General features: G+C 45.2%; 4 protein-coding genes across 7 annotated transcripts in view; 2 read left to right on the forward strand and 2 right to left on the reverse strand.

Moving 5' to 3' along the window:
- Window positions 1–1229: 1229 nt before the first annotated feature.
- OS9 (OS9 endoplasmic reticulum lectin) lies at window positions 1230–39177 on the forward strand. Of its 3 annotated transcripts, none has more exons than XM_084836638.1 (15): window positions 1230–1437; window positions 11009–11185; window positions 12487–12550; window positions 14827–14903; window positions 16039–16137; window positions 16527–16728; window positions 18684–18794; window positions 21538–21650; window positions 23627–23669; window positions 25892–25980; window positions 29442–29684; window positions 31810–32044; window positions 33548–33715; window positions 36935–37047; window positions 37796–39177. In XM_084836638.1, the coding sequence occupies exons 1-15, from the start codon at window positions 1273–1275 to the stop codon at window positions 37931–37933; spliced, it is 2037 nt and encodes a 678-aa protein (XP_084692764.1). In that variant the 5' UTR covers window positions 1230–1272; the 3' UTR covers window positions 37934–39177. The 3 variants fall into 3 exon arrangements, with proteins under 3 accessions (XP_084692764.1, XP_084692765.1, XP_084692767.1); XM_084836639.1 differs by having other exon boundaries at window positions 29442–29639; XM_084836641.1 differs by lacking the exons at window positions 1230–1437; window positions 11009–11185; window positions 12487–12550 and adding an exon at window positions 13044–13177 and having other exon boundaries at window positions 37796–39176.
- Window positions 39178–54380: 15203 nt separating this feature from the next.
- Window positions 54381–74959, forward strand: LOC146353517 (glycoprotein-N-acetylgalactosamine 3-beta-galactosyltransferase 1-A-like). Its single transcript, XM_084832283.1, has 4 exons — window positions 54381–54560; window positions 65232–65495; window positions 67264–67928; window positions 73757–74959. The coding sequence occupies exons 2-4, from the start codon at window positions 65291–65293 to the stop codon at window positions 73976–73978; spliced, it is 1092 nt and encodes a 363-aa protein (XP_084688409.1). The 5' UTR covers window positions 54381–54560; window positions 65232–65290; the 3' UTR covers window positions 73979–74959.
- Window positions 74960–79527: 4568 nt separating this feature from the next.
- COL2A1 (collagen type II alpha 1 chain) lies at window positions 79528–186982 on the reverse strand. Its single transcript, XM_084832284.1, has 54 exons — window positions 186648–186982; window positions 182508–182714; window positions 179892–179908; window positions 179055–179087; window positions 178903–178935; window positions 178735–178788; window positions 174722–174823; window positions 169391–169468; window positions 166848–166892; window positions 166672–166725; window positions 155845–155898; window positions 152721–152774; window positions 151193–151246; window positions 151020–151073; window positions 148796–148840; window positions 148063–148116; window positions 139746–139790; window positions 138300–138353; window positions 133213–133311; window positions 131890–131934; window positions 131574–131672; window positions 128832–128885; window positions 127309–127416; window positions 126010–126063; window positions 124608–124706; window positions 119206–119259; window positions 118119–118217; window positions 117697–117750; window positions 116483–116536; window positions 113426–113479; window positions 112591–112644; window positions 110506–110550; window positions 110270–110368; window positions 109630–109737; window positions 109360–109413; window positions 106518–106571; window positions 105387–105440; window positions 104339–104392; window positions 104108–104215; window positions 103370–103423; window positions 100856–100909; window positions 97271–97432; window positions 97062–97169; window positions 94905–95012; window positions 93211–93264; window positions 92394–92501; window positions 89481–89534; window positions 87934–88041; window positions 86895–86948; window positions 85799–85906; window positions 84948–85236; window positions 83599–83786; window positions 82421–82663; window positions 79528–81262 (listed from the first exon to the last, which is right to left on the reverse strand). The coding sequence occupies exons 1-54, from the start codon at window positions 186739–186741 to the stop codon at window positions 81116–81118; spliced, it is 4473 nt and encodes a 1490-aa protein (XP_084688410.1). The 5' UTR covers window positions 186742–186982; the 3' UTR covers window positions 79528–81115.
- A 92726-nt stretch (window positions 186983–279708) lies between these two features.
- The window catches only part of SENP1 (SUMO specific peptidase 1), a 42293-nt gene continuing 33643 nt past the window's right edge, over window positions 279709–288358 (reverse strand). Inside the window, exons 16-18 of one of the 2 annotated variants that reach the window (XM_084836647.1) lie at window positions 281936–282020; window positions 280950–281045; window positions 279709–279926 (exon numbers count right to left, since the gene is read on the reverse strand). In XM_084836647.1, coding sequence (XP_084692773.1) covers window positions 279864–279926; window positions 280950–281045; window positions 281936–282020 — 244 coding nt within the window. In that variant the 3' untranslated portion in view covers window positions 279709–279863. Of the gene's footprint in view, window positions 279927–280949; window positions 281046–281934; window positions 282021–285300; window positions 285369–288358 lie in introns of those variants that run through there. The other variant, XR_014788088.1, reaches the window with a different exon arrangement.

Here is a 288358-nt window from a genome sequence, read left to right on the forward strand (position 1 = left end):
AGGACCCCTTAAAAATGTGAAGCAGGCCCTGAATGCTGTAAAAGATTTTGCAGAAGTCAAATGAGCGCAATTCAGGAAATGTTAATAATTACAAAGTGCCATGGAAAGCAATGGAATGGTTGGTATTAACCCAGTCCTACGCACATTTCCTCTGTAGTCAGTTACACTGAATGCAATTAGAGTTACTGTCAGGTAAGCAGCGAAGGACCTTGGGGGAGCTGGGGGTGGCGACCACCAACAGGAAGCTTTGCCGTGGGCTGGTCCATGAAGTCATGAAGAGTCATCGAATCATAGAATAGTAGGGTTGGAAGGGACCTACAAGGCCATCGAGTCCAATCCCTTGCTCAATGCAGCAATCCAAGTCAGAGCATCAATCCAAGTCAGAGTCCGAAGCAACTGAGTGAATAAACAACAAAAGCAGCGATGGATTGCTCTCGTTAGTTCAATGCATATTACAGTGCAAACTTATATATGCCTACACAGAAACAAGTTCCACTGAATTCCGTGCGATTTAGGATTGCAGCCTCATTGTAATTTTAGCACAACACCTCAGGACAGCTGTCATTCTGGGTGAATTAAAATAAAGATATTTGCAGTCAGTGTGTACCCTCCAGCTTTAGGGCAGGGTGCTGTCTCACTTCATCCTTTAATTTATTTTTGTTCAGAATTTCTTAATGTTGATTTAATTACCCCTTGCTATACTTCCTCCCCGCTTTGTAATTAACAATCGGGATGGTTACAGTGCTAAAAGGATGGAATTTTCCTTGTGCTTTCAATGCATACGTTCAGGCAGACTGTGATTCTGCAGGGTGTTGACTATGGTATCGAAATAAGAAGTACTGGATAACTTGGATTAAACAATCTAGATCTAAAAAAAAAGAAATACGATGCATCGGCAGCCTCAGCACGCGCGCCACCGAGAGCTCATCCACCTTCTAGCGCTGTAGGCGCTCGCCATCCTGATTGGCTGCTTCGATGGCCCCATTTCGGCCAATCACTTCTCACCAGGTTGTTTTAACCGCAGCCTGTGCACGCGCTCGCTGTCCTGATTGGCTGGTGGAGCGCCCCAATCCCCTTCCACCAGGTTTTGCAAGGAAGCGCCCCGCCTCTTTGTAGTCACTTCCCTTGCAATGACCAATGGAAAAGCTTCTGTGCGATAATTGACATTGTATCCGGGCCATAGTCTCGGAGGAATTGAGTCCGAAGGAAGGGCGGAAGTAGTCGCCGCCAGTAAGGGCAATAACAGAGGCAGGAGGAAGGCGTGAAAGGAAGATGGCGGCGCCGCACCAGTTTTCAGGGTTCTGCGGCCCTTTCCTGGTCCTCGCTGCGGTGTCGGTGCTGCGACATGGCGAGGCGCTGGGCACCTTGAACCTGCACGAGCTCAGTGAGCTGAAGTACGGGATTGAGATCGGTGCGGAGCCCGTGATGGCCGGGCAGGTAGGTATGGCTGGTTGGGCCGGGTGCAGGTGACGGGGGCGGGAGCAAAGCGAGGTGTCATTCTAGGATAGGGGTAGGCAATCTGATGCCCCCCAGATGTTTTGGACTACAGCTCCCATACTCCCTCACCTTTGGCCATGCTGGCTAGGGCTGATGGGAGTTGTAGTCCAGAGCATTTGCAGGGCACCGGTTTGCCTGCCCCTGCTCTAGAAGGACACCCTCGTGTTAAGGCTGTTGCAGAGAACATGATGAAGAGACATGTGGCCTGCAAAAGTCGAAGGTGTTATGTCATAAACTTTTGTGGCTTGAATCCCACTTCTTATATATAATACAGATAAACACGCACATAGCCAAAAAGGAAACAGCTATTGTTAACAGTTGAACCAGAAGGCCATGGGTTGCAAGAGGGTCCAGTCTGTGACATTTCTAGGCAAAGCTTGACTGTGTACAAGCTAAGTCCTGTGAACGCAGGTGGTGTCTGTGGACAAGGGGAGAAGCCTTCACTCTTAGAGAGGTAGTCCTGTTTACGCTGTTTTTTTTTAAAAAAGCCACAAAGAGTCATGTGGCACCTTAAAGATTAACAGGTGTATTTCAGTGCTTTTGATTTTATCCCCATTCCTATAGCACAGTGGTTGAACACATGGTTTGCATGCAGAAGGTTCCAGGGATTTTTAACTACAGATCCCTGACATCTCTAGTTAAAAGGAATCCTGTAGCTGCTAATCAGAAGGATTCTCTTCCTGAGACCATCTGCGGTCAGAATAGACAATAAGGAAGCTTCCTGTGTTCTAAGATTTAAGTATATGTAGATATCTTCCTTCCATCTCATGTTCTGCTGTTGTCTGTTTTAGATTGCAAGTGCCCTGGGTGTAGGACCTGTTTATTTGCTTTTGAAATTCTGTACAGTGCAATGTACACTGATGGTATAGTAAGAATAAGATTATATTAGTGTTCTTCATAGAATAATGAGGATGAGCTCTGCATCGAAACGTCACAGGCTGTATGTTTTGCATTCATGACTTGCAACTTAAAATACACATCCCCCCTTTATTTATAGCCATTCAGTTTCTAGCAGATGCTATATTGAATTGGCAGAGATCCTTTTGATCTGATCTAACACAGGCACTACCTCTGGGGAAAGCTCCTGAAAACTCTAGTGGGATGTTATTTTCCTAATGATAGGCTGGTATTAAATCCACCTGGCGCCATATAGAAAAACCTGTGTGGTAACTGGTCAGTCATCTGTAGAGATTACAAAAGAGGCCATCTAGTAACATGTCCCAGAAATATTACCAGGCTGTTCCTGTAGCTTTGTTTCCTTACAATAAGTATGCTGCGAATAAAAAATGTTCATTACTTCACAGGCTAGTGGGAATAGATATATTTCCTTTCCCTTTAGTCTAGGCATATTGCAACATGGGCAGGGGACTTTCTCCCCCACTTCAATGTATTCCCCCCCACCCTCTCTTCTGGGTTTCTTCTACCTTCTGTGCTGGCAGTTACACAATCAGATCTGCTTGCCTTATGCATCCATGCTATTGTTTTCTTGATTCATTGTTGAATGTTGGATTAGAAATAGCACTGTGTCAAAGTAACTAAAGTGATGAGGGTTATAGTGCTTATAGCAGTGGGTGTTTTGGGTGTTCAAGATTGCAGCATGTATATGAGTGTGGTAGCTGAACAATGTAGCATCCTTAGGAATCCAGCTTTCTCTTCTTTTTACAGAAAATGTCTGTAAACATTTGAGTGAATGTCTCACTCATCCACAGGTAGCCTAGGCAGAGGTCCAGGTGATTTTCAGGGTTAGTTGGAGAGTTCTCCATTGCACCTTCTTTCTTCCTATAATCAAGAGAAACAGAGGAAAAAAATATAAACGCATTTGTGTGATCTATTCAAGTTATGTAGCATGTGTTTTGTTAAAGTAGAATGGAGTTTTTTATTTCTAAAGCAGATTATAATCATAATCGTGAACCGATGGTTCAGATTGCTGTCTGTGCCTTAAAGGGAAGTGGAATAATTCATAGAGTTGATAATTTGACCATTAAAAAAAACTTGATTGGTTAACCGATCAACTAATGGTCAACATACAGTTTGCTATACTTGCAGAATTCCTTAACTATTATGAAACAATGAAATTATTTTCTAAAGATTAGTAATCATTCATTCTGATTAGCTATCAAAGCGGTGTACAATTTAAGGGAGCAATCCTATGGCCCCTAGACAGTGTCTTGAGGGGCCATAGGATATTTCGGATTCCTGGATCCAAGGTCAGAGACAGCGCTATCCCAAGGCCTCTCCAGGCTCCTTCCCTCCCTCTAGCCCTAGCTAGGCAGACAAGAAAACCTATCTAGCAAAAATGCAGAGTGGGGAGGCGACGATCCTCTCCACCGCTCCTCCTGGTCTGCATTGGTTGATTGTAAGCCTCCGAGTTCAGAGGCATACAAGCATCAGGATACGATTGCGCCCTAAAACAATAAAACTTTGCAACAATAAAAACAAGAAGATTAAAAACAGTTAAAACTTTTAAAACTATACATTTTAAAAGGCTACATTGAAAACTGAAAACATCTTTGCCTTCGACATGTGCTGGGGCTACCAGAAGTCCTAAGTCCTGCCTTGGCTTTTAGCTGTTTCAAAGATCTTCTTGGCTTCATTGCTTCTTTGTCAGTATCTAACTGTGGTCAGATGATGGCAATGGGCATCCAAGTCCTAATCCCCTTGTCTGCACCCTATCAAGCCAGTATGCCGCTGCTCAGCTTCCCACAGCCCATATTCTTGCCCTCTGCAGAAATCATGGCTTCTTTGGCCCCATTCTTGGCAAGATGCCTCAGTGGGTGTATGTTTACTGCTCTGGCAAGAGTTGCATCATCATACCTGAGATTTGTGCCATCTGTACTGAACATGACCCTGGGGAAACCAAAGCTTTACTCAAGGTGGCTTGAGCGCTTCTGCCATTGATTTCCTTTGTGGTTTGAAAAGTGCTGCCTTAAATCTGCCAGAGCTACATGACTCCTATGCATTCTTGGCTTCCTGCTATATTCTGGAGGGAAAGCACCCGGGTCATGGGGGGTCTGGCCTTTTTCTGAGTGATAGGGTTGCTATTGCTACTTCACAGCTATATATAGCTAGGGAATTGCAGGTGAGGGGGATGGAGTGTTTATGAAGTGTGATCCAGGTGTTTCTGCGGATAAATATTTATAGGAGAGAGGATGCCAGTAGATTTCCTTTCAAACAAAACTTGCTGCATCTGTTATGGAGCACTTGACTGTAACCTGGCTGTGCTGTCGTCTGCACCAGTGTCTTAGTTAAGAATCATTTACTTATACTGCTTTTAATCTAGTTCTGTCAGTCAAGTGCATTTCTATATTACAAGGTGCCATACACCCAGTCATGTTTCTGACTGGTGGCATTTGAAGCTTGCACTCAAACAGATGGTTTTAATTTACATACATTGCTCCCCCTGCCCCAATGATGGTATCCTATCCTTTCTGTCCTCTGCCTTTTCTTCTTCATCTTGTCCATCAGCATTTGGTTTGCTACAGCCTATATGCTGTCATGCCAATAATTCTGAATCTGCTTGTGAACCATAATCGGGCTTGGACCTCTTTCTAAGAGAGCTTTGCTCTGAAGGAGGGGATAAAGGCAGGAAGGAAGGGAATGCAAGATGGCGAAAGTTCAAAATGGAGTTGTGTGGGGGCGGGGAAGGTGCAGGAACATCGCTGTAAATTGCCATTAGGTCATGTCTTCCCTCCAACCCTGGTATACACATGAAATAATTTCTGAAAGGGAGGTATAAGTTGGCTATGCGTTTGCGTAGGGTTTTAAAATTTGGTTAAGTCACTTGTAATGAAAAATAACTGAAGAATGAGAGATCTGTTGTTTTGCAGCCAGAGCTGTGGAAGCCTGGGTAGGATTGCTGCTGTGCCAGAATTTGAAGTGGTGCATGTTGGCTCTGGTTGTTGTGTGGGTGTCACTTCGCTGTGGCAAAATCACATCCCATTGCTGTTGATCTATGAATATTGGAACCGTGTGAGTAGGACCAATCACATGGGTCTTTTCTTCCTAATCCCTCCTGGCCAAGGGACAATTGGGTTGAAAGCACCTGTCTGATTGGAGCCATCTACATGATTCTGGTATTCAGCTGCAAACCACAGAGATGTGGAATCTTACTACAGGGGACCAGCTCCCACATGGTTAGTTGTGTGTGTATATTCTCATTCACAGCAGAGCTGTTTAATATTTCCAAAAATATTTAAAGATTTCTAGAATTTATGACAGGAGGTTTGTCCACTAACCCATTTCAAAAAAGTTGTCTCCTCCAAAATAACCTTGGTTTGATGTTATTTTCACGGATATGGAACTTACTTTAATGACCATTTGATCCTTAAACGAATCACATACTTTGGAAATATTTGTCCGCGCTATTCTGATATTCTGGATAGCACGCTGTAATTTGGTATACACTGCAGAATGTTAAAATTGATAGTCCCCAATCATTAAAATAATCCACATGTGCCCAGGTGGGGGCCAGGGGAGAATTGACAGGCATGCTCCTCTGCAAAGGCATATAAAGCCACCTTTGCAGTTAAATATCAGCTGTTTTGGACTAGTAGGTATGCAATTTTTTTTGTTGATTTGACTTGTAATATTGTGCTGGTGGTTTTTCTCAGGGGATGCTGACACCTAGAATCATACTTTTTTTATTCTTTTGCTTTTGTATTGTAATGCTACTGCGGTATTAGGGTTCATGGTACTGATGTTTTATGTCGTGTAAATGACAAAAAAATCTGACTAATATACTATGTTTTATGTAAAGAATCATTTTTCATTAGTACTAGCATAGGTGTGTGCCTCTCTTGCTAGGTTGTATCTTGACACTGAGAAGAATGTATGCACTGTGGAAATGCATCTCTCCTCCTTTGTAAAGCATGTGGAAGAAAAGGGGCCTCCCAAATAGTAGTAGCTGTTCCCTAAATTAATTGACATTGACAACTTAATCATCTGGTTCTCCTGGGCTGGTTGGAACTGCTGCATGGGGGTTGTCCCCTTTGGGAGGGAAGTATCCTGGGACACTGCATGTGATATACCATAAAGGGAAGCAGAGTGCTGGCAGCCATTCTAAATAGCTGAAGTGCGCAGCATAAAATGGTAGTCTCCAAAGTGGTGGATCAAGGTATCTTAATTCAGGCTTGTAAGTAGTAGGGATGTCAGAGGAATCCATCCACGGGGTGAAGTTTGCCAAGCTTTCAACAGCTCAACCCCCCAGACTTTGCTTCGCTTACCTGTGAGCTGGCCCAACTCGATACAGATCAAGTTGGGCCAGCTTGTGGATTTGAGGTCATTTTTTTTCTGAAATCAAGATTTACACAAATTGCAGCTGCAAATTTGGCTGTAATTTGTGCAAATCCCAGCTGTAGTATGCTTAATTTGGGCAAATCACAGGTGCAATTTGCACAAGTTGCACCTGTGTTTTGCACAAATTAAGCCTACTACAGCTGGGATTTGCGTAACTGTCAAAACCTCTCCCCCAAGAAAGTTCCTAGATTTCCGGAAAAAGCCTGTGGCTCGGCTCACAAATGCAAGTGGAGTTGGGGCCTATGGGGAAATCCAGCGAGCCTAAAAAGGGCCGGATTTCCCTGCGACGGCCATCCCCAGTAAATAGCCCTTTGCCAAGCTGCACCTTGCCACGGAGAATCCTATGTATGCTTGCAAATAAGTCCCATTGAATCCCAAGTGCGCATAAGGCTGCCTCCCAAGAGACCCTTCGAAGCGATAAAGTAGGGGAAGTTCCACTAATCTGTTTCTGTTTTTCTTTGGGGAGGACGGTATGCCTGGGCTGATCATTTTTGTTGGGCTCATTTGCAAGGCTGTCTTCAAGGCTGCTGTAAAGCAGGAGTGAGCACAAGATAGGTCTGGATGTACTGGAAGATCCAGTAGACTGGCAAGTATACTTGCAGTATACCGGCAAGGGTTTCTGACTCCCAGTTGTTCAACAACAGCAACAGACTTACTCCCCGTCCACCCTAGATTATACTGCTGAAACGAAGAGAGCTTGGAGTAACCATGACTGGATTTTTGTGTGAAAGGACTATGAACTCCATTCAGTTTTGGAACTCAAAACAAATTCCTGGGCTCAAGAGTGTATGCCTTTTGCACCAGGTTTGTGGATCTCATGGTTCTAGTAAATAAAATAGATCCCACAAGCTTGAAATCTGTCCACCATTGCTATGGGCCATACAAGTGCTTCCTCCTTTTGTAAGAAGGCAGTGACACTCCAAATTTGCATGCATGTTCACCCCAGCAGGTTTCCACCAGCTTCAGATTTTCCGGTTGGCGCAATCTTAGGCCCCTGCCACAGGAACCAGTGTGCATTACAACAGTGGTTTTCAGACTGTGTGACAAATGTACTGGGGTTTCTTGTAGGCTTATCAGGGGCTCCTTGATGAAAAGACCAGTCCGGCTAATCAGGCTGCCCAAAAGACAGTGTGTGTGCCATCACCCATCTTCCCTTGCCATATATAGTTGCAAGGGTTGCTGCACAAATTGAGGGTGCACTTCTAGTTTGCCTCTGGCAACAACTGGATGCCTTGGCTGGCATCTCCTTGCAACTGACAGCACACTCCAGAATCCTTTGCATTGTGCAGGGATTCTGTGACCAGTTGGGGCTGGGGATGTTAAAATGAAATTCCAGAACTGCATTTTAACATCAGTATATTTATTTTATTATATTTCTATACTGCCCCATAGCCAAAGCTGTCTGGGCAGTTCACAAAAATTAAGTATAAACATATAAAGGTCACTTAAATTGCAGGCCAAACTCTAGCATAGTTTGATTTCAGTGGAACTTTGAGAGTCTTCAACCCCCAGCTGAGCGGGTTCTGTTGGCAGGGGGGCTCAGAGGACACACTAGATTGCAGTCCAGTTCTCCTGCATTTGAGAAGCAAGCAGTCGGCTGCTTGCTTCCCTTCATCCTAATTCCCAGGGCCCGCCCCATGTTTGAGGGTGTTCTGAGCAGAGTATGCTCTGGGCCCCCTCCTCTGTCAGAGGGCCCCTGCAGGCTTACCAGACAGTGGCTAGATGCAGCCGCCTGGCACCATAATTTTTTTTAAGGTGTCCCAGAGAAAGCCTCAGTGGTGGACCCTGGCAGTTGCCCAAAGATGCCACACGCTGCTGCTGGTTCTGCTAATTCCCAGTTCTGGCAGGTTGAGGGCTTTGGCCTGCTCTCTGCTGCCAGGGTTTCCTCTCTCTCTGCTGGGTTTGGGGCAAAGGTGGGAGTCATTCCAGCCCAATGCTTTTCTGCAAAAGTAAGAGTCCCTTCCTATCTTGCCACCCCCCTCCTGTTTTTCACTCCAGGTGTCTTATGCTGTCAACATTGTTGGGATGTGTGTGGTCTTTTCCTAGCTCAAACGTAGACACAGCCCTGAGCATCATGTTGTCCTGGTTCGCATGGAATGACAACCCTTTGTACAGGTTGAATTGTGGGTTGTCACTGAGTCATGGGTTGTTGTTATGTGCAAACCCTGAACTATTGTCTAAATATGGGATGTTAAGCACGGACAACCCAGAGTTCGCAACCCAGCAACAAACCATGGGTTCTGTCCCTGGGTTGTTCATGGTTGTTGTTGTTGTTCAGTCATGTCCGACTCTTCGTGACCCCATGGACCATAGCACGCCAGGCCTTCCTGTCCTGCGCTTTCTCCCAGTGTGTGCTCAAGTCCATATTCATTGCATCGGTGATGCTGTCTAGCCATCTCATCCTCTGCCGTCCCCTTCTCCTTTTGCCTTCAATCTTTCCCAGCATCAGGGTCTTTTCCAGAGAGTTTTCTCTTCGCATTAGGTGGCCAAAATATTTGATCTTCAGCTTCAGTATCTGTCCTTCCAATGAGCACTCAGGGTTGATTTCCTTTAGGATTGGCTGTTAACAACTCATCATTAAACCATTGTGTAGGATTTGCTGTAATGACAACCCACGATTCAATGACAGCCCATACTCTGCATTGTCATTGCATGCAAATCAGGCTGTTTGGTTCTACCAGACTTGGCCAGGAATACGGCTGTAATGCAGCAGCCCTACATATAGGAATGGTAGCCCATGTACTGCACTTCTGTCATCTGTGGCTGATGCCTTTTCAGTCCCTGTGGGACTGCCGAAACAGAGTTCGGTGCTGCTTTTTTATATGTTCCTTCCATTTTTGAAAGGGCGCGATTGCTTGACTGAATGAATGAATGAATGAGAAGGTTTTTGGCTTTTTGTCAAGTTGTTGGTCTGGAAAAAGACATCCTTTTCTGTAAACAGGCTGTGCAGCAGCTGCCCCGGTCCGGCCTGCTCTTTATAAGTCTGCACATGTTCCCAAGGCCTGGGTTGTAGTCGGTAGGCAGTTGGAGCCAAGCTCAGGGTAACCTTACCTTGCTGCTGTCCTTGCATGTTTCTAGTGTAATCATTGCTGATCGTGTGTTTACTGTTGAAGGACACTGTGGACGATGACCTCTTTTTGCCTGTGTATTATTGCTATGTGAATATGTACTATTCAGATCTTATCTCCGCATGAGGAGCCTGAAGGTCATCCAGCCCTCCATCTCACGCCCCGTGCCGCAAACTCTTTAAAAGTTCATCTGTCTATTAAGTTTCACACCTGTACATACTCATGACATGCAGGAAACCAATTATTTTGCAAGGAAACAAGTGCAGAATTTGTTATCTTAGTCTAGGAATTGTACCTTCCTCAATGGGCCAGTTTACATGACAGCCCATCATGGCCTGATTTACAAACCTCACATAACCCTAAAACAGACCGTGAGTTAAGTGGGGGTTCTTTAACCCTCAAATAAACCCCACTGGCTGGATTCGCAAGACATGAGAAGCCATGGCAACCCCCGTTTGGGGCTTGCATATTCATAATGCTGGATGGTATGCACCACAGCTCCTCAAGGGTAGATTAACTCACAATGGGCTGTCAATGACCTGATTCACACATAACGAAAAGCCATGGTTTAACCATGGTTTGTTGAATTGTAGATTGTTGTTACATGCGAACATGGAACTATGGGTTAACTATGGGTTTTAGGTTTTATTCTGGTTGTACTTTTGTATTGCAGTTTTAAGGTTTTATATTTTATATTGTTTTACACTGTACCTTGAAGTTTTAATTTTTGTGAATCGCCCAGAGAGCTTCAGCTGTGGGGTGGTATAGAAATGTAATAAATAAATAACCACGAAGAACCCATCGTCGGTTGTTGGGTTGCGAACTGTGGGTTGCTTAAACCGTGGGTGGTTGTTACGTGTGAACCCAGAATTGTGAATTGTTCATGGGTTGTTTTGCCAGGCTACAGAGGCAGCGGGCAAGAGCAGTAAAAAAACCAAAAAAAACCCCAGCCTCTTTACATGCCAGGACTTCAGTGCCACAAAGGCAGTTCTGATACAGAGAGGGTGCAGGAGAAGGAGTGCAGGAAATCTGGCTCTCCTTCAAAACCAAATGGCAAGTTCTCCCTCCGGTTTCACTGTTCTGTCCCCGGCCAATGCCTGTGCCTACTTGCCCTCTTTCACCCCACTCCTGTGCTTACGCTTTCTCAGAGCAAGTCATCGGAGGTGGTGACCATCTCCTCCAAATACAAGCAGAAGTATGAGTGCCGGCTTCCAGCTGCCGCAGTGAAGATCCACCAGGAGAAAGAGGAGGAGTCACAGAGCTACACCGGACTGGGGATCTTGGAACTGCTGAAGCCAATGGAAGCAGCTCCATGCCTTATCAAGGTGACTTTAGAGTAGGGGTGGTAGGAATGGAACATTGGGAGACTAGACATGACCAAGAGATGTGGTGGACCCCTTTGGGGTCTGTATCAATAGATCTTCCTTCTCACATCTGCTCCTGAAGCAGTTTTGCTTGCAGAGCTCGTAATGGCACATAAAATGAGGCTAGATTAGCACATGTTCCCTTGTCTTTAGCACTTGAACTAGACAGGGTGCTTTTTACAGTACTCATTTTGCTAATTGACACACAGACCCTTGGAGGTAGATTACTGGCATTCCCATTTTACACATGTGGGAACTGAGGCTGAGGGGCTACCCAGAGAGGCTGGGGCCTGCAACTGGATTTGTGTCCAGACTCAACACTCTCTGCCATGCCATACTGACCTATAGTCTGTAGCCCCCCCCCCCCTTTTCTTGTAAGAACTACAGCTGCCAACTGGCTAAACTGTCTTCAATCGATTGATGATTTGCCTCTTAACCAATTTTAAAATGCAGACTTCTGAAGCCCCATTCTAGCTCCTCCTTTGGGGGTACCGAATGACATTTGGAATCTTGCAATTCAATAAACGAAAGCTACTGCTCATTATGGGACAGCAAGGCCATGTTTTACTTTTTAAAAAAATATTCTTCACCATTGCAATACAGCAACAAAGCAGTTTGAAAAAAAACAAAGATGCACACTTTGTTGTAAGGTATCCAAAGAACTTTATATTGGGTGGCATATAAATATCAGAAATATTTAAATAAACAAATGGAAGCTGGGCCATGTCTGTTTTAAAACTACCCTAACTAATTATTCACCTAAATGTTTAATATACCAGTTGAATCTTGTTTAAAAAAATCAGTTTAATATAAATGTTTAATATACCAGTTGAATCTTGCAACCCTACTAAAAACCCATTGCCAAAATTCATTTCAGTTTGTCCTCTCCCACTTCAGTCCTTGAGGGTTCTCCCCCTGCCCCCAGTTATACCAGGGGTGGGCAACTTGTGGTGGTGTTGACCTACAACTTCCATCAGGCCTAGCCAGCATGGCCAGAAATGAGGAATGATAGGAGTTGTGGTCCCTCAGATGTTTTGGCCTAAAAGTGCGCCCCCCCTGAGTTGCACCAACCACTTCTATAACCCAAACTTCAGGTAAACGTCACATGTATGTGCTCCCTCTGTTCACTTGCATGCCTAGGTGTTTTCTGGTGACAGAATTAGAGTGGTGGTACTTCAGGAGAATTCGAATGCAGGAGGGGACTTAACAGGGTTTTACTTCAAGCAGATACCCCAGGCTTTAACTTCTCCCTTTTCTCTCAGACTAAGGACTGGTGGACGTACGAGTTCTGCTATGGGAAGCACATCCAGCAATACCACATGGAAGGTACCGTCTTCCCCTTGGTTGGTTGGTTGGTTGCCTGCCTGGTCTAGCTTTACAGGGATGGTGCTCCATCTGAAAAAGGTTTATCTGGCTCTAAGAGCTCTGAAACAGGGCAGCAGTCGGCAGACCCTGTCGCCTTTTCTTCACACGTCCGTTCCTTAGCAAGCGCGGTGCTACATTTGACGATATTCAGTAAGTGGTCCTCGAGTGGTGTTGGATAGGTAGGAGGCAGCCCAGGTGTGGGTCACGGATTCTCAGCTGCAGTGTGTGTAGCAGGAGGAGAGGCAAGGCCTGTGTAATCCTTCCACTGTTTTTCCCTGGCAAGGCCATCCAACTTTCCTCCTAGGTATGTCTTTCAATTCAAGAAAAGTGGCTGAGGGAAGAGATTGGAAGGGAAGAGCATATTGGCCATTTCAGGTATTCCTTGGAGGCCCTGCTGCAGTCTCCCCTGCCATCTGAAGTGCATTTGGGAGATTATCTGGAATATGGCCTTCCTTTCAGCAGCGCTGAAACTCTGGAATTGCCTGCCAGGGGGAGCTCTTCTTGCATCTTCACTGGCCAACCAGTGATGGGCGAAGCTGATGTTTCAGGGGTCTCCTGAATGTGGAAGGGATTTCGCTCCCTTAGTAGGTGAGCCAAGCTTCTCTGCCTTTTGTTGGCTTTAGTTTTCTGCTTATTAGCTGCAATTTCACCTTTCTTTTCATCCTTTTTTTTTTTTAGTTTGCTGTTTTTATAGTTTTGTCTTTAATATTACCTGCCTTGAAGGACCTCTGGCTGAAAAGGTGGGATATAAGTATTTTCATAAATGAGGGAGGGAGGGAAAGGGTACTTGCCTGCCACTTCTCTGCAGATTGGTAAGGGGTGAGAGGCAATTTTGCAACAGTTGAAAGAGCAACCAGGGTTCCCAGTTCCACCCTTAGACTGTGCTTTGTGTACATTGTGCTTCTCCAACTTGGTGCCCTTCAGATGTGTTGGACTACAGCTCCCATAATCCCCAGACAGCATGTCCTGATGGGAGCTGTATTCCAACATATTTGGAGGGCACCAGATTGGGGAAGGCTGGCGCATGTTATCTTGGATGTCTTTAGAACAGCCTTGCAAAACAGGGTTGGGGAATGCATGGCTCTCCAGGTGTTGTTGAACTGCAGCTCCCATCAGCCCTAGCCAGCAGAGCCAATGGTGAGGGATCATGGGAGCTGCAGTCCAACATCATCTGTAAGGCTGTTGATGTTCCCCATCCCTGCTGTAAAGTGTGGTCGATATTATCCCCATTTACAGAGTTGGGCCAGGGTGGGGTCATGGCTTTTCTAGTGCTGTCAAATTAGTAGCATTCAGACTGATGGCTTAAGCCAGGGGTGCAGAACCTCAGGTCTGGGGTCCTAATCGGCCTTCTGGGGTTCCCCATAGCCCCTTTCCCTGGCCCCACTGCTTCCCCCAACCACCCACTGTCTTGTCGTTTCCCAGCTTTTGTGCAATTATTCCCGTTTTCTAAAAGTTGCAATGCCTCTCCTAAGGCTTATTTACTGGGAGTAAGAGCTGTAAGCTAAAATATGCTGGTATTTGGGGGGTTCACCCTGCCCCTTTTGCCTTTGGCTCCACCCACCACTGGAACGTGGCCCCTGAGATCTTCTCTGAAATGGAATTGAGCTGAAACAGGTTGGGCACCCCTGATGTAAGCAGTTCCTGAAGGCAAACCAGGAAGGACCAGCTGGCTCCTTTTTAACTGATGGGGAGGTTCCTGTATTCCCAGATTCCTGGGGTGGGGTGGGCAGGGGGGTCATTCAGTCTGTGGATGCACTGTCCCTTTTGCATTGGTATGTAGAATTGAAACTTTTCACTTGGTCCTTTATTTTCCCCCATCCATTTCTTAACTGGGTTAGTCTGTAAGCTAGAATTACTGACTTGATGCATACAGAAAACAGGCTTCCTCATTTCCCACTGGTTCCCCCCCCCCCATATTTGGGGATTTTAGCACTCTCTGAACTTCCTCAGGGATCTTCTGGTGTCCCCCAAAGAGTGATTACTTGGGCCTCCCATTTGTTTCGAATTATTTGCTTCAGGCATGTGCCTGAATAAAGCTTTTAGGACCAGCCCAGGTATAGGTGTGTGCATTTGTGTGGTAGTCAATGTAGCCAGAGTGGTTGCCTGAATTTTGACCTGGTGGGTACAGCTCAAGAAGATGTCCTCCTCAGCCTCGGGTCCATGCTAGGCTGTCTTTATTTCTTTTACCTTCAATTTGCTGACTGACATTTGCATCTCTTCCTGTGTTTGTTTCTCAGAGTCTGAAATCAAAGGTGATATCCTGTACCTTGGCTATTACCAGTCTGCATTTGACTGGGACAATGAGACGGCAAAGGTAGGCGTTCCCCAGACATTGGGCTCTTCATGCTGTGAGAAAGTGCTTGAATGGCTGTCCCTGTGCTTGATACACATAACAAAGTTCAAGGACCCCCCCCCCCCACAACTCTTGAGTTATTCTGAGAAGTTTCACTTCCTTTTCTTAACAGGCCCTTCTTTCCTCTCTCTCCCTATTCAGTCTAAAACCCTAAGATCAAGAACCTTGATACCAAAGACTGAACTATCACAAAATCAGTAAAGTGGAACATCATAGCCATACTTCATTAGAAACTATGCCAGTGTTTGTGCAGCATGGCCCAGCTGCCGTTCAAAATCATCATAATCATCATAATTTTATTATCATCATCATCTAGCTCATAATTGGAAAAGTTTTATGGTATTTCCTGCAGTTAGATATTTGAAATTGTATTTTTATTTTAATTGGATTACTTTAAAGTTGTTTACATTTAAGGAGCTTTTAACATTTTCTTGATACAGAATTTTACTATTTTTCTGTTGCAAGCTATCTTGTGAAGGCTACAGTCTTGCAAGGCAGTTAAAAATATATATAGATGAAATTTGATAAATGAAGAAAACCTAAGATAGATATCTGCATACTTAGCTTGGAGTCTTGTGGGGCAGGGTTTTTTTTCCTTGTTGGTTTTTTACTCCCTTTGTGGTTTCCGCCTCATGTATGGGGAAGGTCTTGGGCCAGAGGTTTTCCGGCATTGCTTTGAAGGTTCTTTAAAGGAAAGGGGGAGGTGGCCTTCAGAGCTCAATTTGCTACCACAAGAATTGCCCTCGTCTGTTTTTTAGCCATTTGCATAGCAAAGAGGGACTCCCAGGTTGTCCTGTCTCTTCTCTTCTCCCCACTCCCTTCTGGCAGTGAGTTTGCTGCAGTCATCCTTGGATAATTCCAGGATGGTGGTAACAGCAACGGCTTCTGTCCCCACGTTTTGTTGGAGCTAAAACTGTATCTGTCCCTGTGTAAACTCTTCTTCGCATCTAGGCCCAGCTCTGAGCAAATTTACCTTCAGCTTCACATTTACGGCTTCAGAAGGGGCTTGCTGCTCATCAGAGGCAAATGTGGTAAAAGCTGTGAAACTTAAGAAGTGCTGTCTTAAGAGTTTTCTCTGGTTCTCCCCTGATCACAGGCTTCAAAGCAGCACAAGCTGAAGCGTTACCACAGCCAAACCTATGTCAATGGATCCAAGTGTAACCTGAACGGGAAGCCCAGGGAAGCTGAAGTCAGGGTAAGGAAGGGGACTCCGTTTTGCTGGGAGAGGGTTTCCCGAGGCAGCAGCCGAGAGGAAAAGACTCTAAGTCTCTCCCTACAAAGTTATGGAAGTGGAGGGCTCCATCCATGGAGCCAGAGCAGTCTCCCTTATTGCATGATGGTGCAAAGCTGCCAGTGTCTGTAGAGCAGGGTGGGCAACGTGCGGCCCTCCAGCTGCTTTGGCCTACAACTCCCATGATCCACCACCATTGGCTGTGCTGGCCAGGGCTGATGGGAGCCGAAGTCCAAAGCATCTGGAGGACACCACGTTGGGGGAGGCTAGAATAGGCCGCACTGGGCTGGATGGACCGATGGTCTGAGCCGCTCTAAGGCAACTTCATATGTCTCCTCATATCTTGATTCCAGTTTTTGTGTGAGGAAGGTTCAGGTGACTACATCGCCCGTGTCGACGAGCCCCAGTCCTGCTCCTATGTGCTGACCGTCCACACCACCCGCATCTGCCACCACCCCTTTTTGCGGCCGCCCTCCACTGCCACCCCTCAGACCATCCGCTGTCACCCAGCCCTGAGCCCTGCTGAGTATGTGGAATACGTCAAGGCCCAAGTGTGTAAGTACATCTCATCAGGAAGTAAGTACATCTCATCAGGGTTTCTCGCTGGGATTGCCCTACAAAGAGGGATAAAGCACTGCTGAGGTGCCCCACAGCTGAGGCCTTTGACCTCAGCCAAGGAGATGGTGGGAAAAGATGCCCACTCCTAGCCTCCATTCCTTGTAGCTGAGAGAATACAGTGGCGAGCCAGTGTGGTGTAGTGTCGGGCATGTTGGATCCGGGTGCAAATCCCCACTTAGCCATGAAGATCACTGAGTGACCTTAGTCTTGGAGACTAGCCCAAACTACCTTGCAGGGTTGTGTGGTGTGTGGGTGGGGTGGGGGTACTACCATGTGTGCTGCCCTGAGGAACTTGGTGGAAAGGCAGGATACAAAATAAACCTGCATGGGTCTGCAGGGTGTGGAATCTGAGTATATGGCCCTTGGGGGTGATCAAATTTTGTTGGACTGTCCTGAGACTTGTGATCTACCAGCAAACAGGCTCTCTTTTATTTTTGTCTGTGCTGCTTAGGCCACAGCACATAACACGAGTGGACAGTGGACAGGTCTTCAAAGCCACACAGGGAAATAAAGTGGCCTGATTAACAGTTCCCCCGCCATGGCCACTCCTTCTCTTGCCTGCCTCCAATGCTGGTCAGGGCACGGCAAGTTCAGTAATAGACAGAGAACAGAACTTGACTGGCCAGCTGAGTGCATTTTATTTATTCATTTACAAGATGCATATACCATTCTGTATCTCACAAGATTCCTGAGCAGTGAGCAATAAAAGAAAGAAAAAGAATCAAAATACAGGATTTAGATATTTAAAATATGATTACAACAGTAAAACCATGGATGGTCAATTAGAGAAGGTCTGCTTAAATAAAAATTACTTCAGCAGACACTGAACGTAAAACCTCGTCAGTGCCTGCCTGACATCAATAGGCAGGGAGTTCCACAGAGAGGGAGCCGGTACACTGAAGGCTCTTGTGCTTCTGAAAGAGCACTTCCGGAGGAAAACTTGACGCAACTGGCAACATGCCTTATTCAGAAATGTAATTACAAGAGGTTCTCTTTGCTGGCCCTTCCTATCTGATAATAAACATAATTAATCCTTTCTGGTAGCAGGTAGGTCGCTCCTGCAACTTGTACCAGCCAGGCCAGTGGAGAGGGCCTGGCAGTCTTGCCTTCCCCTCCTGATAACTGCAAGAGGTGGGATAGCCACTGATGAAGTCTTTTCTGGGAAGAAGTGTGCTCCATTGTTTTAGCCTTTGTGACAGCAGAGAAAAACCTCAACATATATTGGCAAATGCTTAGACATCAGGGAAAGGTCCAAAGACGGCTCTTCTTGCAGTGAGGCAGTCAGTCCTGTTCTTCATGCCCTGCCCCTGTTCCTCCAGCCCCCATCCCAGTATCAAGCTCCTCATTCCAAATATTACGACGCATGCCCCCCTCCCCCACCCTCCAAAACACCCAGAATAAAGCATACAAATACTTCTGCTTGGTTAATGCAGAGGTGCTCAGAAGGTAGATCTCCCGATATTTGGGACTTCAATTCCCAGAAGCCCCTGCCAGTATGGCCAATGGTCAGGAATGCTGGGAGTTGAAGTCCAGATCATCTGGAGATCTACTTTCTGCCCACCCCTGGTCTAATGTAGTCACGTGATAGAATTTGGGGTTTTCTGACTGCAGAATGCTGGGTTTCTTGGCATAGAATTGTAGATTTCCTTGCCTCTATGGACAATCCTATTCCTTACACAGGCCTTGCTCCCTGCATGTCAGAAGAGCCATGTAGCATAGGGAGAACAGGCTGATTAGTACTTCAGCAGGGATTGCCAGGGAATCTGCTCACCGGGGATCTTGGGAGAACCTTGTCTTTTCGCCCTTGATGCTGTGATGGTGACCTGTTTATCAACCAGACTTATTTCGTATTTGTGTGTGCAAAATATATGTGTGTGTGAAATTTTCTGCAGCTGACACCAAGCGCAAAGTGGAGGAGATCTCTGAGGAGCTGAAGACTCTAGACACACAGCTATGGAATGAGCAAGGCCCCAACTCTGCTGTTCAGGAGCCAGATGAGGACGGTAGGGTGCCACTGCCCTCCCCTAGCCTGGCACCTTGCAGGAGTCTTGGACTGCAACGCCCGCCAGCCGCAGCTAACATGGCCAGTGGTCAGGGATGATGGGAATTGTCAGCCAAAACAGATGGAGGGCACCAGGTTGAGAGCGGCTAGAACAGCCTCACAAAGATGTTACTGCAATCCAGCGTGGGTGGTTAGGTGGAGTAATTGCCAGGAACGTGAAACAGATTTAAGTGACCAGAGACATTTGCCTGACACGTTGACCCAGTTCACATGACATGGCAGGGTTATCGTGGGTTAATTAACCCATGATTAGCCTCAGTGCATATGGGGTGCATGCGGCTGCCATTTTGAACCTCCTGCAATCAGGGGTTGCAGCGTGTCATGTGAACCTGGCCATTCTGGGTTAATCAACCCATATTTAACCCTCAATTAGTAGTTGGATTAAGTGAGGATTGTTTAATCCTTGATTAACCCACGATGGCAAGGTTCGCATGGTACGTCACAACCTGATTGCCCTGATCAGAGGTCGCACATTCAAAGTGGAAGCTCCATGCACTGTGGCTAATCATGGGTTAATTAACCCACAGTAAGCTGCTATGTTGTGCGAACCAGCCCTTACTCTGTATAGTTCTAGGTGGCAGGTTGAAACCATTTTAGTTGCCTGAGCTTTTGATGAACACTGAGGGAGATTTATTTTTTAAGAACTGCTTTTGAATTTTTATTGTTATGCTGGGTTCTATGCCTTGAGTTAGCAATTTGTTATTTTAATGTTGCATTTGTGTGTGTGTTTTCTTTAGAAACTGCCTTGAAAAATGTTTACGTATAAAAGGCAGAACATCAATGTTGAGTCAGCCTTCTCCAACCTGGCACACCCCCATGTGTGTCAGACTGCAACTCCCATCATCCCCATGCTGACTAGGTATGATGGGAGTTGTAGCTTAATACATCTGGAAGGCACCAGGTTGGAGAAGGCTATGTTAAATGATGCAAGGCTCGATGGCAATCCTTGGGAGTATCCTTGGGGCTGTCCGTGTGTGTGTGTGTGTGTAACGGAGTAAGAAAAGCTATCCTCAAACTAAGGGTTTCTTGTATAAACAGCCTCTGCTGTTTTAACAGTCTTGGCTACAGATCATCTGTTTTCTTTCCAGGCTGAGTTTTTTAAAATCTAAACTGCACACTGTGATTAGGCCCGTCTGTTTTTATTTGAAGTCTGTCTGTCTTGTCCTCATAACCAGGAAACCTTGCCACTGAGTGGCTTTCTGTCACATAGCACATAACAGGATGCATTTGATCGGCCACAGAGGTGGCAAGAGGGGTAGCTATTGCATGGCTGGGAAACCATATGTATCTTCGGCAAATGGAATTGTACTCCCTATGCCGAATAATGTAAAATACATGAACAGCCATTGAAGTAACTTGCGGTTTGAAACAAGCTCTTAATTACTGTTATCAGTTAGATACCTCTCCAAATAAAAACATCCTGCATTGCTTCCAGATAGTATTTGCAGCCAGGGTTGGGGGGGACTCCTCAAGGGAAGGCTATCTTGGGCGTTGTCTCTTTCTTTTCTTTTTAAGGCATCCTTATTGAGAGTATATAGCCTCCAATATATTGAATACTATTTCAGATTATTTCAGCTGTAGTGATGGTGATGGGGCTCATGTGTCATGCTCAAATGGGTTGGAGGTCCAAATTCCCCACCCAGTTGATGGCCAGAAGAGGACCACATCCATAATGTTTTTTAAAAAAATGAATGCCTGCTACTCAGATGCATTGCATTTTATACCATTCTCTTAATATTTGATCTCGATACTTTGATTCTAATTTAGGGGGGAAGGGGGGGTGCAAGGGTGCAATCCTATGCATATTTAGACAGAGAAAAGGCCTACAACTCCCAGCATGCCCCAGCCAGTCTAAACACGCAAGGATTGCACCCTAAATAGCTGATACTAAGGGCATCTGATTCCTAGTCCTAAAGATGGCTCGTTTTTGTGCTGTAGGCTGTGTTAGTGACCCCTAAAGGCTAAAGGGCCTGATTAAGCCCATGATAAAACTAGTGTTTAACATGAGGCTCGTGGGACTCTAAAATGGCAGAGTGGAATTTAAAAATGTAATTTAATCATAGAATCATAGGGCTGGAAGGGGCCTACAAGACCATCGAGTCCAACCCCCTGCTCCATGCAGGAAGCCTGATTCCCAGGCAGTCCTCCATCCAAATACTAACCAAGGCTGGCTCTGCTTCGCTTCCGAGATCAGATGAGATCAGGCACATCCAGTCCTAGCAGAATTATAATCGTAGAACTATATGTTCAAGGCTGTATACTTGGCTAGATGTATCAAATTCCATGTCAATAAAAAATTAAAGTCTGGGGACTGTAGAAACCACGCAGACTTCCATTCAACTTCTTGGCTTGCATTACTGATTCTGAGTTTTGCTAGCCTTGGGAGTGGAGAGGGCCAAGGCACTTCTGATCTCTGGAAGGTCTTGCTCAGCCCATATTCTGCCCTGGGACATCTGGCAGTTCATCTGACTTCATAACGTGTGGGCAGTAGCTGCCTTTGCAGGCTTAGCAGCTAGAAACGTAAATAGGAGCTGAGATGGTTGGCACACTGAATTGTGTGACTGCAAAATTCTGCATTTATGTGGTGCAGAATAGTCTTAGTCCTGAGTGTATTGTAGAATTGCTGTTGGTAAGCCCAATTGCCTCCCTCCCTCTTACACTCTTCGCATTGCACATTTGGTCAGTGCCTCCAGCTCCAGCTCCTCCAACTGAAGCCGAACCAGGTGATGAGAGTGATTTCTGGGGAAGAGTGCTCCGTGGAGATGGGAAAGCAGCCCAGATGCCAGACCAAACAAAGGTAATCTGCTGTTGTTATACTTGATCTTAACCATTATGTGCCCAATTAATTATTGAAGAAGTATGTTTATCCCATCTTTTCCCCTTTCAACAATTCTTACAACAGTAATAAGTAACAGACTATAAAAAGGCCTTTTTACCATCTTTCTAAAATCTTATCTGGTGAGGCATCTCCAACTGTAACTAGGGAGCAGTGGAGGCTGATGACTGCTTCCTTTTAAAATAATTTTAAATTGTTGTTGCTGCTTTTAAATTCTTTTCTTTTTGTTTTATCACTGGTTTTACTGTATTTGTTTTCATTATGTATGTCTCCCTGAGAGCCTTGGCTATAGGGCGACTCAAAAATTGAATTAATAATAACAATAGTAATAATCCTGGGTGTTCCTTTTTTTATTTTACAGTTGAGGCAAGATGGTGACTTCACCATACATGTACATGTCCCATGGTATCTGATCTGGCCTCTGATCAGTGGATTATTTTATAGATTTATATCCTGCCTTCAGAGAATTTTTTTTATGGTGGTTCACAATGTATAAAAACACAACAGTGAAACAGTAAAATATTGGCTCTTGTGTTTTAAATCTGTATTTTAAATCTCTGCATTGCTGCTAGGTTTTATTCTGGTTGTACTGTTACATTGTGCTTTTAAGCTTTCATATTTTATTTTGTTTTATACTGCACTCTGTGCTTTGAATTTTGTGAGCTGCCCAGAAAGCTTTGGCTGTTGGGCAGTATAGAAATGAAATGAAATAAAATAAAATACAAGTAACAACGTGGCACAGCTGAAACTTTTTTTAAAAGTCGCATACACAAAGCTAATCATAAGAGGCCTTCCTGGCCTAAAAGCCTCATCAAAGCACGATTAAAAGTGCAAGGTGAAGGGGCTTGCCGGATCTTCTCAGGTTGCAGAGTTCCATAGTCTCGGTGCTGCTATGGAGAAGTCCCTGTCTCTCTGCTGCTCACCAAACAGGTTGATTTAAAGAGATACCAGACAGCAGACCCTGAAATGATGATCTTAAAAGCTAGGTGGGTTCATAAGGGCAAAAGTAATCCCTTAGGAAACTGGGTCTCAGACTGTTTAGGAAGGGCAGCCTCATGGAGAAAGCACTGCAGTAATCCACTGAAATAGAGATGCCAAGCCTAATAACAGTGAGTGTGCCGAACGGCGGTGCGCCAGTCCTGTTGCCATGGCCTGCCAAAGAACGTCTTCATCATAAGCAGAGCGTTTTCCCCAGATCCTAGTAGCTCACTTCCTCATATTTGTATAGTTCAGGGGTGAGCAACACACGGGCTGCATGCAGCCCTCCCAAGCTCGTTTTGGCGGGGGGCCCTGCACCCCTGTGGCCGCTGCATTTACTGTGTCTGCCAAAAAGCAGCCATTTTGCTTGAAGGCAAGGCACCTGGGCAGCCTTGCTCCCAAAAGTGCAATTCTGCTTGCTTTCAAACAAAATCACTGCTCTTCTGCTGCTAGTGTGACAAATTTGGCTGCGGCAGCAATTTTGGCAATGGTGGAGGGGTGCAGCATCCATTGCACGGTGGCAAAGTGGAGATGCCTTGTGTGAGGTGGTGACGTGGGTTAAGGTGACATGGGTTAATGTGTTTTGCGCAAAGTTGCTGCAAGCTTTTGAAGTAGAATAGGTTTGAAATTTAAATGGATAGCGGAGATGTTCAACCCAGACGGATGCAGCTGATAATTAACCACCGCTGGGTGCAAGCACAGAACACCAACCACAACGTGTGGTGAAAATGTAAGTTCTGTATCTTCTAACTAAGTAGTTCTGTTAGGTATTGGATAATGCTATACTTGCATGTACATTGTGTAGGAAGCGCAATACTATCGAAAACGTGGATAATGAATGCTTCTGGCAAAAGGAGTAACAGAGTTCAAGGGTCTGTGTCCCACTGAAGCACTTGCCCACCTAACCCTACCATGGTGTCTCCTCCCTCAAGCCATCATATTATGTCCTTTTTCTGCAGGAGGAAGAGCCAATCATGAAGACAGCAGACAATCACCTAGCAGGTAGCTCTGTGGCCCAAAGGTGTTTGCATGAGCCAAAAAGGAATTTGGAACTCTCTGAAGCTGAACCCATCCTCCCCTACCCCTTAACAGCAATTGGTTCAGTCAAGCACTTTAATTGCCTCTAGTTAACTATATACCATGTGTCTGTCTCCTGAAATGAATTTTACTTTCATTGAGGTCCATTTCTCTTCTTTTAACATGGTGTAGTGTCCTTTGATCCAAAGTAACAACTGCTAAGGGTCCAATAGACCAAAACGTACTGCAGTCTTGGAAATGTTATTGGCATATATGCTTACTTTGCCTAGTTCATTCAGCTTCTGCTAGTGATGGGGTGGGAGCAAAGACCTCTGTGGGCCATGATACCCTCCTAGCCTAGAAATCATCATCGTTATCCCCTCTGGTGTCTGAGACTTCACCAAACATTATCCAGAAGACTTTTACACTTCTTTACAGTCTTACAGACTAGAACCTTGCTCTAAATAAAATAACTCTGTCTCACAATGAAAATCAATTTCTGCCTTTGTATGCAATGATAAGCCTCTCTAAGTCTTTCCAACAGTTAATCATTCAATACCCCTTGTGTTAAAATCTTTCCTATTGACAGATAGGAAACAGAAACTCTTGTGGAGCAAAGAATAGAGATCTCCAGAGGACTGAGGGTTCCTCTCTGTGGGAAGAACCTGGTATCGGTTGTATATCACATTTAATACTGACGATGTGTTTGAGCTTTATGAGCATAAACCAGGCAGCAGCCATTCCATCAATCTACAGCAGAGGAAGATGGGAAGCAGGGTGTCAAGGGTGAGCAGACAGGGGTCAAGGTTCCCCTTACGGCCTGGACCCTCTGAGTAACCCCTTAAGGATCTCTTGCCTCCTTAAGAGTCCCACCTTCCTTCTTTAAAACTTCCCCTTCCCAGTAACGTGGGGTTTAGGCTGTAGACATGGGGCGACTGACACTCTAGACACTTGGGGTTTAACCATAACAGTTTACTAGTAGATTTAAAGCAAACAAATTACAACTAAAGGTATTTTCACAATAGAGCTGAGTGATACAAAAGGCATTAAAAGAAAAGAAAATTTGCAAAACACAAGTTCCTTTACCCTCACTGTCCTTGGACTTTTCTAGGCAGCTTCTCCCTGGTTCTCTTCAGACTCTGCTCTCACTTCAGGCTTTGGCTGTCTCTCTGCTCTTACTGGCACTCTTGCTCTCTTTATATACCCTCCTCTCTCAAAACTGAAGGTACTGCTTCAAACCTGAAGAAATGAAACTTAAGTGGAGAAATGAAACTGACACCCAACCAGAGAAATGAAATTACTCCTCTCAGGGTTACCTCCCAATAGAAAACTCCAGGCCTCTAAGACTGACCTTTTCTCCCTTTGCCTCTGTAGGCCTCAAACCTTCACACAGGGCTATTCCTGCAGCTCTGCTGAAAGGCCAGCTCTATCAGACTCCTCCTCCTTCATTTCCAGCTGGTCATCATAAGTTCTATTATATAACTTTTAGCATTAGCACCTGAGTTTGCTTTTTTCCTTTTCCCTCCCCATCCCCTTTTCCTTTTGTGTTGTGTCCTTTAGATTGTAAGCCTGCAGGCAGGGACTGCCATTTGGTTGATCATATATAAGCTGCTCTGGGACTCTTTTCAGCTAAAGAGCAAGGTAAAAATGCTTTAAGTAAATAGAGTGGTTTACTCAATGTCCGCTAGCAAGTTCATGGCTGAGTTAGGGTTTGAGTAGTTTCTCAAGTCCAAGCACAAAATGTTACATTCTCTGGCTCCGTTGTGTTCCGCATCCATGGGACTGGAATGAAGGGCACTTTATAAATAACTGCGATCAAACAGCGTAAGCATGGAAACGGGCACAAAATTCAGCACACTGAACATCTCCATCCAGCATACGGGGCATCTTCAATGTTCATTTATATTTTTAATTCTAAAGCAAGTTTCTAATACTTAAGACAGCCAAAGGTGTACATGGAATATGTGGGTAATGCTTGGTTTAATTACAGAAGCTTAAAGGAGGAGTAATGGCACCCACTGATCAGCAGAAGCAGAATAAAGTATGCAAAGCAAATAGATGTATGCAAATTTCCATGTAACTTCTACAAGCTTCAGAATTCAGCTTTTCTTGGTGCAGTGTGTGTGTGTGTGTGTTTCTGGTAAGGCAATTTTTGCCAGCCCCTGGTCTGCAAGAGGGTCTAACGCATGTTGCCTGGATCTTTCCAGATTTCAAGAAAAAAATCCACTTCAAAGTTATCCGGAACCCCGGAGACCTGGTTCAGTTCATCCATGATTTGAAGGAGAATGCCAAGAAGGTAAGGCTCTGAGGCAAGACACACTTCTTCCGGGATTGGTTTAGCCTATTGCCAAGGCAAATATCTTTGATGCACATGTGGAATTGCTTTCTAAGTTGAACCTCCCAGTTCAGGTACAGTATACCATTGAAAAATTGTTGCTGGGGAGCAACAGCGGGGAGAAAGAGCTACTGTCTTCATGCCCTGCTTGGGGGCTTCCTGGAAGCATCCGGTTGGCCGCTGTGGGATGATGAACTATATGGATCTTTGGTCTGATCACTTTGGCAGGACCCTCATGTTCTTTTGCTCTTTTGACATCCCATAACCCATGGGGGGCCAGAATGTAAATCAAGAAAAGGCAGAAGTGCTCAATTCCTACTTTGGCTCAGTCTTCTCCCAAAAGAGGGTCTATGACCCCCCTGGCAAAGGCGAAGTGCAGGCTGAAGGGGCAGGACTGCAGCTTCAGATCAATAGGCATATGGTCAAGGAACACCTACTTACTTTGAATTGAGTTCAAATCTCCAGGGCCAGTTGAACTGTACTCTAGAGTAATAAAGGAACTGGCACAAGAACTCTCAGAACCACTGTCAGTTATATTTGAGAAATCATGGAGGACGGGTGAAGTGCCAGATGACTGGAGGAGGGCTAATGTTGTCCCTATCTTCAAAAAGGGTAGAAAGGAGGAACCTGGGAACTACAGACCAGTCAGTCTGACATCAATCCCTGGGAAAATTCTGGAGCAGATGATAAAGCAATCCATCTGTTAGCACCTTGAAAACAATGCAGTGATTACTTGAAGCCAACATGGATTTGTCAAGAACAAATCCTGCCAGATGAATCTGATCTCATTTTTTGATCAAGTAACCTCCCTTGTGGACTGTGGGAATGCTGTAGACATAATATACCTTGACTTCAGCAAAGCTTTCGACAAAGTGCCCCATGATATCCTGATGAGCAAACTAGCTCAAAGTGGACTAGATGAAACAACGATCCGGTGGATCCACAGTTGGCTACAGAATTGGATTCAAAGAGTGCTTATCAATGGGATCTTCTCCAACTGGGGAGAGGTAACGAGTGGGGTACCGCAGGGCTCAGTCCTGGGCCCAGTGCTCTTCAACATTTTTATTAATGACTTGGAAGAGGAGGTGCAGAGAATGCTAATCAAATTTGCAGATGACACAAAATTGGGCGGGATAGCTAATACTTTGGAAGACAGAAACAAAATTCAAAGTGATCTTGATAGAATGGAGTGCTGGGCAGAAAACAACAGAATGACATTGAATAGGGATCAATGCCAAGTTCTGCACCTAGGAAAAAGAAACCCAATGCACAGTTACAAGATGGGGGATACGTGGCTCAACCACACTACAAGTGAGAAGGATCTTGGAATTGTTGTCGATCACAAGCTGAATATGAGCCAACAATGTGATGTGGCTGCAAAAAAGGCAAATGCTCTTTTGGGCTGCATTAATAGAAGCATAGTTTCCAAATCCTGGGAAGTACTAGTTCCCCCCTACTCAGCACTGCTTAGGCCTCATCTGGAGTACTGTGTCCAGTTCTGGGCACCACACTTTAAGAAGGATGCAGACAACCTGGAGAGGGTTCAGAGGAGGGCAACAAAGATGATCAGGGGACTGGAAACAAAGCCCTATGAGGAGAGACTGAAAGAACTGGGCATGTTTAGCCTTGAGAAGAGAAGACTGAGGGGAGATACGATAGCGCTCTTCAAGTACTTGAAAGGTTGTCACAGAGAGGAAGGCCAGGATCTCTTCTCCATCATCCCAGAATGCAGGACACGGAGTAATGGGCTCACGTTACAAGAAGCCAGATTCCAGCTGATGAGGCTGGACAGTCATCTGTCAGGGATGCTCTGACTTGGATTCCAGCATTGAGCAGGGGGGGTTGGACTCGATGGCCTTGTAGGCCCCTTCCAACCCTAGTATTCTATGATTCTATGATCTACCGGTAGATCTCTGGATGGCTTGCAGCAGATCAGCAAGAGGTTTTTTGGCAACAACAACAAAGGTTTTTTTTTTTTTTCCTTTTTAAACCAGGTTGTTAGAATCCTTGATCTGTAGTCATTCAGAAGTAGATTTGTACTTGCAGAGCCAAGTGATTGCCGTGTATGGCTCACGGAGTGCTGTAGTAGATGGGCTCCTCCTCCTGAGCCCACTTATTGTATGTGGCTCCATTCCCCAAGCACCCATTTTATACCGGGCTCCCATGGGCAGACGTCAGGGTTCTGGTAAAAAAAACAAAACCAAAGTGGACCCAAGAAGCCAGACGTCTGCCCAGGTCTGATCTGATGGTTTGCATTTCTTATGGCCAGGCCAAGGGTCCCTCGGAGGGTACAGCCCAGCGAGCGGGTTGAAGAAGAGTGGGCCAGTAGAATAAGCGAGCCTAGAAGAGCACTGATGCTCTGTGTTGCTGGGCCAGGTTTCCCCCATCATCATACTGCACCGCCACTCCAAGGGCTTTGCCCTGCGGCCCTGTTCCGGGCTGCCCCTCTGATCCCTGCAGTGCAGGCGGGCAGGAGCTTCAGCCTTCTCTGGCCCGCTTGGCTGAACTGTGGAGGATCCAATACAGACACTGCCGCCTACCTGGCTTCTTCGAGCAGCAAAATAACCCGGGGGGGGGGGGGGGGAGAGATAGCCGTCTTTCCCCAAGCTATAGGGTCAGTTCTGCCCTGCGCAGAGTGAGGTGGCAGATTTGGGGATACCATGAAAGGGCAGCGAACTGTGAATTGTCCTTATGCATTTTTACCCTGGCGGGGTGTCATTTGACTCTGCCTCCGGCATCAACATGGCTCTGCAAAGACACTTGACTAGATCCCCGAGTCTGTGTGTTCCACACAAGGGCAGAAAAAGCAAAACAGCAACAACTATGTCTTGGGTGCAGAATTTTGAATATTCTGAATAACCTCGAATATCTGTTGTGCGTCCTTTTCCCCCCTTTTTTCTTTTTTGAGGTGCAGGGTGATGTGCAGAAGACTTATTTAATCAGCGTTCCTTTTTACATTTTACCATATAACAGCACCAAAAATAACAGCCAATAATAACTGCACAATAAATCTTACCACTATATCAAATTTTTTTAAAAGCTCATACAATTATACTTATTTGCAACAAGGACTATTCTTAAGCCCATAAACCACCATAGTGCACCTTTTTATTTTTTAAAGCAAGTTTCTAGTATATATGACTGAAGTTTGAAAATGCATAAACAGGATCTAGGGAAATCCCTGATCCAAAAGGGGAGCCATAGTTGGGGGCCCTACATAACTTCTTGTCCCTACCATAATAAATAAACAGATGATTCAGCATACAAATGTACTTAATTAGCTTTTTTTTTTTATGGAGGTCATCAATGTTGACTTCTTAGCATATGATTTGGACAAATCTCATTCCTATTTCTTTCAAAAGCCAGGCATACAGAGGGCATCAATCCCTTTGCAATTTCTGAGATCTTCTTTGTCCTTCCAGGGCAAAGAGAAGGCTAGTGAATCAGAGGAAGTGTCACAAGCAACCCCCCCAAAAAGTGAGCCAACATTGGGGACGGAGCAGCCGGAGGAAGGGGTCCAGGAGGACGAGGAGGATGAAGAAGATCTGCTGGGGAAGTTTGAGAAGGAACTGGAAGACATCTTGCTGCCTAACTCCGAAATGGCCAAGCTGAAGGAAGAGGTGAAGTCTGAGATGGAGAAGGAGTTTGATCACATTATTGATGAGGTCAGGATCTATGAGACTAATTCTGTTTCCCTTCTGTCCTGCCCTCCCCTCCCCGCCAAAAAGTACTGCTGGACCCAGTCCTAGAAGTTCTGTATTTATTCCTGATCATCTGTTGTTTGCATTCCCATTGCCTTCTGGGTGATGAACAGCTAAATTTTAGAAAAGAATGGAAGGGGAGGAGTGCAAGATTAGCTTATACAATGATGAATGGTGAGGAGAGAAACTTTCTTCTTTTGCTCCCTCTTAGTACTAGAGTTTGGGATTATCCAGTGAAATTGATTGGGAGTTCGTTCAGGACTTACAGAGGAAGTACTGGTTTACACAACATCTAATTGGGCCTGGGCCATTTGATGGACCACCTATAATCCTGCCTGTACACTACAACCTACGTTGGTCTTTCTCGAATGCCCATGGCTAAGGTTGGCAAGTACAAGAGATGGGGCCTTCTTGGCAGTGGCCCCAATCCTGTGGGAACTCCCTTCCTATTGATATGTGCCTGTCCCTTTCTGGATGGGTATTTAGGTGAGGAATAAAGACCTTTCTACTTAAAGCTGCATTCACTTGAATTCAAAACTGGCTTCTGCATTCTGAGCAGCTTCGCCAAGGAGCCATTATGCTTGCTGCTGCGGCTGTTGTGTCTTGTATCAGACCAGGCTCTTCTTTTGTATGCTGCTTTGTGAGGCCATAGCCCTGCAAACCAGCTTTAAAAAATATTTTAAATAGCTTATAACCAACATTGCCACTTGTCATTTACAAGATGTGGTGATGGCTTTCTAAAAAGGTTAGACCAGGCATAGGCAACATTTTGGTCATGGGCACATTTGGCAATTTGAGAAACTGCCCTGGGCACTATCACCAAATGGCTGCTGTTAGTGGGCATGGCAAAGGACCAGTAGCCTGCCCAAAAGACTGCGTACAAGGCAGAGGTGGGGTGTGAGCCCCAATGCATTAAACAACTCCTTTGAACACAGAGTTTTCAGCACCAACAGCAACCTATTCCACAGCAATCCCAGCTACCAGTAAGAAAATACGTTAAGGTGTTTTTTTTAAGTGGGGGGAGGTAGGGCACCTTGACGGGCACCAAGAAAGGTGCTTGGGGGCACATTTGTGGCTGCAGGCACCACGTTGTCTAACCCTGGATTAGACCACCCTGTCCAGAAGATGGGTCTATCAGCAGATGTAAGAACTGGAATTGATCCCACACAGCCTGACTTGCCGGTGCTCTGGGCGCCTCTGCCAGATTTGTACCATCAGCGGCATCAAGTTCTGCGTTAATGTGAGCAATGACGCCCTCGAGCCTTCTCCATCCCTGCGTTGGCATTCACCCATCATGCGATTAGAAATGTATGATGCGGCGAGCAGGGCCTGTGCTTGCTGGCCCCGCCTTCTCCACATCCCCGTCTCCATGCATTGAAGGGGGCGTTCTGCAGCAGGGAGCCTGTTCTGCAGGGGTAGGCTGCCTGTACGACTTAAAATCCTGATTGTGCAGGACTTTCAATCATGCAGGGAGCCTCCCTCTGTAAAGCAGAATCCCTGCTGTAGACTTTGCCTCTCCAACACATGGAGAGCTGTGGAGCTGAGCGACAGGGATGCAACGGAAGGGTAAGGCCAGGACCAGCAAGCATGGTTCTGCTCTCCCCTTCACGCAGTTCTAATCACCTGGGTGGTGAATGTCCCCAGAGAGCTCTCATCATCTCCCAGTCCAGGAAATCACCTTCCAAGGCTACTTGCACTTGTTGTCTCTGCAATGGTCAGCTGATTGCCCACCCCAGTTAAATCCCAGATCCCTACCTGGCATCCACACGTTTGTTGTGCTGACCTCCCTCCCCACCCCCAATGTGGCTTGTGCAAAGCAGTGTAACAAGTAGGGCAGAACATGGCAATACATACAAGGTACATGAGTTTTGCCCTCTTCTGCTATCCCTTGCAGCCACTTAGGGCATTCAGAAGTGTATTTCTACCATCGCAAGGACTAGAAACTTGCTTTGAAAGAGTTTCATGAATCCAGATCCTGCACTGGATTGCAGGAAATGAGCCAGCCTACTAGCCAAACCAGTCAGGCTCAACTTTGATCCCTGAAAACATCTTGGCCCATACATTTTCTCTGCTTGCTTGTGCTTGGCAGGTGGAGGATGAGCTAGAGACGGAAGGCCTGAAAGGTGAGTTTGATCGAAAACAAGCCTCCAAGTCTTTGGCCTCAACCCTCAACAAACTGATTGACAAGCTGGATCCTGGCAACGTCCCGAATAAAGGGGATAAGGGACAGGAGCGTCAGCCGGAGGAGGAGGAGGAGGAGGAGGAAGAGGCAGCCACAGATGGAGGGGATGCTGCTAAAGAAAAGGCAGTCAAGCCAGCAACTGGTATGTTCCTCAGTCTATGAGGTGGCTTTCATTGTTGTGTATATGAGCAAATTTGAGCATATTTCTGGATCAGCCAGTAGGGGGTACTGTTCTGCCATAAACAGCACAGCAGAGGGGATACAGCGCTCTCCCTTGACCAAGGCAGGAGGGCCAGGGATTAACCCAAATCAGCCTGGCCCAATTCGGTACCCTCCAGATGTGTTTGACTGCAAGCCCCACAGTTCCCAGCCAGCATGTTGGCCTGGAATTATGGGAGATGCAGTCCAAGTCATCTGGAGGGCATCAGGTTGGGAAAGGCTGACCTACATTGTGAAAGCAAGAGACTACGAAGTTGTGGTGTAACTAGGAAAGCGGTAGGAACTTGTAGGACAAGTCCCTGAATTTCCATGGGGTAAGACATCTTGGGGGGCTACTCCTTCCTTATCTGTACTCGTGCTCAGAAACTTTCTGCCAGGCAGAGGCTGGAAAGCGGCTGGGGATGCTCATCGCTGGGCAAAACAAATATTGGACACAAGTCTTGGGATGTGTGTGGCAGAACTTGCCAAAGCTAGCCTCTGCCAGAGGCCCCTCTGGGGTCTTGTTTAACTACTTGCACATTATGAAAGATGCGGGTCTTCAGCCGTTTTCCATGTGGTTTTCCTTGCCGCTGGCCAAGAGCGTGACTAGGGGGAAGCCCTGTGGCCACAGGAGCCAGGAAACTCCCACAGATGAGGGGCCTTGGTTCCCGTGAAGCTTGTCTACTCCATGGGAGAAAAAGGCCTCACCAAGCACCGTTGACATCCCTGCTTCTCAGTTTGTTGCTGCTGCTCAGCCATTTTCACCAGTTTCCAGGCAAAGGGAATAATTCTTTGCTTTAAAGAGATTTGGGTTTCGTACATCATAGTCAAATCCCCAGTTCTTCCCTTTTGGGGGAGGGGGAAAGGCTTTTGCCTTTTGACTGTGTCCGGACTGTGTCTAATACCCGGTTGTGCATTTGTCTGGAATACCCATTCTCCAACACCGGAGGCAACTTATTATTCCCTGTACCTACTGTGGGCCTGCACAAGGTGTGATCCGCCCAGTGGAATGCATCCCGCTGACCATATACCGCAGCCTGCCAGGAGGCCGACAAGTCCTTCCCCTGTTTTTGCAATCCCAGGCCGGGCGTAAAACCAGGAGGTTTATAGTGCCCCTGGTGGGTTGCTGTACATAACTGGTGGGCTGCGTTCAGTTTGGTGGGCCAGACATGGTGCAGGCCTGGCCGACAGGCTTCTCTCCACGCCTTTCTGTGACTTCTTGCCTTCCTTTTCCTCCGCTGTCCGGAGGAACTTCTTCTGCTTTTGCAAAAGTTCTGAATGCTTTGAAGCCACTCCACACTGTGCTCAAAAGACATTTGATGCAATTGGCAGGAAAGAGCTCCCTTTTTCTCTCTCGACTGCAGACTGTACCCAGCCTTGCTAGCTCTCTCGCTCCATCCCGCAAAGGCCGGCATACTGACATGCCTCTGTCCCCTTTCTGTCTCAGATGGCGACCCAGATGGGCGCGTGAAAGTCAGGGTCACTAAAGTAAAGCCAGGTAGCGCTCAGCAGAAGGAGCTGCGAGTCCAAGAGATGAGCAGGGACAACCCACAGCTGCGCCACATAGAGAGTGTGGTTAAGGACCTGTTGGAGAAGGAAGGCCTGAAGGCAGAAGGTAATAATGCAGCCATGCAGCCTGGGCAGCGGGTGATAGGAGATGCTTGTGAGCCTTTCTCCGGGCCGGGTGGGCGAGGGGTGTTGGGGAGCATCCCTTCGGAGAGAGCAGCCAGGGACACGAGGTCACTGGAGGACTCCAATGGCAAACGTATGTGGAGTCATGGGCCACCCTGAGCTGATCATCTCAAGACATTATCTGATTAATGCCTTCTCCTGCGAAGGTTTTCGAGGCCACGGTTGCCCCCATTTACTTAAAGAAGTGATTAGGGAGCCGCTGTAGTTCAGTCGTGGGTTTTTTCTCTCTCTCACAGCCCCAGGTTCTCTCTCTGCATCTCCAGTTTAAAAAGGTCTAGAAAAGGCTTCTGCCTAAAGATCTGTTTGGGAATAGTGCCCAGGATCACAGCCTTCCTCCCCACCCTGGTGCTCTCCTTATGTGTTGGACTGCGGCTCCCATCATTCTCAGCCAGCTAGGAATGATGGGAGTTCCAATCCAACACATCAGGAGAGCACCAGGGTGGGGAGGAAGGCTGAAATATCAGGTTAGATAGAGAGGCCAGTGCTCTGATTCAATGGAAGGCAGGTTCATATATTCAACACCAGGTCCCCTATGATGGCTGGAGCCCCCGTAGTTTACGCAAGGCCTTGTTCAGGGAGGCATCGGGTGGCAAACGGTGCTTTTCAGTGTGTGACCTCAAGGACTGTTGCTGGCAGCTGCTTTTGACATGGAAAGTCTTTATTTTGAATCACTCTTAAACCCTCCCCCCCCCCCAACTAAACAACTTACCCAAGGTGCTTCGAGTCATGGTATTCATCGAGGGATAAATAATGAAATTGGGGGAATAAGACACGAACGTCTAAAAATATGTTTTTTAACCTGAATTCAAACCATATAATAAGATCCTTGCGCATTAAAGCGGAGGGAAAGAGTCGGACGTGCAATACAGAAAGGCTGATGTCGAAGTGCATCCCACTGACTTCAGATTGTGGATTGATTCTTTTTTTTCATATCAAGTGTGATCAATCAACCGGTATTTGTCAAAACCAGAACCTTAAGGAGAAAAAGGGAAAATCTCTAGGTACTTGGAGGCCAAGGCTCTACTGAATAATCTGTGTTTCTTGTTCTGCTTCTAAAAACAACTATATCTTCGACAAAGTCTGACTCTTCTTTTTGAATTCCCAGTAGACTGCGACCAAGTAAAGAGTAGAGCAAACCAAAGTTGCAGATCCGCTGGCTGCAGGGGGTTTGGATGGGGTGGAAGTGCCCCTCCACTAGTGAGGAGGACCTCCACTGTCAGTAGGGGGGAGTCCATTGCAGAGTCCCCCGGTACACCCACAGAAAGCTCTATGGGCATAGATTTGCCAGTGGTGGGCCCCAAAACATGGTGTTCCAGGGCAGCCATGGATTAAAAGCTCCTTTACTCCCCAGGTAGGTCCCACGTTCAAGCCCCTCAACTACATCAGCCTGGATCTGGCAGAGTTCCCCCCCATTGAAATGAAAGGGGTGGGGTGAAGTAAAACGAAACAACAGTACTGGTGAAATCACCAGCGGGGACGCGCACGCACGCACACACCCACCCACACCCACCCACCCTGGCTGATGCGAGCTGGCAGGTCTTTGGAAGGGGTGGATGATCCACCACTTTACTCCTCCCACACTCGGGATTGCTCTCTTAGTTACCTTTGCATGAGGTTAGGCGCCACACTCTTAAAACCTAGTGGCTCTCCCTCTTGAGAGTTCTTCAGTGGTGGCAAGTCCAGCATTCTTTTCGCTGGAGATCAACATGCAGCCACTCACACACACAATCCCATTACAACCATGGGTGTAGACATCCAACCTGGCTCCCATCGGCTCACCTCAGCCACTTCTCCTTCCTGACCTCTTCTACCATTAAAGAACTCCTGGCAGTTTAATATTGCAGGGGGGGGGGGGGGCGGGATGTCGGAAGATCCATGTACTCCACATCTTACATCTTCCACAGAATCCACATGTTCAGCCCTTGAAGAAGCTTGTGACACTTTCCCTCTTTGCATTAAGAAGGGAGAGAGAGGATAAGACGTGAATAAGTGCTTGGCTTACCCCAGAGCCGCAGTAACTGGTTGTGTATCTGTGTGCACACAACTCTTTTGCTACCAGAAGGAAGATAGCTATAAAACTAACTTCTCTAGCCCAGCCCTGTCTTACCAGTTGCTTGGAATTTTGAGAGCCAAGTCACAGGTGACCTCTTAAAACAGGCGGGCAACCTGTAGGCCAAAACATCTGGAGGGCCACAGCTCCCATCAGCCCTAGCAAGCATAGCCAATGGTGAGAGATCATGGGAGTTTTAAGCCAAAATGTTTGGAGGGCCACAAGTTGCCCACCCACCCATGCCTTTAAAACGTGCCTCTTCCCTGCTTCTCTCAAGAACACCTAATCACAGCAGGCGCATGACGTGACATGGTTGCGCTCAGCATTTACCTGCCTCCACTCCACTGCATTGGCAGGTGTTTGCAGGGGGCAGGGAAATGTTGAACTCAGCAATGCCATCTTGCACTTCTGCGTTAACCAAGTATTACTGGGAGAGGCAGGGAAGAGATGCAGAACTGCGACGGTCACATGTTGAAGTAGCATTTCATTTGGGCCTGAGTAAATGGTCTTTGTAGTTTGCCTGCAATTGTCTTCGTCGTAATTTGGAGCCAGGCTAGTCCTCCCATGGCTCCATCTCTTGCCCCTGCTTCTCTTGCTGAGAAACAGGCCTGTGTCATCTCACCTTCTCTCTTAGCAGGGAGGGGCTGCCCGTGAGTCCACTAAACTTCCTCACCATGCTCGTTTGCCAGGCGTGTTGAACCTCTTTTAGCCTGAGGGCCAAATCCCATTTCAGAGAGCCTCAGCGTGGGGGGTGGGCATGGCCAAAGGTAGATGGGTGGGACTAAAATACCAAAACTGTCAGCATCTTTTAGCTTACTGCCAGTGACTAAGCTTTAGGAGAGGCATTTCATCCTTTTATAATGGGGCAAAAACCTGCCCAGTGGTTGGGGGAAAGGAGGTAGGGCCAGGGAAGGTGGTGCGGATATCTGGGGAACATCAGAGGGCTAGACTGAGACTCCAGGCAGGCCAGATTTGGCCCACCGGCCTAAGGTTCTGCACCCCTGTCACATGCCTTCACATGCTATTTTCCTAAATGTAGCTCCCTAAGCATTTAGGGGCTGCCTAATGTTTGGCTGACTCTGTGCCTGGCAGGTAAAATTGAAATCAAGATTGTGACGACGGGTGGCCTCGGGGATGATGACGACACCCACTGGCTATCAGAAGAGGACACCAAGAACCTCAAGGATATCTTCTTCAATATTTTGGTGAAGACCTAAGACGCATCATTAGCATTGTTCTAATGGGGAGTATCATTCCAGTGTGGGTGAGAGGGGGGAAGATTCTCCAGTCCTGCCCTTGTATATAAGACAGAGGGAGCCTGGCTGCAGTTAGGGTTGATGGGGGGGGGGGCACCCTGTGAAGGACCTTCTCTTTATTCCTACCCAGTGGGTTGGATCCAGATTGAGGCGTGTGCAACTGGGCTGGCAGAAGCAAACTTCTGCACCTCCTCGAGTCCCCTGAAAATATTCCACAGAGGGTCGGGGGACGCTGCTGAATGGGTTGTGGCATGAGGAGGAAGGGGGGGATCCCCAACCACTGGACAAGGGGCTCCTTCCATCAGCAGGGCTCTTCTGTCAACAGAAGGCAGATCCTGGATCTAACCCAGCGTTTCTTGACGGGGTGTGGACACCGCCTGAGTTGGTGGGTTTTGGGGTGCCCTTAAAGGTGGCAGCACTGGAAACACCGACCTGACCCAAAGAGCAGAATCCCCCATGGCTCATTCGTTTTAAGGCGTGCACAGGAGAATTTTCCGGTAGATCCGCGGCAGCATTTGCCTGCCCTCCCCTCCCTTGTTGCCGGCGGCACTTGCGGGGCCGCGTGTGTGGCAGCCTGCCGTGTGGGTCTTCTCGTGCCCCAGAATGTCCCAGCGCAGCGGCAGGCTCTGGGGTTTGTCCTCCACCGTGGATACGGGTGGCGTTTGCGTGTTTCACTGCCTTGCTCTTCCTCTCTTAGATCCAGGGCACAGAGGAAGCTCACAAGGAGCAGCGGCGGCAGCGCCAGCTGGAAGACAACTACCGTTTTGTGTGGAGGCGCAGCCAGGAAGAGCTGCCAGCTGCCGGCAGTGCCGATTCAGATGAGCTGGATTTCTGAACCTTGCCAAGTGTCCGGACTCAGACAGCCGTGGCTGTTCCCCTGCAGGACTCGGCTGGTGCCCTCCGGCTCTGTTGCCAGGAGCACCAACGCATTTCCATCGTGTCCAGAATCCCATTGGAATGCGCACAAAGCAGGTGTGAGGGGCATATCCTGCTCACAGGTGTGAACTGTCTTTGTCAGACCCCCTGCTGTCGCATGAGTTTCTCTGAGGCACCCCCAGCCACACTTCCCCACTACACCATAAAGGCTTCCAGGAGCTGCCTCGGACAGCAGTGGCGACATTTCCTCAGGGCCAGAATGACGGCGCCCTCCTACACCAGGCTCTGGGCTTCAGCCTTCAGTCGCCCGCCAGCTGTGCTCGGCCTCAGGGACGCGAAAGCCAGGCTGCCCACCCAACTCAGGGGCATGATGTGTGCTCCCAAGTCTCTTGGCCTGAACCTGTCCACTCACACACACACACACACACACACCAAAGGAGACCCATGGAGAAAATCTCTTCAGTTCAACGCAAGGTAGAATTGGGGTGAAGAGCTGGATCTGCTGCCCCTCTGTTTCTCACGTATTTGCCCTTGTGTATTTAGAGGAAACGCCAGCCCCAGGCTTGTGTGGATGGCTGTGTGTCACCTGTGTGCCTTGAAACGTCAAACTGGAGGAGAAGACACTCTTTCCCTGTCCTGTTTTGGCCTCTTTCCAACATCCCCCTTTTCTGTCATTATTTTTCCTGGAAGTCTTTTGTGGGCTGAGAGCGAATATGCTCCATCATACAAGCAACTCCTTGACTTTCTTTACACTTGCACAGAACCAAGCCAGGATGCAGGGCTGCAGCCTTTGGCTAATGACCACAACAAAGAGAATGTGAAATGCAGAGGGCGGGGTGGGGAGGGGAGGGGCGGGGGAGGGATGGATCCTGTATGCTATTCTCTAGCTGCATTGTTTCACATGTACCAGGGCCTTAGACATAGGAGTGTGCAGACTGCATAAATACAGCCTCTCCACTTGTACAGGGCTGGCTGTTCCTTCTGTGAAGTCTCGAGCCACAAGCCTGGCTGAAATCTCTTGCAGTGAGAATGATCTACTTCAAATGCTGAACAATCACGGCTACTTAATGGGTGACTGGAGGTGAGGAATCGCTGCCCAAGGAAGGGGTGAGGCTAGAAGAATCCTGCCGCCTCCCTGCCTTGGCACACAGAGGATGATTCATAATTCACTTTTCTATCAAATAAATCCAGATCAACCCAGCCTTGATTTTGTTGTTTGCTTTTGTGTGGGGGGTGGGGGTGGGGGGGTGTCTGCCTTTGTGGGAGTAACATTGATCATCTCTATATCAAAATAGGTCAGGTTACTTCTTTTATACATTGACAGAGGAGTATCCAGTAGGAACAAGTTGAAGGAATTTGTCTAGTTAAAATACATTTTATATATCGTAAAACTTCAGTGCAGGTGCCTTTAATTGAGGATCGTGAAGGAAAAGAGACTGTTCCTCTTACAATATAATAAGCCAGAGCTACCGCTCACTGCAGGGTTGGATTTAGGGGCAGGTGACCAGGGGCTACACTACACACTACGCTAAATGCATAGCATGTAGCTAGCTCATCCTAATGTTTTTTTTACTTTAGTGTTAAGTGCACCAGTCCCTGATCTGGCTTGGGAACACTGTGTGTGGGTAGGCTAAATTAAGCTCCCTCCCCCCTAATTTGGGGGCTAGAGAAGAAAAGGCCAGCACTGGTGCCAATCCTAATCTGGATTGGGGCTCTGTATGCTTACCCTACAGTAAAAGAAATAGCTGTTAAGATCAGCTACACTCAATGCATTTAATGTAGCATGTAGTTTAGTCCTCAGGCAACCGGTGCTGCCCTTCTTCAAGCTTAGCACCCCAGGCAATCGACTCAACCATCTGAACAGCTCAACCGCTGAAACAAATGGTACAAAGCAATTCACCTTCACGTGTAATGCTGGCCTTTTTGACCAGTGTTGCTTTAACGCGTGTCTCTTTGGGGGCAGGGGAGTGAGTGTGATCAGATCCAGGTGGGCACGTTCCTCAGCTTGTGTGACAGAGATGACTCATGGATGCATACTGTATGTCCAAAGTTGTGAAACAGGCCATACATGCAATGAAAAATGAAGTGTTCAGAAGTTGAGCACCCGGAGGGGGAGGCACCTAAGCCCTTTCTTCCCCGGGGCACCACTTCATCTAGGACTGGTTCTGACTCACTGGTAGGAAAAGGCTATCCCTGAAGAAAAAACCTGCAGTAAACTCAGAAATTTGGAATGCTTAGAACTTGGCTTTAGAAAACTGGTTAAAATGTTTGGTCAGTATTGCAGAATATCTGTCCTTAAAACACTGGTGCCGGGTGGAGAAAGACATATACAAAGCTGCCTTAGTGAGCCACGCTGTTGGTCCCTCTAGTCTAGCATTGTCTGTTCTGTCTGACAGCAGTCTTCCCATGGCTCAGGCCAAGATCTTTCCAGCCATGCTACTTGAGATCCTTTTAACTAGAGAGGCTGGGGGTTGCACACAAACCATGTCCTCTGTGACTGGGTTTACACAATAGGGTAGCCCAGACTCAAGGCTTGACTATGGGTTGTCGTTGAAATGTGGGCTATTGTGTTGTCTGAACCCAGCTGCACTAACAAATCATGGCATGTGTAGGGGAGAGTGAGTGAGTGTGTGTGTACATATAAACACATGCCTAAAAGGTTGTGTACCCCTATAATAATGGGCCCTGTTCTAGTGCAGAGGTTTGAGCCCAGATTTTGCTTCAGTTTTGGTTTGATTCTTCTAGCCCTAAAAAATCCTTCATCTCTGCAACATCATTAATCAATTGTATAGATTAAATGTGGCTCGCAGCCCATCTAATGCTGCGCTGTTGCCAGGGACCTGGGGTGGGGGTTGTTCAAGGCACAGCTGCTCTGTCTGCCCAGGCCCAAGTTGAATTTACAGATCAGTGGGAACTGCCACTCTATGTGAAGCCCTACTGTGCACATCCCTGAACAATTGCTATGGTAGTAGACTTTGGGCCAAAACAGACATTACTTTAGATCTGTATCTAGCAGCTACATCTTTTTTAATTTTCTTTTTTTACCGATGATAGAAAAGACCTTTCAAAATGTTGCCGAATCTTCAGTAGGGTGGCTGTGTGTCCTCTTTTACAGCCCTCTATTTGAAGGGCTGTCAGAGAGACAAACAAACCTGTCTATTTCAAGGTGTCCTCTATTTGAAGGGTTGTCCAGTCCAAGTCCGACTAAAAGATAAAGACCGATAGGAATGGCAAATAGAGGTCTTGAATTTGTCCAGCAGTTAACACCTAAACAGGAGACAGGCAGGCGCACAACTCACTTGATCACTGTCTTTCCCATGGTGGTGATATTGTAGATACTGCATTTCTACTGAAGTTGTAATAATTCTTTGTAGGTGTGCATCCCTATGTATCAATTAGCATTTGTCCTCTTTTTTCTTTTTTAGTGATGAATATCCTTTTTGGGGGAGATGCGTTGGTAGCCGCCCTGACCTTCAAATAGTTCTATCTGGGAGTCTGTTTGGCATATTTGTCCTGAAATGTGGGCAAGATCTCTTTTGTGCTTCTGACTCCTTTTGCTGTTCACTTAGTCTCAAATTCTTCCATCATCTGAACCAATCTATCAGTGTTTTATCTAGGAAGGCTGTAACATATGCCTGTTCTATCGCTGTATGTGTTTGCATTGTTAAAGGTGACCCAGCTAAGATAGGGTTAATAGAGTGTAAGGGAGGGAGTGAAAGTTGGGGGGCTTGAGCCTGTGTGAGGATTCTTGAGGTATAAAAGGAGTGAAGTGAAAGTTAGACGAAAGATAAGGCCTTAGGGACTGAGGAAGCTACATCTAGTGAATGGGGTTTGGGGATAGGATTTAGAAGGGGTAGAATAGGTGGGTTAGGACCAAGTGTACATTGATTAATAATATATAACTAGTTTATTAAATGCATTTTTATTTGTTTTTAACTATAAAATCCTACGTGTTGGTTTGTCTTATTGCGCTACCATTAGATAACGTATTTCCTTGTTACTTCTCTTGTATTGGGTAGAGGGACTCAATTAGGCATATTGGGTGTCTCTTTAACCCAGAGAGTAAAAGGGGCTGAAGCTTGGTGTGTCAGTGAGGACAACTGACCCAGCAGAGGTGGATGCCCTGAGGCGCTTCTCAGTTTCATGAGGTGAAAGCTGGAGAAAGTAGAACCCAGGGCAGGAATGTCACAAAGGCGCTCTGCCAATCAAATGAAACAGACACTGTTCATAATTATAGCTTGAATAAAAGTAAGGGATTTATACCACAGATGTGCCCAGCTCAGCTGGGAGAGTGCTTTTCACAAAAGCGTTTACTTCCTGCAAGATACTGCTTTTCAGTGATATTTTCATAGCTGCATATTAACAGGGGTGAGAATGTTTGCCCTTTGTGTGGGGGACAGAGCATGTCCCTGCATTGCTGAGGCAACGAAGCAATGCTCCCTGTCTTCCGTCTCTGTGCTGTGAGGGTGGCCAAGGACACTACTGCAAGGCAGGAAATATTGGCTGGTTCCTTCACAACACTGAGCCATAGTCCCCATGCCCTCACTCTGAAGTGGGGAAATGTCAGTGATGTTGCCAATCAGAATGGCCTTGTGGCACCCTAATGGTTTCTTATGCTTACTACATGATCCCTGATTGGCTGGGATCAAATAGTGAGAGAGGAGGAGGAAATAGAAATAGAAATGGTGCAAGTAGAGCAATGGTGCAAGCACAGTGGCTGCAAAAAAACATTTTTAAAAAAAAAAACCTTGAAAAGTTTAGCTTTGAAAGATTTGTGGAGCCACCACAACACTATTTTTGTGCCCAAAGTGCTGGCAGGTGAACATTCAGTCTGACATCGTTTTGTATGCTTTAAAAGTTCATATATCTACCAGATAGTACAACTTTATGAGCTAAGTTATACATAATACATCATGCTTGTGCTTATCGCCCTCCTAGTGAAATTCATGGTAGCTTCACCCTGTTTAACCTAGCTTGGATCCCATCTTTTAAACAAAAAGATATTTGCGTAGAAATATTTGCTTATGGTTCTTTAAACAGGATTTGGGCTGGTTTGGATAGTCCTTCAAATCCAGGACTGTCCTCTTGACAGCCCTCTGAACAGAAGATTGTCCTCTGTAAAGTAGGAAACATGACCTACTTTCTAGCATCCAAACTCCAACAGAATTACATCGTAAAGGGACTGTTGCCCATGCCTCACTTCCCTGAGCTGTGAGGAGTTCCAAGGGTTCCTACCTGTAGTTACATGGGTTTGGCTTCCTTTGGAAGGGGAGATCATTGGAGACTTATGGCATTTCTATGATCTTTGGATTTATTTACAAATGGGACCACAAAGAGTCGGACACGACTTAACGACTGAACAGCATACAAGGTAAGAGCATAGCATTTGTACGGGCAGCAACTCAAGGAGGAATTTACAACCTCCCAGACCTAACCAACCCTCCCCTCCTTGTTAGATCTAACAAGCCAAGATGGGCAAGGGTTGAACATATAAGTGGTTGGTTAAACTCATCTAAGCACCTTGTCTGCATCCTCATGCCTGAACTGAAATTCATCCAATACAGCTGGACCAGACAGTGCTCTGGACACCTCTGTTAAAGGAACTGCACTAATAGAGGAGTCTAAGTCATGCTAAATATGAGCAATTTTATCTTCAAAGTGCTGTGCAAATTTATCGCAGTGAGCTGTTGAGGATGTGGCCAATTCCCTCTCAAGGTCAGATTGTAATAACCCCTTCACCACCCAAAATAGTTCTACTGGACAATACTGTGAAGATGCAATGGAGGTGGAAAAGAACTTCTTTGCCACCCTCACTGCCACACAGTAGGCTCAATAATGAGCTCTAACCAGTGTTTGGTCCAATTCAACATGAATCTTTCTCCACTTGTGTTCCAGCCAAAATCCTGCTTGCTTCATTGCCTCAGCACCAACATGTACCAAGGTGGTAATTTGGTTCTGCCGAGCGGGACAGGGTGCTTGGGCATGATCATGTCAACTGCCCTAATCAATTCCTTATCCAATAGGGTTATTAGGGTTTCAGCAAGAGCACCAGTCATACCAGCTAGAAAATCTCCCAGAGCCCTTTGGAAGCCAATAGGCTCCATTAGTCTCTAGGGACAGACCCTCATAGTAGGTCCTCCACCCTTGCAGAGGGGAAAAGCTGCTGAAAATCTAAACCTCAACAGGTAGTGATCTGACTGTGACAAAGGTAGATGTTAAATCCCCTACTTTTGCATCACCTTCCTGCCCACCTGAGAAAATCAAATCCAGAGTGTGACCTGCTGCATGTGTCAGGCCGATGGCATGTTGGGGCAGCCTGTACGCCCTGGCCGTGGGCTGCTAAGGTTTGGAGGTGCTGAGACAGTGATAAGCCAGATGCAGGTTTGCTTAAAAGGAAACTTTATTGAGTACTTAAAGCACACAGGCGTACCCAATGGTTGGATCAGACCACTTCTCTGAACCCAGAGCCAAGGGTACACTGGGTTTGATACCATACATGTTAGCAGTGAGGCAGCATGCCAGCAGCAAGTGTTAATTAGCATTCATCTGCAACTTTCCCAGCATAGGCTAACAGCTCCAAGTCAGAGGGGAAACAATCAGAACTTTCCCAGCACAGACACCTGTAAACATAGCCTCACGACTCAGGCGCTTCCCAGACCCTGATAAGATTCAGTGCTTGTTAGCATGGAATGTGCTGAGGCCGCGCTATCGACCTTTGACTCATCTCACATGCTCAGAGTCCCACTAGCAAGGAAATGGCACTTATAACGAACCTAAAGAGAGCACTATGGATCTCTAGGCTCCTCTAAAGCTACAGGTGACTGGTTACACTCCTGGGGCCATTACACAGCCCCATGAAGTCCTGAGCCAGATTGGACAGTCTTGGCATGGATATTGAGGTCCTCCAGGGCAATCATTCTGGGAGTCCTCAGCACCAAGTCTGAGACTATCTCTGTCAGCTTAAGCTGCTGGGTAGCAGGGTAGGCGGTACACCAACAGAATCCCTAATCTGTCCCAGGTTCCCAGCACCAGATATAAACACTCAAAATTGCCACCCGGGCTGACAGGAAGCCTGGAGATAGGGGCGGAATCCCTACAGATGACAGCACCCCCCCCTCTCTGAATCTCGAGTCTGTGCTGATGCAGTACCAGATACCTAGGTAGACACAGCTGGGTGAGACTAACTCCCCCCTCTTCCCCCACCCAGGTCTCAGTTATACAAGCCAGGTTAGCCTCCTCATCCACACTTAAATCATGGATGAGTGAGATCTTATTTTGGGCCTACCTAGCATATAGCAGCAGCACCACAAGATCCAAGGGCAAGTTGGTAGAAGATCCAGTTGGGAGGGAAACCAGAAGAGGGAACAGGCGTAAGATATCTGATCTCCTTTCTCCTCAATGGGCATGTAAACCCCCAATGCCATACCTCCCCCTGCCCCTAACCACTCCCCTGATTACTCACAGCCTCTCCCAGGCACATGTTGAAACCCACCCTACCAGCCCCAGTCAAGAATATCCCTACTAAACCATAACATATCATGCCACATTCACCACTGCCCAACACAATATTAAATTTCCAGTTAACGTCTGTAGTTGAGAGACTTCCTGTTGGACTGGGTAAGATATGTAGACTTAACAAAACATCATTTTACAAGACAGTTGTGTAAATGTTTACAAATATATAAAAATGCTTTGCATACAGCTAGAATGGCCAAGGTAATCCAGGTTGCCCCATGTTAAAAGCATATGGTGGAGCTGAAGTGTAAATAAACGGGTGAAAACAGCAGCGTGCCTGTTTATATGCTCGTGAAGTGAAGGGCGGAAGCGCATGCGATAAATGTTTGGTCATCCTTGTGCAGAAAGGCTTGAAACTGGGACAGCTTTTCAGCCGGCAAAAAACCCCAAACCCTTAGCAGGAGACATGTTGGAGACAAAGTTATCAGCCTGCTTACATACAGACATTTGCATTCAAATGGCTGTTATTAAAATCTGGACTGCAGTGGGTAGTCAATGTAACCTCACCCTTCCACAACCTCTAGATGTGTTGGGCTACAGCTCCCATTATCCCCAGTGACCATGCTGGCTGGATTAATGGATTACAATCCTTTGGATCAGTTAAAAATATACCCCTGATTAATCAAGCAACATTTTTAATTCAATATTTAAGGGCACAATCCTATGCATGTTTAGATGGAAAAAAGTCCTACAACTCCCAGCATGCCTCAGCCAGCTATGCTGGCTGGGGCATGCTGGCAGTTGTAGGACTTTTTTCTGTCTAAACTTGCATAGGATTGTGCCTTAAATATATTTATAAAAACTGCAGATATGTGGAGCCATCTTAGACAAGGCATCCCTCTTTTCTCCCCGCATTGGAGGGAAAGTTTCTTCTGATTTGTCACATACATGCATCTAAAAACTAAGCAGGTCTGCTTTTTTCCCTTAAAAAATATTGTTTTGGTAATATGCATATTTTATTCATATGCTTTGGAAGTGGCAGGTCATCCACCACTACCCCTCCACTGGTTAGGATTCCTCTGCCCATGGCTATCAGCCGTGATAATGAACACAAGCTTATACATGTCTACTCAGAGGTAAGCCCCATTTAGTTCAATGGATCTTATTCCTAGGTAAGTGGTATAGCATTGCAGCCCAAGTCAGCCTTCCCCAACCTGGTGCCTGCCAGATGTGTTGGACTACAACTCCCATAATCCCCCAGCCAGCTATGCTGTCTCCAGTGGATCTCCCATATATGCAGGTACTATACCTCTGGTGTTGCCCTCATGTCGTGCTTCCCAAGAGGCATCTGGCCGACCACTTTTGGAAACAGGATGTTAGACTGCATGGACTCTTTGTCTTATCCAGCTGGGCTGTTCTTCAATTCTTAATGTATACTGAGGAACTGTAGCATTTTGAGGTTTGCAAATATTGCAGGAGTGCAACAGAGAAATCATAAAGGAGGGAGGAGGAATTGTTCCAACAGCGTAGATAAGGAAGTTGATAACCAAGGTAAATATAACAATGTGATGTACGAGTAGTTGTGTTAGTTGTCTTGTGTATTGTTCTCCTCTCCTTGTTTACTTGTGGGGGGGGGATATGTAATCTATTTTTCAAAGATGTCAGATAGGAATGCGTGACTCAGGTGATCTTACTTTTGTATCCTGTGTTACATCCTGGAGGGCTCCTAGCACTAACAATCGGAAGGCACTGTGCAACTGTTCTGCCGATTTTCCCGTGATGGATTTTCTGCATTAAGAAAAAAGAAAGAAGAAGCGGTGAGGAAACACAGGACAGTCACGAGAAGACAACAGCATCTGGACCTTCGTAAACATCCATGCATGAGGCGAGGCAAAGACACTGTAAAAAGCCTTGCCAGGAAGCACCCGTAAATCACAGGCTGTTGGTCCTTCCCTTCTTTACATTCTTACATAAATTTTACTACTAGTTGTTCCAGGAAGTAATTATCTGATGTCAATAAATTATGTCCCAGAACCAAAGAGCTATTTTAACCGCATACCCGGTTGAGACTTTGCTTTTTCAGTTCTGTCCCCTGCTCTGTATCATAAACTGCTTTTGAAACTCTTCTTAGACCCAGAATAGACAAGACATTTTCCATGTGATTGTCTACTTACTCCGGACTTGTTTTTCTTTTAGAAACAGCCTAATTCAGACTGGGTGTGTGTGAGGAGGTCAACCATTCTCCCTGTGCCATATTTTTGTCAAAAATCCACAACCACCCCTTAAGCTGCTGTTTGCCCCAGAAAGTACAATTGCAGCAAACGGGAAAACAGCGCAAAAAAGGAAGGGTAGGCGGCAGTATTGCAACCGAAACTCTCCCCACGACCTGAGTTCGATCCCAGCGGAAGCTGGGTCCCAGGTAGCCGGCTCAGGTTGACTCAGCCTTCCATCCTTTGGAGGTCAGTAAAATGAGTACCCAGCTTTGATGGGGGAAAGGTAGTCACGACTGGGGAAGGCAATGGCAAACCATCCCGCTACAGTCTGCCATGAAAACGCCAGCGCAAGCGGTGTCCCTCTAGGAGTCAGCAATGACTCGGTGCTTGCACAGGAGGAACCTTTCCTATTACAAATTGCCTCGAGTGCTAATGGGGTGGAGGGGCAACTCAAAAATGCACTATCCTCACTATATCATGACTGAGCAAAAGATGGACTCTGGTCCACTGGCCAGGTTCTGGTGGATCACCTGTGCTAGGATTCTTGCAAAGAATGCTGGACTATATGTGGCCCTTGATCTGACCCCACACAATAATTTTTGTGTTCTTAAGGAAAGTGCAGACTCAGGATCACTCAGTAGAGATTAGGCATGTTTTAACTGTGAAGACATTTTGAGTATTCATTCTTACTTTGTAAATTTTAAAATGTCTCAGGGAACTATGCAGGTTGTAGTAAATAATGAAGTAAATCATGTAAGGCTCATGTCTGCAGATTTCTGGGCTATGGACCTTGCACTATGAGGCAGAATGTTACCTATAATGTGATTTGTTTAAAGCAGGGGTGGGCAATGTGACCCCCAGATGTTTTGGCCTGTAATTTCCATTAACCCTAGCCGGCATAGTCAGTCATCAGGGATTATGGGAGCCATAGGTCAAAACACAAATTGCCGGCCCATGGTTTAAAGTAATAATGGCATTTTTAAAAAATGGGCAGTAAATGGTTCTGACATCAGTAAAGTATGGCACAAAACCTGTTCATTACCACCCATCCATTTCTCAGTTCTTATTTCCCGGTTCTGTAAACATTTCAATGACACATGTATCCTAGTTGCTCGGCCTGGCTTTGTGCCATATGCCTCCCTGAGCCTGGGTGACCTGTAAATGCATTTTTATAATCCAGGGTTACTTGTGATATTCATCCCCCTAGCATCCAGGAAGCTTCTGCTTCTCTGTAGCAAACCAGCAGAATGTATGTAGGGTGGCCACATGGGAAAGAGGACTGGGCTCCTGCACCTTTCATCGTTGTGTAGAACAGGAAATTCCAAGAGGTGTCGCTTACCATACACCTGCTGAAATCCCCTCTATACAACAGTAAAAGGTGCAGGAACCGTGTCCTCTTTTGCATCTGGCCATCCTGTATGTATGATTTATTTGCGGTGCTATAAAAGTGCATATGTTAGTTTTAAAACCAATCTCCTTTAAGACGGCAAATATTTAGTCCTCACAGGAAGTGGATCAAAGGCCAAAGTGGGTGTAGGACTTAGGCCTTATATAGGGTAAGGACAGACAAAGAGATACAGCCACTGAAGTTGCCATAATTTTCCCCTGGCACTTGACGTGTGACCATAACAGTTGTGTGACAGCAAGCAGTCTTTCAACAGATGTCAGCTAAGAAATTAAACCTGGGCATGAGTCATATTTAAGGCATATATAAGCTAAAACAGAGGTATCAGAGTTACTTGTTGTTGTTCAGTCGTTCAGTCATGTCCGACTCTTCGTGACCCCATGGACCATAGCACGCCAGGCCTTCCTGTCCTGCGCTCTCTCCCGGAGTGTGCTCAAGTTCATATTCATTGCATCGGTGATACTATCTAGCCATCTCATCCTCTGCCGTCCTCTTCTCCTTTTGCCTTCAGTCTTTCCCAGCATCAGGGTCCTTTCCAATGAGTTTTCTCTTCGCATTAGGTGGCCAAAATATTTGAGCTTCAGCTTCAGTATCTGTCCTTCCAATGAGCAGTCAGGGTTGATTTCCTTTAGGATTGACTGATGTGACCTCCTTGCAGTCCAGGGGACTCGTAAGAGTCTTCTCCAGCACCACAGTTCGAAAGCATCAATTCTTCGGCGCTCAGCCTTCCTTATAGTCCAGCTCTCACAGCCGTACGTTACTACCGGGAAAACCATAGCTTTGTTGGCAAGGTGATGTCTCTGCTTCTTACTATGCTGTCTAGGTTTGCCATAGCTCTCCTCCCAAGGAGCAAGCGTCTTTTAATTTCATGGCTATGGTCACCATCTGCGGTGATCTTGGAGCCCAAGAAAGTAAAATCTGTCACAGCTTCCATTTCTTCCCCTTCCATATGCCAGGAAGTGATGGGGCCAGATGCCATGATCTTAGTTTTTTTAATGTTGAGTTTCAAACCAGCTTTTGCACTCTCCTCTTTCACCCTCAACAAGAGGCTCTTTAGATCCTCTTGGCTTTCTGCCATTAGGGTGGTATCGTCTGCATATCGTAGGTTGTTGATAATTCTCCCAGCAATCTTAATTCCGACCTGTGATTCATCCAACCCGGCGTTTCTCATGATGTACTCTGCATATAAGTTAAATAAGCAGGGTGACAATATGCAGCCTTGTCGTACTCCTTTCCCAATTTTGAACCACTCGGTTGTTCCATGTCTGGTTCTTACTGTTGCTTCTTGACCCTCGTACAGGTTTCTCAGGAGACAGGTAAGGTGGTCTGGTACTCCCATCACTTTAAGAATTTGCCACAGTTTGTTGTGATCCACACAATCAAAGGCTTTAGCGTAGTCAATGAAGCAGAAATAGACGTTTTTCTGGAATTCTCTTGCTTTCTCCATGATCCAGCGAAAGTTGGCGATTTGATCTCTAGTTCCTCTGCCTCTTCGAAACCCCGCTTGTACTTCCGGTAGTTCTCGGTTCGCATACTGCTGAAGCCTAGCTTGTAGGATTTTGAGCATCACCTTGCTGGCATGTGAAATGAGCGCAATGGTGCGGTAGTTTGAACACTCTTTGGCATTGCCCTTCTTTGGAATTGGAATGTAAACTGACCTTTTCCAGTCTTGCGGCCATTGCTGAGTGTTCCAAATTTGTTGGCATATTGAATGCAGCACTTTAACAGCATCATCTTTTAGGATTTTAAATAGCTCGGCTGGAATACTGTCATCTCCGCTAGCTTTGTTGTTACTAATGCTTCCTAAGGCCCACTTGACTTCACTCTCGAGGATGTCTGGCTCAAGTTCAGTGACCGCACTCTCATGGCTATCAGGGACATTCAGATCTTTCCTGTATAGTTCTTCTGTGTATTCTTGCCACCTCTTCTTAATCTCATCTGCTTCGGTTAGGTCCCTGCCTTCTTTGTCCTTTATCATGCCCGTCTTTGCACAAAACGTTCCCTTGAGATCTCCGATTTTCTTGAAGAGATCTCTAGTCTTTCCCATTCTGTTGTTTTCCTCGATTTCTTTGCATTGTTCATTTAAGAAGGCCTTCTTGTCTCTCCTTGCTATTCTCTGGAACTCTGCATTCAGTTGGATATATCTTCCCCTTTCTCCCTTGCTTTTCGCTTCCCTTCTTTCCTCAGCTACTTGTAAAGCCTCATCAGACAGCCACTTGGCTTTCTTGCACTTCTTTTTCTTTGGGATGGATTGAGTTGCTGCCTCCTGAACAATGTTACGAACCTCCGTCCATAGTTCCTCAGGCACTCTGTCTATCAGGTCTAATCCCTGAAATCTATTCCTCACCTCCACTGTATATTCATAAGGGATATGATTTAGGTCATACCTGAATGGTTTAGTGGTTTTCCCTACGTTCTTCAATTTAAGCCAAAATTTTGCAACAAGAAGCTCATGATCCGAGCCACAGTCAGCTCCAGGTCTTGTTTTTACTGACTGTATAGAGCTTCTCCATCTTTGGCTGCAAAGGACATAATCAATCTGATTTCGATATTGACCATCTGGTGATGTCCATGTGTAGAGTCGCCTCTTGTGCTGTTGGAAAAGAGTGTTTGCTATGATCAGCATGTTCTCTTGGCAAAACTCTATTAGCTTTTGTCCTGCTTCATTTTGTACACCAAGGCCATGCCTGCCTGTTATCCCGGTGATTTCTTGACTTCCTACTTTAGCATTCCAATCCCCTATGATGAAGAGGACATCTTTTTTTGGTGTTAGTTCTAGAAGGTGTTGGAGGTCTTCATAGAACCGATCAACCTCAGCTTCTTCAGCCTCAGTGGTTGGGGCATAGACTTGAATTACTGTGATGTTGAATGGTTTGCCTTGGATTCGTACTGAGATCATTCTATCATTTTTAAGATTGTACCCCAGTACTGCTTTTCCCACCCTTTTGTTGACTATGAGTGCTACTCCATTTCTTCTAAGGGATTCTTGCCCACAGTAGTAGATATGATGGTCACCTGAATTAAATTCGCCCATGCCTGTCCATTTTAGTTCGCTGATTCCCAAGATGTCGATGTTCAATCTTGCCATCTCATTTTTGACCACCTCCAGCTTACCTTGATTCATTGATCTGACATTCCAGGTTCCTAAACAATATTGTTCTTTACAGCATTGGACTTTCTTTTCACCACCAGACACATCCACAGCTGAGTGTCCTTTCGGCTTTGGCCCAGCCGCTTCACTCTTTCTGGCGCTACTTGGAAATACCCTCTGCTCTTCCCCAGCAGTATATTGGACACCTTCCGACCTGAGGGGCTCATCTTCCGGCGTCATATCTTTTAGCCTTGTGATACGTTCCATGGGGTTTTCTTGGCAAGAATACTGGAGTGGGTTGCCATTTCCTTCTCCAGTGGACCACATTTTGTCAGAACTCTCTGCCATGACCTGTCCGTCTTGGGTGGCCCTGCACGGCATAGCTTATGGCTTCACTGAGTTATGCAAGCCCCTTCGCCACAACAAGGCAGTGATCCATGAAGGGGATCAGAGTTATACAGTCTTGAATTTCTGTGCACCATAAGAAAGGTGTAGTGGTATCCTACACATGCCTACACAGAAGTAACTCCCACTGAGTACAATGGAGCTTGTTTCCAGGGAGATGGGCATAGGATTACTTACTTGTGTAGGAATAAGCCCCATTGAACAAAATGGAACTTCTCAGGAGGCACTTATACAGTTGTACCGTAAGATTGTTATTCAATACCAAGTAGATATGATTGTGATGAACCAGACTTTAGTAGACACGATGACTTCAAATCTTAAGACTGATCTAGTGGCTTCCATTTTAAAAAGTGCTCCTACTGCTGTTTTGAGGTCAGCCAACAAGGCTTCTGTGTATTTTATTTTTGGTCTGTTGCCATGGCAATAAACATGTAAGGCTCTCCCTCCTTTTCCTGGCTGTCCATCAACCATTAATATATTTTTAAACATCTTTATTGAGTGATTTTCACAATTATGTAACAAAACATAATAAAATTGCTGAACAATTTTTTTTTAAGTGTGATAAACCAAATAATGGATGTTATGACCGCATTGGAACAAAGTGTGCTTCAACGAGGTTTTTGCCTCGTTCAAGAATGTCAAGGAGGGGCTTGCAGACATGGTTGTCTTCCCCTGGTGACCCTCCTGTTTTGTTTGTTTGTTTGTTTGTTACCACTTCTTCCAACTTTTTCTTTAAGCAGAAAATCCCTTAAGGGAACGTTAAGGGAAGAAAAGGGGTAACAACTGCAGCATACCTTGTAATAACCACCAGTCAGAAAGGCATTCTGCAGGTGTTCTGACTTTTCTTCCTGAAAAGATTTCCTGCCTTAAGGAAAAAGACAGAAAAAGCGATGTTCTAGTTTTTATTGTTGCAAGGTTTCATTGTTTTAAATCAAATACTTGTACACCGCCTTCATGGCTTTTTAGCAGATACTGCAGTAAATAAATGTTAACAATAAAATAAATAAAACACAGGAGGTTTCCGACTGGTGCTTCCAGAAGAGGCTTTTGGGTTGCCATCTCAGTGCCTTCATAGAATTCTACAGGGATCGTCGACTTCGCCTTGTAGTTATAATCCTTCCGTGTTTTCCTATTGCTTCTCCTTTGGTCTTTTTTCCTACTGCAGAAAATCCGTTAAGGAAAAAAAGTCCAAAAAAGCTGCACAACGCCTTCTCCTGACTGTTAGCGCTAAGACCCCTCTGTCTAGAAGCACCCGTCGTCGTCTGGACCCCTGAAACTTACATGAATGAGGCGGGGAGATGACACCCTAAAAGCCTCACCTGGAAGCACCCAAAAAAGACATGAAAGAAATGTATAGCCTTGGGCCAGAGAAAATGCGATGGGTGAAAAACGATTTGTACGGGTGGGGGGGGGGATGGCTGAAGATTCTGATTCTTAGTTGATAAATAAAATGAATGGCGTGGCCCATCATCCCCGTCGAGGGGAAAGCACTCTGCACATGATTGGAGGAACTCTTTATTTGTATAGGGCTGAGCCTCGGCACTGAAATAGATTACACAACGCAGCTCCTTCTCCCGGCCAGCCTCGGCTCAAATGATCGAGCCTGGCTCCCATTCTGGCTCACCTCCTAGCGTCCCTTTTGTAGAGGCTTAAATCCGGGCCAGCCAGGCATTATCTCGCCCAGATGGCACCGGATTATCTCCAAACACGAGGGGAAAAACAGCCCCCCCCCCCCCGCTTTGGCCCGGTCGGCGTTTTTAAGCTCTGTTTGGGTGGCGCATCCCTTCCAATCAGGAGAGGGTTTGCAATCTTCCAGCCAATGGGCGCGCTCAGGGGCCGGCCCTCGCAGTCTAGGATGGATGCATGGTCGCTCCTTGATTTCCGCGGGGAGGCTTCGTGGAGAAGGCGGCAGCCGGCGAAGGGGTCAGGGGTGGCTGGCTGGCTGGCTGGCTGGCTGGCTGGATGGGGGAGACACTGGTTGTTTTCTACCTGCTTCGCTGGTGCATCTGGGAAAAAGGTAAGGTGAAGCGGCTGCCAGTAGACCTCACCCTGACCCAGAGGGCTCCCAGTCCGCCCGCCCACGCCTAGGCAACCATGGGGCTCGAGATGGGCCATCCCTGTGCCCCATTGTCTTTGCGGTTCTTTCCCCGTGGCCGTTAACCTTGATCCTCCCCATGGCTGATGCTCAGAGAGGAAGCAAACCCTCCTGGTGACAGCCGATTACCCTCCGTGCGCCTCCATATATCCATGCCCCCGTTCGGTTTCCAGCCCCACACGCCTCCCCCACCCCCCAACGCCGCTCTTTAAAACCTTTGAAAGCTCCTTTTGCCTCAGTGGAGGCTGGTGTCTCCTGCTTCGGTGGGGCTGTGAATCCATTCTGGGTTTCAGTCAGAACCAGCCAGAACTCTCAAAGGAGCTGCCCAAGGTGCTGAACCCAACCCCCAAAATAGATTCAGCACCTTGGATACATTCTTGGGGCATATAAGAAGAGCCTTGCTGGATCACACCATCTAGTCCAGCATTCTGTTGACACAGTGGCCAACGAGCTGTTGACCAGGAACCTACAAGCAGGACGTGAATGCAACAGCACCCTCCCACCCATGTTCCCCAGCAACTGGTGTACATGGGTATACTGCCTCTGATATTGGAGGTAGCATGCTGAGAGGCCCCCCCCCCCAAGCCTGTGTGAAGGAAAAGCAACTAAGGGTGCAGTCCTATGTATGTAAGACTTTTTTCTATCTAAACTCTCAGCATTCCTCAGCCAGCCACGCATAGGGTTGTGCCCTAAGAGCCTTGTGGTACCTTAAAGATGAACCAATATATTTTGGCATAAGCTTTTGTAGACACTGTTGGATGCATCTGATGAAGTGTCCACAAAAGCTTATGCCAGAATAAATTGATTAGCCTTTAAAGTGCTACAAGACTCTTTGGTGTTGTTTTTCTGCCGCAGACTAACACAGCTGCCCCTCTGAAATCCATGCAAGGTAAAGGTAAAGGTGTCCCCAGCCAGTTGTGTCCGACTCTAGGGGGTGGCGCTCATCTCCATTTCTAAGCCGAAGAGCCAGCGCTGTCCGAAGTCGCTTCCGAGGTCATGTGGCTGGCATGACTGAACACCGAGGTGCACGGAATGCTGTTACCTTCCCCGCCGAAGCGGTACCTATTTATTTACTTGCAATTTCTTGCTTTTGAACTGCTAGGTTGGCAGGAGCTGGGACTGAAGACGGGAGCTCACTCCGTCACGTGGCACTCGGGTCTCGAACTGCTTCCAGTCTGCAATTCAGCGTCTTAACCACTAAGCCATTGCGGCCCCTGAAATCCTTGCAAAGGAACATCCAAATAGCTGTAAAATAGGGGTTTGGATGTGTTGTTTCCATGCATCTGGCCCTGGGCCCTGCTGTATGCAAGGGCAGGGTGCTTCTGGTTCTGCTGACCTATCATAAGTCTCTTACTTACAGGGACCGGTGCCAGGCTGTGCAGGCTGCATCACTGGCATACCACCATGAGTGCAGGACTCTTCATATAAAAGAACTTGCCTTGCTACTCCCAATAATGCTAGAATACAGATCTGGGAACCAGCTGGGTGGGTTTAACAGTGGCCAATGTGCGTGTGCGATCCACACAATTTGCACTGCACCCCTGGTGCGATGCTGTCCCAGGGCTTACATGGATTCAGAATTGGTGCTGATTCTGGGTTGTCCTGCACAATGGTCCCTGATCTAAGAGATACTGTGCGATTTACAGCCTTTCCTTCTGCTTCCTTGATGTGCTGGAACAGTGACAATAGAAAGTGGGGCCCATATCGTTAGAGCAATGGCCTGGGTGGTTTAGATGTGGAACTTGGGAAAAGTCCACAAGGGTGGGAAAGTCCACAAGATAACCCTAACTATGCCAAGAAAAGCAAAAATAAAAATAGCAACCTGTACAAATTATACAATGTAAGCAAATACTGGGTCTTTACAGCCTGCATATGTTTGCTTCTTTACAAAAAAATGTATTCTGCTTCTGCTAGACGTGACGAGGGCCAACAAGATATACACCGTGCTAAGGCCCCTGCCCAGGATCACAAGAAAATCTGCTCAGCCCTCTCCCGTCTGTTCTTCTGAGATTTCTGCAGGCATTCACTGGCCATATACTTTCAAGGCTGTAGGAACTAGAAGCTTGTTTAAACAACAACCAATTAAATATCCTGCAAATGCTGAAATCTACAACAGATAGCAAAGTCATGGAACCACAGAATATGTCCAGTCCTGTTTCCTCCTCCCCCCGCCCCTCCACATTCTGCGTTTTCTACTGGTTATGTAGCCATGTGCAACTAGATGAGCTTAGAAGGACACATGTTGGCCATCTAGCTCTACCAGGTGCAGCCTGAGCTGTGGTGGGACTTCCTTCTCCACTGTGTTCCAGCAGCATGCATCGACCTTGAACACTTCAGGGCTTGACTGAGCTTGGTGGAAATCAGTAGTTCCACATAAACTGTTAGGAAGCAGCTTTCTACCAGGTGTGCTCTGGCTGCAAGGGTCTCAGGAAGCGAGGCTTTTACATTACCGCTACCTGCTCCTTTTAAATGGGAGCTTCTGCGTGCAACACATGGGCTCTGCCACTGGACTATGGGCCATCACTAAACAGTTGTTGAGCTGCAGGCACTAGAGGGTTCAGTCTCTTTTGAGTCTGGGTGTTGGGGCAAGTGTCCAAACTGGGGCATAAGTCCAAACTAGATGTGACACCACTCATGCAATTAGCAATTGCATGAATGGCTTTTAAAAAGTATACAGCAGGCATGGGAGGCCTGATTTGGATTGGGGCCCTGGTGGGTGCTTGTTTGGCTCCTGATGAGGCCCAAGTCTGGATCCCCCACACCTCTTCTTCGCATTGGAAGGAAAGCTTCCATTGGTGTAAATGGGAAGCTGTGTAGTTTTCAGGTACAGGAGCCCCACTTTGGATTGGGACTGCAGAGGGAAGCAGAGACTTAAAGCCTCCCAATCTCTGTTCCAAGGCCCTGATTCAGATCAGCTCCCTCATGTTTGTGGTTGGATCCAGATTTAGGTGTATGTAAAATAGACCCATTGAAATCAATGGGACTTAAGTTTGTCATGACTAACGTAGCCCCCATTGATTTCAGTGAGACTGCTCTATGTATGAGTGTGTATCCAACCCTTGTCCCCTGTGGTTTGTTTTAAAAATTGCTAATTGCAGCTGCTACTTGTCATCATGTCTAGTTTGGCCCTGACTGTCCGCAATGAGGGGCCACGATATGGGCAGACTGGCCATTAACAGGGCCTGGCCAGAGCCCAACATCCAGCTGCCTGCAAGCTGATGTGGGCTGGTGGCTTGGTGATAGGTTGGAAAGCCGATTCAGGTTGTGGCTTACATCTGTCTGACAGTAACAGACTGAGCTGCGTGTTCCGCTTCCTTGGTATTTTCAGCTTTTGTGATCTGAAAGCAGTCTCAAGATTTAAGCACTTGTGAGTGTATGTGGTGTAGTGGGTGGGAGTGGGGGGTTGCATCTAGAACTCAAAAGAGGTCACAGTTTGTCAAATCCCATGGAGATGGGTGTGCAGGGAAGGACTCTGTAATATATCTGGTGCCACAGAGCAGCCTTCCCCAACCTGATGCCCTCCAGATGTTCTGGACATCAACTCCCATCACCCCCAGCCAGTATGGCCAGTGATCAATGGTGATGGGAGTTGTGGTCCAAAACAACTAGAGGGCGCTGGGTTGGGGAAAGCTGCCATGGAGAGCTCATACATCCTGTGCGTGTTTAAGCAGAAGAGCATTTCAATGGAGCGGTCTCCCTCATAAGTGTGTTTAGGACTGCAGCCTTCACCGGGGCTGCCCTTTGCCTCAAATTGCAGCCACTGATGCGGGTTCCAGTTCTTACTCTAGTCATAACTCTGCATGTGTTGAAAGAATGACGAGAGAGAGAAAATATCCGTTCCTTTATAATCCTGATTACCATTCTGAAATGTGGTGGCGATATTCAGGAGTAATTAGCCTGCATTAAGTATTCTTTAATATGCAGATGAGGTGGCTTCTCTGTTCTCTGTTGCTCGGGCCTGGCTTTCTGTTGGACTGAGAGATGTCCCCCTCCGTTGCCATGGAAACTGCTCCTGGTGATGTGCTTTGGCAACTGGTGGCTCGAAGTAGCATTTCAATGCTTGTGGAGGCTGGGAGCATTTCAGTGCTTGTGGAGGCTGGGAAGAGGAAGCCGTTTGGGTGTGTGGATCAAACCTAGGCTGTTACTAAACGCTCACACTCCCCACCCCTCCTGACTGCAGGGTGTTTTGTTCTGAGATGCTTCTCAGTTTCAGTAAAGGATGGCTTCCCCATAGGTTGGTTGTTAGATGTCCCATGAAGAGGGCAAGGGAAAGTGGGGCGGGGCAGATCTGATGGTAAAGGTGAGGCTTCACAAATGCTGGGATGGTGTCGGGTTGGCTTCCTATTGCTCTGCCATAGAACTGAACATATTTCCTCTAAATCAGAACCTGCGGCCCAAATCCGGCTCTCCGCAGGTCTCTATCCAGCCCTCTGGGGTTCCCCACAAGGCCATGCCCCCTTTCCTTTGCCCCATTCCCTTTCCCCCAAAGACCAATCATTTGGTGGTTTGCTGGCTTCTGTGCAGTTTTCTCCCATTCTAAAAGGTTGATATGCCTCTCCTAAGGCTTAGTTACTGGCACTAAGATCGTCAGCCTAAAATATGCTGGTATTTGGGGGCTTTTGGTCCCGCACTTTATGCCTTCGGCCCCGCCCGGCAGTGGAATGCGGCCCCTGAGATCCTCTCTAAAATGGAATTTGGCCCTCAGTGTGAAACAGACTGCACACCCCTGCCCTAAATACATTATTGAATTCTCCATCAGCAAAGCTGTACTGGTCATAGGAAGAATGTCCCGACTGCTTGATTCTTGCATGGGGCACCAAGCAGCCAACCTGTAGGCTGCTTTCGGTGGTGGTGAGAAATAAACACTTGTTTCCGCAGGAAGGGAATGTGAATGGGGCATGCAAACCTGTAGCCCTCTCTGTCTAAATCCCTCACTAGAACTGGCCCTACTTCCTCCTTCTAACTAAATTAAGCTGTATTGGTGTGAGTACAGTTAGGTGGCCGCTTAGACATTGCCCCAAAAGAAGAAATGCATCATCAGAATGAGAACATACGAGGACACAGATTTGCATAACATGTTTATGTGCTAATTTATGTCTAGATGGAAATTTAGAAATCATTACTATAATTTAAATAGAAAGCCAATAATCTCGCCTTAGTGGGGAAGACTGTGACCGGGTGACCAGTGTGCCTGCTGCTCCATCTGTTGCCTAGATACCAACAGTTGATGGGCAAGGCCCCTGCCTGGTCTCTCTTCATATGGTTCTTTATCCTTAAAAAGGACTTGGAGTGGACAGCCCTTCAAAATGGAGGATGACTTCAAATAGAGGAGTGTCCTCTGAAAAGTAGGACACATGGCCACCCTAGTCACTAAAGCATCATCTGTGCTATTACCAGGGGTGTGGGGTGGGGACAAACTGGCCCTGGGACCCACAAGACTGAGGGCCCATAATGTATTGGTTCATACTGCCTATGGTTAACGGACAATCAAGGTAGTGCCTGTTGTGTTCTGTTTCTTCAAGAGGCAAGACAGCTTAGCATAGGCAGGCCACGTGAGTGAACTGTAGGAAAAAACAGTTTCACATCTGTAGTGGAGCTTCAATGAGTGGTGGGGCCTGTATATCCTCCTCAGGGTAGGTCTGGAATAGTCCTGGGCCTAGATGGATCAATTACAAGGGACGATTCTTAGTTAAGTTGCACTTGTTTCTTTTTCTTGGATTCTCCAATCCAAGTTTTTTTGCGTAAGTTTTTCAAGTGATTTGTAATATTAGTTGAGTATTTGGAAGAAGCTTGGGGTGTTTTCCCTAAGATTTACCTCAGGGCAAGAACGGCTAAGGGCACAATCCTGTGCATGTTTAGACAGAAAAGGCCTACAACTCCCAGCATGGGGAGTTGTAGGCCTTTTCTCTTTCTAAACTTGCATAGGATTGCTCCCTAAATCACCTTATTATGGTCTGACCAGGAAGTAAGCTTGCTAGGCAAATCCCTTCCAACCATTTAATTAAGTTCTCCAAACTGAAAGCGAGGAAGAAGTCTGTCAAGTAGGCCACCTGTTTAAGAGTTAGACTGCTCATTAACTATTGTAATAAAGGAGTTTTTGTTTGAAATATTGGGGGTTGAATCCAGATTTAAACCGGATTAACTGTGCTGGCGGAAGTGGACTTCCCTGCCCCCCTCCTTCCACGGCAGCCCCTCCAGCCCCTTGAAGATGCTACAGAGAGAGACAGGTGACCCTGCTGATTGGGGTGAGCTGTGGTGTGTGTGTGGGGAGGGGTAGTCCCCCCAAATTGGGCAGAGGGATCTTCCGCAAGCGGAACCCTTCCTCTTGTGGAAGGCAGATCCTGGATCCAAGCCTAGATTATTTATGTTTTTAATTTTAGTAATCGTAAATAATGGGTTGGATCCAGACCACGCTTCGGTCCCACTGAAATCAATGTGGAAAGTTACTGTGCAGTCCTATGCATATCTACTCAGAAGTAAGCCCTGTTGAGCACAGTGAGGCTTACTCCCAGGTAAATATGTATAGAGGATTGCAGTATTAGTCATGACTAACTTAAGTCCCGTTGATTTCAGTGGGAACTAAGTGTGACTAACATAGTCTGAATCCAACGTTTATAGAAGTTATCATGATTCGTAAAATGCTGAGATGTAAAATATTCCTTTTTCATTCCTTTAAATTAAGTTTGCCTATCTAATGAATCAGCATTCATGGTTATTAGAATTTATTAAATACTTCACGATGTAATTCATTAATAGGTTGTTATTCCATGTACTTAAATGCAGTATCCAAAATTCACCAAAATGCCACAAATAGTGTGCAAGTTTCTGAGTTCTCCAGAACCCTTCATCGGGCTGGATGGAACAAACTGCCGGGGGGAAACAAAAAAAGTACAAAGATTAGGCGGGATGTTCTGGGAAGCTGCAGGAGGGCCCAAGGTTATGTTTTTCCCTGGAGGCCCTGGCTATTTGATTTTGTTGTAATAATTTTGTTGTTCGTGTTTGACTGAGAACAGCCCTGGGAACTATTTTGTTTATCCAATTGTATAAAGTAAATTAGGAAATGTGAGCCTTCTTTGTACCCTGCGAATAGGAGGAGACTTCCCCTGGCTCATGAACTCCAGCCCAGCAGAGTGTACATATAACCAACTGCACCTTTTTCATTGTTTTCTGCCTGTTCTTTGTTCCGTTTTTGTTCCAGCTAAGGCAAAGGTTCATGATTTCAGGTTCCATGATTCTGGTTAAGAAAAGGGAATCTGTGCTTTTCCATACTGCAACTCTGTTACATACATACCCAAGTATACAAATGTTACAACATATTTAGCCCATAGCTAACAAAGACCTAGTCTCTCCCGTTTCAATGTTTATCTTCCAGTGTGGCAGCATTTTCAGTTGTGCTAGCCAGTGCTTGCTTTTCTTGCCCCAAGGGCCCCCACTTTTGCCCACTGGTTGGGCAATTAATTTTGTAAATCTTGTGCGGCCAAGGGATTAATTAGCCAACATTTTGATTCGATTAATAATAGATGGAGCTGGCATTTAACCGCCGCCATCACCACCCACCAGGCAATTTGCCACGAATGGATCTCTTGCACGATACATCCACCAGTTCTCCTGGATGGGACCTTGGTTTGGGGAAGCAGAAAAGAGCGGCAGCTTTCGTTTTGGAAGACTGCTGTGCTCTCGGTACCTTCCCACTGGGAAGGAATCCATGTGCTGTTGAGGATTCTGAAGGAGGAGCTCTGAAGGAGATTGGGACAGGGCGGAGGGGGGAGGAGGGGAAGAGCATGGGATTTGTAGATGGGTTGAGGCAATGAGGTGATTAAGTTACAGAGCACAGAATGGACCTCCAGGCTAAGCGCTGTGAACTTTCTGTTCAGGAGACTGAGTGGGTCAGGGTATTACTTCTCTGCTGAGGGAGAAAGGCCGTGTCTCCTTTCCCACATGTCTCTGGCTCTCCCACATATGTCTGTGTCTACTCTCCCACATGAGCAAAACTAATCATAGGACTTAAAAAAAAATCTAAATGACCTTGAGGGACCCTTTTGACAAAAAGCAAGTGTAAAATGCATACTGCATTCTCAGACATGATTGTGCAGAATTCCCATTGAGCTCAATGGGACTTACTCCCAGGTCAGTGTGTATAGGATTGTAGCCTGTCTGTGAGCAAGGAGCAGGAGGTAATGAAAGAAGCTGTTAACCCAACAAAGGCCTGAGAGCTTATATCCCTGGTGCCAACTACCTCTCTTCCTGGTTCAGCAGTTGTTGCTGGGTCTGTTTCATTGTCTGTAGCTGAGATGGTCTCCTCCTCCTGAGTAGACCCCGGGCAACAGGTTCTTCTGGTGTCTGAGTAGGCACTCTGACGACACTTTTACTCACCTGGAGAGCCACAGAATGAGGGAGGAAGGTCAGGAAAGTAGGCAAGGTTTGGGATGGAGTGGAAGGCGACCCCCAGGTGAAACATTTCCCAGGCTGCCTGTGTCTTCTGTGGGAGTGGGGTTTGCTATGGAATCCCAGTCCTCCTCCGAAAAGTTCTCCTCTGAGCTCGGGTCCGGCTGGGAGCCTGACACAGCTTTAGATCAGTCTCTCCCAACCTGGCACCCCTCCAGATGTGTTGGACTGCCATTGACTATTCTGGCTGGGAATGATGGGAGTTGCAGTCCAGCACATCTATAGGGCACCAGCTTGGGGAAGTCTGCTTTAGATCATTCCCTAGAATGGGAGAACTCTGAAAACACTATGCAACAGCAGAATGTGTGTGCATGTGTATGTGTGTATAGGTGTGCGTGGATATACAGTCAGGGCCAGAAATATTGGAACAAGGATAACTGTTTGGGCAGTTGGCCTCTGTACACCACCACACTGAAGTTGAAAGGAAACACACCCAGATGGGAGCGAAGTCAGGACTTTCAGCTGTAATTCAAGGGGTGTGACAAAAGTGGGGCATGAACCATTCAGGAAGGACAGCCAGTGGCATACACACACCCCCGTCGTTGGTGGTTCATAAGTAATGGAACAAATGGCTGACAAGCAGCTGCATGGCCAGGAGTGGCCTGTTTCCTGGGCACCCCATGACCAATCAAGCAGATAAAAGGCCTGGAGGTGGTTCTGAGTGTTACATTTGCATTTGGTAGCTGTTCACTGGAACTCCCAACATGAGGTCCAAAGAGGTGTCCATGAGAGTGAAGGAGGCCATCATTAGGATGAGGAAACAAAATAAACCCATCAGAGACATAGCAAAAACAGTGGGAATGGCCAACACAACAGTTTGGAACATCCTGAAAAAGAAGGAATTAACTGGCAAGCTCAGCAACAGCAAAAGGCCTGGAAGACCACGGAAGACAACAAAAGTGGATGACCGCTGAATTCTGCTCATGGTGAATAGGAACCCTTTCGCAACATCTGGCCGGGTCAAGAATGCTCTTGCGGAGGTAGGCATGCCATTGTCAACATCTGCAGTCAAGAGACGGCTTTATGAATGTAAATACAGAGGCTTCACAACAAGGTGCAAACCACTGGTAACGCTCAAGAACAGACAGGCCAGATTAGCCTTTGCCAGCAAACACCTAAAAAAGCCTGCCCAGTTCTGGAATAAGATTCTTTGGACTGATGAAATCAAGATTAACTTGTACCAGAATGAAGGGAAGAGAAAAGTATGGAGAAGGAAAGGAACAGCTCACAATCCAAAGCATACCACATCATCTGTCAAACATGGTGGAGGCGGTGTTATGGCATGGGCATGTATGGCTGCCAATGGAACTGGGTCACTGGTGTTTATTGATGACCTGACTGCTGATAAAAGCAGCAGGTTGAATTCTGAAGTGCATAGGTCTATACTTTCTGCTCAGATTCAGCCGAATGCTGCTAAACTGATAGGACGCCGCTTCATATTGCAGATGGATAATGACCCAAAACATACAGCAAAAGCTACCCAAGAGTTTCTCCAGGCAAAGAAGTGGGGTGTTCTTCAATGGCCAAGTCAGTCACCTGATCTCCACCCAACAGAGCATGCTTTTCACTTACTGAAGACAAGACTGAAGGCAGAAAGACCCACAAACAAGCAGCAGCTGAAGGCAGCTGCAGTAAAGGCCTGGCAAAGCATCTCGAGGGAGGAAACTCAGCATTTGGTCATGTCCATGGCTCCTAGACTTCAGGCAGTCATTGACTGCAAAGGATTTTCATCCAGGTATTAAAGGCGATCCTTAAGTTTGAAATGATGTTGGTTTGCTCCATGACTTATGAGCCACCAAGGATGGGTGTGTGTGCATGCCCCTGGCTGTCCTTCCTGAATGGTTAGTGCCCCATTTTTGTCAAACCCCTTGAATTACAGCTGCAAGTCCTGACTTTGCTCCCATCTGGATGTGGTGGTGTACAGAGGCCAACTGCCAAAACAGTTATGCTTGTTCTGATATTTCTGGCCCTGACTGTATATTATATACACATATATATATTCATATTCTGTTCAGTCTGCTCCCAGCTTATCTGGTTTCTATGGTGATCGGAGCAGCTAGAGCAGATTTACAATGAGCTCCCTGGAGTGCCAGGATAATATCTCCAGCTAAGGTCACTTGTTCTTTCTCGGCTCTCTTCTCTCTCCAGGCTATGTGAAACACACCCACCCCTCTCTTGCAGTCCTTCACCCCTGACAGCCAGGTGGCATGGGGTTCCTTGGCTCCAAGAGCTCCTTCTTGGCTTTCCACCTGGGCCTCATTGCTGGCTTTGTGAGCACTTTCTACCTGGTGGGCAACCTGACGTGGGAAGGGCCCCCACGGCCTGGCACCCAGCCACCACATGGCTCCAAGGATTCTGAGTGGATTGTTGATAGGTCAGCTCTCTTCAGCGTGGCACACCCACACCTGGCAGGTAAGGTCTGGAGCGGGGAGGAAGGCAAAGCAAGGCAACCTGGTGCCCTCCAGATGTTTTGGACTACAACTCCCAGCATTCCTGACCATTTGCTGGTGGTGGCTCGGGCTGATGGGATTTGAAGCCCAAAACAGTTGGAGGGCACCAGGTTGGGCAAGGCTGCAATAGAGGACTCCCAGTCAGGCCTTTGGGTATGCTAAGCTTTGCAGGCCAGTTGCATATGTTTTTATCAGACTGCCTGCTCATACCGATGTCCCTGCCTAGGTGAGTAGAGCTAGGTGTGGGAGAATGGACCCAGCCTAGGTGCCCTTCAAATGCAGCTGATGTTGTGTGTGTTCAGAGGGCTGCTGTACAGAGTCACCCGTCCCATGTGATGCATTAGTTGCTGCACTCTACAGCAGCAAGGGTTAGGCGCCTTAGGCCCGGGGGCCAAATCTGGCCCTGCAGGGTTCCCCAGATGACCCCACCCCCTTTCCCCCAACCACCGATCATTTGGGGGTTTCCCAGGTCTTGTGCAGTTTTCCACCCCTTCAAAAGTTTGAAATGGCTCTCCTAAAGCTTCCTTACTGGCAGCAAGAGCTTGAAGCTACAACATGCTGGGTTTGGTTTGGTTTGGCCCCACCCCCTTTGCCTTTGGCCACGCCCACCACTGGAATGTGGCCCCGAAGAGCTTTTCCGAAATTAAATCCGGCCCTTGGGCTGAAAGAGGTTCAGTACCCTTTATCTACAGCTTCAGATTGCAGGTGTAGGATTGACTGTTTAACCCCGCACATTTTAAAAAAGATAAACCTCCCCACACATACCAAACTAGCATGTCAGCAGAAGATTCTAACGCAGCTTCCTCTCTGACATGATAATTTTGAGTAGCTGGGGTTGTTGCTGTTGTTTTTGCATTCAAACATTTGCTTCCCCCCTGCACCTGCTGCCCTGGAAGAGAGCAGGTTGCACGGGCAGCTGACTTGGGAATGCACTGCAGGACCATGTGAGTCCTTCAAGATAGAAGCGAAAAGGAGGGAGTCGCCTGTCCCACCACCTAGGTGCTACGCTGTGTTTCTGGATCTGCCAGGGGCAATTTCTTCTTCTAACTTGTGAATCCCAAGGATTCTGTAAACAAAATTAATGGCTTGGATCCAGACTTAGTTATGCTTAGAATAAGCCCACTGAATTCAGTGGGTTGCATTAGTCATGACTTATATAAGTTCTGTTTATTCTAGTGGGTCTACTGTAAATGTGCATAAGTCTGGATCAGTCACAGAATTGTGAAGTTCCTAGGTGGAGGGTTGCGGAATGATTTAGACTTGTAGGTCTGTGTGCCGACATAGTCGTTGGCTGGGATTACACAACACGGCAAGCCCCACTCAAGGTTGAGTATGGGTTGAGTGTGTGTTGTTGTTGAACTGTGAGTTGTTGTTGAAACATGGGTTTTGGTGTTGTGTGAATCCAGCTGCCCTAAGACATCATGGTTTATTAACCATGAACAACCCACAAAGATAACCCATGGTTTGCTGTTGTGGATTGTGAACTGTGGATTGTTCATGGTCAACAAGCCATGGTTTGTTAGCATGGCTGAGTTTACACAACACAACAACCCACTGTTCAACGACAACCCACGCTCAATCTTGAGTGAACTCAGTCAATTGAAAACCAGTTGCTATACTAAATAACAAATTAAGTACATGTTCAATATTTGATAAATATAAGCCACAGGCTTTATGGCTGGAAGGGCCTGTTGTGCAAAGTGGTAACCCTGTGACTACCTCTTCCTCAGGTGAAGAGAGTGGCATGGCAGATGAGCTGTATGACAAGGTGCGGATCCTGTGCTGGGTGATGACTGGCCCCAAAAACTTGGAGAACAAGGCCCGCCATGTCAAGGCCACCTGGTCCCGTCACTGCAACGTGGTCCTTTTCATGAGCTCGGTGCAAGACGAAAACTTCCCCACCGTAGGGTTGGACACCAAGGAAGGCCGGGACCAGCTGTACTGGAAGACCATCCGGGCTTTCCATTATGTACATCAGTACCACTTTGAGCAGGCGGACTGGTTCCTCAAGGCCGATGATGACACCTTTGTGGTTGTGGACAACCTGCGGTGGCTGCTCTCCAACTACACTCCTGACAGACCCATCTATTTCGGCAAGCGCTTCCGGCCCTTTGCCAAACAAGGCTACATGAGTGGGGGTGCTGGCTATGTGCTCAGCAAAGAGGCCCTGCAGCGCTTTGTGGCAGGCTTTGCCTCTAAGGTGTGCAGCCACACGACCTCTGTGGAGGACCTTGCCCTGGGTCAGTGCATGGAGAAGATGGGGGTGGAGGCTGGAGACTCCCGGGACACCGAGGGGAGAGAGACTTTCCATCCTTTTGTGCCGGAATCTCACCTGACTGAGAAGTTCTCGAAAAGCTTCTGGTATTGGAACTATTGTTATTACCCCATTGTGGAGGTAGGTGACAATGTTCTTCCCATAGTGAGGTTTCCTCTGAAGGAGTTAGGAAAACGAGTTTCAGAGAGGAGTCTTTCCCAGGCCTACCCAGACTTCTTAGTCTGCTAGAGTTGGTGTTCTCCATGTTTCAACTGGGCCGAGGCCGGCCCTACCATTAGGCAGAGGAAAGCCTCAGGCAGCAGATGCTGGGGGATGGGGGAGTGGCAGCAGAGAGTTGAGGAATAGGGTGGTGTATGCCACTCAACTTACCCTGCGCCCCCTAAGCTAGCCTGCTGTCTTCAGGTCCGGTGGGGGATGCTGCCCCATTGCCAGTGTTGCAGTAAGGTTCAACTGCCAGTCCAGTTGGTTTAGGTACATGGAATGAAACTGGGGGGTGCGGGTGTGTGGCGCCATCTTGTTCTTCGCCACAGGCAGCAAAATGACTTGAGCCTGCCCTCTTTGAACCTGTCTCCTGAGTCTCTAGAAGTTAAATCTCCAAGGAGATGTCAGATGTGCCTCAGCTGTAGTTAACTTAGCGTCTGTGGATGCTAACCTGAGCTCCTCCACATCTTTGCTGCGAGGTTAAGTCTCGTTGATTCCAATGGGTCTTACTCCCAGCTAAGTGTGTGCATACAGTTGCAGCCCAAAGCACCACGTAATCAATGTCCAGCCTGCTCCTTCACGGATTGCAGCTGACAGGGCTCGTTTTGAACAATTGGTAAGATTTGGATCGGGCAATTTGTGGTACTTTCTTTTCTGGCATATATGGGACCAGCAGAACAAACGTGCTCCGCCGTTGTGGAGGACGTGAATCCTGCATGCATGTTGCAGGTGGAGCAAGCACCTTCACAGATACAGAATACTGGGGGTGGCCTGAAGCCAATGCCAGCTTCAGGTTTTGAGGGGCCCTTGAGCAAGACACCCTCCATGGGCCCCCTCCCTCAGTGGGTCTTCTCGCTGCCATTGTCACCAGCTGCTCCTCATCCTCTGTCTCATCATTGCTACCACTTGCTGGCTTGACAGGCAGGGAGCCAGGGAGCAAGGAGGCCGTGGCATCTGCTTCCCCTCCTCATCACCACTGTCGTCTGGGCCAGAGCGAGAGGCGGAACAAGGAGGTTGCAAGGGTGAAGAGGAGGAGCAAGTCCAGGGAGCTCTTGTCAGTGGGTCCCTGCTGATGTGTGGGCCCTTGGCAGGTACCCAATCATGCCTACTCTTGACACTAGCTCTGGCTGAGGCAATGCTCCTTGTGTGAGAACAATGTCCTGTTTCCCCTGGGGAAGTGTCAGAAGGTATGATACCAGATTAATATGACTGTGTATAACCATTCCCAGTGCATTCCCCTTGCTGTTGGTGATTGGTGGGCTTTACGTAGTGGGTGAGGCTCACTTCCTGTGTTTCATGTAGGGTGGCTGGATGCAAAAGAGGACACAGGACTCCTGCACTGTTCATTGTTGTCTAGAAGAGGGAATCTCAGTAGGTGTTGCTGGCATGACAAGCCACGCCTGATTAAATTCTATCTTATGCGCAACTATGAAGGGTGCCGGAGCCATGTCCTCCTTTTGCACCTGGCCATTTTAGCTTTATTCCTAATCTCGCCCACATTTTTCCACCTTGAACTGGTAGCGGTTGGCACTTCCTCCGTGATGGCAACAACTTGTGGTGCCCTGGGGATAAGCTGGTAGAGTTAATAGCATTAACCATTTCGCACTGGGCAAGGGATGGAGTAAAGAGGCCCTTTTTGCCCATAGGGCATGTGTGAGAACAGTTTGGGAGGCTTGTGGGTAGTCTTGTCTGACCAAAGGGGTGGGGGTGGGATATACAGTGAGGAATTTGGAGGGTAAAGGTGCTGGAGATATGCTTGCCTTGAGAACTGGAGCTGGGATTGAGCGACCCAAGAGGATTAAGTGATTAGATTAATTGGAGTTTAGCTAATGCTTGCTGTGAGCTGCTATGGAAGAGAGCCAACAGGATTGCTCTCTTTCACAGGACTTTGGGTCTCAGGGGACTCTTGGCTATTTTCCTTGGGGCTGTTTTCCTTTGCACCTCTTGGTGTAGGTAAAGAGATGAGCACAGTGTTATCTTCTGAAGATTTCTGAAGAACTTGGAATGGACCATTCTATTCTGATGTGGGATGTATTGGAGAGATTTATATTTTAAATCGGGGTAGGCGACTTTTGACCCTCCAGATATTTTGGCCCACAACTCCCATAAGCCTTAGCCAGTCAGCATAAGCAACAGTGAGGGATCATGGGATTTGTAGGCCAAAACATCTGGAGGACCTCAAGTTGCCCATAAATATAAAACAGTGTCATGAAGAGAGTGAATAGCAAACTGTGATTCACTCTCCATATACAAGAACTCACTGTTACACACTGAAGTAGATTGGTCAAAGTTTCCCAGTGCCATTTGATTGGCACTTCCTGTTTCCATCTGTGCATGATCATTTGAGTGGTGACCAATGCCATGAAAACAGGGCTCTCGCTATAGAGATGTAAGGAGCAGGGCACTACCTATACCTGCTTCGTGATCCTGCTGTCCAAAAGGGAAGAGGAAATAAGGTCTCTGCATAGAGAGAGGCGAACATGCAATGTTTGAGTTCATTGAAGTTCTCCAGATTCTTCCTCGAAGCTCGTTTCTCCTTGTTTGCATTCCCAAATGTGAGTGTCTTTTTTTTATGATCTGGAAGAATGTGCATTCTAAAAAGTGTGCATTTTTTTCCAATTAAAACAATGTAGATTTTAAAAAATGCACATTTTTCCCAATCAGAAATGTGCATTTCCCCCATAGGCTAAAGTGTGAAAATGCAGATGGGGGGGAATTTGCGCATATATGGACTTCTGAAAATGTGCACTTGTGCATATGCACATTTCAGAAGTGTGCCCATGCACAAGTGTGCACTTTCGAACATGAATGCAAGTTCAGAAAATTGCAAAAAATTCCCAAGAATTGCGTTCCTGCTCATGCTTGGGTTTGTGAATGGGGCATGTTTGCATGATCTATAAACAGGAACAAAATTCTCATACATCCCTTGCTCTAAGTTGCTCAGGTCTTTTCTTAGCACAGTGGACTAGGCAGTAAGCTTATGTGAAACAGAATACCTTTTCCACACAACATATAGTGAACCAGTGGAACTCATTGCAACATGGTTAGGTGCATGGAAGCTTTCAGCAGCAAAATCTGTCTCACACACTGGCTACTTGCTATATTAGCCAAAAACATTTTCAGCAACTGTCTACATCTGACTAGGTCTAGGGTATTAACAGGGGATTGATATTGTAGTTGCTCTTTATAGATGGGAATATTACTGTGGCATCTGGCTGGCTGGTGTTGGTAGACAAAACGTAGAACTACACAGATCACTGGCTGACCCTTGATGGTAATTCTTATGTATTCTGTGTGCTTCAGTGGTGGTGTAATTTTCCAAAACATGGGAAGACATTTTATGTCCAATGAGGCCATGGTGGCTGCACTGAGAAGCAATCCTCCAAAACCAGAGATATTTCCAGCCTTATTGCTCTGCCTTGCCCAAATATCCAGGGCTGTGCCTATTCCATACACCCATGAAATTATCACTACTCAATTATTAGTAGTAGCAGGGACTCAGACCCCACCTCTGCTTTGTGATCAATTTCTCAGCCAAGTTACTTGTCTCTGAACATTATCAGTTTGTCTTCTGTGAAACAGGTGCTGGAGCAGAAAAGGGTGGGTTCAAAAGAGTGATTTTGTGTTTTGGATGTCAGACTCATGTTTGCCTTGTAGTTAGGTTCTTAGGTCTTATGTTTTACAGAGAAACAGAGGAAGCTTCCTGATACTGAGTCAAGCGATCATTCCATCACTTGGACCCATCTCTGTTGACGCTGTTTGGCAGCAGCTCTCCAGGATTTCTGGCAGGAATTTTTCCAGCAGTACTTGGAGATGCTGGGGATTGGACCTTGGACTTTTCTTTTAACCTCACCAATTTGCCTTACCAATTTGCTTTCTGGGAAATGGGTGTTTTGCTATGGGCCATGGCCACCATGGCAGCCATTATTTGAATGGGCAAACCCCTTCATGGGAGCCATTTTGTGAGAGCACCCATGACATACTCTCAAAATTTCAAGTGTACTCACCAGCCCAAAAAGGTTGGGTACACCTGTGCTAACTGATGGAGAATCGAGCACCCTGAGAATCTTAACTTTATTATCTTCTTTTTAAAAAACAAACACAAGTTTCTAGCCCTTATGGATGCATGGTGGAGTGACTGGTCAAATTTCAAAAGGCAATGATGAGTTAAGCAGGACATCCAGCTGTTAAAAGATGGTGCTTTATCCATCCCTCACAGTTACTGTTTTCAGCCCCTACAGCCAGAACTGTGTGTGTTCTGCAGTCATCCTGTAAATTTGATATTGGCCACAGAATTCAACATCCTCAGAATGTCAGCTTTTATTTTATTTTTTAAAACTCATTCTGAGCCTTTATGACTGTGCTGATAAAGACTTGAAAGTCTGGTCAACACCTGATGAAATCTCAAACACAACAAAAAGTTTGACAGCTCCTTAAAAGCGAACACATTTATTGTGACATAAATCTTTGCTGACTAGATGTCATCAGTGGCATGAAGTGTTATCCTCAGTTGATCGATTCTGTCTGATCTAATCTAAATCTGTCTGCCTATCCATCTAATTTGAGCATGCTTCCAGATGAGCCTTTTATCATGCCATTGCCCTGCCTCATTCATGAAATTTTGCAGGCTGCCCACATGTCATCTTCCATTTGTAACCCTCCCATGTTTTCTCACCTTTTGCCTTAATCCAGGGCTGCTGCTTTAGCCAATAATGGGATGAGGGTTTCCTGTGACATACACAGATGGTATGACAGGGTAGAAAAGGTTCTGCCTTCTGGATGCACGAATGGCAAGCAGGCAGGCTGCAATCAAAGTGCTGCCCTCGGGACAGTGGGTTTGGTTCTGCAGAAGGGCTTGTTGAGGCCAGCAGGACAGTGGAAGATAATGAAGTTGTTCCAGTTCAGGATCTGTGCCCCTTGCTGGGTTTTCTAATCCTGGAAGCCCAGAACAAGGGGAAATTTGGCAGTCTGTATAAATTATGCTAATAGATTTTGTTTTATTTTGCACAATTCATTCTGCAATTTCACTGGTTTGCGTCCTGTTGACTTTGCTGCTCCTGGAGACAGGCAAGGAGCTCTGCAAGTCACTGAAATCCTATCTCCAAGCCCTGGAAACCTGACAGAGCCACCCCTCCAACTCCTGAGATTTCAGCCTCACACTCTCAAGTACATCTTCATAACCACATGGGCTAGAACCTTGCTCTTCTAAAATAAAAGCTGAGATGCTCCGGAAGCTCAATTCTGTGCCAAGTACCACTTGTTGTGCCTTTTCTGTGCTCCTGCAGAATCTTGCCATATGCACAGCCCCGCTTTAAGGCTGTAAAAATCAAGCTTGGGAAGTTTTGGGCAAAAATGTCTGGAGCAATGTTAGAAACCAGAGGATTTATCTTCCTCTGCCTTTCAATCCTTGCAGACAACCTCTCTTTCTCTTTGCAACCTCAGTTTCTGCAGTACTCCCCCTTCTTCTTTTGATACTGCATCTAATTACTTCACAAGCCTTTGTACCAATTTTCGAGGCGACTCTGCCTGATGTAGATGCAAATATGCCTGTGCTGGCCCATTCCGTCACATTCAGGCCAGAGCGTGTTCTCAGTTTTGCCTGCCTCTTCTGCCTTTCCCTGTGGCTCTCTTCTGCTTTCTGTCTTGCATTGTAAAGGGATAAATGTTTACCGAGCCAAGCAGAGTGCAGGTAGTTCGGTCGGTGCTGTGGCTTCTGCCATTAACCCTGATCTTCCTGTGCTCCTTAGGGTCCTCAGTGCTGCTCTGACCTGGCAGTCTCCTTCCACTACGTGAACTCAGAGCTGATGTACACCCTGGAGTATCTGACCCACCACCTCCGTGCCTATGGCTACCGCTACCGCTACCGCCCGTCCTTGCCTGAGAATGTTGCTCACCTCCAGCCTCAGCCTCGCAGGGAGCCCCTGGAGAGGACCAACAGCACCACCTTGGAGACTGAGAAGAAGATGTAGGGACAGATGTGGAGCGCATGGCTCTAGGACAAGTCAGCCCAGCCATTCCTTGATGAGACTTGCCATCTATTGCACCAGTGCCTTGGTACCACTGGACCCTGTGGTTCTCAGGATATTTCTCAGTAGGGAGCCAGCTTCCCAGGGAAACAAGAGCTGAACGGGCCAAAGACTCTGAGGCTTTCTTTTGCATCCCCATGGGGGGGTGTGCATGTGTGTGGTTTCCAGGCAGGGGTGTTGCATACGGTAGAGGAGCCGTTTTTTAAATTGGTGTGCTGAGAAGCTAAGACCAGGCTTAGCACGGTGCTGCTTCCCTCCCCCAATCCCCAGTCCCATCTGCACTATGGTTCATGCTGCACATGTTCAGTCCCCAAGCCTTGCGCATGATGTGAGCTGGAAGGAAGAGCTGGCTTTCCTGCTTCAGAGGTGTTCTTGGTGCGCTGGGGTGGGGAAGACTTCATTCCAGTGTGGTGGGGTGGAAGGGATCTAGGGATTCTCTTGGTAGATGCCTCCTGGAAGGCAGAGCAGGTTCATGCCGCTGCTGCTGTGTGAATGGGGAACAACTTGCATGGCTGTAGACTGAGCAAGGGTCCCGCAGAGGGGCCTGCGTTTTGCCACTGAAGGAAGAACAACAAGAAATCTGGCAAGACAGTTGATGGGCACCACTGAGGTGGGAGGAGGGCCCTAGACCCTAGCAGTGCAAGAAGGAGAAGGGGCACACAGACCAGTGGCATGCTTGCAAGCTGTGTCATAGTTGAGTGTGGCTGGTTGATGTCATGATAGGACGAACTGCTTGATGGATCTGCGCTGTTACATCTCTGTGTAGGGATGTACAAAAGTCACTTACCTGGTCCCGCAGCTTGCTTCGCGATGGGGGGGAGGCGCTTCGGTTCTCCCCCCGAAGTTCAGGCCGGGGGGGGGAGGCGCCCCGCCTCGCCCGGTCGAAATTCAGGCCGGGGAGAAGCACCCCATCTCCCCGGCCGCAAAATAAAAAAGAAAATGTAAAAAAACAACACACACCGTGATAGGCTACGTAACGATTTACGTAGCCTATCACGGCTAGATTTCCAAAGTCAGCTGTGATAGGCTACGTAAATTGTTACGTAGCCTATCACGAGTGACTTTGAAAAAAAAAAAGCGCGTATGCAAATGGCGGCGCCCATGGGAGCCGCCATTTGCGTTCCTTATTTGGGCCCGGGTAGTCTATGTAAAGATTTACGTAGACTACGGCGAAAATAAGGGCAACGCAAATAGCGCCGCCGGGACCCGCCGCCGAGAGGGACATTTGAGGGAGGTAAGTCCCATCCCGGGAGGGGGCGGGGGGGTGGCGGAGAATTTCACTGCCAATTTTGGGAGGCCGAATGCGTTGGCATTCAGCCTCCCCGAGATTCGTGGAGAAATTCTCCGCCATCCCTATCTCTGTGCCTGCAGTTTCTGCCATGGCCTAGAGGCTACACATTAGGCCATTTGCTTTTCACATAAGGCTCATCACGCCCCAACTGGAGGCAGGGAGATATGAGGCGGGCGGGAGGGGCAGAGAAGATATTTTTTTCTTGCACCATGTGCATAGTATGGTGCCTTTGGAATCTGTTGTGTGGACCCCTTTAAACCCTTGATCTTTAATTGGGGGATCGGGAGCCACAACTACTTTTGGTTAAATTGTCCCCCACCCCACCCCCCAGGCTCAGTTCAGAACTGCCTTCAGCAAGCCAAGCTAGAGTTGTTGTTTTTTAGAAATTCAGACACCTGCAGAGTCCAAATGCTTCCTGCTTCCCCTTTCCCTTCTCACATACCAGGTAGCAATAAACGATCAGAAGGAAGTCTTGCTGGAGGCCTCAACTGGGAAATGCAATTTTGCCAGAGTGACTGAGTCCTTCATATGGATGTCAGTTGCCTTGGAAGCTACATGTCCCAGTGTTCCTTGTGATTTGTCATGTGGTGCAACGGGACAGTTTCCACAGTGCCTGCTGTCTATATTAAGGACGTGGGCACCTGGGAAAATTACATTTCCCAGGATCACTGGTGGCTGTGATTCTGTCGTTTCAATGTTCAAGGTGCTAGGGAAGGAGGGAGTAAGGCACAGCAGCGCAGATTAGTATCTGAGCTGGGCAAGAATTCCCAAGTGAAGTGTCACCTTCTTCATAGTGGAGGTTAGCATTATAGACAGAAGAAGTTCATATACTGAGGGTGCAACCCTGTGCGTGTTTAGATAGAAAAAGTCCTACATCTCCCAGTGTTCCTTAGCCAACATAGGATTGTGCCCTACGGCAAGTATGAACTTCAGCACCATCACTACCTACGGGTGGGTCTCATCCTGACTCAGTGTGTGTCACACTGATTAGGATTTTGTTGTTGTTTAAGGGAACCAGGAAGGTTAGGCCAAACTAAATGACCCAAAATACTGCTTTTGTTTTAAGCAAAACTGAACAACGCATATTGTTAGCAACTAGTTGTCCCCAGCAGACAATGGAATTGGGCAAAAGTAACATTTCCCTGCCCTTGCTGTGTGGCATGTTGCAAAGGCCCAGGCCAGCCTTCCCCAACCTGGTGCCTCCAGGTGGGGTGAATTACAATTCCCATCACTCTCAGCCAGTGTGGTCATTGGTGGTGAACGACTGAAGTTGTAGTCCAACACATATAGAGAGCACCAGGTTGGGGAAGGCTGACCTAGATAGTGATACAGAGACTCAAAGTTGCCTAGCATCTGCTTCTTGACATTGCAGACTGAGTGCTCAACCTGGAGGGAGGGCAAATGACATGCATCTTTCGCAGCTTGGTTGTAAAATTTACCTGTGCAATTTACAAGTACAATTTGCCTATACAACAGCGAACTGATCACTTCCAACAACTCCTGTCACCACATGTGTAGCAGTATGGTGCAAGCTTGTGCACTTGTGCGTTAGGCGCTGTCCATCTTCCGGGCAAAAGCAACATGTGCACACCTCCTCCTGCTGCTCTGGTGATGCTTTCGGTCATGTTTTGGGATGCGTAGTGGTAACTTGAGGTTGCAAACTGCCTCTCAGTTGGGCATCTTTTCTATTAGCACACTGAAGAGTATAAATGGTGGATGAAGGGTGAATGTTCCTCAGTTATATAGGACAGAGTTAAGGTGAGAGCTGGGTGATGGGTTTTGTTTTAGTAACGTCGTAAAGTTTCTTGGCTGTTTAGGCGATCGACGGGATTTGCTTAGAATGGTCTGGTGGAGGACTAAATATAAAGCATTCAGCGTTAACTTCTGGTTAAAGTAAAGTTCCCTTTTTGTCTTTTAATATTTAAGGGTTGAATCCAGACAGTCATGCATAGAGTAGACCCATTGCAATTAATGGGACTTAGTCATGACTAACAAGTCCCACTGATTTCAATGGGCCTACTCTAAGCGTGATCTGGAGCCAGCCCATGGCTGGGTGCAGTCTTAGAAAAGGCGTGCTTCAGTCCCATTGAACTGAATGGGAAATACTTGGTAGTGTTTCAGGCAGTCCTGTTCATTTCCATACAAAGAAGAAACTAGAAGCTGCCAGGTTCCAAATCGTACTATTAGTAGACTGACGGCAGTTCTCCAGTGTGGCCGGCCGAGGACTTCCCCAGATACCGGAGATCCTTCCAAAGTACAAATGGCATGGCTTTAGCTTTCTCAGACATTTGCCTGATGTCTTGCAGGCTTAGGGAGATGTATTGCATTCATGGCACCCTTTGCCGTTCACATCAATATGTGTGTTGGGGGGGCAGTTCCACTGTCACATGCTTCCCTCTTTGCATGCAGAGCTGTTGCTGCCATTGAAGTGAAGGGTGCTTCCACATACGCAGGAGTTGTGTGCATGGATCAGAGCACGTACACGGTTTTTGGATCAGACTGGAACTTTGTTTTCCTACAGCTGGTGGTAAGTATACATGAAAAACAGCAATTCTTTTTTAGTTTTATGAACCACTAAACAGTTGTGCAGGTGATCAGTATGTGTCCTTTGACTGTTTTATTGTTTTTCTGTGTAATGGAATGTTTAACTATGTATTGAAATTATCTTTTTAAAAAACGTGGAATTTGTGAGGAAAAAATAAAGTTTGTTTTAGTATAAAAAGCACAGAGACACACATTTTAGATTTTTAATCCAATTACAAGTAAACTAAGACACCAGGGCATTGTTTCTTCTGTGATTCCAGTCTCAGCACTGGTCTCTGACAAACCTCTGCGAATGATCAGATTTTACTGCAAAGATTTAAAATTTGAGTTTTATTTCAGAAACCTTATGCCAACAATTAGAAGCCATATGCCAGCCATTCCCAACCTAATGCCCAGGTGTTTTGGACTGGAGGGCATTATCTCCATCATCCCTGACCATTGACTATGCTATCTGGAGCTGATGAGTTATAGTCCCAAACATCTGGAGGTTACAAGTTTTGGGAAGGCTACTGTACACCACTGTTCAGTTCTACCCGTTGGAGTGTGCTTGGCTAACAAGATGGGCAACTGGTCCTATTTAGGGAAAGGTAGATTCATGCTTTCTCATGTACCCTCTTTTAGGACAGCAGTACCCTTTGTTTGATGGCATTGAAATATGGTGGCTTTTTGTCTTCATGGGTCTTAGACCTTGATCTTTAAGTTCTAATATTGTAAACCGCTTTGGTCTTAGACAAAAGAAAAGATGGATACTAGGCTCCTAAATAGCCAATTGACTCATTGCATGTAAGTAAGAATCGCCGCTAGGTAACCAAGCAGGAAAGCTTTACAAAAGTTGGTTTATATATATATATGTGTGTGTGTCTGCTCAGAAGTTCCACTGAGTTCAACGGGACTTACTTTGAGGTTGGTTTGTATAGGATTGCAATGTGTGATGTGTGGCTAGGAAAAAGGATGTGGGCTACTAACTTTGGGGACGTATTTGCAGGACTGTAACATACAAATCCTGTGCAGTGCAATCCTACATGTCTATTTAGAAGAAAGATCCATTGAGTTAAATAGGACACACTCCCAGTTAAGTGTGTATGAGACTGCAGCCTTAAATAAGTTAGGGCACAATCCATTCAAAAGGAAGCACTGTTCTATATCAATGATGTCAATGATAAATTTTAAGTATGTACTTAAAGTCTCTCCCATTGAAATCAATGGAATGTAAAATGCTTCACTTGGGGCAGATTGTGTCTTTATTTTTTAAGAGTTGGATCCAGATCTGTAGTTCTACCAACAGAAGGTAACCACTGATGGAACAGGCCTTCAGTGTCCCTTTCTCAATCCTGCAGCCCCCTGTGTGCTTTCTAAATCTGCTCCCAAGGGACCCCAACCCTCCAGAATAGTTTGGAGGGTGTGCAGGGGGCGAAGAAGGGGATGCAGAAGTCCCATTCCGCAAGCAGTGCTCTTTCATTTGTAGAACAAAGGATTTGGATCCAACGCCCAGTCTTTACCCATTTGGAAAACTTAATTTATTTTATTGTAGTTATTGTTGATAAGAGTAAAAGAAAACTACCTCCAATGTTAAGGTGCTCTCACCTGTTTGGGAGAAGAATTCTTTTGTTTCACAATCACAAAATAAGAACTACTTATTTTCCTCATTTTTTTATTTCTGGTATTTTCATTTCTTCTTGAAAATGTTATCCCAGGGAAGGTAAAACATCATTCAACAAAGATTACATCGTAGGGTGAAAATTAATACACACAAAGCAAATTCAACAAAAGATGTTTTTATTTGGAATAGGAAAAGCATTCTACCTTGAGTGCAAGGGTGAGGGGAGTGGGGGAAGCAGAAATAAAGAAGAAAATGGCGGATATTGGGGCTGGCCAGGACAGAGAACTGATAAAAGGGGTGTGTGATGACGTGGGCCTGACTATGTTTACAAAATTATTTTACATATTAAAAATAAGGCATTCCTCAATCTTTTAAGAAAACAACCACCTCACTCTGCGCTTCAAAGACTCTACCCTTATTTTTATTTTTCTCCTCTTGGTTAACAAATTTTGAAAGTAAAGGAACAGGAACAAAAGAGGGGAGATAAGAGTGTGAGCAAACATAATGACAAAAATATGACCATGTGTTTGCTTAATCCACATGCCCAGCTTTGGAAAAAGATAATTCCTATGTTGCTCCCAGAAATATAAAGTAGCTAGCACATTACCTTTTTTTAGACCAACAGAGCTCTGTGTAACTCAAAAGCTTACTTATGCTTACAATCAGCCAAAGCTGGCCTATTGGAAGGCACTGCTTCATCTGTTGGTTTTTAAAATTTGCAATGGCAATCAAACAAACTTCAGAAGTGCTTATGAGGAAACTTTGGCTGTCAACCCGGTCTAACTCTCAGGCAAGGAGATTGAAGACAGGAGAAATGTCTTAGCACCATTGTGTCTGTGGGAGCGGGAGGGTGGTAGTATTGTCCCAACCTGCACCTCAGCTCTTCTGTGAGTCTGGCAGTGTAATCACATACAAGAGCGAACCATTTTTTTGCCTTTGTTTTTTTAGTGTGAGGTAGCTTTAAAACCAGGGAAGTTTGAGAGTTGACCCAATGACTTCTTTCATTTTGTAGAGTGGGAGAAAGGAGGGGGGAATAGAAAAGAGAGAAGATGGGGCAGGGCTTGGTAGAATTCAGAACGGTGGACAGAAGCAAAATAATAACACACAACAAAGATCAGATCAACTTGTACTTTCCAACGAAGGTTTTTATATCAATTGATGTTAAAAAATACAGACTTGTTTTACAATAATAGCACCATCTTTAGAATTATACACAGTAATCTTGCTTGTGATACACACCCAGAGTGGGGTGGGGGGGGAAGAATGGGCTACAACCTGTATTTGGGACATCAGCATCTTGGAGGGGAGGCCCCTTCATGCACGCTACTTCGCTTCCTACCTCCACCTGACCCAAGAAAGGCCTTACAGGAAGACAATAAATAAATAATACCATTATTTGTTGTTCCTTTTTTTCTCCTTTGCTTGCTTCGTGGTTTGCCCAAGTGATGGCAGCCTCAGAAATTGACAGAGTCCAAAATGTAAGCGTGGGGACGGGTGGAATTTTGGGAAGGGGAGAGTTTGGTTCAACTGTTCAGTGCAGAAAGTCCTACAAGTGATTGGGAAGTACTTGGGTCCTTGGGTTGTTTTTGTATGGTACTGGACTGGTTTGTTTGTTTTTTGGGGAAAAAATATTTTTTTTACTTTTTTACAAAAAGCACACTGGGCCAATGTCAACACCAAATTCTTGATCGGCTCCACCAATGTCCATAGGTGCAATGTCAATGACGGGCAGGCGTGAGGTCTTCTGAGATCTGTATTCAATTACTGTCTTTCCCCATTTGCCGTTGTGTTTCTGGAACAGAGAAAACACAAGCAAAAGAAATGCATTATTTTAAGTGCTGCTGACAGCTGGGAACAGTTGCAGCTGGAATGACTGAAACACATCTGGAAGGGTAGGATTCATCATGATGCTAAGCTAAAGAGCCGCGGGTTTTTACTGCAGTGTCGTTATCTAAGAAACTGGTGGGGAGCTGTCCTGTCCTCATCAGAGGCTGCTATGCATCTTTGAAGGATGAAACTAAACCAGCCTTTTCGGTGGCAGCCACTTGCTTGTGACAAAAAGGGCCACGAGCAGAATCTGAAATTGTGCATGCCCCCACTTAACACAGATAGAGGTGCAAAACAGCAGCATGAGCAGACACCAGCCACAGGCATACACGCCCACCCACCCAAACCAGCTACAGCAAGCAGGCTAGTCCTCTTTGCCTCTGTTCTGACATTCCGACAGCTCAGAGTCCAGTGGGGGTTGTCTTGCTACACAGCAATACCGATGTCACCATTTAGGTACATGTGTGTGTAATTTTAAAATACTCCTGTCTACTTTGAGGACTGGAATAGGTAGGTATGCATGTATGTTGTACCATGGCAAATTTCAAGTGTGGGGGACAGAAAAATTCCTGCCTTTCTGTATCTTTGACACTTCTGTGCAACTGGAGGGGCAGAGAGGGGTGGTGTAGCAGATGACCTCCCTGAAAGGCTGGATCCAGGATTCTGAGTCCCCTTGAAAATTATCAGTGGACTTCTAATGCCACTCTCACCCTACTGTACCCTTCCCGGTAGTAACTTGGCAGCAGGGCCTCAAGATCTTATGGCTCCACTGTGAGCAGGTCCCACCCTGGGCTGAGATGCAGTTTTCAACTGATTTCTCGCCTGAAACAGAAGCATGCTCAGGAGGCCTCTGTACTACAAAGCATGTCAGTGTCTCTGTAAGACCTTTGCAAGTGTCCACCTTGGCTGACTACTAGTGCCAGCCATGGCTCCACGCCCTTTAACTGAGCTGCCATGCGACAGCGAGCAGGTGCGAGGAAGAATTAATTTTCTTGTAATGGAGTTGGATCCAGATTTAAGATTTCTCCCCGTTTTATGCTTTCCAGATATAAAGTTAGACCATCCCAATTAGGAAGTACTGTTAGCAACCCAAGCAAAACACCATCTTCTTCTAACAGCTTACCGTGCAGCCATCCTGCAAGGCACTATATGTAAATCTGCTATTGCCCTCAGATCTAATCTCAACGTCATTGGATCCCTGTAGCAGGAGAGCTTTCTTAAGGTTCCCGGAGGCCTCATCCATGTAGGCAATGCTGTTCTTGCAGTGGTAGGTGAGGTTTTGTGAGCCTTCAGTCGACAAGAGACGCAGGAATGTCATCTGGATATTGGCAGTGTTAGGAGCCAGGTTGTCATCTCCATAGCTAAACTGGAAAGGGATAAGGCAGAAATTGAGAAATCCCCTTAGAACATAAGACCCAAGAAAGCAAGGAGAGAAAAAAGCAAACACGGTAGCCCAAAAACCCAAAGTTATTTCTCTTTGGTCATCTGTGCATTCATGCATATGGGCTCTGCACCTACACAGAGCCTCGATTAGGAACCTTCTATAGCTGAAGAATTTCTGGTGGGAACCCTCCCCCACCATCCAGTCCACACATCCCTAGGGGGTTTCAACCTATTCCCTCAGTTCTGTTTCAGCTGCCATTGTGGCAGCCTCATGGGGAATCTTCTCCATTAGTTTGCCTATTCCTAAGGGGAGTTAGAACTTGCTAAGGTCAAAACTTTTGTTCTTCTTTCTCAGATCTCAAAAGGAAAGCTGAATATTGAGGCTATGGCCTGGATTCTTTACATACGAATTGCCCTGCTGGATCAGATCAAGATCTATCTAGCCCAGCATTTTGTTCATGTGTTTGTTTACAAATTTATTACATTTATATCCTAGCTTTCCTCCAATGAACTCAGGGCAGTTTCCATGGTTCTCTCCCTCCCACATATCCTCAACAACAACTCTGTGAAGTAGATTAGGCTGAGACATAGTGACTGGCCTAAAGCCACTCAGGTTAATGGCTAAGGAGGATTTGGGCCTATATCTTTGCGGCCCGAGCTCAACACTATAACCAGAACTGTGGCTGTCCTCTGCTCTTTCTTCTGAACGTGATCTTTTTCTAGCACACCCATTTTGCAGGATCTTGTAGAAGTTGTAGTTACTAAACAATGTGTGTGGCTAGGGGGAAACTGCAGTAGGTGGGCTGAAATGTTGGGGAAAGGGAAGGTCCTGAATTGGGCCCCTCAAACACAACTGGATGCACATGTAGTGCTCCATCCAGGTCACCCCAGTCCCAAGCGTTGATTCCGGCTACTTACGTGGAAGCCTCCATTGATGGTCTCTCCAAACCAGATGTGCTTCTTGTCCTTGCTCTTGCTTGTCCACCAGTTCTTCTTGGGAATGCTGCTGGGCTTGGGGTAGACACAAGTCTCACCAGTCTCCATATTGCAGAAAACCTTTATGGCATCCAAAGTGCAGCCCTGGTTGGGGTCAATCCAATAGTCGCCTGCAAAATTAAGGAAGCTGCAGTCAGGATGGTATCTCTCTCTTTCTGTACATTCCTACATTCATGCACATAACCACTCCAGTTCTCTGTTTCTTTCCTTGGTTACACAAGGCTTCCTGCATTGGGCCGATGCCCCTTCTCCTATAGGGGGTGCCTGCACATCAGAAGCCTAAGCCTATATACAGGAGAATGGACTGTGTAAGTACCAGACTGTGAAGGGAAAGTTACAACACATTGTTAAGTTACAAAACAAACTAAGGCAGAAAATGTTATACATCCATCCTGCTCTGGAAACTATGAGGGATGGAAGTGTGATTCTGCCAAAAGCTGATAGTTTAAAAAAAGTATTCAGCCAATATTCATTCGGTATTTCCGATCTACAAAACTACATACCTAAGTTGTATTGGCCATATATGGACAAAATAATACGGTTACTGCAGTCAGATTTGTATAATGTTAATTTATATTTTGATGTATCATCTAGATCTCTTCAAGCCATTTTGATGGCTTTGAGTCCAATAAAAGATTTTGCATTTGCTGTTGAGAGAAGGATGATTCCTTCTTCCCCCAGGGTAGTGTGGCTTCCACTGACTTACGGGGGAGGATATATGTCCCCAGAGCCAGCTGTATGAATTGCCACTCTTACACCTTCAGCTGTTTGGATCAGGCGGAAGTACCCCATGTGCTTAGGTGGCAGGAATCAGAACTGCTAAACTGTCCCCTGCAATGAGGGCCACTTGTACCAGCTCTGAGGAGGAAAACATTCCTTCCTGCTTAGTTATTGTCCTGTTATGCAGCTTATGTGCCTCGTGTGGCGCAGAGTGGTAGGCGGCAGTATTGCAACCGAAACTCTCCCCACGACCTGAGTTCAATCCCAGTAGAAGCTGGGTCCTAGGTAGCCAGCTCAGGTTGGATCAGCCCTCCATCCTTCCGAGGTGGGTAAAATGAGTACCCAGCTTGCTGGGGGAAAGGTAATCACGACTGGGGACGGCAATGGCAAACCACCCCGCTATAGTCTGCCGTGAAAACGCCAGCAAAAGCGGTGTCCCTCTAGGAGTCAGCAATGACTCGGTGCTTGCACAGGAGGAACCTTTCCTTTTCCTTTCCTATGCAGCTTGCCAAACCGACAGACCAGACAGTGGCAAGCCCCAACACACTCACCGCTCTTCCATTCAGGGTGGCAGAGTTTCAGGTCACGGCAGGTACGAGCCGGGTTTTTCCTACTGCCCTCCGGGCTTCGGATGCTTTCGATCTGGTTGTTGAGCGACTTCAGAGTGGCATCGACCTCAGCATCATGCTGCCGCAGGTTGCTGGAAGCCTGATCAGATCTCATGTAACGCATTGGATCGGGGCCTTTTTCTGTCTGACCCAGGCCAGCGAAGGCTGACATGTCAATACCCGGTCCAGGTGGCCCAGGAGGACCAGGGGGTCCAGGGTTTCCAGGAGGACCCTGCAAAGTTATAGGGAAGAAGACAGTCCTGAAATATTTGCAATCAAACAAACGCAATTCCCTGCCATACCATTATTGCCAGGATCCCCCCCCCCCTCTCTCTCACACACACACACACACACACACACACACACACACACACACCCTCTATATATATTGCCCCATCTGCTGACACCAAAATGCAACTATGTTGGCCAGTTAGGGTCTAGACAATTCTATATCGTTCTTGCTCTTGGCCAAAAGAGGTTAGATGATAGCTGATCTTTTCATCCTTCCCAATTCTATAGTTCCCATTGCTTCTAAAATATTTTACTGGAAATGCAAAAACTTGTATTTGGTGACACTCGTGGAGCCTCAAACAATTTCCCTTGGTAGAAACACACAATCCTTTCTCAACACAGAGAGCTGTAAGCCATCCTCAAAGGAAGAAAAACGTGGCCCACTCTGTGACTAATACCTAGGTGAACTCGATGGATATTCAAGTCACACAGGTGAAGAGGACGTGCCTAGGCATGGGATTCAGTGTCTTGTACTTTATTTGCATCTTTCTCCAATTACTTACAGCAGGGCCAGTTTCTCCACTACGACCACGAGGTCCAGGGGGACCGATAGGGCCGGGCATTCCATTAGAGCCATCTTTGCCAGAGGGGCCGACAGGACCTGGGGGACCCTAGAAGAAGCCGAAAAGTATGAGTGAGAACCAGGCTGCTCCTATAGGAAATGTATAAGCAGAAGTGTTACAGCACAGTTGCAATCATATCCGATGGTTCCCAACCCCTCTGCTACAACAGCGTATCCCACTTCTCTGTATGCTGTATATGCCATTTGGCATATAATCTAGAGAGAGCCCTCTTCAGCTATTAGCCATGCAGGAAGCATGATAACTCTGACAACATTTCAAATCCTTTCAGACCCGCAAAAGAACAAATAGCTACAAATATACACACTGGGTTCCCCGCCTCCCCCCAGCAACATGAAACGTAAAGCTCCTTCCCCAGATGTCTGGTCACTAAAACCTCAAAACACAGGTAGCCCCGTTAGTCTGTTGCAGCAGGAATAAACTTCACAAATGTGTATGCCGTAATAAAATGTGTTACAAAGCGATCCTGACCCTTCGGACAGCTGTACAAGAGGGGTTATAATGCATGTGGCAGAGACTACCATCTGCTGGGGGGAAGACAACTCCATCCCTCTAACTCTAGCCCAGTTAGACCTGCAGAAAGCTGGTGTGAACTGGTAGGGCTGTAGGAGCAACGGAGGATCTGCCACTTCACTCTCCCCCAACCCCAAACTCCACTTAGGACTGCTCCATTAGGCTTCAAGGTGCCACAAGACCTTTTGTTGTTAAAATCCCTTTGAAACAGAAAATATTGAGAGCTGTTCTCCTTCTCTCTTTTAAAGTTACATCCCTCTAAATACATTCCATTTCTCTCAAAACCAACCACCCTCAAGAATTCAAGATCTAGCAATCTATGCTTAACAGTCCCAGATTCTGCCAACTGAAGAAAAAAAAAAAATCAAAATTCCACAGCTCACTGCACATTTGGTGAACAAAAGGATTTATGCAGCAGACCCAAACACCCGTTATGCTGTAGCACTCCCTGCTCTTCCATCAAGGAAATGAACTTTTCTCATTGTATCCTGGAGATTGAACTTACCCTGGGACCAGAAGGACCAGCAGGACCAGCAGCACCTTGATCTCCAGAAGTACCCTAGGGAAGGGGGGGGAAAGCACAGAATTACATCTCAGTCTTTCAAGGCTTCTCTGCAGAAGGTCCCAAAGTATCCTCACCAGATAGTATATGGCCGGTTTGTAGCAAAAGGCTTCAAGGGCCATATCTCAGCACACTGGTTTTCTACCTTTTGTTATTCAGGAAGCCCTTTCTGCATGAACTAGTCCGCCCATGATCCTCTGCGAGTCTGCTGTGGAACCTCTGCATATGGCAGAGCAGTGTGCAACAAGTTCTGGGGGGTCCGCTCATTTCATGTGCGAAGCTGACTGAACCAAGAGTAGCCCCTAGAACATGTCCCTGCAGTGGCATAATTCAGGGGAAGATTGGTAGTGGCAGACAAGTTGTCTCTCAAGGAAACTCGTCCATCATTACTGATCATCGAGAAACCTCTGATAAGCTTCCAAAGAACCTGAAGAGTTCTCTGGAACATAGCTTGACATCGCTAGCCCTACGAGCTGTTACATACAACAACAACGGTAGGGAACCTCTTCGACAAGGGCTGAATTCAGTTTCAGAGAAGCTCTCAAGGGCTGCATTCCAGGACCAAAGGCAGAGAGGGTGGGGCCAAAGGCAAAAGGGGTTGGGCCAAAAATACAAAACAGTATATTTTACTTTAAAGCTCTTCCTGCCAGTGACGAAGCCTTAGCAGAGCCCTTTCAACCATTTAGGGCAGGGAAAAAACTGCACAAAAGCCAGGAAACCACCAAATGATTGGTGGTTGGAGGAAAGGGGTGGGGCCAGGGGAAGGGGCTGTGGCCATCTGAGGAACCCTGGAGGGCTGGATTAGAGCCCTGAGCCTGAGGTTCCCCACCCCGTGCTATGATATTCCTGTGGCAAAAGTCGATTCTTATTCCCACCACAATGGGTAGGGACACAACTGGGGCTCTCCTCAGCCCACAACAAGCCTAGAACATACGTTCATAGGCTGGATCCCACCCTGTGATGTGCTGGCACGAATACTTACAGGAGGCCCAGGGAGACCCTGCAGACCAGTGAATCCTCTGTGTCCCTTCAGACCTCGCTCTCCTGCCTCGCCAGCTTCACCCTTGTCGCCACGAGGACCTTGTGGACCCTAGAAGGAGAGAACAGAAGCTGCATTCAGGATAAGAGAATCTAGGCAAAGCTTGGCAACACAGCAGGAGGTGTGCTGTCACTGTTCTGGTGCCTGCATATCTGAACACTGCTTAAAGAGCCATCAGTACAACAGGACACCAATGTTCTGCTTTCCTTCTGGCAGCACTTACACTCACCTCTGCCTGGCCAGCATCTCTTGGCACTGTTGGTTGCTGTGTTCTGGTGTCACAACGGGCCTCTGTTTCTCCTGCAAGTGACTCAGCTGCCTGACCCTAAGCAAGGCCTTCTGTGACATCAGAGAGCCTGAGCCTCTGATTGCCTACAACTCATCTTGCAAGCCTTGGGATGGACAGCTGACCAATTAGGGGGAGACTGACACTTTTCCATTTGCAGCCTGGTTGAGCTTGGAGCCTTTGGCCGGAAACAGATAGATAACACTTGATGCTTCTAAGGTAGGACAGAGGGGCTCTGTCTTCCTTTACTGGTAAGGTAGCAGCACCAATAAGTCTCACAAAGGCTGTAGTTCTCTGGTTCCTTCTAGTGGTGGCACCAAGTCATACTGGGAAAGAGGTGCTCTCTCACCCACTAGTGAAGGCAGTAAATAGAAGAGAAGTTCTGAGAGCTTTTACCTGGCTCATCTAAGATATCTAGGGCCATAATCTTCACAACTAGTTACTTCAGTTTTACATACCATTTATTCCTTTCTAATATCTGTTCTATTAGAAGGAGCTGAAGTGAGCAGGAAGCAGCAGTATATAACCCTCTTTAAATAACTCTTATGTGACTCTTCAGTGTTATTTGTGTTAGGGCAGGGGACCCCCTTCATTGTTTCTAAGTGTGACTAAGCTAGGATGACTGCTTCCCTTTCTGGAAGGCAGAAGTGAAGAGGGCACTTGGAAATCTTCACGGTACTGAACTATGACTGTCCTTCCAGAGAAGAAGAGGGCTCCAGATCATGAAGCAGGGCTCTAGAGCAACCTAGTGCTCTCCAGATGTTTTGGACTACAACTACCATAATTCCTGACTGTCAGCCATGCTGGCTGGGGCTTGTGGCAGTTGTAGTCTGAAACGACTGAATAGTCAGACAAAAGGCAGCTAACTGTTCCTGGATGAACCCCCCCACCGCCCTACACAGAAGTACTTATTCATATTTGCCTCTGCTCATACGAATGCAATATTTTTGTCCAAGTGGCAGATGTTCATGTTTTAAGAGCCAGATTCTGCCTTGGGGATAGTCTCTGCTACACATTAAGCACTCCCAATGTCATGCATTAAAAACAACACTTGGAAACAGACCACCTTTCCTCATCGGGCTGTGCACGGCAATGCTGTTGGCTCCTGCCTTGGGGGTCCTAACCCACCCTTGGCTCTCCGTGAATTCAACAGCATCTATGCAAGCTCAGGCGAAATAAAGCTGGACAAAAGAGAAGTACTCACGGGCATGCCACGTGCACCTGCAGGACCAGAGGGACCCATCGGACCTTGAGCACCCTGGAGAGAAAGACAAAGACAGACAGGTTATCAGCAGACCCAGCACACTCTCCATCCATGCTGAGATGAAATTAGAGGCTGTGGTCTGATCAACAGGGTTTGGAGGTATGTATTTAATTGCACAGAGCTCTCCTTCAAGGCCTAAACCAAACCACACAGCAGCTTATGAGGTGGATTTTTGTAGCAATATTTAAAAAAAATTAAATTAAAACACCCAGAGGGGAAAGGGTTAAGACGTGCCTTCCCTGTTCTTCTACTACAGATTACTACTCCGGCAGCTGTATTTTGTTTTTTTTAAATGTTGAAGGGGAAAAAAACCCCTACATGTGACGAGCATTGCATGCAGTTTGGCTGAGCCTGCAAATCCTGGAGGATCTAAAACGTTTGGAGGAATAAAATTCAGCTAAGCCAAAGGGAAAAACCTCACTTAGGGCATAATCCTATGGGGATAGGTGGCCGCCTCCGAACTCGGAGGCGACCGCCTATCTAATGAAGGGCAGGAGAATCGTGGAGGGGATCGTCCCCTCTGCGCTTCAGCCGCCCTGCATTTGCGGCTAGACGGCCGATTTCACCTGTCTAGCTGAGGGAAGGCGGAGCGGGGAAAGTGGCTGCTGGACGACACAGAGGATGTGTTGTACCAGCATTTCTGCCTTCCCCGCCCTGGAACGCGCCCCCAGAATGCCCCGTTTTTGCCGCTCCGCACCCCTCTTCGAGTGCAGAACATGGGGCTGTTCCGAGCTGCCTGCAAGGCAGCGCAGGTCGGGTGGAGGTCAGTTCTCCAGGAATCGACCTTGGAGCACAGGCTCCGAGGTCAGTACCCAGAAACCAACATATCCTATGGCCGTCTAGCCGCTGACTAGCGGCCATAGGATTGCTCCCTCCACAACTTTCTCCCATAGCATTTTATTAAGAATTATCTTGCTGGATAAGACTATATTCCATCTAGTCCCGCTTTCTGTTCCAGCAGCAACCAGACATATGCTTCTAGTAGCTCACAAACAGGACATATTCCCAGCAACTGGTAGACTGCCTTTTAGCTCTCATGGCTAGTAGCATTGGTAGAACAATCCTCCATAACACCATCTAATCCCAAGTAAACTAGTGGCCATCACTGCATCTTGCTGTAGTGAATTCTGTAATTTAATTAAGAACTGTGTATTGTACTTTCTATTAAGTTAACAGAAGGAGGTGAGCATCCAAAGTAAATCACAAAGAAGAGAAACAGGTTCTCAGGATGGAAAAAAAAAATTTAGGACACAATCTTTTGCTGAAAAAATTCTGCAGACTTTTTTCTCTGGTAAGTATGAACATATGTTATTCTCAGTAAATAAGCAGGTTTTATATGGTTTTTATAAGAATGTTATACATGCATAAGCCCCTGTGGCAATTTGTATTTTAGTAATGTTTTAATGATGTGTGTTGTCCTATTTGTAATTTTTATTACCATTAATGTTACAGCCCCCTGAAGAAGCCCTAAAAATAAGAAAAAGGCCGAAATACATTGGGCTTCCTACAATACTTTTTTTTTGCATCCTGAAAACCTGTTTCTCTTCTTCGTGATGTACTTTCTATTGCCAGTCCTCACCCTTCTAAGCCAACGAAGTTCACTAGGTGCTACCAAGTTCTAGTATGATGACAGAAGGAGCAAAATAACCCTGAAAATAGCACCCATGTATTTCGGACAGCAATTCAGTCTGGTGCTAATCTGGTGACTATTTGTCCTAGAATCCCTTGAGATGGGAGGGGGAAAAATCCAGTCCAGGAAATGCCTACAGAATCTGGCACGTTTCTCCACTACTCCATGGTCATTGAAACCAAACCTTCTACTACTATTACTGCTATTCATACAAAACCTGTGATTAACACGTGATGAAATATCAGTGCCTACGCTGCTTACTACAGAAGTAGAGGAAAAACTATGGCAAAGTCATGTTGCAGCTCCCAGTGGAAAAGGATGGCAGAATGATGGGATGTCTGAATATGTGTTTAGAACAGCCTTCCTCAAACTGCTGCCCTCCAGATGTTTCGGACTACAACTCCAGGCATCCCTGACGATTGGCCATGCTGGCTAGTGCTAATGGGAACTGCAGATCAAGACACCTAGAGAGACCCAGATTGCGGAAGGCTACTTTGGAGCAACGTAAATGCAGTATCTAGTAAGCGCCTCAGAATTTCAATGCTCTGGGAAATGCTGGAAAAGGTGATGAAAGAGAGCCTCATTCATGCACATGTGGCAGCCATACGGTTCTCTGCAGTCATTGTGGCAGGACTTAGTGTAATACTCAGAGGGAATTACAAACTGGATTATACTTTTGGGCACACCATTACTCCTACTTAATGGACAATGGAAGGGGGTAGATTTTCTTGCATAGAAAGTGCTCATAATTAACTGACTGGTTGATGTGAAATTTGTTTAGCATGCAAATAGAAAAAAATATATGTGCAAATGCCTTGGATTCAGAAAAACTGGGCTATAATAATTATGCAAAAATTAATAGCCCAAATACAGACTGCCCAAGGACTACAGAATAAGAGCAGTTTTCTTGAGCACCAGACTCCCTTCTTTCATGGATATCATTAAAAACGACTGGAGAAATACAAATATATATACACAATACACACACACGTTGTGAGCTATTATTATGTACATAGACAGAGATTGCATATTGCAATATGCAATCAATACTTGTGAATGGATAGGGGGAAAGGATGAGGGGATGTTATTTTTAGTAAGTTGTGATGTCTACTTAAGTTAAAAACATTTAATGCTGCTCTAAAGTGCTCACAACTTCATTCCCACTACGTTCTCTAAGACAGAAGATTGAACCACCAGCTGCTGCATGGTTACTGGATACTTACTGCTTCACCTCTATCTCCTTGTTTGCCAGTTGGACCAACAGGACCGGAAGAGCCAGGTGGGCCGGGAGCACCAGGACCACCAACAGGGCCAGTCTCACCACGATCACCCTGTCAGGGGGACAAAGTTGGAAGAATTAAATACCACATGTGCAATGATGGAGTGAGGGACAACAACTCAATAGGTGTCTCCACCCCCCACCTGGTTCCATGCTGTTATGGCAGAGGCTAGAGCTGAAGGAGCCATTTGGAAAGTATACCAGAAGACTTTTGGGAGAGGCATGGGACACCTTTGGTTGTCCAGAGCTATCATGAACAAGGGCAGGGGGAAACAACCCTTCTCCTGGCGTGCTGTCCAGTTCTGTGACCCCCCACCCCACCCCAATTCATGTTCTGTGACCATAATTTATAGTGTAAATAAGGGTAATTTACACACATCGAACATTCACAGTTTATTCTGCAAACTTTTTGCTGCATTGTTCAGATTTCACAGTAAGGGGGTGGAGTGTTAGAAGGCTTGTATGAGAAAACGGGAGTCAAGAACAGGAAGATAGGGGTGGAGTATGTGGGCAGGGACAGCAAGCAATAGAGAGGGCAGGCATCTGGTCCCCCACCTGGATTATGCACTGAGATTGCAGTTAAATGGTTTTATTATCTCCTTACAGGGGTCACCTACTGGTAAGCAATGAAGAAGTAGCACCTACTTTAGAAAAAAATTGACCAAGTAAAAGAGGCAGTGGAGGGGGCCTAGAGTCCTTGAACTAATCATCTTCAAAGACAGCAGTGTTTAATGTACCTTTGGGATAGAAAACTTACTTACCTTCACTCCAGGGGAACCATCTCTGCCTGGGGGACCATCTGAACCAGGGTTGCCCTAAGAATAAGAAGAATGGGATGTGGTTATCTGTTAAGAGCCAAGAAAGTGGTTGAATGCACTTTTGGGGGCAGGGGAATAGCAACAACTCAGCAGTGGTTTACACACTGCTCCCAAACCATTCCCAACTCATAATCTTCACTTGACAGCTGCCTCTACCCATACTTCTCCCAATCATGTATGCTCCCTTCCAAGTTCCTTCTTGATTCGTCCCATGTCACCCTCTCGTTTTACAGGAAACTCACCCTCCGCTCCTAGCCTGCTCCCTTGGAGACCAAATGCTGGCAGGTTCGGTCCATGCTGGTTCATTCTTATCACTTTTAATCCTATATTAAAGAGCTCTTCAGCAGCTCTTGCTGCAGAACCAACCCTCTGCCCAAGCCCCGTTAGCACTGGTTGGCCAAAGTGAAGAGATGATGGAGCTCAGAACCAGAAGAACTGCTTCCCAATTGCAGAGGAACCAGCTCCAGGCCCTTTCCCAGCACTCCATGGTCCATTCCCTAAATTCACTTCTTTTAAATGTTACTTATAAGCACCTGCAGCTACAACTGTCCTTTTCCTCCTTATCTATCCAGTTTGGGGGGGAAATCCCACTCATAAAAAAGGCTCCCTGCTAGTCCGGAAGTCTGCTTCTTGAATGGTCGGTATGTAACACCATTTCTGGAAATGTTGTCACCACAGAAACAATGGGTTCGGGGCGTGGTGGGGTGCAATTTTCAGGAATATAACAACAGTGATAGTCGCTCTAAACTCCTGATCAGCAACTAATTTTTTGGAGGGTCACTTGGAGAAGAGAGTGGAGGGTAATCCAAGGACTGAATTGCACCCCTCCCTTCCAAATGTTCTGTTGCCAAATCATGTTGTCACAGATGCTATTAATCCATTACCCTCTTTTCCTCTAAGGCTGGTAATGCGGGGAGAGGACAGATTTAATTTATTTATGTATTTGTTACATTTTGATACCACCCAATAGACAAAGCTCTTTGGGCAGTTCACAAAAAATAAAACTCTAAAATACAATATGATAAAACATAATATAAAACGTCGAAAAAGTTTAAAGCAGAATAAAACCAGAGTTAAAACAGCAGGAGGGTAAAGCAGATGGCACTTGCTAACCTTTCAATTAAACTTTATTTATGGTTACCACTTACTTAATCACACTTATGTGGAAAGAATTTCCACTAAAGGTCAAGAAGTAATTATGTTTAGGATTGGGGTATGAGAATGATAAATTTATTATACAGACCTCAGGGAATACTATTTAGGATACACCTTAAAATGCATTTCTAAAATATTGGGTATAGTAAGAAGCTGCTGTAAGCATAATCAACGTTAGCCATTAAATGATTCAGTAAATTGGGAAATGTTACAAATATATTACTGAAAATGCCATCCTTGTTTATTTAAAATAATTATGTTGAAAAATAATGTTCTCAATAATTCAAGTTCATTCCATTCTGATGCATCAGAAGACAACTCCCCCACCCCTTTTTTCCCCTAGCCCTTGAAATGTTTAGCTGCTACCAGACTTCAGGCATATATAGCTAGGCAGCAGCAGCAGCAGCAAAAGGCCATTGTTCAAGAGGAGATTTTCCCCTTTATTTTCCAGGTCATACACCTAACATGTTGGTTGTGCTCACCTCACGTCCAGCCTCACCAGAGGGACCAGTAAGACCTGGTGGACCAACGGGGCCAGGTGGGCCTCTGTCTCCAGGACCCCCAGAAGCTCCTTGTTTACCAGGTTCACCCTGGGGAACAAAAACAATTCAGCTCAGGTGAGAACAAGCCTTTCCATACAAGGCAGACATGGGGTTATTTTGACAGTCACCTAGGCAAAGTGAAAAGGGATGCCTCATCCAGCCTCTCAAACTGTAAGCACTTGCGTGAAAACTATTCTCTGGTTTGCTCCACAGTCATGATGACTAGAAACCTGTTTATCGTTATTTATTATTATTTTTAAAGCTGCTGTGAATTGTAAAGCTACAAATACGCTAGAGAATTCCGTGAGGTACGACAATATGCTAAGCACCAGAATCCTACCATCTGAGACGAATGAATCTGAGACAGGGAGCTTGTCTTATACTACTAAGTTTGCAGATAATCTACTTAGCCCCGTGCTGCCTACTCTGACTAGCAGCAGCTCTCCATGATCTCAGGCTTTTCCTAGTGGGGCAATCGGAATTCTTTTAACTGGAGTTGCCAGTGACTGAACATTCATATTTGTAAAGCACACACTCTACACTGAGCTATGGTGCCCTTAATAGATGCCAACATCTCCACATAGGCCTGTTGAGGTAAAGGTTATGCTTCGGAGCAAATCCTCTCTCTTCTGTGTATATCCTGTTACTCAGTTATTGATGCTGATTATTATTGGAGCCAGTGCCTACTCGACCTGAACAATATACAGTTGCCTCCCCATTTCTTTCCTGCCGCTGACCATTCCCTCAGATAGACAGCATTCCTTTGCCTTTCCCTTCTCCACACTGCTTGGGCTGTATCTTCCCCACTGTCTCTGAGAGGACGAAGCATTAATATGGCCCCGATCCTGGCTGAAACAGACAAGTGGCTGCGCCTCCTTTACAGGCGCCGAGAGAATCCTCATTTCCACCATTTTGTCAAGGGGCCAGATCAGACAAGCATAGTTTATGCATCAGTCCCCATTTGGAGACAGTATCACCCCACGTTTCATGTAGGGGCTGCTCGTTTGCAAGTGCCCGTTGCAAATACGTGTCGGGTATTACTTGCTTCTACACTTTGGCGCTTTCTTATTTATTGCATTTATATCCCACCTTTTTTTCTTCTTGCAAGAAACCCAAGGCAGCTTACATGATCCCCCTCCTCTCCATTTTATCCTCACAACAACAACCCTGTGAGGTGGGTTGGGCTGAGAGTCTGTGACTGGCCCAAAGTCACCCAGTGAGCTTCCGTGGCCGAGTGGGGACTAGAACCTGGATCCCCCAGCTCCCAGTCTGACACTCTTGCCACTACCTGATCTCCTACATCTATTCCCTCCAATCCCCTTCCCTTATGTCTTATGTAGATTGTAAGCCTGGGAATAGGCCCTGTGTCTATTTTCTGTTATCTAATGTGCCTAGTATTCACACAATTACATAATAAACAACAACAACAGCAGGACGTTAAATCAAGACTTCTCTCTGCTGTATACATGTCTCATGCTGGGCTCAATATTCACATGGGAGTGTTTTCAAACAAACAACCCCCTATGTGAGTGACCCTTAAGGAGCAACAGTCACTGTATTCAGTTATGCACATGGGAAACAGGCCTTACTCTCTGCTGGTCTAGATCTTTTTACTACTTGATGCCCAAACATGACAGCTCTACTCAAAACATTTCCCTTTCCATACTTAGTAAGCGAAGGAGAACCAGTCATGACAATAAACTGGTCAAATTTGCACACTTCCATTAATTGGGAGACAAATTCTCCTTGCATATTCAATGTTTCAGAATATGACATTTTTGGATACAGAAATCTCAAAAGCCTGAATATACTGAATGTGGTAAATGCAGGTCTTACAGCTTTTATAGCTCCGTGACCAAGGGATGCTGGTTAGGCTACAGGTGCTCAGTAGGCAGTGATTTAAAAACAGACGTAAAAAAATTAACTGGAAAGTGCTGAGCTTCCTGCAAAGTCAGCAAGCCCTTCAGAATTTAAAAATTTGGCAGAAACCTCCAGGCACCTTGCAAATTCAAATCCTGGGCAATAGGTGGCCCTTGACCTGGCTATGCATGTTGCATATCAACATTTTTTCTGACTTTAGCTCCTGAAATCACTTACAGAAGGACCAGGCAAACCAGGAAAGCCTCTCTCACCACGCTGCCCAGGGAGACCAACAATGCCTCTCTGTCCTGCCAAACCTTGAGGACCAGGTGGGCCATCAGCACCCTGCAGGGGAAAAAAGACAGGGCTGGGAGTTAATTTACAAAATAAATAGCAGCCAGTCATGGGTCAGCTGTGCATGCAAAAAGGCAGGGGGAAGTACATACAGGAGGGCCATCTTCCCCAGATTCTCCCTTTTCGCCTGGGGGACCAGCAGGGCCTTGCAAACCAGGATCACCAGCTCGTCCAGTTGGGCCTGCATCACCACGAGCACCCTTGGGGCCGTCTTTACCAGAACCACCTGGTGCGCCTGGGGGACCAGGATTGCCCTAGGAGGAAAACACAAGGATGAGATGACGGAAAGGGTGTGCAACTTGAGTTCACCCTGCTTTGAAGGATAATGCATCACGCTGCGGGGAACATGACCCCACAGATGGAGACTCTGCATGAAAGCTGATGCTGTTGAAGAGCAAATTAACCCCTCTTGTCCAGAAAAGAACTGCTAGCTGCTAGGTTATGGAACATGGTAGAGTCATTTGGCTGTAACGTGAACTGGGATTTAAAAAAAGGATGGGCTGTCTGCCTGAAAATTTAACCTCCTGTACCATTACTAGGGCTGCACAAATCATGAGCTCGTGGAGGTTCATTGAATTCCACCTTGAAGCTCATCCTGACTTGTGCCTGTTAGATTGCGAGGGGTTTGGGGCCGGGGGAGGTTGTGCACAAAAATTCATGCATATTTCAGTGCGCGCTGAAATATATTCATTTTTCTCCCGTTGTTTAAAATGTGTTTGTGTGCGTTTTTCCCAATCTTTTCGTGCACATTTTTCAATTGTATGCATTTTTTACACATTTTTCTTTGGTCCATGAATTGTATCACAAGCTCAGAAATGTACAGACTGTGACTGCAGATTGCATTCAAGACTGCATTTTTCAGGAGGTGTTGTTGTTCAGTCGTTAAGTCGTGTCCGACTCTTCGTGACCCCATGGACCATAGCACGCCAGGCCTTCCTGTCCTCCGCTCTCTCCCGGAGTGTGCTCAAGTTCACATTCATTGCATCGGTGATGCTATCTAGCCATCTCATCCTCTGCCGTCCCCTTCTCCTTTTGCCTTCTATCTTTCCCAGCATCAGGGTCTTTTCCAGGGAGTTTTCTCTTCGCATTAGGTGGCCAAAATATTTGAGCTCCAGCTTCAGTATCTGTCCTTCCAATGAGCACTCAGGGTTGATTTCCTTTAGGATGGACTGATTTGACCTCCTTGCAGTCCAGGGGACTCATAAGAGTCTTCTCCAGCACCACAGTTCGAAAGCATCAATTCTTCGGCGCTCAGCCTTCCTTATAGTCCAGCTCTCACAGCTGTACGTTACTACTGGGAAAACCATAGCTTTGATTATATGGACCTTTGTCGGCAAGGTGATGTCTCTGCTTCTGACTATGCTGTCTAGGTTTGCCATAGCTTTCCTCCCAAGGAGCAACCATCTTTTAATTTCATGGCTACAGTCACTGTCTGCGGTGATCTTGGAGCCCAAGAAAATAAAATCTGTCACTGCTTCCATGGAGAACTCAGTAAATTCTGGTCTAAAACCATCTGAAATGAATTTCTCATACATCACTAACCTAAACCCCTGGGCAGGCTGGCTTTTAACTGGAACAGGACAAGGACCAATGTCCCCCACTGAAAGCATTAGGATGGCTGGGTGCAGAAGAGAACAGGGCTCCTGCACTTTTAATACTTGGAAGAGGGCATTTTAGCAGCTGCGGCTTGCATGAAGAGCTCTGTCCCTCTTTTGCATCTAGCCACCCCAGGAGGCATCCAGGATGGCCACCTGGAGCAGCTGGGGTCAAAAAGTCCCCAGTGAGAAAGTGTCACATCAGTCATTAAGACCAACAATTATCTTTCCATTTACTGGCTCATATTAAAGAAGGTGAAAGGAGATTTTAAATGCATTTTGTAATCGCTCAGGATTTGAAGGCACTCAAGTTTTGGACTCCACTGTTTGCTGTACAAGTAGAGCTCCAGTGATTTATAATTTGGCAGGTTCCAGGTTGGGAGGATGCACACACACAAAGCCCTGTAACCAATGATACGGCAGTCCAGAAAGCTCAGATTAGCAAGACTGCTTCCATATTCTACCTGGACTATTAAAAATATCACAGCCTGTCAGTGACGGAACTGACTTGGCATATGATTGCTTACCCACCACTTTTAAAGCCTCTAAGGAAGTACGGCCTATCACTTTCTTTCTGAAACTTGTTCCACTGCCCACATTTTCTTGTAATTAGGAAAGGTTCTTAATGTTGTTTTCTGGCATTGTCCAAACATACATTAACTCGACATTTTCTATGGATTCTGTATAGAAGGCTGGTGAGCAGCAGAGAGAAACCACCCGATTGCAAGGAAGAGTCACCTCTGTTGCCTAGTGCTCTGATGAACATAAGTGTCTTTAAAATCACAAGTACTTTAAAGCCTAAGGTTCCTGAAGGAACACCTCTCCCCATATGCAACCCTGTGGACTATGATCAAGAGAGGCCCTTCTTTGAGGGGCTCCACCATCTGAGATTAGGCGGGTGGCTGCAAGGAAGAGGGCCTTGTTGTTAGTGGTGTCCTGCTTGTTGCACCCCTTGCCTAAGGAGGCCTGCCAGTCCTTCTCACTTCATTCATTACATTTCTATACCACCCAGTAGCCAAAGCTCTCTGGGTGGTTCACAAAAATGTAATCCTAAAATAAACGGATAAAATGTAATATAACACATTCAACATACAAAAACATGAAACATTTTGAAACAACTAAAAACAATTAACTTCCTATCTTTCATGACCTTTTCTGAATAAACAGGCCTTGGATGAACTATCGCTGCTGTTTCTGATTCTATATTGGCAGGCTGACCACTGTGCATTTTTAGAACTGTTGAATTTGTTTCGATTTGGATATATTTTTATATCCTATTTTAATTGTATTCTGTCACTTCAATAATGCATGTACATGTATTTCCAATGACTCTGGTATAATGGTTTTATCAAGGCAACCCAATATAAGCATTTGATGTTTTCCCCCAACAGAGCCTTACATAAGAAGCTGCCTTATACTGAGTCAGACCCTGGGTCCATCTAGCCCAGTATTGTTGACACTGACTGGCAGCACTGGCTCCCCAGGGTTTCAAGCAGGATTCTTTTCTAGCACTCCCTGGAGAAGCTGGGGATTGAACCTGGGATGGTCTGCACGCAAAGCAACTGCTCTACCACTGAGCTTTGGCCCCTCCCAAGTCTTATATTCACAGCACAACCCTACACATGTCCATTCAATGGGGCTTACTTCCAGGTAAGTTGGTATAGGATTGCAGCCTCCAGTTCTCATTTTCTGCCACTTCTAGATCCTTCTCCTCTGGAACGCTATAAAGTCAGTTATCCCTTATTGGTTTCTATGCATTTAGGGTGTTTCTCTACTTTCTCCTTGAAGCACTTGGTATTTGCCTTTGTCACGTTTAATCTGATTCATCCCAGCATAGATGCCATTTCCCCCACCCAAATAATTTTGTATTGTAATCTTATCCCCTAAGACTGAGTTAAATTATTCCCTGTTTTTGTTTTATATGCAAACACACTTGGTATATGCTTTAGGCCTTTAGCCACCTATTCGATAAATACATTAAAACCAGGAAAGAGCCCTGCATGTTCCCATTTAATACCTCTTACCAGGTTGCTGATAATTCAATTGTTTTTTTAAATCAATGCCTATTGACTAGGAACTTACGTTGGGGCCTGGTGGTCCAACTCGTCCTGCTGCACCAGGGAATCCAGTGGCACCCTGGGAAGAAAGAAGGAAAAAGAGTTATGAGCAGAACATTTGAGAGGGTCTCACACCAGGAGCCTTTGAGGCACCAGTGGGTGAGTAGAGAAACTGCACAATCAGCTTCTTGGTGTGTTTTCAGCCTGTTTCACTGAAGGCTAAACAAGGTTTCAAGATCTTGTTGAAACTTCACCCTCCTTGGAAAATATCAGAGAAACCCTCAGGCAGATTGAATAAGGGAGTCCTTCGATTTCTCCCACATGCCTTGTGTCAATGTCCTGCTGGCACTTAGTACAAGGATAGAGGGATAATGCATCTCTGGTTTCCAACATTTGTGGGGGAAGGCATGCTGGAATTTGGACAGAGAACCTATCACCAACCCACTGATTCCTTGTTGGGTGCTGATTGCATCAACAGACCATGTTCTTAAAGCTCAGTTCCTAACTCATTATGCAACTATTGCCCAGGCCAATGTTGCTCTAATCTGTGGTTCACTGTAGCAGCCAGAAAATCCAAGTTTGTTAAAAGCATATGGCAAGGGACTTCGCCCATAGATGGGCAGGAGACTGGGTTGCAGATTGCTTGCTCATCCCTAGCAGGCAATGCAAAATTTGCTGGTTCACTGGAAAAGTCAAGTAAGAAAGAGCCTTCCCGTTTGAGTGGCTCGATTTCAAACTGATTTGTAAGTTCTAGGTGGGGAACCTTAGGCCCGGGGCCAAATCCAGCCCTCCCAGAGGGCCACACCCCTTCCACTGGCTCCACCCTTTCCCCCCCAACCACTGGTTTGGTGGTTTTCTCACATTTGTGCAGCTTCCCCCCCCCCCCCAATCGAATAGGTTGAAATGCCTCTCCTAAGGCTTACCTTCTGGCAGTAAGAACTTTAAGCTACAATTTGCTGGTATTTTTGGTCTCACCCCTTTTGCCTTTGGCCCAACCCCCTTTGCCTTCAGCCTCACCTACAACTGGAATGCAGCCCCTGAGAGCTTCTTCAACATTGAATTTGGCCCTCAGGCTGAATGAGGTTTCCCATCCCTGTTCTAGGCTGTTGTTACAGGATTATGCAGTTAGGCTAATGTTCTGAAGACAAGAACTGCTTACCAGTTTGGCCTAAACCGTGGTCCTATTCCCTTCAGAAGAGTACAAGGTTACTGTCTTACAATGAGTTAGCAGAGAACCATCTACACAAACTGGCAGTGACTTACAGTGCAAGGCAGAGATCTTTTTCAGCCATTCTATCTAAGAGCTTTTAAGTCAGGGATGGGCCTGTCAAGGGCTGCATTTCTTCATGAGTAACCTGTCAGGGGCCACATGGTGGCAGTGAGCAGGACAAAGTCAGTGGCAGGCAGGGCCAAAGCCAAACCTGGGTGGCTCACCCCCTTTTCTCGCTTTCTGCCAACCCCTTTTCTCTCTCCCTCTCTTCCTTCCCAAGCAGTGGGCTGCCAGGGAAGGACAGATTGCTCTTGCCAGAGATCTGAACTGATCACATGCAGAGGGCTTTCTAAATTAGGCCAAGGGCTGCATGCAGTCGTAGGGCCACAGGTTGTCCATGCCTGCTTCATGTGGAAATACCAGGGACTGGATCTGTGATCTTATATAGGTAAAGCATGTGCTCTACCACTGAGCAACAGCCCTTCCTCATGTATATGGGACACAATAGCCAGCTGGAGTGTCTACAGCAGGGTGTGGAAACTTTTTTGTCCTGGGTCCAGATTACCAGTTTTAAATTGGCCATTTTCCCCACACAGTCACACACCTCTACATGTCTTGCTCTGCACATACTCTTTCAAACAGAACTGTTTGCAGAGCAGCTCTTCAGAGATGCTTTGCATAAACTTCCCCTTGTCCCTTAACTGTCGATTGAGTGCAGCCTTCTATGCAGAGCGACTCCAAAGAGGAAATAATCATGAGGAGCTGAAAGGCAGGTACAAAACATCCTTTTCAGCTAAGGAACCCTGCCCCATATCTCTCACAAACCCCCACCTGGTTGACACAACCCCAAGATATTAGAATGAGACCAAATGTATAAGCACCATGGGGTAGTTTTAAAGTTATCAGATTAAAAGGGGTAGAGGGGCAGGCTGAGGTTCCCTGCCACTAGTCCTCAGATAGAAGTATACAGCTAAGTGAAGTTATTATTGACATCTGCTCTCCAAGGTGCTGAAAAGTGTGACATATACAGCTGACAGTTCAAGCCAGCTTTCTCCAATCTGGTGCCCTCCTGGTGCATTCCCATGCTGGCAGGGAATGTAGGGTTTGCAGTCCAACACATCAGGAGGGCACCAATCTGGAGAAGCCTGGTTCAAAACATCACTAATCCAAATTATTTTTTAACAATTGTGTCATATCACACAATTATCAGCAAGAGGAGGAAATCCATTTTCACTAATACCAAAGGTGCCTGTAAGGGCAGGAAATCACCCAAGATAACACCATGTCCCGTGCTGCAAGAATAATGCAATTTATTCACAAAATACTTACTGGGGGTCCCTGTGCACCACGTGCTCCCTTTGGACCATTCACACCAGTTGGACCCTATAGAGACAGAGAGACAATAAAAAACAAGTTGGATGGAGGTAAGGATTAATCTTCTCATTGAGCAGCTATCAATGTAGTACAGATTTAAGAGAAGCAGCTAGCCTTCCTCTAGCCCAGGGATCCTTCCTGACAGACCTCCCTGGCCTCTTTCAGTGTCTACAGAATGCTATTCTTTAGCATGATGCTAACCTGGCCGTTTTTATGTGAATGGGTGCATCATGCATAGCAAAAGGCAGTGTTTTGGGGGGTGAAAATAAATGAAAACAGAGCTGTCCTAAGGCACTTTGTGCACTGAAAAGCTCTACAGAAATAATTCCTACCCATTCTTGTGCAGTGCATGAAAACCCCGGCAACTAGGCTTTACAATTACCCTCCCTCTGTACATGGAAGTACCCTTGCTAATAGTTGTTGATAGACCTGTCCTCCATGAATTTTCTCAGCCCAGTTTGACTAATGACCAAGGGGAAAAAGCCAACGCCATATGAATGAGAATCCAGCCCACTGCTCTGCTCCAGTATCCCCCCCACCCGTAACGTTTCCTCTCATCACAAATTCCAAGCATGGTGCCCAGCCCTTGTTTCAAAGAGGCAGCATCTCCCCTCCGGCATCTCCGAGAATCCCCACCCAGCTGTTGCTAGTCACTGGCTACCAGCCCAAGTTGAGGAATTCAGATGTACTGACCTGTGGGCCAGGAGCACCGGATGGACCTTGTGGGCCTGGGGCCCCAGCGTCTCCCTTCTGGCCAGATTCGCCTTGCTCTCCTTTAGCACCGGGTTGGCCATCAGCACCCTGCGTTAGGGAGGAAGGCAGGCAAACACATCCACGGTGAGACATAGCATCCAGGGCTATGAAAGCATGTCACAAAGGGAGAGCGGTGGGGGAACGAATCTGGAAATATCAGTCGGTACTCACAGGGGGGCCGGCAAATCCAGCAGGGCCTGGAGCACCAGCTTCACCACGGTCACCCTGAAACAGATACAGTCGTCAACCACAGAAAGGGATAGAGAAATAAAGAAAGCCCACTCACCCAGTCCTCTGTCAGGAATGGTCAATTTCTGCACTGCCAGGGGCAGTTCTGTTCTCCAGACATGGCCAGTCCAGGGGCCAGAACTCCCCAGAGCCCTCACAGATAGTTGGAGCTATAATAAAGTTGATAATATCAGTAGTACAACCTTCCTTCTGCTCAGACAGTATGAGGTCATTGACTGGGGGCCCTAGGAACAAATGTGCTTCCCAAGATACCCTCAAGAGAAAGACCGCTAGTGGTCCTTTCACTTGCAGAAAGGATCTTGGGGCAGCACTGCAATAAACTGTGCATTAAATATTCTTGGGCACTCATTGCTTCCTTTCCTTACAAAAAAACTTGATGGGGGGTTTTCTTTCCCCAACTTGGTTAAAAGCTGGTAGAGGCACCGTGAGGAAAATGAAGTGGCTTCGGGAGCCTGATCTGGCCTGCAGGCCACAAAGCGGCATTCCCTGCCCTACATGAAAAATTCCACAACCTTACATTAGAGGGCATGAAGCGGGGCTCTATCTTTTCTGCACTTAAAATAGTAAGGCCCAGCCCTTCCAGTACTGAGAACTGTCTTCTCATGCTAGTTAGCAATAATAGGAGGCCAAAGATTCATACATATCAACCAGCACTCACTCACTAGAAAGAATGTGACTCCAGCTGAGCCAGATAAATCTCTGATGGGCTTTGCTGGATGCCAGTCAGAACAGCAAGGTTCCCCCTCAAGGTGATCTCCACACAGCCAGAGCAGCACACATTCCCCACTGTGTGAAAACAACCCCCGGGAAGGTGTGTGCATGTTTCCCCCTGTGTCATTCATAGAAGGTCCATGACTTCCCTGTTAAGATTTCTAAGATTCTATAGGCCAAGCTGGAGCTTTCCCCTCCCTCATGCCCCAATTCCAAAACAGTAGTTCTGAAGAAGAACTCAAACTTATATCAAACTTACGGGGGCACCTCGAGCACCAGCAGCACCAGCGGGGCCGGGAGGACCATTTTCACCCTGGAGGGGTAGAAAGGAGAAAAGTGAAGTAGTCGAGTCTCTGGTTCATAATTTGGAGCTGAAGTAATGGGGAAGAGATGCGAGTTAAATGAAGTCTCCTGGAGACAGAGAATATTATTTTTATTATCATTAATATAGCGCTTCAATGCATATGGCACTATACAGAATAAAACAATTATTCTGCTTTATATTGTTTTATATTTTGTATTCTGTCTAACAATTATATAAAGCAATTATATAGAATAAAACAATAAAATACAACAAATCCCTACCACAAAGGCGTACGTTCTAATAAAATCTCAATATAAAACCAAAAGGAAGGGAATGTGGCAAACGGGCACAGGAACCACTACAAAAATAAATAATCAAGATTACAAAACAATTAATGAAATCTAAGCTAGAGTTCCAAAAGCTCTGGAAAAGAGAAAAGTGGAGGTAGCTTAGGATAAGAGGTGGGATTAATGTACTAGTGGAATGAAGAGTTCTGATACTGCATGGAAGATGAGATTGCACAATTATTATTTTACTACTATTATTTATACAGCACATAAAAAGTCTAAGCGCTGCATTGAAGAACAACACAGGCTCTACCCTTACAGTCAAACATTTGAGAATTTGGGAATTAAAGGTTAATGAGTGTGCTGAGAATTCTGTTAGAGTTCCCTAGTCCCCTATTACAAAACTACCATTCCCAGGGTTCCCCTGGGCAGAAGACAGATCAGGAGCTACTGGTAGATCTCTGGGTGATTTGCAGTAGATCAGCAATGACTCTCCATTAGCTAACAGCAGCAATGACTGAAAAGCCTTTCCCTCCTAAATTATATGTTGAAAAACAACACTTGCGGGGAAACCAGGTGTGGATTTTTGTGTGAAAGGACTTGTGAGCTTTGATCTGGTACTAATCACAAATTCCTGAGCCAAGCACGTGCTCAGAGGCACCCTGTTCCTCAGTTCTCAGCATATGTCTGATATGGAACACGTGGTTACGGAGGCAAAAATATTCACAGGACTTACATGCTGAGTCTGCCCGCCACATGACTTAACCAAGTATAACCTGCCTAGAACAGGCTCTCTTACCTTCTCTCCATTGGCACCAGCAGGACCGGGAGGACCAATGGGCCCAGTCAAGCCCTGGCAAAAGGGAAGATAAGGGTTAGGTGTGCTGGTGAAAAGCAGGTGTTTCCCATTTTTATCAAAGGCATCCTGCTTTACTGGAAGTTTCAGAATAAGGCACAGTGTTTCCTAAACTTTCTATACTTAGGGCACAAGTGTTTTTTCCTCTGGATTAAAATTGGATGCCAACTTCACTCTTACTCTTTCACTAAGGAAGATTTATTTTATTGATCAGCTGCCGGAACAATGGGCAAGCATCCCCGCTACAACTGCGAGACAGTCCAGTTAGTATTCCCTGCTGGTGTCCCACCCTGCCCTTTGCCCATTCAGTCAGGGCTCAGGAGCAGGGCCATGCTTCCCTGGCAATGGTGATGCTTTTGCAATTTCACTGTGCTTGTCCACTCTTGCAGAGCCTGCATCAGGGAACCCTGGTGCATCCTTACTCCCTCTCTCAGGATGATGTAACTGCCCATACATTGACAGAGTGGGTGCATCCCTGGTCCAAGGGGCACAGAGTGGTGGTTGCATCCAACATGGTGGCTTCATTTTTCAAGGCATAATTCAGACGTTCTTACAGCATACAGTCTGGAGATCACTGAATGATCAGCAAGAGAAACTGAGCCTGTATGGCCCTTTCCATTAATTAGTTTGGAGAAGCACAAGCACTTTGAGATATTACTACTAAATTTTAATTTAAAATACTGTGCTTGGCTCCTCCTCCATGAATACCAGGTACCTACATACATGCTATGAATGTCTGTAATTAACCATAATTTCCCATTTCAGCCAAATCAGGAAGCTATGGTTACCAGCTGCAGAACAAGCCAGGATCCTAAACCAACTTCAAACCAAAGCTTAGGTTCCTGGCCTATTCCAGAACTGACAGCCATAGTTTCCCAGTTTGGATGAAATGGAAAACTATAATGAGAGACTTCTGCATTACATTCAGGTGCACCATGAAGGGAGCACTAAAGGAGCTGCGTGAACGGTGTCTAAAGCCTCATTCATTTCTTGGCTTATGAAGCCAAGATATGACCATCCAAACTGGGCCTACAGCTCCCTCCTACCTGTCCACCTGAGTAATCTCTGTTATGCCCTGCAGCAATTTTCTGACAGCCATTTTATCTTATAGTTCAGCTACGCAAAGTTCATTGTGCCAATAAATAACATTTGAATGGAATTATATTTATTACTACAGAGCTGGCCTTTTTCTGCCTGACAGCTGTGGGAAACCAACAGTTATTACTTGAAGGTTTTCACTGGCTTAGATCCAGTGCAGAGTTATGTAGGCTTAAACCTATGAATTTCGATGAGCTTAAACATGCCTAACTCTATGTTGGATTTAGGCCATTATAAACTCTTTTTCTAGCTGATTGCACCCAGATTGACTCAAGGGCCATCTTTCTTTTAGGATGAGTATTTTTGCTGTTATCTCTGCATCAAGAGTGCCAGAATAGCCCAATCACACTCAGTTCAGAGATGCAATAGGATTACTCACCTCTCTCTTAGGAGCCTTTAATTATCTGATCGTTTTATTTCTCGCAGTACACTCTCATAGATCTGGCACAAAGTTTTGGAGTTATGAACGTAAGTGGGACCTGCAACAAAATGCTGCAGCATTTAAGAACAGTGCTCCTGTTCAAGACTGTAGCCATCCTGGAATAGGAGCCATGTAGTCTTGCTCAGACCTTATGGGTTTGGTGTTGGAAGAAGTTTCAGGAGAGGAGAAGGACACCCTTTTTCTTTCCTGCTCTCCTGAGGCCTTCTCCTGCTGTGCTACATATGTGTCTGCCAGCCTTGAATCTCAGCATTTTCAGGAAGCAGGGAAGGGGGGTTCTGGAGAGCGGGAAAACACAAAAGTGTTCTTTTTCTTTTCCATCCTCCTGAACAGTGCAGCAAGGAGAGTTTCTTTAAAAATAATCCTCCCTTCCACATAAGCTTTAGTGACTTGAGCAGCCAATCCTCCCTTCTTCCCCATATTCTTTCTTCCTCAATATACCATACATTCTGGAAGCTCATAAGTTGTTGCAGGGATGTTTGGGGGTTAAAAAAAAACGTTTATTTTAATTTAGAAGCATATATACTTCTGCATATAAGTCCCCTGAGTATGTAGAAACTACAACCTTATTTTTAGATGGCCCTATTTCACTTTGAAATGGATAGGCAGCTTAGTGGGAATGATAATTAGGCAGCTAATTATACGGTCAATGCATATTCATGTAATTATCTGATCATTTCCACAAGTTTCCTCTTACATTTTAATACCCAGCCACAAACGTATGACATAGAAGCTGGCATTAGCCAGTCATCCATCCCACTCAAACCACATCACTTCAGTTCCTAAACTTCAGTTCCTAAACTATTTGATAAGTGCTGGATAGGACAATCCCAAAATATGTCCCTGCAATTTCTGAAGCGCATACCAAATATGACAAGATGTCTCAACTTAAGATGTGCCTCATTAAGAGGCTGGAACACCTGGTACTTCTTTTTCAGTACCTGGAAGCTTCCCTCTTTTAACAGTATTATTTTGTAGTTAAGCCCGTTTGGCTAAACTTCTCTTAGATTAAGAGCTTTCAAGGTCTGGCCCTAACCAAAGTCTGGCCCTAACCAAAGTCCTATCTTGCCCTGATCGTAGTTGTCCTATCCTCTCTTTTTAAAGAGAAAACAAAGCAGGTTGGGGGGGTTTAAACAAGGCAGCATATTCCCCAGCGGAGGTGTATTTCCCACTGTCATCCACTTGTTTCACCAAATTGGCTGTTTACTGCCCTAAGAGAGGAAAAGTTAAGCTTCACTGCTAACTTACTCTGCCGCCATCTTTGCCAGGAGCACCTTCTGGACCCTTCTCACCAATATCACCCTGTTGGAGGATAACAAAGAAAGATTGACAAGAAGTAACCAATATTAACTGGTCATTCTGAGAACCCTCTTTGTTTACAATAAATACCCCAGAGAGAAAGGAGGAAAAAGGCAAAGAGTAAAGCAAAGCACTTTTCAATTGCACTTGGCTATTTTACGGGGCACCCACCCCCTGACAAAACAACCCTATAAAATTCCATGTAGGGGCGCCACTTACCCTGTCTCCTTTTGGTCCAGAAATACCTGCAGCTCCTCTCTCACCAGGCATTCCCTGTAGACCTGGGGGACCTTGGGCTCCAACAGCACCGGCAGGACCAGTTGCACCCTGGAACAGAAAAACAAAGGTCACAATCACAATGCTGCTGCTTGGGTGTGGATCACACTGGATTTTCAGAACAAGAGATAAGCTCTTCAGTGGATGTTCGGACACTATTATTTGCTAATGTGGAACTAATCAGGTGAGCACACATTTCCCTTCTTTGAGTCAAGATGTCGCCTACATCACCGTATCGCCATCTGCCATGTATTTTGAAAACATGGCAAGAGGAATTTAGATTTCCAGAATTTAGATTTCCACAGAGGGTGTGGAAATCAGGGAAATAGTCTCTGTATTCAGCTGCCCTTTCACAATGAATCTAGTTCTTACTGAACTGCACTGCCCAAGCTCTCCTAATAGGAGCAGCTTTTCCAACATCCCCACAAATGCCTCTCAGCTGACTGCCCTATTATTTTTTCCCTGACTAATGTGTCTGGGGGATTCAGATGCCATGAGCTTTTTGGTGTACTGCAGCCACCAGAGGGGAAAGTGAATACAGTCTGCACCACAGGACAGGAAGTAATGCAAAGATGCAACCTACCTTGGGTCCGTCAGTACCAGGAGTGCCGGGAAGCCCACGAGGACCCTGCAAGCCTTGGGAGCCTGCAGATCCACGTTCACCTGGGAAGCCACGTTCACCCTAGAGAGGAAAGAGACCTTATTAGTGCTGGGGAGAGAGCTCAGGATGAGCAGAAGGCCAAGCTGTTTCTTAAACATGCTCCATTCAAGAACTGCATGATTATGTTAAGTGCTGGATTTTAACTGCACGCTACTTACTCTGGGGCCAACAAGACCAGGAGTGCCAGCCTCTCCAGGAACACCCTGAAAACAAAAAAAGAATAGTTAGAGGAAGGGAGAGAGAGCTGTTAATGTACAGTTCTAACAACCAGATTGATTCCTTGTCAATCGTGAGCAGACAGGAGACAAGAGTTAAAAAGAAAGATCCAAAGATCAAGGCAAAGAATACACACACACACACACACACACGCTATCACGTTACCTAATTAATGTGATTAAATAATTTTAATTTAACTAATTGTGATTAAATGATTTACTTTTTCATTTATAAATATTTTCTAAGCTCACGTTCGCAGAGAAAATTCTCAAAATGCAAAAGTGTAGAAGGCAAGGGGGAAAACGAGAAACCAATATCCAGGGGAGATGTCACATGTGGTTATTGCTGAGGAGCACCTCGATCTCTGGCCAGCACATTGATTCTACACATCCAGTAAATATTATTACAAATCATTAAGTGAGCCTAAGCATGCCAAAGGGATAAATACTTTTGCGTCAATAGAACATTTGTATATTTTGCTTCCTCCGCTGAATACATATTGACCCTCTCTACCAAATTTAGTTATCAAATATTTCTAAATGGCAACAGCAGGGTTTCTTGGCTGCCTTGTTTGGCTGAGACACCTGTGGCTGATTTACTTCTCATACACACAAATCTATTTACTGGATATAAGTAACTTTGCAGGGGACAGCCTTAGCTTAAAGGGTCAATGCTCTGCTGAGCTCTTGTTCCGTCCAAATTATTGTGGAGGAGATCCTCACTACTCATCACTCACCCCTGTATCCCTGGCCTGGGAGATTCATATCTCAAGCAAATATTTTAATTCCTAGCACAAGATGCAAAAGCTGCTGCTCGCTGCTGGTAGATAAAACATATTAATGTACTACCAAACAACGCAGTCATTGCATTCTTGTTTTACAGCAAAGTCTCTTTGGGCATATCTATACTACACATTTCTACACCACATATTTATGTCAGTTTTATACCAGTTTAACTATCTTGGCTTCCTCCAAACAACAGCTTGGTGGAGGTCCCCAGAATTCATTGTTATAGATCCTTCCCAACCACTACCTTCACTGTTCCTAGGGCTCCCTGGGGAAAGGGATCTATGTGTGTCTGTGTGTGCACTGCCTGTTTACAGGTAAATATTTTTTTATACCATGTATAATGTATTTTCAATGTTTTTTAATCTTTGTAAACCACTGAGACAGCTTCAGCTATTGGGCAGCACAGAAATGTAATAAATGAAGGGAATGTTTTAAACTATTAAACCAGTTTAACAGTGCTATCCTTTACATGCCTACTCAGAAATAAGTCCCAGTTAGTTCAATGGGGTTTACTTCCAGGTAAGTTAGTATAAGATTGCAGCCTTTGTCTATGATGTAGACATCCTCTTCAAAAGTAAGACTTTCGAAGAGGAGAAAGACTTCAAGTTGCATGCACAGTATGGCTACAATCTAACACAGTTAAATATGCTAAAGCCCATGAAACTCAATGGGCTTAAACATACTTAACTATGTGTTGGATTGTCCCATATGACAATAACAGGACACGAAAAACCCAGTGCTACTGTAGAGTTCTGCTGCGCCATAGTTTTGTTTAGCTGGATCATGGATAATCCATCTTTCTCTGGCCAGTCAATGGTTTGCCCATGGTTGCTCTTTCAGAAGACTTATTTAAGATGTACGATGTTTCAGCTATGCATTCAACTTACCTCTCACTGATTAGAGAGCATTTAGCTCAGGGGTAGGCAACTTATGACCCTCCAGAAGTTTTGGCCTACAACTCCCATCAGCCCTAACCAGCACTGCCAATGGTGAGGGATGATGGGAACTGTAGCCCAAAACAGCTGGAGGGTCACAAGTTGCCCAACCCTGCTTTAGCTGGTGTGTTGGAAGGGTGTTCATGCATCTAGAATGAAGTGCCTGGGAATCCTCAAGGTCAGAAGTAGAAGGTCATACCTCTTCATTTAGGAGCGATTTGAGAGCCCCATGATACAGAGAAGGCTCCAGTTCAGGGTGGAATGTTCCTATATACCAAAATGGAACTGAATGTCCTTTACTTACCTGGTCACCTGGTTTTCCACCTTCACCTGGAGGACCTGGGGGCCCTGGAAGTCCCTGAAAGCAAGAAATACCTCAGTGTTAGCATAGGTTTAGTGGGCCCCTCATGGAGAAGCAGCCTCTTACAAAATTCAAGAGTGTCCAAGGCAGAAAAAAGCAAGTCTCACAGCCAAATGGACAGTCATTCACTTATCAGACACAAAGTAAGTCTGGTAGAAGATGCTAGGAAAGCGAGTCCAACTGCTCAAATAACGGAGTAACTGAAGACAAATTCTTGGAAGGGATTACCCTGCCTCCCAGGTATCCACAACCCACCTGAGCACCTCTGATTAATACATAATGCCAGCAAACCTGTATTACTCCCACAAACCTCAGCTGAGACACTCTCTCTCAGGGTACCCTAAAGTGAAACATGTAACCCCTCAGATGTGTGAGAAACCTAACGGAGCTTGGGACACGAGGGCTTGTAACAGCCTGAAGAAAAACTGCCATTTCCTGGATCTCTCTGCAATGCCAGATAAGATAAGAGCATCTCGTGTGGCAGGTAGTTATCACAGAGAGATGCAACACCAGAGAACATGAATACATCCTTGATGGGCAGTCAGAATTAACTACAGCGTGTTGTGCTGATCTCATATCCTTCCAGCAGAAATGCATAGTAATTCCAGTGACTGGGGGTCTCTCCCTAATGCCGCTCTCCATTTTAACTTCATCTGTTCATGCATACAGTTACACTCTGCAGCACAGACAGATTCATTTGCTGGTACTGGAGATGCCTTAGAAGGTCTAAGTATATAATACTGTCCTTAATGGGGCACAAGAGAATTGCTTTGCTTACCTGGAACCCAGAAGGTCCTGGGGAACCTTGCTCGCCTCTCTCACCTACTGGCCCCTGAGAAAAAAAAGAGATTAAATACAGGCCTAGCAGAGGGATGTGGTATCTGGGGAGGTATAGCTCCTGTAAGTAAAATTCCAATTTGAGCCACTTCCTAATATTACCTAGATATGCACTTTCCTCTGTTTTATTAGATGGCAAACAAACTATGCCCTTAAAAAGGAACCCCTTCCATTTATCAGCTACGCCTGGGAAGGTGGTACATTCCAATGTGTTCACAAGGTTCCATGCTGGTCTCAAGTAAGAAGTACTGCACAGTAGCAACTCAGGGCTGATTCACACATTACATTTTTAGGTGTACACATGTTCCAAAACCATGTTTGGAAACTTATGTACCATGCAGGTTTACTAATCAAAGAGCCAGAATTGACTGCAGATCTCTGTCAAGTGCACACACACTAATACACACCTTGGTTTTCTGCCATGTAATGTGTGAAAAGGCCCTCAATGGGACCAGCCTCTTTATGGAGGAACTAGGAAAAGTGTTGGTCTATGTAAGTAGGTCAGATTGGAAGTTTATGGCACAGTGACTGGGAAAACATACTATGCCAAATACAAAGTGAAGCAGTAGTTACAGTGGGAGATAACACCTCCATCCTAATTATATTTACTTGAAAGTAAGGGCCACAGATATCACTTCAGGATAGGATAAAGCATGGACACCACAAGGACACTGTCAAGTGTAAGGAAATTCACACAAGTCAAATCAGCCCCATGGACACACAAATAATTTCTGCACGGGAAAAATGCAATGCTGAAATAGCCCTGCATTTTAAAAAACGCCACCATTATTTAAAATGTTCTATAAAAAGCCATGGAGGGAGCGATCCTATGGCTGCTAGACAGCAGCTAGATGGCCATAGGATATGCTGTTATCCAGGAACCAACCTCAGAGCCCGCGCTCCGAGGTTGGTTCCTGGAAAACCGACCTCCCCCCACTTCCGCGCTACCTTGGAGGCAGCGCAGAACAGCCCCATCCTCCATGCTCGCGAGAGGAGCATGCAGCGGCCGGAAGGGGCATGGCTGGGGGCATTCTGGGGTGGGGAGAGCATAGCTGCCTGTATGACACAACCTATGTGTCGTACTGCAGCCTCCTCCCCCGCTCCATGCTCCTGCGGCTACACAGCCACAATCGGCTGTCTAGCAGAAAAAGCAGGGCAGGAGGAGCACAGAGGGAACGATCCCCTCCGTGCTTCTCCAGCCTTGCTTTGGATAGGCAGTTGCCTCTGAGTTCGAAGGCAGCCACCTATCTAGATAGGATTGCGCCCTACAATTAGAACTTCGCAGTCCTGCCACTACACTTCACAAAAGGCAGAAAAAGCACATAAATCATCCCACCCTACAGAAAGGGTTACTGTGCAGAATTCATGGCTATGAGAATGATCCAATGGTGTGCTACTGCTTGCACTACTGACGTTGTGCTAGCAGAAACCATTGGCTGTACAATGTAAATAGCACTTGCTAGTGTAACAGGTTTGCCGGGAAACCCATTGTGCTACCAAGTGTTGTTTGCGCTGCACACGTGTTGGTTTTCGCTAGCACAACATCAGTAGCACTAGTGGTAGTGCGCTGTTGCATCCTTCCCTGTGTTAGGCAATAGAAAGGTGATAGTTTTTGAGATAGCTTAAGGTGGTATATGAGAAGCATGGTGACCTGTGGAATGTACACGCTCATTTCTTTTGTCCTACTGCCTTCTCAGGTCAAGCAGGTTTTGCAGGGTTTTGAAGCACTACAAAACCTGCAAAAACCTCTGAACAAAAGTAAGAATGGGATGAGCATGTCCATGATGGGCTTGGGCACCATTTTGTCATACTTGTACTAACTTTGAACTATCTGAAAAACAACAACCACACTGTCTTCAGCCTCTGCCTCATTCACTAGCAGCAGAATGGGATAGACATTCTGTCCATTATTCAGAGCTCTCCCCAACAAGAAAGTAGCAAAGTATGAAAGCAAGATGTGGAAGACTATGGTGAGCATCACAAGGGAGGCTGGGATAATTCGCAATTCACAAGGATGAGATAATATAACTTGCCATCCTGGTGCTGAAGATTCAACAGACAGCCAGTGTGGTGTCGTGGTTTGAGCACTGGGACTAGGGGCATCTCCACACCAGCCTAAAATCCTGCATTACAATGGGTTTTTTGCTTCCATTTTAAATGCAGGATCACAACTGACTCCCCTTTTCACGTGCTTCTTTTTCCCTTCCCCCCCTTCTCCCCATATGAGCCTTCCATTATCTTTCATTGATCTCGCTCCTCTTCTTGCCGCTTTTCCTCTTTTCATGGAGGAAACTCAAGCGGAACACAACGGGGCGGGGTGTCATTTGATAGCTCATTATCTGCAATCTACTTAAACACGGAACAAAGGGCATTTAGTGCAGGAGACGCCTTAAATGATCACGGTGTCATGTAAAGAGGCCGCAGACCTCTGTGAAGGAGCAATCTCAATCACAGGATAAAAGCTCAGTGTGAAGGAGCCCTAGAACTGGGGAGAACCAGGTTCAAATTTCCATTCAGGTATGAAGCTTGCTGGGTAAACTTGGGCCAGTCACCATCTCTCTGCCTCACCTACCCCACAGAGTTGATGTGAAAATAAAAATGGGCTGTGAGGAGACAGCCAAGGAGAAAAGGTGAGCTATAAATATAATAAATGAGCTCCTTAGAGAAAAGGCAAGCGATAAATATAATAAGTAAATAAACAAACAAACAAAATATTATTAATACAGAATCTTCCCCATGTAAGTAATCAAGAAATGAGCACAAATGAAATTCTATTATCCAAACAATTGCCTGTACCAGGACAGAGACCTTTTGTTTACAAGTCATCTCCCACTGGTTGAACTTGTGGTCAACAGACCAGCCAAAAGGCGATCCTTCTTTTCCCACTATGCTTAGGAAAATGCAGGGTTTTGGTCCAGCCTCCTGCTTGTGATGTTTTCAACTACTTAGTCCACAGCCTACATCTCCCACAAAACCAAAAGAGACAGCAAATACTCACAGCAGGTCCTGGTGGCCCAGCTGCTCCTGTCTCACCATCTTTGCCAGGAAGACCCTAATGAGAAAAAGAGATATATGTGAACACTGGATCTAAAAGTTTTGATTAACAATGTCATTCCCCCCACCCACAATCTCTCAAAGTATAGGGAGCTGGCAGGAGGAAAGGTTTAACTTTTAATCCCCTACTCTGCTGATAAGTTATTAAAAAAAGAAAAGAAAGGTTAACTGCCTGGACCATTGATGATGGAAGAAAAGATACTGTAATGATTATTACAATACTGCTCTTGCTCCTGATGAGAGACTGCCCTCATACCAGGGAATGGAGAGATCCTCCATCTTCATAGTCTGTTTGTAACAGCCATCTGCTTGCTGCCCTTCTGATAGCCTTCAGAAATAGTATAAAATTCATATTCAAGCAGCCAATAAGCTGCCTAAATTAAGGGAAATTTAAGAGCTTGCAACTCTAGGATTACTGGCTCCATGGTACTGTGGCACACCCCTTGCTCCGCATTGTGGTCAGTGGGCACCTCAAGCACTTCCTGCCCTATTGATTACAGAAGAGCTACGGAAGCACACAGAATACTTCAAAATTGTACACGCAGGCGTTAAATGCTCTGTGCATGTGTGAAATCTTCAAGAAGGGAAGGGGGACCTAGATGGCTCGTGACTATGCTGAGGTGTCTAATCTGCATACAGGAAACTATGAAGTAATTTCCCCCCCTCTGTAATTCTGGATGGGTCGCAGGAAACTGTCCTCTAAATGGTTCGTGGTTCTGTATCCTTCTCCAGACATTTCTGGCAACCTAATTACTTCATGGGAATGATAGATTGGACGGAAATTAGATGAGAGGCTAGCTCAGATTTGTCTGAAATGAGCATTTATTAGGAAATGCAAATGCAAGAATTTAAACTCCTTTATTTAGATTGTGCTGATAAGCTACAGTCATTTACAAGACTCCTGACAGTGGCCCCATTTGGGGGTAAATGTCATACTGTACTTTATGGATGCGTAGAAGGGTACGTCTGCACTGGGGGCTTTGCATGGCTGGTTGTGAGTACTCTGTCTTCCAAAGCACCATCTCTCACCTACATTGCACCTCAGATACGTATCAACTGTGCTCCAATAGGGAAGAAGAGGATGGCATCTTTCCCGAGTGGGCAGGATGGATGTTGTAATGAAAATGGGAAGGAGAAACTATATTCAAACCCACTTACTCTTAGACCTGGAGCACCAGGAAGTCCCTTCTCACCAGCTTTACCAGCTTCACCCTAGATGGAAAGAAAAACAGAGATGGCAACTGATGTGCTTTTGGCAAAAGCTGAATGTTCCATCTGGTAAGGAGGGCAAGTGCTGCTATCCAGACTCTGCTTCTCCCACCCTGGTCTCTCTCTCTCCCTCTCTCTCTTGTTATGACCAAGGTATGGTTTCGCAGGACCAGCAGAGCACGTCAGCAGAGCAAATGAGGTAAATAAGTAGCAATGAAGACCAGCAGTACACCTCAAGCTGGACAACGTCCAGGAGACCTTTCAGTTGTGCCACTTACCAAAGGGTAGCTGTTCCATTTCATAACTCTTTCCCATTTCCCTTCACAACTTCCCTGATAGCACTGCCTGTGTCATAATGTAGCTTTACTTACATTAGCACCTTTTGGCCCTGGGAAACCCATGACACCAGGCTGACCACGGGCACCTTGTGGGCCAGGTGGGCCAGGTCGTCCATCTTCACCAGGGGCTCCCTGTAGAGAGATACAGAAACAGGCCTTATTAAAAATGTCAGAAAGCCAAAGAACTTATCCAAGGCAGTGTGTACCTTGCTTGCTGGAAGTGCTACTTTGGCCTGGACAAGAGGCTCTCTAGCTTTGTTAGACTTCTTTTAGAACCTGTTTGTTCCTCTGTGGCAAAACCAGCATAAGCTTCGTGCACATTAGGATTTTTATTCAGCTTTTGTGCCCTTTGCTGTCTAATGATGGGATCCAATTCCTAGTGGTAGTTATGAAAAGCTCTCCAATGCAGCATTAACACACACTTGCTGGTCAATGATTATGCTCATAGAAATACACATTTCTACCCTCCCTTCACAATATGCCAGGTTCCATTTACCATTGCCTAAAACTCCACATCCACTGCTCTCTCACAGACCCTAAATTCACACATTGCCTTCACAAGTCAGCACCCGCTTATTTCTGGCAGCCCCTTAACAATCTATCATTTCAGGTTCTGTACTTACATAAGGGGTGCAGAACGTCAGGCCCTGGAGCCAAATCTTGCCTCTCTTGGAGTCCTAATCTGGCCCTCCAGGGTTCCCCAGAAGGCCCCACCCCCTTTCCCCCAACCACGAGTTTGGTGGGTCCCCAGCTTTTGTGCAGTGTTTCTCCATTCTAAAAGGTTATGCCTCTCTGAAGGTTTACTGACTAGCAGTAAGAGCTGTACGCTAAAGTATGCTGATATTCTGGCTCCGCCCCTTTTGCATTTGGCCCCACCCACTACTGGAATGCAGCCCCTGAGGGCTTGTCCGAAATAGATTTGAACCCTTGGGCTGAAAGAGGTCCAGCACTCCTGACTTACATGCTAACCATCTCCTCAAACTACATGCTAACCATCTCCTCAAACTAACAACCACTGTTCCCTTCCACTACGTGGTATCCATTTACCACCCCTCTCTCCAAGATCAGTACCTCTGTTAGTTTAGATGACAGCTGAAGAAAATAACAGAGTTTCACTTACAGAGGGACCAACTTTGCCTTGAGGACCAGCATCACCAGGGCGACCAGTGAGACCCTAGATGTGAGAGAATGACAGCAGGCATTTAATATGCTTTTCCTAATCCCTTTCCCTTGAATTATTGCCAATACATTTCTACACAATTTTCTCAATGTTTGTACTGCATGAATCTTTATCCTCTGAACCTGGAGAAATGAAAAAAAGTTCCTCAGATAAAAGATGGGTCGAAAGCCAAGGCTGAAGCACCAACAGAATGTAACAATAAAGCATCAGCGGCATTTTAAATAAATAATTAAATAAAACGATTGTTTTAAATTAAATAATTAAATAATAAATAAATAAATTTTAAATGATGGGTTAGAAATTAATGACAATAGCTACGAAGAATCCAAAATGTTTCAGACAATATCTTTTGCTGCTGGTTCAATGATCAGCACTACTGTAGCTTCAGTAGAAGATATCGGCCAAATACACTTTAGATCCTACCTGATTTTCTTTGGGACAATCACAGTAACATCGTTCACAGATTATTTGAAAACCCTAATGTGTGAACTAGTTAACATCACTCATTGGTTGTTTGCAACAAAGTTGCCATACATTTGTGCTGTGGCCAATGGCTTGATCCTGGCCAGAATAACTAAAGAGGCCTGAAACCTGATAAAAGATTCCTGATCTGAATTTAACAAATCCAAAAACTGCCATCTTTAAATTGAACTGGAAGTCTCTGCAATGGGTCCCAGAAAATGCTCTGAAGTGCATGATGCAGTCCTACTGCAGAAGTTTAGCTGCTCTTGTTCTGCACGCTGTCTGGATGTGAACCTAAATATAATGCCCTCTGAGCCTTCAAAGAGAGAGCAGGGTGTAAGAATAATAGACAACATTTAAAACCAGATAATCACTACATACTACAATATACTGTAGTGCAGCCTTCCCCTACTTGGTGCCTTTCAGATGTTTTGGACTACAACTCCCTGCATTTCTGGTCTGACCATTGGCCATGCTGGCTGGGGCTTATGGAGTTGAAGTCCAAAACATCTGGAGGCAGCTGGTTGATAGTGGCTGCTGTAGTGGCTTGGGAAACAGAGGAAATTCAAATGCTGCTTCAAGCTAGCTGCCCATTCTGCTTTTCCCATCCACTGAAGAGCACAACTGGATTCCAGCTCACTCCACAAGATGGAAATGAATGAAATGCAGTTGGTGGCAAGTCTACAGTAGAAGAAGCCCCATCTGTAAAAGATCTCCCAGACTCAGAGCTGTTCAAAGAGGTGTAATCTTCTCTGTCAGGATGGGTGGCAGCCTTAATCAAGATGACAGAGAGAAACTGTTCATAATTCCTTAACAAAGAAGAGAGTATTGAATTTTGTAAAGATGGGGAGAAGATTGCTCTTCCCAGTGAAAGGATTCTCTGCTTTTGCAGATAACAGAAATATTGGCCACATTATCCTAGACAACAAAAGAAAGGAGCAAGGAACATTAGATGCAATCCATCCCTTCCAGTCCTATAGCACAGAAGTGAGACTGCCAAAGACACGTGTGTTGTTGTTGTCACTGCCATCTTCTGCTGTGTAGGGAGAACTGCATGAAGAAGAAGTTTAATGTGGATGCTCTGAGAATTAGGGCCAAACTAGAGGTCACCCTAAATTCATGGCTGCTGCTGAAACTACAGCTACGTGTCTAGTGTCCCCAAAATCAAGTAGAACTTACACATGGCCCAATGCTATGGTGATCCATGTTTCCCACCCATCACGAGCAGCATCCAACATGGTAGAAGATGGGGAAACACAGAATGTCATGACATCAGGTAAGTTCTATTAGGCCTTATGGATGCGGAGGGAAATTGTTTTGTGATTAGCTATGGCTATGAATTCTGGGTGACAATTAGTTTGGCCCTTACAGACCCTCTTCATCTTTGCAGCGCTGAGGTCAACCAGTGACAGATGGTCCCACTTTTTTTGTCTAGAGGTTCTGAAATCCAAACACTCAGAGTGCAAACCCCAAAAGCATCTACATCCAGCCTCCAAATGCAGCAAAACTGGCAATCAAAGCCAACTGTGAATGTGACACATCCCTAATCCCATGTGAGAACTGAACATAAAGTTTGTGGAACTAATACAACATAACTCTTAAAAAAAAAACCCAGCAGATTTGTGTCCTAGCTGGTAGGAAGAAAAAGACTCAAACTTTGCCAAAAAAAATCCTAGTTCCAGTCAAGAAGAGCACCATCTTGGGTTATAGAATCATAGAACAGTAGGGTTGGAAGGGGCCTACAAGGCCATCAAATCCAACCCCCTGCTCAATGCAGGAATCCAGGTCAGAGCATCCCTGACAGATGGCTGTCCAGCCTCGTCTTGAAAAGTCAAAGACTAGCCATTCATGTTAGAATTGACAAATATGAACAGCAAAATAAATTGCCTGTCTTACATTTTTAAGCCATAGGTACACTATACAATTTCCAGGCTATATTTCACAGTTTTGGTTTGCGTTGCTCATGCCTTTCATTTACTCTTCATGCTCTGATCCACGCTTCCTCAATCTGCTGCCCTCCAGATGTGTGGAATTACAACTCCCGTAAGTCATAGCCCAGTACATGCTCTGATCCCTCCCATACTCATGTGCCTAAAGCAGATTTTCTCTCCCTGCTTCTCTGCCATGTCTGCAGGAAAGGAAGTAAAGCTATCCTGAGTCTTTCAACACCAGCTTCTGAATCTCTTAACTGGTGTGCGACAACCAGAAATTCAGTAGTAAAGCTCTTCCCAGCACACAGGTGCAGTGATGACAAAATATTCACCTGATGAATATCTGCCAGTCACACAAATGTCAAAGACATAGGGACTCTGCCACAAAAGAGTTGGCAAGCTCATTTACAGTCCCTTTCATTCATCTTTGTTTTCTTCATAGTGGAGAGTGCAAAAGCTGGTTTGAAACTCAACATTAAAAAAAACTAAGATCATGGCATCTGGCCCCATCACTTCCTGGCATATAGAAGGGGAAGAAATGGAAGCAGTGACAGATTTTATATTTCTTGGGCTCCAAGATCACTGCAGATGGTGACTGCAGCCATGAAATTAAAAGATGCTTGCTCCTTGGGAGGAAAGCTATGGCAAACCTAGACAGCATAGTCAGAAGCAGAGACATCACCTTGCCAACAAAGGTTCGTATAATCAAAGCTATGGTTTTCCCAGTAGTAACGTATGGCTGTGAGAGCTGGACTATAAGGAAGGCTGAGCGCCGAAGAACTGATGCCTTCGAACTGTGGTGCTGGAGAAGACTCTTATGAGTCCCCTGGATTGCAAGGAGGTCAAATCAGTCAATCCTAAAGGAAATCAACCCTGAGTGCTCATTGGAAGGACAGATACTGAAGCTGAAGCTCAAATATTTTGGCCACCTAATGCGGAGAAAACTCACTGGAAAAGACCCTGATGCTGGGAAAGATTGAAAGCAAAAGGAGAAGAGGACGGCAGAGGATGTGATGGCTGGATAGCATCACGGATGCAATGAATATGAACTTGAGCACGCTCCGGGAGAGAGCGGAGGACAGGAAGGCCTGGCATGCTATGGTCCATGGGGTCACAAAGAGTCGGACACGACTTAATGACTAAACAACAACAAATTAAGATGAGAAATAGTGGTTTCCTCGCTCTCTCCATTATTATTGCTATACTGTGATGAGGGATGGAGTTTTGTGTAAAATGTAGGTAGATGTAGAGACTGTATCTTTTTAAACAGGGTTAGCTACTTCAAAAAGGACTCTGACATCTTTTAGATATGGAAATTTGGTCCAGCTGTATAGAAATGCTGAGCCCCAAAACACTGTTAGCTACAGAGTGATCTGTGAAACTGCCTCTGAGCTCTCTCAGGGCCAAATTAAAAGTTTTCCTAACCACGCATAGTATAACTATGTGTGATAGTTTTACTTACTCCTGTGTAAGCATGTGCAGCCCCAATTCAGATCAGGACCATGGTGCTGGGGAGAGGAGGGCATGTTAAAGAAAATAAAAAATAGAATAGTTTAATATGTTTTTAGGTGTTTAAATTATTTATTGTTTTATACTGTTTAAATTGATTTTATCTGTGTGCCACCCTGAGATCTTAATGATATAGGGCGGGATAGAAATATTTTAAATAAAAATAATAAAAAAATAATTTTAAAAAATCTGAAATTTCACACCTTGGAAGGGTGGGGAGAGAAAAAAGTATCTGTTGGAATAAATGGAGGCTTTTCTCTCGTTTACCCCTCACTCCATGGAGGGGGGGATTTCGGGGTGTGCGAAAATGGGTGGGGAGTTTAGCTCCCACCCTCTTGGAACACCATGGTCCCTATCCAAATGGCCCTCATGCTGTTTATGCAGACTTCTGATCATCGTTAATATGAAGGAGGGACATTTTGTAATGAGAATGAACATTTTGGCAGATATAAGGTTTTTACCAAGTGACTGAAACAAGAACCACTTTACCCTTCACGTGTGAATATTCACCCGCAGCCCAATCCTTAAGCATGTTTATTCAGAAGTAAGTCCCATTGAGTTCAATGGGGATTACTCCCAAGGAAGTGTGTATAAGATTGTAGCAGTAGACATTTTTTTATCCTGAAGCAAAAAGCCCTTTGCGCCACACTTCCCCTTGCTTTTAGAGACAACCAGAAAACAGGGCTTGCAGGGAGAAAGGTGCCAAACCCTCCAGAAGCTGCTGCCAAAACAATGGCTTCAAGGTGAGGCAGGCACTCTTCTCTAAGCAGCTTCTGTTATAAGCTCCAACATGCAGCTGTAGTAGTTGGAGGGCTCTTTCACTTATCTGCGCAAGGGGACGACGCTCTGACATTACCTGACAAAGGGCTTTTCGACATGAGGCTTTTAACCCGACACTTTACCGAGGCTTCTGCTTTATTCTTTGTGGAATAAAGATCCAATCATCTACACATTTCCTCACCTCCCCGGGGGGGTTTCCTTCTCTGCCTTTCCATATGTTCATTAGATAACCTCTAGGTGGCGCTGTGGTATAGCAGAATTGCTCAACTACTACACTAGGGTTTCATTCCACCTTTCCTGGATATACCAGACTTGCTTCGATTAAAAAAAAATACACTGAAATGGTTGTAAAGAATGGGAGAGGCCCTGGAGGTTGATGACATCGTGTAACAAATTACTGTGAGTGAAGAATCATGAGTGCACAATAAATGCCTCATGTAGAAAGGCTCAGAGATTGTGTGGCAGATGTACTGATGCACTATAAGTTTTACAACCTAGTTTGGTGCAGTGATATAAAGACTGCCATTGCTTATGAAGGCAGACTATCTCAGAGTGAGACAGATTCCCCCACTTTGGGATGGGGACCTCTAGGTCTGTCATTACTCCTAAAAATTCTCGGACACCATCCATGGAGCTTGTTCAGTTCACTTGGTATCTTACCCTAGCACCAGGCAGGCCAGGCTCTCCAGGACGACCGGGATCTCCAGAGGCTCCTTTGGGACCTCCAAGGCCAGGAGGCCCGCGTTCCCCAGGAGCACCCTGTTCAGGGAAGAGTAAGGAAGAAATACATTGAGCACAGATTCTTTGGGGAATGTCAGGAAAACTAGTCTCTGTTGTGTTTGGGCCAACGGATTACCATCCAGTAGTCTCTGGGCAAATCTGCACTATACATTTGAACCACTTTTAAACCTGTTTAACTGTCATGGCACCCTAACGTACTTTGCAGCTACTATGAAGGGGCCCAGGAGACTAATATAGCCCTGACAAAACTAACATTTCTTTAAAAAAAATAGCAGGAATCCATGACTGATTCCAGACCTATTTTAAATGTGTGGTCTATGCGTGTGTCCTAAGTCTACAAAGAGTTAAAAACACTTTCATTATAGGTCATTGGATGCCAGTGTTGTTAAGTGGCTTAAGGTGCAGTCCTATGCATGTTTAGACAGAAAAAAAAAGTCCTACAGCATGGATGGATGGGGAATGGTGGGAGCTGTAGGACTTTTTTTCTGTTTAAACAGGCATAGGATTGATTGTAGCCCTAAATTCATTCTACTAACTGACTTACTAACTTTGGGTGCCCTATTAATGGATCATTCAAATTAACTTTTGTGAGTCACTGCTATTTAGGACTCCAATATGACTTTGGTGAAAGAGTGTTTGAGACAGGACACCTTGAAACAGAAGGAGAATCCTCTGTATCTCAGAATTCCATTTGTTCTAGCCACAGGTGGGCAACTCATGGCCTGCATGCAGCCTACTGGAGGCCCAGGGAGCCCTACTTACTTTTCCCTGCACCAGGACAAAAATCTAAATCGGGAACGCTGGAGGGGGGGTTAACTTCACCACCACCACCACCCGCAATCATGATCCAGCCAATCAGGATCACTGGAGGGAGTAGAGGCTTTAATTTCACCACCGTCCCAGTGCTCCCGATGCAGAGATAGCTATTAGCAGCAGCGAAACGGCGATCTGAATCAGGATCCTTGGAGGGTGGGGGGTTAAACTCCACCCCTTCCCCCCATGCGATCCTATCCCTTGATCTCACAGGCAGTATGCTGTGTGCTGAGATGTGGGTAGGTTAAGGGATGTGTCTGTGTATGTCTACATGCGTGTTGCAGGCCCCAACCCACCACCCAGTATCACATGTGGTCCTCAGGATCAAAAAGGCTGCCCAACCCATTCTAGGACAAAGCAGACAGGGAAGTATGGTTCCTTTAGGGCAGCTGTCAAAGAACCACATGCAATACGGAAAAAGGAAACAAGAAGGGATTTAAATTCACTCTAACCCCCTAAAAATGTGTTCTTTCATTCAGCTGGGAGGGAAGCAGACTCGAACACTTACCTTGGGACCAGCTAAGCCATCCTGACCTGGGAAGCCACGATTTCCGGGAGAACCCTAAAAGCAAGAATACAATGAGAACATAATTTAGAAAGTCAGGGAGTACAATAGTTCAGGGAGTTGAGAATAGGACAGTATTATCGTTAGCAAGGAGTGAACCAGGAATTTTGAACACCTCCCATTAAAAGCACATGGCTCGTTTAATACAAGGAAGCAACAGAATCAAGAACCTTCCACTAGGGGCACTACAACCACTGAGTAATACCTCCAATAGACGGAGGACATAGTGCTTGCTAAGCTTCTGCATAAATTTACCCTGAATCTAAACAACCCAACCTGTTCTGGATTAACAGCCTGGCAGTATTTGAAGAGCAGAACCCCAAACCACCCAAAGGGCACTTCATATAAAACGTTACTTAGATGTGCACCTAAGGCGTTTTAAGCATACCTCCTCTATGAAAATAAAGAGTGAACACAACAAACATGCATTTGCCAACAGGAGTACCATCCAGGTACACTCATCAAGCAGCTGTGTCTGGCTGCATTTTACTGTTGAGTGCAAACTCTGTGGCAAGATGTGTCAAATGGCCCTAAGATCAGTGAGCTTGTACTATAAAAGACACTGTACTTCGAGTCTCAAGATACAAAATATGCGTTCAGTCCTAGGCTGTGTACTGTAGTGGCTGCTATGCTACAGGACTCATTGGTCTCAATAATGTTAGTGCCCTAAACCATTCAATCAAGAGTCTCCCTTTGTGGCTTTGCCCTTCAAGCTTCTCATGACTGACTGACTCCATCCACGCTCTGTCTCGTCCCAGTTGTTCACCTCACATTTCTGGAGCCCAGCTGCGGTCTCTTGCCCTTCTCTTCTTGGCCTCTCATGAGTCCGTGCTTGACTGTTTCCATCTTACTCGGAGCCTGTCCTCTCCAACTTGTGTACCTTGCCTCTCTATTAAAATGACTTCCTGGCAGGCTCTCCAGCTCCTCTTTTAATTCCTCCTGGTTCCCTGGACCTACACCCCACCACTTCCTTCTTGCCCCACCACACCTGCTCAACCTGAGCTGAGGCAACAGCTTGTACACGATACACCACAAAATGAAACTCTTCGATCGTGTTCTGCCCAAAAGGCCACCTGTTGTGCAGTGCTGCCTGAGGCAATCCCCAAAGTGAGCCTAACAGCAAGGCTTGCTTGAAACGCATGCATGCCACAGGGCTCAGTGGCTCTCCCCTACTCCGCCCCCCAGAAGACAGCTCTCTCTGCCACACGCAGAAAGGTTCCTCCCCTGAATGATGTCACTTACCCTCTCTCCAGGTGGTCCAAGTGGCCCTGCACCTCCTGGCTCACCACGGGCGCCTCTCTTGCCTTCCTCACCAGCTGGTCCAGGACCTCCTTGTGGACCTGCAGGGCCCTGGGGGGGAAACACAACTCAAGGACTTAGTCACTCTTCACACCTCCGTATCTTTTTATGCCCCAGCAATGGTTGTGGTATCTGAATCACCAGGAAGTGCTGAGACAGTTTGGGAAGAGAACTATGCAGACGGGCAACAGAAAAGTAGTCCTGCGGGAGTGACAAGGCTTTGGCTCAGGAGGAGAAAAACGGATCCCCATCCTTGTTCTGCCTTCCCTCCTTCCATTTTGCTTCGCAGATTTAAACTGTAAGCTCTTTGCAGGAGGAGCTTTTCAGTGCCCGACATGTTGGGACCCGAATATATTATTAAGATCCTGACAGGGTTTTAAGTCCAGGTAGGAATTAGGTTCCATCCTTGAGGTGATGGTAGGTGCCAACGCAGGCCAGCTAAACTATTTCAGGCTAAGGTATATATGGCTCATGTAGCATCATGTAGCTGTGAAATGCCGATGTTCTCCTAGCCCCCACCCGGAGTAAACTGTCTCGTATCCTTGGAAGCTGATATGCCAGATAACTGCTTGATGTAAACTGGCACAGCTTTGCTGAAACCAGTGGGCCTTCTGCTGGTGAAGAGTCACTACTGTAACGAATGCTTTGAGGGCCATTTATGCCAGCCTGATGAGCTCTATCCTCTCCTATTTAGTTTGGTTAACGAAGCAGCGTTTGGCACCAACAGATATTCGTGTCCAAGCGTAAGACATGCAGCCCAGATGCAACAGGGTAGTCATTGTTTGCCATGACATGACCCAGGCCATCCATGGCACAGACTTGCAGCCAAAGGGATTGGCGGGAGAGATTGGCAGCTAAGACTTATTTCTGCCTGAAAGAAGAGGCTATTCTAGAGGAAAGTAAGGCTTGGAAACTCACAGCACAACTTTACTTTAAGGTTTAGGGGAAGTGGGGAACAATTGCTTACTTTCTGTAAGTTTTGTCTTCCATGGTCCCAGCCCCACTCTTTCCCCATGACCTGCCAATCCTTGGGATGTGTTCAGGATGAAAAGTTGAGCTCCTTGACTTAGGGACACTCATTATGAGTTTGATAATTCACCTCTGCATCAACATGGGCAGTTTTTTCAGGGGGTGGACTCAGTGCAGATGGCACAGACACCATAGTGGCAGGACCTATGGATGCAGGGCTCTCCTACATCGTAGCACTCCTAGTACCAAGGGAGCTAGGAATTCTGGCCTTCTGCTTCCTCCAGCAATCGCGAAGGAGCAGCAACAGAAGTCCAGATGGTCCCTTTTATGAAAGCATAACAGTCTGTGTGTACATACTGCTCTCTGTTGGATAACGCATGTCAACAGCTCATTTAATTGAACTATTGGCTGTTAAGGGACAGTGAACTTCAACAAAAGTCATCCAAAGAAGAGCTTGTATTCCAGACTAGCATCAAGTCGCATCATCAGGCACTTACAGGTTCACCCTTGGGGCCTTGTTCACCTTTGAAGCCGGCAATTCCAGGCTCTCCCTAGAGAGAAAGAAAGGGAAATACATTAGAGTAGCAAAGCTGCTGTATCACTTGGAGATGCTTGCTGATCTGGTCAGCAGAACATCATTTGTGTGTCTGATCCAAAGGATATTTCAACAATAGAGGAGATGCTCATTTCCTTGAGTGAAAGGGCAGGCAGCAAAGGCCAGGACAGATAACAGGTAAAAGGATGAGGATTATATGAAGTATGGGAAAGAAAGCACTAATGGGTTGAACTGGGGGCACAGGAGAGAGGAATTGGGAGATTTTAAACCCTGAAAGAACCATCCTTTGGGCAGAGCAATCCTAAACCCCTCCAGATGTCCATCTGGACGGGGTGGATGTAGGAAGGGCCCCCATCCACCAGTGGTATGGAGCATCCACCATGGAGGCCCCATTTACACCCTGGAAAGCTCCATGGGTGTCAAAACCACTACAGTCAGTGTACCTGCTGGCAGTAGGCCCCCAAATTGGTTGTTCGGGGGGGGGGGGGAGAGCTGGCTTTTGATCCACTGGATCCAAATCCTCGCTGTACCCAGAGGTGCCTGGATTGGGTTCTTCAGCTACGCCAACCTGGAGCTGACATAGCTAATTTCCCCCTCCTATTGATTTCAACAGGGGATTTTAAAAAATCTGCCAGGCTGAAAAGCCCAGCAAAGCTGCCGTTGCCCCTCACACCTCCTGCCCTTGCCAGCACAAGCCGCCAGGCTTTGGAAGCAGTGGAGGATTCGCCACTTCACTTCATCCTCCAATCCGACTTATGATTGCTCTGTAAGCCTCCTACTAACGTATGCTAGTAGACTGCTGGTAGACTGCTGCCTTGCTTAATTCTCCTACCAAACTCACTTCTATCAGGTTATAACGTATCTAATCTAGTCATGAAACATACACTGCTAAAATCTATGATGTGCCTCCTCTCTTAGCAGGCGTGGATATCCTCAATGTCAAACAGGCTTTTTGAAATGGAATAACCTGAGCTGTAAGTAGCATCCAAATGTTGCTATATCATAGATCTCTATAATGGCATTATGATATTGGCCATTTTATTTCAACCCCTTTCCTAATAAGCCCTAATTTGCCTTTTATCACTGCCACTGCACATTGTTGATGGATAACTTAATGAAAATATCATGACTTCAAGATCCCTGTCCTGGAAAGTCACAGACAGGTCAGATCCTATCAGTGTAGATATGAAGATGGGGGGTTTTTTGTCCCAATTTACATTGAATCTCATTTATTATTTTGTTTCCCATTTACCCAGTTTGGAGATATCCTTTTGGAGTTCTTCACAATCTGCTTGGATTTTGAGCATCATGAATAATTTGGTGTCATCTGCAAACCTGACTATATCACTGACTCCAGATCAGTGAGCACTGGTAAAATGTTTGGAGAATCTACTGCATATTTCCTTTCATCGTGAAAATTCTCCACTTATTCCTCGCCAGTGTTCCCAATTCTTTAATCACTTACCGAAATGTAAGACTACCTCTTATCCCCATGACTACATGTTTGCTATTTAATCATTTTTTCTTTAATAGCACCTGGTTTTCCAGGACACAAGTTAGGCTAATGGGCTTATAATTTCCTAGCTCCTCCTGGAACTTTATAAAAATTTACACTGGCTATCTTCCAATCCTCTGGTAAAGAAGATGGTTTTAGTAACAAGTTGCATACTTGCTAGAAGATCAATACTTTCACATTTGAGAACTCTTTGAGAGCACATGGGTACTTTCTATCCAGGCCACAATGACTAGTTCATTTTTAATTTGTTTATAAGCCAGAGAACTTCATCTCTTGTCATTCTGTTTGATTTACAGTGCAACCCTCAACATGTTTACTCAGAAGAAAGTTCCTCTGAGTTAAATATGACTTCCTCTCTAATAAGTGTGTTTAGGATACTTAGTCCTTCAGATGCCACCTCTCAAAAACATGGTTCAGGTGCAGTTATCTTTCTAACATCTTTTGCAGTGAAAATCCATGCAAAGAATTCATTTTGCTTCTGCAATCTTCCTGTGCTTTCAGCAATACTTTCACACTGTTGGCACAGCTTTTTCTTGACACTGTAAGGCTTCATCAGTGTGGTGCTTTTCCTGCTAATGATGCTGAGGCTCGCTTGCAAAGTACATCTGAATCTCTCTTCCTGGAGGCCACCTGCCCTTTGTTGCCCAGCCCAAAGTGAAAGAACCTTCTGCTTCCCCAGGTTCTCCATCTATTGCAGAGAATCCAGAGGTTGGAGGGGCTTCTCCCGTTGTGCTGGGTGGGAAAGATCCTATCTGAAATGCACAGAGAACCAGGGGAAGGAAGGTCTCTCACTTCATGACCAGCTTTGCAGACACTCAGAACCAGCAAAACAGATTCTCACCACTTCCAAGTGTCCCTGAAGCCCAGTGTGTAGTGGAAGACTGACCATCTTCTGAGTCCTTGCTGCATGTCAGAGGATTTAGGGGAGCAGCAAGGTTAGTGGAGAGCATAATGACAGGCTACAAAGGCCAGCCAAAACATCTGGATTCCTGCCTTCGCCCTTCTACTATCATCCGGTTCTCCAAATCTTTGTTAAAATCTGAGTATCCAGAATCAACCTCAGGACACTCAGGGTACAGGGTAGGAGGCAGAGCCCTGAATAATCAGTATGGAGAGTCAAACACCAGAAAATTTTATGTTAGCCCCACATCTGCCTGAGTTTCTTACCGATTGACCTTTGGGACCCAAAGGCCCAGTTGCACCTTGAGGCCCAGGTGGTCCACGTGGGCCAGGAAAACCAGGAGCGCCAGCAATACCAGGACCACCCTGATGATGGAATCAAGAAAATGAAAAGGTTAGGCAGGAGAAATGCAGGTGGACTGAGACACAGCAGATGTCTAGCATAGATCCATGCTCAAAATTTTCAAGTAGCGGGTAGCTGAGACCAAAGGTTATGAAATGTTCCCCAGGCCTTCTGGAGACAACACTGGTTCTGCCTATCAAATTCTTCACTATCTCCAAGCCAAAGTAATGTAGTACTCACCGCTGATCCTTTGGCACCAGGTATCCCATCAGTTCCAGGGTTGCCCTAAAAGCAAGGAGAAGTCATTGAGCAATGCTGTTAATGATAAATGGTTGCCTTGCCAGATCCTTACACTGCTGCTTCCTTCCTTCCTTCCTTCCTTCCCAGAAAGCTTCCCAAGTTGTTCAGGGACAGGCTAGTAAAGGAAGGATTTTGGAGCAAATGGCATTTTTTCAGCAAAGAAACAAGGAATTCTGGGAGTTGTAGTCCAAAACATGTGGAGAGCACCAGGTTGCCTGCCCCTGCTCTAGAACTTCCCAATGTGAAAAATGTGGCCACTGGCTTCCTGTCCTAAATTTCTTTAAGGTGCTTGCCACTCATAACATCTTGGTTGGCACCTTAGCAAACGACAAGAAGAAGTGGCAATTTTTCTAGCTGTAGTCAAATTTTATTTTCTAATAAACTGGCCAACAGAAGTGTTGGCGATTCTCTGTAGGTGACTGTGTGCATGTTTGTGGGCAGATGTACCCGCCTATGTATGTGCATTTTAGCAGGTGAGCCATGGAGCATGTGTGCTAAGGAGCCTCAGAATATGGCCAACATAATGCTTCCCAGGGCCTTTATTTTGCACCTGATTTTGGCTGCTGGTAAATAGCCCAGATAAAAAAAATAAGGAACTTGCCTTGCGTTGAGGTTTTGCGAAGCCTGCTTTGACACTGCCACTTGCTGGTGGTTTATGTACCTACACCTAGTTATATTACCATTGCTTATGACCTAACTGGATGTCTCTTGTAACAGAAGCAGTTGGGAAAGCACGGAGTATTTCTGCATATATTATCTACTGAGGACAGGAAGAGAGCAATTATGACAGAGCAATCAAGTGACCCTATTACAGGAGGAAATATTTGCCATTTAGGAACCAGGGTGATTTCTCCCACAGACCATGCCTGAGAGTACTTCGATAAACTTTTATTCAGGTGGGGTAGAAAATTCAGGAGGAGTGATTTCCCCCACCTGCCAAGGGGGATTGTGAACCAGGCCAGCCATGAAGAAAATTCCAATTATAATGCTACCCTGGCTGGATTACCATTACTCTACATACCCTGCAGAATAGAGGCCAGCTATATTTATGGCCTGCTGAGATCTGCTTGTGCAGGTTTGTTTTCAGTGCAAATAAGCATGCCCATCTTATTTGGAGAATGTGGCAAATAGATTAGGGGATCTCAGAAGAAAGCTCAGCAGAGGCTCAGAAATTATTTAATCTTGCTCTAATAAAGCTAAACCATCTTCATGTTGCCCAAAATATTCTGGTTCTGGATCTCATTTTAAGAACTGGGTACTTACTGGAGCTCCTGCAGGGCCAGGAGAACCAGGGGTTCCAGATTCACCTCGGGAGCCTTGGGCACCCTCAGGGCCCCGAGCACCGGTGGGGCCAGCTTCACCCTGCATAGAGATGAGGAGAGGAACATCAAGAAACCAAAGAAAATATGCCAGAAGCATCCATTACGATGCTGAAATAGTTTCCTGCTACAAGCAACCAGAGACTGGATTAACAACTAAATGTACAAATAGATCCTTCATAACCAATAGTGGCAGTCAAATGCTGGGCTAGGAACCAAGCCACCTTCCTGAATCCCTCAGCCACTGGCTTGCGTAACCTTGGGCCAGTGGGTTTCCTTTCCACCTTTCTGCATTTCCAGATCTCACAACGTTGGCCCAGATTTGTCATATCGTTGCTAAATGCAGGGTATGCTCTGGGCCTTATGATGTCTGAAAGCATGGACTCCAAGACCTAATATCATGAGAATGCCATTATGTGACCCTAGATGGTCAACCACTACACATTTTTCTACAGTAGCATCTTTCACACCCAGGCCAACGCTTCTTTTGACCCTAGCCCAATAGTTTGCACACGTTCTGCCTTCAAGAAACCCTTTCCAGGTCAATTTGTCCGCAGAAGAACCCCTGAATATCTGCCATGGAACCCAAATGTGTTGCAGAGGATTCTGGGGCATGTTCTAGGGCAGCCGGCCCCAAACTGATGCCCTCCAGATGTTTTGGACTTGAACTCCCATGAGCCCCAGCCAGCATGGCCAATGCTCAGGAATCCTGGGAATTGTAGTCCAATACAACTGGAGGGCACCAGGCAGGAGAAGATTGTTCTAGAGGGCACACTTAGTTCATGCAAGCCACTGACCAGGCTAGCTGGGCACCACTGCTACCCCACTCAGCCTGCATGTGACATAGAATATAACCAACACCCACCCCCGAGCTGCACATTGCAGACGGCAATCAACAGCGGTGTGTAACTTCTTCTGTCAAGGAAGCTTGCCTGCCATGACTGAGCTCTGCACTGAAGAACCCCCACAAGCTTCCAAGAAACCCCTAGGAACAGAGGGTTAAATCCATTGTTTTAATGGGAGTCCATTAACACAACAGGACTTTCAACCTCTCTCCTCCCAGCTGCGGCCTTCTATGCTGCCCGAAAATCTGCTCCAGAGTAGATTTCGAGAGTGCGCAGGGAGCTGCAAGGGGGAAGGGGAAATGGGCCCCTCCTGATGCCAGTAACAGAAGAAGTTCTATCAGCGGAATGACACCATTAGATCCACCCCATAGTCTAAATGTCACTGTCCAGGTATAAGAGAATTTTTTGCAAGACAAGGAGCAATACAACAGGTCCTATGCCATTTTGTGGGGCGCATGAGCTCTTTGACTATTTCTTCCACACTTACACAAAAGTAAAATAAAAGGTGTAAATGCCATAGAAAAATGACAGAATGCATTTTGAGATTCAATCCTTGGCAGAGCTAGGAAAAGAACTCTATCTAAGACCCCAGAGAGCTGCTGCCCACCAGAGATGACAGTCCTAGCTAGAACAAGGGTGGGCAAATTGTGGCCCTCCAGATGTTTCAGCCTACAGTTCCCACCATGCCTCACCATTGGCTCTGCTGGCTAGGATTTATGGGAGGTGTAGGCCAAAACATCTGGAGCGCCACAAATTGCCCACCCCTGGGCTGTCAATATACCACAGCTCCTTATAATCATGTAAATGATCTCAGGATCACAGAGCCTCTTTCAAAAATGTCTTAGATAAGGCACCCCAAATCTGAATAGTGTATTTGGAGAATCTGGAACATGGTTTCCGCTATGATGCTGCCAGAATTAATGTTCAACAGGCCCAAACTAAGTTTGAACATAGCCCCACTGTTCACATTTCTGCTAAATACAGCCTGACTGGCAGATCAAGTTTCAGCAGGAGTAGTGAAAAGACCAAGTGATATGACGATAATGGTACAGGCACTACTTTACAGGCTGGAGGTGCGACTAGCACTTCTATTATCAGATCTAAAAACAGCACAAAGCACACACATAAAGGTGCAGGACTGCAAGAGTACAGGACTGAAAGACAAACGAGAAGTCATGTCTACTTTAGCTCAGATTCTTATAGCCACATTACTGATGAGGTATGATGTGGGTTGAGTAGATCTGTGCTGAATCTGGTGTGTCATGAAGTGACCGTGTGACTACAAAAAAATGCACCAGACCCATGTATGTGGGATTTTGTATGTGGGCACTCTCACCCCCTTCCACATATGTGGGCACTCTCGCTCCCGTCAGCCATGTTGCTTCATGTGTTCTGCCCTTGCAGGGTTCTAAATCACAAAGGAGCCCATGTCCATATAACAGGATCCTTGCTTCAGAATTTCAGTCCCAACGCATGAATGGGGACGGAGGGCAGCAGGGGACGTGACAGTAATAACAGAGCCAGCAAGTGTGGCCTCACTCTTGAGAATGACTGAATGGGGCTTGTACCCACATTTTACCCCAACACCCAAAGTTAGCTCAGATTTCACTGTTTTTCAGAAAGCTATATACACTTCTAAAATCTTGTGCCTTTCTTCAGAAATTCTCCCCACACCTATTTACATTAGGGTTGTTTTCAATATTTCTAAACCAACAGACACTCTCCAGTAAAGTGCTGTGGAGTTCTGAAATTGTATTCTGTAGAGACACCATGTTTTGGAATAAGGGACATTCATTTCAAAGTAAAATGCACTGAGCAACTGCAGGGCTTTTCTATACTAGCATAAAAAGTGGTTTGTCCGTCATGGCTTCCTCCCATGTGAATCTGGGAATTGGAGTTTTTTGAAGAGCGCAAAGAATTTTTAAAATAGTTCTCAGCAGCTCAGGAGAAAACGTATTTTGTTATTCCTTGGGGGAAACTCTGATCATTTTTGCTGCTTCAGTTGCTACCTAATGCTATTGCTACATGATCTTAAAACACAAAATGTAGAGTTTGTTGGATTGTACAGAATGTGGACAGCTCCCTTGTGTCTCTTTTACTTTTAGAATAAATTACTTATTTTTATTTTGTTCAATATCAGTCCTGCCTTACCAGTCCACAAAAGTGCCTCAGCGAAACTGTTATTTTTCATCTCCCTTCTTTCTCTTGCCTCAGTAAGACCCCAATCTCACTATTGTGTGACACTCCCCTTCACCTCAGAAGGCTGCCCACTCCATCTTTTATAATGAGGACACTGATATTGAAAACCCATTGTTAATTCCTGTCAGACATTCCACAGAAGGTTAGCCCACCCCATCCCCACACTGCCTCTTCACTGTCTGGTAACCGTAGAAACCAGACCTCAGGGAGATTAGTAACCTGAAGCCATACAACCATGTGGCATTGGGAATTCCCAGAGGAAGGTCTCTTGCTCTTTCTCTCTGTTTTACCTTGCTCTAACAGGCCCCACATTAAAGAAACCTGATATGCTGAGCTGAGATTAATGGGGGGACGGGTGCATGCCTCAGAAAAAGAATTGCGCTGGCCCCCTGGCGGGTTGATTACCTGATTGTCCTGAACCTCTGGACAAAAATCTGAGCTCCATTCAAGTCCATGGCAAAATGCCCACTGCCCTAAATACAGTCAGAATTTGACCACCACTACTTCTACTGCCCGGGTGACATTTTAACCGAGAAGGACTTCAGATATTACTGAAAAGCATCGCTAGCTGAATGCCCAGTCAGTTCTACAATCAGCCGGTGGTGCTTCTTGTAACATTTCAAGAAACATGCAGAGACAAAGATGCACAGGACACAAAAGTGGAACACGTTCCCCTCCAACATTACAAGAAGCACTGCCAGCAGAATGAGTAGTAGTAGGGAGTGAGTAGGCATTCGGTTGCCATCCAAGGACACAGATTTCTAGATTTCTCATATGTTCTAAAGTTGAAGTTAAGTGATGCACGTGAGTAGGGTGCCCAGCTAGCGACACCATTTAGAGAGGGCCACAGGGAGTTTCTTTCCCACCATGATTTTCAGGCCACATATGACTATTCCTCAGGAGCACCTGGACTATTTTTGTAACAGAAACCATTCAACATGTAAAAGAGTGCATGTGAACAGCAGAAATCCCTTTGCTATAAAAACGGTGACCTTTTGACCTATACTCTTAAAACACACTGCTTTAACCTTTAATATATCCAAGAACAGGCCTCTTTAAGCCAGGCTGAGAATCCTGACACTTGCAATCACAATCTCTTCCCTGTTCCCTATCAAAATCTCTGAAATGGCACTTCTGCCCAGAATTTAGCCTTGAGTGTATTGTTTTACAAGGGACATTCACAAATCTTATACTAGCCCCTGTCTCAAGTGGTTTCACTAAGAGCAGAGTCTTAAAAATTACATTGTTCTCTGGGTATAAAGCACATGCTACAACAGCTCTGTCCCTGTAATAGTTCCAGGACTGGGTTATCCGGTTTTCCTTACTCTCATCGCACCAAAAATAATGTGCCTGCAAAAGCACATAAAGCTGCAGGGGAAGGTGTTATGAGAAGATGGAAGTCCAAACTGCTTCAGTGTAATTCAGATTCCATTTCTCTCTCCATAGCAGAAGCAATAAGTTAAAGTGCTCTAAAGAATAACTCACACAGACTAAATGCTATTTTCCAAAGAGGTCTACAAATAATTAATGGTTTTAAAGTCAAGCTTTACAAGAGTAGAGCAAATATGAATATTTTTAAGGACGTAACTTTCTGGCACCCTTACTTTCTAAACTTGTGCTTTTCTCCATACACCCAGCTTTCTTTTACTTTAGAGCTTTTCATGCATACTCTAATCTTTGTCCAATCCTTTTCCAGTCCTTCTAAACTTATTTTTCTATTCTACTTCCTTCCCTTACACTCACACACTCACACATATGTGCAGGCTGCTTCTTGATGGCTGTCAATCTTTCCACCTCACCCTTACTTTTCAGGCAGGTAAACCTGATTAAATGCTTCAGGCCTTCCTGCAGTGGTAAAAACAGTGAAATACTCAGGGGAGAGGGGTGTGTGTGTGCTGCAACTGCTTAGAAAAAGCAGGGAAGGGAGGTGATACATGACAAACCAGCCAGTTGCAAAAACACTAATTTGGCCTTGAGCATTACTTACCTTTGCACCTGGTGCACCTGGAAAACCTGGAGCTCCAGCAGGGCCAACAGGTCCCTAAAGAAAGAAAGAAAGAAAGAAAGAAAGAAAGAAAGAAAGAAAGAAAGAAAGGTGGTTTCAATCAGACTGAGAAAAGCAGAACAGTTTTCTTTTAATTATTTAGAATCTCTACAGCAGATTTAGAGGGCATCTCACAATCCTGCAACTCAACCCCTGAAGAGTTAATCTGGGAAGAATGTAATTAGGATCTTAAATTTATAAACGGGAATGTGAGGCTGGAAGTGGCACCCCAATAAATCCAAGGCAGAGCTAAGACCTGAACTTGGTTTCTCTGCTCCAAATCAGGTTTTCTGACCCATTTTTGGGCAAGCTGCCCCTCAAAACCAATGGTGGCTGTGTTCTTGAGTTAATTTTACATGGAATAAAGAGATTGTGCTCTAACATCCTCTCACCGTCACAGTCCCCCATCTGATCAACAAGACGAAATGAGTTTCTTCCTACTTGGAAGTTATATCAGGACAAAAGCATTTCATGAATGTAGAGATGTTCAGGTTGAGGTCTGTAACAAGGCAAGGCTGATACAAGGGATAAAGAATGGCATCAAGTCTAGGATTTAGCCCAGGGTGAAGGTCTGAGATCCCTATTGCTCCTGCTTTCTGCTCAGCAATATAGATCAATACAGATCTGCCTCCAAAGACATGTTTCCATCTGGAGCCATCTCAAAACTGAACCGCTCATTTTACCTCCCAAGCCGCCTCCCCTCAATTACTCTCTGTCTTCATCAGTAACATTACTGTCCATCTCGCCAACCAGGCAGGAAGCTTTGGCTTTTTTGTGGTCCTCCAGCCGTTACTCCCCATACTCAATCTATTGCCAAGTCATGCTGCTTCTTCCTATACAACATGATGAAAATCAGCCTGTTCATTTCTATCCCTTTGGTTACAACTCTGGTTTATGCTTCGGTCATCTCCCTCCTTTGCCGCTGCAACCTTATTCTCTTGGATCTTCCCTTGTTGCCACACTTCAGACCTCTCTCCTCTATCGAGAACTAAGCTGCCCAAATCATTTACCTCTCTCATCACTCCAAACATGTGACATCTTTCCTCAAATCCCTACACTGGCTTCCCATCCTCTCAGATCCCTACACCGCATCCAGCATAAACTCCTTGCCTTGCATAGCTCATGCCAGCCTTCCTCCACCCTTACTTTCCGTCACCAATTCCCATTATATCCCATCCCATTACTTTCCAGCCCTCCAACTCTACCACTCTAAAATGTGTGAAAGCCTTCTGCTCTCTCTCTCTCTTTTAGTTCAAAGTCTTTACTTTACAAGTTAACATAATAAAACTGCAGTATAATTCAATGAAAGAATGACAGATGACATGCACTTGTAATACTAAATAAAAACATGTTAAGAAAGAAAATGTTTTTTGAAAGGAATTTACTTACAGGTGGACCAGCTGGGCCAGCGAGACCATCATTACCACGAGCACCCTGTGTGAACAAGAGATCATGAGTCAGAAAAGTAAGCTTCATCAAGCAGCAGTGTAGCTGTGTTCCCAGCGATGCCTACAAATGGAATTGGAACCTTGGGTAAATCTATGGGTGAAATCCAATGATGACCATCCACTGGCAGAACAGACACCATTGGCTTTTGGGGGACCCTTCAGAGCAGATTTGGGGGGCATGCAGGGAGAAGGAGAGGGAAGGGAAGTCCTGCTGCATGAGTGGAAATCCACTTGTGTGACACTGAATGTTGCCCCATATCTTAGAGCAGACTGACATATGTAGAAGAATAATGTGGCACAGCCACATAGAACTGTGTGTGTGTGTGTGTGTGTGTGTGTGTGTGTGATTACACATAACTGAATGCTCCCTGATGTTAACATGAACAAAAGATACATGCACAATTCCTCCATTTGCAGAAAGCTTGCACTGTCAGGGACAAAGACTAGGCTAACTTTCTCCCTTTCTGCTGTGGTACAGCCCCACAGAATTCTTCTGAACATGTAGATATGCTCTTGGTTTGCTTTATTGTCTACAACTGTTAGGCTTCCTCTATTCCCAGGGTAAGCAAAGATAAAGTGAGGAAGAAGTGTATATGGCTCCATCCTTTGGGTCCATTCATGAGAACCTGCAATCCAGGATAATGATACTTATTCCTGTATAATCCCAGCAGGAGTAAACATAGTTTGTCTGAACTTGGCCTTAATTTACTTTAAAGAAAGTTTTAAAATATTTTGTTACTAAACAAGACAGAGGTATAATTAAATATATAGATTCAACAACCTGAATATATTTTTCAGATAAGGGTTATATATTAGAGATATGTAAGCAAATGTCAAATTCTAAGTATTTCTCTTTTCCTTTTTTAAAAAAGCCAGAAAAGGTAAGAGACTGGGGGGGCAGGGGTGTTTCCACCATGATTTACTCTGAGCTGGCTGCGTGTTGAGGTTGTTAGGGACAGATGACATCATGGCCATCCAGCAGCCACCCCAGAGCTTATCAGGGAAAACCCGGATCTCCTGAGACTGCTTAATTCTTTTCCTTAAGTCGGGTTCTCCCCGGTATAGTTGTTGTATGCCCAACCCACCCACCTCCCACATTTACTTCAGGTATGCTAGCCCTGCCCAGGGGTGTGCCTTTCATCATGACCCTGGTCAAGGGGTGTTTCCTCCCATTGTACTGAATGAGACTTGCCCTCTCAATGACCACAGAAATAACAGAGAAGCCCCTGCACATAGCAAAGCCCAATTCCTTAAACGTGATTAAGCGCGATCTCGAGGCTCAGAGATTCGTTGTCCTAAGATTCATTGCCTTAGGATGTAACTCCTTCACAGCTTCCTTATAGATATCCTGTGGGTTACAATGGGGGTGGTGGTTTCTGTCTTTGTATTTACTGGTCTCTTTCCCACAACAAACCCATTTCTGTCTCCTCAGAAGTAACTCCTATTGTGGTCAATGAGGTCCTGTGGGTTACAGTGGGGCTGGCTTCCTCCTTTGTGTTCTCCTCCCGCTTTCCCAGCACAAGCATGTGTGTGTCTACTTGGAAGTAGCTCCCATTGTGCTCAATGAGGCTTGCTCCTGAAATGCGGGTGCATCTGGACTTTCAGGGGAAAGCAGAAGGGGGGGGGCTGCTCAACTTATTGGTTGAGCAGCCCCTGCCAGTCAGATGATGTTCACTCCACCCCCCACCAGGAAGTATGTTCTGTGAAGTGATTTAACTGGTGCAGAGAATCTGCTCATGGAGCCCTGCTCACAGCAAAGCTGATTCCTTTTAAAAAATCTGGTACTCCTCCATTAGCTTCTCCTTCCGTTGTCGTGGAAACACGGCCTTGGAAAAATTAATTTAAAACAGAACAGACCAGAAAGGGGTTTTACATAAGAGTGCCTCTGCACTGCAAAGTTATATTAGCTTAAATGTCATGGCTTCCCTCAAAGAACCGTGGGAACTTTACTTTGATGAGGGTGTTGAGACATCTGTTAGCCCTCTTCACAGAACTACATTTTCTAGGGCTCTTTAGGGAGAAGAAATGACTGTTAACATGTTTTAAGTCTATCGAGTAGACACACCCAAGAATTTGGTTTCTAGCTATTTTGTTTAGACCCAGAGAGCAGGTTTGGATTAATCTTAAGGTACAGAATAATAATTCAGTAGAGGTTAATATGCTAAAGAGAGCTTTGGCTATGGGGCGGTATAGAAATGTAATAACAATAACAACAACAACAACGGCACAAAATACCAACACCTCCAACAAATGCCCCTGATGTACCTCCAATGGCAAAGACTGGGCAGGGATAAATCTAGACTTTGTCTTGGTGTATTTATCTATAAAATGTGTGTACCTTTTGTTTACCATGGCTTGGATCCTAATGATCTGCTCATGGAATGGGGGAAATTCTCCTCTACCTTCCTGCTACAGCCCCCTGTGCCCTTGAGAATCTGTTCCCCTGGGCTTTGGAAGAGTATGGAATGTGGCATGGGAAACTGTAGCAGGAAGGCAGAATTTTAAAAAATTGGGGTGTTCCTCCACTCTTGGACAGGTGGAACTGCTTTTTTGCTCAAACAGGGAGACTTTGGATCCAAACCAAAATCATAAAAACAAGAAAGTAAGCTTAAAATGCAACAACAATACAAAGCAACAAACCAGAAAAAAATTCAGGCAACAGAATGCAAAAATCAAAATACAAAAGACTGGCAAAACCTAGCAATAAAACACAGGCATAAAGGCAGTCCTACTACTAGTCACCAAGAACCTAGCAAAAATTATAGGTCCTTAGAAGGCCTTTAAACACATTTGAGAATGAGGTCTGTGGGGATCTCTGAGGAATGAGTTCTAGGGATAGCTTCGCTTTGCGAATCTGTGGTTCTAATCTCAGGAAAATGCAGAGCTCCTGTGAGGAACTCTGTAATAAAAGGCCAGGGCAGCTAATGGTTTCACACCCGTGCCCTCATGTAACTAAAGACTAATTGCCTGGCAGAACTCACTCATGTCCCAGGCAACAGGCCAGAAAGATTAGTGGAAAAGTGAGGCAGCAAGGCCAGATGAACAGTGTCAACATGGTTGAAGGCCTTCAAGAGAATACCACTGAAAACTTTTTAAAAAGGGAGTCAGAAGCTTTGCATGCAGGCAGTCCTGAGTTCAATCTCTAGCTAAAAGGACCCTGAGTAGCAGGGCTAGGAAAGAGTTTCTTCTCCTGATGCCCTAGAGAACAACTGAGCTAATGGTCTGCCTTGGTATAATAAGGTGGGTTCAAATTCCTGTATAAAAATGGGAAAATCCTTCATTGGTCTCCTGCTGTCAGGATTCCCTTGCCCCCACTGAACTTCAAACGCCGAATCAAACACAGACAAGAGGCTTCAATCTACAGCTTTTACTCCATTACCACAAAGGGTCATACAGATGCAAATTCTCAGTGACTCTCTGTCTGCAAGGAAATGCCTTCAGGGGATTCAAAAGGTAGCTACGAAAGTTGCCCACTGTTTGAAAGAAAAGCGGTCTCACTAGCCTAAGTTAAGGGGTGGGGGGAGGTCTCTCTCTTGTGAGGCTTCTAAGCGCTGCTGTTCACGCAGGGCCAATCGGGTGGACTGTCTAAGTTCCGCCCCGGCCTTCTCCCTCTTGGCTCTGCGTCGGCATCTAGCATCTATTAATTCAGACTCCCCAAACCCCTGTCTCTAACAGAGGGGTGGTGAAGAGGGACCCTCCTCCTCCAGCTGGACCTTTGAAACCTGAGGAGCCTGCCTAGCCATGTCTGGACTAGTCTGGACCCAGACATCTCTGGGAACATACTTGCCCCATGTCTGGCGGTTCTTCAGAATCTGAACTACTCTCCCACTCCCTGCATTCAGAAACACTCCTGACACCTGCATCATCTTTCAGTGCAAGCAAGATGGCACATAGCTCCTTGCTACATCATACTGATAAGGAAGTGACACGAGGCAGGCTAATACTTTGCTTCAAGGCATATGCAGAATTTGGGTGGGTGAAGGCTCAAGGAGGAGGTTGTGGTCCCCCTAAAAAGACTTGCCTCACACTTTCAAAGCCCCAGTTCTAGAAGGAAGATTGGGAAATGATCTGTGTATTCAAACCTCCCAAACAAGTGTCAAGGGTAGGCCTCGTCAGACACCTGCCAAGGGCCCACACCCCAGCAGGGGCCCACTGACAAGAGCTCTCTGGAGCTTCTCCTCTTCACCATTGCAACCTACTTGTTCACCTGCCTCTTGCTCTAGCCCAGAAAACAGGGGTGGGGGTGGGGATGGTGAGGAGGAGGAGGAGGAGATGATGATGCTGTTGCTTACTTGCTCACTGGCTCTCTGCCTGTCAAACAAGCAAGTGGTACCAATGGTAAGAAAGAGGATGGTGACAATGGCAATGAGAAGGTGGAGTCACTGAGGGAGTGGACAAATTGAGGATGTCTTGCCCAAGGGCCCTCCAAAACGTGGAGTCAGCACTGCTCCCTAACACCTCTTATTATCAGAACCAGGACCAGCTAAAGTTACTACCTCCTAGTTCACTAGGAATTTCTGGAGCTTTGCACTGTTTAGGATTAGCCAGGTGGGTTCATTTCCACCCTGCTCTGTTGCTGCACTATTATTCCCACTGCCTTCTCCCAGCACACTAGTACAAATGAAGGAGGACAAGCAACAGATCCATTGCAGAACAGGAGGATAGGGAGACCTGCCTACTATCTCCCTGCCCATTGCACTTTTTACAAGACAGAGGCCTGAGGAGGGCATTGGAGGATAGGTTTCATGCCATGTATGTTACGTGTATGCCTGTGATAATTGTAGAGAAAAGCCTAAAACTAGAAGAAGTCACAGGACTAATTTCTTTGTAAAGATAATACCACATGATGGCCAATATATGTTATGGCAGAAATCATATATAAAAGCTCTATAAAACCAATACAATTATTCATAGAAATTATATCTATAAACCATGAGCAAAGAGCCTGTTCAGATGTGCACAAGAATTTGTCTGTGCACTGAGACTTTTCCCTTGGGTTTCCCCTTCCCCAAAAGACACTCCTTCAGCTATATCAGAAACCACTTCCGAAACTCCACCAAGTTTCTTTCTTTTTTTTAAAAGCTTGTCAAATGGCATGAGGCTGCTGTTAGGAGAGGACGGGGAAAGAGTCTCAGAACATAGAAAGTTCATTGTATGGCCTTCTGAGGGCACTGGAGGGGGTGTTCAGAAAATAAGGAACTCCAATGGCACAAATAGAGGTTTTTATTTATTTCTTAAGCCCCCGTGCTATGGGGGAGGAGGAAAGAAAAAAAGTGTTTGAATAGGAAGGTTTAACCCTCCCCCACCCATGTGTGGTGGTCCTGATCCAGATCAGGGCCCTGCACACTTGCACAAAAGTAAAAGAAAAAAGTATGATCACCTACATGCTACGCATTTAACATAGCATGTGGTTTAGCCCTGAATTACGCCTTTGGTCTGCAACAGTAATATAATTTATTATACTTGCAGCCCCATTTAAGACACTTCCCAAATCCAAATTGCCCCTTGGCAATTTCTTCAACAATATCATTTGTCTAGCTGACCATGAGAGCTGACCTTCAGAAATACTCAAAGCGACCCAGGTGTTATATTCCAAGACAGTCTCTCCGGGTGAATTGGATGGAATTCTAAATATTCTGATGGCCTGATTTTGATCCCAATCTAAATCTGTAAGAAGTTAAAGGAGGTAGTGGGTTTACTTTGTACCAGCACACCTTCCAAAGATGCAGCAGTGACAACATACTCATTGGGGAAACTGCTCTCCTGCTCCCCACTAATTAGAAACTGGCTTAAGCTTAGGAGCAGCAAAGAGTATTGATCCATACCATTGGGTGCTCACTTAACAAGCCTGGAGTTACCAAGGTTCACTGTCTTGGTTACTTTATCTGCTTAATTCCTTCCACATTTTGAATTTATGCAAGTATAAACACTGGAGCTTTGGGCTGCAGTTCTCCTGCTGACCTTCACAGGGAGCCTCTAGGGAGGCTTTGCCATGCGTTCAACGAAAGGCCAGAGGGAATTTCATGCTACATTTATTACAGTATCAAGTGGAGGTTGAACTCTCTGGAGATGAAGAATGGAATGCTGGAAATGGGCCCAGGGCATGATGTGTTCAGCTTACAGCTCTGCTAAACTGTGCGTAGTTGTGCCTATATACTCAGCTTTCTTTGACAACAGACCCAGGTTTAAATAAGCTGTCCAGTTGCGAAGTTTACCAATTGACACTTGGCCAGCCATTATCTCTCAGCCTAATCTTATCTCACAAGGTTGTTGTGAGGATAAAATGTCAAGGAGAAGGGACACCATGTACACTGCCTTGAGCTCCTTGAAGGAAGGGGGGGATAAAAACAGAGGAAGCATACATATAGATGAATCTACCCTTGTAGCTTTGCTAAGTAGGATGTGACACTTCTAAGCATCTGCATCTTTCCTACGGTCCAATCAATGCACTAGCCCCTACAGTTTTACCAAGCACTGCATGGTGCACCCATGCTTGCGGCCGTGAAAACCACTACTGAGTATGTCTATACCTTACAGCCTTTCCAAGCACTGCTTCTAGGGTTGCTACCTCTCTTACCCCAGATGTTGTACTTTAAATTCCCAGTTGAAGTGGGAGAAAAGGCAATCACAGTTCTTCCCTGCCTGTTCCTTCCCCAATCCTAATGTCTGCCTCCTCCCCGATGTGCTGTATGGCACTCCTGCAGACCCTAGGGAGGGTGTTGTGACACAACCATAGAACATATGGACAGGAGAGGCCACACACGACCTAAAGGACTACATCTGGTGGCTGGGTTCCAAACTGCAGCCCTAATTGCCTCCTACACTCATATCTGCCCTCTGCAAAACATTAACACTGTTCTCGTACATCTGAACTGTGCTGTTCACTACACAGCCTTCCCCAACCCGGTGCCCTCCGGATGTTTTGGGCTACAACCCCCACCATCCCCAGCCAACATTGCCAATAGTCTGGCAAGATGGAAACTGTAGTCCAAAACATCTGGAGGGCACCAGCTTGGGGAAGGCTGCACTACATAGTGTGGCTAGCTATTTGTACGCCAAGAACTGCAGCAAACAACCACATTTGTAGCTTTGCAGCATCCTGCAGAGATGCACCTCTAACACTTTCTTGCATGTTGTTCCCTTTCCCAGAACTACCTCAGGGCTCTCGTCACCTCAGTATAGACAAAAGCCATGGCTCCATTCCCTTACAGTCGGTGTGTGCATTTACCTCAGGTCTGTTTAACAATATGCCCTGGTCATAGCTGTAAAAGTTACTGCTCCCTCAGATCAGTGATATACCAGGGAGAAAGCCTTTCCATTGCAGAAAAGACGAGTACAATAAGTTCTACTTAAACTAGATGTTAGCTCCACTAAATGCTAGGAAGCAGATGGTGCTTTCTGCTTCTCCTCCACAATCAACTTAACAAAGCATGCCCTGCCCACCACTTTTAGGCAGGCACTGGCTGCAATAAAAATCTGCTGACAGGCAGAAAGCCACTGTCATGTGTCTTAGGGCACAACAACTTCTCTTTTGCTCACCTGCACACTGCAGTTGTTTCCTCTGCCCCTTCTTGCTGTCGTGTGGCTCCGCTACTAGCCCTTTTGAGGCTAGGAGAGAGAACCCAAACCACAAGTGTGATTGACTTAACGTGGCTTTAAGAGAGGGCAGTGCTGTGCAGCTGGATGCATGGCTCTGCTTCTCTCTCTTGCAGCCTAAAGGGCTGGTGGTGGTGGTGGGGCAATAAAGAGAGAGAGTGAAAGCACGTGGGGGGAAGAAAGAAAGTTAGTGAAAGCACGTGGGGGGAATAAACAGAGAGAGTGAAAGCACTGCACATGCAGCCACCACAGTGCTGCATAAACTCTGCTCAACTTTGCACACTGGGAGGGTAAAGAGAAGGGGACGGCAGAGGATGAGATGGCTAGATAGCATCACCGATGCAATGAATATGAACTTGAGCACTCTCCGGGAAAGAGCGGAGGACAGGAAGGCCTGGCGTGCTATGGTCCATGGGGTCACGAAGAGTCGGACACAACTGAACGACTGAACAACAACAACAAAGGGTAAAGAGATCTCATTTCACCATTACTCCAGGAGATGAGATGGGCCATAGTGAATGCAGTGGGGATTGCTGGTGGGGGAGGAGGGGATTTTCCACCGAAGGCATAGGTGCTTGCATTCATTCTGCAGTAGTGAGAAGGACTAAAACAACATTTCCAGGTGACAGGAATTGCAACACTCAAGCAATGCTGATACTCACAGCAGCACCAGATGCGCCGGGACGCCCTCTCTCACCTGGAAGACCACGGGGACCCTGGGAAATAACACAGACAGAAGTTAGGAAGGCAACACATTCTTACAGCCCCCTAGAATACTACCCTCTGTGTGCTACAGTACCCAACTTCTCTATGGGGAACACATAGCCTGTAGGCCACGATGTAGCTCAACATGGCCATTTGTGCAGCCACCACTCAATCTCTGGTACCCCCCCAAATCTCAGCAGAATTGCTCGGATTATGGTGGCATGGGCACATCCAGTGGCAGTAGGGGTGGTGCAGCGCCCACAGGATCCTGGAGTGGCCAGTGCAGCCCTCAGCCCTCCGAAGTTGCTCACCCCTGCTTTGCATTACGGTAAACTAGTGAAATGGCTCTCATCATGACAGATGGGCAGGAGGATATGTTCAGGGAGGACCTGTATATTGCAGGGACCCCACTGGGAGGAGGTGTGCACACACGTGCTGTTCACAGAGAAGCACTGTGCTTATACAAGCACCGGCTGCTACTAAGCACATTTGGGTCTGGTCAGTGCCTGGACGGGAGGGGACATGAGAACCCTACAATTTGGTTTCCATGGAAGACAGGATATAAATGCATTCTAGTCATGTAAACTCTTAGAGGCAAGGGAGGGATGTTTTCTTCAGCGGCTTATGGACAGTGCCCTTCCCACAGTGATAAGCGTGTTGAACAAAAATAGTTGAGCGCAGCATACTCACCATGGGACCAGGAGAACCATTCTCACCTGGAGACCCAGCTTCACCCTAGGTAAGAGGGACAATGGTAACTTATCTCCTATTATGCCTTTGCTACCAAATACTGTGAGAGCATATACCTGGGCTGGGACACTATGCTAGGAATGTTGCAAAAATGATCTTGCCAGTCTCTTGGGTTGAACACTAAAGGGCACTCCACTAGCATGCAAGAAAGACTACATCAATGGCCAGCAGAGGATGGCTACAAGCATCACAACTGGTGACACCTTTTCTGGCAGAGATGCAGAACTGGAAGAGAGGGCAGGATGGATTGTTACTGTCAAAGGATAACAAAGGATGCCTTACAGCGGTGGGTTTCTGCAAGGGCCCTAGTCAGTTTCAGCTCGCACACAAAGGTGAGTCATCCAAGAAATTGTGACACTTGAGCAACCACTTTCCAAGATGCAATGGATTTGACAGCTGTAGAAGGAAACCCATTTTGCCAAGAACATTGTATTCCTGTGTGAGTGCTGGGAAAATGAGCAGAAGTGTGCTTCCTTGAGGGAAGGCCTCTGGATCCCACATAATGAAATGAGCATCAACTGCCCACTTGTGACACTATAAACTGAAAAGGCCCTAAGCTGTCCTTGGGAATCCTCATACTTTTTCCTTCCTTCTCATCTTAAGCTCCTAGGGGCACTGGGGAGCTTTCAGGCTGACTAGGATGGTTAGAAATGACACCACCTTCAGAGAGTATAGATACTGTCACAACAGCTGTTAGCAAATGACACACCAACTGGCAATAATAAGGAAAGGACAGTGCAAACCTAGAATATGGGCGTTCACTGCTTTTAAATGCTGTGTGTTTAGGGTAATTCAGCCTTTCCCAATATGGTACCCTCCAAACATTTTGTACTTCAAATCCCATCTACCCCAGCAAGGATGGCCAATGGTCAGGAATGCTGGGAATTGTAGTCCAAAAATCTGGAGGGCACCAGGTTGGGGAAGAATACTACAGAAAAATAGTAATCTACTTGTTATGTAGTTGAGTGTCAGGATAACATGTTCATTTTCATTAGCTAACATGTTCATTTTCATTAGCAATATGAAATTCATATGTGCCTGCCTGGACCTTAAGGTCATCATCAGAGGCCCTTCTCCGTGAGCCCCTGCCAAAGGAAGTGAGGCAGGTGGCTACTAGGAGGAGGGCTTTTTCTGTTGTGGCACCCCGGCTCTGGAATGAGCTCCCTAGTGAGGTTTGCCTGGTGCCTACATTGTACTCCTTTCGGCGCCAGGTGAAGACCTTTTTATTTTCCCAGGCATTTTAGCTTTCTAAATTTTTATCTTTGCTGTTTTAAATTTGTATTTTAAACTCCTGTACTGCTGCTAGGTTTTATTGTGGTTGTATTGTTATATTGTGGTTTTAATGTTCTATATATTTTAAATTGTTTTATTGTGTGTTGTTTGGTTTTAGTTTTTGTGAACCGCCCAGAGAGCTTCGGCTATTGGGCAGTATAGAAATGAAATGAATAAATAAATAAATAAATAGCTAGCAGCTTTCACTTGGTGATGCTGAAAACAGAAAGAGGGCTTCTGCTTTGTAAATCTTGCCATCTTTGGTGTGCCCCTCCTCTTTCCCTGCAGCACTGAGTTCTAATATCAAGTAGCTTAGGGTTCAGCGTAACAGTGAGGAATGCATTTGTTTTCCTGCCACATTAAAACCAATTCTCCCCCCAATCTGCCCCCAATATGAGTTCCTTAAAAAAGAGCATTTATTTTCCTTGAAAAGAAATTTCTATAGTTCAGTTTTCAAATTGTACACTGCCCTAAATACACTGGTAGAAGGGAAATTGACAATTGTTTCGTTAGATGGAATCTCACCCTTGCAAGCTTAGATATAGATATTGTCACTTAAGAATTGTTAATTTTACCCTTGGAAGCTTTAGGGCACAATCCTATAAATGTTTAGAAAGGAAAACAGCCTACAACTCCCAACATGGCTGGCTGGGGAATGCTGGGGTTGTAGGACTTTTTTTCTGTCTAAACATGCATAGGATTGCACCTTTACTCTGTTATTGGCTTCTGTTTAAAGAGAAAGAGCTAATAAGATACAATCTGATACGTGACGGGAGCATTTATTGGAAGGAATTAATAAAGTTAACAAAGGGCTGTTGATAATATCCTAAAAAGAGGATGTATTTCTCAGTTCACAGCTTGGGGTGGGAGTTAGGAAAGGAATGTTCCCTACCTTAGCACCTGCAGCACCAGCTTCTCCTTTAGAACCATCTAATCCAGGATAACCCTACGAAAAGAGAGAAAAAACACAAGTTACATTGAATCTCCTGGCACAGTCATGCAGATAAAGCTTTGAAAGAAAACCAAAAAAAGCAACCCCAGCCTATATAATGCTTGCAGACTTACTCTGTGACCTTTTACTCCAGGAAGACCTGGGGTCCCAGGGAAACCTCGAGCACCCTAAAAGTAAATGAGAGATCAGTTCAGGTAAAAAAAGCACAATGGTTTCTCACACACATGCAGTTAACTTCAGAAAAGCTGAAATACAGAACAATTAGCTGCAGAAGCAAAAGGGTCATGTTTCTGTCCTATCCAACCCATAGATATGGGTCTCTACCAAAGGGCATAGTACAGAAACAGGAAAAAAAATCCTGACTATGTTATGCAGTGGCCTCTCTAGCCCTTTATTCAGTCTCTGATGATAGCACTAAACATACAAGGCAGCAATGGAGTGCTCTTTTCCCTGTCATTCACTTCCTCTTTTCTGCAGACTATGATTCAGCAACCATCTTAACATATCAAGGCAGACAGAATTATGATGTAAGCCACTGACATCATAACACTAATTGATGACACTCAGGTTGATTGGTAAGTCTCATGCATGCTCTAAACCTTTCTCCCCCTTCCCTTCAAATTAAGACCAGCTGCCCAGACAGGTTTGTGTATACTTTGCAGTGCCACATAAGTGCCAAACTACCACAGAATGTGGAAATGGCTGCAGAATTTAGCATTCTGAGACTCTTGGCTTTCTTTTTTTCTTTTAAAGCAAGTTTCTTATAGCTGCTTATGGTGAGGTTCAATAAGGGTGCATTTTATCATGCAACTGCCCTGCCACATTCACATAATTTTATGGGAGTGGCAGGAGATACAGACGAAGTCATCTTCAACTCATAACCCTCCCATGCTTTCCTACTGTTTCTTTGGTCTTTTCCCTTACTGCAGAAAATCCATTAATAAGGGAAGATGGAGCAGCTGTGCAATGGCTTCTCATTGGTAGTGCTAGCAGCTCTCCATCAGGAAGCACCCTAGGGTTTCTAATGATCAGTGAGCAGCATTCATTGCCCCTCCCCATGGATAGCAGAAGTAGAATAAATTTCACAAGAAGTCAATGCAGATTTACTTAACTGCCATCATGTAGACAGGTTGCAGAATTTAGCATTCTTGGCATGCAGAATTAGGCTTGCCTTGGTGCAGAATTTTGATTTCTGTCTAAAACAGTAGACAGTGGGCACTGATAATCCTGTCCTCATTCTCTTTCTGAACACAGTGAAAGTACTGGCCATCTTGAGGAAATGAGTTGCACAGGTTACTTATACTCTGGATCGCTGAATAACACTGAGTACTAATGAGGATTTTCAAAGTCAAATTCAGCAGAGGCTCTCGCAGAACTTCAGTAACCCAAGCCAAGGATCCACCAGCTTCCTCCGCTCCACCCTTTTAAATCATGATTTAGATCTGACAGGAAAACCTGCAGTTCTACGCCTTGTCACCAGGAAGTGTAAGGAGGTCGCTTCAGCCAAAATCACAGATTTCCTCCAAAATTGTGCCTGCTTGCATCAACTAAACGTGCATTCTGGAGACTCTGGCTTCCACAGTGTTTCTGAATCTAGTTTTATGTGTACTGATACCAGTAATTTGCTGGACACATCCATACCTGAGGTCCAGGTGCTCCACGCTCTCCTGATTTGCCAGGTTTGCCTGATTCGCCCTGAAAAGAGACAAAGTAGATAACATTTACTTATTTATTAAAACAAAGAACTATATTTATACAAAATGTGACGCCAGAAGAGAACATTAGAATCATCAAAGAACTTGATGTGCTCTGCTGGGTCATTCCCATAGTCTTGTATAGCTTGACACTGTGCCTTGAAACAGAGTTATGAGCTTTTCTACATGAGGCATTTATTGTGCGCTTGTCATTCCCTATTCATGGTTGTTTACGGGTCATGACCATCCAGTTTCGCTTCTGTTTTTAAACAGCACTTTCAGCGAGTTTTTTTTAAAGCAGAGAAAATGCGGTATTATTTTTAAGAAGTGAAAGAAACCACTTTTTCCACTTGTGTATTTGTGCTATTCCACTATATCACAGTGCCACCTAGAGGTTATGTAGCAGAAAAGCAGGAAAGAAAACACTTCTCATATAGTGCTCAGATCTCAATTCTGCAACAAAACTAAAAGTAGATGCAGCAGCTTAACAGCCTCCTGTAAAAAAGCTCTATGACCAGATTCTGCAGCAGACTGGCTTTTTCCAAATCATGCAGATTTTGCAGACCAGTTTTTCACTTCGTGGGGAGATTTGCTCAAACGTGCACTTATGCTAATGTGCACTTCTGGATGTGAAACAAAATTCTCCTTTAAAAAATCCAGTACCGTCAATGAGGAGATGACGGGACAAAAGACACCTGACAATCCATGAAACACATACAAAACGGATTTAACAAAATCTATACATCCCTAATTGGGTGCCATTTTGTTCTCACACAAGAAAACAGGCACCTGCTTTCTTCCTTCATGGTCTTGCCTACTTCCACCACCACGTTTCCCCCACCCAATTCATCTTTCTCATTTATTTTATTACACTGCCTAGCTTATCCCGATTACCATATAGGGATCTTGTAATCTATTACCCTGTATGTAACAATAAATTAGAAAGCTGCATTAAAATGGCTGACTCAAATATATAGAAAAATGTAACACATGTTATAAACTCCCTACTGGCTTAGTGCCTGCCACAAAGAAACAGCAGAAGTAGTTAAAGTTCTCATCATTCCCTCTATTTCCAATGTTCAGGTATGAGTGACATTGCTTATGTAGCCAATACGGCACCACCCACAAACAAGAAGCAGGTATTGCAGGAGCCCCAAGATTTGCTAAAGTACAATCTGGGGGGGGGGGACCCAATGGAGGAACCCCCAAAACAGCCCAGTGAGGCCTTGGTGTGTTCAGAGGACATGGAATGCTGATTGACTGACTGCTGGTGGGGATGAAAAGCTTAGTTGGGGGGGGGGATAGAATGGAGTAGCCTGGAAGAGGACATAATTGACTGTCTGAAACTGTAAACAGGAGCACTCCACACTTCAACAGTTTGTTGCAGGTTCCACTTCTATTGTATATCTCCTTTCATGTAGAAGTTGTATCACATCCCTGGCCCCTTCAGTTGCCATACTAAATTCACATTTACCCCAGTGAAATCACCTTCAGTAACTCAGGCCACAAAATACATCCCCATCATTTCTGCAAAATGCCCCCACTCCTTGCTGGACTTCTATAAAAGGCACATCTACACTACAAACAAGCTTGAATTTTATACCAGTTTAACTGACAGGGTTTCACTCAAAGAATCCTTGCAGCTGTAGTCTGATGAGGGTCCTGAGAAACCTGTAAGAGACTGCCAGCCACCCCCCACCCCCCAAATATAGGAATCCAGTTTCTTGAATTCCTTGTGGAGAGGGAAGAACCGTTAAACCATTTTAAGCCTAGAGTGTGGTGGTTAAACACACAGAGAGAACTCCGTCTTGCTACTAAGGGTATTTGAGCCACCAAATATACTCAGGGCCTCTTCAGACATTACAGAAAAAATGAATATCTCATTATCCAAAGTGTTTCCCTGTGACGAACATTATAGTGGCTGCCTCATATACATTTCTTCTGTGTGTAATATTGCTACCAGCTCTGAGACCTCAGGCTAAAATAGGAAACAAGAGCCAGGGAAGAAAAACTTACCATCCTCAGAGATAAACCAGGCCCTTTCCCTGAATGTTCAGTTTGTTTGTTTTTCTTTCCTTTTTTTTTAACTTAAAGAAATATAAGGGGAAAATATGCTGGCAGTATTCTATCAACTGCTCCATAAGACAGAACTAAGAGCAAAACTATGCATTATACTTACTGTGTTAGTATCTTGGGTTTTCAATAAATTAATTATAGGCAAATGAGGTTGGGGGTGGGGGGAATGAACACAGCACTCAGCAAGAGGAAGCTTACCTCTTCATTCCCCAACAACATTCTAACTGAAAATCACTCCCCCTGCATGGCTTGGAGTTTTAGGAGCTTCTGGCACCACTGAGAACTTTTTTCCTAAACCTCCAAGACACGTGCAAACACATTGTGAGTGTACCTTTATAAATGCACACAGAATTGACAAGTAGAATCTGGAACATAATGTTACAGTGTGTGGAGTGCTCCTGTTCAGGGATTCGGCTAGTCAGACGTGCCCTTTTCCCGAACATTCCATTCCATTCCCCCTCATACACACACCACCGTTTTCTGGTTTTTTTCCTCTCAAGCATGCTCAGTACTCACTGGGCTGTTTTGGGGTTCCCTATTTCAGTTTTTACCCTAACAATTGTGTTGTTCCTCTGCAAACGTTGGAGTTCCCCCAAGCCTGAAGATACCTTCCTCTTATGTGCGGGTGGTGCCATTCTGCCTACATTAGAACCCATGTCCACACTAACATCCAAACATTCACTATTAGTATATAGGATAAGAGACATAAACACACAGTGTTTTAAACCTTGAAACAGTCTTGTATGTCACTTTAACTGACAGCCCTTCCCAGACTGATGCCCTCCAGCTGTGGTGGACTACAGCTCCCATCACCCCAGCCAACATGGCTGGCTGGGGATGCTGGGAGTTGTAGTCCAACACATCTGAAGGGCACCAGGCTGGGGAAGGCTGTGTTAAAGTGACTTCTGCAACAAACTCTGCCCTCACCTGTTTATAGCCAAAGCTACTCAAGTCAACTGTTGTGAAACCAGGTCGCCCAGAGGTAAAATACTTACATCATCACCAGGTTTTCCAGGCGGCCCAGGTGGTCCACGGGGCCCCATTGGACCCTAGGGTGAAGAGAGACAAAAATATATGAGAAGTATGAAATATGGCCTTTTATGGGTACTGGGGCTCTAGTGACTACCTCCCAATGTCATTAAGATTTGCTAGTCAGCAGTGAGTCATAATGAAGTGGATATTGCCTGGTTGAATGTTGAGGCCAGCGTATGCTGGGTTCAAGCCATTACTCAACCATGGGCTCCCCAAATCATTCTGGTGCTTCTCATATTCCCCATCTGCAGATTTATGCACAGATGTTCTTGAAAACCTGTCTTTGTATACTGTAGAAGTTAACTAGAAGATTCCCATATGTGGCTGTTACTATACAATGGTCTATTAAGGGGGGACATGACAGAGGTGTATAAAATGATACATAGTGTGGAAAAAATGGATAGTACTCATAATACTAGAACCCAGGGTCATCCAATGAAGTTGAACTGATGGGGAGATTCAAGACAAATAAAAGGAAGGAGGTAGTTCTTCGCACAGCACATAGTTAAACTGTAAAATCTGCAACACAGACAAGATGCAGTGATAGCCACCAACAGCTTTGGACAGCTTTAAAAGGAAATTGGACAGATTCATGGTTGGTAGTCATGATGGCTATATATTATCTCCCATATCAGAGGCAGTATGCCTCTAACCAGTTTCTGCAAAACACAAATGAGAGGGTGCTGCTGTGCTCCTATCTTGTTTGCGGACTTCCCACTGTGGCATCTGATTGGCCACTGTGGGAAACGCAACACTGGACAAAATAGGCCTTTGATCTGTTACAGTGTAGCTTTGCTTTTCTCCTAATGGTCAGTAGGGATGGCATGGGTGCTCGATTCCATCCGGGAATCCGGGGGAACCCCCCCTGCCCGCACCCCCAAGCTCTGCTCGCCGAGCCCCTGCCCCCGCTTGCCCCCTGCCTGTGCTCAGCGAGCAGCCCACATTCAACCTGGCTGCCTCATTGAGCTCCACAGTCACCATTTTTAAAAAAATAAAATGGCGATCGCAAAAATGCACACATTTGCGTATGTGTGGAAATGTGCATTTTTGCAATTGTGCATATTTGCACAGGCGCAAAAATGTGCATTTTGTGAAGATGCGCATATTCGCGCATACACAAAATGCACATTTTCACGCATACGTTCACAAAAACACACACTTTTGTACATACACAAATATGGGCATTTTTGCGATCGCCATTTTATTTTTCAAAAAATGGTTACCATGGAGCTCGACGAGGCTGCTGGGGTGAGTGCAGGCTGCTCGCCGAGCACAGGAGTGCCTTGAGCGCGGTCCAAGGACTGCGAGTGGGGGCAGGGGCTGGGCAGGCGCCCGGAGAACCCAGAGGGGGTAGGTTTGCACATCCCTAATGGCCAGCTTCAGCGGGCAGTAAGATAGGGCAGACACTGGAGTCTGACATCAGCAGGAGATTGGAAAACACTGGACAAAACGTTTGAACAAAGGCTGAATATGGTCTTTGCATCCCCCACTCTTAATTAGGCTCTCTATTAATAATTGTGTATTCACAATGAGGATGACAGAAGGGGCCGTACTCCCACCATTACATTGCTGAAATTTGGCGGCGCAGCAACAAAAAAAACCCTATCGGTTTGCCACCGGCTTTCAGTGGCAAGCTGCTATGGGTCCTTAAAAAGGTCAAATTTAGCTTGAAAGCAAGCCAAATTTGTTCTTTTAAAAGATTTGTAGTGGTTTGCTGCCAAATTTCGGTGACAAAATGGCAATTTCTTTGTTGCCACACAGTGCAGCTGGGGCAATTTCAGCAGCAAAGCAGTAGAAACCACAAAGAGAACAGGGGGCTGCATGCAGCCTGTGACCCACATATTGCCTATCCCTGCTGTAGTGGAACTGGAGACTCTAATCTCCATGACCAATTATGGACACGAAGTAGTGTCATGGATTTTAGGAAATAGCTGACTTTGCTGTATTGGACATGCTGAGAAGACTATTGAAAAAATGCTAATCCAGCTAGTTTAAAATAAGATGTCTTATTATGCAATGCAAATGCTAAATATCGACTATGAATAATTAAGGTTTTGAAAATGTAAATAAGTAAGTGTTGTATGGAATTGTATTAAAGAGAGGAAACAAAGATACAAGCAGGTTCGCAATGAATTCTGGGTAACTGGCATAAAAATAATGGTCAAGATGACCTGGATGGTATCCAAAGAGAAAATGCTGATTTAAAGGCCTATCACTTGGGGCAAAAGCTTATGTGAGTAACAAACAGGTGAGAGACTATATAATTCCAGGTCATAACTGTACTTAAAGTTTTTGCTTTCTGGTTAATGAGCAAAAAATACTGTGTAAGGTATACACATCAAAAACCTTGATATGTCTAAAAAAATTATGTACTCAAGTTTAATTGGCAAATTTGGAATAAGGAGTTATCTTCTCAAAGGTATAACTCAAAATTGATCTTATCTATACTGAAAGGTGTACGTGTAAGTCTTTTATGTATGTTCCAATTTGTAAAGAATGTTTAATAATAAAATAATTAAGACTGTCAGCCCTAATTTATGAGACAGCAGATCATATTAGCTAAGAGGTAATTGCTACACAAAAAGGTATACATATGTGCCAATTTTAGAATGTGGGAGCTTCTTCTTAGAAGCTCATCACCTTGCCTGCGTATCTGTTAGCTGAACAGCCTATTCTGTATTGTATAGGGAACTTGGTACTTAGAATTAGATCTCTCTTTTTTAAGGTATTAAGACTAGAAGTCTAGAGATGTTTAAGAAATACTATTTCTTTTTAAGCTATTAAGATCTAAGGAACTTCAGCAAAGTTCTGTTTAACAACAAGAAATGTTTCAATGTCATTATATGCAAGTTATATTCTAATGTTATGTTATAAGCATATTTGTAATAAAAATAAGTGGATCAAAAAAGATTTTCCTGTACTAATTCTTGTTAGTAGAAAACCTAGATTGTAACCCACGAGACAATCTTAGGTGTACACTTTGTTTAGAAGTATTTAATCTGCTATTTGGTGGTAAACAAGGAGCTTCATACTCCCAAAGTACTGAACGATAGACAGATAGCGCAAACAAAGTCCCTCATCTGTAACAGTAGTGTTCTGAATTAATGCATAATATAAAGGTGTGATGTTGTATAGGTAGCACAACTGACTGAGGTAGGGTCATACTTTTTCGGAGCAGCGCCAATATAGAGTACTGTTAAATTGTACTTTAATTACACCACAGACAGTTGGAAGGTGATTCTTTAAAAAACAGTATAGGGTCCTTGGGTATAGTATTGCAGCCTAAGTGTACCTTACTTCATAGCTCCTTTCACTACTGCTTTTAAACTCCCATTTCTGATGCTTCGTTATTGTTGTTTTTTAATATATTATTTCTATTTATTGCTTTTTCTGAAATAAAACGTGTAAGCCAATTTAAGTACATGTTAATGTAGAGATAAGTATACATTATACATATATTTTATTTATTTATTCCATTTCTATACCGCCCAATAGCCAAAGTGCTCTTTATTTAATTTATATAAATTATGTGTGTGTGTGTGCGCGCGCATATGCGCACACATATGTCTCTCTCGCTCTCTCTTGGTGGCAGTCAATAAAAATCCATTAAAAGCAGTTATGACACACAAACAGATCCAAAACCACCTTAATCCACACCTACCTACCTCAGGGCCTATTGCTGGCAAGAATACCGCCAGCAGTAGATTTATACCTGTGGAGGTCTCCACTGGCGTAACTGGGGCTTCTGGGGAGGCTGTGCCTCCCACCATGCTGACAGAACTCTTCTCTGCCAGAACAGAAGCTTGTCCGCCCTATCCCCACCCCTGCCAGCCAGTGCATCCAGGGGTTAGGATTGCTCTGCCCGGTATCCCATTAATAGCCAGACGGGCACAGCAGAGCTTCTGTGTCAATGAACACTTCACATGGTACTGCAATGACACGAGCATTTGACCAGCTTTTGTGACAGTCCATTTATAATCACCCCAAAAACACCATCCTGGTAACCATGGATGTAGATGCCCTATATACCAAAAACATCCACACAAAGATCGACATAAGAATTAGAGATGTAAAATTTCTGTAAATTTTGAGGCCATGGGGAAAAAAAATATTTTCAGAAAAACTGGAAATTCTGGAAAAATTGAAAAATAAGCAATACTCCCCCCCCCCCCCGGTACAGATCTAAAGTCACTTTGTTGCTTTAAGACAGCCTTCCCCAACCTGGTGCCCTCCAAATATTTTGGACTTCTGCTCCCGTCAGCCTCAGGCAGCATGGCCAAAGGTCAGGAATACTGGGCACTGTGTCCAAAGCATCTGGAGGGCACAAGATTGGGGAGGGCTGACTTAGAAATGTAGAGCAGCCTTTCTGTTCCTAAAGTTATTTTATGTATGACTTAGTTTGCTCATAAAATTATCGTTATATTTTAAAACTTTTAAAAAGCAAACTCACTTAATACATTTGTAATTAATGTCTGAATAGATTATAACTACATGGAGGGAGCAATCCTATGGCCGCTAGTCAGCAGCTAGACAGGCAAAGGATATGTTGTTTTCTGGGAACTGACCTCAGAGCCCGCACTCTGAGGTTGGTTCCTGGAGAACCAACCTCCCCACACTTTGGCGCTGCTTCCAAGGCAGCATGGAACAGCCCTGTCCTCCACACTCACAAGAGGAGCGCAGAGCGGCCAAAAAGGGGCGTTCTGGGGCAGGGATGGCGGAAATGCCTGTACAACACATCCAACGTGTCATACAGCAGCGTCCTTCCCTGCTCAGCCCCCTCGTGGTTACACAGCCAAAATCGGCTGTCTAGCGGAAAATGCAGGGTGGCTGAAGCGCTGAGGGAACGATCCCCTCCGTGCTTCTCCTGCCCTGCATTGGATAGGCAGTCACCTCCGAGTTCGGAGGCGGCCTCCTATCTAAATAGGATTGCACCCTAAATGGCTGTTACAGCATCAGAAATACAGGATGCTATAGAACAAAACCCAAGCTGTCAAGAATGCACATTTACTGTCAAGAATGCACAATGGCGACTCTACTCACATGTTGGGAAACTGAGCGTAAATGACCATCAGTAAAATATACTTTAGTGCAATAACTGCAATAAGGAATGAAAGAACAAACTATGCTGAGAATCTTACAGAAAGGATTAAAAAGTTTTTCCCCATGGCTCCATTATTTCCAGACGTTTTACATCTCTAAGAATAGAGTGTTCTTATTATGCAGTTTTAAGAAATCATTTTTTGGGGGGAGTAAAGGCTGGGTAACAATATACAAATACTTTGTCATAAATTCTAAAAGAAAGTATTTCATAATCCAAAGCTGTTCCACTTTTCCAATTTTTCGGAAAAAAACAAAAACGTTCCTCGCCAAAAAACAGAAAACAGGGTTGTTTCCTGATCCTTCAGGGATTTTCCGGGCCTTCACATCTCTAACAGGAACACAGGAAGCCGCCTTATGTTGAGTCAAACCACTGGTCCATCTAGTCCAGTATTGTCGATAATGACTGGCAGCAGCATTCCAAGGTTTCAGACAGGAGCTTTTTCCTAACTGTACATGCTGGGAGATGGAGCCATGGACCTGTGGCATGCAAAGCAGTTGCTCCACCACTGAGCTGCGGCCCCGTCCCCCTGCAAGTCATCAGAACTATCTTATCCATAATGATGCAACAGCACAGCAGCGGTTACTCACATGTCCCCACAATGTGTCCCTACAGATTAATAACTGACTTAGAACCACATTTCCTCAACTTCTATCCCCTAAACACCTCTACACTGCCTAAGATATGATCTGGATCCACAGAAGGAGGCGCATGAACAATTTCCACCTTGACCAACAACTTCCACCCCACTACTAACCTGAGCCTGAATGAACCCATCAAGAAGATCATCGTGGTCACTACAGTGCAACGATGTAACGGACACATAAGTCCACTGATCGCTGCTATACATAGGCCTCCGGCTACTATTCTGAGCACATGTGACCCAGCAGCTGAGCCCTGGGATACAATCCTGTTTGCTACAGTCCCTCAAACAGAGACTTTCACCTTCTGGATTTATTCAGGCATTCTTTAAACGACAAGACACATTCTTTAAACAACAAGGAGGAAACTGATTTTAAAAAGCCAGACTGGTACCCAGACATTAACTACTAAAGGATCAGCCCAGGAAGGATAGTGACAGAACATTCCTTGTCACTTAGAGCTCCCAGCTAAAACCTCCCCAACAAATAAATTCCAAAACCAATCAGTGGAGGGCGAATTTAATCAGTGGGACTGTTAAAAAAGGGTACAACTGTTTATTGCTTTAAATTATTTTGGGTCTGCTGTATTTATTTGTTTGTTTATTTATTTAAATATTGATAAGCTGCCTTTCTGGAACACCATTGGCAGCAAATAAAACACGAGTATAAAATTAAAAATACAAGAATGTAATAGTATATAAAAAACTTTGCATTGCAAAAATACAAAGAAACTCCAATAGATTAAAACTGCCAGTATATAAAACATTCCCAAAGCCAAGGCAATAAACATCAATAAAACAGCAGCATGACTAATAAAACATATCAATTAAAAGCCATTTGAAATAGGTGCCTTTTCAAAGCCATTTTTTTAAAAAACTGCTACTGAAGGAGCCAACCACACATCCCTTGGGAGGGCGTTCCATAAGCTAGGGGCCAATACCGAGAAGACTGTGTCCCAATGCCTGCCTTTTTAACGTATCTTAAAAGGCGGGATAATGAATAGGGCTTCCAACGCTGATCTTACAGCAAGAACAGGTTCATATGGTTGCAGGTGGGTCTTCAAATAACCTGGCCCCAAACTGTTTAGTGTTGGAGGGAGCAATCCTATCTGGATCGACGGTCATCTCCGACCCCAGGGGCAACCGCCTATCCAGTGCAAGGCAGGAAGAGTGGTGAGGAGTGGATCTCCTCCTCACTCCCCCAGCCCTGCTTTTGTGGCTAGACAGCCAATTTCGGCTGTCTAGCCTTGGGAGCTCAGAGTGCCAGAAGTGGTGGCCGGATGACACATAGGGTGTGTTGTACTGGCATTTCCAACCTCCCCGCCCCGACCCACCCCTGGGAATGCCGTTTTCACTGCTCTGCACTGCTCTTATGAGCGCGGAGCCGATCTGCACTGCCTACAAGGCGGCATGGGAGGGAGTGTGGGTCTGTTCTCTGGGAACCAATCTCAGAGCGCGGGCTCCGAGGTTGGTTCCCAGGAACCAACCTATCTTATGGCCATCTAGCCGCTGACTAGCGGCCATAGGATTGCTCCCTTAAATACCCAAACCAGCACTCTAAACTGGGCCCAGAAATGCACCAATTACCAGTGCAACTGGTACAGAATCAATGTAATATGTTCTGATCATCTGGACTCAACAAGCACCTTGCATTCTGCAGCAGCAGAAGTTTCCAGATCATCTTCTAAGGCGGTACTATGTAAAGCACTTTATAATGGTCAAGTCCAGATATAACTAGTGCATGCATGGCCAAGGCTAGATCTGCTTTCCCTAGAGAGGGTCACACCTTGTGTTTCCACAGATAGTGGTGAGTCCCGAAGAACCCCCAAACTGCGAACTTGGTCTGGAAATCCAATCCAGAACCAGTTGCATCCCTCCACCCAGATCAGCTAATTTCCCTGTCCACAGCACTTGCATCTTCAATCGATTAATATGATCACTTCACACCAGTGCTTTGTGATCTGCACTGGCTTCCAGTTTGTTTCCGAGCTCAATTCAAGTGCTGGTATTGTTTAAAACCCTAAAAGGCTTGGGGCCAAGTTACCTAAAAGATAGTCTCCTCCCATATATACCTGTCCAGAATTTATATACCTCCTCCAGGTGACCCTGCCAAATGAGGTGAGGCAGGTGGCTACAAAGGAGATGGCTTTTTCAGTGGTCACACCCCATTTGTGAAATGCCCTCCCCAGAGAGGTTTGCCTGGTGTCTACATTGTGGTCCTTTCAGCGCCAGGGTAAAACCTTTTCATTCTACCAGGCGTTTCAGTTCTTCAGATTTTTTTTGTTTATGTGTTTAGTGTGTTTTAAGAACTTTGCACTGCTGCTGGCTTTTACTTTGGTTGTTAATCTGGTGTTATTTTGTTTTTGTAACCTTTTAAGGTTTTTAAATTATGTTCTATTATGTTACTGTATTTTATGGTTTTAAGTCTTGTCCTTTGAACCAGCCAGAGAGCTTCTGCTATTGGGTTATATAGCGATATAATAAGGGAGCAATCCTGACTGGGGAATGCTGGGAGTTGTAGGACTTTTTTTCTGTCTAAACATGCATGGAATTGCGTCCTAAATAAATCTTCAGCTTGTTCACCATCATCCATCCCAAAACTGACTCCAGACACTTGTTCAAGGGTTCCACAGCCTCCCGTGAAATTTGCAGGTGAAAAACAGAGGTAGAGCTATGTGTCATCAGCACACTGTTGACACCGCAGTCCAAACCTCAGATAGTTTCCCCCAGTAGTTTCATATAGGTGTTAAAAGGCATGGGGGACAACATTGGACCCTGCAGCACCCCGTATGCCAGAGGTCATGGAACAGAAATCCCCCAGCACCACCTTCTGAGACTGCTTCTCCAAGAAAGACTAGAGCCACCACAATATTGTGCCTCCCAAGTCCAAACTCATCAGGCACTCCAGAAGGATACCATGGTCAATGGAATCAAAAGCCACCAAGAGGTCTAGGAGAACTAATAGGACTACACTCCCCTCATCCATTCCCTGCCATAAACCATCCACCACAGCAATGAAGTAATCACAGCAATCCACCACAGTTTCCATCCCAAAACTGGGCCTGAGACCAAACTGGAACAGCTCCAAATAATCAGTTTCCTCCAAGTCTACCTGCATTTGAGAGGTCACCACCTGTTGCAGCCTCTTGCTCAAAAATGGTAGACTGGACACTGGATGGTAACTGTCCTTGATCATAGCTATGATCAAGACTTTGTTTTTTTCAAAAAGGGGTCTCACTACTGCTTCCTTAAGAGTGTCAGTAACTAACCCCTCTCTCAGAGAAGCATGGATTACCTCTGAAGCCTCTGGAAGATTTCACCAGCCAGGTTGGGTAAGGGTCCAGAGCACATGTCATAGGCCTCAGTCCTCCATGTAGCTCATCCACAAGTTGCCATAACAATGGAACTATGGGAGGAAACCATGTGGTTCCAATGCCACATTTGCTCATAATGCTAATGTAGGGAAAAGGCATTTGCAAGGGAGAGTCAGTGTGTTTGTGAGAGGGGGTGCTTAACCCAAATTCTCCCCTACACCCTCTCTGTCCATTTCTCGCCTTTGTCTTCCAGCTGGCTCCAAGGCTGAAATTAGCTAGCTCAGGGGTGTGTGGAAGAGGTGGAGAATCAATGAGAGGGGAAAGGGTTAAGCACCCCACACATCAGTTCTCCCCTGCAAAGGTCACTGTGCCTCTGCATTACCGTTAATGCAGCAGAAGCTTTTGTGCTGTGCGAAGAAGTGCTTCCTTTTGACTTTCTTAAACCTATTCGTAATCAATTTAATTAAAAGACCATGAGTCCTACTGCTATGAGAGAGGGAGAAGAGTTTCCATTCACTCAAACTCCTTCATGCTGGTCAACATTCTCCACCTTGTAACTGTAACATAAAGGCCAGGGTTCAGTTCCAAAGTTCCAGACATCTTTTTTACTTTGCCTTAGGTATACTTGATCCTTTCAAGAACCCCTGGGTTAGACACTTTGATATGCTGGCCAGTCCTCCCCAGCCCTTGAGGTACACAAAAGCCAATGGGAGATTCATGGGCATACATGTAGGGATGTACAGAAGTCACTTACCTTTTCGAAGGGTGACATTCGTGGTGGGGGGGAGGCGCTCTGTCCCTCCCCCTGAAATTCTGGCCGGCGGGGGAGGCGCTCCGTCCCTCCCCCCCGAAATTCTGGCTGGCCAGCTCCGCCAGTGGCCAGGCATCCGGCCGCTGGCTAGCAGGGACGGAAATGGTGGCGGCTGTAGCCGCCGCTGTTTGCGTCCCTGCAGTCAGCCATGATAGGCTACGTAAATGTTTACGTAGCCTATCACGGTTGATTTAAAAGAAGAAAAAAAACGCACTTACGCAAATGGCGGTGCCCATGGGCGCCGCCATTTGCGTTCCTTATTTTGGCACGTCTTAGACTACGTAAACATTTACGTAGACTAAGACGGCAAAAATAAGGGGAACGCAAATAGCGTAGCGTCTATGCTATTTGTGTTCCCCTTATTTTCGCTGTCTTAGTCTGTGTAAATGTTTACGTAGACTTAAGACGTGCCAAAATAAGGAACGCAAATGGCGGCACCCATGGGCGCCGCCATTTGCGTACACGCGTTTTTTCTTCTTTTAAATCAGCTGTGATAGGCTACGTAAACATGTACGTAGCCTATCACGGTGTTTTTTAAAAATCTACCCGTGATACGCTACGTAAATCTTTACGTCGCCTATCACGTTTTTTTTTTTTAACTGGAAATGGCGGTGGTGGCGGCAGTGGCGGCCGGTCGGAAGACCGGCCGCCGCAGCCACCGCCGCCGAACCGCTGCTGGAGCTGCTGCTGCAAGGAAGATCCGCCCAAGGTAAGTCCCGTCCCGGGGTGGGGGGGGGGCAGACTGTTCCGCCACCGATTCCGGGGGGCCGAATGCACTGGCATTCAGCCTCCCTGAGATCCATGGCGGAATTCTCTGACATCCCTACATACATGGCAACAGGAAGACGGAGCATGTGAGCAAGTCAATTGTGTCGCAAATGTGTGCAGGTGCTCAGTCTTTGATTAATATACTTCCTAGATACTCACGCCAGCACCAGATTCTCCAGGTTCACCAGGGTTGCCTTGAAATCCTTGAGGGCCCTGAAAGAAGATGTAACAGAGACAGCCTCAATGGTCGCTTTGGGAAAGGACAGTCTTTCCCTTTGTATTAGTTTTCAAACATGAGGGCTCAACCAACCGGAGTGTAAGATTTTGATACTTACGGGAGATCCTGGTGGTCCCGGAGGGCCTCGTGGTCCCATAGGTCCCTATATGGGGAAATTTAAAAAAAGTAAATTACAAAGAAGGGCTAATTCCAGCACAAGAAGGGACACCTTTGGCTACGGCTGCATGGACATTAAGAACCAGAGCAGGGCTGATGACATTGTTGCTGCTTTGACACAGCTCCTTTAATTCTCCCTTGCTCTTTTCACAGCATCCAGGACTATTTTTATTTATAGAAGTCATTCTGAGGCAAAAAAAACCACACACACACAAGCACTCGCTTTCTCTTGGAAACAGTCCATGTTTACTAAGCCTGAATTTCATTTACAGCTTGCCAAGAAATGTTGGAGAGCAGAAATTTCCTGCTGGAAGTCTTGTGGGATCTTGAGGAACAGTAGCTGCTGTCTGTCTTTGCATACTTTAGCCCTTGATCCAAGTGTAACAGCGAACCAGCCCCTTAAACAAATCTCTCCGTTACTTCCCTGTCCATAATCATCTGTTTCAACTATTTTGGCACATGGCTAAGGAAGTTCTGGCAAGGGATGTAAAGGCCCAAAGCCGTTTTTTGAAGTCAGCTTTTGCACTGACGTGGCCTGCTTGATCTGTCTGAGCAGTCTCAGAACGGCAAACAAACAAACAAAATGTTTAAAAGAAGACTTTAAAATAAATTAATTTATACTGAAACATGATTTGCTGGGCCTTGGGTACTGGGGAAGGTGGTGTTGATGATGTGATTTTGATGGAGTCGCTTTGGCTTAACATCAGGGAGGGCTCTGGCCTTATTGGCTACAATGGAACTGTGCTGCTCAACAGGCCATAATTTACACAAGCTAGAGGTATGGCTCCCTATCAGTCAAATGGCGCTACAATGGCTAATCAGCTAACCTGCAGTGGAGGGGGTAGAAGCATTCCCAGTGTTATTGTCATGTTTTATGTAAGCCATCTTTGGGATCCTTCCAGATCAAAAGGCAGGATAGGAATAAATAAAACAATACAGCATCTGTGTGATCTCACAGCATTTTCACACATGGGGTTTGAAACGGTTGGTGACTATAGAGAGCGGGTTAATGAACAAAACTGTGCAGAGTTCTTAGATGCTGGTAGCAGACCTGTGTAATTTAGCTTAGCCAGCGGTTAAGCTAAATTACACAGGTCTACTACCAACATCTAAGAACTCTGTGAAGTCCACGGTTTTGTTCATTAACCAACTCACTGCAGCAAGACAAATGTAAATCCTGTCTGGACTAGAGTGTTAATCTGTATTACAAATGCCACTTGCACCTTTTAGCCTCATGTATGAAAATGCTCTTCAGGTTCATTCAGATTGTGGCTTCTCATTCTTCAGGTTTAGCCCTGGGAAGCTTGATACATGACTTTGCCCTTCACAAAGAACATCCAAACACATGATATTAAAAAACAGACACTTGTGTGATTCTTCACACAGCCATGTAAACAGGAGTACTCCTTCCGCTCCCCCACCCCACCCTACCCTTTAGACATATCTCCATGTAGGAAAAAATATGAGCAGAAGCACCATGTGAAGTATCCATTGCTGGGCTGTACCATTTCAAACTGCAGGTGTGTGGCAAGATTGAATGTTTAAATCTTCCCACATATAAAATACTGATGACAAAGTTCTAGTTTAACATCCTGCAAGACACACACAAGTTTTGAATGTGCAGGCATTCTTGTATGTGGGGAAGGCCTAAAGGTACAGCCCACAGGGCTTCTGTTTTCCTGTTCTAGCTCTCAGTCATAGGACCCAGCATGGACTAAAGCAATCAGCATGTCTGGAGCAGCGGTGAAGAATCAAAGGCATATAACAGCACACCTAATCTCCAAAATTAGGACCATATGGAATAGATCAAATACTATAACCCTTTAACACGTACTTAATTCAATGCAATTTACCTCCAAAGTAAATATGCCTTAGGGATTATGGCCCCTTTTATACACAGGGCCTATTTTCAAGACGGCTGAATCATCACAGCATTGTGATGTCGATAGGGATTGTTGGGTTTGCCAAATTCTCAGCATTTTTGCAAAATGTATTATGTTACCAAACATTTTTCAGTGCAAAAGAAGCCACTTGGCATGCCAGATTGTTCAGAGTCTCACAAATTTAAACGGATTCAATAGTCATTGCCTTGCCCCAAGATGGGTTGGCTCCAGGGGTAGTAAAGGGAGGCAAGGGCCGCAAGACTAGTTAAGGACCCACCATCCCAACAGCACTGCCATTCTCCATTTGCGTACAGCATACAAGAAGGCCAAAGGCAGTATGAGAGAATTCTTGGTTTGTATAGCCCACCTCTTTTAGGTTAAGGTCCAATGGAACTGAATGTGTCTTGGCTCTGGGCCCTCAAAATCTTGCAACCAGCACTGTTCCCAGGTAGCCTTGAGAACTACAGTTCTCAGCATTGTTAAACTACGATTCCCAAGATTCTTTGGGGGAATGCCATGCCAGTTAAACTAGTATAACACCAATATACATCTGTAGTGTAGACATGAGCTCAAGGGACTTGGAGACTCTCCTGGCCCTTACCATAGGTCCTTGCATCACTCCCATCTGAGCACCACCTGCTTTCTCGTCAAATCCTCCAGCCATCTGAGCAGCAAAGTTCTGCAAAGATAAACCGCAAAAAGAACATGCCTGGTTTCAGTGAGATGTGGAATGTGATGTGATCAGATGGAGAACAGTCATACAATGAGGAACATGAGAAGGCTTTTCAAAAACCCAGAGCTTCCCTTACTATCTGATGGGCAACCGTACCCCACGTCACCGAGGAAGAAATTAGGGCAAGCTGGTTCTCTTTTTACTATCTTTGGGGCTTATGCCTCCCTGCAAATGTTTTATTGGGTGATATACTTGTGGAAAGAATTTCATGGGACGGGGGAGGGGGAGAAGTTCTATGAAGCAATTTGCAGTTGGCCATCCTACTGCAAAGCTATCGTTTCAATATTTGCCACAATAGAAAATGAGCAGAAGGTCTACAATGATAGAAATTATTATTATTATTATTAAATTTATTAATCGCCCATCTGGCTGGTCACCCAGCCACTCTGGGCGATGTACAACATACAATAAAACAGTTTAAAACAATACAATTCTACAATAAAAACATTTTCTAAAATACCCTAACCCACCCCAAATGCCTGCCTGAACAACCACGTTTTTAATGCACGACGGAAGCTCATTAAAGAGGGGGCATGATGGAGTTCCCTAGGGAGGGAGTTCCACAGAGTGGGGGCCACCACAGAAAAGGCCCTCTCCTTCGTCCCCACCAGTCTAGCTGTCCTGGCTGATGGGACACAGAGAAGGCCATCCAAGGCTGATCTTGTTAAGTGGCCTGTCTGGTGCTGCTGGAGGCGCTCCTTAAGATAGGCTGGGCCGGAACCATATAGGGTTTTAAAGGTCAAAACCAACACCTTGAATTTGGCCCGGAAAACAACTGGTAACCCAGTGCAACTCCTTCAGCACTGGAGTGATGTGATCTTGCCGGCGGCTGCCTTTAATCAGGCGAGCCGCTGCGTTCTGTACCAGCTGCAGTTTCCGAACCGTCTTCAAGGGTAACCCCACATAGAGCGCATTACAGTAGTCTAAACGAGAGGAGACCAAGGCATGTACTACCGATGGGAGCAGATGGTCGGGAAGGAAGGGGCGCAGCCGCCGTATCAGATGGAGTTGATACAGCGCTGTCCGGCTCACAGCTGACACCTGAGCCTCCATGGACAGCTGGGAGTCCAAAATGACCCCCAGGCTGCAGACGTGGTCTTTCAAGGGTAGCCGTACCCCATTCAACACCAGGTCAACATCCCCCAGCTTCCTCTTGTCTCCCACCAAAAGTACCTCGGTCTTGTCAGGGTTCAGCTTCAGCTTATTCCTCCCCATCCAGCCACTCACCGTCTCCAGACATCTGGACAGGGATTCTACGGCCAACCTTGGTGAAGATTTGAATGAGAGGTAGAGCTGCATGTCATCCGCAAATTGATGACACTGCACCCCAAACCTCCTGATGATAGCCCCCAGCGGCTTCACATAGATGTTAAATAGCATTGGGGAGAGGATGGAACCCTGTGGCACCCCACAAGTAAGTGGCCACGGGTCTGAAACCTCCTCTCCCAGTGCTACACTCTGGTACCTGCCAGAGATGAAGGACCAGAACCACCGCAATACGGTGTCTCCAATGCCCAACCCCTCCAGGCGGTCCAGGAGGATACAGTAGTCAACAGTATCAAAAGCCACTGAGAGATCGAGGAGAACAAGGAAGGAGCATTCACTCCTATCCAGAGCCGTCCTCATATCATCTACCAAGGCGACCAAGGCCCTGTCCCATGCCCAAGCCTGAAGCCCGACTGAAATGGGTATAGATAATCAGTTTCTTCCAAGTGTGCCTTCAACTGCACCACCACCACCCGCTCAATCACCTTGCCCAAAAATGGCAGATTTGAGACTGGGCGAAAGTTGTTCAGAACTTGAGGATCCAAGGAGGGCTTCTTTAAGAGCGGTCTTATCACTGCCTCCTTGAGGGCTGATGGCATCACTCCCTCCTCAAGGGAGCTGTTCATCACCGCCCTGATTCCCTCACCCAGTCTCTCTCTGCAGCCCATAATGAGCCAAGATGGGCAAGGATCAAGTAAGCAGGTGGTCGGCCTTACAGATGAAAGCACCTTGTCCACTTCATCAGGAGGAAGAAGCTGGAACCGATCCCACAAAACCGGTTTGCCACAGGCCGCCTCTTGCTCACTAACTGTATCCACAGCGTGCAGAGTAACACACCTAATCTGATCAATTTTATCTGCAAAGTGCCTTGCCAAGGCCTCACAGGAGGCCTTAGAATGCTCCAGTGGTTCCAGAGCCACAGGACGACCAGGCACCGGACCACTTGGAACAGCCTTCTGGGACAGCACTCTGCAGACGCGATAGAGGCAGCATAATATTGCTTTTTTGCTGCCTTCACCGCCACGTGATAGGCTGAAGTTACAGCTCTAGCCCGTGTCTGATCGTCTTTGGAGCGAGACTTCCGCCACCGGTGCTCTAGCTGTCTCACCTCCTGTTTCAGAGCTCGTAACCGCGGATTGAACCATGGTGCAGTCCGAGCCCTGTTCAGGGGGAGAGGGCATTTCGGAGCCACCTGATCTAATGCCCCAGTGATTGCGGCATTTCAGCCACCCATCAGGGTCTCGACCGAGTGGCCGTTGGCGTGCCCCAGAGAATCCCCAAGCGCGTTCAGGAATCCATTTGGATCCATAAGACGCCTGGGGCGGACCATTTTAATGGGTCCTCCACCCCTGCGGAGGGGTTGTGGAACCGAGAAGTCCAACGTCACCAGATAGTGATCTGACCATGACAAGGGGGTGGTGGATATACCCCTGACTTCCAGATCACTCCCCGCTTCTCCAGAAACAAACACAAGGTCTAGTGCATGACCGGCTACATGGGTGGGCCCAGTTAGAATATGGTGCAGCTCCCAGGAGGCCATGGTCTCCATGAAGTCCTGAGGTGCTCCTGTGAGGATGGCCTCCGAATGTACGCTGAAGTCCCCCAATACCAATAAGTTAGGGGACTGTACACGCACATCAGAGACCACCTCAAGCACCTCGGCCAGGGAGTCAGTCGTGCAGCAGGGTGGACGGTACACGAGCAGAATCCCCAGACTGCCCTTCGGGCCCAACCTCCAGTACATGCACTCAGCAACCTTGGTCTCCTGGAGAGGGGGTCTGGTGAAGACCAAGGACTCTCGGTAGATAACAGCCACTCCCCCTCCCCGATCCCCAGCCCTCGGCTGCTGTGCATACGAAAATCCGGCTGGACACATGGCTGCAAGGGTTGGAGCAGCAGCCTCGGCCAGCCAGGTCTCCGTAATACATGCCAGGTCTGCACCCTCATCCAGGATCATGTCATGGATGAGGGAGGTTTTCTGGGTAACAGACCTGGCATTGCAGAGCAGCAAACGAAGGCCAGAAGATGGGGTCACGCCTCCCCCAACCATCCTTTGGCTCTGGACAGGCCCGGAGCAGGGGACAGATATTACACATCTCTCCCTTGTTCCCCTTACCTGGCATGGCCTGCCCCTAGCACTCCGCCAGCGCCTGCCGCCCAGCCTCGGTATGTTCTGGCCCCCAACACTCCCCCCACTGCCTCCATCAGGTGGACACATGCCCCCTCGCTCCCGCCTATCAGGCAGGCTACCCACCCCTAAAAACACAACAAAATCCTGCAGAAAAATTTAATCCCCAGATTAAATTAAAATCAATTTAATGGTACACAAACTCTCCAACAGCTGTTTGCAAATATAAAGTTATTCAGTATATTGAGAGACTTAAAAGCACCTATGTACAAGGGTCCATGTCCAAAGGTGCAACTTCAAGATTGGTTATTCCTTTACACATTTTACCTGCCCCTTTGTATGCATAAAAGCATAGTTTTTAAAATGGCATGGGCATTAGTCACTCTGTTCATTATATGATTTCATGTAGAACAGCAATTCTAATGTTTACTAATAACTGTAAGTAAAGACCGGAGGTTAATCTGGAATAAAGGAATAAGACATTGTGAATGTACCTTATGTGTGCAGTAACACATCCAAATTAGTGTTAGTGACTGCAAGCACAGAATGAGAGAGTTGCACATATTCTACAGTAAATAACATTTAATATGCGCATCTCTGATGTTGTTTATGTATTGCAAACAGCAATCTTGCATCAGTCATGAAATGACTAATGACAGACATGAAAGTATGTTAGTGATTCTAAATTTTATGATCTTAAGAATACTGACCAATAGAACACATGTTTTTGTCCAGACTTGCCACTCACCTAATTTTTCCAAAACCTGCCCCAGAATTAAAATATGCTTACTATATTGGCCTGTTACTAGCTGTTAGGCCTGGGATCCCATGCATAATTTAGGCATCTGAAAATTAATGTTTAATTCATGTTTCAGATATTTCCCTGGCACATACCCAGACCTTGGCTGGTGCAGCCATTACTCTCTTAATACAAGCAAAGGCCCCAAAGTTCACAAAGCGAGAGTTGCCTGGACAAGTTGGATGTAATTAACTAGGTATGAATTTAAACTGATCTGCGCAGGAGTTTACAAATGTAATGTGGGGCCAAAATGCAGCACAGAGAGAGGGACACTTAAGCCTACTGAAATCAATGGGTTTATTATGTGTATCTGAATTCTGTGTTGGGTTCTTAGTCCAACTCTGCATTCACTGGCAGACCCTGCTGCTCCTCAATTGGTCTATCATGCCGTGGTGTTCTACCTTGAGAGAGCTCTTTCCACATCAACCAGTCTGTTCAGGAACCCCTGCATGTCTGCCATGGAACCCGTGTGTGTTACAGAGGATTCTGGGGCACAGGGCACACACTAACAGGGTCTGTTGCACCCGACTCTCAACCCTGTGTACCCAATTCTCCTCTGCAGCTGGCTGGCCATTGCAAGGTAAGCTTGGCAGTAATGAGTCAGCTGTGTTTTGAGGAATTTTGTCCACCATTACAGATTTTCTTGTTGTAGAACCCCTATTATATATATTTTTTTGTCTTTAAGAACCACAGCGTTCCCCAAAACAAGGTCTGAAAGCCACTTCTCTAACACAGCACAACTTTGCAGCTAACAAACACCCAAAGAAGGGAAAAGGCAATTTAGACTGATCACATGCATTTTTTACACTCTGAATATTTGACGTTTTTAGGCAGCATGTTATACGTGCTGAACTGAACTAAGTATTTTGTTGCGTTAGAACACTGGGAATTCTTGATAGATAGCACAGTGAAAGAGCTCTTTTCATCACGTTCTGTAACCACACTTTTTGGTATGCAGGAACCAGGGAAGGGGGTGGGGGGCAAGGATCAAGTTGAGGATACTCACTCCACCAAGGCCAGGGGGACCCGGAGGTCCTGGGGGTCCGGGAGGCCCAGGATTGCCAGGTGTACCAGGTTCGCCATCTCTGCCACGTGGGCCAGCAGTGCCCTATAAGAAACAGGGAAGGAAAATGTTCCAAGGAAGTCAGATGGTAGACCAGTATATCCTCACTCCCAACATTACACTGATAAACAAAATCACCAAACTGTTGGAGCGGGTGTACTACATTAGGTACGTACCATCATATGTGGTGGGAATGTGGACAAATGCATAGTTTTTGGAGGGAGGTCTTTCAAGAATGCAGTAATGTAACAGGAGGGGAGGTTCACATGGATCCTAAACTGGCGGTGCTATCTATTTTTAGTGACCCTAATGAACATTTCAGAGATAAAGAAATGCTGACTTTTATGATGGTAGCATCTTGTCAACTCATAGCAAAGAATTGGAAAGAATCTATTGATCTATTAATCATTGTGTGGTATAACTATCTTTGGAATATTGTGTTGGCTGAAGAACTAACTCAACAGATAAGGGCACAAAGGCAACAAAAAGAATCTGACACCTTCCATACAATCTGGTATAAATGTATTGACTTTATTAACGAACAGGGTTCCCAGAGAAAAACACCAGCAGGTCATGGACAGATATGGAAAGATACATTTAGGGAGCAATCCTACCGGGATAGGTGGCCGCCTCCGAACTCGGAGGCGACCACCTATCCAGTGCCGGGCAGGAGAAGCGCGGAGGGGATCGTCCCTGCTGTGCTTCAGCCGCCCTGCATTTGCGGCTAGATAGCTGATTTCGGCTGTCTAGCCACAGGAAGTCAGAGCGGGGGAAGTGGTGGCCGGACAACACATTGGACGCATAGTACCAGATTTCCGACTTCCCCGCCCCAGCACGCCCCCAGGAACACCCTGTTTTCACCGCTCCGCATTCCTCTCCTGAGTGCAGAGCTGTTTCACCCTGCCTATGAGGCAGCGCGGGAGCGGGTGGAGGTCGGTTCTCACTCAGGGAACCAACCTATCCTATGGCTGTCTAGCTGTTGACTAGTGGCCATAGGATTGCACCCTTAGATAATTACAACTAAATCTTAAACCCCTGATGAACTTCTGTGGATAAATATAAGGTTATTAATATATTGAAACTCCTGTGATTCCTCTTAACTGTAATTGAATTTCCCATGTAATGTATGTTTTCGTTAGTTGAAAAAGTTGTAATATTCTTATATACTCATTAATTACATTGAAAACATGTGATTAAAATGCAATAAAAATAATTATTTAAAAAAATAAAGAAAAACTGGTTTGCCAGTGTAAACGCACAATTCCTATTAACTCTGTCATGAGTTATTATGCATATTTTGCAGTCCATCTCTATGCACGTTTACTCAGAATTAAGTCCCATTGAGTTCATTGTAAACATGCATAGGAATGCAGCCTCCATTAGTCTGTTGTTAAGTCTTCCCTACTGATTTGAGTTGAGTATTAATACCCCAATGCAAAGAATGGTTTTACCAACACACATAAAATGCTCTGTGATGTACCAACAGCTACACCAGTACAACATCATAATTCACGCTGTTACACTGATGTAACAATCTGTAGCCTGTACAGTTACCGTGACACTGCAGTCAAATACATCAGGAAAAAAATGTTCAGAATTTGAGGGGTCAGGGGGAAGAATCATAGAATTGGGGCCTTGTAGGTCATCTAGTCCAACCCCCTGTTCAATGCAGGAAATTCAGAGCTAGAGGATCTGAAACAGATGGCTGTCTGAAGACCTGTTCTAAAGTGAACCCACCGCATCCCACAGTAATTTGCAGGTCTCCAGTGAGAGACAGCCTGCCCTCACCTAGGTTAACTGGCTCCAATGTCTAACCGCTGTTACTGTTAAAATATTTGGATTAATGCTCCGCTGAAATCTGCCCTCCTATAACTTAAATCAGTTAGCACGAGTCCTAACTTCTGAGGCAGCAGAGAACAAATCCAGGGCTGGCGCCAGTTTACAGAGTGCCCTTAGCATAGTGCTGCCGATGACCCCCCCCCCCCCCGCACACGCTCTAGACTTCAATGTCCCCCCTGTCCGCCCACCAGCCAGACTTCGATGGCCCTATGTTGCTGCTGCCACCATTGCAGCTACTACCATTCCCCACTACAACTAGTCACATAACTCCTCACGTTCTCAGTGGGTGGCAGTGGTAGCACTTCTGAATGGGAGCCAAGCCAGTCCAGTCCTCAGCTCGGCTTCATGCTGGTCGCCCACTATGTTAGAGGGCCCAAAATGCAATGCCTGACCTGACGTTGACAGTTTTCATTCAGAAGTACCACTGCTGCCCATCAGGGAAACTTTGTGGGGAGGTATGGTAAGGTGAGTGGCTGCTGCGGCTGTGACAGCAGCAGCTGCGGTAGGTTTAATGTTGGCAGGGCCGAGGATGGGATGCTTGGCAGCCCCTGGATCCTTGGCAGCTGCCCTACCATGCCAACACCTGACACTGGGCCTGAACAAATCTCTGCCCTCTTTGTGTGCCACCCCTGCTGATATTTGGAGAGAGTTATCATGTCCCCTTTCAGTCTTCTCTTCTCCAGGCTAAACATACCCAGTTCCATCAACCCTTCATCATGGGACATGATTTCCATACCATCTTCGTTGCTCTCCTCTGAACCTATTCCAGTTTGTCTACCTGCATCCTTCTTAAAATGCAGCATCCAGAATTGGACACAGGACTCCAAATGAGGTCTGATTAGTGCAACTATCTGTGCAACTATTACTTTTTGTGACTTGGTCTCTATTAGTGCAGCCTAAACTCACAGGTTAACAAATATGTTCTCCAGCCTGGAAATGTGATGTGCACAGGGGCTTCCTTCACATGTAATTCCATCCAATGGAGGTAGCAAAGCTACCTGTGTAAAGGAATGCAAATGAAGATCTACATCTTCAATAGAAATACATAAGGAAGTCACTGCAAATGGGAGAGTACTTCGTGCACTTCAGAGGCCAAGTGATCAGAATGGATTACTAGACTGGAAGCCTCAGGCTTGTATATGTTCCCTAATCTAGTCACCTGTGGTGAGCCAGCATTATTTCCAGGTGACCTTACATAAAAGCTTTTGCAAATTGGGAAGCAAGTTGTTGTTTTCTTTCACGCCTTCTCTGTTTCACAAATAGCTTCCACAGACATATGTGGGCAAGTGAACTAGTAAGCCAATTTTGTGGACATGCAACTTTTGCAGATTTATTTACAAGACTGCACAGAAAAGTATGTTTTAATCTCATATAGCTACAAATTGCTAGTAATCTTTTTTTAAATGCACAGAGTACACTGCTGCTTAAGGTTTTGATTTGAATTAGTACATAATATGATACAGTGCCATTGCCTTGTGCCTTTCAATACTGAATACTGAGTACTATTTATGATATTTTTATCTACCCTCTCCAAGCAGCTTGGAATAGCGCATTTGGTTCTCTTCCCACTCAGCACACACAAATTTTATTGTCACAAAAGCTCCACGAGGGAGAGGAGGAAGGCTGAGACATCAACAGGCCTGAAATCAACCGGTAAGGTTCATGGGTGAGCAGGGATTTGAACCCAGGTCTTCCCAGTCCTGATCCAACACTAACCACTTTACTGTGCCGGCTCTTAGTTGAAAAACATTGAAAGCTTATGCCCTTACTCAGCTAAGGGCAAAAGCCACAGAGTAAGTCATGTTATTAAGCTGTTATCTTATACCCTCTATAAATGTTGAACCGACCTTCCAAAATCCTTGTGACTAATGTAATATCTGAACGTTAGCTTTGCATATGTGTTGATCAGCTAGATGCATCTGCCTTGAGGATAGTGAGTTAATCTGACAGGAGAATGTTTGTCTGATGCTTTCAGCATCTCATACAGTGCAACCCTATGTGTGTTCACTTAGAAGTAAATCCCACTGTGTTCAGCTGGGCTTAATCCCAGGTAAGCGCAGTCGTAATCACTTGAACACTCTGCGTGCATGTGGGCACTTGCGCGCGAATAGTCTTACCTTTTCTCCTTTCTCTCCACGGTCTCCCCTTGGTCCTTGTTCACCTGAAGGTCCCTGCAGCAGGTAATGACAGAGATCTGAGTTAAAGATTCACAAAGGTGTTTTTTTTTTTTAATGCCTCTTCTCTAAAATATTTAAACAATGCAGTAGAAAAAGTTAGTTCCCTACCTGTGGTCCAGGGGGGCCTCTTGGTCCTACAACCTGGACAAGAAAGAAAAGAAGAAAAACAAATGCAAAGCAAGTTAAGTTGGAAGCACACTCTGTACTGGTAGTTTTCAACGATTACGGAAAATGGACGATGCCGCAAACTTGAGACTTACATCTTTAATATCACCGGGTTCTCCTTTTTGTCCCTGCAAAATACAAAGTGTATACACAGTTTGAAAAAAAAAAACATAGGCCAAAATACCAAAGCCAGGGAGCCTGTACGTACACACAATGCACTGTTATGTGTCTACACAATGTTGTCCTCTACTTACAATCACTGCTTAAACACTTAAACACTGATTGCAGGCAGGCCTTTGGGGCCTGTATACTTGAAAGGGGTGGAGAGCATTGGGCCCAATTTCACAAAAATAGGTATGTATAACTTTAACCTAAGTATGAATAGTCTTATTGAAGTCAATGGAAGTATTCATTGCTTTTTAGTTAAGCAAATCTTTCAGCTTTTTCACTAGGTCAGGCTATGAGAACACCATTCATATTTCATGCCCAAGAGACCACTTGATTCAACAGTAATTCACAATAACTGTCTGTTGCAGTAGCGTCATTAACTGCAGAAGATTTACTCCTGTCCTATCCTGTTCTTCACAAGGGATTGGGAATGAAGTACCAGTGTAGCAGGGGGCCAATAGGGCTGCCAACTGGCCTGCTCCTGTGCCTCTTACAGCATCTCAATCTGCAGAAATTGGCAGGTGAAGCTTTTTGGGACATGGTGATGTGATAAGCATGAATACCCTGCAAATTTATATTGATATTTATACCCTGCCTTTTTAAGGCACAAAGGAAAAGCTGGGATGGTAAAAACTAACTAAATAAATAAATCTGCAAAACAAATCTACTGCTAAAGGCACAGACCTTGAGTCTCAAATAAAGCTGGAAGCCCTAGGAAGCAATAACATAAAATCATGGTTATTAACAGCATTCAGTTGTCTCACCTTGGGGCCAGGTTGCCCTGTTAAGAAAAAAGGGGGGAAAGAAAGAAAACGTCAGAACTATGTTGCAGTAAATTAAATGAGCATTTTAGTATATAAACAAATACCTTAATCTGATCGCACAAGAAGCACACAACAAGACAAGGGAACAGGAAGACAAGGAAGAAATTGTGACTAGATGGTGGTAAAGAAGGTTTGTTTTTTTAAGCCCATCTCGGAGATGATGCCGCCCCAGGAAAAATTATATGCAGAGGATTCTTACACCTGGAGTGCAAGGCCCCTGGCAAAGTGACAAAGCAGGAAAGCACAGAGAGAATAATAGGATTCCAAATCAATCATTGCAAGTTCAAAGCCATACTGCAGCAGGCTTGTTCAGTTTAATTCCATTTTGCCCCATAGGAATTACAGCTCTGTTTATCAAAGCAGCAGTGCATGTTTGGAATTGTGATCCTGCATAGAATGACATATGCCTTAGGTTGCAATCCTATGCACATATGCTTGGGATTAAGTCCTATGGAATTTAGTGGGACTTATTTCCAAATTAACATGCATAGGATGAGGCTGCAAATGACTTGAGTAGGATGGATTGCAAACCTAAGTCTAGGAAGCGAGTCCCCAATTAAATCAATAATCACTTGGACTTGCTGCCAATCAAACAGGGTTAGGTCAATCTGTTAAGCACTGTAACTGCACAGAGAACAGCTTTAGGAGGGTTTTTTTAAGGCAAGCATCACACAAAACGCAGAGGTTAACAGCCACATTCAGCTTAACTGCAAATAAACAAGCACAGGCGAGACATAATTAACTTTTGCAAGTCTCAACCCTTTACTCATTCTGGGAGCCTCACACTGTCGTTTTAATGTGTTTAAAATCAAAGGCAGCCAGAACAGGCAAAATGGTTAAAAAAGGCCACTTCTAATTGTAATATAACTCCTGGGCTAGAACTAAGAAAATTGTTTTTAAAAAGCATTCTTTGGAACCTGAAGAATTTTCGATGCTTTCCTTGCACCCTTGGCCTGAAATTGTCAGTCACTTCGCAAAGCATGCCCCCTGGGCAGTGCTTTGAGAGATATAAAAGCATTATTAACTATTCCCAGTATCTTGGGTATGAAAGCTAGCCCCTGACTATCATTTTCTCACAAGGCTAAATCGTGATCTCTTGATTCTGAGACCTATATTCTTAATAAACTCAGTCCCTTAAGGCAGTAGCACAAGAGGGCCTTAAAAGGTAGAGGAGCCAAACATCTTAGACCATTTTACTATGGAAGGGGTTCACCAAAAAGGAGAATCCATACCCCTTACTACCTCCTACTAGCTCCAAAGCCTATACCAGGGGTGGGGAACCTGTGGCACCCCGGATGTCATTGGACTACAACTCCCATAATCCCTGAGCATTGGCCATGCTGGCTGGGGTTGATGGGGGTTAGAGCCTGACAACACCTGGAGGGTCACAAGTTCTCCACCCTTGGCCCCTACAACTTGTGAGGGTTTTTTTCTACATCTCTGATCCACAATCCAGAAAAATTAGGTGTGCCTAAATTGCATAGACTTAGGCACACCTAAATCCCATGCGATTTAAGGGATAAACTGTTGCATTAATCCCACTGATTTCAGTGGCGTACAGGCGCGCTATTACTAAAACAATGTAAATGAAGCACTTTGAAATCTGCAAACACTATATAAACACAAATTTAGCATCAATATCATTGTTATCATCACTAATCTTTCTCTGGATTGCAACCACAGGCTAGAATCCTGCACACATAAAATTTGGGAATATCTTGTTGATTTTAATGGAGCTTTATAATCACCTTTGAGACTATAAAGGATGGGACAACTCATGCGTTAAAGATCCCATAAAGGAAAAGGTTTTGGCATTTGATAATTATTTAATTAAACATTTTCTGTCTCAATAAGACTGTAAAGGAACTGTCCTATTCCAGATCACCCTATAATTTCTAACACAGAAATCACTGTTAAATACTGTGTGGGGAGGAAAGCCACAGTAACATATACTTAGCACTGTGAAGCATATTCTTGTCATTTCCTTAGTGCTTAAAAAGACCCTAGTAGGCAGTGGTGGCAGGTGGAACACAGGAAAACTGAATTCAGGGCTGCATTGCTGTGTCTAGGGATTTGGCAATTTACCAGAAATCAAATTTGAAAATGGTCACTGGCCAAATTGCCTGTGACGAGTAAACATTTCCTCCACACAAAAAAAACCACAAAGAAGCTTTTGTAAACCTGTAGAGAATTTTTCTTTCAGGCCATCACTGTGCCACAAATGGCTAAGATAGACATGTTTGGCTAGTAAAAATAATAATAATGGTGAGCTACACATTTTATGGACTTGTTTGCAAAGCTGCCTTACACAAAATAATAATTTGTCAATAATGCTACCCATCCACTTCCCTCACAATATCTACGGCTCAATTAAGCCGTTAATTCATATTTTCTACACCTTGATTAATCATGAGAAGTAGCCTTTCCTAGCAGTTGCCTTTCCATGGATGCCACAGAGCTTGGGGTTTGCATCCATGGCTTTTATTAATCTTTCCTTTTTAGTTATTATCTCTCAAGTAATTTATTTATATGGAATGGAAATAAATAAATTACGACCACTGGCGGTGGGCTTGTCAGTTCGACAGATGGGGCAACATTCTCCGAAGGGTATCTCAGGGTTGGGACAGTCTCTCATTTCGTCGCAGAGTATATCATCGCAGAGGACAGTCCCAGTGTCACAGACACAGATCCGGCAGTTTTCGGGCTTCCACACATCTTTATCACTATACCTCTGCCCATTCTGTAAACAGCTGCCTGCCTCCTCTGTGCCAGAAGGGAAAGGAAAGAGCAGGGTGAGGGACAAAGGAAGCAAAAACCAGAAGAGAGGGAGAGAGAAAGAAACAGGGTCATAATATCAGTATTGGTTACAGCAGTCTTGTATAATGAGCACACAGGTGGCCTCCTCTATTCCAGGCAGGCTGCATTCAAGAACATCTCTCCATCTTCCCCAAAGTTATGAGGAAATTAACTGTTATCCACAAGCAGAATAATGACATCCTTTAGTTAGCTGCTCCCACCTTCCCACACACACACACACACACACACACACAGAGAAAACCTCTCTCAGCTGTCATCACAATGATGCTACCAGGTGGCTTGAGATTCTTCAAACTCAATTAAGGTTGCCAGTTGAAGGGATACTGTAGAAGACTTTAGAATTCCTTTACACCAGATCCTTGGGACTCAGGACAGGCAACACTATGCACATTTACTTCAATTTATCCTTACAACTACCCCTGTGAGGTAAAGGCTAGGGTAACAGTTACTTGTGAGGTAAAGGCTAGGGTAATAACTCATCAGGTAAAGGCTGGGGGTAATAATATACTCATGGGGTAAAAGCTAGAGTAATCATTACTTGCCCAAGACTGTCACTGAGTGAGGTTCATTGCTGAACAGGGTTTTGAACCTGGGTCTGCTACATTGAAACACAACACTTTGCCCATTGCACCACTCTTTCTGGGACATAGTGTATGGGATGCCACTTTCAGAGAGGGCAAGTGGCAATTCTAGGCCCAGAACACAGGTTTTTAGGCCTGCTTCTCTGTCTTGAAATGAGCTGTTCTTTAACACTTGCCAGGCACACTGCTGTCCACGAAAGCAAGAATGCTGACCTCATGGGGGAATGAAGTACCCCAAGCAATCCACTCAGCAAACCTCTCCATTTGGAAAACCTCTCTACTGTTTAACTACCTCATGAGGGCCTACATGCTCAGGAGGACCTGCATCTGGTCTGACGTTAGTTTCACATGTCACTTGGCCGAACTGGAAACACTTCTGATGTGAGAGATTCAAGCCTGCGAGCCATTTCTTGAAGCAGTGTTATACAAAGGCCTCACTGTTGATTCATTTTGCAATCTCTGACCAATGACAACCACCACCACAACCTGGGAATAATGGGGGAAGGCTGATGTTAGAGACCCTTTTAAAACACCCTCCCCTCCATTTCTGCATGCAGCAGAACGAAACCTGCCCGGCTGACTCTGTAGGTGTAACAGAGGGGTAAAACTGTTTTTCTAATTTTGAAAAATTCAGTTAAAACGAAGGAGAAGTAACAGCAGACTAAGCCAATGTCACATCAGTGACACTTCTTGCCATGGGTGAGGGGGGTGGGTGGGTTGGAACTGGAAAGCAGAGAAAGTAATGGACTTTGGTGCTCTAATCAGGAGTGATGACAATGTCTATCCCCCATTATGACAGTTAAATAGAAATTATTCTTGATGGAGAAGGGGTCAGCAGAAACGCATTAACAACGTGCCCCTTTGGCACATGCTTCCCCCCCCCTTTTTTTCAAAAAAGAAAAGGGGAAAAAAAGCATCCTGGTGAAGGCTTCACAGCATCAGCAAGATGACAGGGGGGCTATTGTGCAAGGGGTAGGGGAGCCTGCAGGAGCCCAAGGGACCCATCCATTCATGAATGGGCCTTTTCTCGAGTGCACACAGAGCACGATTCACATGGCTCTGTTAGGGACTAGTTTAAATAAATATGGGCAGCGTTTCAGCATCTGGAAGCTATTGCTGCCAAATGCAAACAAACGTTCATAGAGCAGGAATTGAGCTCACTCCCTGACCTGAGAGAACATGGTAAAACACACACACACACACACACACACACACACACAAAAGACAAGACTCCCAAAAGATGCGCTAGGATTCAAAAATAACCAAAGAGCCAAAATAGATACAAACTCTCGCTCTCTCCTCGGCTAATCAGAATATAACAGTATGTCTTAAAAAAATATGGTATTGTAATAATAAATTCCCTACCTCTTTGCACACCTCTGAAATTCAGACACATGGTTTAGCCTAAATTGCTAAAGACAATGATGTGAAAGAGTATCCTAAACTTAGAAATGCTGTTTGCACTACTGTGGAGTTGATTACAATCATTTAGGGCACAATCCTATGCATGTATAGACCAAAAAAAGTCCTACAATTCCCAGCATTCCCCAGCCAGCATGGACTTTTTGTCAATTTAAACATGCATAGGATTGCGCCCTTAAAGGGAGAAAAAGCACCTGACTGTGAATGGGCACTGCAAAGCACCACCAGACGTATTTTACAGGGGGCCAGATGATGTCGTTTTCCATTTGTATCCCTCCATGTCCATCCGTCCCCCCTTAGCTTTTCCATCTTTTCCCTTAACATAGAAAATCCATTAAGCAGGGAAAAATGGAATAGCTGCACAATCTCTGTTGTCCAGTAGTGCAAAGAGCCCTGTGCCTCGTAGCACCGACTGCACCAACTCACTCTATAAGCCACCCTGAGTCACACTGAATGCAAGGCCCTTTCTGTTACTAACTCAGAAAACTCAGCTGCAGAGATTCCTGCACATGTGAAAGGAATCCTTTTTTTTCTGGAATCCTGAGCTGAGAAAAAGAGGCATGGCCTGCAATCAGGAGCGAAGGGAGCCCACACCCCGCTTTTCAAGCTCTATTCCATGCAATTGATTTACAGTCTGGAGCATATGGAAGGAGGGATGGAATTCAAGCAATAGGAAACCTGCCCAAAGAAGTGGAAAAAAAGTTATTTCTACCTAATATAGTTTCCATCTTCCATCCCTGAATAATATCCCAGACAACAAAAGCTTTCTAGGTAGGGGGAAGGGACAGGCTGCCTAAATTGTCACCTTTCATATCAAATTTTGTCAGTCTTGGTGAAATCATTCCTTTGGTATAATCCTTTTTTTGGGGGGGGGGCAACATTTCCCCACAGAATCAATTAATACATCCTCCATCACCACATTTGGAAGGATTTTTCCCCCACCCCCACCCAGTTTAAATGTATGTGTGTGATTGCGTGCGCATACGGGGTGAAGAGAGTAGTAGAACAAATGGACTGATGTGCCTCTGGAATGTTTTGCACCCCTCAGGTGGCCTCTTGAGTTGAGGAAAATTTCCCTTCTGCTTCTTCAACAACAACAAAAAATCTGTTAGCTATCAAATTCCCCAGGACCTTCATCTGCACCTTATTCCACATCCCTGACTCAATTGTGGGAGGGAGAGACAGGGAGGCCGGATTTTGTGCACAAAGATCTTCCTTTGTAAAAAAAATGTAAAAAGTCAGTCTTGCTTGTCTGCCCGGGAATGTTCTCTTTTGTCTGGATCCCCCTTTGAACCCCCACACCACCACTCGATTAACTCTTTCACCACTGTTGCCACAAGCAGTGAGTATTATTTTCATCCTTCATTTCCCTCAGATGAGTTCAGAATCTTTTTTACAGGGGGGGGGAAATCTTGGATGGAAGAATAGAGTGATTTAGCCAGCTTTTTAAGAAAATCTCTCTCCACCTCGCCCCCCACTCCCAGAAGGCCAAGGGGCGAAGAAGCGGTATAAGGCTGGGATTGTGGAAAGTGCGGCGCTCTCTTCTCACGCAACCAAGCATTACAATGAAGAGAAATAAGCTTTCCCTCAACACACATCAGTAGTTCATCCTAATCGAGATGATGAGCAGCAGCTTTCAGGGAAGGGAGGAATCTTGTGAGCTAAAAGAAGAGAAATGAAGCGCAGGAAGGAGTCTGAAGCCAACTCCAAGCAGAAAGTTTTTAGTTCTGCAAACTCTCAAGCTCTCCAAAAGAATATTGATCTTTACTCCTGAACTTTCAGTTTTCCTCCCTCCCTTAAATTTATTGTTCCCGTCGATTTTCTTTTCACCCTCTTTCAGGAGGAGGAGGAGGAGAAGAAGAAAAGTGCAACTTACGTATATCCTCATCCTGGCATTTGACAACTGCTAATAAAATGACTTGAGTGGCTGCCAGGAGCACTAGAGTCCTTGAATCCACAAAGCTGAACATGTCTAAATGTTAGACATGCAGGACCTTTGTGTGGATGAGGAAGGAGGAGGAGGAGAGGAGGTGGTGGTGGTAGTTTCCCCAGTGGCTACCGAGCCTTCATGCAGCCGATCCTCCCGTATTCTTTGGAAACAGCAGGAGAATCCAAAGTACCAAAGGCCCCGCAGAAACTCGGCTGCCGGGTGTTCTGGCTGAGGCACCGTGGCTTTATGCTCCCCTCTGGCTTTTAGCAGCCTGTGTATATGCCCAGGTCTCAGTCCTCCCCTGCCCCCCAGCTGAGCTGTAACCTGAGCCCAGCGCCTGGTCCCCGAAGTTAGAGACCCCTCCCTCCTGGCAGATCTTCTCAAGTGCAACCCTGTAACCCAAGCGGGTGGCAACCAGGCAACGAGGGAGGAGGGGTCTTTTGCCCTATTCCTCCTCCTCCTCCCCTGCTACGCCCCCACACCCCTCCTGCTTCGATAACTCGACGGCTGGCAGACCCAGTGTGAATCCAGCCATCCCTCTTCTAGAGGTTCGCTCCCCTTGTCCAGCCGCGAGCCGGCTGCGGCTGGGCTCCCATCTACAACATCCTAAGGTGCCTTTGGAAAGAGGCAGGGACAAGGCAGAGCGACCCGGGCAGAAGTATCCAGGGAGGCAGCTTCACGGAGACACGCGTGATGCCACTGGGCCGGGATCAAGAGGCGAGCACTGGTGGGGGTTGCGCCTTCGCACCTGCTCCAGAGTCTGGAGCCAATCCGGGGTCACGTCGATTTCTCCAGATTCTACGAGCTTGCAACTGACTTTTTTTTTTTTTTTTTGCCACGCGGGAGCCCCAGAACCCATCTCCTGCTTCAGGCTCTGGAGACTGTCTCAAGCCTCACACACACCCCGCTCCCCGCATTTTTCTCACCCCCAGCCTCGAATTACCCAGGCCAGAAGCGGGCTCTCCGCTCTCCCAGTTTGTCCAAGACCTTTCCCTCGATTTCTCTTTACCCTCACCAAGGTTCTTCCTTTTCCCTGCTTCCCTTTAAAACTACGCTCATCCAACTCGAGACTGGGCTTTCCCCCTCACTACTACCATGTTTCCCCCGAACTTAGCTCAGCCTCAGGGCAAGCCCCTCACCCTGCTTTTCTCGGGCTTTTCATCCCCTCCCTCCTCTCTGCACCGTGTGTACCTGGGGGAGAGGGCTTCTGGGCCGAAGGGCGCGGACGATTTGCAAGAAGGGGGGGGGAGGGAGCAAAGACCTCGTCGATTGACTCTTCCCATCAAAAGATTTAGCGTGAGGACAGCAGCCTGTTCCCCTGTGGCTGCCCCGCGGCGACGGATGGGGGTGCGGCGCCTCGTGGTGTCGCTGGCACAGAAGTGACGCGCCCGGGGCCAACCAGGCAGGTCTGCTCCCATTGCAGCTGCGGGGTCCGCCGGCGGGGAGCGAAGTTATTGATCTGCGTCCCGATGCCCTGTGTGACCGATTCCCTCAGCTGCCCTTGCCTCTTCATCTTATCCTTCCCCTCCCCCGGTACTGGACCCCCTTGAGATAGGAAAGAGGCTGATTTCGCTCCGACAGCCGCAATCCTGGGAGGGGGGGGGTCCAAGGACGATGGAGGGTTCACCGCCATCCAGGCGGGGGAAAGCCGCTCACAAGGCGAGGCGTAGCCCCGTCCTCGGCATATTCAGAAGTGCGTCTCCCTGAGACCAGCGGGGCTGCCGCCCGGAAAGCCCTTGCCGCTGCGAGCAGCCTCGTGCTGAGGGCCTCGCGCGCCCGGGAAGCGCTGGCCTCGGCCGCGGCGCCCTGGCTTTTTCGGCGCGCCAAATTCGTGGCGGCGTGGCGACCCAGGGGACGCGGGCGCTACGCTGCTGTCGGAGGGAAGCGTGTCGGCCGGCCGGCGCGTCGCATATCCCCGTGCGCGCGCAGCTCGGCTGGCTGGGCTCTGATTTCCCGGGGAAATCGTCCTGGCGCCCGGGGAGGGCCCGGAGGCCGCCCCGGGGCGCTTCAAAAGAGGCCTGCCTTCGTGCGTCTCCCCTTCGTGGTGGAGGGAGAACACAGTCCTGGGGTTTCTTCTGTTAGGAGGAGGGGGAAAGGCACATTCCTTTAGAAAGGCAAAAAGGGGAGCGGGGTTGCGAAAAACGGAGAGCCAGCGCGGCGTAGTGGCGAGAGCGTTGGACTGGGACTCGGGAGATCCGGGTTCTAGTCGCCACTGGGCCATGAAGCTCACTGGGTGACTTAGGGCCACTCACAGACTCTCAGCCTAATCTGCTTCACAGGGTTGTTGTGAGGATAAAATGGAGAGGAAGAGGAGGAGCATGTAAAGCCACCTTGGGCTCCTTGCACGCAGGGGAAAAAGGCAGGATGTAAAGGTAATAATACATAAAATAAAAACCAACACAGAGTCTTATAGCAGCCTATTATTGCTGATGTGTTCGTTATATAATTATAATATTTATATACCACTTAATACAGCCTGCCCCCACCCTGGTGCCCCCAGCCTGTGGGGGGATGCACATCTGGAGAACACCAGGTTGGGGAAGGCTGGCTTAATATAATAAAAGGGTGCAATCCTATGCACATTTAGACAGAAAAAAGTCCTTGTAGCACTTTTTTCTGTCTAAACGTGCATAGGATTGCGCCCTAAGCCGTTTTCAAGGGACGCACTTCCTGTAGCTGCATAGAGGCTCCAGAGACAGCCTTCCCCAACCTGGCATCCTCCAGATGTGATGGACTACAATTCCCATCATCACCATCCTAGCTGGGGTGGTGGGTGTTGTAGTCCAATGCATCTGGAGGGCACTAGGTTGAGGAAGACCACTCCAGAATATATTCTGAGTGAAGCAATTGTGCTTCCTTCTTCAGTCTCTTTGCTCTCTCACTCACACACACAGCCACATCAGACCTGGACCAGAGGCAGTTCTACCGAATGTGCTTAGATCAGGGGTCCCCAATCTTTTTGGACCCATGGGCACATTTGGGAATTTGAGAAACTTCTGAGGACACCACCACAAAATGGCTCCCACAAAGAATGCAGCTAGTCACATAATGGCTGCCATGGGGGCCTGGCTAGACAAGTGAGTGAAGGGGCAGTGAAGAGAAATACTGAAGCTAAATGCTGGGAGGGAGGGGGAAATAGCAAGGCAAAGGGGTAGAGAAAGAGCAAGGCTAGAGGCTGGGAGGGGGAAGAAACAGCATTGTCAAGAGGTGGGGAGAGAAATAGTGAAGCTGGAGCCTGGGGGGGAGGGGGAAACAGCAAAGCAAAGGGGTAGCCAAAGAGCAAGGCCAGGAGGGGGAGAAGCAGTGAGCTAAAGAGGTGAAGGGGAGAGAAAGAGCGAGGCTAAAGGCTGGGAGGGAGGGGGAAATAGCAAGGCAAAGGGATAGAGAAAGAGCAAGACAAGAGGCTGGGAGGGGGAAGAAACAGCAAGGTAAAGACATGGGGAGAGAAATAGTGGAGCTAGAGGCTGGGAGGGATGGGGAGACAGCAAAGCAAAGGGGTAGAGAAAGAGCATGGCTAGGAGAGGGAGAAACAGTGAGTGAAAGAGGTGGGGGGATAAATAACAAGGCTAAAGGAGGGGAAATACCAGGGCAAAGGGGTAGAGAAAGAGCAAGGCCAGGGAGGAACAGTGAGCTAAAGAGGTATGTGTGTGTGGGGTGGGTGGGAGATAAATAACAAGGCTAAAGGAGGGGAAATACCAGGGCAAAGAGAGAAAGAGCAAGGCTAGAGGCTAGAAAGGGAAAGAAAGAATGCCCTAATATTTTCCAAGGTCTTTATTAAAAAAAATTTGAAGGGTTCTGGGAGGGGAGAGCTTTGTGGGCTCCACTGGAGGTCCCCGCGGAATTTATGGTGGCTGTGGGCACCACATTGAGATTCCCTGGCTTAGATGTTGACTTAAGAAGATGGTTGCACTGGCTGCTTATTTTTGAGTCCATTTAGTGTTTTTAGTGCACAAAACTAGTTCCAGTGACCTTCAACATAAGTCTGAAAAGAAATGTTTGTTCCTGGAAGGGAACATTTTGTCCATGTGGAAGGAAATGTGCCCCACAAGGCGTTGGGAGCAGCTCAGCTAAAAACACATTCTCTACATGCAGAAGGTCCCAGGTTCAATCCCTAGCTTTGCCTTCCCCAATCTGGCGCCCTCCAGAAGTGTTGAACTCCCATCATCCCTAGCCTAGCTGGGGATGGTGGGAGTTGTAGTCCAACACATGTTGGTCTGCCCTGGCACACATTCAACCGAAAGTATTAGGTAGCAGGTGACAGTAAAGGCCTTTCTCAGCCTGAGTCCCTGGAGAGTTGCCAGTTAAAGTAGTCTGCAGCACTGGACTAGATGGAAGAATAGCCTGAGCAGCTGGTAAAAGGCAGTTTGTTTATTTTCTGTGCATGAACACTGTTGCTTTTTTAAATGATTTTATTAGTTTTCCAAAACAAAATTATACAAACTAGCAGAAAGAAAATATATATAAAAAAGAAACACATTGGATTTAAAACTAATTATTGACAGAGTTCATTTAAAATATATGTATGTTTTTCCTCTTTACCTTACAAACCAAGACATAGGTGGGAATCCATAGGCTGCTTGGAGGTTTTCTTTATAACTCTTCAGCTTAATAGATTACATTTAGTCTCTTTTCCATAGTCTGAGGAAGGGCTTTGACAAATACAGCTGTGCATGTCCCTGATTCGTATATAAAATAAAATCCTGCCTTATTTTATAGAAGTCAGATGTTTTCTATTTTATAAAAGTCAGATGTTTTGCTTTTGCCTTTGGGTGGTTTCAGCTGGTGTGTCAACTTTTCTGCCATGGCTATTTGGCACAGTTCCATATACCAAGGTTTCAATATGAACATTATTGCTGATCTGCTTTGGCACTATGTTGAGGAAGCTTGGCTGAAAGCAGGTAGATTGTGATAACCTAGTGTTTGATTTCATACCTTCCATCTTTTGAAAGTCTCATATAGGGATATCATGACCTAGGCCCTTCCCCATAACTTTTGAGACTCCCACCTATTTATTATTTGATCCATGCTTAAACTAAAGCCAAGGCAACACAGACATTTAATTTGTTCCTTCAGATCTGTGGTTTCCAATGTGGTGCCCATAGGCACCATAATGCTTGTACACAGCTTTCTTGGTGCCCACCAGGCTCCCTGCCCCTCTTGGTTTTAATTTTATTTCTTAAGGGTTTTTTTTAAGTTATCTTTTTAAAGTGGGAAGTTGCCATGCTGCAAAATGCTGCCCCCAAGTGCCATCTTTATTTGGGTTCAGAAGAGTGATTTTGTGTTTTGCCGCTCAGCCCCCACCTCTGCTTTGTACTTAGGTTCTTGGGCAAATTACTTTTCTTTTAGTTTCACGAGTTTGCCTTCTGGGAAATGAGTGTTTTGTGACTGGCCAAGCCCACCATGGCAGCCATTTTATGAATGAACAAGCCTCCTGCCGTGACAGCCATTTGTGAGAGTGCCCTGGAAGTCTCTCAAAATTCTAAATGTGCCTACTGACCCCCAAAAGGTTAGGGACTCTGCTTCAGATCATATACTTACAGGGATGTTACAAGCAAAAATAATCAGGCTTTTTTTTTTTTTTTTTACATTGCTGTGTTTTAAGGATGAACAATAGATTTGAGCTGGGGCAGTAAAAATAAAGAGAAGAGTGCATCTGAGCGTAGGAAGAGAATTCCCAGTCCCACAATGGTAAACTTGCCAAGCTGCAAGCCACTTGAATTTTATCTGCTTGATGAAAAATATGGATCTTTAAATCCTGGAAATCAATATCTTTGAATGACAAGAATTAGGGCCAGCTGACATGTTATACTTCCCATAAGCTTGTCACCAAACACAGGCTCCTGATGAGCAATTCTCCAGGTGCTGGTGGTGACTCTCAACATGACAATGATCCTCTACCATATATATAGTTTATACTAATAGCAAACTCATTCTCTGAATGTACACCCTTATGTAGCCAAAACAGCACTATCCATGCACAAGAGGGAGGTATCAGCTGGGTTGGGGAAGGTTTGCAGAAGTACAAAACATTTTAGGGGAAAATACCATACTGGGTGAAAAAAAACCACCCACAGCCTCATGAAGATTGAGCATACTCAGCAGCCACAGAATGTTGGCTGATGGGGTGGGGGAGGAATGGAGTACCTTCAAAGAGGGCATGGCTGGCTGGAATCTTGAACAGGAGCACGCCACACTGCAACAGATCCCACTTATTATTACTATAGTCAGCACTTCTAAAGCTGCATTCCTATGTATACTTACTTGAGAACAAGCCCCATGTTGAATTGAGTGGGGATTACTTCTGAGTAAGCATGCATAGCATTGGTTTGGACATCTTATACCCAGGGAATGGATGCTTTGCCGTGGGGTGGCACGTTTTTTTCAGTGGAATCTCTGTGGCAAGTGTAAAGTACACTAGACTTTAAAAATACAGTTCAGTTACTCATATTTTTTGTCAATTTTGTATTATTTGATTGTGTCTTATTGCTTATACCCTCCTTTAGGATTATTTTATAATGAAAAGCACATAAGAACTTTCTTAAATAAATAATACATTAAATAAATAAATATAGACCAACACAGCATTTTCTGCCTAGAAAAATAATCAGGTTTTCTTGCATAGCATAACCATAGTCACAGCAGTCTGCAAGTAACTCCTCGTACAGTAACAGGCAGTCCACCTATGGCTGAAAGCCATGCCATCTCACCTAAGTCCAGCTTTCTGCAGCATGGAGATCAGGATTGCCAACCGCCTGTTAACATCTGCAGCTCAAGCTGCTCTTAAAGATACAGGAGCAAGGGGTTGGTTAACAAGTTGGCAACCCTTCTACTAGGACACAATGGGCTTTTATCAAGCTTTAAGTAATATTCATTTCTTTGTTAGCATAACACAGATTTAAACAAACACCCCCCTGCCACCTCTTGTAATGGTTGACATAATGCAAGTTATTCCAAAGTGTGTATTTCATTCAGTCAGATCTGCAATATGCGGACAAAGGTATGACTTTGTTGCTTGCCTCATTGGAAGTATATTTGTGGTAGGCTCTGAACTGGCAAAAAGCTCATGAAAAGCTGAAGTGTGTGCCTGTGGTAAACACTGCTGTGGAGTGGTGTGAACCTTCACCAAAAATAACCCACAGGGCTTGTCATAAAAAGAGCCAGTGTGCTTTGCCCATGTTTGGGCATGGATGCTAAAAATGTCCCCTATCAATAAACCAGCAGCAAAGCCATCCCATTCTTTTGCACAGAACTAAATAGATTCTTACCCCACTGAATTTAAACAGGGAAGCTATTCTGCAAAGGCATAGAAATAACTGCAACGGTTGCCGAGTGCAGCAGGTTTTTATAGGACATCAATCCCATTGTGGTTTGTGCCTCCTATTTTTATCTTTCCTTTCAGCCTGTCATTAGGACATTCCCATATTATCCACTATGTTGTTCTGGCAAGGCGATACCCAGCTCCAAATTCTGCAATAAGCAAGCTTCTCAGCCCGCTCACCTTGGTCACTTCCTGATCTGTGCTGCGAGAGAGAAGGGCTAAAATAAAATGCCTTCATAACTTGGTTTGTGGAAATATACATTGCACAGCTATCACATCTTCTGAAAATGTCTGCAAGGATTTGATTTTTTTTTTTTTAGCGTTTCCACTACCAGGCTGGACAGTTCTCATTACAGAGGATAACTTGGAAGAACTGAAAAGAACCAAAATATGCATATGGCAGTGGGGGTGGTTTGGAAGTACCCTGGCAGAAAAAGATGTGGCAGCCCTACAAAGACACTTTCTTAGGTACTCAAACCCTGGTTGTGCTGCTTCTGTTTTCCTTTCCTAGCAAGGTTTTGTTCCTAGACACAAAACGCCAGCTTGTTTAAAACAATGTTTTGGGCACTGTTGAAAAATAAGGTTGCAACTTTTCACCTCAGTGCTATAATTGAGTCTTTAACAGGCTCTTTTAACTACAACCCCTGCAAACTAGTATCTCCTTTAAACATATGCCAAAAGTATGTGTGTTTGGTGCCACAAATATCTCAAATATATACCGCCCTTTCCATCAACCAGCAGCAACAAAAGCGGCACACAAGTGAGGCTGGCTGTGGGAGACTTATTATGGTTATGGTGCCTAAAGTTGGATGAATAATTCAGTTTACCTATTTCCTTCATCATGTATTACTCCTGTAATGAGGGAGTGTGGTGATGGGCACCAACTGAAGATAGGGACAAAATGGGCAGGAAATGTCATTTAATAGGTCATAAATACAGGTGGAGAAAGGTCATAAGTACAGTGCATGCTGGCTAGAGAATGCTGGGAGTTGTCGGACTTTTTTCTGTCTAAACATGCGTAGGACTGCACCCTGAACCATTCAATATTGCTGGCAGTTGAAGAGAAAAATTGGAGCCATGTGACTTCAGTTGGTTGCTGTTGACTGGACATCAGCAACCAGCAGTTGGTTGGTTGATACAACAGCTTTTGAGAGGATATATTATAGAACAGCAGAAGTAGTCTTTTGGGGCAGTCGGGAGTCTATTTGAACAGTAGTTTCCTTAAAGCTCTACAACAATTCTTGATTCTCCCCAGATGTTACCAATTGTTCCCTGTAGGGGTCAGTCCAGGGTAACCTCTATTTACTGCTCTAGAAACTTTTTTTAAGAATAGTGTGGTCTTGGCTGCCCCAGGAACAGAAATCACTAGTTATGGTAGTGCCTGTGGGGTACCTGAAAACAGAAGTGCCATCTTACTTAAGGTTTTAAGCTGTCCTTCCATGTGTGTAATGTACGTAGATGCAAAGGAAGGAAGACAAGGGTACTGTACCTTGAACTGTTGGGTAGGAGAAGGAATTTTGGCTACTGCCATTTTTCCTCATTCCTGAAGCAGTATGCCATAAAAGCTGCGTATCTGCCGAAAATCCATTTTCTACGCAGCTATGAAATGTACCAAGAGCCTGGTCCTCCGTTACATTTGGTGTTCCCCTATCACTAGACAGCTTCTAGGGGCCAAATAAACTGGCAGGACCTGCTGGCACCAATGTGTGCCTTGGGTGGGAGCTCCCAGCCTGCTCACCTGCCTCCTCAGGCTCGCAACAGCGGGCCGTTGGGAAGGCACTATTTTCAAGTTCCCACAATGCCCCAGGGCATTCTATGGCAGGCCATTGTGGGAACATCAAGCTGTCAGGTGGCTTGCAAGCATCTGCAGCAAGTGGTGGTGGTGGTGTTGCTGCTGCAGGTGTTCCCCCATGCTGCTGTCAATTGGCACTGCTAGTAAGTCCCCTTAGTGGGGAACCTGCAAGCATCAGAGGGGGGCTGCTGGAAGGCACTTTTATGGGCTCCTGAAGACCAGCCTTATCTATAAATCCAACAATTTGCCTACTAGAAGAGGGAAATTGCCTGTTCACTGACATTTCCCACAGGCCACAGCAAACATATATTGTGTGGATAAGACATAAGTTTAATTTATGTAAAGACTTGTGCCTTGAAGCCCTGGTTCACCCTGATTAAGCAGATTCATTGTGTAAGCAGGCTTCTGAGTGCATAATACTGGCTGGATCAACAACTACAGACATAAATATGATGTGCATCCAAACGTGCATCTGAGTGGACGGATACTGTCTACCTGCACTGGGAGGGACCATAGCTCAGTGGTAGAGCACCTGCTTTGCATGCAGAAAGTCCCAGGTTCGATCTCCAGGTAGGGCTAGGAAAGAATCCTGCCTGAAACCCTGGACAGCTATTGCTGCCAGTCAGTGTAAACAATACTGAGCTAGATGGACCAATGGCCTGACGCAGTATAATGCAGCTTCCTGTGTTCCACTGCACCGCTTTTCAGTGGCATTCATATGGGCATCCAAATCCACACATTCTTCCCCTCCTTCTATTGCTTTTCTTATAGCAAACTGTTGATTGTAAGTTACTCGGAGTGGGGATCTGTATTTTCTCTATAAAGCACCATGCACATTAATAGCACTAAGAATACACACAACTATCAGGTGTGTCACATGTCATGTTGATCCGCCCTTAGCTACTAAGTGGCTGCTCCTGCCCAATAATTCTTACAGCTTCCTGGACATTTGATAGCGCTTGTAAAAAAATTTAGTCTTTCACTGGCTTTGTTACACTTCCCAATCCTAGTATAGAAAGCAAATACCCCTTAGACAAACCAGTACAGTGAATATTATATTTAGAAAATACAGAAACGTATTTAGGAAACACAGAAATTCTTTCCCAAGGAGAATTTGACAGAAATATTAATCTGAAGGAGGGCTTTTATGCCCTGAATGAATGGTGTTGTTTTTGTTGTTTTAAATGATGGTTCAGAAATGATGAGTGTATTGTAATTTATTATATTTTGGAACAATAAATTACATGATACGGAACAATAATTTGCCTTAACAGGAATATTATAACATTGTTGTTCCGTCGTTAAATTGTGTCCAACTCTTCGTGACCCCATGGACCATAGCACACCAGGCCTTCCTGTCCTCCGCTCTCTCCCGGAGCGTGCTCAAGTCCATATTCATTGCATCGGTGATGCTATCTAGCCATCTCATCCTCTGCCGTCCCCTTCTCCTTTTGCCTTCAGTCTTTCCCAGCATCAGGGTCTTTTCCAGTGACTTTTCTCTTCGCATTAGGTGGCCAAAATATTGGAGCTTCAGCTTCAGTATCTGTCCTTCCAAGGAGCACTCAGGGTTGATTTCCTTTAGGATGGACTGATTTGACCTCCTTGCAGTCCAGGGGACTCGTAAGAGTCTTCTCCAGCACCACAGTTCGAAGGCATCAATTGTTTGGCGCTCAGCCTTCCTTATAGTCCAGCTCTCACAGCCATACATTACTACTGAGAAAACCATAGCTTTGATTATATGGACCTTTGTCGGCAAGGTGATGTCTCTGCTTCTTACTATGCTGTCTACGTTTGCCATAGCTTTCCTCCCAAGGAGCATGCGTCTTTTAATTTCATGGCTACAGTCACCGTCTGCGGTGATCTTGGAGCCCAAGAAAATAAAATCTGTCACTGCTTCCATTTCTTCCCCTTCTATATGCCAGGAAGTGATGGGGCCAGATGCCATGATCTTAGTTTTTTTAATGTTGTGTTTCAAACTAGCTTTTGCACTCTCCACTTTCACCCTCAACAAGAGGCTCTAGATCCTCTTCACTTTCTGCCATTAGGGTGGTATTGTCTGCGTATCTGAGGTTGTTGATAATTCTCCCGGCAATCTTAATTCCGACCTGTGATTCATCCAACCTGGCGTTTCTCATGATGTACTCTGCATATAAGTTAAATAAACAGGGCGACAATATACAGCCTTGTCGTACTCCTTAAGGTATAATTGTTTTTATTATTCATAATAATAAGAGTGGTAATAGAAGGAAATTTGTCATATATTGATTGGACATATAATGGGGATGCTTATATATGTGATATTTGTTTATTTTTTATTCTCTTCAAAACGTTATGTATTATATATGTATTGTTTATAAATGAGTAATAAATGCATTCTTAAAACAACAAAATACATCATATAAACAATGTGAAAACAGAAGCAGTGACATTTTTCACGGCAATAAAACCTCTGGGCATTGCTGAACAGAGTCTGAACTTTGTGATCAGAGAATGTAAAGCTTGAAACCAGGAGCTGGAGTAGGATCAGATACGAAAAAAGCAAAGGACCCATAAATCATGAGACTCCTTAGTAAAAAACATAATGCTTTTGGAGTTAGCCTTAACAATTTGGAGGGTATGGGGGAACTGATTTTTGGACAATGTATGTGTTTTGGGAGTGCAGATAGCATCTCTTTTAAAATATTTAGCTTTTTGTTTTTTAGAATTTTGTATTTCTAAATATCTGTGTAGATTTTTTTAAAAAAAATCTAAACTCCAACATAAATTCTGCCACATGATCCTACAGCTCCAAGCTGCTGTGGGAAAATGCATCAGCCTCAGACCTTTGCCCCTTCTTAAGAAAGATGAAAGCAGAACTAAAGGAATGTGTTTCCCAGCTCCTCCTTCCCTTGGGTCTGCTCTGAGCTCTCACACACCTTGGGAACCTTGGGGAATTTATGCACATCTGGATGTACAGGATATATGAATGACAAAAGCAATGAAACATTGAAGATGCTTAAATCCACAAGATGTTTCCTTTCCTCTGCACCCTCCAAGGTAGTTGGACATCACCTGCACAGTGATTTGCAACTAATTTGTGGGATGGGCTATGCTCCGTGGGTTGGACCCACCACACAGCTGAGCCAAGTGGAGTCTGGAGCAGATGCAGCGTGACTGGGAATGTAGTTCTATTTCTGATTTTTTGAAAGTTCTACATTTCTTCAACAGCAATATTGTTACTAGGCAGAGCTTCATTTGAGTTGGGGCCTCGCAGGAGTCAGTCCTGGAATTTCTTTTGTTTCTAGAGGACTTCGGTATATGTTTCTGATTTCAGCATGAATGTCAAAAACACATAGTACAATTTTTTACATAGGATCTGTGCTATGTTACGACACTGGAGGCAAAAATCACTATGCAATAGAAACATTAAATAAAGGAAAACTAAAGGTGTAAAACTAATATAGGAATGTGCTTATTGCAGTATGTCCAGTGAAGTGCTTTATTAAAACCAGAATTAAAAAGCTTATTCCAGAAGCTTCTTTTTTTTTTCAAGTGGTCCAGGACCCTTGACTCTAATAATTTGACATCCATTTTGCTTTCTGCACTATTTGGCATTTACATAGCATATTTTATGCCCGTTTCCCATCTTAATTTGGTAAATGTGAAAATTATTTTTATTTTTCCTTCTTGCTAACATCTGGGTCAAAATTGAAAGTGTGTGTGAGATTTAATTACTATTAAAATTCATATGTAGCATCATTATTGACTTATCTGAATTTCTGAGAGAACAAAAAGAAATCTGTGCAGGTCTGCTTTCAGTGCCAGAGCTTTGCCCTGGTACATGCAATGTAATAATAAGAGCATGTGCAGAGTGCCTCTCTCAAAACCACCCATTTATATCTGACGTAAAGGCATAACTACCAGACAGGCTTGTATTGTAGCATTTGTCATCCCACACTGGTCATGATTTAAAGATACAATTTCTACCTGGGCTTCTAGTAGGGTTGCCAGCTTTTCAGCCAGCCACTGTATCTGTGCCTTTAAAAGCAACTTGATGTGCAGATATTAGCAAGTGCTAGTGTTGATCCACGTGTTGTGAAAAGCTTCACCAGCTGATTTGTGCACATCAGGCTGTTATAAAGGCACAAGAGCATTCTTTTTCTGGTCAGTTGGCAACCCTAGCTGTTAGCCTCTCTGTCTCCCACTTTATGACTGTAGCGCCAACTCAGAAATTTGTGGCCCAGGTGCATGGGGCTTAGGTACTCCAGACAGCAAAACTGGAAAAAAGATCTGCTCATTACTAATAATTAAAAGTACAGACAAGCAAAGATGTTGAAGAGCATTATATCTGACACAGGGGTCCAGGTGCAAAGCTGTTAGATTTTTCAAACCATCCTCCTTGATACACACCTGAAAGAGGCAAGAAAGTGCAAGTTTAAACCTGCTTGGCTTTAGGTAAGGTTGTCAACCAACTAAATAAATTTTAGTTGATTAATAAACTAGGGTTTAACTGACTGAGCAATTAAATTTAGTCTTCTCAAAATATAGATGGTACATTTCTGGGATACAGGAGGAAGTGTCATTTACAATTTAATAAGCAAAGCTATAATTATCTGTTAGAAAGAAAGCCCACCTCTCATATTTTCTTTTTCACTCTCTCGTACATCCCACCCCAGAACCAAAATAGCCTCAGAAAATAGTGTGTCCTTAATTTGCAGCACAGCCATTTAAAATCTGTCGTCTCAGAGAGGCCCTCCAGTGTGTCCCAATGTCCCCAGAAATGCACTTAGTTAGGACCAGCGAGGGAGGGGGCCTTTTCTGTGGGAGCGTTCAACACAATAGTAAACAAAAACTCATGGCTTAATAAACCACAATGGGAATGAGCCACATGTTACTGCATGCAGCCCATTTGCTCTCCCTTCATGCAAGCGATTAAGGGAGCAATCCTGTGGCCGCTAGACAGTGGCTAGACGGCCATAGGATATGCTGTTTTCTGGGAACCGACCTCCCACCACTTCCACACTGCCTCGGAGGCAGCGTGGAACAGCCCCATCCACACTCGCAACAGGAGCATGGAGTACACACACACTAAACAAACTGGAGGGGAAAGTTCCCATAAAATGTCCTCGTGGTACTTTTATTAGTCCTACGAGCAAAGTGCCCTTCACTTTGTATGTTTGGAGGGACATCTGACATAATGGCTGGGTTCACACAACATGACAACCCAAACTCAACCCATACTCAGGTTGAGTATGAGTTGAGTGTGGGTTGTCGTTGAACCATGGGTTGTTGTGTTGTGTGAACCTAGCTGCACTAACAAACCATGGTTTATTAACTGCAAACAACCCAAGAAAAGAACCCATGGTTTGTTTGTTTATTTCTATACCGCCCAATAGCCAAAGCTCTTTGGGCGGTTTGTTGTTGGGTTGTGTACTGTGGCTTGTTGACGGTTAACAAACCATGGTTTGTTACAACTAGGTTCACACAACACAACAACCTGTGTTTCAACAACAACCCACAGTTCAATGACAACCAATACTCGACCTATATTCAGCCTTGAATATGGGTTGAATGTGAGTTGCCATATTGTGTGAACTAGGTCATTGTAAGGATATCTGGGAGGTTAAATACTCTGCACACAGAGACACCTCCCTGCAGATTCCCAGTCAACAGGGGCTAGCCAGGCCCTCCTGTATTAGGGACAGAGGGCAATGTCCCTTGTATGGCTTTACTTTTGCCATAGAAGTGAATGGCAACCATTCACTTATAACAGAGGAATGAAATGGGTATATTGAGGACACCGTTGTGGAGGGGGCCTAACTTCACTCTGGTTACTTGGTTATGTTGCCAAACAACCCTCATCCTATCTACCTCTCTCTCTCTCTCTCTCTCTCTCACACACACACACACACACACACACCGCCCTGCAAACTTGCTTCATCTGCACAGCCTTATGCTAGGTTTTATTTCCTGTCACTCTAGAATGTGACAACAAAATTTTGTAAACTTACTTTTATAGAGATTAGGAAGAGAGGGATAAAGTCACCTTTGTACTCTTGAGCGCCATCTATCAGCTCCGTGTTTGCTAGTCAAGATGTCGCCCATTAATTCACAGCAATTTGTTTCACTGTTCATTTGTTGTCTTTTAAAACTTGCCCAGTCTGGCATGGGAGACCACAGCCTCAGACATAGGCATTCTTGTCCAGGGTCCAATCCCCCAGTCTCCTCCTCCCCTTCGTCTAAGTAGGAGGTGCTGCTGGTTTTTTGGTTGCTTGCTGGGATTTTCAACCCCAGAATCCTGCAATACACACTGCTTGTTTCTTGAGCTCATTTGAACTTACTCTTTCTGGTGCAAACATTAAATCTTTTCTTTCTTCTGACAAGCTGAAAAAGGGGATGAAATGGAGAGAAAGAGAGTATTTAAAGGATCGTTGTGGCAATGTATTTATTATTTGTATTATGTATTTATTTACTTTTAAGATTTTGCCCAAGTCTGTCATGAAAATAACCTGTTAAGAAAAATGACATTTTCTTACAGAAAAGGCAGGGGGAGGGGAGAGGAATAGAGACTTTGTATATGTACAGAAGTGGCTGCTGTCTCTCTCCCACACCCACTCCCACCTCCTCGGTGGCAGGCAAATAACTGGAAAGTTAATCAAGCATGGGAGGGCGGGACATACATACAGCTGTTTCTTTAAGGAAAGCTAGCAAGAAAGCATTACGGGCCAAGTTTGGAATTTGACAGTGACAATGGAAGAAATGACATCAAACAGGGCTTCTCTCTTTAGAACAAAAATGCCCGTTGACTCCGTGATGGGATCCTGATACTGCTTTCAATAGGAGCTCTTCTGGATAACATGATACTGTGTTGGGATGGTGACCAGATGCACGGAAGAAAAGGGCTCCTCCTGTGCAATTACTAGGGTGGCTACTTACACATTGCCAAAAAAGAGGAAACGCTTCATCAAAAAGATGGCACCAATTTGCATAATATTTGCATATGCTAATTATATGCACATTTAGAAATAATAACTATAATTTAAATAGAAATATAAAACATCTCACCCTAGTGGGGAAGACAGACTGTGACCAGGTGACTTGTGTGTCTTGCTCAGTCTGCTGTCCAGATGTTAAGTGTTGATGGGCAGCTTCAGGGCCCTTCCCTGCTCTTCGTTCTTATGGTTCTTGATCTTTAAACCGGACTTGGACTTGACAGCCCTTCAAACAGAGGACCCCTTCAGAAAGAGGATTATGCCCTGACAGCTCTTCAAAGACTGACCTCCCTGTAACGTAGGACACATGGCCACTCTAGCCTTTAACAGGAAGGTAGGAGAGAATTTCAGCAGGTGCTAAACGTTTATGTTCACTTCTGCATGACAAGTTGCACCTTCCAAAATCCCCTTTTCTACACAACAGTTAACAACATAGCAATCCCTGTCCTCCTTTGGTGCTATCATCCTACTATACAGCTACCTCTCGTGCAGCTGTCCTTTTATTGGTGCAAACCATTCCTCAGCATCCTTCTGAGGGAGAAGTGACACAGTGAGGCCCGCTGAGCTGGGACCAACTGCCATTTGGCTCCACCCTCCTAGAACCGTTTCCCTCGGTGACCATTCCATCTGGTCATTATAACAATTATGTAAGGTTATGTAAGATTATTGGTACTGGAATTTGCTTACTTTCCCCTTCTCCCCCCTTCCCCTTTTCTATTGTATCTATTAGATTATATGACCGTATTTTAAATTATCATCTGGCTTGAGTGCAGTGGCTGAAAGGTGGCATGCAAAGTCATAAATAAATAAATAGCCCCCTAAACTGAATGACTATAGTTCCTAATATAGCCTCCAACTGAAGTAATCTAGTTCCTAATTGTTCCCTGTGTTTTCTTTCAACCCACAAATCCTGGTGCAAAAACGGCTAGTTTCAGAGCTCATTTTAAATTACTCTCCCTGTTGCAAACATGAGATCTTTCACTTCTGAACTTTTCACAACTCTCTGTCTCCCCCGCTAGCAACAACCCGTCAACAACCATACCTCAAGATGGATGAAGATGTCTCTTTGTGAGGCTTAGCGTCAGGGCCAGAATATTTCCTTTCCTGAGGCAAAGACTAAGATAACCCCCTCCCAGTTCCACATACCGGAGCCAACTGAACTGGTAGTTACATTTTACTTCAACATTGGTGACTTGACAACCTCCTCCACCACACCTGAGTGCAGCAGACTAGCTTAGGGGGCACAATGGTAGGGAAGATGTAACACACACACAGCTCTGTCCTTCAGCTCCTCACTCCCTGCCTCTTCCCTGAGGAGGCTGCTTCATTCTGCCTAATGGTAGGGCCAGCCCTGCATGTTGGCATTAAACTTATGGTTAACTTTCAAGTAAACATGCTTAGGTGTGCAAACCTTATTTTTGATTTCCAGTTTATGATTCACATTTGTATGTGAAAAGTGACTTTGCTTCAAGTAACCACAGGGATCCAGCAATGGGAGGGGGCTGACATTTAGGACAGCCAGCAACTTGTATGGGGGGTGGCATGTGCCCCCCTTCTTCTCTGACAGCACCAATGGTCATACAACACATGGTGACTGTTTTGCGTGCATCGGTCATGAATCAGGGATAGAGGGATGGAGGAGAATTTTGCTTCAATTCGGTTTTGATAAGAATTTACAAAAATTCACAAACTGCTCCGGGACAAAAATAACTTGAGATGTAAAACAAACGGCAAAGCTCTGAGTGCTTTGCTCTTAGATGTCTGGGTTTGAAACCCTGTGTATTCAACCATATTAGTGCTGGGGTTGCCACCTCTTTTTTTCTGACAAGCTCCTCATCTTTAACAGCTATATGGCAGGCAGGTACATCATGGTCCTGTACATGCTGGGAATAGCTGTACCTATTGAATTTGGCTGGTGCAGATAGGTGGGAATTTCATTTTTGATAAGAACTCATCAAGATTTGTAAAGTTCTTCATATTTGGGAGAGAAAGAAAGAGCGTACAAAAATTTGAATGTAGGAGAAAGCAGACCTGACAGATTCACCCACATTAACAGAGGATGTTTCCAAACAGGGGCGTTGCTAGGCCTGGGACCATGGGGCCCTGGCTGCAAATCTGTTTCCCAGGTTTCGGATCTATTCTGAAACCCTGGGAGTTCATTGGTGAGCATTCATTGGTGCCAATGGAAGGCGTGTTTGTTTCCCCATCTTAATTGCCATGCAGGGGGTATTTCAAGGTGGATTGCAGTGGGGGAGAGAGGAGTTAACTCCCCACATGCTGCAATACCTCCCCACCCCACCCCCAAAATCTTCCCCTGCATGGCAATTAAGCTTAGAAAAAAACTTTTTCCATTGGTTTGGGAAACCACTGACTCAGGGTGAAAAATAATTGAAGAATTTATTTTATTTTGAGATGATTTAGATGAGAAATTAATTGACTGGCTTTGTTTCCTGTCATATTTAAATAAATCCTAGTAATTATTTCTAAATTTACATATATAGCTATACATTTGCATATGCAGATTTTTTTCAGATTTGTATCCTATAGGCCTGGGCCCCGAATCTTTTAAGTGTCTAGCAATGTCCCTGCTTCAAGATGAGGATTTTATCACACCATCGCTTTGCTTCATTCACAGAATTTTATGGAGCATCCAGACATCACCATCTTCCATTTACAGCTCTCCTATGTTTTCCCACCACTCCTTCCGTCTTTTTCCTTACTGCATAAAATCAGCTAAGCGGGGTGCGGGGAGAGACAGAATTGCTACACAATGCCTTCTGATTGGTAGTAATAGGAAGCATCCGGAGAATCAGCCTTGAGATCTTTTCATGGAACTCCTCCAGCATGGTGGAGGCTATTTGCTTTGCTTTTCTCCCACTGTCCCATCCAGGTTGGAGTAATAATAAACTCTTGTGCTGATTTCAGAGTGGCATACACAGGGGGCAGGAAACAGGCCGTCTGGCCGGCTGACTGCCTGGAGTGTTCTGGCAGGCGCCTCAGCTTCCGTGGGCTCATTTTGGAAGATAAAGCTGCATTAGAGGAGTGTGTAAAACAGGCACATGAGCTCCAGTAGGGAGGCGAAAATCCCATAAATATTAACGAGCACTGGATCCCAATAAAATGAGATTTGGACCTCAATGCTTAACCATCCACAGGAGGAGGGGCCAGAGCTGGTATCTGGGGTGGGGGGCAGACCTCCTTCTCCATGACAGATCCATGAGCAGATGATGTTTCTTATTTCTGTTACTGGGCCATGTACAAATAAGTTTGCTAATTTTTCTGCTGATCTCTGTAGCTGTGCCTTTAACAGAATTAAATATACAGGAATTAGCAAGATGTGAAAAACATCACTGACTGATTTTTGCATGTCAAGCTATTATTAAAGTCACAAGAGCAGGCCAAGCTGTTTTTTCCTGGTCAACTGGCAACTGCTGTAATGTTTAGGTTCAAAAAGCATTGAGAAAAAGTTTGAAATTTATTGGAATAAAAGATTCCTAAAGGAAAATTCCAAACTGAAAATACTGTCAATTTTGTCATTTGTATTAACTTTTCTTCCTTTTTGATTCTTCTTCTTATCCTTTTCAAGAGACTGGTGATAGCACTCTCTTTTTAGCCCTTAATATTATATTCTCCTTAATGAATTTTGAATGTATTTGTTCTTTTTTTGTTGTACTTGTCAAATCAATGCTTTGTAAACTCTTTTTTACATTTATACAATAGAAGGCAGAGGAGGAGAAGGTGGATCAGGGCTTGAAAATAAAGGCTAATTTGGGGGCGAGGGGAAATGTTGTGACCTCCATATAGTCTGCTGCATGTGTAGGAAGGCCTCAGTCTCTTGCACCTAATACAATGGGCTTGGACATGCCAAAGAACCAACCAGGAGACAGGTGTGGAGGCCACCTGCAGTCTGAAGTGGCACAGTCTATTTATCTCTTCAGGACTCTGCCACCTCATTCCACTTCATTCTGCTGCATGTGTAAATTGAGCATGTGGCTGTGCCTTTCACTGCTGGACTACAGTTGCCTTGGCACTACGGAAATTAGGGGAAACCACTGCTATTGGCCAGGCAACTGGGAGGTGGCACTTAGATGGCACCCCTTCTCTCATAGGAAGAGCATAGAATCATAGAATAGTAGGGTTCGAAGGGGCCTATAAGACTATCGAGCCCAGCCCCCGCTCAATGCAGGAATCCAGGTCAAAGCATCCCTGACAGATGGCTGTCCTGTCCAGCATCATGGGCAAAGGGAAGACTAGCCTGGTCCCAACCATGGGCCAGAGAAGGATCAGTTGCAGGGGACGTGCTTTCCATCTCCCTTCCAAATGGTCTCTGCTTCAACTGCCAATTCCCCGGGATAGCAGAAATTAGGGGAAGAAAAGCATTCTGGCCTTTGCCACCAGCCAGAGGGCCACTTGCTGGACATGGGCGTATGGGGTTTTTTGTATTGTTTTAGTGTGTTGTAAGCTGCCTTGAAGATAACTTTACTGAAATGCAGGGTATAAATCTTTGAAATTTAGAACATATAAATAACAACAGACTCCATCCACGACTGTTTCCTCTGCGTCCAGCTGCGTGTAGTTTCTTCATCTCTTGGCAAGCGATCCTGTTGCCACAGACTGGCACAGGAGGGGCTGCAGTATGGTATCTCCCACATGACTCAGGGCATCTTTCACAGTATCCTGGCAGGGTTGGAGGCAGGAAATGAGAAAAGGGGCTAAACATCAGGGAGCAGAGCATGGTGCTCAGCGAGTGACACTAATTAGTCAAGGATGGGGGGTTCTTGGGCAAGACACTCTCAGTCGGCCCCTTCTTCAGCCGGCTTATCTACCTCCTCTTTGTCTTTGCTGCCAGCTGCTGCTGCTGTTCTTCGCCCTCCTTGCCATTGTTGCCTGCTTGCTTATCAGGGAGAGAGTGAGTAGGTGAGCGAGTAAATGAGAAGGTAGCTCCTTTTGCTGTCCACTCACCTGCTCCCTCTGGGCCAAATGAAAGGGCAGCTGAGCCAGGAGGCAGCAATGCCAAGAGGGTGGCCACTTATGCAGTGCCCCACACACACACACAACAAACCATCACCAAAAAAGAGGTCAAAAGATGACCCTTATTTGCCTAATATTTGCATATGCTAATTTATATGTCTAGATGCCCATTTAGAAAAAAATACTATAATTTAAATAGAAATACAGGACATCTCACCATAGTGGGGAAAACGCAGCAGGTGACCTGTGTACCTGCTCGGTTACCTGTTGCCTGGGTGCTAACTGTTGATGGGTAACTTCAAGGGCCCTGCACGCCTTCCTTTCTAATGGTTCTTTATCTTTAAACAGGCTTTGGACTGGAGAGCCCTTCAAATAGAGGAACCTTCAAATTGAGGATTGTCCTCTGACAGCTCTCCAAAATAGACAACTGTCCTCTGTAAAGTAGGACACCTGGCCACCCTAAATTATGTCTAAAGGTTCCCCTAAATTATGTCTCAGCAGGTGCCCCTTCATTCCAAGCCTTGATGCTCACCCTGGAAGTGGGAGCACAGTGGTGGTTGAAATTAATGTTATCCTGTGTCAGCCACCTTGATTTTGAGTTGTAGTCCAACTCACCTCGAGGGCACCAGGTTGGGGAAGGCTGCTGTATAAGGATCATACCAGACCACTGAAATTTACTGATGCATTCTCTCCTGATCTCCCAAAAGGCAACATCAACTAGTCTAGACAAAATCCAATGTGCAACATATATTTGATTGATAGGTAGAGAAACTGGGGCGGGGGGATTAAACTTTTCATCGAGTACAAAACTGTCTCCTCTCCCCCGCTGACTGAAGCGATGCGATGTCCAAAATGACATGTCCAATTAACCTCAGACTTTCCCAAAAATATTTCCTCTGGCCTAATGGGCAGGCATGAGAAATTTCTGGCAGAAAGGATCCTTGTCAGAGAAAGCACAGTTCTAAAGGAAAACGTCTCAGGGTCTCAAAGGACCAAGCCACTCCCACAGCTCTGCAAATAACCACTCAGAGCCACTTGGCTCTCCAAGAAACCCCGTTCCAATGGGACTTCAGCAGTGGAATGGAATGTGCCTCTGGATCAACAGTGTGCTCTCACTTCTGAGCAAGGAGCATGAAATGAGGAAATGAAAAGGAGAAATAACATGCCTCCTTTACTGGTCCTCGCTGGTGGGACCAAAGTTTCCACTTGCTCCTAGTTTGTTGCTCCATTACTGCAAGCAAGAACCGGTGTGTTTGTTTAGATCAAGTAATTCCTCAGAAATGCAGCCCATAGTCAACATCTTGTACGGCAAGCAGTTTCCAAGCCTTCCATAAACTCTTTTTTTAAAGGATCTGGGCATGTCTTCACATTCTATTTTATAAATTGATTTATTCTGTGTTGCATTCCAGCTCTTGTTGAAAGCAAAGGGGATCTCTACACCTCAAGTTTATTGGGCATTCATAGTTGCTCACTCACTGAATTGTGCAGGTCCATTACATGACATCGTCGTTGTCCAGTCATTATTCCGCTATTTCCTCCCACCTATCCCATGTTTTCCTCAAACGGAAAAAATGGGGTATTTTTCCAGATACACACATGTCCTCCCTGTGTATTTCTCCCCTAGTGTGAATGAAGTGCTGAGTGTAGTTGTTGGGAGCGTGGTCATGATGTCGGAGGTGGTGACAAAGGTCTGATGGGCGTTCAGCCTTCCCGCGCTCCTCTCCATTTTCAGCCTGCCTGTTCAAAACAGAGTGGCTGAGCGGCAGAGCAGCAGAGAGGCAGCAAGCGGGGGTGGCAGAGCAGAGGAGCAGCAGAGGGTCTGAGTGGCAGGGACTGGCCAAAAGCATAGAAGAGGGAGGCGGGGCCCGGGGAGATCAGTGGGGGGGCTGTCCGCGTGTCAGTCCCCATCCACCAGTAATGTGCAAGGGGAGGGAAAGGGGCAGGAGGCCAGGAGCAAGTATCGCTGAACCTGGAACGTGTGTAATGCCTCTTCACAGAAATGTAACGCTATGGGAATGGCCATCTGCAGAGAAGGAAGCATGTGTAAATGGAATCAGGTGTGATCCTGCATTTAAAACGGAATTGGAAAGCCCTGTTTCAAATGCAGGATTTTAGGCTGGTGTAGAAATCCCCAAAGATTTGATAACTGATTTGGCACACCTCCAGAACAGGCTGTGTTCTGGTTCAAGCTACTGTGCTGACTTGCAAAAGAGGGTGGGGTAAGTCAATTGGTCTAATTTGTTGCACAACCACTCCCTATGGAAGAAGACCCATTGAATGCAATGGGGATGTAACCAGACATAGGACCAAGATTCACGTGTCAGCCATAACCCTCGAGTTCAATGATGCATGCATGAAATAAAAATAAGTATAACCTTTCATGGTAAGTGTATATCATACTGTAAATTTATAATTTCAGTAGTCTGTTGCTTTCCAGCCCTTTAAGAGGACAGAATAACAAAGCCCTAAAATGGCCTTCCCCATCTGGGTTCTCTTCAGATGTTTTGGACTTCAGCTCCTATCAGCCCCAGTCAGCATGGCCAATGGTCAGGAATGCTGGGAGTTGTGGCTCGAAACATCTGGAGGGCATCAAGTTGGGGAAGCCTGCCCTAGACAAACCCAAATTCTGTAAAGAAATCCTCCAACATGTTCATGGTCCATTCTGATTAATACCAAGTAGTGTCTCATATGGGGCAGGGGTTGGTTGGTTAAGGGGTGGTTTAGGGTCAAGGATGGGATGACAGAGATCTGTGATTGGAATTCCCATCTCTATAAAATTTGTCAAAGAGCAGCCATGGACTATGACACTGGGGTTTGGGCAGATATACCGTTTCCACAGGTCATTTTCTGGATGAAAATTCACATACACACACACACACACACACACAAACTGCTATTTGCTCCATTATGGAAAATGTACATGTACTACACGGTATGTTTTCCATATGGGGGAAATAGCTTTAAATGCAGTACAGGGAAGTAAAGTGGGGAAGGGTTTGTCCCCTTCCTCTAACTCCTGTTTTATATGTGAACAGGGTAACTACAGTCAGGGCCAGAAATATTGGAACAAGGATAACTGTTTTGGCAGTTGGCCTCTGTACACCACCACATTGCAGTTGAAAGGAAACACACCCAGATGGGAGCGACGTCAGGACTTTCAGCTGTAATTCAAGGGCTTTAACAAAAGTGGGGCACTAACCATTCAGGAAGGGCAGCCAGTGGCATGCACACACACACATCGTTGGGGGCTCATAAGTCATGGAACAAACCAATGTCATTTCAAACTTAAGGATCACCTTTAATACCTGGATAAAATCCTTTGCAGTCAATGACTGCCTGAAGTCTGGAAGCCATGGACATGGCCAAATGCTGAGTGTCCTCCCTCGAGATGCTTTGCCAGGCCTTGACTGCAGCTGCCTTCAGCTGCTGCTTGTTTGTGGGTCTTTCTGCCTTCAGTCTTGTCTTCAGTAAGTGAAAAGCATGCTCTATTGGGTTGAGATCAGGTGACTGACTTGGCCATTGAAGAACATCCACTTCTTTGCCTTGAGAAACCCTTGGGGAGCTTTTGCTATATGTTTGGGGTCATTATCCATCTGCAATATGAAGCGGCGTCCTATCCGTTTGGCAGCATTCAGCTGAATCTGAGCAGACAGTATAGCCCTAGACACTTCAGAATTCATCCTGCTGCTTTTATCAGCACTCAGGTCATCAATAAACACCAGTGACCCAGTTCCATTGGCAACCATACATGCCCATGCCATAACACTGCCTCCACCATGTTTGACAGATGATGTGGTATGCTTTCGATCATGAGCTGTTCCTTTCCTTCTCCATACTTTTCTCTTCCCATCACTCTGGTACAAGTTAATCTTGGTTTCATCAGTCCAAAGAATCTTATTCCAGAACTGGGCAGGCTTTTTTAGGTGTTTGCTGGCAAAGGCTAATCCGGCCTTTCTGTTCTTGAGCGTTCCCAGTGGTTTGCACCTTGTTGTGAAGCCTCTGTATTTACATTCATAAAGCCGTCTCTTGACTATAGATGTTGACAATGACATGCCTACCTCCTCAAGAGCGTTCTTGACCTGGCTAGATAGTGTGAAAGGGTTCCTCTTCACCATGAGCAGAATTCTGCAGTCATCCACTTTAGTTGTCTTCTATGGTCTTCCAGGCCTTTTGCTGTTGCTGAACTTGCCAGTTAATTCCTTCTTTTTCAGGATGTTCCAAACTGTTGTGTTGGCCACTCCCGAGGTTTTTGCTATGTCCCTGATGGGTTTATTTTGTTTCCTCAGCCTAATGATGGCCTCCTTCACTCACAGGGACACCTCTTTGGACCTCATGTTGGGAGTTCCAGTGAACAGCTACCAAATGCAAATGTAACACTCAGAACCACCTCCAGGCCCTTTATCTGCTTGATTAGTCATGGGGTGCCCAGGAAACAGGCCACTCCTGGCCATGCAGCAGCTTGTCAGCCATTCGTTCCATTACTTATGAGCCACCAACGATGGGGGGGGGGGTGTATGCCACTGGCTGTACTTCCTGAATGGTTAGTGCCCCACTTTTGTCAAACCCCCTGAATTACAGCTGAAAGTCCTGACTTCGCTCCCATCTGGGTGTGTTTCCTTTCTACTTCAGTGTGGTGGTGTACAGAGGCCAACTGCCAAAACAGTTATCCTTGTTCCAATATTTCTGGCCCTGACTCTGTATGGATTAAATACATGTGGAAGCCCCACTCAGTCTACTCTGGCCCTAGGCAGTGGAGGCTGGTGGCTCTGATTTCGGTGGGGCCATGAGTCCATTCTCGGTTTCAGTCAGAACCAGCCAGAACTAAAGGAGCTATGCAAGGTGCTGAACCCTAGCCCCAAGGTGGGGTTCAGCACCTTGGGCAGCTCCTTCAGAGTTCTGGCTGTTTCTGACTGAAACCTGAAATGGATGCACAGCCCCAGCAAAATCAGAGCCACCAGCCTCCACTGGCCCTAGGGAAATGATTTTAACCCACCTTTGATTGTGGAGCCCCTGTAACATATAGTGAAATCCTGCAGAACTCCAACACCCTCTCACAGGCACTTTCATTCCTGAGGATAGGGGGTGACTGGCCAGGGCAAAAGGGGAGAGTGCTGTGCCTGAACTGGGAGGCTGTAACATTTCACAGAATCTTTGGAGGGTGCTCATGGAACCCTACTGGGCCGCGGTGACTTAGTGGTTAAGACGCTGAACTGCAGACCAGAAGGTCGGCAGGACAGCAGTTCGAGACCCGAGTGCCGCGTGACGGAGTGAGCTCCCGTCTTCAGTCCCAGCTCCTGCCAACCTAGCAGTTCGAAAGCAAGAAATTGCAAGTAGATAAATAGGTACCGCCTCAGCGGGAAAGGTAGCAGCGTTCTGTGCACCTCGGTGTTCAGTCATGCCAGCCACATGACCATGGAAGCATCTTCGGACAGCGCTGGCTCTTCGGCTTAGAAATGGAGATGAGCACCACACCCTAGAGTCGGACACGACTGGTTGGGGACACCTTTACCTTTACATGGAACCCATGGGTTCCATGGGAGTTTGGTTAAAAAGCCGCAGGGAAAGGGACAAAGACTTGCCATACTTAACGGACTTGGAAGCACAGGAACAAGACTAAATGCATGAATGGAATAAGCAACACCCAGCACAACTACATACCAAAACACAACTGATTGGCACTGCGAGGCTCGGGGAAGCAGAAACACATTGCCCAAGGTCTGGGGCGAAACAACATGAACCAGTTCCTGCTCATTTTACAAGGACTCTCATAAGAACATACAGGAAGAGCCGTGCTGGATCAGACCAAAGGCCTTTCTATCCCAGCACTCTGTTCCCAAAGTGGCCAACCAGATGCCCCAATAGGAAGCCCAGAAGCAAGCAGGACATGAGCGCAAATAGCACCCTCCTGCTCATGTTCCCCAGCAACCGGGATTGAGAGGCATGCTGCCTCTAACAGTGGAGGTAGCACATAGCCATCATGACTAGTAACCATTGATAGCCTTATCCTCCATGAATTTGTCTAACCCCCTTTTAAAACCACCCAAGTTGCTGGCCATCATTACATACTGTGGCTTAGAGAATTTCCTGTCTCTAAGCCATGTTTCCATACACATTCCCACTCTTGGGGATGCATTTTGCCATAAATAACTTTGTGGAGATCTTGTGGAGATCCGTATGGGCATTTAAATTTCTTTCCTCAAGGACCAGATGCTTCCCTCTCCCCACACATTTCCCGCTGACTTTTTCTGACCTTGAATAAGCGATTGGGTTGTTCCTTTGTCAGTTGCATTGATGGATGTCTATGGGGAAGAAACAGAGAGGTCATGTAGTCAGCAAGGGGTGGAGGTTTTTATCTGTGAGCCTCAGCCTGCAGGGGAAAAGCACCAAAGCAACAGAACCAGACCTTGCTCTCACTTTCCCCTTCCATTCTGATTTACTGGGGGGACTGCTATGCACTGGAGGGTTTACTTGCCCATACAATACATTTCAGGCTTCCCCTTGCAGGTAATCTAGATACAACCTAATTTACTGTGATGTCCTGCCCTGGAGCAACAGAAAGGTGATCGTGACATAGTCAACAGTCACCACCTATGTTTCTTGAGTAAGGGCCCTCTGGAGCTAAAGGCACAGGACTCTGCATTAGAGATTGGTTAGAAGAATCAGGCAGAGGTAGTGATGCTTTCTCTGCCACCCCACCCCAAAAAGGTATTACTTGCAGGACAAATAACACCATGCTAATTTTGGGATGTACTCCAGAAAGTATATGGCCTGCATTCAAAAAGAAAACAAAAACAGATGCCCCAAGATTACCCAAATTCTGTGCCAAGAAAAGTTCAATTCTGCAATCTTGTATACATTATGCAAATAGAACTGGTTTATATACCTTCTCTTGTTTTGATGCATCATTTTATTCTTCAGTCTTTATTCAATTTGTTTATTTAATTAATTTCTGCTCATTATGCAAGGGGCACACAGGACACTGAAGTCCAACTCCCTCACTCCCGGAAATCTTAGTCAACATCCCTTTTCCCCTTCCCTTTGCCTGTGCCTGAAATTTCATGGGGCTTTTTAATATGAGGCTGTTAATCTGCTGCATCTACTTTCGGTTTCGTTGCAGAATTGCGATCTGAACACTACACAGGAAGCATTTACTTTCCTGCTTTTCCACTACATAGAGCTTTTCTACATAAGGCATTTGTTGTGCACTCATCCTCCCCTACATACAGTTGTTTACAGGTTCTTTAGATGATGTTGTGACCCTCCAGTTTCACTTCTGTTTGTAAACAGCACTTTCCACAAGTTTTTTTTAGAGCAGGGAAAATGGAGTATAATTTCTCATGGTGAAAGAAAGTGTGATTTCCTCTTGTGTATTTGCACTATTCTGCTACACCACAGTGCCACCTAGAGGTTATGTAACAAAAGAAAGAAAGAAAGGAAACGCTCCTCATGTAGAGCTCGGATCTCAATTCTGTGGCAAAACCAAAAGTAGATGCAGAGGATTAACAGCCTCATGTAAAAAAGGCCATAACCTTTAGGTGGCACTGTGGTATAGCTGAATAGCACAAATACACAAGAAGAAATTGTGCTTTCTTTCACCATCTGAAATAATACCCCATTTTCTCTGCTCTAAAAAAATTCACTGAAAGTGCTGTTTACAAACAGAAGAGAAACTGGAGGCTCACAACATCATCTAAAAAATCCATAAGCAATCATGAGTAGGGAATGAGGAGCACACAACAAATGCCTCATGTAGAAAAGCTCATGAGGTGCTGCCCACAGACTTTTGAGTAAATCTTCACCACCACAATAAAGGCTAGAAACTTGTTTTTATACCCCACACCCATAAAGCTGATATTCTGGGCTCTGCACCCAACACCATGATCTACACTTAGAATCATAGACTCATTGAATAGTAGGGTTGGAAGGGGCTTAGAAGACCATTGAGTCCAACCTCCTGCTCAGTGCAGGAATCCAAGTCAAAGTATCCCTGACAGATGGCTGTCCAGCCTCATCTTGAATGCCCCCAGTGTGGGAGAGCCCGCTACCTCCCTAGGTAAGTGGTTCCATGGTCGTATTGCTCTAACAGTCAGGAAGCTTTTCCTGATATTCATCTGGAATCTGGCTCCCTGTAACTTGGGCCCATTATTCCGTGTCCTGCACTCTGGGATGATCGAGAAGAGATCCTGGCCTTCCTCTCTGTGACAACCTCTCAAGTACTTGAAAAGCGCTATTCAGCTTGTGATCTACAACAATTCCAAGATCCTTCTCACTCATAGTATAGTTTAGTTGAGCCAAGTATCCCCCATCTTGTAACTGCATTTGGTTTCTTTTTCCTAGGTGCAGAACTTGGCATTTATTCCTGTTAAATTTCGTTCTGTTGTTTTCTGCCCAGCGCTTCAGTCATTCAAGATCACTTTGAATTTTGTTTCTGTCTTCCAGAGTATTAGCTTGTTGTTGTTGTTCAGCCGTTCAGTCGTGTCCGACTCTTCGTGACCCCATGGACCATAGCACGCCAGGCCTTCCTGTCCTGCGCTCTCTCCTGGAGTGTGCTCAAGTTCATATTCATTGCATCGGTGATGCTATCTAGCCATCTCATCCTCTGCCGTCCCCTTCTCCTTTTGCCTTCAGTCTTTCCCAGCATCAGGGTCTTTTCCAGAGAGTTTTCTCTTCGCATTAGGTGGCCAAAATATTTGAGCTTCAACTTCAGTATCTGTCCTTCCAATGAGCACTCAGGGTTGATTTCCTTTAGGACTGACTGATTTGACCTCCTTGCAGTCCAGGGGACTCGTAAGAGTCTTCTCCAGCACCACAGTTCGAAAGCATCAATTCTTCGGCGCTAAGCCTTCCTTATAGTCCAGCTCTCACAGCCATACGTTACTACTGGGAAAACCATAGCTTTGATTAGATGGACCTTTGTTGGCAAGGTGATGTCTCTGCTTCTTACTATGCTGTCTACGTTTGCCATAGCTTTCCTCCCAAGGAGCAAGCGTCTTTTAATTTCATGGCTACAGTCACCGTCTGCGGTGATCTTGGAGCCCAAGAAAGTAAAATCTGTCACTGCTTCCATTTCTTCCCCTTCTATATGCCAGGAAGTGATGGGGCCGGATGCCATGATCTTCGTTTTTTTAATGTTGAGTTTCAAACCAGCTTTTGCACTCTCCTCTTTCACCCTCAACAAGAGGCTCTTTAGATCCTCTTCACTTTCCGCCATTAGGGTGGTATCGTCTGCATATCGGAGGTTGTTGATAATTCTCCCAGCAATCGTAATTCTGACCTCTGATTCATCCAACCAGGCATTTCTCATGATGTACTCTGCATATAAGTTAAATAATCAGGGTGACAATATGCAGCCTTGTCGTACTCCTTTCCCAATTTTGAACCACTTGGTTGTTCCATGTCTGGTTCTTACTGTTGCTTCTTGACCCTCGTACAGGTTTCTCAGGAGACAGGTAAGGTGGTCTGGTACTCCCATCAATTTAAGAATTTGCCACAGTTTGTTGTGATCCACACAATCAAAGGCTTTAGCGTAGTCAATGAAGCAGAAATAGACGTTTTTCTGGAATTCTCTTGCTTTCTCCATGATGCAGCGAATGTTGGCGATTTGATCTCTAGTTCCTCTTCCTCTTCGAAACCCAGCTTGTACTTCCGGTAGTTCTCGGTTATCATACTGCTGAAGCCTAGCTTGTAGGATTTTGAGCATCACCTTGCTGGCATGTGAAATGAGGGTAATTGTGCGGTAGTTTGAACACTCCTTGGCGTTGCCCTTCTTTGGAATTGGAATGTAAACTGACCTTTTCCAGTCTTGCGGCCATTGTTGAGTGTTCCAAATTTGTTGGCATATTGAATGCCGCACTTTAACAGCATCATTTTTTAGGATTTTAAATAGCTCTGCTGGAATACTGGCATCTCCACTAGCTTTGTTGTTAGTAATGCTTCCTAAGGCCCACTTGACTTCACTCTCTAGGATGTCCGGCTCAAGTTCAGTGAGCGCACTATTATGGCTATCAGGGACATTAAGATCTTTCCTGTATATTCTTTCCACCTCTTCTTAATCTCATCTGCTTCTGTTAGGTCCCTGCCTTCTTTGTCCTTTATCATGCCCGTCTTTGCACAAAACGTTCCCTTGAGATCTCCGATTTTCTTGAAGAGATCTCTAGTCTTTCCCATTCTGTTGTTTTCCTCGATTTCTTTGCATTGTTCATTTAAGAAGGCCTTCTTGTCTCTCCTTGCTATTCTCTGGAACTCTGCATTCAGTTGGATATATCTTCCCCTTTCTCCCTTGCTTTTTGCTTCCCTTCTTTCCTCAGCTACTTGTAAAGCCTCATCAGACAGCCACTTGGCTTTCTTGCATTTCTTTTTCTTTGGGATGGATTTCGTTGCTGCCTCCTGAACAATGTTACGGACCTCCATCCATAGTTCCTCAGGCACTCTGTCTATCAGGTCTAATCCCTGAAATCTATTCCTCACCTCCACTGTATATTCATCAGGGATATGATTGAGGTCATACCTGAATGGTTTAGTGGTTTTCCCTACATTCTTCAATTTCAGCTGAAATTTTGCAAGAAGCAGCTCATGATCTGAGCCACAGTCAGCTCCAGGTCTCGTTTTGACTGACTGTATAGAGCTTCTCCATCTTTGGCTGCAAAGGACATAATCAATCTGATTTCGATATTGACCATCTGGTGATGTCCATGTGTAGAGTCGTCTCTTGTGCTATCCCGCCCAATTTTGTGTCATCTGCAAATTTGATCAGCATTCCCTGCACCTCCTCCTCCAAGTAATTAATAAAAATGTTGAAGAGCACTGGGTCCAGGACTGAGCCCTGTGGTACCCCACTCATTACCCCTCCCCAGTTTGAGAAGGTCCCATTGATAAGCACTCTTTGAGTCCGATTCTGTAGCCAACTGTGGATCCACCGGATCATTGTTTCATCTAGCCCACTTTGAGCTAGTTTGCTCATCAGGATATCATGGGGCACTTTGTTGAAAGCTTTGCTGAAGTCGAGGTATATGATGTCCACAACATTCCCACAGTCCACAAGGGAGGTTACCTGATCAAAAAATGAGATCAGATTAGTCTGGCAGGAATCAACATTTTTCTTGACAAATCCATGTTGGCTTCGAGTAATCACTGCGTTGTTTTCAAGGTGCTTACAGACGGATTGCTTTATAATCTGCTCCAGAATTTTCCCAGGGATTGATGTCAGATTGACTGGTCTGTAGTTCCCAGGTTCCTCCTTTTTGCCCTTTTTGAAGATAGGGACAACATTAGCCCTCCTCCAGTCATCTGGCACTTCCCCCGTCCTCCATGATTTCTCAAAGATAATAGACAGTGGTTCATAGAATCATAGAATAGTAGGGTTGGAAGGGGCCTACAAGGCCATCGAGTCCAACCCCCTGCTCAGTACAGGAATCCAAGTCAGAGCATCCCTGACAAATGGCTATCCAGCCTCGTCTTGAAGGCCTCCAGTGTGGGAGAGCCCACCACCTCCCCAGGTAATTGGTTCCATTGTCGTATTGCTCTTACAGTCAGGAAGTTTTTCCTGATGTTTAGCGGGAATCTGGCTTCCTGTAACTTGAGCCCATTATTCTGTGTCCTGCACTCTGGGATAATCAAGAAGAGATCCTGGCCTTCTTCTCTGTGACAACCTTTCAAGTACTTGAAGAAGGTTCTGAGACTTCATCTGCCAGTTCCTTTAGGATGTAGTTCATCTGGCCTTGGAGATTTGAACTAATTCAATCAGGTGTTCCTTGACCATATGCCTATCAATCTCAAGCTGCAATCCTGCCCCTTCAGCCTGTACTTCACCTTTTCCAGGTGGGTCCTAGGCCCTCTTTCGGGAGAAGACTGAGCCGAAGTAGGAATTGAGCACTTCTACTTTTTCTTTGCCATCTGTTATCATTTTGTCATCCTTATGTAATAGTTGAACCACCATTTCTTTCCTCTGTGTTTTACTATGCACATATCTGAAGAAAGCCTTTTTGTTGCCCTTAGCATCCGTCGCTAATCTAGGGATGTATGAAATTGTTTGTAATTGTGCCTTTAGAATTTCCTTTTTAAAAAACTCCCACCCATCTTGGTCTCCTTTTCTTGTTAGTGTCGCTTGCCATGGGACCTTACTTATCATTGTTCTGAGTTGATTAAAATTGGCTTTCCTAAAATCCAGGGTACGCGTTTGGCTGCACTCGGCTTTTGCTTCTTTTAGAACCAAGAACACAAGTACAACACGGTCGCTTTCCCCCAGAGTTCCCATAACTGCTACTTGATCCACTAAGTCATCTCTGTTGGTTAGGATCAAGTCAAGGATAGCTGATCTTCTAGTTCCTTCCTCCACTTTCTGCAGAAGGGCGTTATCAGCAACACAAGTCAGGAACTTTTTGTGCATTTACACAAAATTGTGGGATACAATGTCGTTTGTGAGAGCTCCTGCTTCATGCCTCATTGATACAGAAGAATGAGAGATGTAGATACAGGCCCGCAATGAATCAGGGCAGTCTTTCACATCTATAGGCTAAACTCGTAAAATGCTTTCAGAAGCCCATTGAAGGGCACTGTGCCCTTTCATTCCATGGCAGTGATGCAACATTTTGTTCACTAAAGAAAGAGCGCTCCCATTCAGCGGTGTCATTTTCCTGCTTTGGATGTGTCATCCATATACATCCAGCATTTGGAAGAGGGCCATGGCTTTTGCTTTCTGAAATGGCTCTTTATTCTCAGATCTTGCCTGCTTCTGAAAGGCCCTTCAGAGGAAGTTTGCAGCAGAATGAAATATCTCAGCTACAGTGTGTGTGCTTTTTCCAGAGCTTCTTAGGCTTTTCCTCCTCCCCCTTTTCAGTGTCTTTATTCCTTGCACTGATTTTGGTATTGTATAAATAGGCAAGGACTTGCTGAGAGAAACCCTCACGTATATGGATTCAAATGGCATTCAGGCCAAGGTTTATGCAAGGGGCAAATTCATCTGCAAGGGAACTCACAAATAAAAAAGCAAAGGCCAAGGTTTATGCAAGGGGCAAATTCACTGGCAAGGGGACTCACAAATAAAAAAGCAGGCTCAGCTTCAACACTTGTCATTATTGATATCGGAGAGTTCTAACATTTTCTTGTGCCAAAATTGTGCTATTCCACAGATCCCAAGTTCTAAAAATCAAATATAATTGCAATAATGTAGTTTATGTATTTTATTGCTGTGAGCTACCTTGGGAAAGGTGGCCAAATAAATTTAGACAGATACAGTTGGGCTTGAACTGGGGGGCGAGGGGGCGGTGTCTTCACGAGCGATTTACTGTGAGGTTGCTGTGTTCGGAGGTAATTTGGGGCACATGACATCATGGCCATTTTGCAGCCACACAGGACATTCACACTGAAAAACCAGTTTTTCTGAGACTACTTTTAGTCCAAATGTTTTCCTTAATTCAGCTTGTCTGCGCTTCTGTTGTGGTGTGCACCACTCTCTGCATTTACTCTGGCAAGATAGCCCTGCCCAGGGGTGTGTCTCCCACCTCACTGACCGAGGCAAGGGGTGTTTCCCCAGTGTTTTCCCCACCTGTTTCCCCCATTTCAGGGCTGGCCATCAGAGTTCTGCGCTATCTCATGGCATTTACTTCACCTTGCCTACGGCTAAACTCTGGTGGCCATCCCCACAAAGCTCCAGACAACCCAATAGCAATCCCCCCCCATTTCGCTATCTCAGTCTGTCACTATCGCGCATTTGTCCAGCAATACCTATACTCCCATCTCACTATGTCACTATGCCACTATCAAGATAGGGAGTATAGGTATTGCTGGACAAATGTGTGATAGTGACCCAATGACATTCAAAACCCTTTTGTAGGTGTAATTTTTTTAACTCCTTTCTTTCAGGATGGGTGATGTCTTCCATCTCACTACGCCACTATCACGGAATTGCTCTATTGCATGATAGAGCAATTGCGTGATAGAGGCATAGTGAGATGGAAGAAATCACCCAACCTGAAAGAAAGACTTAAACAAATCATACCTACAAAGGGGTTTTGAATGTCACTGGGTCACTATCACGCATTTGTCCAGCAATACCTATACCCCCATCTCACTATGCTACTATCGTGCGTTAGCACTATTATGCAATAGCGCTAGTGCATGATAGCGACATACTGAAATAGCAAGATGGGGGTATAGGCATTGCTGGACAAATGTGCGATAGTGACAAAGTGAAATAGTTGTGTTAGAGGGGAAGAAATAAAAAAATTGGCAGAATCGGGCATAGGTTGGGGAAGCAGGTGTCTCCTCGGAAGTAACGCCCATTGTGGTCAATGAGGCTTGTTCCCTAAATATCCATGCCACGTGTCTTTACTGTTTGCTTTGTTGAAAGGAAGTAATTAATGCAGGGGAGGAGAGAAAGAGAACGATTTTTGGCAAGACCATAGCACAGGAGGAGATCTCCCAGGATTTTATCGATTAACAAAGGATCTGCAGCCGTGCTTCTTTACAGTTTGCGTTATTGGTGTAAGGAAGTAATTAATGCTAAGCTTCGATCCACTGCATTATGGGAGTATCAGGGGAAAGGAAAAGGAGACCCTGGAAGGGGGCGGGGAGCCTCTCTTATTGGTTGAGTGGCCCCTGCCAATCTGATGACGTTTACTCCAATTCTCCCACCCCACCCAGAAGCATGTTCTGTGAAGCGACTTATATTGGTGCGGTGCACTCGCTCGTGGAGCCTTACATGGACCAAAGCCGATTCCTTGAAAAAAATCCAGGTAATCCTCCATTCACTTCTTCTGTTGTCATGGAGAAACCCCCCTGGTGTCTGGGGGGCAGGTAAAAGCCAGTGAAGGGTTTGTGCCTCTTTTAACCACAGGACATTCCTCACCTATCACTTTCAGAACCTCTGGTTTACATCAGCCTTCCCCAACCTGTCCACCCTCCAGATGGACTACAACTCCCATCATCCCTTGCCACCTTGAGCTGGGATGATAGGAAGTGTAGACCAACATATCTGGAGGGTTCCAGGTTGGGGAAGGCTGGTTTACCCTGATGAACATCAGTAGATTGGTTACCAATTTAAAACTTGCCTTTGGATGAGATGAATAGCACAATCCTAAGAGTGTCTGCACAGAGGTCAGTCCTATTCAGTTTAATGGGACTTTTGTTGTTGTTGTTCAGTCGTTCAGTCGTGTCCGACTCTTCGTGACCCCATGGACCATAGCACGCCAGGCCTTCCTGTCCTGCGCTCTCTCCCGGAGCGTGCTCAAGTCCATATTCATTGCATCAGTGATGCTATCTAGCCATCTCATCCTCTGCCGTCCCCTTCTCCTTTTGCTTTCAATCTTTCCCAGCATCAGGGTCTTTTCCAGTGGCTTTTCTCTTCGCATTAAGTGGCCAAAATATTTGAGCTTCAGCTTCAGTATCTGTCCTTCCAATGAGCAGTCAGGGTTGATTTCCTTTAGGATTGACTGATTTGACAGACTGGTACTCCCATCTCTTTCAGAATTTGCCACAGTTTGTTGTGATCCACACAATCAAAGGCTTTAGCGTAGTCAATGAAGCAGAAATAGACGTTTTTCTGGAATTCTCTTACTTTCTCCATGATCCAGTGAATGTTGGCAATTTGATCTCTAGTTCCTCTGCCTCTTCGAAACCCAGCTTGTGCTTCTGGTAGTTCTCGGTTCACATACTGTTACTCCCAGGTAAATGTGTAAAGGATTGTAGCCTCAGCCATTGATGACAGTTGCATTGGCTGGGGATTTGGCACCATTAGTGTCCAATAAATTACATGGCACTGGCTTACCTTTTCTCTAAACTACAATGCCCCAAATATTTGTTTCCCCCCTTGAGGAAAGGCTGAAGTGTCTGGACTGTAGCCTTTGAATTATGTTTATAAAAAGGTGACTAGGATTGAAAATAATGTGGAGAAAGTAGATGGAGATAAGTTTTTCTTCTTCTCTCATAATACTAAAACGAAGGATTATCCAATGAAACTGATCGGTAGGAGTTTCAGGGTGCTTCAGACACAAGACTCCTAGCACTGTGCAACTCTTCTGTCTTTCCCTCCTTAACCAAATGTCTCTGGTAAGATAAAATAGAGGAAGAAGTAGGAAAACATGGGATGGTTACAAGTGGAAGATGATGGCGTCTGCCACCTCTACCCCCCTGACAGAATTCCATGAGTAAGGCATAGCAATTGCACAATAAAAAGAAAGTACTTCTTCATACAAATCCTAATTAACTTATAAAGAGCCTTTAGGCCCATTAAAGACTAACACGTTTATTCTGTCTTAAGCTTATGGAATTAATTTAATAACTCAATTAACTTATGGAATTCATTGCCACAAGACATGGTGTGACGGCCACTGGTTATATAGTTTTAAAAGGGGCTTATGCATGTTTAGACAGAAAAAAAAAGCTTTACAACTCCCAGCATGCCCCAGCCAGTTGTAGGGCGTTTTTCTGTCTAAGCATGCATGGGATTGCACCCATATTCAGATAAGTCCATCGATGGCTGCTAGTCATGATGGCTGTGTGTAACCTCCAAATCTATCTATCTGTTAAATTTATACCCCACCTTTCTGCACTGGGCACCCAAGATGGCTAACAATAAACATACCAATATATCATAAAACTAATATCCAAAACTGGCTGAGCACTTGTGAGCCTTTGTTTCGTCTGATCCAGCAGGCCTGTGATGTCTTTACATTACCTGGGCATGCTACTCCAACATTTTTGGTTGTGTGCTTCACCGAACATTGGCATATATAAAATTGGCATCCTACAGTGGTTCCTTGTAAATCTAGCCTGGGGCAGGGTGGGGCAAGTTGCTTCTGGAAGGGGTATTTTATGTTTAATGTGTACTTTAACGCAATGCTTCTTTTTTGCATATTTTCTGCATATTTTTTCCTTCAGTTGACCAGACAGAGAGTAGAGAGGGGGATTTTTCTTTCACTCCATATAGAACAGGTATGTGTGTGGGGGGAGGATATGAAAAGTCAACCTTTGGGGAAAGGTAGCTGTGAACAAAGAGATCCATTGACTGTACAGGCTAGAGTTCAGAGAGACAGAGCTAAACAGCTGGCATTTCTCTCTCCTCACCCACCCCAGTTTCTACCAATCCCAACCAAAAGCAATGGAGTTCAGTCTGAAAATAACCTGGATGCTTCACAGGAACAATCAAGAATGTTGAATGCCTGATCTTCCCCACTGACCCCCACACCCACCCATGCCTTGGTTTCTCCATGGTTGCAGAAAATTTGGGAATTCAAAACTTTCCTCCACCATCTTTCCTTAACTAAAACAAAGGGAGTGAGATGATGGAGAGCTGAAATTGGGAGCATCAGGTCCAACTGTTTAAAATAAAGGTCTATAGAGGCATGGAGCGAGAATTCTGGCTTTTAATGGAGCTGTCATTCTTCTGCCTTCTAAGGGGTTTTGGAATATTGCAGAAATATATATGGCACTTGGGAACAGACTTCCTGAAAATGCATTCCTAGCTAGTAACGCTACTTCAAGAGGTAAGAATGGCCACCAAAGGGTTTAGACAAATCCATACAGGATAGAGTTAACAATGGCTACTAATCATTACCAGTATCAGAGGCTGCATGTTTCTGAGAAACATGAGCAGGAAGGTGCTATTGCCTTCAAGTCCTGCTTGTGGGCTTCCCAGAGGCAGCTGGTTGGCCACTCTGGGAAACAGCATGCTGGACATTTGGTGTGATCTACTATGGCTCTCTAGTTCCTCTGCCTCTTTGAAACTAGAGATCAAATCGCCAACATTCGCTGGATCATGGAGAAAGCAAGAGAATTCCAGAAAAACGTCTATTTCTGCTTCATTGACTACGCTAAAGCCTTTGATTGTGTGGATCACAACAAACTGTGGCAAATTCTTAAAGTGATGGGAGTACCAGACCACCTTACCTGTCTCCTGAGAAACCTGTACGAGGGTCAAGAAGCAACAGTAAGAACCAGACATGGAACAACCGAGTGGTTCAAAATTGGGAAAGGAGTACGACAAGGCTGCATATTGTCACCCTGATTATTTAACTTATATGCAGAGTACATCATGAGAAACGCCGGGTTGGATGAATCACAGGTCGGAATTAAGATTGCTGGGAGAATTATCAACAACCTCCGATATGCAGACGATACCACCCTAATGGCAGAAAGCGAAGAGGATCTAAAGAGCCTCTTGTTGAGGGTGAAAGAGGAGAGTGCAAAAGCTGGTTTGAAACTCAACATTAAAAAAACGAAGATCACGGCATCCGGCCCCATCACTTCCTGGCATATAGAAGGGGAAGAAATGGAAACAGTGACAGATTTTATTTTCCTGGGCTTCAAGATCACCGCAGACAGTGACTGTAGCCATGAAATTAAAAGACGCTTGCTCCTTGGGAGGAAAGCTATGGCAAACGTAGACAGCATAGTACGAAGCAGAGACATCACCTTGCCAACAAAGGTCCATCTAATCAAAGCTATGGTTTTCCCAGTAGCAACGTATGGCTGTGAGAGCTGGACTATAAGGAAGGCTGAGCGCCGAAGAATTGATGCTTTCGAACTGTGGTGCTGGAGAAGACTCTTGCGAGTGCCCTGGACTGCAAGGAGGTCAAATCAGTCAGTCCTAAAGGAAATCAACCCTGAGTGCTCATTGGAAGGACAGATACTGAAGTTGAAGCTCCAATATTTTGGCCACCTAACGTGAAGAGAAAACTCTCTGGAAAAGACCCTGATGTTGGGAAAGACTGAAGGCAAAAGGAGAAGGGGACGGTAGAGGATGAGATGGCTAGATAGCATCACCGATGCAATGAATATGAACTTGAGCACGCTCCGGGAGAGAGCGCAGGACAGGAAGGCCTGGCGTGCTATGGTCCATGGGGTCACGAAGGTCGGACACGACTGAACAACAACAACAACAACAACAACAACTATGGCTCTTCCTACGTTCATACCTAGGCCTTTTCCCAGGCTGTCTGCACAAGGGGCTCTTTCACACGGAGCTTTTTTCCTGCAATTGAGATTGCTCCTTCACAGAAGTTTGCGGGCTCTTTATATGACGCTGTGATCATTTAAGGCATCTCCTGTAGTAAATGCCCTTTGTTCCGTTTTTAAATAGATCGCAGATAATGAGCTATCAAATTACCCCGTTGTGTTCCACTTGAGTTTCCTCCGTGAAAAGAGTTAAAGTGGCAAGAAGAGGAGCGAGATCAATGAAAGATAATGGAAGACTCAGATACAGGGAGAAGGAGGGGGAAGGGGGTGGGGGGAAAGGAATCACACGAAAAAGGGAGTAGTCGTGATCCTGCATTTAAAACGGAAGCCAAAAGCCCCGTTTTAAATGCAGCATTTTAGGGTGGTATAGAGATGCCCCAAGTGATTCCTGCTTTAAAGTCTGAAGAAGCTAATAGTGCAATCTAGGGTGGCCATTTGAATTGTCAAAAGAGGACAAATAATGATGCCTATTTGCATAAAATTTGCATATGCTAATTTATATGTAAGTGTGTAACACATTTAGATTTTTTTAAATATAATTTAGATAGAAATACAGTACGTCTCACCATAGCATAAAAGACTGTAACCAGATGACCTGTGTGCCTTGTTCAGTCTGCTGTTTAGGTGCTGTTGATGGGTAACTTTAAGGCCCATCTCTTCCTTCTGTTGGTTCTTTCTCTTAATACCAAATTTGGACACGCCCTCAGAGAATGTTTTCAAATAGACAGTCTTCTGGCAGCTCTCCAAACAGAAGTCTGTCTTCTGTAAAAGCGGACACATGGCCACCCTAGTGCAATCCTAGACATGTCTACTCAGAAGTAAGCCCCACTGAGTTCAAGGAGACTTAATCCCAGGTAAGCGCTTATAGGATTGCAGCCAGAGATACTTTATGCAAACATACCCCTGAACAGGGGAAGACAAAAATGGAGACACACACAGTGCTACCACCAATAACAAAAACTAGACAGCATGCACCAGTGCTTTCATTTTAAATTTCTCTGATGGGCCTGTTCTCTGATTCTGTCACTCAGCAAAATTCCCACTTAAGTCAATTGCAGTTTTGTCTGAGACTGCAGAGCTAGGATCTTAGCCTTTTCTAAAGTTTATGCCAGCACACCAATATAAACACCGCTTCAACAGACTGTCCTTCATGGGTAGTTTTTCATCTTGTCTCCAACGGCAACAGGAGCAGAAGCCAGGTGCCAGACTTCTCCACCTGAACAGGAAAAAGTGAATGAGACACACTCTGAAAGGCCTGAAGTCTTCATACCTGGACATTTAAGGTGAAAACAAGGGAGGCTCATTTTGCTATAAGACCATCTGAACTGAAGCAATGCCACTTCTCTCTTGGTGCAATGTTGGTAGAGATGCTACAAAAATGAGGTTTCTCAGTATTTTCTCCTTTGAGGTTTAAGCCACCTATGTGTCTCTCCTGCAGTCTTTATCCTAACATCTGGTCTTTGTTCATGTGGCACAGAAAGCAGAGGAAAGACATGTGTCATGCTAATGAGTGTTCTGGACAACACAGGATTAGACAAAAATTTTCACATGTAAAAAATGTCCTTTAATTAACTGATTGACTGATTGCAATTTGTGCTTTTTTCACTTTTTCCACCAAATTATAACGATTATTTTAGATTGCTAGCCTGCCTTTCTGCCCAGGCCTATAAGCACAGGAACATAGCAAGTTGCCTTATACTGAGTCAGAGCCTTAGTCCATCTAGCCCAGTACTGTTGACACTGACTGGCAGCAGCTCTCCAGGGTTTCAGGCAAGAGTTTGTCCAGCCCTACCTGGAGATGCTGGGAATGGAACCTGGGACCATCTGCATGCAAAGCAAGTATTCTACCACGGAGCTATGGCTCCTCTGCTGCCTTTAAAAAGAACACCATAAAACATTAAACTTTAAAAAGTACACCATAAAAACAAAATACACACATGCATTTTATATTATAAAAACTTATAAGAGTAGTCACAATGCAATCAGCAGCACGAATCCCAAAGTAAAATTATCACATCATCTCCCAAAGTTAATAGCCTTGTTTGTTGTTGCTCCCCCCCCCCCGCCCCCCAAAAGCCTTACAGAACTGGCCTGGGAATCCTTAGTATCTCTCTGAAAGTTTCTCATTTGTTAAGAAGACATCAGGTCCTGTCTCACTGTGGACTCATCTACATCAATAGTTTTTAAATGCAGAACTCACTTTGAACTCCAACCTTTATTACATGGGACACACTATTAATGTTTTACTATTTCCATCAAACATTTTCCTTCTCCTTACCCTGCTGCAATCCTATATACCAGGAGTGAGCAACCTTTATTCCGTCAAGGGCCACATTTCCTCATGGGTAATCTGCCGGGGGCCTCGTATTAGAAGTGCACCCGGGCTGAAGCCCGTCAGAGCCAGGACCAGAGCCAAAAGTAGGTGGGCTACACCCCTTTTCTTTTCCTCTCACCTCCTTTTCTCTCTCCCTCTTCCTTCCTGTCCAGCAGGCCACCAGGGAAGGGAGAGATCACTTTTGCCAGATGTCTGAACAGATTGCATGCAGAGGGCTTTTGGAATTAGGCTGAGGTAAGGCCACAGGTTGCCTGCCCCTGCTATATACCTGGGAATAACTGTCTTGGGAATAACTCCCATTGAACCCAATGGGGCTTACTTCTGAGCAGATGTGTACGAGATTGTTGGAGTTCAATGGGAGAATTAAGTATGAAAAATAAAAGTGCATAACATTGGCTGGAGCATGCCCACTATTATTTCTACCATGCTCTTGCACAACAACCTACCTGTTCATTTTAATTGTGTCTGGACAGGAGAACTTCCTGATGAATTGCCCTGTCTCATTCCAGGAATTTTATGTGGGGGGCGGGGGAGTCAAGGCATCATTTTCTTCTCCTACTTTTAACCCTTCCTCCGTCTTTTCCCATTGCTTTTCTTACCACACACAAAAGCCCAGAAGAGCTCCTCAATGTCTTTTGACTGACAGCACTGTCTTTTGATTGACAGTAAGACAGAAGAACTCCTCCATATCTTTTGATTGACAGCACTAGGAGCCATCTGACTGAGAGCACTATGGCTTGTGGTCAGCCCCATACATATCAGTAATCCGTGTCAGGACAGAAAGGTGTGCAGGTATTTAGAGTGCAATGCTGTGCATGTTTAGACGGAAGAACGTCCTACAATTCCCAGCATTCCCCAGCCAGCATAGGGAATGCTGGAAGTTGTAGAACTTTCTTCTGTCTAAACATACACAGCATTGTGCTCTTAATGTATTTAAGCATTTTTACCTTGCTCTTTAACCAAAAACTCTTGCAAAGCAGCTTACAAAGACCAGCAGTAAGACAGTCCCCGCCCTCAGGCTTACAACAGAAAACACATGGCACCCAAGGAGATAGGGATGGGGAGGGAAGAGGGATGAAAAAAAACAAGTTCAGGCATCAGTTCTTAAAGTTACAGTTCCAGCAGGGATGGAAACAGTTCTAGGGGACAGTTGAGGAACTGTAGGACTTCTGATGACATCTCAGCACTTGTTATCCGGTTATGTGTCAGCAAAGGGTTCTAGCACTGGGATCCCAGGACTTTACTCCCTGCTTTATCATCGGTAGTGTACCAAAAAGGGAGTCGCTGACCTGATGCCCACTGAATGTCAGCACCGTCGGTCACAGTGAGCAGATGTACTGCAGCTATACCAGCTCAGTAAGGGCCGAGTGGTACAGGGAGCCTGGGCCAATAGGGCGCCATCTGACCCTATAAAACTGCTGAGCCTGGTCTGGTTTTGTTTTAGTAACTTAAAGGGTCAGGCATTTATTTCAGGTCACCTTTTGGAAAAACGATCAGGAGGGCAGTTTATAGAATGTAAAAGGTCGATACAAAACCACAATTTTAAAACGGAAAAACCCCTGCACAAAATAGCAGCATTAAAATTCAGCATAAACATTCAGCAGAGCAGATAAAACCTCATGAAAACTAGCTCTCACATTCTGCCACAATGCCTGAGCAAATAGAAATGCATTTGCTTAGTAGTGGAATGAAGTCACATTTGGTATTAGGCAAGCCACCGTGGCATAGTATAGCCAGGGCTCACAGGGTTGAAGTGCCGGGATTTTTTGATTAGCAGGGACAATGATGTCCTCTGCCATCATCCACCTCAGACTCCCCTGTTCTTTCTGAGCTTAGCTACAATCCTCACAGTAGCGTGGTGTGTGTGAATTTTCCCAGCAACAATATATTGTTGGGAGCTATTCCAAGCACATACATATAAAGATATGGATCAAAACAGCGACTTGCATTTTTGAACTCTCCCTCGGGGTGTGGCTATGGGGACTGTCATGCTCAGCACCCGCAGTCCAAAATTTACCACTACACCAATGCCCAGACGACCCTCTCGCTGGTCACCATAGGCATAAACTGAGCTGCTCTTGGATTATGAACTTGACTGCCTGCCTGTCTCCTGGCATGACGAACAACTTGCCTGCAGACCACTAGCCCTGAGAGGATGTTGCTGTCACATCCTCATAGCTCCATTTAATTCCTGGAGGATGCCATTCCCCCCCCCAAGTGTCATGTGACTGCAGCGCTGTCTGGAGCTGAATGGATGTTAATTTTTCACTTTAGACTGAGCAGAAGAGCATGATATGATCTGAAGACCATTCAGGTTAATTAGCCATAGTCTAAGCTGTCTGCAGGACAAGACACAGCACCATCCAGAAGGACTTTTGTTGTTCCGTCGTTCAGTCGTGTCCAACTCTTCGTGACCCCCTGAACCACAGCACGCCAGGCCCTCCTGTCCTGCGCTCCCTCCCGGAGCATGCTCAAGTCCATAGAAGGACCATACACTGACATAAAGATACCCTTCCTCCACACGTGCACTCACTTTCAAAGCAAAAGGGGCATCGTTACGAGTCAACGAGCGAAATTCTTGGGGGACAAAAATGTTTGGGGTTTTCTTAATGCTGTAGTGAAAAGTACCATGTAAAGTATGACATGAAGGTTCCATTTTTGTTACACATACAGTCAGGGCCAGAAATATTGGAACAAGGATAGCTGTTTTGGCATTTGGCCTCTGTACACCACCACATTGCAGTTGAAAGGAAACACACCCAGATGGGAGCGAAGTCAGGACTTGCAGCTGTAATTCAAGGGGTTTGACAAAAGTGGGTCACTAACCATTCAGGAAGGACAGCCAGTGGCATACACACACACCCATCATTGGTGGCTCATAAGTCATGGAACAAACCACCATCATTTCAAACATAAGGATCGCCTTTAATACCTGGATGAAAATCCTTTGCAGTCAATGACTGCCTGAAGTCTGGAAGCCATGGACATGGCCAAATGCTGAGTTTCCTCCCTCGAGATGCTTTGCCAGGCCTTGACTGCAGCTGCTTTCAGCTGCTGCTTGTTTGTGGGTCTTTCTGCCTTCAGTCTTGTCTTCAGTAAGTGAAAAGCATGCTCTGTTGGGTGGAGATCAGGTGACTGACTTGGCCATTGAAGAACACCCCACTTCTTTGCCTTGAGAAACCCTTGGGTAGCTTTTGCTGTATGTTTGGGGTCATTATCCATCTGCAATATGAAGCGGCGTCCTATCAGTTTGGCAGCATTCGGCTGAATCTGAGCAGAAAGTATAGCCCTAGACACTTCAGAATTCATCCTGCTGCTTTGATCAGCAGTCAGGTCATCAATAAACACCACTGACCCAGTTCCATGTGCAGCCATACATGCCCATGCCATAACACTGCCTCCACCATGTTTGACAGGTGATGTGGTATGCTTTGGGTCATGAGCTGTTCCTTTCCTTCTCCATACTTTTCTCTTCCCATCATTCTGGTACAAGTAATTCTTGGTTTCATCAGTCCAAAGAATCTTATTCCAGAACCGGGCAGACTTTTTTAGGTGTTTGCTGGCAAAGGCTAATCTAGCCTTTCGGTTCTTGAGCGTTCCCAGTGGTTTGCACCTTGTTGTGAAGCCTCTGTATTTACATTCATAAAGCCGTCTCTTGACTAGATGTTGACAATGACATACCTACCTCCTCAAGAGCGTTCTTGACCTGGCTAGATGTTGTGAAAGGGTTCCTCTTCACCATGAGCAGAATTCTGCGGTCATCCACTGTAGTTGTCTTCCGTGGTCTTCCAGGCCTTTTGCTGTTGCTGAGCTTGCCAGTTAATTCCTTCTTTTTCAGGATGTTCCAAACTGTTGTATTGGCCACTCCTGAGGTTTTTGCTACCTCTCTGATGGGTTTATTTTGTTTCCTCAGCCTAATGATGGCCTCCTTCACTCGCATGGATGCCTCTTTGGACCTCATGTTGGGAGTTCCAGTGAACAGCTACCAAATGCAAATGTAACACTCAGAACCACCTCCAGGCCTTTTATCTGCTTGATTGGTCATTGGGCACCCAGGAAACAGGCCACACCTGGCCATGCAGCTGCTTGTGTCAGCCATTCGTTCCATTACTTATGAGCCCCCAACGATTGGGGGGGGGGTATGCCACTGGCTGTCCTTCCTGAATGGTTAGTGCCCCACTTTTGTCAAACCCCTTGAATTACAGCTGGAAGTCCTGACTTCGCTCCCATCTGGGTGTGTTTCCTTTCAGCTTCAATGTGGTGGTGTACAGAGGCCAACTGCCAAAACAGTTATCCTTGTTCCAATATTTCTGGCCCTGACTGTACGCTACGGAGAAAACGGGCAAGACTACACCTATTAAATTAGTGCAGTGGAACAATCACTTCACCTGGCTCATGTCCTGACTTGGGGTGTGTCACACTAGCAGTACTGCCCCCATTTTATTTTCCTCAATATCTTTGTCAGGGAAGAAGCAGAGTACAAAGAAACAAACCTATGTACGGTGTATGTTGGAGCAGGGGGCAGGGGGGCAGTCAAATAAAAAATGGCGGCTGCCATGCCCTTGCACATTAGTTATCAGTGGGCTCTGGGCAGGCTGCAGGAAGAGGGTTGCAGCAGAATGCTGGAGAAAAAGAGAAGAAAGAGAGAGAAGAAAAATAATACAAAATAAAAGTGATTCATTGGGAGCTGAGGTAGTCACAGCATCTTCCACCTATTACTTGCCAAGGTCCTTTTGCTGGTTCCCCTCCCTAGCCTGCTGTGCGGCATACTTGGAGTTGTATCCAATTAACCCCTCCTGCTGATGGAACAGCTTTGTCAGCAAGGGGGTGACTCCATGCAGCCCCCTGCACACCCACAAAATCAGCACCAGAGGGTTGGTGGACTCTCTAGAGCAGATTTTGAGGGGGAGCTGCAGTGGGGAGAAGAAGGGAAAGTCCAGTTGCGTGAGTGGAATATTCGACCCACGGAGTCCTGTTAATTATGGCAGAAGTGGAGCAAAGAAAAGAATGACAAAGCCATGGAAGCATTATGAGGGAGAAGCATGTGTCCCTCCTGATGCAACATAGGACTTACAGGCATGTAGAGGCCAGACCTTTGGGTTGCCATCTGATAACCCTAAAAGGTGCAACACAGTTCTGGAAAAGTTGAAGACCACTGACCTGGAGGGTATATTTTAAGGCAATCCAAGTTGCTAGGAAAATAAGACAAGACACAGCTTTAATTTATTCAGTAAAATCAACTCCCCCCGCCCAAACCCAACCGAGTGGAAAGATGGATGGAAGAGCCCAAAGTTTGGTCTTCATAGCTCCTGGGTTTCTTTGAGTTGGCCATCACCTGTATTCAAGATCAAGCCTTCATTCTGCACCTCAAGTTGCCTTTGTGCCCAGTTCCTATTAGTATTGGAAAGGACTTTGTTTAATAGATCAGTTTGTGTTTGTGGAGCCATTTACAGATGGAAATATAGGAAAATCCTCATCCTTATTATTTTATTTAACCAAGGAAGCAAAAACAAACATTTTAAAGTCTCGCATTCTGGTAAATAAAGAAATAATGATGAAATAAAGAAGCAAATTTTATCCAGAGGCACCATGATGCCTTTGCTGATTGCATTTGTGGCTGCTGAATTGTCCTGATTCTTTTACTTTTATTCAGTTGCATCTCTGCAGTCAAAGATTTGACTCATAAGCCACTTCATCCCTGCATCTTCTGCACTTGTGCACCTCCTCTGTCTGCCCAGTGGCAAATCCAGATGTCCTTCCCCTCAAGGACTATTCCCTCTCACCTTCTCTCATTGCTTCAGTTCATTCCATGTTCCCGTCCTATTTTCCTAGGCCTTTCTAGCTTCTGCCTCCAATTCCATCAGCCTGTGTTTTTTTTTCGGGCCTCCTTTCCTAGGCTATTTCTTGGTATATCCCTATGTCCCTTCTGATTCCTCAGCCCCTGCGTGGCAGGTTCGCCACTGACCCACTCGTTGACAGTGCTTCATTATCAAAAACAATCTCTTAGACATTATTACAATATACATGACAGCAAAGGGGAGAAGGGCCCAAAAGTCCCATCCCAAAATGGACTTGTCTACCCTAACATTTGGCATGATGACTTTGAGCTTATATAGGAAAAGCAATGGCTGCGAGAGCTGGTCCATAAGGAAGGCTGAGCGAAGGAAGATAGATGCTTTTGAACTGTGGTGTTGGAGGAAAATTCTGAGAGTGCCTTGGACTGCAAGAAGATCAAACCAGTCCGTACTCCAGGCAATAAAGCCAGTCTGCTCACTTGTGGGAATGATCTTAAAGGCAAAACTGAAGTACTTTGGCCACATCATGAGAAGACAGGATACCCTGGAGAAGATGCTGATGCTAGGGAAAGTGGAAGGCTTACTAGGAGGAGGGCTTTTTCTGCTGTGGCACCCCGGCAGTGGAATGAGCTCCCTAGTGAGGTTCACCTGGCACCTACATTGTATTCCTTTTGGTGCCAGGTGAAGACTTGTTTATTTTCCCAGGCATTTTAGCTTTCTAGACTTTTAGCTTTGCTGTTTTAAATCTGTATTTTAAATTCCTGCACTGCTGCTAAGTTTTACTGTGGTTGTATTGTTATATTGTGGTTTTAATGTTCTATATATTTTAAATTGTTTTATTGTGTGCTGTTTGGTTTTAATTTTTGTGAACCACCCAGAGAGCTTCGGCTATTGGGCGGTATAAAAATGAATGAATGAATGAATAAAGGCACAAGGAAGAGGGGCCGGCCAAGGGCAAGATGGATGGATGATATTCTGGAGGTGACGGACTCGACCTTGGGGGAGCTGGGGGTGGCGATGGCCGACAGGAAGCTCTGGCATGGGCTGGTCCATGAAGTAACAAAGAGTCGGAAGCGACTGAGCGAATAAACAACAACAACAACATGTGAGGTGATCATTCTCAACGCTTTCCTTTAGTTCACAACATGATGTGTTCTTTCTGCTCATTACCCTTCTTATCCCACTTTGTCCCTTTAGCACAAACTAAGGACGCAATCCTTGATTGCTGGGATGTTCCTGGTTAAAATCTCACCCTAGCCATAAACTCACTAGGTAGCTTGTTTGGGCAATCCACTGTTCATTCAGGTTCAACAACTCCCCTCTGCCCCCTGCATCTTAAATCTGCAAATATGGGAACAGTAATACTAGCCACTGCAAGGAGGTCAAATCAGTCCATCCTAAAGGAAATCAACCCTGAGTGCTCATTGGAAGGACAGATAATGAAGCTGAAGCTCCAATATTTTGGCCACCTAATGCGAAGAGAAAACTCCCTGGAAAAGACCCTGATGCTGGGAAAGACTGAAGGCAAAAGGAGAAGGGGACGGCAGAGGATGAGATGGCTAGATAGCATCACGGATGCAATGAATATGAACTTGAGCACGCTCCGGGAGAGAGCGCAGGACAGGAAGGCCTGGCGTGCTATGGTCCATGGGGTCACGAAGAGTCGGACACGACTGAACGACTGAACAACAACAACAACAATACTAGCCAACATTCACTGATGAACAGTGCAATCCTATGCATGTCTACTCAGAAGCAAGGCCCATTGAGTTCAATGAGACTTGCTCCCAAGTAAGTATGTATAGGATTTTAGCCTTAATTTCATTTGAAATTAAATGACTGATGTAATGCAGCTTTCCTCAATTTGGTGCTCTTCAGATGTGTTGGATTACAACTCTCCTAATTCCCAGCCAGCATGACCAATAAAAGGGCATGATAAAGATGGGACTAGGATTGATTGTACAGCATCCTAAAGATATTTGTGATATTACAGGCCACACATGTAGCATTGCAATACTACACATTGATATTTGATAATAAACTTATTAAGGGCAGATTTCTACATGAGGCTTTTCATCTGCTGTATCTACTTTCAGTTTCGTACACTACAGGAAGAGCATTTCCTTTCCTGCTTTTCCACAACATAACCTCTAGGTGGCACTGTGGAATAGCAGAATAACACAAATACACAAATGAAAAAAAGTGTTTTCTTTCGCTTTCACAAAAAATACCACATTTTCTCTGCTCTAAAAAAAACTTGCCGAAAATGTTCTTTAGACACAGAAGTGATACTGGAGGGTCACAATGTCATCTAAAGAACCTGTAAACAACCATGGGTAGGGAATGATTCGTATGCAATAATTGCCTTGTGTAGAAAAGCTGGGACTTCAATAAATGACTGATCAGTAGACCTGTGATGTCACAACCCTGGCTGCCATTGGGTTAGGCTCACAGCCTATAAGCTGTGATGTGGTGTCACAATGGAGTCAGCAGCCTAGGGCTAGATAGCTTAGTACTAAGAGGTGCATGAACAGATTTTTAAAAACTAAACCAGATAATATTGCTCAAAGGCAATATCAGAGAAGTACCTAAAATGTTGATGTGACAAGGCTTCCCTTTCCTGATTCTTCCTCAGCAAGAACTGTTCTTTATGTACTTAACCACTCTAGCCGTGCACACTTACTTGGGAGTAAGTCCCTCTAAACACAGTGGGATTTATTTCCAAGTAAATATGCATAGGATTGTACTGTTAGGCTGAAGTCCTACACACATTTATCAGCAGTAAACTCCACTGAGCACAGCAGGACTTCTGTGTAAACATGCATATAATTGCACTGCAAATAATGCTTTCCGTCAATTTACCAGGGACAGAGGAGAAGCAAGTGGGTCTGTAATTTCTTGTATCTTTTTTTTAAATTGTGGAAGCTAATTTTAGAGGTAAGGTACATATTTTGGTTAAAAGATAAAAAAAAAATCACATCTAAGTTATACTTCTATGACTGAAAGCTGGTTGCCATTTATTTAGAAAATTTTAAGCTCACCCTTCCTTCAAGGAGCTGAAGGCATGATCCAAGGTTCACTGTATACATTTAGACACCAGGTGAACACCTTTCTCTTCCAGCAGGTGTTTAGTTTCTAATCTGTTTTATTGCTGACTCTTCAATAATTTCAGGGTGCAATCCTATGCCTGTTAAGACAGAAAAAAGCCCTACAACTCCCAGCAGTCCCCAGCCAGCCATACTGGGAGTTGTAGGACTTTTTCATGTCTAAACATGCATAGGATTGCACCCTTAACGTTTTAATATTTTGATATTTTGATTGTTGTATTTACGGTTCTGGATCCTATGTTATTGCTGTTTTGTTTTTTATCATTGTGAACTGCCCTGAAGGTATCTGCCAGGTGGGTGGAATATAGATTTAATAAATAAATTCTCCCTCCTCCCCTGTTTTAACCTCACAACAGTTCTATGAAGTTGGTTAGATTGAGAGACAATGATTGGCACAAGTTGATCCAGTGAGTTTCATGGCTGAGTGGGGATTTGAATGTGGGAAGCTTCACAGCTTTGAAGCTTCGAAGATCATGCCTCAATTAGAAAAAAAAATATTGCGGAGAAGCCCCGATTCTGCAAGGATAACGCCTTCATTTTTAAAAAAAATCCAGAGCAGGGGATAGGAGGGGGTAAAACTTAGTCTCATTTGAAGGGATAGAACAACCCCCTGCTCAGTGCAGGAAGCCTGATTCCCAGCCTGATTCATCCATCCAACTACTCACCGGGGCCGACCCCGCTTAGCTTCCGAGATCAGACAAGTGTGTGCAGAAAAATAGCAGGAAAATAGCACAGCGCTTGAGTGTGAACCGAGCTCGCACATTTGATGACGCACTGCAACGGGGAAAATGAGTGAGTGTGAATAATCACGTTTTAATGCGAGAGCGTTTAACCCGACGGGACACCGAATCCATTGCGATGGCGGGCGCAATGTAGATTGGCCCTAATACTGGCACAGATGACTAAAAAGTTGATTGGCAGATAACACCTGTGCAGCAGATCCTAACATGGAGACTACTTGCAGCAGATTTTTGGATGGGGGATAAACACCATGTGATTTTTATGAACAGTTGCCAGCCACACATGTAGCCAAAAAATGTTATGGGGTGTAAGGGTACATTGTAGGGAGAACACTGTGAATTAGTTTGCAATCCTATATACACAGCTGGGAATAAGCCCCATTGAGTACAGTAGAATTTACTTCTGAGTAAATATGCGTAGGACTGTGCTGTTAATGTGAAACAGCAAAATGCTAAATACATGTGTCTAATGTGCTTAATGTGTCTAATGTGCTTAAAATTAGTTCTTAAATCATTGCAATAAAATTCATCCCAGTGCTTTTGCATCAATAAACCAGCATAGTGGGGAAGGTTTACCTGAGCAAGGCCAGAGAATCCTGCCTGGACATTTTTCTGCCTCTGTCTCTCCCTCTCTCTCTGCAAATAAAAAATGCAGAGAAGGGCCACAGGGAGAACCATGTTGCCTCCCTGCACATGCACACGCACACACCAGTGGCTAAGGCCCCAAAGCTGCTGTCACTACCTGCTCTTGCCCCTCATCCTCTGTCTCATCATTGCTACCATTTGCTTGCTTGACAGGCTAAGAGCAGGGAACCAGTGGCATCTACCGCTCCTTCTCCTCACACCACTGTTGTCTGGGCCAGAGTGGGAGGCAGGTGAGAAAGCAGGTTGCAGTGATGGAAAGGAGGAGTAAGTCTAGGCGGCTTTTATTAGTGGGTCCCTGGTAGTAGTGGGCTGGACTGCCCTCAGCGGGTGCCTGACTAAGCCTATCTTTGATGCTGGTCCTGATCCTTGCAGTCACTCATACCTCCATAGTGAGGTGTGATCCCTCAGGGGGCTTGTACCTTGAGAACTCTCCTGCTCCTCAAATTAACCTTAGAGGATCAAAACTCCACCAAAAATATCAATATGTTCATGCCACTGATGGTTGCACAAGGACACATCAGCCCACATGGTTCTCTGCTACAAACAGAACAATGGGGCATCTTTGCCTGGAAGGAATCCTGGTGCCACATGGGCACATCCAAAGAACAGCATAAGCTCTTATTTCCTCGGCTGATGGGCTTGGAAGATGATACTATGGAAAGCATAAACATGCAGCTTGTTTTTAAATCCTGAGTATATTTTCTTTCAAATGCCCAGATTATTTTGACTGAAAATAACAGAAGGTGTGAAATACCTTCTCTCGGCACCACCAAGGAAGTCTCACCTGGTTTCCTTCAATGTCACAGTCAGAAGCTTAGAGACGATGTCCAAGGTTCCATCACTTGTGTGGTGGGGTAATTTGCCTGCTCCATCCTCTGTGTCCCAGCGAGTGTGAACAGCTCACAGCCCACTTGGCCTCCTAAACTATAATTTCACAAGCTGCCTGGGCCCTGGCCCTGTGGAGAGTGCTGCCTTTGTGTCCTTCAAGGACAGGTGGGTTTGTGGGTTTGTTAACTTAGCTATATATTCCAAAATAGACAGTTGAGAAAAGCAACCTCCTGTTGGCAGGGGTGTGTGTGTGTGTGTGAGAGAGAGAGAGAGAGAGAGAGAGGTAAAGGTTTTTATCTGCAGAAAAGGAGCTTCTGAGAGTACTGGATCTTATTTATGTATTTCCTTGCTTTATGTTTATTTGCTTCCTGCGGATTCTTTATGGCAGTAGCAGTTGGTGTCTTAAAAATCCAGTGATGCCTGCATGTTCATCTCACCCCCACTCCAATCTCCTCCAGTCACAATCACAATCCCATTAGTAAACATTATTTTGGACTTGGATGTCATGTATACAGGCAACTCCTTGCACAGTTTCCACAAAATTGTTACACTTTTGATGCTAAAAGTCAAAGATTTGTCTTTCCAAGCAACTATTCCTTCTCCAAAATCTTTGTTTATACATTAACCAACATTCAGAAGAGTTTATTTCAATATCAAAAAACCACAACAAAATTAATCTGCTGTTTAAATACTGAGATCTCAGAAAACATCAGTCCTTCAAACCAGAACATTAAACAGCTTTTCTACATGAGGCATTTATTGTGCACTCATGATTCCTTACTCACGGTTGTTTACAGGTTCTTTGGATGATGATGTGATCCTCCAGTTTCACTTTGTTTTTTCAGAACACTGTCCTGAGTTTTTTTGGAGAGAGAAAAATGGAGTATTATTTCTGAATGTGAAAGAAAGGGTATTTTCCTACTTGTGTTATTGTCATATTCTGCTATAACACAGTGCCACCTAGAGCTTATGTGGCTGAAAAGCAGGAAATTTGTGTAATGCTCAGATCTCAATTCTGTGATGAAACCAAAAATAGATAAAGCGATTAAGGGCTTTTCTACATGAGGCTTTTAACCTGCACCTTTACTGAGGCTTCTGCTTCCAGATTCTTTGTGGGATTAAGGACAGCTCCTTTACATGTGTTTTTTTCCCCAAGGGGGTTTCTTTCTCTGCCTTTCTATATGTTCCATTATACAACCACAAAGTGGTGCTGTGGTATAGTGGAACTGTGGAAATACACAAGGATTCTCTAACGTCATTCAGAAAAATATCAGAGTTTCCTTGTTAGGAAAAAAAAACCCCTCAATAATGGTTGCAAAACATGGGAGAGGAGGAGGATGTTGTGTAAAGAACCTGCAAACTACCGAGAGTAAGGAATCACAAATGGACAATAAAAGCCTCATGTAGAAAGGCTCTAACAACCTTTTTGGGAATGTACCCCAAAGTGATGGTTGAGTAGCCATTGTTATTTAATTTGTTTTAATAATTTGTTTTTCATTTATATCCCACCATATCCTCATGGTCAACCAGTGCCAGGAGCAGGAGTCCTGACTGAGCTGGCACAAAGATGCTCCAACTAGAGGAAGGAGATGCAACCTCTTCTTTGGTCTGCAAGCACATCCATACGCCCCTGCTCTGATGGGTTATCTTCTCCAGTGGAGTCTGGTGGCTCCATTTTTGGTGGGGCTGTGAATCCACTCTGGGTTTCATTCAGAACCAGTCAGAACTCTAAAGGAGCTATCCATGGTGCTGAACCCTGGCCCCCAAACAGGTTCAGCACCTTGGATAGTTCCTTTAGATTTCTGGCTGGTTCTGACTGAAATCCAGAGTGGATTCACAACCCCACCGAAGACGGAGCCACCAGTCTCCACTGTTCTTCTCCTAATTGTCCAAGAGCTATAAATACTTCTAGGGTCTTGTTGACAAATGTCTTAGGGCACTCACAGAGATCCAATGTGGGCTGGCAGTTAGGCCTCCCCATTCCCCAGAGAGTGAGAAAATTGATGATGTTGTCATGGAATATACGATGATGAGGATCAATGCCTTTGTAAAGGAGTCTGAGAGCTCCTTCACACTGGGCTTTTATCCTGCGATTGAGATTGCTCCTTCATGGAAGTTTGCGGGCTGTTTACATGAAGCTGTGAGCCTGCCGTGACCCTCCTGCACTAAATGCCCTTTGTTCCATTTTTAAATAGATCGCAGATAATGAGCGATCAAATTACCCTGTTGTGTTCCGTTTCAGTTTCCTCCGTGAAAGAGTTAAAGCAGCAAGAAGAGGAGTAAGTTCAATGAAAGATAATGGTAGACTCAGATACAGGGAGAAGGGGGAAGGGAAGGGGGGAAGGGGAGCGCGTGTAAAGGGAGTCAGTTGTGATCCTGCACTGAAAACAGAAGCAGAAAGCCCCATTTTAAATGCAGGATTTTAGGATGGTGTAGAAATGCCCTGACTTTCCCATCTTCCATTCTGTCAGTTACCCTGAGAACTTCCTGGGAGCCATGTGACAGGATCTAAATCTCATAAAACAAACAAACAAACCAGGCCAACCAGCCACTCTGTTCTTCCAAGTAGTAGCAGCCTATACAGGGAAATCAGGATTAGGAAGAGGACACCTCCCCCAGGCAACATCCAAATCAGCCTTACTTTGAAGCAGTCCTTGTGGCGAAATAGAGGATTGTTGGGTTTAATAAAGTCTGGGTTCAGGGTTCACCAGATTATTTACACACACGCACACGCACACTGCCTTTGACTTTTCCACATTTTGTTGTGTTACAACCTGGAATTAAAATGGATTTAACTAGGATTTCTTGTCACTGATCTACACAAAATAGTCCATAATGTCAAAATGGGGAAAAAATCTACATATTTTACAAAATGATATATAAATAAAAAACTGAAAAGTCTGGATTGCATCAGTATTCACCCCCTTTGCTGTGAAACCCCTAAATAAGCTCTGGTGCAACCAACTGCCTTCAAAAGTCACATAATTAGTTGAATGAAGTCCAACTGTGTGCAATTCAAGTGTCACATGATCTCAGATTAAATACACTTGTTTCTGGAAGGCTCCAGAGTTTGTTGGAGAGCACATCTAAACAAACAGCATCATGAAGACCAATCAGGGCTGGGTTATTTTAAAAAATCCCAAACTATGAACACCCTCCGAAGCACCATTAAATCCATTCTTTCAAAATGGAAAGAATATGGCACAACTGCGACTCTGCCTAGAGAAGCTGTCCACCAAAACTCAGTGACTGGGTAAAGAGGATATTGGTCAGAGAAACAACGAAGAGGCCAATGGTAACTTGGAAGGAGCTGGAGAGATCCACAGCTGAGATGGGAGAAACTGTCCATGGGATAAGTATCACTCAGACACTCCTCAAAGCTGGGCTTTATGGAAGAATGGTGAGAAGAAAGCTATTGCTGAAAGAAACCCATATCAAATCCCATTTGGATTTTGCCAAAAGGCATGTGGGAGACACAGCAAACGTGTGGAAAGGGGTTCTCTGGTCTGATGAGACCAAAATTGAACTTTTTGGCCTTACCACAAAATCCTGTATGTGGCGCAAAGCCAGCAATGCTCATTGGTCTGAGAACACCATCCCCACGGTGAAGCATGATGGAGGCAGCATCATGTTGTGGGGACACTTTTCATCCACAGGGACTGTGATTGAGTGCAAGATGGATGGAGCCAAATACAGGGCAATTCTAGAGGAAACCCCATTTCAGTCTGCAAAAGGACCTGGGACTGGGGTGGAGGTTCACTTTCCAAGAGGACAATGACCCTAAACACACAGCCAAAGTTACACTGGCGTGGTTTCAAAACAAGAGCCTGAATGTCTTAGAATGGCCCAGTCAACGCCCAGACCTCAATCCAACTGAGAATCTGTGATGAGACATGAAAATTGCTGTTCATCAATGGCCCCCATCCAACCTGACAGAGCTTGAGTAATTTTGCCAAGAAGAATGGGCAGAAATTGCTGGATCCAGATGTGCAAAGCTGGTAGAGACTCACCCCCAAAGACTCACGTCTGTAATTGCTGCCAGAGGTACTTCTACCAAGTATTGACTCAGGGGGGTGAATGCTTATGCAACGAACAAATGCCAGTTTGTTTTTGTTCAATTCACTTTTGTGCCATAATAAACATATTTTGCACCTTCAAAACATTAAGTATGTTATGTAAATCAAATGGTAAAAATGCCAATTAAATCCATTTTAAAAAAGGATAAATATATATTCTTTCATTTCTATAAAATGTTTCAGCTTCTGCCTTCATCATCAGTGACAGCTAGTATAAGAGCTGACACACAGTCCCCTGTCCCCGTTGCCCTGGTGTGACAGTTACAGAATGTTAGTGCTGTGGATGGAATTCCCAGATTGCAAGAGAAGGAGGTGGTGTTATCCTCCAAGTTCATGCCGTTTGGAGTCAATGTGCCAAGTCTATAAACCCAAAGGTTTCCCCTTGTTTCAAGGACTGCTGGATTGCAATGGTAATATTTCCAATAGAGCAATCCTTGGTTGCTCTATTAGAAATATTACCATGTCTGAAAGGCAGTGGCCTTCAGAATTAAAGTGTTTCACCACAGGTTGTTCTGTCTTCTTTGCTATTATAGCTGACTTGTGGCTTCTGAATCTGGTACAAAGATCAGTGGTGGTTTTGCCAATGTACTGCATGTGGCAACCAGGACGCTTGCACCCTATGACAAATATTACATTGTTAGATTTGCAAGTGATATTCTGTTTAACATCTGTCAGAGAGCTTTGGCTATTGGGCGGTATAAAACTGAAACAAACAAATAAATTTAATAAAATAGATATTTCCAGTCATTGTGCTTTTGAATGTTGTTGCTTCACGCAGATAAGAGCAGGAAATGCAGTGGGTGGATGTAATAGTGTGATCCAGGATCCTGAATGGATGTTTTGATTTCTGCTCTCACAAAAAAGCTTGTGCAGATTTGGTGGCTGGTGGAAGGCAATAACAGGTTGCTTGTTCATGGATTTTGCAAGATGTGGAGAGTTAGCAATCAAGGGGGAGTTTTCCTTAATCGCTAAGTGGTTCTTTGCAGCCAATGGGTGGAAATCAACCACAAAAGATAGATACACGCTTGTCTTTAATTTTCTCCATCTGTTTTTTGAGAAGGGATTCTCTTGAAAAAGCAGATGCCCAGTGGATGTTGTAATCAATTAAATGCAAGGAAATTCTTGTTGCAGAAAGTCATGTTTAAATTTCTGTATTCTTTGTTGGTAGGTAGCATTGCCATTGCATATACAACCAGTGTGTGTGTGTGTGTGTGTGTGTATATGTTCTCTTGGAACTTTCAGCATCTTTCAATACCATTGACCATGGTATTCCTCTGGATCACCTGATGGCACTGGGCTTTGGTGGCATTGTACTGTAGAGGTCCTGATACTTTTGTTGTGTTGTATCCAGATGGTGGTATTGGGGAACTCCTGTTTGACATCATGGTTGTTGTCCTATGATGTCCCACAGTATTCTACTATGTATTGTCTGCTATGTCATTTAATATGTACATGCAAGCGTTGGAAGAGGAGTAAGGTGTCATCAATATTCTGGTGACACTCTGCTGTTAAGATATGCAGGGGAGATCTTTTTGAGGACACTGCACTTGCAGAGACCCATTTGTCGAGCATGCATGAAAGGGCTTTCTCTTGCATCACTCCCAAATTGTGGAATGCTCTTCCTTCAGAGCTACGATTGGTCCCTACTCTCTTGGCTTTTTAGAAAGCAATTAAGACACATCTCTTTAATTTGGCCTTTTAAATTCTGAGTAGCAGTTTTAATGGTGTTTTAATGTTTTAATATGGTTTTTAATTTGAAGTGTTGTATATTGCCTTGGTAACATTTGTGGAAAGGCAGTAAATAACTATTGCAAATGAATTATGTGTGAGGGGGGTGGGAGAAGAGAGAGAGAGCGCTTTTCTACACGAGGCATTCATTGTGCACTTGTCATTCCTTACTCAGGGTTGTTGACAGGTTCTTTAGATGATGTTGTGATCCTCCAGTTTTGTTTCTGTTTTTAAACATCACTTTTGGCGAGTATTTTTAGAGCAGGGAAAATGCAGTATTATTTGTGAAAGTGAAAGAAAACACTTCTTCCACTTGTGTAATTGTGCTATTCTGCTATAACACAGTGCCACTTAGAGGTTATGTAGTGGAAAAGCAGAAAAGAAAATGCTGTTCCTGTAGTGCTTAGATCTCAATTCTGCAATGAAACTGAAAGTAGATACAGCGGATTAACAGACTCATATAGATATGATGTCAGCGCCCAACTTCAGCACTGCAGTGGGCCTTGTAGTTTATAGCTAAGGTTTGACAAGAAGCTTTATTCCTCTTTTACAACTTAAATAACAACTTTTACAACTTTTACAACTTTTTTAATAAAAGCTTTATTCCTCTTTTACAACTTAACAACTCTACTGTTAGCAACTAGCTATGAGCAGCAGAGTACCTATGCCCTAAGTTGGAACAGTTGGTCCCCGTTTGAAGGAGAATCACTGGCAGACCCTGAACTTATGGGCTAGGGAGAGTCCCTCCCCTTTTCCCTTGGATCCTCTGGGCGCAGCCGTTGTTTGCGCGCCAACCGGGCACTACGCCTCCTTTCCGCGCCCTCCATTTGGCGCCGCTCCCTGCGTCGGCGTTGCGCATCTAGCAAGTCTTCTTCCCACGCTCTCTCACTCCCGGGACTGCTATCTATGCCAGGAATGCCGGTGGGAGGAATCTCTGTCAGCTGTTGGCCCTGGGAAGGATGAGCGCGCTCCTCTCCCAGGAGCGTCTCCTCTTCCTCAGAATCAGAACTACTCTGGGATTCTATGGGCTCAGTGTCCACCCTGACACTGTCCACCTGCTAGTCTGGCCTTGGCAGGCAGGGAGGCTGGAAGCTGTCTATGAGAACCTGACAGAGATGAGGTGGGATTTGCAGAAGGGTCATCCAGGCTGAAGCATTAATAGTGGAGGGCTGAGCAGTCACACCCTGTTTAGACAGGGGCCTTGCTGAAAGGCCAAAAGCCCTTGTTTGTCAAGGGGTCTGGAGGAGGTGTCTTACAGTCACGCTTTCCCCTTTTAAGCTGATGCAAAGGCAAGGAGCATTTGCTAGGGACATCTTGTCTTCATTCCCTGTTTGGATTCACCATCATCTGAGCCTCTGGAGGTAGTCTGCACATGGACTGTCTTTCGAATTGGAACTTTGGATTGCTAAGGAGTTGGCATGAAAAGTACCATGATGCTTTTCATAGACTTTGAACTCATTTTTGCTGTGGATTGTCTGTCTTCCTTGTTGTCAGTCCAGAGTGCCATCAGGCTGGGTTTGATCTTGACTGTTGGACTTTTCTCTGTCTCTGGACTCATGCAGTGTGGTGTTACGAAGGTGCAAGCTATAGCAGAGAACCCTGTCCTTGTGTGGACTTACCCTTGGATTTAATAGGCCTCGACCATGTAACATGGAGTTTCCAATGAAAGATTCAGAGTTGGACTAACTTTCTGTAAGTGTGGTTTTGTTTGGCCTTTTTAGAATCTACCCTTTTGATTGCCTGGGAAGGATCATTCCAGGAATCATTCCCATTCCTTGTCTGGAGTTTGGAACCCTGTGTATGGATTACCTGGGCTAGATATGCCAGGAATCCCTGAGTCCCTTCCCTTGTGTTCAGAGTCGTGGAGATGGCAAAGGGGAAACCACAGTGGTATTTGACTGTTCTGGAATTACTTAGAGCCTATAGCATCAGTGATATGATTTCAAAAGAGTGTGTGTAACCATTATGCTTTGGCTATAGGATTTCCTACAATAAAGTCTCACTGATCTGGGTGTACAGTGTCAGACTGCCTGAGCATGTGTATTGGAGGGATCAGGAATACACACACACACACACACACACACACACAGACATGGAAAAATATAAAGTGATACGTTGGTTATTATGAAAGAGGAAGGGAGGCAAATATACTGTTTCGATTGGCAGTGGTGATGACAGAATTTTGCTGAGACTGGGTTTCTTTCTTGAGATGGGATTGCATGGTGGGGTTCTGTAAGTAAGTATCAGAGAGTTGAAGGGAATGATCAGTTAAGACAGTTGGAAGCTGAGACACTGAAGAAGAAGGGGTGGAATCTTTAGCCCTATTCAGACATTCTTTATCTGTGTACAAGAATTGTGTGAGGAGAGGGAGAACTGTAACCCCGCCCCACCCCTTGAATATTTTCATCACCCTCTACTTGTGGAGGGTGACTTTCTGACGAGGAGAGCCTCCTGTATCTGTGGAGGCTGGAAAATCAGCATTCTCAATCTCCTGGAAATCCTCCACAAATGCAAGAGGCTCTCCTCTTCAGAAAGTCACCGTCCACGAGTAGGGGGCGACGCGAGGAGGGGATGGGCCTAGAATGCTCCCTCTCTTCATGCGTTTATTGTACACAGATAAAGAATACCTGAATAGGGGCTTTGTCTGCTTGATTTTGATTATTTACCTGGCTTTCTGAAAATGATAACAGTAGTTACTGTTATTTTAAAGGAAAATTAAACATATGGTTATGTATCTAGTGCAGTTTGGGTGATGTCAGTTCCCATGTGATTTAGGGCTGACAACTTTCACAGTGGCAACCACGTTACCTTGGTATAATTGAGGGTTGTTGTTGTTCAGTCGTTCAGTCGTGTCCGACTCTTCGTGACCCCATGGACCATAGCACGCCAGGCCTTCCTGTCCTGCGCTCTCTCCCGGGGTGTGCTCAAGTTCATATTCATTGCATATAATTGAGGGTATATGATAACAGAAGGAAATTCCTCAAGTGGTAGCAGAGAGCTGGTAATACCAACAGTAGACTTTTGCCTCTACAGGGTGTGGCGTCAGAGTCCCAACCACATTTTAGCCTTCCGTTTGGTGAGACCCTGTTTTCACAAATGGTAACTGCTGTCTTAGATATAGAGAAGCACAGTTTCTTTCTTTCTTTTGTTTTTTCATATGCCCAGAGCCAGCCAGAGATAGTTTGCAAGGGACAAGATGGCATCCTCTCACCCGTTCCACATACAGAAGCCGGCTGGACTGACAGTTGAATATTAGTTGAGCAACTGTGATGGGACAGCATCCACCACTGCACCCAAGGGAAGCAGGCTCGCTTAGGGGGCATAGGGCAGGTTGTGTGGCACACACATCTTTGTCTTCTAATACATTACTGCCTTTCCCCCCTCCACCTCACTCTGCCTAATGGTAGGGCCAGCTCTGTATAAACCCTGCCTTTCCTTCCCCTCCCCTCCCAAATTATAGTGGCCTCCATCCAGCTCCAGTCAGCAGGTACAATCAGCAGGTCTCCCCAGTTCTTCAGGTGGTATCTCAATATATGGCAGCAGGAAATTGTTATATGAAAAGGAGAGAGGAGTTAATTCTTCACTCTTTTTAAGCCAATGAGGAATATATCTCAGGGATCTGTATCTACTGGTTGAATCCCAGGACCACAGGGAAACAGAGTTAGGAAATCACCACTCCACACTGAGGCCTTTTACACCCCTTTAGTCTTTCTTTCCTCAGTGCCTCAGCTGCACCCCAGGCTACCTGGCTGGTCTCCATGGGCTCTACAGGCCTATTGCATTCATCTCTCCTGGAACGGAGCCGAGAGATCTTAAAAACCAGGAGTCCCATTACTAAGGTAATGGAGCTTTTGCACGTGGAGGACATTTCTGGGACAGAGGCCCAGAACGATGAAATTTGCCTTCCCTACACAGAGATCAAGGAGCAGAGGAGAGGAAGGAGTCTGGTTGCCTATGTGTGGTTTCCTCCATTCATGCTTTTGGCTTTATTTAGCATCCAGATGGATTTGAGCTTCACTTGTGCCAATGTTACACTGCTGTAACTCCATTTCACTCCGTTTGCACTGGTATGTGCTAGTGACAGCAGAATCATGCAGTATGTATTAGTATCAGAGGCAAAGCTTGGAGACAAGGATGCCTGTGTCTGGAAGGAAATATAAATAGAAAGCATGTTGCTCTGCTTTCTGCTGAGGGATGAAGCAAAGCTACCTCGGAGGTTAAATAAATGATTGTGCTGGTAACAGAGAATCCATTCATGTCTATGTGTTAATCCATGTGCATAGGGGTGTAATGTCATTAATGGGGAGTTTGGCAAGCGGACCCATGGCCTAAGGGAAGCTATCAAGTTATTTATCACAGGGCATCTTTGGGGTGGATTCACACGTGCCAAATTGTGTTAAGTTCTGCCATGGTGGGGGCAACCCCAACCCATGCAGACAGGCCCCCATCTGAAGGGGTGTTGCTTTGGCTAGTGTTGTGTCTTTTAAGTGCATTACAGGAAACATGAACATTTAACAACTTTGCATAAATGCATGACTGCTTGGTGGGAATTACCAGTCTGGGGCAGGACAGTGGGGGAATGAACAGTACTGTATTCCCCATGTTCTACCTGTCCCTATTTTCTGATCTCTGCCCCTGGTAAATTGCTGTCCCTATTTTATACCTACTTTTGCTTGTCAGGGCTGCTTTGCTAAAATTATTTATTTATTTAAAGTCTTTTAAAGTCTTTTTAGGTCTATGCCATCCCCAAGTGACGTAAAGAAGAAGTGAGAAACAAGGTACAAATTACAGGTCACCACATCAGAAGAGATGCCCAGAAATTACTTATGAAGCTGTTCTACTGACATACGGAATCAAAGGTAGCCTTGAAGAAGGAGGTCTGTTAGTGTATTTTTTAGCAATGTCATTCTAAAGGGATCAGCTTCAACTACTCCCCCAAGGCCTCTAGAAGTTACATCTCCAAGGGGGGTGGGGGGTGATGCATCTTGTCTGTAATGTATATATATGTAATTGTAAGCAGACATGTGTGTACATTTTATCAATAGTCAGAGGTGCCCCTAGGGCCAGAGCACCAGGCACGGATCTGGATCCTGCAGTCCTGAGCGCCCCCAAATATTTACACCACCACCACAAGTATAGTTTTTTCTAGAACTTCCAGCAGAAGAGATCAGGTGTCATGCAGAGAGACGCTGCAGTTGCACCCGGCATCTTCATTTCACTTTCCCACCTTGGCCCAGAGGCACACTGGGAAATCAAAATGCTCGTGCAACTGTGGCTTCACTCTGTAGTGTACCTGAACTCTTCATAAGTTGTGGGGAGAAGGTACCACTTACTTTGCCACTGCATGGTAGGGCAGCGGGGGGGGGGAGCAAGAACAGCTGGGGGAGAAGAGTGAGGAGACAGAGAGCTCTGAGGGGTGGGGTTGGAAAGAGTGAAGAGAAGAGCAAGTGAGATGATGGTTGGAAAGAACAACGAGGAATGAGAGAGAGAGAGAGAGAATGCATATGGGGGTTGGAAAGAGAAATGAGAAGAGGGAGGGCTTTTCGACTTGAGGTATTTCTCATGCGCTCATCATTCCCTATCCACAGTTGTTTACACATTCTTTAGATGACATCATAACCTCCATTTTTGCTTCTGTGTCTAACGAGCACTAACGAGTTTTTTTAGAGCAGGAAAATGCAGCATTTAATTGCGAAAGCAAAAGAAAGAGCTATTTCCACTTGTGCATTTATCCTATTCCACTATACCACAGTGCCACTTAGAAGTTATGTAGTGGAAAAGCAGGAAAAGAAACATTCCTGGTCCAGTGCTCGGATCTCAGTTTTGCAATGAAACTGAAAGTAGATACAGCCTATTAACAGCCTCATGTAGAAAAGCTCAGAGAAAGAGAAAGAGAGAGAGAGAGAGAGAGCGCACACATGGGGGCTGGAAAGAGCAAGGATAGAGAGAAACCAGGGAGAAGGAGTGTCCAGGAGTGTGTGTGTGTATGTGGGGGGGCTCTCTCCAGAAGACGTCTTGCCCAGGGCCCCCTAAAACAAAGAAGTGCCACTGTAAATAGTCTTTTATAATCATATTAATATTGATGCTTTATTCATGTTTAAGAAATATGTCTTCATTTTAATAATTACAAATATACTCACTGTAAGAGAAGGAGTTGCATGCTGCTACATTCTAATGGTACCTATCTTAGTTTTCACTGGGGGCCCATCTACCTGGGGCTTTTATTCTGGTTCTACTCCACCCTCAAGTCGATCATGTCAGATGACATATGCTGCTCTCCATAGCTAACCTGACTTCCTTGCCCTAAATCCATTTTTTTAAAAACTCAGTTTGTGTCAGATTTTCCCGTCACAGCAGTGTCAGTGCCGTGCTGGAGTCCGTGTGACCTCAGCTAGCTTCGGGGTGAGCTGGTGGGAGTGGCGCTGGTTGGCGGAAGGGAAAGTTGCATGGGGCGGGGGCGTGGAGAGAGCAGAAGGCTAAACATGTCTACCTGGAAGTAACTCATTGCCTTCGATTCCACTTTGCCGAGTATAGGAGCAGCTTGGCTGCTTTTAAACTGCGCTGTTGCGAACGTGGGTTCAGTCACTCCTCTCACTTTAAATATTGATTGGGCATGGGAGTGGGGAGGGGAGGCAGCTCTTCAGCTTTGAAACTGCGCTGCTGAGAATGTGAGCTCAGTGCCTCCCCCTCTCTCACGGGAGTGGGGAAGGGAGCCAGCCCTGCTGTTCTGAAACTGCGCCGCTACAAAGGAGCACAGCTAAGAAGCGGTAGATGCCTGTTGATTCGAAGCTGCGTAGCTAAGAATGGGTGGATGCCAGGGCGGATAATTTTCATGAATGTGTACTCAGAAGCACTGCATTGAGCCCATGTGTGTGTGTGGGGAGGAAGCCTGTTGATTGGGCAGTTAATATACATCAAAGACAACGTGTTAGTCGCTCACCCTCCTCGCCAGCTTTGCACGGTCTGCTCTCATTGCCTCTTGCACGCCCGCTTAGTCTCCAGGTGGTGGCGGTCGCCTGCCTCCCCACCTCATAAGTGTGCATATGTGGGGTTTGTCATGAACGTCTGCTCATAACCAAGTCCTCCATTGCACTTCGTTGAACACACGAGGGAGGAAGGGAGGGGGAGCAAAGCTGCACTCATTGGTTGCCTCGCACTTATGCAATTGATGGCATTCATTTCTATTTGCCCACCCCACCCCAACTAATGTAGCTTCAGTTCCTGTTTGCTCCGCAAAAGCGGAGGAATACAGCACTGCATGTACCATGGAAAGAGCAAATTCGTTTATGTGAAAATGCGGATTTTGACCAAATTGCTTCACAAAGAGTTTCTGTTTAGATTGGCCCTGGATGAGAAAATATGGTGGCTAGGTGATGGGAATAAGTAAAAGTTAAAAGCTCGCATTGATCTTTGGTTTTAACACTTTAAAAAAAAGGCATTCGGCATTGCAATTCCCAGCATGTCCGCTTTTATTCTAAGAGCATCTCTACACCAGCTTAAAATCCCACATTTAAAATGGGGCTTTCTGCTTCCATTTGAAATGCAGGATCAAGATGGTTTCCCTTTACATGTGCTCCCTTCCCCCTGCCCCTTTCCCCTTCCTTTTCCCCCTTATCTGAGTCTTCCGTATGTTTCAGCCCTGGTCTCACTGTGGAACAATGAGATGCAGAGGGCCATCGACCTGATTGCACTTGAGTGCCCACTCCGGCATTCTGGAGCCCATTTTGCTCCCTGGTATACTGGGGAACTGTGGTCAGTGAAACAGGCTGAATGTCAGTTAGAGCGCAAATGGCGTCAGACTCAAAGCAAAGATGACTGCACATGTTCTAGAGCACATAATCATGCCTATTGCATGGCAGTGCAGGGAGCAAAATAGGCTTAAGTAGCAAAATAGGCTTAAGCAGCCTCAAGTAGCCATCCAGCAAAGTTCTTCCAAGTGGTCCGGGCTCTGCTAACACCTTCCCCAGGTAATGGGGCCCCAATGAGGACCCACTGTGACCTCTTTGCATTGCACTTTGAGGACAAAATCACTTGTCTCCATAGCGAATTTGATGCTGTTGTTAGTGCAGTTCCAGGTGAGGTGCCCAACTTTGTGGGATCAGTTCCAGTTGTTGTGGCCTGTTGATTTGGACAAGTTGCTTGTAGCAATGCAACCAACCCTGTGCCCTCTTGATGCCTGCTCCTCTTGGCTAATAAACGCTAGCTGAGGGGGTATGACTGGGTGGGTTCAGGGAGTGAAAAATGCTTCTCTGCAGAAAGGGGTGGTTCCTGCTGTCCTTAAGGAGGTAGTAGTGTGAAGAAGCCCAGTCTGGACACAACGGGATTAGACATCTAGTATTTGAAAGGTTGTCACGGAGAGGAAGGCCAGGATCTCTTCTTGATCATCCCAGAGTGCAGGACCCAGAATAATGGGCTTAAGTTACAGGAAGCCAGATTCCAGCTGAACATCAGGAAAAACTTCCTGACTGTTAGAGCAATGCGACAATGGAACCAATTCCCTAGGGAGGTGGTGAGCTCTCCCGCACTGGAGGCATTCAGGGTGAAGCTGGGCAGCCATCTGTCAGGGATGCTTTGACTTAGATTCCTGTATTGAGCAGGGGGTTGGACTCGATGGGCTTATAGGCCCCTTCCAACCCTACTATTCTATGATTCTATTCTGTGATTATACAGGCGCTAGCTGGCGCTGCGGTCTAGCCCTTCTTATTGTGAATTTTCCTTTTTCACCGAAGGAACTCAAGTGGAACATAAGTGGGGTAATTTGATAGCTCATTATCGTTGATCTTTTAAAAAACGGAATAAAGGTAATTTAGTGTGGGAGATGCCCTGGAGGTTAACAACGTCACTTAAAGGACCCGCAAACCTCCGTACGTAACCAATCTCAATAGCAGGATAAAAGCTCCGTGAGAAGGACTTCTCATAGGAACATAGGAAGCTACCTATTGCTCAGATCACCGGACTGCTGGCCCAACTAGCACAGTATATCAACACTGACTGGCAGCAATGGCCTTCCAGGGTTTCAGGCAGGATTCTTTCTTAGCCTTACTTGGAAATGCCGGGGATCGAGCCAGGGACCTTCTGCCTGCGAAGTAGGTGCTCTACCACTGAGCAGTGGCTCCTCCCCAAGTGACTACAGTAAAGGTGGCTTACAGCATTAAACTTTAAAAACAACACCGTAAAACAAAATATGCGTATATGTTTTGTACCACAAAACCCTATAAGACTACAGTGGGCAGTAAGAGTAGTCACAATGCAGTTAGTGGCAGGGATCCAAAAGTAAAATTAGCACATCATCTCCCAAAGGGAATGGCCTTGTTAGTTGTGTGTGTGTGTGTGTGTCTTTTAAACAGGCCTTCAGAATCAAAAGGCCACTACAGAACTGGTTTACTCATTACTGAAAGATAATAATTGATATTGTGTTGCAATGTTTTTTGCCTATTTTGCAATTAATCTGAAATGTTATCATATTAGTATCTGTGAAATGAGTGGATTATTATTGTAATGAGGTCCCTATGATAATGTTGTTGTTGTATTACTGTTTTGTTAGCTGCTTTGAGCACTTTTTGTGGAAAAGCGGCATATAAATTAGACGATGATGATGATGAACTGGAATCCTTAGTATCTCTCTGAAAGTTTCACATTTGGTAGGAAGACAACAGGTCCTGTCTCACTGCGGGCTCATCTACATCTATACTTTTCAAACGCAGAACCCACTTTGAGCTCAAAATTGTATTACATGGGACCTACTTGGGCTACGAAAGACCCCTGCCTGAAACCCTGGAGAGCTGCTGCCAGTCAGTGTTGACAATACTGAGCTAGACGGATCCATGGTCTGACTCAGTACAAGGCAGCTTCATAGGTTCCTATGACCCCTTGAAAACAAAACCTGTAAGTCTCTGGAGCTGGCGGTAAACACGTAGGATCTGTAGCTGGAGGCTTGTGAAAGGATTCCTATAATTTCTGTCTGGGCTTCTCAGGGGAGGATACGCAGCACAGAGGCCAGTGAATTACTAATATTACAGGGGCCATAAATAGCAAGTGAAGAGAGAAAGCCACTGGTTGTACCACAGAGTGGTAGGAAGCTCAAACAGAATAATATTTAAAGAGGCAGCTCCGCCTCATTAAGGAAGGAAGAATGCCAGTATGGCTGGCATTGCTGTTCAGTCTGTCATGCAAACGGTCGGGGTGTGTGTGATGCTGGGAAATCAGCTTAGCTTGGCGTCAGGACAGGGCACATGATGCTGCCAACTTAACTCGCCAGTGGGCATAGAAGAGTCTATTTGATGTGAAGCCGGCATTGATAAGCCAATGCCTCAGAGAAAGAGGGCTACCTTGGTTTTTCTATAGTAGACTTTCCCAGTCTTGATACCTATGGCACTTCCCCCCGCCCACCCCAGATGAAAACTGGGTAAGCCAGTTAATATTGCCTCCCAATGTCCTGCTCACCCCTTTCCCCAGTCAGTGAGGGCTCAGGGATGGGAGTGTGCACTTTGGGGCGACGGTGATGCTTCTCAGGTTTTTCTGCAATTGTAGCAAACTTTGTACGTCAGAGAACGCCAGAACATCCTTCCCCTCTGATGGCACTGCCCGTCTGCTGGCAGAGAAAAAGCAGGACCACAGTGCTGCACAGGATTTCCCTACTCTGATAGGCATAGAGCAACTGGGATCTGGGAATTTACTGTTGATCTTTTTGCATTTTGTATGTTAAAGGTTTTATATTATATTTTAATTGTATTTTTAGGGTTTTAATCTTTGTAAACCGCCTGAAGTGCTTTGGCTACTGGGTGGCATAGAAATGTAATAAATGTCATGTAGCTCATCCGGCAACACGATAGTTTAATTTTATAAGACATAGGTTAGCCTCTCTCATGGGATGCAGTGGGCCGGTTCGCACAATCACCGTGGCTTAAATAAACAAGCCATGGTGTCTTGTTTAAGCTGTGGCACATGCTGAGTACCATTTGCCTAATCACCTGTCTGGATTGTGTCATCTTGCTTTGTTGTGTCATCTGAACCCAGGCATCAAGGCTTGTTGGTGGGAGAAACAACCCTCAAATAACCCAACAACAGTCCTCCATGGGTTATTTAAGGGTTGTTGCCTCCTCTAACAAGCCATGCCACCTGGGTTTGGACAACATGACAAGCTGCACCCACAGGTGATTATGCAAATCACACCTGGCATGCCCTGGCACGAGCCATGGCTTAAATAAACCACCACGACTTGTTTAAGCCATGGTGATAGTGCAAACCGAGTCAGCTTGTTTTATAGCTGGAAGCACAAAAAGAGAAAACACCAGGACAGATTTTGTTAGGGGTCATATTACACTTGAAGGAAAGAGTACCTAAAATAAAAAGGCTAAAGTAAAGTTAAAAGGAGGTATTACTTCCTGTATCCATTCTCTGGACTGTATACATTCTAGGCATCCACAACCGTACCACACAAATGTGGATGCAGTATCAGATGTAGAGATGAGGCACATATTTGATATGGGGGGAGCTCAAACTGTGAACGCCCCCTGCTCCAATATGCTGACCCAAATTTGAATTGAGTCCAGCCTCCACTCTGCCCTCTGCTGCTTGTTACTCCCCTTCTCAAGCCAAAAAATCCTTCTCTCGGGGGAAGGGGTATAGGATAGCAGGCAGGGAAGGGCTTTCTTCCAGACAGGCCCCTTTGATAATTTAGGATTACAAAATCCCACCTCATGGAATATGTTACCAAGTACAAATATGTAGGTCGTCTAATGCTATATTTACTGAGCAAATGTGTGGAGTTTGAAATAGGGCAGTAATTTCAGCTTAGTGTCAGTTAATGATGGAAAGACCTGAAGTCTTTGAAGTTGTAATTAACCCATGCCACAGGCTGATAGTTACATTAATAAAATAAACAAGTTATGTGCATAACTGTCACAATCGATTAAGAAAATATCATTTTTGCTTGATTTGCAGTCCCTTTGTAAGATAATGGAATGGTCGATGTAACTGAAGTCATGTTGGTAGATCAGTTTATATTAGGGGTGGGCAACTTGTGGCCCTCCAGATGTTGTTGGACTGCAACTTCTGTCATCCCTCACCATTGGCTATGCTGGTTAGGGCTGATGGGAGTTGTAGTCCAACATCATCTGGAGGGCCACAAGTTGACCACCCCTGGTTTATATAACATCCTTTGACAGGTACTTATTCTCTCTTTTTAATATAAATTTACCCAGGCTAGAAAATCATGTTTGTACTGTGGACGTCTATGGTTTATGCTTTAATTTTTGTAATGACAATATTTTAAACCATGCATGTTATTCTTGTAACTATCTATCTGGAGAAGAGCTGTATAAAACTTTTAAAAGCTCATTTTCTTGTTCTTTTTTTGATTGCCACCTACAAGGTATGCTCTTAACTTGCCCAACTGCTGAGCAAGCCTGCTAGCCCCTTGCCTACATTAGATCCCAAGCCCTTTGAAAAGTGACATTCCCAAAGGAAATGTATTTACAATGGAAAAGGTCCAAATAGCTGGCAGCTGGAATGTTCCCAAACCCCATGGCTGGGGTGTCCTGATAGACTTCCTTGTGAGCCTAGTGACCTCACACAAAGCTGCCTTCTATCTTTGCACAGCAGGCTAAGGAATGCTGAAAAAATGCAAGCTTGCGGGAGCTGCAGGAGCCACGGCCGAGCCCGCTTATGTTCACAGAGGGTCCCGTGGCTTCAACGGTGACTGGGCTTACTGGAATTAAATGAGGTTGGATGACACAACAAGATTCCAGCCTGAGCACGAGGGAGAAGATGGCTGGTGGTGGTAGGGAGAAGGGAAGGAGAGCAGGATGTGTTCTTTGGCATGCCGGAAAATCTGGAATGTGCTTCACTGCACCAGGTAGCATAAGGTCTTCTAACCAAGGCATAACTGAGTGATTTCAGTTGCTTCATGTGTCCTGGTTGCACAGGATGTGAGAGCTGGTTGGATGGCTGGGATAATTGTCTGTAGAGTTTCCCAGGGCTTGTCTTCATGGGGCTTTTTTCAGGGTTTGATTAGTTATCATGCAAAATGTCTTGCCTTTTGAGAATTCACAGAATCCAGAGCATTAGAGAAAACCAGCCCTGACTGACTGATCCCAAAGCAACATTGAGCAAATCTCTCAGTTTTATCTGTCCTGCTTCCATTATGAAGAGAGGGAGTGTGTGTATGTGTGTGTGTGAAAATGAAAATCCTTCATCCAATGTATTTCCTTGCAATCCCCCAGCAATATTCAGGCAGGAGTTAAAATCTTCTTTATTTTCTTATTTTACTTAGGATTATTTGTTAGAGGATAAAAATGAGGAGATGGGAGGAGTCATTTGGAAGTAAAAGTGGGTCCCATGACCAAAAATGTTCAAGACTATTGTCTTGTGACGGGACATCTTGCACCTGTGTGGCCAAATAAAACACACTGGGGCAAATGTGTGTAACTGTCAGGAGTAACTGTCAGGAGTCTCCAGCAAAGGAGATCGTTACCTTGTCGTGGTGCTGGAGCTTGAGCACCTCAATGACGTCATGAGCTAAACCGTGAAGGGACACCCAAGACGGGAAGGTCATGTCAGAGAGGTCAAACTAAATACAATCCCTGGGGAAGGAAACGGCAACCCACCCCAGTATTCTCGCCATGAAAACTAAATGGATCAGTACAACCAGAGATATGTCGGTATACCATCGGAAGATGGGACTCCCAGGTTGGAAGATGGTCAAAAAGCTACTGGGGAGGAACAGAGGATAAGTTCAAGTAGCCCCAGATGTGATGACGCAGCTAGCTCAAAGCCGAAAGGACGGCTAGCAGCCGATGGTGCTGGTGGTGAACGCCGAATCTGATGTTCAAAAGATCAACACACCATAGGAACCTGGAATGTAAGATCTATGAGCCAGGGCACATTGGATGTGGTTATTGGGGAGATGTCAAGATTAAATATAGACATTTTGGGTGAGTGAACTGAAATGGACTGGTATGGGCCACTTCACATCAAATGACCACCAGATCTACTACTGTGGACAAGAGGACCACAGAAGAAATGGAGTAGCCTTCATAATTAATAATAAAGTGGCTAAAGCAGTGCTTGGATACAATCCAAAACATGACAGAATGATATCAATTCAAATTCAGGGTAAGTCATTTAACATCACAGTGATCCAAATATACGCCCCAACCACAGATGCTGAAAAAGCAGAAGTAGATCAGTTCTATGAGGATCTGCAGCACCTACTGGATAGTACGCCAAAAAAAGATGTTATTTTAATTACAGGAGATTGGAATGCTAAGGTGGGTAATCAAACGACACCTGGAATTACAGGCAAGCATGGTCTGGGAGAACAAAATGAAGCAGGACATAGGCTGATAGAATTTTGCCAAGACAACTCACTGTGCATAACAAACACTCTCTTCCAACAACCTAAGAGACGACTTTATACATGGACTTCACCAGATGGTCGACACCGAAATCAGATTGACTACATCCTTTGTAGCCAAAGGTGGCGGACATCTATGCAGTTGGTAAAAACAAGACCTGGAGCTGATTGTAGTTCAGATCATGAACTTCTTATTGCACAATTTAGAATCAGACTAAAGAGAATAGGGAAGACCCACAGATCAGTTAGATATGAGCTCACTAATATTCCTCATGAATATGCAGTGGAGGTGAAGAATAGATTTAAGGGACTAGATTTAGTAGATAGGGTCCTAGAAGAACTATGGACAGAAGTTCGCAACATTGTTCAGGAGGCGGCAACAAAAAACGTCCCAAAGAAAAAGAAAACCAAGAAGGCAAGATGGCTGTCTGCTGAGACACTGGAAGCAGCCCAAGAAAGAAGGAAAGCAAAAGGCAACAGTGATAGGGGGAGATATGCCCAATTAAATGCAAAATTTCAGAGGTTAGCCAGAAGAGATAAGGAATTATTTTTAAACAACCAATGTGCGGAAGTGGAAGAAGATAATAGAATAGGAAGGGCAAGAGACCTCTTCCAGAAAATTAGAAACATTGGAGGTAAATTCCAGGCAAAAATGGGTATGATCAAAAACAAAGATGGCAAGGACCTAACAGAAGCAGAAGAGATCAAGACAAGGTGGCAAGAATATAAGGAAGATCTGTATAGGAAGGATAATAATATCGGGGATAGATTTGACGGTGTGGTCAGTGAGCTAGAGCCAGACATCCTGAAGAGTGAGGTGGAATGGGCCTTAAGAAGCATTGCTAATAACAAGGCAGAAGGAGATGACAGTATCCCAGCAGAACTGTTTAAAATCTTGCAAGATGATGCTGTCAAGGTGATGCATGCCATATGCCAGCAAATTTGGAAAACACAAGAATGGCCAACAGATTGGAAAAAATCAACTTATATCCCCATACCAAAAAAGGGACGCACCAAAGAATGTTCAAACTATCAAACAGTGGCACTTATTTCACATGCCACTAAGGTAATGCTCAAGATCTTGCAAGGTAGACTCCAGCAATCCATGGAATGAGAATTGCCAGATGTACAAGCTGGGTTTCGAAAAGGCAGAGGAACTAGAGACGAAATTGCCAATATCTGCTGGATAATGGAGAAAGCCTGGGAGTTTCAGAAAAACATCTATTTCTGTTTTATTCACTATTCTAAAGCCTGTGACTGTGTGGATCATAACAAATTGTGGCAAGTTCTTGGTAGTATGGGGATACCAATTCATCTTGTCTGCCTCCTGAGGAATCTGTATAACGACCAAGTAGCAACGGTAAGAACAGACCATGGAACAACGGACTGGTTTAAGATTGGGAAAGGAGTACGCAGGGTTGTATACTCTCACCCTACCTATTCAACCTGCACGCAGAACACATCATGCGACGTGCTGGGCTTGATGAAGCCAAGGCTGGAGTTAAAATCGCTGGAAGAAACATTAACAATCTCAGATATGCAGATGATACCACTTTGATGGCTGAAAGCGAGGAGGAGCTGAGGAATCTTATGACGAAGATGAAAGAAGAAAGTGCAAAAGCTGGGTTGCAGTTCAACCTCAAAAAAACCAAGATTATGGGAAGCAGCTTGATTGATAACTGGCAAATAGAGGGAGAAAACGTGGAGGCAGTGACAGACTTTGTCTTTCTAGGCGCAAAGATTACTGCAGACACTGACTGAAGCCAGGAAATCAGAAGACGTTTGCTTCTTGGGAGGACAGCAATGACAAATCTTGATAAAATAGTTAAGAGCAGAGATGTCACACTGACAACGAAAGTCCGCATAGTTAAAGCAATGGTCTTCCCCATAGTAACCTATGGCTGTGAGAGCTGGACCATAAGGAAGGCTGAGCGAAGGAAGATAGATGCTTTTGAACTGTGGTGCTGGAGGAAAATTCTGAGAGTGCCTTGGACTGCAAGAAGATCAAACCAGTCCATACTCCAGGAAATAAAGCCAGACTGCTCACTTGAGGGAATGATATTAAAGGCAAAACTGAAGTACTTTGGCCACATCATGAGAAGACAGGATACCCTCGAGAAGATGCTGATGCTAGGGAAAGTGGAAGGCAAAAGGAAGAGGGGCCGACCAAGGGCAAGATGGATGGATGATATTCTGGAGGTGACGGGCTCGAGCTTGGGGGAACTGGGGGTGGCGACAGCTGACGGGAAGCTCTGGCGTGGGCTGGTCCATGAAGTCACGAAGAGTCGGAAGCGACTGACTGAATAAACAACAAAAGTCAGGAGTTGCTGGGCTCTGTGAACAGCTGCCCCAAGTGGTGAGCCACTGAACTGCAGGTGGCAGCCTTCTTGGTGAAGTTCCTTCAGGCCCAGGACTGGCTCCGCCCACCCAGGCTGGCCATTAGATCCTCCTGGTCAGAAGGGAGTATAAAAGAGTTTCCTGTTCCAAATGTGCCTTGCTTGAACACATCCTGATTTCTGGTGTGTTTTGTTTTGTTGGACCTATCTCTTGGCTTGTCCTTTGAGTCTGACTTACTCTTTTGTTCTGAATGCTGGCTTTTCCTGGGGGTGTTTCCAGATAAGCCTTTTATCCTGCAGTCATTCACAGAATTATACCTGGTGTCCAGATGTCATCATCTTCCTTTATTAACCCTCCTATGTTATCCCACTGCTACTTTCTGTATTTTTTTTCTTACCAGAAACAAATCTGCGAAGAAGGAGAAGATAGAATAGCTGCACAATGTCTTTTGATTGGTAGCACCTCTGCTTCCCAGCTCCTGTCTCACCTTAGATTGCTGGCTGTGATCCAGCTCTGAAGATAACATAAGCCTGACATTTGTCTTTCCTAAGGAAAAGTGCCTTCAGGAGAGAGTGATCTGGAGCACAGAAGCTATGGGTGGTCTCCACTCCAAAGTGTCCCCTCCTGAACTTGCATTTCCCTAGAAAAAGGCACTATCAGGTTTTTGTTCCTTATGTATGAGTGCAAGCTGTAGTTCTATCCTAAGGTGTAGTTCACACATGCGTGTACATCACTTAATTATTCAAAATGTGATGACTGACTGTTGAAAGTATGAGGTGACTCAATTGAGAAGTATTTTGGGTAAAATGGCATCAGGGGTAGCCTGCAGTGCTAAACCTGGGAAGGCATCCCTTGCATTCCAGTCATCAAAGGATGAACATGCATGTCTGAAGCAGCCAAAACTCTTAACGGAGCTCATCAGTTGAGCTGTAAGAAAAGCCATTCACTTTCAAAATGCTGTGTTTTCTTGACTTGTGTTTTGTCTGCTATCACAACAATATTTGCTGTAGGGTTTAAGTTGATCCCCTGGTGTCTTTTCTGCTTGCAAATTTCAGCACAGGCCAGGGAACACTTGACTCTAATTATTCTTAATTGTTTTCCTTTTGGCTTTCCTCTTACATTTCATAGCCTTCTAATCTCAGCTGAAGTCTTCTTCCTAAGCAGCTGGGCACCAAAGCACTTGCCTTTGCCAAAGTCTCAGAGCTCCTCAAAATTAGTAGGGCTGCCTAGAGGGGCTTAGTGGGAACTTATTCCAAAAGCCCACTTCACAAATGCAATGCAGTTTGGTCCTAATTAATTAATACTGTAACTATGACAATTCCTTAGGATCTGAATATTTTGACCTTTTTTTCCCTGAACAAGCCACTGAAGAAAGAATGTATCCTTTCTTCTACCACAGAGAAGAACCAAGTTGGAAACTGAAATAATGATGCTTTAGTAGTAATATATATTCCAAAAAAGCCGCCATATTAGGCCAATCAGTAGTAATTTCAATAATAATATGGGTTGGGCTCCAGCTTGCCTAGAAACCCTGCTCTATATCCATGTGCTGTGGTTATTCAAGACTGATGGGATCACACTCTGCAGATGTTCAGATGAGTTGTATTGCACGTGATCTAAGGCTGAGCCCTGCTTTCAAAATGGGTTTCAGGGATGAGTTGTGGTTCAAATTAAGGAACGATACCCTTTGCCTGTTAACCCACAACACGTTATTATCTGCTTCAAGAATCTGGAGTAAAATCGAATCTTGGGGGGTGGGGGTGGTTTTTATTTATTTCATTAGTAATACTTGTATACCGCTTAGTATAATAAAACTTCTAAGCATTTTTCTCAGTTGGAAATAGACACCATTGTTTCGTAGATTGCTCCTGGTTCATTTTCCAGTTGCCTACTTGCCTGTGGTGGTGTGTGGAATCAGTGGGTGGAGAGACAGCTTTTATTTCTGGATGTGAAGCGTTAAAACTGGAGAGTCTCATCCTTTTAAGGTCATGTCTGAGTAGTAATAACTACTGCACTTCTCTATACAACAGCCAAGTTCCATGATAGACACAGTATTGCAAAAGTGAGATCACATTCAGCTAGCTTCTCAAACACTTTTCCTGTTTTGACCTCTTCCTTCAGCCTTATTGCCTTGTATTCAGATGCTCTTCCCCAGGCTTTCCCATTGTGGTACCCTCCAGATGATTAGGACTACAAGTCCCAGCATTCCTGACCATTGGCCATGTTGGGGCTGATGGACATCGAAGTCCAAAACACCTGGAGGGCACCAAGTTGGGGAAGGCTGCTCTCTACCTCCAGTCCTCCACCCGCAGTCTTTGCTGTCTTGAATCCGGGACTTTCTCCCGTATGTCAACATTGTCAAGTGTGGAGATTAAAAAATGGATGCAAAACTCTTTTTATGGCAGCTCGGCCAGCATAGAGGACAGGAGACAGAGACCATTCAAGATGTTTTGGTGCCTCAGGAAGAAATCCAAAGAGCATCCTGCATTATTTTATTTATTTATATATATGTATATGTGTATATATATATATATATATATATATATATATATATATATATATATATGGTAGGTGTTTACTGGTAGAAGTCATAAAGCTGCTGAGAAAGGAACAGCAGATCGGGTGGCCACATTCTCAAGCACATTTCAGATTGACTGACCTACTACTACTTGGAGGTCAAGACCACCTGGGTTGCTGCATCTGCTCATTTGCAAGAAACACGGCAGACTTTGGGATACCTGAAAGGAAAGCAATTGTTCTTTACTATTTTAATGTTCTGGTGTGGGAGTGGTGTGGCAAGTCACCCAGTCAAAATGGGTTCTCAGGTTTTCTGGGTGGGAGCGTAGGGAAGTGAGAAAGAGACCCTTCCCAATGCATGAACATTACTTTTTGTGGTCCATGGGGTACATTACGCAACTGTGTGCAGATGCTGAGAGGCCAGGAGAAGTCTGATGTGGGCGTTGTGTTCGTGTTCTTCTCTTAAGCTTATGGTGACTTGGGTCATAGAGACATTTCTCTGGAAAAACTGATGCATTCTGTCCCAGGAGCTGAATGACCTCTTCAGCCTTACAAGGACATGGCTTAGTGAGGACAGCTTTTCTGGGTAGGCCTACATTCCTGGCATTCCCAGTGCTGAACAGACGAATTCCTGTCAAAGGGGGGACTGAAGCAGTCAGGCCTGAGCTTCTGCCTCAGGATCACTCAACAAAGTAGGCGGTGCAGTGTTGCTAAGCAATAGACCTTTCCCCTTAGACAAAGAGCCCACTGTCTTCTGTGCTTCTGAAAGCAGAGGCACTGCAAATGAAAAGCCCCAAAGATTCAATGAGAGAGAAAGAATTGGGGGCTGTGTAGCTCTGTTTTGCACCTTCTAGAACCTAGTTAATATCTTGGCCAGGGGCAGCAGGAATGGGGACTAGTGGGGTCAGATACAAAAGAGGACAAAATTCAATTTGGCCAGAATTCACGAGTCTGCTTGGGGCTTTTAAGCTGGTAACTGGTGAATATTATCCCGTTCAAAGGTTAATGAAGTAAATGTTATATGCTGCAGGATTATTAAAGTTGAAGGCTTCTGGTGCAGAGAACAGTGTAATTTTCTTTGTTTTGTTAGCAATTTGGGTTTCAAAATCTGACTTCTGACACCAGGAGTGTTTCCAGATGTGGCTTTCATTGCCCTGTCTCATTCATGGAACTTTACGGGGCGTCCAGATAGTGTCGGCTTCTCCTCATAGTCTCACATGTTTCTCCACCATTTCTTCTTTTTTCTTATCACAGAAAATCCATTAAGAAGACGGAAGAGCTGCACAGTGCCTTCCAATTGGTAGCGCTAGCAGTCCTCCATCTGGAAACGCCCCATGTCATGGAAAGCTACTTTAGAGGTCACATCAGTTGGTAAGTCAGACAAGAAATTTGTCTCCAACAAGAACAGAACACATCGCATAGTTAAACTATGGAATTCACTACCACAAGATGTAGTGATGGCCACCAATTTGGATGGCTATAAAAGGGGATGGGACAAATTCATGGAGGATAAGGCTATCAGTGGCTACTAGTCCTGATGGCTATATGCTACCTCCATTATCAAAGGCAGTATGGGTCTTCTCTAGGCATCACTAAATCTGGATCCCACTCTGGTCTTCTAGCTTGTGGGGGGCGGAGGGGCATCTTAGGGGAAAGAACGCAGGGAATGCCCTACCCCGTCCCTGTCTTAGCAATAGAAATGGTAGAAATAATTAAAAGCAAAAACAAATACCTTCTTCTCTATACTGCCCTTTCTCAGTTACGGATCAGAGGATATGTGTGTGTGTGTCCTTAGCTCTATAAATCTACAATTTGCACTTTTTTTAGGCATCCACTAATTACCTAGTTAGAGCAAATAACAAATACGGGGAAAGTGTATGTTTTATTTGAAACGTTTACCTAACAATTCAAATGCCAAACGCAACACACAGTTGCTCAAAGGAAAGATACATCTTTTTCTTTTTAAATGGGCTTTTCTTTTTAATAATGTCAAAGTGGACCCAAGGTCACTTTCCAGAGGGGGCTGAAGTTGAATTGCTGAGGCCGAGATGTGGAACCCATTTTTAATAGAGTTCAACCCTAGAACATGGCAAAAATAAGAGTATATTTTGGGCATGAGCAGAGAATGCCTCTCTCCAGACCACTAATCAAGGCCACAATCCTACATTTGCCTACCTCAATGGGACTTACTTCTGAGTAGAGACATATGGGTTTGCACTGTAAGCCCCTCATATATCTGAGTGGAAACATAGAGGTTTGCACTTTAAGTCCCCCATATACCTTGTATTGCAAGGAAGGGTTTCCAGGTTAGGGAGACCCTCCTATTTTAGAAGCTAACAACTATCAGCAGAATCCTGGGATCATTGGACATCTCTGGCTCCCGGTCCTTATTCCCAGCAGTGAGTTATGCGGTCATCCTGCAGAAGACTGGATGTGTAGACCTTCTTTGCTACTTACCATTTCAAGGTCACTTTTCCACGAGAAAGAAAACACAAAGCAGTGTACGTTTTTTAAAAAGGTGAAACACAGGATGAAGCTGAAGCTCCAATATTTTGGCCACCTAACGCGAAGAGAAAACTCCCTGGAAAAGACCCTGATGCTGGGAAAGACTGAAGGCCAAAGGAGAAGGGGACGGCAGAGGATGAGATGGCTAGATAGCATCACGGATGCAATGAATACGAACTTGAGCACACTCCGGGAGAGCGCAGGACAGGAGGGCCTGGCGTGCTCTGGTCCATGGGGTCACGAAGGGTCGGACACGACTGAACAACAACAACAACAACAACAAACTATATAACTCAAGCAGAAGATACAATTAAAAAGCTCATGAAGAGCCAAATGTAATTGCCCATCTCCACATTCTCCTCAGTGAATTTTTTATAACACATCTTCTCTAGACGTCGTCTGGCTGATATCAGGGCTTGGGAAGGCACATACAGGAGGAGGTGTTCTGTCTCTAGTACAGGGATAGCAGTGTGGTGTCTGAGGCCACCAGTGCACCCTGGACACCTTTCTACCACTCCCATTTTTTTTAAAACCACACGTTCTTATCTGCAAGTGAGATTGCGGCAAAATAGATTTCTGTTGGTGCTGAAAACTGTGAGTTCAAAGGAGTTGTTTGGGGTGTTGGGACTTAGCCCAGTTTGCATAACATTTGCAAATGTGGATGTATTGGTGCAAATTTAGAAATAATAATTGTGATTTAAATAGAAATGCAATCCATCTCAGTGTAGTGGGGAAGATAGTGAATAGGTGACCTGTGTGGCTGCTCAGTCTGCTGTCCAGGTGTGAAGTGTTGATGGGCAACTTCAAGGCCCCTCCCTGCTCCCCCCTTCTTAGGGTTCTTTCTCTTTAAACTGGACTTGGACAGCCCTTCAGTTCAAAGAGAGGGTACTTACCCCTGGAATTAGTGGTCTTATGCGGGGGCCCTTTAGACAGCCTTGTGTATTACTTTAGTTGTGGAGCACATGACTAATATTTCTCTTTCCCCTCCAACCGCCATTCCATGCTTTCCAACTGCTTCTACATTCCCAGTTTGTTAGAATACCAACTGATTTAAACAACAACAATACTCTGCACATGCACAGTTTTGCATTTCAAGCTCGTGTCAATGATTGCGCAAGCTTGAAATGTACTCATTTACTTACCTTGAGTACAGGAATAAAATGAAGTTTGCTTCTGCTGCCCTGGTGCCCTCAACACCTGCCGCTCTCTGGGGTCATTTGGGGTGGGGATGGATTTTGGCCCCACGATCCAGCCCTAACTGCACCACTGGTGGCAGAGTACATGTTTTGCATGTTTGAAGGTCTCAGGTTTAATACCTGGCATGGCTAGTCGAAAGGATATTGATGGAGTTGGGAAAAGGAAAGACCTCTGTTTGAGACCTTCGATGGCCCTTCCAGTTGGAGTAGACAATAGCAGTCTAGGCAGATCCATGACCTAACTTGGTGTAAGGAAGCTTCGTATGACTTTAGACCTGTCAGAACTCTACACAGAGCAATAGTTGTATTGCTTGATGATTACTTGACAAGGTATGAATAAAACCAGAAAGTCAAGCCTTGCATCCTACAGCTGGGCATAAGTTTAGGAGCTCTTCATACAGACACCATATTCATAGAGTTGCCAGGAAAGAGACCTTGGCGGTGGCATTTGGCAACCCCTGTATTTGAGCATACCTTGTCAAGGTCAATATTGGATCCATTTGGAGACAGGTGGCAAAACTGTACCCTGCTTTAGGAAGGTGGAAACAGCAGGAGACAGTCAGGAAGTCCCTTTCCTTCTAAGGCAACTTTGTATGAGGGGGAGGAAATAGAGTCAGGATTGTTTAAACTCTACACCACCAACAATAACACAGAAAGTCTTTTTCTTGCAACAAGAAAAGTTAAATTATATGACTTAGAGCAGGGGTCCCCAATCTTTTTGCATGAGTGGGCACATTTGGAATTTTGATAAAGTGTCGTGGGGGCTCTCACAAAACAGCCAACATGAGGGGAGCTTGCCCGTGCATAAAATGACTGCCATGATAGGCATGGCCTGTCATAAAACACCCATTTCCCAGAAGGCAAACTGGTGAGGCTAAAAGAAAAGTAATTTGCCCAAGAACCTAAGTACAAGACAGAAGTGGGGCTCTTTTGAACCCACAGTTTTCTGCTCCAGCACCCATTTCAGAGAAGGCAAACTGTACTTGGCCAAGAAGCTGAGTACAAGGCAGAGGTGGGCTCTGAGCCCCAAATGCCAAATCACACACTTGCCTCCACAAAGCACAACAAAATACCAGTTTCACAGAAGCCAAACTGGTGATGCTCAGAGAAAAGCACACTTACCGGCAAAACACCCACCCACACCAAAATTTGAAAAGGTGAAATACAATCACACACTGTTGCAGGCTCAGTTTTGTCTGACGACATTTGAGACAGAAGACCACCGCAAGCTTTAAGCAGGATATTTGCGTAATATTAACAGGCATCTTCTTAGAACTAAAGCAGGCAAAATAAATAGGCAAAAGTGAAACCAAAACCAGCACCCCAACTCCCTATATCCATTAACCATTTAGTGACTTTTCAATCAGTCATTTCCCCTGCTACACAGCGTGTTTTAAGTAATGGCTGTTGCTTATTCCAACACACACCAGGCAAACCCCACACCATATGCACAAAACCAGGCAAAACACACACCACACCAAAACAAACAAACTAACATGGAGACACACCACATTTTAAAAAGACACAGGCACCTCTTCCCCGACACACATACAGCATAGGCAAACCACCTCCCTCACTCCCTCCTATTCCTTCTAGCCCCCTAGGATGCTGCTTCCCACCCCCCTCAGTGAATGTTTTTCTTTTCTTTTTGTGGCTCGGCATGCTTCAAAACAAAGAACATAAGAAGAGACATGCTGGATCAGAGCAAGGGTCCATCTAGTCCAGCATTCTGTTCACACAGCGGCCAACCAGCTATTGACCAGGAAACCACAAGCAGGACATGAGTGCAACAGCACCCTCCCACCCATGTTCCCCAGCAACTGGTGTACATAGGCATACCACCTCTGGCACTGGAGGTAGCACATAGCCATCAGGACTCGTAGCCACTGATAGCCTTTTCCTCTAGGAATTTGTCTAACCCCCTTTTAAAGCCATCCAAAGTGGCCATCACTACATCTTGTGGTAGCGAATTCCATAGTTTAACTATGCGCTTTGTGAAGAAGTGCTTCCTTTTTCTGTCCTGAATCTCCCACCAATCAACTTCATGGGATGACCTCAGGTTCTAGCATTATTAGAGAGGGAGAAAAAAGCCTCCCTATCCACATTCTCCACACCATGCATAATTTTGTAGACCTCTGTCATGTCTCCCCTCACCCTCCTTTTTTCCAGGCTAAACAATCCCAGCTGTTGTAACCTTCCCTCATAGGGGAGATGCTCCAGCCCCTCGATCATTTTAGTTTCCCTTTTCTGCACTTTTTCCAGCTCTGCAATATCCTTTTTTTACGTGTGGTGACCAGAACTGTACACAGTATTCCAAGTATGGTCACAGCATAGATTTGTATGAGGGCAGCATGATATAGGCAGTTTTATTCTCAGTTGCTTTTCTAATTATGCCTAACATGGAGTTTGCCTTTTTTTACAGCAGCTGCACACTGGGTTGACATTTTAATCGAGCTGTCCACCACAACCCCAAAATCTCTCTCTTGGTCGGTCACCGCTAGCTCAGATCCCATCAGGTAAAGTTGGGATTCTTTGCCTCAATGTGCATCACTTTACACCTGCAGCTACCTGCCATGTTTATTTTCTGAGAATCTTTCTGGGGTCTACATAGGGGAACCAGAGGCATTCTTAGAAATAAAGATAATGCTGGAGGCTGCTGCTTCACTTTGTCTCCCATTTTTATTTATGTTTTAAATTAAAAAAACAATTTAAAAATCAGGAGGGGCAGGGAGGGAGCCTGGTGGGTACCAAGGAAGGTGTCTGTGGAGTGTCCCTGGGTTGTTTAGCATCTCCTGCTTGCAACCCTTCTATTTGAAGTGCTGCCAGAGCACTGTCCTCTATTATGAAGGTGTCCTCTGTTTGAAGGAGTGTCCAGTCCAAGTCTGGCAGAAAGATAAAGAACCATCAGAAAGTACTGCTGGGCCCTGATATTACCCATCAATAGTACCTAGACAGCAGACTGAAAAAGGCACATCGGTCATCTGGTCATGGCCTTCCATGTGGTGGTGAAATCTACTGTATTTTTATTTAAATTATAATTATTTCTAATTTTCCATCTATCTATCATCTATCTAAAAATTAGCATATGTAATTTTTATGCAGATTGGTGCTCTTTTGTCCTCTTTTTTTGGTGATTTGCGAGTGGCCACTCTACTCATTCACAACAACCCAGGGTTTAAAAAAACACACACTTGGGTTGTTACGTTGTGCAGACCGGGCCATAGTCTCACACTCAAACTACTATATCACCAGGCCCCGGTTGCAAGATGTTGGTGGACTTGTGGGGCTGCTCCATCCCAGCCAAGATGCTGGATCTTGTTATATTGTAAATGGAGCTGGTTTATTTACTTAGAAAGCTCAGCCTCTGGCTCAGAGGTCTGTCTCACAATTTTATGACCAACGCTGAAGTATTCAATAGATATTTCTGTTTTCTTTCTTTTCTTTTCAACTATATGAATTAATCTTAGAGCTGAGAAAAACATTCACAGAACCGTCCTGTGTCAGACTTGCATGTAGAGTCATGATGACCAGGTGTGTTTCCACGAGCGATTTACTCCAGCCTGGCTGTGTGTAGAGGTCCCGCAGTTTACATGAGGTTGTGGCCATCCAGCAAGCGTCCTGGAGTTTATCACAGAAAAAATGGTTCTCCTGAGACTGGTTATAGTCCAACTTTTCCTCTTTACTTCAGCTCAGTTATGGTCCTGTTGGGGTGTGTTCCATCACCCACACTTGAGTCGGTATCATGACCCTGCCCATGTGGGTGTGTTGCTCTCTTCCTTGACCTCACTGACCCAACCCTTTCCCTCCCCATTTTCCGGAGGTTTCAACGCCGTTTTGGAGCAGGATACCGAGGGACCAACTTTTTAAAAAAACATTGAAAATAAGCGCTAGATCACCAGTGCATATAAGCATGCTATCGCAGGCAAGCAAGTACTCCCACTATTTATTTATTTATTTATTGCATTTATACCCTGCCTTTCTCCCTCTCGCAAGGAACTCAAGGCGGCTTACATTATCCTCCTCCTCACCGTTGTATCCTCACAACAACAACCCTGGTGAGGTAGGTTGGGCTGAGAGTCTGTGACTGGCCCAAAGTCACCCAGTGAGCTTCCATGGCCAAGTGGGGACTAGAACCCGGATCTCCCGGCTCCCAGTCCGTCACTATAGCCTGAAAATCAGTTTATCTCAGGTCACTTCCCCAGAACTACACGTGGGGAGGATCCACGGCTAATATTCTTTTGTGTCCTCCGGTCCCATTTCGCAAGCTTCATAGTTCAGCTTTCATATTGCACACTAAGGCGCTCTCTCATTAAACACCACTGCACAGATCTTCCATCAATACACATACCCTCTATGTCAGTATCACTCTATCACAAAATAGTGCTAACACGCATTTGTGCTATCGCATGATAGCACATTAGCTCAGGGGTGCCCACTGACGCCTGTTGTAGTCAATGAGGCTTGTTCCTGAAATGCACTACTATGTGTTTGTGCTATCGCGTGATAGCACATTTATTTAGGGGTGCCTGCTAATGCGGTAGCCCGGTATTTAGAGGGAAAGGAAAACGACATGGGTGGAATGGGGCATTGTTCTGGGAAGTCTACTCAGAAGTAACTCCCATTGTGGTCAATGAGGCTTGTTCCTAGAATAGAACCTGGAGAGGGAGCCTCTCTTATTGGTTGAGCAGCCCCTGCCAGTCTGATGACGTTCACTTCCAGTCCCCCCACCCCACTAGGAAATATGTTTCCATCAGTGTCTTATAATGGTGCAGTGCAGTCCTTCATGGAGCCATGCCAGTTTCATGAAAACTGCAGCATTCCTTCGTTTGCTTCGCCCCTCCGTTTTTGTGGAAACACAGCCCAGGCAGTTGCCAAATCAAAATAAAACCCAGAACTGCTGGGTCATTGATTCAGATATATGGTTGCTAAAACCAACATGTCAGCTGTGAAATCATTTTGTGGGCATTTATATACACAACACAAAAAGCACCACTGTCTGCTGTTTGTGAGCACATGTGTGGTTGTTCCACACATAATACAGGATAGGAAACAGTCATTTTCAAACTGTATATTCTAGTTAGACCGGTATTCCCACCCCCACCCCCCAAAAAAATCTGGCCTTGGTGAAGGGCCATAACTCAGTGGTTGATCACATACTTTGCATACAAAAGATCCCAGGATCAATCCCTGCTATCTCCAGTTAGACCTGGGAAAGACTCCCATTTGACTGGGTGTCAGGGTACTTCCAGATGAAGCCTTTATGGTGCCACCATCCTGCCCAGTGCCAGTTCTGGGTTCTGGAGGGCCCTTGGCAAGACCATCTCAATGGGGCCCCTCCCTCAATGAGTCTAGTTTCTCATCACCATTGTCACCAGCTGCTACTGCTCCTCATCTTCTTTCTCATAATTTCTACCAGTTGCTTACTTGACAGGCAGAGAGCCAGTCAGCAAGTAGGCCATGGCCTCTACTGCTCTACCTTTTCACCACCACTTTTGTCTGGGTAATAGTCAGAGGCTGGTGAACAAGCAGGTTGCAAGGATGAAGAGGAGAAGCAACTCCAGGGGGCTCTGCTGAAGTGTGGGTCTTCAGCGGGGCCCTACCCTTGATGCTGACCCTGATCCTGCTTCATTCATGGAATTTTATGGGATGTGCGTCCAGACATTGTCTTCAGCTTTATCCTTCCTGTGTTTTCCCTCTTCCTTCATCTTTCTTTCTTACCACAGATAATCGGTTAAGAAAATATGAAATAGCTGCACAATGGCTTCTCGTTGGTAGCACTAGAAGCCCTCTGTCTGGTAGCATCCTCATTGTAGAGAGTACTGAGCTACATAGACCAACTTGGTATAACCTGTCCAACTTGTTATAAGGCAGCCTTCTGTTTCCTCAGATGTTTAACAGGAGTTTCTCTGTGTGAAAATTAATAATGGTGGATAAGCATCCCTGAGAAAGAGTTTGGCCACCATTTCTAGTCTTCCCCAGTAATGTAGAGCTGCAGAAGAGTTTTGGTTGTAGTGTTCTGAGAGGTCACCCTCTTAGTTTGGACATGGCAATAGTGGGGCCTGTCATGGAAAGCTTAGTGGGCACACCAGTGAGGAAGGTAGACAAGAACTTTATTGTCAAGACAGTATGACAAAAGGAAACTCCTGATTCCACCAAGACACAACTAAGTCCAGTGCCACCTAGTGATAAAACTCTATAAGGACACTATCTATACAAGGCCCAACAGTCCTGGCCAGTCCCCTTAATGAACTGTGTGCCCTTTTACATCCCCCCCAGAATCCTCTGCAATGCCCAAGGGTTGCTCAGTGGGCAAGACAATGTGGACAGGATTATCCATGTGTAGAACTTTGGGAAACCATTGGTATTGGTAGGCAGGGAGGCAAAATTAGGTCTTGGGTGACCCACGTCGTGATCTTTTCAGGGAGTCCAATGTATCCATCTATTTACATTTGGGATAAATAGCTCCTGTCTTCTTTGAGAAAGGGTTGGGAGCAGCAGCAAGGAATAAATGGAACATTGTCTGTTCAGCTCAAGGTACGTTTACAGAAGTTGCTTGTTCATGTGTGTGTGGAGATTAAAGATGCTAATGACTGGTTGCTTGGAAATGTTGGGTAAAGCCTTGCTCATGTCTGCAAAGAGAAGGCTGCAAGGAGGAGAAGAGTCAACATGACCTGAAAATCCCTAGCTAGTGACAGTCTGGATAATGGTCAATTAGAAGAACAAGTACAAAATAAGCATTGAATGTATAGTTTAGTGCTCCCCCAATCATAGCTTCACGCCTCCTGGAGATAAACATGGCTGTCGATGATGGGTGTTATAATCAAAAACATTTGGACACCACCAGGTTGAAGGACCCTGATCTACCTGATTTACAGATGCCTTTTAAAGGAGGATTTGAAGAAATCAACGGAGAATAAACTTCTGACAGCTATTAGCCATTATAGCTAAATGGAGCCTCCATGTAAAAGAGGCAGTGTACCTCTGAGTAACAAATGCTGAGCACATACAATAGGAAGAGGCCATTGCCTACATTCCCTGCTTTTAAAATGTTCTAGATGCATCTGGTTGGCCACTGTTAGAAATCAATGCATGTACCGCATGGATCTTGGGTTGATCCAGTAGGGCCTTTATGTTTCTAGGCAGAGAAGCAGGCACAACTTTAGAATATCTAATCATAGAAAGAGCTCCATTATGCAGATGGCCGCATGATTTTTCTACAAAGGAAAAAAGGCACAATCCATTATATGCTCCCCATTTTCTACTGACTTTCAAGTCCCACTACACCTAGCCTCAGCTTAGAACACCGAGTTGTGGAGAAGCAAAATAGCATGGCAGTTACCATGTTGGATCTGGTTTACATTTGTCCAGCAGCATGTGAGTTCTGAACACCACACCCCAAAAAGAATGTTGTAGAGCCGGAGAAAGTTCAGAGAAGAGCAACGAAAATGATGAAGGGGTTGGAGCAATTCCCCTGTGAGGAAAGAAAGGCTACAACCATTTGAGGCTTTTAAGCTTAGAAGAAAGGCGAGTAAGGATGGTCATGACAGAGATGTCTAACGTGCTGCATGGAGTGTGAAAAGTGGATAGAGAGTTGTTTTCCCTCTCTCATAATGCTGAAGCTGAATTGCTATATATATTACCTCCAATATCAGCATCAGCATGTCTTTCAGCACCAGTTGTTGGGGAACATGAGCAGGATGGTGCTATTGCACTCATGTTCTACTTGTGGGTTTCCCATGGGCATCTGATTGGTTATTGTGGGAACAGAATGCTTGTCAAGACAGGCCTTTAGTCTTGACCGTGGCTCTTCATAGAACCAACATTATGACCATTCTTGAAAAATACATACTTGGGAAAGAACTTGATTGGCTACTGCCCCCTACCAACAACAGTAGATATATCTGTGTACTTGGGACAAGCGTATAGTATCTTGAATCTCCCTGAATTCAAGGAAAGAACTGAGCAGGTAATTGGTAAGTTTTTTCTTATCTCTTGACTGTTCAACTTTATGTTTTAGGATAGAACTACATGTAAGACAACATGCAGAACCGCCACTGTAAAAGCACGTGCATGCATGCATACACACAGTGGCACCCTCCGGTCAAGTTCCTACCCCTCTGTAACATATTGTACAAATTACTTATGTCTTGGTTTCATTCTGCTGAATATTTCCCCATGCCTATCAGCCAGTAGAGCATTTCCACATAGCCAGGAGAGGGGAAACACCCAGAGCTTAATGAATCAGGACACAAGGTAAATTGTATTGCATGCCACAGAGGAGGGGTGAGGGAAGACTTTGACATGGGGTTGCTGTCTTGGCCAGCAGCCTTTTATTTCTGATAATGTATTGCTCTGCCATTAGATCACAATGAGAAATGGTGTGTGGAAATGATATAGCAGTCCAGGCTTAGATTTAATTTTTTTTAACAGCTGGGTTTATTTAAGAATAACACATTACAAAAAGCACCTAAATTTTAGGTTTTAAAATCATTACTTGCAGAAAAACATAGAAAAAATGTGACCATAGAGACTGGTATAAAAACACAAACAGACAGATCAAAAAAGGTACAAACTTGTCTAGGAAGAGCACGACTCAGGGAAGGGCAATGGGAAATTTGTACAAAACTATTGTTTACAGGTCCATAATATATAAAATGTTCCCTATTTGATGGCAAAAAAAATACAAGAGGACATTTTTTATTCCTTAGAATTAAAAAAGGTACATCGAGAGGTATGTGTGGCATGTGAACTTGGTAAGTAGTCCACCATCTTTTAGGCCTCAATTCCAACCACACCCCACCTTGGTTGGATGACAGTAGGTACAGATACCAAACACAGCTGTCCATTCAGATATGTGAGGTTTGCAGTGGGCTCCCACTGAAATAAATGAGGTTGTACAGAAATTGTACACAGTGGGCTGTAGCACAGGACAGCAGCAACAGAAGAAGAGATTTTCTGTGTGGCCTGAGAGCCAAGTCCCTCTCATGTTGGATTAACACTTACACCACTCAGTGAGATTCGTGGTGCCTTGAGTTCTGTAAAATATCTGCCCGTCTGTAAATATGAAGCTGCTGCTGCTGGCAGCCCATCTTACAATTGTTTCATATAGAAGCTGACTAGATTCTATCATCGGCCTTCCCCAGCTTGGAGCCATCTAATGCCTTGGACGCTAACTCCCATCATCTCTGACCACTGGCCATGCTCACTGGGGCTGATAGAAGTTTCAGCCCAAAACATTTGAAGGGGGCCAGATTGGGGAAGTCTGTTCTATGTACTGTGCTGCATCACTATATGCACCTGCATAAAAAGCAGGGTTCGAGGAGGCAGAATTTCCGTTTAGGATGCCCTTCACTCCATTGTTAATGGCTATCAAGAACAGAAGCAGGGAACATGAAGGGATAAAGTGGAGGTCAAGCTTCCAATTCAGCTATAAGAGTTTAAAAAAAGAACATAGGACGAGAGCTGTAAAACCCAACAGACATTTATTTGTTCACTGCTGCATCATTGGGAAAGGCTTATAAATATATATATATATATATATGGTATAAAAACAGCTTACCAATAATTAAAAAAGAGCTTTAAACAAGTAATATTGTACCTAAATTCTACAAATAGCTCCATGATCAATAACAGCTCCATCCTCTGTCAGAGGAGCATCCATTCAACTTATAGCTGCTTAGTTTGCTTACAAATCCTATTGTGTATCAAGGGTGCAATGCAATAGTGCGTCCTAATTTTGGGATTTCCTTAGATTCTGATAATAGGCCAAGGAAAAAAATGCTGGCTTTGATAGGGGCTGCCCCCAGGCATTTGGGCCCAGTGAACTGGGCCCCCAAATTGCCCTGAAGCCTGCTGCTCTATTCTTCCTCTCCGCATCAGACTCCATACACTCAGTCTGCCCACAAGAAGCAGTTGTGGAGGAGGCACCCAAAAGGAAGGGCTCTTGATGCAAGGTGCCTCTGTCAACAAATGCCTCATCTTGCTAACGTAAGGATGGGAAACGTGTGGCCCCCCAGATGTTGTTAGACTGCAGCTCTCACCATCCAACATTGGCTATACTGGCTAGAGCTAATGAGAGTTGCAGCACAACATCTAGAGAGCTATATGTTCTGCACCCACATTCTAATGGTAAGTGGCTGGATTTTTAGTTAAGAGATAATGAAGTATTCAGTAGGAGAGAATTAATTCTGAGTGCTAGAAAGTCCTTTGCTTGACCATCTATAAAAAGCCATTGTTCACCTTCCATTTACCACCCTCTACTACAGACTTGAAGAGGTCACTGTCATGGTAGAAAACACAGCAAGCTGCTTCAGATGTGCTGGCGTCAATCTAAGCTTCCCTTCTCAAGCAGTTCCATTTCCACCTAATAATTTAAGAGCAAAGGGCAATGCAACATGTTGTAACTGCTGTGAGAAACATCCGTAATATCTGCAGCAAGTTGCAGAAACACACTCACACAAACACCTGGCAAACCTGAGCTTATCAGGTTCCCTCAGACAAGCATACACGCATGTTTTACTTCCACACTTGATGCATTTGTCACAGACCATCTGCAGCAATTGTAACATGTGGCACTACATTTGCTGAGTGCTGTAAAGTTAATTTTCCTTCCAGGCTATGGCAGATACAGCACAACGTTGCAAGTGCTTTTGCCTGGCAGGTCTCAAGTTGCTTGCACATCTCAGTCATTCTGAAAAGGGCAGAGACTGTAAAAAGAGAAAACTCCTTGAAGGTGAAAAGCTGTACTCCTCAGTGTCCCTGGAAGTCACTTATAAAAAATAGGATTTCAAAATACAAAATGGCAAGTGTGCTTCTGAAAGGGTTTTATGACACACTGGTCCATGAAATAGATTTTTACTCTTTTTGAAGCCACAAAATATATTGTACAGTCATGTAAGCTTCAGTGGGAAACCCATGCAGTCCTCACTGGAGATGGATGAGAAGGGCAAAGGCCTGGTTCGCAGTCTCAGAAGGGTCGTGCCTTTGGCATGAAATCACAACAGCTTGCGATGGAGGATCTCCCAGACCATCCGCTTTCGGAAATAAGGCATGTGTTGCTTTAATGACAAAAAGGCAAGTGTATCAACAAGCCTTAAAATGATATAGTTTACTGTAAACCACACATACACATTGAGGTAGTGATATTCCAGTGCTCTGTTGCTTGAACACAAAGCCAAGGTCAGTACCAAGCCTTAGACTGCTTGATAAAAAGATCAGTTACTTTTGAAGTTTTGATCTGGCAACCCTAGCCCCAATTCCCAATTTTGCATCTGTACAAGTTCCCTAGGTCTACAGAGATAGAAGTGCCAACAATAGCATAGGTTTTCTGGAGCATACAACTGGGCTGCTGTTGGTGCAATGAGTATTATGAAGAAAGATCACACAGTAAGTCAGTGAGCAACTTGTGGACCTCCAGATGTTTTGGCCTGCAGCTCCCAACAGCCCTAGCTAGCACAACCAATGGTGAGGGATGATGGGCTTCGTAAGCCAAAACAACTGGAGGGCGACAAGTTGCTCACCCCTGTATTAAATGAACAGGCACTCAATAAAGTTAACAGATAAAGACGTTTATAATGCAGGACCACCATGAGGCAGGCATGTATGCAATATACCACCAGCACCATGTTCAAAAGTTAACAAAAAGCAGAAAAGTAGCCTTGCAGCCATAAAATGAATTGCTGGCCTTTTATATAGGCTGCACTCCAGGAATTACATTAACTGCATAGGGCACAACTTTCTCATCAGTACCATGGCTCTGAATGACCACGTTTAAGGATCTTGCACAGGAGGAAAACTAGCCAGCCCCCTTTCTTGCAGTACAACTATCCCAATTCTTATTGGTTTTGTTCAAAACATCCTTTGGAAACCAGAAATTTGGAATCTGATTTGGACGATGTAAGCAAATGTATGAAAAGTTGTTTACTTTGGATCTGTTCTTCCGGCTACAGAGTTTGGGTTTCTTTCATTCTGAACTGGTTTGCTTTTGGTCCAATTCTAATTAAGGCCAGAAGGCACCATTATGATCATACAGGCTGACATTCTGCCAATACAGAGCCCTCTAGACAGGAGGACCAGCTTACCTGCGTGAAGTTGATTGGTTTGTCTTTGGTAATGCTGTCAGCATATTTACAGGCAAACATCCCACAGTCACTCCCATTCATCTGTTGAGGGATCTCCTTTAAGAGACAAACAAACTCAGCCCTCTCTATTTAGATGACAAAACCTCATGTTAGCTTTATCAAATACTCCTGCTATAAACTGCACAGACCCTCTATAAAGGAGCAGAATGGGAACATATGATCAGTATAATTTTAGCCAAGGTGAAGACAAAGATAGCAAGACTAGCAAACAAGGAAAAGGACAGAGTGGAAGCACGCAAGAGGCTCCGAACAAACACAGAAGCCTTTGAATGCCTGAAGCCACTGTCAGTCAGCTCCAACGGCTACTACAACCATCTGTGGTTGGGGGTGTCTCTTCCTTGCTCCACGCTCTGGGCACTTCTTCTGACAGAAAAAAACAGAGGTTGAGCTCCTCGCCATTTCCCTTCCCTGTGTCATTGGCTGCCTTTCCCTCTTTTGTCAAATGCAGCCTAGAGCAGTGAGACCCAGGAAGGGAAACAATCAGGAGCCCTATTCTTCTCTGTCAGAAGGGAAGCGCTGTTGGGAAGCAGATTGATTGGCACTGAGGACAGCTCTATATTTGCCCAGAGGATAGGGTAAGGAGAGGGTTGGACAGCACATCTCCATTGGTTGGTGTCTGTAATAGCTGTTGGAAAAGGCACTCAGAGGCTCCTGTACAAATGGAGCCCCAAATCACAAGCAATTTGGAGCCACACTTGAGACATGTTTTTTTCTAACTATGCATTTATACCATTCTCATATTTTCTCACTATACATATATTATTCTCAAACATCTGCATTCAAAAGGCTACCTAGACTCATGGGCTGGGAGAAGGGAGGCCTTCCTCATCTACAGGCAAACTAGATTAGAAAAAGTACATATAGGCCATGATTAATTGCATGAGCATTTCCAATACTTGTAGGCCAGCCATATAGGGCCAACATACCTGGCTTCTTTTACTCAGCAGCATCCAACCACTGGTATCAAATTCCTTCCTCTTTTTATCCAGGCTTTCCTGCTTTAGGTAATGCCTGCAGAGGTTAGGAAAGAATAAGAAGGAATATGTTTAAGCAAGCAAATAGAATGATCCCAATTAATTCAGAGAAATTACAATCCTGAAATTCAAAGTAACTCGGCAATGTAACGAATTCCTCTCAAGCACGCCTATAGCAGAAAGTCACAATTACAAAAATGTCAGCAGAATTCCTAATTAAACATAGGCACATAGGAAGCTGCCTTATACTGAGTTAGACCATTGGCCCATCTAGCCCAGTATTGTCAACACTGACTGGCAGCAGCTCTCCAGGGTTTCAGGCAGGATTCTTTCCTCATCCTACCTGGAGAAGCTGGGGATCGAACCTGGGACCTTCTGCATGCCAAGCATGTGTTCTATCACACTGAGCTACACCCCCTCCCTTAAAGTTAAATTAAAGAGCTATTTTCTGGGACAGAAAGCTCGCTGCAAACTGAATGTTGTATTAGCCAACAAATTAAGTTTCCACATTCATTCCCATGCATATTGCTGTTCCTAAATAATTTTCTACTTCCTTTCCTCATTTCTAACCCCAGACCATGTTTGCACAGCTGGTTCCCAGATTAGCAAGTCATGCAACAGACTGAAACTTTAGTGCAAAAAACATGACGGGGCCAGGTTGATATTCCTCCTGTGCAGACATGTGAAGGATCCACTGGTTGGTTGCATGCTCGTGTGGATCAGTTATGTAAACAGCCCATAGATTTGTGCTAGTGCGCGCATGCGCGCGCGCGCGCGCGCGCACACACACACACACGCACACACACACACACCATAGTCTCTCTCTACCTTGCATATTTTATTGCCTTAAGGAAGGATGAACATCTTACTATCTGCTTCTGCTATATTCAGATGGGCTTGTTCACACAATTATATTTTGTCCTTCCACCAAGTATTATCAACCATATTTGCCCTTGGGTAGCTGCAACCTTACATCCCAAGCAGTAACTAAAAGTTAAGAAAGAATCTACTAGGGTCAACATTAGCCTCCGTCTAACATAACATGGGATCAAACCACACTGTGGAGAACACACAACCTCAGTGCTAAAAAACTTCACATATTAAGCTTGCCAAGTGCTTGCTATTGTCTTCTGTAGGTTTCTGGAATCCATTTTTCCTACCACTTCACCTAGAATTCCATCCTGCCACAGGAAAAAAAAATGACAGATGGTCCAACTGCATGATAATGCTCTGATTATTGAGATAGCCCAGAAAATGCAAAGTAACATAATCAGTCCTGTGTACCTCAGCCCCAATGCTTTTCTTTCAGGTACCCAATATACAGGCTCACTTCCACTCTTGGCAGCCACTTCCAATTACTACTCACTCTTGTTAATATATTGTACCTTACTTGCAAAGCAAGGAGGTCCCAATCAACATGTGTTTTTAATGCTTTCTCCTGTTGGATTACTGTCCTGCTTTTAGCCATAACTTGCTCCCACCCCCTCTTATTCCAAATATATGTACCGGGATGACTTGGTCACACCTTTCATAAAACAAACTGAGCTGTTTTAATTATATTTTATGTAGCCCTTCAAGTACTTAATGTGGCTTATCCTCTGCAACCTCTGCATATGGAATATGGGTATCAAGATACTTTTAAACAGCACTTTCACAAGTGAAATGTATATATGTAATATATTTTCTCTTCTTCCATTGATCCTTCTCTTCTTCCCACACTTAAAGATTTGTACTAACTAGTTCAGTCACGGTTATCATATCAGCAGCTCCTATTTGATTGTTTCTCTGAAGAACTACGCAACTAATCCTGTGTGCCCAAAAGAGCAGCAACCCCCACCCTGCTGTATGGACAACCACTTCTGAAACAGAGTAGTCTCAAACGCAGTCTGTGATATGGTCCGACAGCCTGCAGTTCAAAGAAAAAAAATACACCAGATTTGCATAAGGTCCTTGGCTAGTCTACAATAGGTCTTTGGGTTCTACATTTCTAATTAGGCATATTTAACTGAAGTGAAAGGCAGCTCTTTGAATAACAAGTATATTCAAGATAATTTAGAAAAAAATGCTGGACTGGGAACACAGGTAAGTTTTACTTGATATTTACCAGATATTCTGAAATTTGTCAGAGCCCCAGTTCTCAGACTGGACCTCAGGTTCCCTATTAGAGATGTCTGTCTCCGGATGGAGAAGCACAACAGAATACAATAATTTGCCACACAGGAAGACAGACTACACAGTTTCAATAATATCAAAACACAGAAGCAGCTGGGCTTGTCTTCTCCTAGATACTAAATATATATCTAGGAGCATTTTCCACTGGACAGAGAACAACATGGCAGCATACAAATGTTTTGAAGGTGACAAGGAAGGCACTGTCCATATGCCAAAGCAATACAATGTTTTCCACAAGAGCTGTTGCTGCATCTCAAATGTACACATCTCCCTTAGCACGTTAGAGGAGGAGCAGGAGAAGAGGAAGTATGATTCATGCCTGCTTCATAGTTCATCACTTCTTCGTCATGTCTGAAGCTGCCCTTATTCCCCCAATTTTGAATTCTCTAGTGTTACAAGCGGCACCAGCATCATATGTATACCGGTTTGTAGTGGTGCACATATGATGCGAAACTATGGTTAACACTGAGAAACTCTTCCAGGAAAGGGGAAGAAGAGGAACATATTTCACAAAGATGCCACCAATGTGCAAACAGCTGTTTGCTGCAAGCCAGTATTATATCTGCACCAGGCCACTGAATCATCAATATCATCCTACTGAAGCATGTCCAGCACTTTCTCTGGACAAAGGATGTCCAGCTTTGGAGTAAATAAATATTTAGCCTACTCACTTCTGCTTAGATTTCACATAATCAGGTATGCCTCATCTCAGATCCTTACATACCAGTGCAAGGCACAGGTGGCATGTCTGGATAGGTGGTATATATAGTAAGGGTGGAATTATATGAATCTATGAAGGTGCCTTAAATCAAGTCAGATCACTGGCCTATCTATCCAAATATTGTCTACTTAGATTGGCAACAGCTCCGCGAAGTCTTAGCCAGAGAAAGTTCTTTCCCAACTCATCTACCTAAAACCCTCAAATAATTATGAATAATTCCATTTTGACTCTTCTGGATCAATTACTTTGTATAAACTGATTATTAAAATGGGATGAATAAAGATTTTAAGAATTAAAATAAGTCACAGGAGATTTATGACATCCCATAAATTTCTCCCTTTTCTAAAAAGGGACAAACAAATCATTTAAAACTCACCAAAAATCAGGAAGCTCTAAAGATTGAAAGCATGAAAGGGTCACTAACCATGAATAGGACCTCCGTCCCCTCTTCCCGGTGTGATCCTCCCACTGCATTCAACCAATTAAAGCCTCCTGAAAGGAAATAGAGAGGGAAAAGCAATTACAGGAAGGGCATCAATCAGCTGGAAGCAGAGTCCCTGTCCCATTATTCTACCTGTATCACTAGTCATTGGGCCAAAACTGTAGGGTTCCTGTTCTAACTATGATGCCATCTCATGGGCAGGAACAAATGTGCTGGAGGCCAAATCTGGATCTAATTTGTCCTTCCTATATAATTAGAGAACCTCAGGCCTTTGTATATAGTTGAACATGCAGATTTCCTTTGGAGAAGATCTACCAACATGAATAGGATCAAATGGCAGAAGAGCCATAACACCCACAGCAAAATTATTCCAGCGGCTAGTTATCAAGGATTCTAACAGACAAAAACCTTAACCCATATGTATCTAGATAGTTTCAAGCCATTCAAGCTTCTCAGCAATACAGCAGAAGTGGCCTTCGCTTAATCTTGGTTGCTTACTACAAACAGCTAATTCCAAACAAGATTTTGCAGCTATTTGCCAAGGCTATGATTTCTACTGTTTATCTCTTATACAGAGTGAACTTATCCTCAGTCTCTCCTTTATGCAAAATCAACTAGCATTGACCATTCAGGGTGAAACAACATAAGAGCCATGCTGGAACAGACCAAGGTCCATCTAGTCCAACATTCTATTCACACACTGGCCAACCAGCTGCCTGTGGGGAACCCACAAGCAGGACACATATGCAACACTGACCTCCCGCTCATGTTACCCAACAACCTGTGTACTGATACTGGAGGTAGCATATAGCCATCAGGACCAGTAGCCATTGACAGCCATATCCTAGATGAATTTGTACAATCCATCCAAATTGGTGGCCATCACTGCATCTTGTGGTTGGTGAATTCCATTGCTTCACTATGCGCTGTGTGAAGTACTCCCTTTTATCTGTCCTCAGTCTCCTACTGATCAGCTTCATGGGATGAACCCAGGTTCTAGTATGAGAGAGAAATGTCTCCTTATCCACTTTCTCCATGCCATGCATAATTTTCTACACCTCTATTATATCTTCCCTCACTCACCTTTTCTCTAAGCTGAACAGCTCCAGATGTTGTAACCTTTCCTCATAGGGGACTTGCTCCAGCCCCTGGATCATTTTTGTTTTTTTCTGCACTTTTTCCAACTCTACAGAATCCTTCTTAGGTGCGGTGACCAGAACTGTACTATGCCAACTGTGGTAGCACCACAGATTTATATAAGGGGAGTATAAGCCACCATTCTAATACAATGAACCAATACACTCCATGTTTTAATTTAGAAAACTGCAGACTATGGTACAAAGATAATATCTTATCTATTTTAGCCCTTCACTATTTAATGAAAAAACCTTTACCGGCTAGTAAGTTTAAGGATTGCTACAAATTATTTCCATTTCTAGAGAAGAATATACACGTTCTGCTTTCATATCTAGAGTAAATGTGGTGGATTTCTAATACCACAGGACAGAATACATCTCCACTTAGACACCCTCTGCCACTCAATCAGCGGGTAAAGCTCTACTTAAAATCTCTCAGAAGATCAGGATGCCGGTGCTGGGGAGCAAAGCCCTTTAAGAGCTGCCCTGTGTCATTTCCAGAATGAACATCTGGAGAAGATATGCCCAGGTACTTCCTTATTAATTGGAGGGCGCACTTTTTCCTGGCAAATGTTTGGAATTTGAATCACAGCTTTAGATAGTTTTTAATCTGCTGTCTTGCAGGGGATTTTCTTGTCCAAATGTTATGCACTGCAATTGTAAGAATGGTTACTCAAAAGTAAATCCTTGCAAGAATGTTGACAGGATAGCTTGACAGAGCATAGAATCATAGAATAGTACGGTTGGAAGGGGCCTACAAGACCATCGAGTCCAACCCCCAGCAATCTTATTGGCTGGAGGGGGAAAGGGACTGCCACTTTCTCAGCTCTGGCCTTCTTTCCCTTCAGCACAGAGGTTTTTTCTTTGTTCCCCTCCCGCTGACAGCAATGGGAGGGAAATGAATTAAGCTCCAGGGCTGAACTAGTTCCTTGCCCTTGTTTTGGGTGTCATGGGGAACAAGGAGACACAGGATCCTGAAGACCACAACCTCCCCCCACCAATACTTCCCAAGAACGCCTTGTTCCTGACCCACTGCCAGATCAATCACAGCAGTAGAGCTTTCCAATACTGCACCAGGGGGCCTCCACCCACAGACCTCCCCCTCTGGCTGCAAAGAAGCCCATGGTCACTCAGCTGCCCTCCCAGGGAACCTAGGAGGGTCACCTTAGTTTGTTAAACCTGTTGGATATTACTATATATTTTGATTATGTTTGCAAGCTGCCTTGGAATGGTGAGAGGAAGTGTAGAATTTTAAAAAGTAAATAAATACATACAATTTTCTTGTTTGCCTTCTGTACTGCATTGCAAAGAAATCCAAGGTTCAGAAAACTGAATTTTTACTTAATAGTAAATGCAAATCTGTAGCTGAGAGTGGCAATCCTATACAGGTCTACTCAAAAGGAAGTCCCGTTGTGTTCATTGGGACTTGCTCCAAGGAAACAGGGTACAGTACTGAAGCCTAAATGACTGTTTGCTGTAGCAGCTGCTAAAGTTAGAATTTTGTAAAATCCAACATACGCTACCTATGGAGTGAATTGTAACAATACTTTTTTCGTTCCATGATTTTTAGTTATGCTACTGGCAAAGTTACATTAATTGCTAAAACTGTTTATTCTGTCATTTTTCTAAGTTATCTACTGCACAGAATGGGACTCTTTCATGAAGCTTCTTGTAAAATGAGTCTTTATAGTTATTAACCCAGTTTTAGCTTCTTGGTGTTACTTAAAGATTGGAACTATTTCTACATGCTGTATATATGTTGTATTAAGATTTTGCAGCTGGTGCAAAATGCCACAGCTTCTCTGCTGAGTGGGACAACCTACTAGGAACATATTATACCACTTCTGAAGGAATTGCCAGTAAGCTACCATTCAAGGTGCTTGTGCTGATGTATAAAGCCTTAC

Source organism: Heloderma suspectum, chromosome 2 (genome assembly GCF_057233095.1).
Source record: "Heloderma suspectum isolate Gila_16-S chromosome 2, 16-S_ref, whole genome shotgun sequence".
Lineage (NCBI taxonomy): Eukaryota > Metazoa > Chordata > Lepidosauria > Squamata > Helodermatidae > Heloderma > Heloderma suspectum.

Coding starts and splice junctions, on each gene's coding strand:
- LOC146353517 (XM_084832283.1), top strand. CDS start 65,291: ATGGGGTTCCTTGGCTCCAAGAGCTCCTTCTTGGCTTTCCACCTGGGC. Junction 65,496..67,263: donor GGCACACCCACACCTGGCAG/GTAAGGTCTGGA, acceptor CCTCTTCCTCAG/GTGAAGAGAGTGGCATGGCA. Junction 67,929..73,756: donor GTTATTACCCCATTGTGGAG/GTAGGTGACAAT, acceptor TGTGCTCCTTAG/GGTCCTCAGTGCTGCTCTGA.
- COL2A1 (XM_084832284.1), bottom strand. CDS start 186,741: ATGTTCAGCTTTGTGGATTCAAGGACTCTAGTGCTCCTGGCAGCCACT. Junction 148,841..151,019: donor CTGGTGCTGCAGGTGCTAAG/GTAGGGAACATT, acceptor CCTCTTACCTAG/GGTGAAGCTGGGTCTCCAGG. Junction 128,886..131,573: donor TGGGTCCCAAAGGTCAATCG/GTAAGAAACTCA, acceptor CTTTCTCTCTAG/GGAGAGCCTGGAATTGCCGG.
- OS9 (XM_084836638.1), top strand. CDS start 1,273: ATGGCGGCGCCGCACCAGTTTTCAGGGTTCTGCGGCCCTTTCCTGGTC. Junction 18,795..21,537: donor TCAGGAGCCAGATGAGGACG/GTAGGGTGCCAC, acceptor ACATTTGGTCAG/TGCCTCCAGCTCCAGCTCCT. Junction 23,670..25,891: donor AGCAGACAATCACCTAGCAG/GTAGCTCTGTGG, acceptor GGATCTTTCCAG/ATTTCAAGAAAAAAATCCAC.